At 41.9% G+C, this 288,358-nt stretch overlaps 1 protein-coding gene across 1 annotated transcript; it reads right to left on the bottom strand.

The window, feature by feature from the left end:
- Positions 1–161,484: 161,484 nt before the first annotated feature.
- On the bottom strand, positions 161,485–281,649 carry FOXO1 (forkhead box O1). The gene is made up of 3 exons (XM_080659830.1): positions 280,572–281,649; positions 165,481–166,836; positions 161,485–165,023 (listed from the first exon to the last, which is right to left on the bottom strand). Exons 1-2 carry the CDS (start codon positions 281,211–281,213, stop codon positions 165,499–165,501), a joined length of 1,980 nt encoding a protein of 659 aa, XP_080515956.1. The 5' UTR covers positions 281,214–281,649; the 3' UTR covers positions 161,485–165,023; positions 165,481–165,498.
- Between the last annotated feature and the right edge of the window lie 6,709 nt (positions 281,650–288,358).

Raw genomic sequence — 288,358 nt, 5'->3', positions numbered from 1 at the left:
CTCTGAACTTTTAAAGAATATTGCTAATGGGTAACACAAGGTACATCCCAAGCTAGCTAAATAAAAAATTGTTCAGAAACTTATCTCTGTCATTCTAATAAATCATAGTAGCTACCCTGTGGGGTGGTTTCAGTTTCTGCCCAGAGTTGGGCCCAGCTTGGAGGAAGCAAATCTAGGCGCTGCTTAGGACAAATCCACTTCCAAAAGCCCTTCTGCTCCCTTCTAAGACCCTTCCGTTTCCTGATTCAATGTTTTCTTTCTATTGCATTAACTTTGATGAAACATACAAATATGAAAATCATATGAGTAGCATTGGTAATGGCTTACAGATCACCTTATGCTTTGATAGTCACATTCTTCTACGTTGTTTGATTTTCCTAACCCCTGAAGGAAAGCATACCTTACTGTACGTCATTTCACAGACAAAAACTTGCAGCTCCTCATGGTTGGGCAACTTGACCAAGGTCATGTACCTACACTGGGGGTGGCACTGGGACCTGAACCCAGGCCACCTGTGCCCAACCAGGTGTGCTTTCTACATAAGAGGTGTTATTTAAAAGACTGGCATGCTCTTCATTATGGCTGATTGAATGATTGATTCCATTCAGACTTTGAGGAGACAGGCATGCTTCACCAAGCACAGCTTTGAGAGCAGCCATGGGGAAATGCCCTGACAAATCTCACTTCCTTTCATCAACAGTTCTCTGCCCTACATTGTTCTCAGCATTGTCTGCACTTCCCTGTTACTCATTCTGTGAGTCAAGAGCTGGCCAAGGCCAGCTGCAGACAAGCACTGCTGGCTCCCTGTGTGGGGCCGGCCTCCTTGAGGGGCCCAACCACGATGCCGCCTTACTTCAAGGCCCTAAGGAGGCCATGCTCTGCAGGCCAACAAGCCACAGGGGACCTCTCAAACCACCTGTTATTGTGACCATGTGTGCGGTCTACTCAGCTTGTTTTGATCAGAGTGTTCCAAGGAGGAAACAAAGCCTATACATATATATATTTTAAGACAAGTCAAATTGCCCAGCCCCCTATCAAATATTTGGAATTCACTTTGCCTCCTCCTAAAACCCACTGGAGATTTGAATGAAGCACACTTTCCCACAGTGAAGGCAATATCCAAGTCCTGAGGATTAAACAACACTTTGTCCATAGTGAATCCCAGTTTGGGGGATTAAACAATGGGTCAGTTGGCAGCTTTTTCAATGCTCCTTTATCAGCCAGGAACTAAGTCTGTGAAGAGCTAGAAATATTTGTGAGGAGCAATGATTAACGCATATATCTTAGAGAGTTTGCTACCTAATCAGAGAAGAAAACCCAAACACACTTATGTGAACACATATAACAGAGACATTTCAGCACATTCATTAGTTGTGATATTATGGGTTGAATTGTGTCTCCCCAAAAAAGATATTAATCCCCAGTACCTCAGAATGTGATCCTACTTAACAAATGAGGTCATTAGGGTGGGACCTAACCCAAAACGACTGGTGTTCTTATGAAAAGGGGAATTTGGATACAGACACACACACCCAGGGAGAACATAATATAGAACTAAGGCAGAAATCTACAAGCTAAGGGAACACTGAAGATTGCCAAAAAACCATCAGAGAACTAGGAGAGGCATGGAATAGATTCTTCACAACCCTCAGAAAGAACCACCAACCAACCTTGATCTCAGGCTTCTGAACTCCAGAACGAAGACAATAAATTTCTTTTGTTTAAGCCATTCCTTTTGTGGTACTTTGTTATAGCAGCCCTGACAAACTAATATGGTTGGTATCAGTACGTTCAGTCCATACAGATTCCTGAAACAGCTTCACCTCATCAGTGTCTTCACACTTAAGGCTTCTCCAAATCCGTGAATAGCTGGCTCCTTCTTACCATACAGACCTTAACTCATATAATACTTCTTCAGACCCTTCCTGCCCATCCAAGCTAAAGAACATAACTTTATATTTTCTTTATGGCACTTGTCACTCGCCTGCTCAGTTGTTTTGTAGGTTTGTCATCTTTCTCTGCACCTTCACAATGTAAGGTCAGAAGAGCAAAGTTCTCATCAATTTTGATCACAGATGTGCATCATCTTAGTAAGAGCTGAATACATATTTGTCGAGAAGCAAAAGCTAAAGGAATTAAGAAATTAGAAATGGAAAAATCTCATTTATTCAGTAAACATTTATTAAGAATATATGAGTGTATAGAACTCTAAAACTCTGAAGAAATTTAAAAAAAAAACTTGAAGTCTTAGCCATTGATAAATATAGGAAACTTTCAAAACTTGTTCTATGCAATATATTATAATTTAAAAAATATGGTTACATCCTATAGTACCTGAAATTGATTTCAGTATTATCATCCATTTCATATCTACCTTCATCTTTCTGTATACAGAGCAAGAGTTCTGAGAAAGAGGACAATGGAGTCAAAATATGCCTTGATCCCCCTGCGGGATAAACTCCCTAACTGCCCCTTCATCCCCATCCCCAAATTCATAACCCTAAGAGGGTCTCAGGGAAGTCTCAGAGGCTTCAGCTCCCCTTGGCCCCACACCTGTGTCTCTCTGTTCCTACTTCCCAATGAGATGAGGCTATCAGGGAGAGATTGATTTGAGAGTACAATGAACATTTGTGATGATGCCGAATGCTACTCCACTATCGAAATTAGCCCCTGAACAGTGACTAACAGTTGATGCACCTTGCAGTATACAGCCTAAGCTAAATGCCACTGCTGTCCAACTCTATCCCTCACTGTATAGGACCTGCCCAAGCACAGGTGCCCTACATGACTGCCTCAGGTTGGAGCTGGACAAGGAAATACGTATATTGTCTGTGTCTCCCTTGACCCAATCCTTGAGCTTGTGCTAAGAAAGTGCTTTGCTTTGTGAATCCTGGCCAGTGCTCATCCACTCATCAGCTGCATGAACTTACAGAAGTTCTCTAAATAGAATGAATTTATTTTCTTTACTGGACAATGATGATCCCTACCTCACACTAATTCCATAAGGAGGGGGATAGGTGAAAGCACCAGAAAGGTGTCTTTTCTATACTAGATACTTAATAAATATCAATTAAACATTAACCTTTCAGTTGTATGTATGGAGTGTGCATCCTTCATAGATATAGACAAGAGTGGTCTTACATATAGCATATGTCAATGAGGAGGTTTTGCCAACATTAATTTTAATGAACCACAAATTACCTAGGAGGAAGTTGGACAGCAGGTAAAAGGCAAATAACCCAGTCCTGGAGTGAGGGGTAGAGGATGAAGAGCCCAAGAAAAGTCTGAGCAAGTTAAAGAGAACCATACCATATGAAGGCAAGTTCTGGGATACCACTAAGCCAAGGCCTAAAGGACAGCGGTACAGCTCAGGGTCTGGCAGTTGTTGATGAGGTAAATGTAGCCTGGATTCAATTGCTGTATCTGGTAACAAAAGAAACATTTTCCCACAAGGACCAGAAACATTTATATAGAGCTCTGATTTAATGGTGGCTGAAACAAGGTAACACTAGGAAGAGAAACATAACTTCTAAAGGAGGTTCAACTGGGAGCCCATGAATCTAACAAGGATCCCAAGAAACCTGTAGGAGCCAGGCATATAATACAAAAGGACAGAGCAGAGGCTAGAGTAGAGAAGAGGTGTAAAGTACTTGCATTGAGACCTAACACATTACCTGCCTGGTGACATTGCCTCTAGAAACTGTCACATGGCCCACAGGTGACAAGTTCATGACCCCTGCCAGAATATCCACAAATTTCCTACCGAAATGCAGTTGGTGATCCCAAAATCTTCAATACACTGCAGATAGTCCCCAACATACGGTGGTTTGACTTAAAATTTTTTGACTTTATGATAGTGTAAAAACAATATGCATTTAGTAGAAATCGCACTTCCATCTCTGTTTGCCTCTGCTCCATGCTCACTTACTGTTAATCATGGTTAGCTTCTTTTTATGTGAAACTAACTCCCCACTTCTTCACATGGAATCAGACCCTTATCTCTTTTTATATCCTTCACTTTGTGATCTTTTCCTGGCTAACAGTAAGCTGTACAATACTCTCGTAATGCTGTGCAGCAGCAGTGAGATGATTTTACCCAACTGTAGGTTAATATAGTGTTCTGATCTTGTCTAAGGTAGTCTAGCTAAGTTATGATGTTCGGTAGGCTAGGTGTACTAGTATTAAGTGCACTTTTCAACTTAATGATATTGTCAACATAAGATAGGTTTATTGGGATGTAAGTCAAAGATCATCTAAGTTTCTTGGTGGGTAGGATGTTGCTGACAATAGGAAACAGACCCACAGGAGAGAGGAGAATTGATCTAGCCTCCAGGTGATGGCAGAAAGCTTCTATTTAGGGGCCTGGAGGTCCTGTCATTGATGTGGGAGAGGCCTCACCAGGCTCTGAATTTCAGTTCAGTCAGCTAGACCATTCTTCACCACTAAGATATGAATTTTAAAAATCCACTAACATGGGATCATAAAATATTTATAAATATTTTCTTACAAAAAAGGGAGTGTAACCTAGTTTTGAAAGATGTCACAATTGTTTTCTAGGGTGCCTCTTGCTGTGATAAGGATCCAGCACTGGGTGGAGAAGCACGATTACAACCTGGTGACATGAACTACACAAGCCTGACGGACGCAGTCGCAAAGCAGAGATTGCCTGTTCTGACATAATCACCTCCATATCTCTGGCTCAACTCGCCCACTTGCAACTGGCACCCATGCAGATCATGTAGGAACAATTTCACCAACCACTTTTCAGCAAGCATGTTGAGTAAATGACATACTTTTATGGGACCCAAAATTGGAACACCCAGGAAAAAAGTTTGCATTTTTGTAGCCATAAATTCTGCTACTGTGATCTTCGAGGGGAAAGACCTTGGTGGTTTAGTTGTCCTCATTTGGCATGCCTTCTGAGTGTCATGCTGGTCCTCATGGTCTTGCCCAGGATAAATAGATACCTGAGGCATAAGAGGTCAGGACCCAGCTTTGGTTGGACTATCATTTGTTGAATGGTCATGGCCATGTCTCTTCATACATGTATCTGTTTCTCATTTGCAAATAGCATAATGCTTTCTTTCAACCTCATTCTTGAACGACTGGAGAGAACTATGACAACTCTCCCCAGATTACAGAAATGTTATAACACTTTATCATCATCATTGCCATGACACACTCATGGGGCTGATAAGTTACATTGAAATAATTAAATATCTCCCAGTGGCTTTTTTGAAAATAGCTGAAATATGGAAATAAAATTAACCTTAAGCCAAAACCGGTTTGGCTCAGTGGGTAGAGCGTCGGCCTGCGGACTGAAGGGTCCCAGGTTCGATTCCGGTCAAGGGCATGTAACTTGGTTGTGGGCACATCCCCAGTGGGGGGTGTGCAGGAGGCAGCTGGTCGATGTTTCTCTCTCATTGATGTTTCTGACTATCTATCCCTCTTCCTTCCTCTCTGTAAAAAATCAATAAAATATATTTTTTTTAAAAATTAACCTTAAGACAAGCACCAAAATACCAGGTTGAAAGAAATTTTTATTTAAAGGTCATTTTTCTCCCTACGCTTATACCACATTTTTTCATCACAAGCTAAAAAATTAGCATAAAAGTGTGTTAGGATCCAATGATTGAAACAAATTTCATCAGTATCACCGAAGGCAGATTACAGATAAAGCTAAATAGTTGAAAGCATCATCTATATTGCCTTGGGTTTGTTTACTATTCCTTCCTGAGTGGATGAGAGGAATTAAAATAATAAAGACTTACACAATAAATCCATTAAATCAAGGATACAAAAACAATCACTTAATAATGAAATGGAAGTAAGAACTACACCAAAAAACCTTGACTAAAGATAGTTATTTTAATGAAGAACAAGGTATAGCTCACAGTTGCTATTCTTTTTGTATTTACTGGGGTTTTTAAATACATTTTTAAAGTCACTGTTTCTCAGAGTGCTAGAAAGATATTCAACTCCGAAACTCTCAGTTTTAACCTGCTAAATAACATAGATGTTTCAATATACAGGTAGATGTAGCCATAGATTCTGAATTTAGTATAAATATTTACCTTATTTTTGTCTCCCTCTATCCCCAGCCACCCCCTCCCAAAAAAAAAAAATTAAAGAAAATGTAGAGATTATCTTACAACAATGACCACATTGTCTCAAAAGTTTGCATTTTTGTAGCCTTAAATTCTGCTACTGTGATCTTCTAGGGAAGAGACCTTCCTGGTTTGGTTGTCCTCATTTGACACATTAGCCACAAACCTTTCACATACAGAAAACTGGAGTCATGTATAAATAAGCATTCATGGAATTACTTTCAAAATACCCAACTCTGCATTTTCAGAAAGCAGTTCTCTATCACAGGCCCATCAATTACTGTAATCACATCTCCCGCAGGCTAGACAACAGTCAGAACACATTTTAAGAATTCAAAGGCCACTCTGTCAAAGACAAGTCAGCTTGACTCTGGTTCCTGCATTCAGATGGGGAGCGGCAGTGCCTGGTGTTCCAGGAGTTCACTGAGCCATCCCAGGGGACAGTTACAACAGGCTGACCTCATCGTGGCCCCTCTGCCACAGGGGGAATCAGGCAACCCCTGATTTTGGACAAGTTTTTATTTCTTCCCCATGTAGATCATGAGGCTTGGCAGCCCTGCTGTTCATGACCCGATTGGAAGGAGGAAGTCAATCTCTGTTCCTGTGATATGACCCCTCCAACTGAAGAGAGGCTGACAAATTCTGACTCTGGCCTTGGGTTCTATAATGAACCAGCTTAAATCCCATCTTTGTGTAGCATAAGCTGACAAGCCTTCCTGGGCACAGGCTGAGGACAGTGGTCTTCTCCTTTTTAGCTCATTTTAACCCTGGCAAAGAAAATGAGCTTATACCTATGATGACTCTGCTTAGCTAGAGGCAAAGCTCTTTTCTTCAGTCCCACAGGAAGTGGCATGGAGAAGTAAAAAGAAAATGGCCACTTTGAAAGTGTGTACATTTTCGTGTTTTGGTAATTTGAGGAAGAACGTCCAGGTCCTTGTCAGGCATGCTCCATAGCTAATGGCACAGGTGATTCAGTCTGAGGGAAACCGTGTTCTCCCTGAACCAGAACAATGTGCTCCTCAGAGGTTCCCCAGCAAAGCCCATATTTGGAAGGTGAGACATACCAGTAGGTCACACTAGGTCGCCTTTATGACACACCTTACCTCACAGCTGAGGTGCCTCAAACCCTGTATTCAATAGAATCATTCAGGTGTGTGTTCTGTGAAGCTGATCATCCTGTTTCATTTGGAACTTCCCCATAATTGCTTTATCAGCCTACATTTTTCTGGGCTTTCTTTTCTAACTATATACTTCAGATCCAATTTTCACTTACCTGTGAAACTATGGTATGAGAAGACTTAGATATTCAAAAAATTCTATAAGCATTTTCACTTAACTCACAAGTTAACAATGAGCAGAGGTTCTCAAAAAATGCCTAGGAGCACAGCATCTCCTGAGAACTTGTTAGATATATAAATTCTCAGGCCCCATCCCAAACCTACCAACTCAGAAACTCTGAGGGTGGGAACTCACCAGTCTGTGATTTAAGAAGACCTTTCATTGATTCAGAAGCAGGCTCAACTTTGCAATCCACTGACTCAAAAGACAGATCTCTCTTCACCCTGCAGTGAAGGCAAATATATATTCATATGAAATGTTTGCATATCATCTGAATGTAGAATAATTTTTTTCATTAAAGTTGGAAAAGAAACAAGGGATAGAATTCCACTTCATGGATCATATTCAAATTTGTTTCTCTTGAAGCAGCGTTCTTTTTTTTATTGATTTTTTGTTTGTTTGTTTAAAGTAGTACATATATCTCTTTTTTTCCCCCATTGACCTTCCCCCAGCCTCGCCTACCATCTGTCGCATGCCCTCATCCCACCCACCCCCAGTGTCTTGTGTCCATTGGTTGTGCTTATATGCATGCATACAATTCCTTCGGTTGATTTCTCCCCCCCCCCTCCCGCCCCTCACCAACACTCCCCAGCCTTCCCGCTGTAATTTGACACTTTACTGCCCCTGTATCTATATTTTTGTTCATCAGGTTATAATGTTCTTTATTTTCCATAAATGAGTGAGATCATGTGGTATTTTTCTTTTATTGCCTGGCTTATTTCACTTAACATAATGCTCTCCAGGTCCATCCATGCTGCTGCAAATGGTAAGAATTCCTTCTTTTTTTATAGAAGCATAGTATTCCATTGTGTAGATGTACCATAGTTTTGTAATCCACTCATCTGCTGATGGGCATTTAGGCTGTTTCCAAATCTTAGCTATGGTAAATTGTGCTGCTATGAACATAGGGGTGCATATATCCTTTCTGATTCATGTTTCTAGTTTCTTGGGATATATTCCTAGAAGTGGGATTACTGGGTCAAATGGGAGCTCCATTTTTAGTTTTTTTGAGGAAACTCCATACTGTTCTCCACAGTGGCTGCACCAGTCTGCATTCCCACCAGCAGTGCACGAGGGTTCCTTTTTCTCCGCATCCTCACCAGCACTTGTCATTTGTTGATTTGTTGATAATAGCCATCCTGACAGGTGTGAGAAGGTACCTCATTGTCGTTTTAATTTGCATCTCTCAGACAATTAGTGACTTTGAGCATGTTTTCATATGTCTCTTGGCCTTCCTTCTGTCTTCTTTCGAAAAGATTCTATTTAGGTCCATTGCCGATTTTTTTATTGGATCATTTATTTTCCTTTTATTAAGTTGTATAAGTTCCCTGTAGATGTTGGAGATTAAACCTTTATCAGTGATAACATTGGCAAATATGTTCTCCCATACAGTGGGCTTTCTTATTGTTTTGTTGATGGTTTCTTTTGCTGTGCAAAAGGTTTTATTTTGATGTAATCCCATTTGTTTATTTTCTCTTTAGCTTCCATTGCCCTAGGAGCGGTATCAGTGAAGAAATTGCTTCGGCATATGTCTGAGATTTCTCTGCCTGTGGATTCCTCTAGTATTTTTATGGTTTCCCATCTTATGTTTAAGTCCTTTATCCATTTTGAGTTTATTTTTGTGTATGGTGTAAGTTGGTGATCTAGTTTCATTTTTTCACATGTATCTGTCCAATTTTCCCAACACCATTTATTGAAGAGACTGTCTTGACTCCATTGTATGTTCATGCATCCTTTGTCAAATATTAATTGAGCATAGTGGTTTGGGTCGATATCTGGGTTCTCTATTCTATTCCATTGGTCTATATGTCTGTTCTTGTGCCAGTACCAGGCTGTTTTGAGAACAGTGGCCTTGTAATACAGCTTGAAATCTGGTATTGAGATCCCACCTATTTTGTTCTTCTTTCTCAGGATTGCTATGGCTATTCGGGGTCTTTTTTTATTCCAGATGAATTTTTGGAGAGTTCTTTCTAGGTCTGTGAAATATGCCATTGGTATTTTAATGGGGAGTGCATTGAATCTATAGATTGCTTTGGGTAGTATGGACATTTTAATAATGTTGATTCTACCGATCCATGAACATGGTATGTTCTTCCATCTGTTTACGTCTTCCTCTATCCCTTTTTTCAGTGTCCTGTAGTTTTCAGCGTATAGGTCTTTTACCTCCTTAGTTAAGTTTATTCCTAGGTATCTTAATTTTTATTGGTGCAATGGTAAACGGAATTGCTTTTCTAGTCTCTCTTTCTGTAAGTTCACTATTGGTGTATAGAAATGCCATAGATTTCTTGGCATTAATTTTGTATCCTGCTACATTGCCGAATTCACTTATTACATCTAATAGTTTTTGGATGGTGTCTTTCAGGTTTTTTTATGTACAATATCATGTCATCTGCAAATAAGGACAGCTTTACTTCTTCTTTTCCAATTTCAGCTTTACTTTCTCTTTTCCAATTTGGATGCCTTTTATTTCTTCTTCTTGTCTAATTGCAATGGCTAATACTTCCAGTACTATGTCGAACAGGAGTGGTGAGAGTGGTCATCCCTGTCTTGTTCCTGTTCTTAGGGGAAATGGTTTTAGTTTTTGCCCATTGAGTATGATGTTGGCTATGGGTTTTTCATATATGGCTTTTATTATGTTGAGGTATGATCCTTCTATTCTCACTTTGCTGATAGATTTTATCAAGAAACAGTGTTGGATTTTGTCAAATGCTTTTTCTGCATCAATTGATATGACTATGTGATTTTTATCTTTCAATTTGTTTATGTGATGTATCACATTTATTGATTTGCAGATATTGTACCATCCTTGCATTCCTGGGATAAATCCTACTTGGTCATGGTGTATGATCTTTGTGATGTACTGCTGGATCCGATTTGCTAGAATTTTGTTGAGGATTTTGGCATCTATGTTCATGAGGGATATTGGCTTGTAATTCTTTTCATTGTGTTGTCTTTATCTGGTTTTGGTATTAGGTTGATGCTGGCTTCATAGAATGAGCTTGGAAGTATTCCTTCCTCTTGAATATTTTGGAATAGTCTTAAGAGGATGGGTTTTAGTTCTTCTTTGAATGTTTGGTAAAACTCCCCTTTGAAGCCTTCTGGCCTCGGACTTTTGTTTGCTGGAAGCTTTTTGATGACTGCTTCAGTTTCTTCCATAGTTATTGGCCTATTGAGATGTTTAGATACTTCCTGATTGAGTTTTGGAAGGTTGTATTTTTCTAGGAATATGTCCATTTCCTCCAGGTTGTCCAGTTTGTTGGAATAGACTTGTTCATAGTATTTTTTAACAATCCTTTGTATTTCTGTGGGGTCTGTTGTTATTTCTCCTCTTTGATTTCTGATTTTGTTTATTTTGGTCCTCTCTCTTTGCTTCTTGGTGAGCCTGGCTAGAGGTTCATCAATCTTGTTTATCCTTTCAAAGAACAAGCTCTTGGTTTTGTTGATGTTTTGTATTGTTTCTTTGGTCTCTATGCCATTTATTTCCACTCTGATATTTATTATTTCCTTCCTTCTGCTTACACTGGGCTTTTCTTGTTGCTCTCTTTCTAACACTTTGAGTTGTAGGGTTAGGTAATTTATTACCATTGTTTCTTATTTTTTGTAGTAGGCTTGTAGAACTGTGAACTTCCCTCTCAAGATTGCTTTCGCTGTGTCCCATAGATTTTGGATTGTTGTGTTTTCATTGTCATTTGTTGCCATGATGTTTTTTATTTCTTCTTTGATCTCTCTGGTAACCCACTCATTGTTTAATAGCATACTGTTTAGTCTCCATGTGTTTGATTTCTTTGGGTTGTTTTTATTGTAGTTGATTTCCAGTTTTATGCCACTGTGATCTGAGAAGATGCTTGATATGATTTCTATCTTCTTGAATTTGAAGAGACTTTGCCTGTGACCCAATATATGGTCTATCTTTGAAAATGACCCATGTGCACTTGAGAAGAATGTGTATTCTGTGGCTTTGGGGTGAAATGTTCTGAAGATGTCAATTAGTTCCATCTGGACTAGTGAGTCATTTAGGATTGATGTTTCTTTGCTGATTTTTTGTTTAGAGGATTTGTCCAATGGTGATAGTGGGGTATTAAAGTGTCCTACTATGATTGTATTGCTGTCAATCTCTCCCTTGATATCCTCCAGGAGATTTTTTATGTATTTGGGTGCTCCTGTATTGGGTGAGTATATGTTTACCAGAGTTATTTCTTCTTGCTGGATTGCTCCCTTTATTATTATGAAGTGGCCTTCCTTATCTCTTGTTATATCCTTCACTTTGAGACCTAAATTGTCATATATCAGTATTGCTATGCCCGCTTTTATTTCATTTTCATTCACCTGAAAAACCTTTTTCCATCCCTTCACCCTCAGTCTGTGTGCGTCCTTTTTTCTGAGGTGGGTTTGTTGTAGACAGCAGATATATGGGTCATGTTTTCTTATGCAATCCGTTACTCTATGTCTTTTGATTGGGACATTTAATCCATTTACATTTAAAGTTATTATTGATAGGTACTTGTTTGTTGCCATTTTTATTCTTTACCCCTGTGTTCTTTTTTGCTTCCTATTCCTTTTTTTATAGCAGACCCTTTAGCATTTTTTGCATTGCTGGTTTGGTGGTAATAAATTTTCTTAGTTCTTTTTTGTCTGTGAAGCTCCTGATTTCACCCTCAATTTTGATTGATAGTCTTGCTGGGTACAGTATTCTTGGATTCAGACCCTTCCTTTAATGACTTTGTATATTTCATTCCATTTCTTTCTGGCCTGATGTGTTTCTGTTGAGAAATCAGTCGCTAGTCTGATGGGGGATCCTTTGTAGGTAACTTTCTGTCTCTCTCTGGCCACTTTTAAGATTCTTACTTTGTCGTTGGTGTTTGCCAATTTAATTATAATGTGCCTTGGGGTCGGTCTTTTGGGGTTCATTTTGCTTGGGACTCTGTGAGCTTCTTGGATTTGTGTGGGTTTTTTCTTCCCTATATCAGGGAAGTTTTCTGTTATTATTTCTTCAAACAGGTTTTCTATTCCTTGCTCAGTTTCCTTTCCTTCTGGCACCCCTGTTATGCGGATGTTGTTTTGTTTCATGTTGTCTTAAAGTTCCCTTAGGCTCTCCTGCTTTTTATTTTTTTTTTCTAGAAGCTGCTCTACTGGGGTATTTTTTCCTTCCTGGTCTTCTAGCTCATGGTCCTCTGCTTATTCTAGTCTACTCTTGATGCTTTCTATTGAGTGCTTTACAGCAGTGATGTCATTTTTCATTTCTTCTTGGTTCTTCTTCATTTCCTCTTGGTTCTTACTCATATTGTCGAATTTGTCTTCCATTCTTTTCTGCCACCTTATGATCATTTCCTGAATTCTTTCTCTGACAGGTTGCTTGCATCCATTTCGTTTACTTCCTTTTCTGGTGATGCCTGTTTTTCTTTCATATGCGGGCTGTTTCTTTGTCTCCCCATGATCTCTCTTCTTCGGGTGTCTGGTTATGTAGTTCTCTCTCTCCTTTTTGTGAGGGAGTGTAGAGCTCCTCTGAAGCCATGTGCTTGTAGCACTTGGGGACCGGTGTTCTCTGGTTCGCAGCTGTTCAGTGGGTGCCATAGTTGTAGATTCCACGGGCTTCTCAGGCATCCGATAACATCCACTTTCCCCTTCAAGATGGCGCGGTCTCTACAAGATTCAATCTTCATGGGCTTGTAGGCGGGTGCATCTGGGCTTCAATCTCAGCAATACCTTTGTGTATACATGACCTTGGCTCTATGTGTTCAGTGATTTTTGAATCACTGAACATGTAGAGCCAGCTCCAGCTGTAAAGCGAGGCCCAGAGTTCTTAACAAGTATATAAAACAGAGGGGAAAATGTCCTGGAATATGTTTTAAGCACCCAATTATTTGGTAAAGGATGATATATTCTCTACCCCTCAGTCACCTCCCAGTAGTCTTACAACAGTGTACAACTGGTTAGAGAACTCATTCAACCAAACTGATGTATAAAGTGGACCTGCTTGTGATTTAACTCTTCCAGTGCCAGTCTAGCAATACCATTTCCAATATCCAATAAGAAAGTAAGTTGGTGAAAAATGACAACCACATAATCTTTGTCACAAAGATATAAATAAAATATACTCAGCTTTCTCTAATCACTTCTCACTGAAAACAGAAATTTAGATACACAGTTTTTCATGATGGCATTATAGAAGACCATGCCTGGCATTTCCCTCTTAGAAAAATGGCCAGGACAATAGAGTTAACATTTTTAATGTTTGATTCTCTTCTTTTTCTCTTAAAAGAAGCAAAATGAAGATCGGTCTTCCCTTAGAAATTTGCCAGTGGTTTCATGGTTTTCACTAAGAAACCAATGCCCTGATTGAAAATTTAGTAACTTGGGAGACCTTAAGTCTCTTGAGGAATATAAATTAAAGAACCATTTTGTTAGAAATACCAGCCTTGTTTAATAAGGACCTTTCTTTTTTAAAAGACATTAATAACAGTTGAGTCCTTCTACCATGTTTGATTTTTTTAATTATTCAAATCAGTTACAAATGATGTATCCTAAAACTAATCAATGAAAAAAAATGAGAAAATATTGCCTTGCCAAGTGTCTCCCACCATTATTTAAATATAAAAGAATTGTTTTTCAATGAAGTCTATGAGGTAAGTTGCCAGTTCTCATTTTTATGCAATAGCTTTTTTTTTGGGGGGGGGGGGAATAATACTCCCTATCCAGGGCATAAAAAGGGAGCAATTTAGTAAATTGAGGCAGGCTTCCTGTTTTGAAGCCATGATTAGGTATGCCTACCAAAGATGCAGTCTGGGGACAAGTGTAAGAGTAAATAAGGATTGAAGGATAAAGGAAAAAAATAAGATTGATTCCAGAATTAAGCAGACTTGAAAAGAATTAAAGAGATGAGTGAAGAAAGAGGAAGTAAATGACACTGTCTATATGAACCCTGAAACCTTTGTAACCTAAAACTTGTAGCACTGTAGACTGTTTGACACTTCACCCGGCTGTGCACTCTCTTCTCACTATTCCTTCTCTACCTCTATTTGCTGCTGATCACACCTGTTTCTCCAAGGAGAGCTGCTATGTTCTCCTTATATCTGATTCCAACTATTGACCAAAAATTGCCTCCTGCCAGAGAATTAATTGATATTAATAATATTAAGTTCCAGGAGCAATTAATTTATATTAATTCAATTCCACAAGTTTTGTCATAATGCAATATTACTAAAGTGTTATATAAATAATTTAAAATTTAAAAGCCCAGCCACATGGTATATAAAACAACAAAGTTAATAGATTTGTCTGAAATTTAATTGGGAAATAAGGTAGTACAAATATGCAAAATTGGGAATAGCAAGAGAGTAATTAAAAAGTTACTTTATTCCTGAAAACCATGGGCAGCTCTCTGTTAATAACTTTGAAATGGATAATTTGGGGAGATGATATATATCGAATTAAGAATTAGAACATTTTAAGAGACAGATATTCATAAAAGAAATGGACACTATTATCAGAGAACTACCTCCCCCAAAAGCTCTGACCAGTTAGTTTTATAGGCAAATTAAATACATATTTTTACAAATAAATACTATTTGTGCTATATTCAGTCCCATAGAAAAATCTAATAAACTCCATTTTATGACTATACCATAATCCAGATTCTACAAATAGAAAACTGTAGATTAGCCAAAACCGGTTTGGCTCAGTGGATAGAGCGTTGGCCTGCGGACTGAGGGGTCCCAGGTTCAATTCCAGTCAAGGGCATGTAACTTGGTTGCGGGCACATCCCCAGTAGGAGGTGTGCAGGAGGCAGCTGATCGATGTTTCTCTCTCATTGATGTTTCTGACTGTCTATCTCTCTTCCTTCCTCTCTGTAAAAAATCAATAAAACATATTTAAAAAAAAAAAAGAAAACTGTAGATTAAACCCACTTATAATATGGACATTAGAAAAAAAACTGAACAAAAATCTGACGCAGCAACACAGCAAAAAATAATAAATAGCTTATTTGTGAATGTACAGGTGGTTAAATATTAGTAAATCAATTTATATAATGCATTGCTTCTAAGAATAAAGGAGAAACAGGATAATTATTTTAATAGATATCAAACATTTAAGAAACTTTTAAGAAATATAATAATATTTCTTAGGTCAACAGTAAATATTTTAATTAACAGTGAAATGTTATGGGTGCCATTATAAAACCAACAGACAAATAAATAAGTGACACATAAAGACAACAACTCTTAGCTCCATATTTAAAGTTTGTGTGTTTGTCTCTGTGTGTGTGTGTGTGTGTGTGTCTGTCTGTCTTCTAGCCAATGCAAGAAGACATAAAACAAATAAAAGTAGAAAAAAAATTTATTTCTAATGTATAACTCTATATAAAAACAAAACACACAGGCACATACATACATAAACTAAAACAGAAAATCAATATAAATAAAAATGCAATAGCTTTTACAAATTTTATATATTATTATAAATATATATGCACACACAAACAGAATGGAAAATATTACGAAAATAAGTTATTAAATTCAATACATAAAATGAATAAGTATAGCCTTAATAAAAACAGTGTGAGACATGTACAGAAAATATAATCTATACTAATAAATGGGTAATATGCTAATTAGACCAGTCCTTCCAGACAAAGCCACAGCAGCTGTGAGGGCCGAGGGCCGGAGGCACAGGAGAGGCGGCTGCGCAAGCCAGTCCAGTGCCTCAGCCCCTTTCACAGAGGCCACGGGAGAGCCCGGCGCTGCATGAGAGGACGGGTTTGCACAAGAGGGCGGGGCGGTGCAATAGGGCAGGGCCATGGACACTTTTGCAGAGTTGGCATGGGAGAGTCCTCTGTGCAGGCTGGCCCAGCACCACCGCCCCTTCTGCAGAGGCAGCGGGAGTGGGGGCTGCACAATCCCAGTTCCAGTGCTGCCCCTTCTGTAGAGGCAGCCACAGAGGCACAGCTCTGGCTGGTCCCAGTGCCACTCCTCCACAGAGGCTGGATAGGGTGCGACCTGCTGTGCCTCAACCTCCCACAGCCCTTCCCCCAGCCAACCTGGCCCCAGATCGCCCCCACCCACTAGTGGGTGGAGGGGACAGGGCCAGCACTAAGAAGCAAGGACCAAGGGCCAGCAGTAGCGGCAGCAGTGGGGTGATGGGGGCAGCGCCTTCCCCTGATCGCCCAGTCACCTCCTACAGAGGGAGGGGGAGTGGGCCTAAGCCGTCAGTAGGACATTCCCTGAGCGCTCCTGGACTATAAGAGGGGGCAGGCTGGGCTGAGGGACCCCCTACCCCATGCACAGATTTTCATGCACCAGGCCTCTAGTTACCTATAATAGAAGAACATAAAGAGAAAACAAATAACCATGTAAATGTTATAAAGATGTCATTTCTTCCAAAAGAGATCCATAGGTTCAAAGTGCAGTATTTCCAAACAAAAATTCTAGCATCCAGTAAGCAAATTTACATTCTCAAACAAACTGCTTTGGATACTTTAAGATGTCAAGGAAGATAATCCACTGTGAACTACTTGGGCAAATGCCCAGGAGAATTTCGGCCTCATCTGGCAACAGTTACTGAGCTCATAACTTTGGACACACAACAATCACCAACACTGACAATGAGAAAACTGTGTGTGCTCCTGGAGAAGCTGGCCAGAATCTGGAGGCACTGGCAGGCACTCATGTGTGCTGCCAGTAATGAGAACAGCTGATGCCCAGTGGGGGACCCTTGTGGGGAGCAGGGCCTTCTCTGAGCAAGTTATCCTCAGCTGGTCATTAACATCAGAGCCCAGCTAAAGCAGTCTCCACTGGAAACTAAACGGAGTGCTATGAGCTGCAGCCTGAGGTCCCTAAGGGAACTGCTGTCTGTGGGCACTAGAAATGGTGGAGAGAAGAGAGCTCTGAGCTCGAGGATGCTGCTAACAAAAACCTTAGAAAGAGAACCTGTGGTGCACTGACCATTAAAAATTCAAGGTGTGGATCATGATGAAAAGAGCTTGAGTCCAGTCTTGCTTGTCAAATGTGACTGAATAGCCACTATGATGGTGAACTGTGCCTTCAAAGAAGGAAGAGGGGTGGAGGGACTGGCTCCCTACCTGCCCCAAACACTGCCATATTATAATATGACAAACATAGGCTGACAAATTCCAAAAGAGAATACAGATCAGCACTGCCCAATTCCAGAATCTGCCAATTTCCCATCCTATATTATAAAAGCGTAGTATGCAAATTGTCCCCTCAACTGGAAGTTATCCAGGAGTTGGACCAGGGGGTGGGGCCGGCTGGGAGGAGGAAGGGAGGCCCCGGCTTGTGGTGGCAGCTGCTAGGGACCCTACCAGTGCATGAATTTCATGCACTGGGCCTCTAGTACTATATAAGAACAATAAGAATGCCAAGATTTGGAATGGAGCTGAGTCGTCAATGAGGCAGGAGTTAAGACTTGGCTCCCAGGAGGCCATGGCTGGGCTGCAGCTCTCCCAGTACTGCTCAAGTGCCTCTGGCACATCAGCAAGACCCTCCTCCCAACACACACACACACACACACACACACACACACACACACACACACCATCGAAGAGAATCCAAGAAGCAGGGAGCGGATGAGGTCTTTGGTTCATAGCTTGAATCCTGGCATTCCTGTGACCTCTGGAATCAACTTCAGCTGTAATAACATCCCTCTTGTTCTGCTCTCAAAATTTGGCATGTTTCAAGATTCAGTTCAAATGCCTGTTTCTTTTCTGTGAAGTATTCCCCAACTCCCTCCTGTCCTCATAAAATCAACTCTATCAGAATTTATTACTCCAAATCACACATCCCCCAGCACTTTGCTAACATCTCCAACATCACATTCATTAACATTACTTTTGATTCTAGCTATTTGAATTCATATTTATAGACTGTAGACTGTATGAAAGAGGTGGGGCCATCTCCTCCTTTGATGCTTAGAGCAATAGTTTGCTCAACAAATATTATAGGGATGCTCAATAAATATTTTTAAATAAACTTAATTTCTACTCTGCCTGTCATTGAGTTGAGGAACAGAAAAAAAATTTTTTTGACAGCTCCTTGGGACACAAAGCAGTTAAGTTCTTGAGCATCAATTAATTGAAGAAAAGAACCCAGCCCCTTATTCCCTGGTTTTCTCCAGATTACACTCTGTCTGGCTTCTTGCAGAAATGTCAGAGCACTCACCTCCACCAGCTTGCTGCAAAAACCTGTGCTTATTCCAAACACTTCCCAGAGACTAGCTTAATTTAATTTTGCTCTGACAAGATGATGCTCACACAAAAATTCTTGAATGTTTCATACTTGCTAATGTTTGAACATGGATTTCTTTCATACTCTCCGTTACATTTTTTCTGGAGATTTAGTTTGACAAATTCTGCCATCCCCTTCAGGAGAAGTGCTATCATTTCTGATAAAAGAATGTTTTCAAGCCAAAATTTCTTCCTTCCATACACAAATGTATATATAGTGTATATACCTTATGCATAATCTAACACAAGGTCTCTCTGTCCCCAGGCAGAGTATGAGGGTGGAGGTCGGGAGAAGATTGGTGGGCCTTCCTCCTTATTGGGACATCAGCATGGAGACACAGGACATGCACTGCCAGTCTTCTTGTGCCTGCCAGGGAGTGAGAAAGCTATGCCAGGCTGCGGGGAAGCCAAGAGCAGAGTTACAGCTGCAGCCAGGATGGTCCTAAAGGAGAGGGAGTAGAAAGCAGCTCTTTTCTCAACCAGAAAAGGTATGTCCTTATCACTCTCCCCTGACTTGAGAGGTGCACAAATTCCTACACAAAGGGAAGAGAACATTTACGTGTATGTCAAATGAATTTTGGTGCAAGAACCAAAGAGGTTCTCATCTCTTGAGAGCTATTCCGTGCAGGGTAGAATACAACAATGTACTCCTTCTGTAGGCACACAGGGCACCATTCCACAGTGCTCACTCACAGGGAGTCCAGGACAGAGGGCATAAGCCACTCACCAGGGTCTGGCCAGGGAGTCATTTTAGTATTTACTTTGCAGCTTTAGTTGCTACATTGACCTTAGAGTCAAAAGTCCTCTCGCACTGCCTTCCAGACAGTGTAGTTCACAACAACACGCCCGTGACAACTAATAAAAAATAAATAGCAACAAAAGAAGGAAGGAAAGAAGATAGGAGGGAGGGAGATGAGAAGGGAGGAGGGAGGGAGATAAAGAAAATGAAAGACAAAGGTGGGGGAATGGGTGAAGGGAGTCAAAAGGTACAAGCTTCCAGTTAGAGAATAAGTAAGTCCTTGGATGTAATGCATAGCATGGTGACAATAGTTGATAACGCTGTATTGCATATTTGAAAGTTGTTAAGAGAATAGATCTTAGAAGTTCGCATCACAAGAAAAACAAAATTTGTTACTATGTATGGTGATGGATGTTAACTAAATTTACTGTGTGAACATTTTGCAAAATATACAAATATCGAATCATTATGTTGTGCTCCTAAAACTAATATAATGCTGTATGTCAATTATATCTCAATTAAAAAAGAACAAAAGGGAGAAAGAAAGCAAACTAGCAATTTGCTAGCAATTTAAAAAATCTCTGTCACATGCAGACTTGAGCACTCTGGTAGAATCACTCTCTCTTGTCTCAGAATAAAGTTGGCTGCATCAAGCAGTGAGAGGCAGAGATGTCTCCAGGGTCCCCAGCTGACAGCACTCCCACAGGAGTCATCTGAGAAGGAGGCAGCTTCTCCCTGTCAGTGCTGCAGAAACACCCAAGGCTCTTCATCACATCCTCAGTTCCTAACACCCTCCCCGTGGATGTAGCCATGTAATGATCATAAGCTTTGGAGACAAAAAGCTGATGTATTGTGTCCTTATTCTTTTCTTCCTAGTTATACAATCAGGATCAATTCCTTTTACCACGTTGAATCTGGTGTTATGTAGGTGGTGGACCAAGGGAAGCAGGAAGTAAAACTGGAAAAGTCCATTGGAGCAATTATTAATGGACCAGTCTTCCAGGCATAGAACACACTGGCTACCCTGATTATTATACCTCTCTTTACCCTGACTTACCAGCATAAAAATACAAGAGGTACACTGCAGAGCACACCCCATATCTGCATCCCTCTGCGGGGTCCCTTTGCCAGAAACTGAGGCACATTTCCCTGAAGGCGTCCTACTTTTCTGGAACAATCTTTGCTCATCTCAGCAATGACTGGGAAGAGTCCAAAGACATCTGACATGTTGATGGAATGCAGCAGGAAGAGCTCTGTTGCATTTTTTTAATCAAGTAATTTATTAGGCTCAATTTGGGGTTTTTTAACAGCTTTATTGGTATGTAATTGACTTGCAATAAAGTGCACATATTAAAGTGTACAATTGAGAAGTTTTGATAAATGTATACATATGTCCATGTGCCGAATCCCCAGAATCTGTGAATATGTAACTGGCATGGTAAAAGAATGTAATTAGCATAAGGTTCTTTTTTTTTTTTAGTGTTTTCTATTTTATCATGTTTTTTTTTTTAATATATTTTTATTGATTTATTTTTTTAGAGAGAGAGGAAGAGAGAAGGAGAGAGAGATAGAATATCGATGAGAGCAAAACATCCATCAGCTATCTCCTGCATGCCCCCACACTGAGGATTGAGCCTGCAACCTGTGCATGTGTCCAGACTGGGAATCAAATCGGTGACCTCTTGGTGTCAGGGACAACACTCAACAAACTGAGACACACTGGCTGGACTTAAGGTTCTTTTTTTAAATTAAATTTATTGGGGTGACTTTGGTAATGAGATTATGTTTCAAGTATACAATTCTGTAATACATCATCTCTAGATTGAACTGTGTACTCACCACCCAAAAGCTAGTTTCCATCTGTCACCATGTATTTGACCCACCTTTAACCTCCTCATTCTTTCCCCTCTGGCAGTCAACATACTGTTATCTATGTCTATGAGGGAGTTTTGTGTTTTTTAGTTTGTTTTGTTTGTTTGTTACTTTCTGTTTTACATCCCATGTATGAGTGAAATCATATGGTTCTTGGCCTTTCCCTTCTGACTGCTCTCAAGATCCATCCATGTTGTTGCAAATGGTAGCATCTCATCTTTTCTTATGACTGAGTAGTATTCCATTGTGTATATGTACCACATCTTATTTATCCAGTCATCCATTGAAGGATAATTGCATTGTTTCCATATATTGGCCACTGTGAATAATACTACAACAAATATAGGGGTACATATATCTATACAAATAAATGATTTTTTATTTTTCAATTATATTTGACATTCAGTATGATATTACACTAGAGGCCCAGTGCACAAAATTTGTGCATGCGGGAGGGGTCCTCAGCCCAATCTGCACCCTCTCGCAATCCAGGACACCTCGGGGGATGTCCAATTGCTGGTGTGGGATCAGACCTAAACCGGCAGTTGGACATCCTTCTCACAATCCAGGACCTCTGGCTCCTAACTGCTCACCTCCCTGCTTGCCTGATCGCACCTAACCATTCCACCTGCCTGCCTGATCACTCCTAACCCCTCTGCCTGCCTGACTGATCACATAAAACTACTTGCTTGCCTGTGTGATCACCCCTAAACACTCACCTGCCTGCCTGATCGCCCCTAACCACTCTGCCTGCCTGCCTGATCGCCCCTAACTGCTCACCTGCCTGCCTGCCTGATTGCCTCTAACTGCTTGCCTGCCTGCCTGATCACTCCTAACCACTCTGCCTGCCTGCCTCATTGCCCCTAACCACCTCTGCCTCAGCCCCCACTGCCCCGCTTCGTCTGGAAGGATGTCCGGAATGATGTCCAGAAAGTTGTTCAGCTGTCTGGTCTATTTAGCATATTACGCTTTTATTATTATAGACTAGAGGCCTGGTGCACAAATTTGTGCACAGGTGGGGTCCAGCTGGCCTGCCCCAATTAGGGCCGATCTGGCTGGGCCAGCCGGGGGGAGGGGACGTGGGAGGTTGGCCAGCCAGCCCCGCCCCCTGGTCAAACTCCCAGTCGAACTCCCAGTCAATGGGACAAATTGCATATTAGCCTTTTATTATATAGGATTAGTTCAGGTGCACAGCATAGTGGTTAGACATTTATGTAACTTACAATGTGATTCCCCTGATAAGTCTAGAATCCTCATACCATACATAGTTATTAAACTATTTTTTACTGTATTCCCTAAGCTGTACTTCATATTCCCATAACTATTTTATAATTACCCTTTTGTACTTCTTAATCTCCCCCCTTTTTCACCTAGCTCCTAACTCCCTTCCCATCCGGCAACCATCAGTTTGTTCTCTATATCATGAGTCTGTTTCTATTTTGTTTGTTTGTTTATTTTATTGTTTAGATTTCACATATAAGTGGAATCATATGGTATTTGTCTTTGTCTGGGATTTCAGTTAACATAATATTCTCTAGGTCCATCCATGTTGTGGCAAATGATGAATTTCATTCTTTTTTTATGGTCAAGTATTATTCCACTGAATATATGTAACATTATTCTTTATCCAATCATCCATTGATGGGTTTTTAGGTTGCTTCCATATCTTGGCTATTATAAATAATGCTGCAATGAACATAGGGGTACATATGTTCATTGAATTCATATTTTTATGTTTCTTTGGCTTTCAATCTGAAGTGACTCTTTTATAGACAGCATATACATAGGTCTTGTTTCTTACCCATTCAGTATTCTATGTCTTTTAATTGGAATATTTAATCCATTTACATTGAAAGTTATTATTGACTAGAGACCTGTTGCATGAAGATTTGTGCAATAGGCCTTCCTTCACCTGGATGCCGGCACCAGTTTTCCTCTGGCACCTGGGACCCAGGCCTTCGTTCTGGCCGCTGCCTTCTGCCTTTGCTCTGGCCAGAGTCTTTGCTGACTCCAGGCAGAGTCTGCAGGCTTCTAGCTGACTCGGGACGGAGTCTGCAGTCTTCGCTTTGCTCTGGCAGGAGTCTTCGCTTGGCTCCAGCCGGAGTGCCACTCCCGTAGCTCCCTCTGCCCCCCACCCTCTCCCTCATAGCAGGCATTCTGCCCTGCCCAGCTGCTCCACACCTGGAGTGGCTGGGGGGCGGGTCCACCACCATCTTTGTTGTGCTAATTTGCATATTCCCTCCTGATTGGCTGGTGGGCGTGGCGGAGGTATAGTCAATTTACATATTTCTCTTTTATTAGTGTAGATAGGTACATAGTTATTTCCATTTTATCATTCATATTTATGTTTTTTGCTTTTCTTCTTCTTAAAGAAGTCCCTTTAACATTTCTTGTAATATTGGTTTAGTGATTATGAATGCCTTTAGCATTTTCTTGTCTGGGAAGCTCTTAATTTCTCCTTCAATTGTAAATGACAGCCTTTCTGGGTAGAGTAGTCTTAGCTACTTGGTCCTTGCTTTTCATCACTTTGAGTATTTCATGCCATTCTCTTCTGGTCTGAAAAGTTGCTGTTGAGAGATCAGCTGACAGTCTTATGGGAGAGTGCTTGTAGGTAACTAATTGCCTTTGTCTTGCTGCTTTTAAGATTCTGTCTATGTCTTTAATCTTTGCCATTTTAACTGTGATGTGTTTTGGTGTGGGCCTCTTTGGGTTCATCTTCTTTGAAATCCTCTGCACTTCCTGGACTTACATGTCTATTTCCTTCATCAGGCTAGGAGAATTTTCAGTCATTATTTCTTCAAATAGGTTTTCAATTCCATGCTCTCTCCCTTCTCTTGTACCCCTATGATGCAAATGTTATACTTAGTATTGTCCCAATGGTCCCTTAAACTGTCCTCTTTTTTAAAACTAGAGGCCAGGTGCATGAAATTCGTGTACGGGGGTGTGTGTCCCTCAGCCCAGCCTGCACCCTCTCCAATCTGGGACCCTCAAGGGATTTCCGACTGCCCGTTTAAGCCCGATCCCGGTGGGATTGGGCCTAAATGGGCAGTTGGACATCCCTATCACAATCCAGGACTGCTGGCTCCCAACTGCTCGCCTGCCTGCCTTCCTGATTGCCCCTAACCCAGCCGTGGGCAAACTATGGCCCACGGGCCCGATCCGGCCCGTTCGGCTGTTCTATCTGGCCCCCGGAGCTGAAAGAGCAGAGGGTTCTCTTGCTCTCTGCTCCGCTCCTTTACTTTGAATTTATATTAGTTCACACAAACACTCCATCCATGCTTTTGTTCCGGCCCTCCGATCCAGTTTAAGAACCCATTGTGGCCCTCGAGTCAAAAAGTTTGCCCACCCCTGCCCTAACCGCTTCTGCCTGCCAGCCTGATCACCCCTTAACCACTCCCCTGCCAGCCTGATTGATGCCTAACTGCTCCCCTGCCAGCCTGTTTTCCCCTAACTGCCCTCCCCTGCAGGCCTGGTCCCCCTCAACTGCTCTCCCTTGCAGGCCTTTTCCCCCCCAACTGCCCTCCCCTGCAGGCCTGTTTTCCCCTAACTGCCCTCCCCTGCAGGCCTGGTCACCCCTAACTGCCCTCCCCTGCAGGCCTGGTCACCCCTAACTGCCCTCCCCTGCAGGCCTGGTCCCCCTCAACTGTTCTCCCTTGCAGGCCTTTTCCCCCCCAACTGCCCTCCCCTGCAGGCCTTTTCCCCCCTAACTGCCCTCCCCTGCAGGCCTTTTCCCCCCCAACTGCCCTCCCCTGCAGGCCTGGTCACCCCTAACTGCTCTCCCCTGCAGGCTTGATCACCCCCAACTACCCTTCCTTGCAGGCCTGGTCCCTCCCAACTGCCCTCCCCTGCAGGCCTGGGTCCTTCCCAACTGCCTTTCCCTGAAGGCCTGGTTGTCCCCAACTTCCCTCCCCTGCTGGCCCGATCACCCCCACTGCCCTCCCTTGCAGGCCTGGTCCCTCCCAACTGCCCTCCCCTGCTGGCCATCTTGTGGTGGCCATCTTGTGTCCACATGGGGGCAGGATCTTTGACCACATGGGGGCAGCCATCTTGTATGTTGGAGTGATGGTCAATCTGCATATTACTCTTTTATTAGATAGGATAGAAGCCTGGTGCATGGGTGGGGGCCAGCTGGTTTGCCCTGAAGGGTGTCCCGGATCAGGGTGGGGGTTCCCTTGGGGCATGGGGCGGCCTGGGTGAGGGGTCTGTGGTGGTTTGCAGGCCAGCCAAGCCCCCTGTCGACCCAAGCGGAGGCCCTGGTATCTGGGGTTTATTTATCTTCTACAATTGAAACTTTGTAGCCTGGAGCGGAGCCAAGCCTTCTGCTTGCTCCGTGGCAGCAGCCATTTTTTGGGGGGATTTATGTATCTTCTATAATTGAAACTTTGTAGCCTTAAGCGAGGTCTGGTCCGTCCAGGGTGTGCAGAAAGCTTGGCTTCCCCCATTGCCGGGGACAACCCTAGCCTCCTGCTCTTTCCAGCCCCGTGGCTGCTGCCATTTCTGTTTGGGTTTATGTATCTTCTATCATTGAAACTTTGTAGCCTTGAGTGGAGGCCTAGGCCGGCAAGGACAGGCGGAAAGCTTGGCTTCCTCCATTGCCGGGGAAACCCAAGCCTCCCTCCTGCTCTTTGTGGCTGTAGCCATCTTGGTTGGGTTTATTTGCATATTCGCTCCTGATTGGCTGGTGGGTGTGGCTTGTGGGCATGGCTTGTGGTGTAGCAGAGTGATGGTTAATTTGCATATTACTCTTTTATTAGATATGATTCTTTTTGCTATTCCTATTAGGTGTTTTCTGCTGCCTTGTCTTCCAAATTGCTGATTTGATTTTTTGCTTCATCTAATCTGCTGTTGATTCCCTCTAATGTATTCTTCAACAGCATCCAGGGTGAGTGCTTTTGAGTGAGTGAGTCTGTGTACAGGCCCTTTAAGGCTGCCAGAAGCCTTCTGTCTCATCTGGAAGGATGGAGTCCCTGCTAATATTTGCAACCACATGTTGTGGGTTCTCCTCTTCCTGGCACTGGTGCTCTGGGCTGGGGAGCCTAGTGTGGGGCTGTAACCTCTTGTCCCTAAAGAGGGACCTCTGCAGCTGAGATATCCTTCCCAGTTTTCAATCACCACATCTCTGTCCTGTCTACCAGTCTCATCATGGCTTCTTCTTTATAACCTTAGTTATTCTGTTCAGCTAGTCTGCAGATGGTTCTCCAGGTTGACTGTTCTATAATTTAGTTGCAATAATTATGTGATCATGGGAGGAGGTAAGCACAGTGTTTACCTACTCCACCACCTTTACTGGAACCCTTAACTTATGTATCTTGAGATAGAGAGATAATCCTGGTTTATCCAATGTAATCACAAGGATCCTCATAAGGGGAAGGCAGGAAGATCTAAGTTAGAATATGAGGTGATGATTGAAGCAAAGATTCACATTGTATGGCCACAAGCCATGGAAGGAAGGCAGCCTGGAAACTGAAAAAGACAAGAAATCAGATTCTCTTCTAGAGCCGCCAGAAGAAACAGGCCTGCAAACACCTTAATTATAGCCCCATAAGACTCACTGTGGACTTCTGACCTCCAGAACTATATGAGAATACTGTACATTTGCGTGGTTTTAAACTACTAAGTTTGTGGTCATTTGCTTCAGTGGAAAACTCATACAGTATATATCCACAAACCATCAACACTATCTCCAGACAACCATTTATCTGCTCTCAGTTGCCATAGATTAGCTTACATTTTCTAGAATTTCATATACATGGAATCATATAGTACGTACTCTTTTTTGATTGACATTTTCATTCAGCACAATTGTGATAAGATTGATTTGTATCAATAGTTTATTCCCTTTTATAAAAAATTTAATCTTTATTTTTGAAATTATTGGAGATGCCCCCTTTTTCCCATTAACCCTATTCCCCACTCCTGCCTTCACCCCACTATTGTCTGTGTCCATGGATTATGCATATCCTATCTAATGAAAGAGTAATGTGCAAATTGACCATACCTCTGCTACACCCACAAGCCACGCCCACCAGCCAATCAGGAGCAAGTATGCAAATTAACCCAACCAAGATGGCTGTGGTCACAAAGAGAGCAGGAGGCTTGGGTTTACCTGGCAATGGAGGAAGCCAAGCTTTCCACCTGACCTGGCCTGCCTTGGCCTCTGCTTAAGGCTACAAAGTTTCAATTATAGAAGATAAATAAATCCCAGATACCAGGGCCTCCACTTGGGTCACCAGGGAGCATGGCCAGCCTGAAAACCACCACAGGCCCATCACCCAGGCCACCCCACGCCCCAAGGGAACCCCCACCCTGATCCAGGACACCCTTCAGGGCAAACCAGCTTGCCCCCAGCCATGCACCAGGCCTCTATCCTACCTAATAAAAGAATAATATGCAAATTGACTGCCACTCCAACACACAAGATGGCTGCCCCATGTGGTCAAAGATGACTAACTCCATGTGGACACAAGATGGCCACCACAAGATGGCCAGCAGGGGAGGGCAGTTGGGAGGGACCAGGCCTGCAAGGGAGGGCAGTTAGGGGTGACCAGGCCGTCAGAGGAGGGAAGTTGGGGGCGACTGGGCCTGCAGGGAAGGGCAGTTGGGGGGGACCAGGCCTGCAGGGGAGGGCAGCTAGGGATGACCAGAGAGGACAGTTAGGGGTGACCAGGCCTGCAGAGGAGAATAGTTAGGGGTGACCAAGCCTGCAGGGGAGGGCAGTTAGGGGCAAACAGGCTGGCAGGGGAGCAGTTAGGCATCAATCAGGCTGGCAGGGGAGTGGTTAGGGAGTGAACAAGCTGGCAGGCCGAAGCAGTTAGGGGCAATCAGGAAGGCAGGCAGGCAAGCAGTTGGGAGCCAGCAGTCCTGGATTGTGAGAGGGATGTCCAGAGGATCGGGCCTAAATGGGCAGTCAGACATCCCTCGAGGGGTCCCAGATTGGAGAGGGTGCAGGCTGGGCTGAGGGACAACCCCCCCCTCCCCGCCCCGTGCACGAATTTCATGCACCGGGCCTGTAGTCTACAATAATTAAAGCATAATATACTAACTAGACCAGACATCCTTCCAGACGAAGCTGGGGCTGCTAGGGCCAAGCCCCCTACACGAATTTCATGCATCGGGCCTCTAGTGTGCATATAAGTTCTTTGAGTGGATAAGCTGGGAATGGATCTCTTTCTCTCTACCCCCTTCCCTATGAGAATCTTCAGTCTGTAGCATGCTTCCATGTCTCTGGATCTATTTGGTTTGTCAGTTTATTTTGTTCATTAGATTCCACATATAAGTGAGATCATGTGATATTTGTCTTTCTCTGCCTGGCTTATTTCACTCTCATATTACTCTCCAGGTCCTTCCATGCTGTCTCAAAGGGTAAGAGAGCCTTCTTTTTTATTGCTGCATAGTATTCCATGGTGTAAATGTCCCAGAGCTTTTTTATCCACTCATTTACTGATGGGCCCTGAGCTGTTTCCAGATCTTAGCTATTGTTAATAACACTATGAACATAGGGATGCATATGTACTTTCTGATTGGTGTTTCAGGCTTCTTAAGATATATTCCTAGAAGTGGGATCACTGGGTCAAATGGCAGTTCCTTTTTTAATTTTTTTGAGGAAACTCCACACTGTTTTCCATAATGGCTATACCAGTCTGTACTCCCACCAGCAGTGTACTAGGGTTCCTTTTTCTCCACATCCTGCCAGCAGTTGCTGTTTGTTGGTTTATTGATGGTAGTCATTTGTGCCCTTTATTGCTGACTAGTATTCCAATGTATATATATACCACAATTTGTTTATCCATTCCTTGTTGATGGTTATTTGTGTTGTTTTCCGTTTTTGGCTGTTATAAATAAAACTCCTACAGATATTCATGTTCAGATCTTTGGATGGTATTAAGTGTTGAATTGTGCCCTCTAATAAAAGATACGTTAAAGTTCTAACCCCAATACCTCAGAATATAAGTGCTTTTGCTTCTCAATGACCTCTAACCACCTAACCAGTTCTAGAACTACCTTCCGAAGATACCCAGAGTAAGTCTGCTGTCGTTTCTACTTAGTACTTTTTTCTAATTTCAAGTTAGTGTCCTGAATCAGCTACTCTACAAGGAAAATGTCCACAGTTCCCACAACCAGCAGTGGGAACTGGCTGGCTCTTTGGGGGTAGATAGAACTGACCTGGGCTCCAGTCATTTATTAGCTCTGTGACCTTGGGCTATGTTCTGCATCTAAAAAACCTTTAACACTATAATGGCATCACCATTAGGGTGAAAAATCTTGTGAGGAATCTTGGGCATTCCTGGGCTTGCAGCTGCATTACTACAGTCTCTGATTTTGTTGTCACATGGTGTTTTCCCTGTGTCTGTCTTTACATGGCAATCTCATATAAGGACACCAGTGATGCTGGATTAGGGGCCCACTCACTCCAGTGTGATATCATCTTAACTGATACATTTGCAGTGACCCTTCTAAATAAAGTCATTCTGAGGTAATATAAGTTTTATGTCACACTGGAGCCTTCCTAAGGAGATGAAGACCTGAGGAAATGGTTAAACCTGAGTGTTTTTGTGTGAGGTCTGAGGAAGAGCAGAGAGTTGTAAACAAAGTGCATGAGCTAAGTGTAGTAAACTGGGGAAAACTTGGGAAGATGTATTTGTACACATTCTTCTCTGTGTCCCTTCATTTGTCTTCTAGGAGATAAGGATGTTTCTTTCCTCCAGATACAGGGAGGGCATCTCTCACATGAGAGTCTTATGACCTGCTTCAAGGGAAGGTCCTTCCAGCACCTGCCACTTCTCATATTCCTTCAACTTGAAATATACAATATGCCAATGTGCCATATTTGGAGGGAATTTGTCCTGAATTCCATCAGAAGCAAGAAGCTGAGCTGTCCAGCAAGGTTCAAGGTCCTTCTCTGAAGTGGTCCCAAGACACCATTTTTCAGCCGGTTCCTATCAAAATGCCAGCTAGTGTTTGTTAGCAAGATGCTGACATGTGTACAGACTTTGAGGGTGAGACATCCTAGAATGGTGAGGTCAGTGTCTTTGCCAAATGTCTATGTGCACATGGGCAAGAAAGTTTTTAGAGCTAGTTTCCTGGCTCACTTGACATGGGAAGAAAAGGACCCTGGTACTTTTTCTTGCGCACACACATCCCCCCCCCTCAAGACTTATTGATAAGGTATCTCATTTTCCAGCCTACACCACTTCAAGTCAAAGCAGCCCTTCCCCAGGAGAGGTGCACTCATGGGAGATACTGACATCACTGGCCAGGTAAATGCACCTTGTCCTCCTCTAACATATCCCCACTGCCAACTCACATAAACACACACACATGCACTCACACCTGCAGGCATGCACACTCATACATGCACACACACATATATGCTTACACCCCTTAGCTTCCCAAAGTCTGATAAGTGGGAAGGAGGAAGACTCCAGGGTTTCATATTTCTAAAAGAGGGAGACCCACTTAAGAGCTGGAGCAAGAGCTGGAGATGCTGGTGTTTTGGCCAGCCTTCCTCTGAGAACACCCACAGCTCTGAAAGCTTAGTCAATAGCTCATTGTTTGCTATGAAATTAAGATGATAAGAGGGTAGAGAAACAGCCTAAAATGCTGAGACAGGCAGCTGCTAAATGTTTGCCATTCAGAGGTAGACTGTGCTTTGGGATTTGAAATTCACATTGCAGAGCCTTCTCTCCTATCACTCTCCCCCACACTCTATCCCTCACAGCCCTTCCTTTCTAGCATCCTTCTCCCCTGTCTCCCTGCCCTGGTCTTCTCTCTTCTTCATTCTTCCACTTATGCCTTATAGTGCTACTAGCTGCCCTGTCCTGGGGGATCCAGCCCAACCGCAGGGCCTATGGGGGACTTGGATGGGCTAGGCCCTGATCCTTCTGTAGAGCAGAAGCCCCAGGAAAGCAGATGAACTTGGGCAGGTCAATCTACCTCACTGGGCCTCATACTGATACTGTTGCAATTAACCTAGTTATTAATAACAGGAAAGTAGCAAAGAGAAGGCCAGACATTATAAGCATGTGTCCTACAAAATATTAGGGGAAGGGGATTGGACAGTGACGTTGGAGGGAGACTAGGGAAGATGTTTGTTGTCAGTCACACCTAGGAACAAAGGTCATTAGGCAGAATGGGCAAGGCCACTGCAAGCCTACGAAAATTTGGGCTACTTAGTTCCCTGCACAAAACAGTTTGCTCTCTGTGCTTTCGGAACCTGTGGGACTCTTGTTGCTTGGGGTGGGTTCACCTGCATTCTCCCATGTGGCCCATGGCACAAGGATGTCCACAAGTAATGGACTAATGGACTGTAGCTAGCCTGATGCTGGACTTGACCCAGCTCCACCACGGAAAGGAAGCTCTGGACACTGGCTTTGCTTCTAGCTTTACTAAAACCCCGCCTACATTTCTTCTATGACTGAACTAAGGGAGGTGGGACTTTAGAAACCCAGGGATGTAATTCCATGAAAATAAGGCTTTCTACTATATCTTGTTCTTCCCATTCGAGTCTCAGAAAATTCCTTTTCTAGAGATATTGCAAGGACTCCACCCCCAGTGCCCAATAGGGAAGAGGACCCCCATTTTCTCTGATAGCAATACCTTTAAAGCAATAAGCTCTGTTTCCACATATTTATAAAATAAATTTTAATCACTAAGCTAGATGTTATGAAGGGTCCCTTCCAACTTTGAGGAGCTACTCATATCTTTCTGAAACTCAGGAAAAAAGGTTGCTGGGAGGCCATTCTGAGTCAGAGGACAACCTTGACTTCATAATGAGGGTTTTGAATCAGTTTTCCAAGTGGAACTAAATTGATAGCCTGCTTACTGGCATAAATACTTCTTACTTGCATGGAAGGAAAGTTGGTCACAGGACGTATGTAGTTCACAAAGATTCCCACCAACTCGGAAATCTATAGCAGCAACACAAACCCTAAATTTAACTTCCCTGAAGAGAAAACTTACTCTTTACAATCTTATCTAATAAAAGAGTAATATGCAAATTAACCATCACTCTGCTACACCCACAAGCCACGCCCACCAGCCAATCAGGAGTGAGTATGCAAATTAACCCAACCAAGATGGCTGCAGTCACGGAGAGAGCAGGAGGCTTGGGTTTACCCGGCAATGGAGGGAGTCAAGCTTTCCTCACACCCTGGTGGGCCCAGGCCTCCACTCAAGGCAACAAAGTTTCAATTATAGAAGATAAATAAATCCCAAATATCAGGGCCTCCGCTTGGGTCACCAGGGGGTGTGGCCAGCCTGCAAACCACCACAGGCCCCTCACCCAGGCTGCCCCACGCCCCAAAGGAACCCCCACCCTGATCCGGGACACCCTTCAGGGCAAACCAGCCGGCCCCCACCCATGCACCAGGCCTCTATCCTATCTAATAAAAGAGTAATATGCAGATTGACCATCACTCCAACACACAAGATGGCCGCCCCCATGTGGTCAAAGATGTCTAACCTCATGTGGACACAAGATGGCCACCACAAGATGGCCAGCAAGGGAGGGCAGTTGGGAGGGCCCAGGCCTGCAAGGGAGGGCAGTAGGGGGTGATCAAGCCTGCAGGAGAGGACAGTTAGGGGTGACCAGGCCTGCAGAGGAGAGAAGTTGGGGGCAACCGGGCCTGCAGGGAAGGGCAGTTGGGGAGGGGGGACCCAGGCCTGCAGGGCAGAGCAGTTGGGGGGAACCAGGCCTGCAGGGGAGGGCAGTTAGGGGCAAACAGGCTGGCAGGGGAGCAGTTAGGCATCAATCAGGCTGGCAGGGGAGTGGTTAGGGGGTGATCAGGCTAGCAGGCAGAAGTGGTTAGGGGCAATCAGGAAGGCAGGCAGGCAAGCAGTTGGGAGCCAGCAGTCCTGGATTGTGAGAGGGATGTCCGACTAACGGGATCCGGCCTAAACGGGCAGTTGGACATCCCTCAAGAGGTCCCAGATTGGAGAGGGTGCAGGCTGGGCTGAGGGACACACACACACACCCCCCCCCCCGGCCCCATGCATGAATTTTGTGCACCAGGCCTCTAGTAAATTATATTTGAAAGTTATTGTGAAAGACTGATTCTCCCAATTCAATATGGATCAACCGCCCCCCACCCCCACCTCTCCAAAAAGTAATCTGAGAATTAAAGACAAAGGAAATTATAAGAATTAGTCTGACAATTAGGAGACAAATTAAATTGCAAGGATTAAGGAGCACATTGAATGTGCCTAAACATTTCCTTTGATTTATCTCTCAGGACCCAGGATGATAGACGATAAGAGGGAAGGCCAGGGATGATTTGAGGGCCTGTGGAGGTCAGGGTGGTCTCTGCTCAATTCTTCCATCTCTACCTTGAAAAACCAGAAGGATCCAATCATGTCAGAATCTGGAGGCAAGGCTTTCCAGAGAGAGGTAACAGAAAGAGCAAATATCCTGAGCTATGGTGCTCAAGGAGAGGCAAGAACAGAGTGGCTCAAGCAAAGTGAACAGGAGGAAGTCGGGAGGGGTGTGAGATAAGGGAGGCCAGCCAAGTCCAGATTGTGTGAGGTTCTGAGGCTAAGGTGAGGTTTGTGCATGTGCATGTGTTTTGAGTGAAAGAGACTAACATGATCCGACATGTTTAAAAGCTTGCTCTTGGGAGAAACCAAGATGGCGGCATAGGTAAGCACCTAAACTGTTGCCTCGCACAACAATTTCAAAACTACAACTAAAAGACAGAACGGACACCATCCAGAACCACAGGAAAGCTGGCTGAGTGAAAATTCTACAACTAGAAGGAAAGAGAAAAGCTCACAGAGAATTGGAGGTACGGCAAAGGGTCTTTGTGCACGCAGAGGGAAGGGCAGCTGAGAGCCTGGCTGACTTTCTCTGGTGGAAGGGGGAAGGAAGCCCCCAACCGCACTGAACCCCAGTTCTTACTGCACTGAACCCCAGTCCCGGGCGAAACCCCGTGGACCCAGGCTCATACAGGGGGAGACTGGACTGTCAGGTAGAGAGAAAGGCACCCGGAGACTCAGAGACCTGGGGGAGACCTGGGGGGAGCCCCGGCAGGCAGGGTTCCGGAGGCGTGCACGCCAGTGTGCACAAAGGCTGCGGAGGTTGCCACAGGCTTTCCCTAGCAGAAGGGAGTCCGAAGCTCCTGACTGCACTGAACCCCAATTCTGACTGCACTGAACCCCAGTTCCAGGCGAGCCCCTGGGGACCCGCGCTCTTACGGGGGGAATCTGGACTCTCGGGCTGAGACTCGGGAGCCGGGGAAGGCAAAGGTCTGCAGGCGCACATGCGCGCAAGGGCAAGGCTGACTGGAAGCCAAGACTGTCTGCTCCGCCCTTAGACTCCACCCCATCCAAGCTGAGCACAGAGGCTATTGCAATTTGGCAAGTCTAACCTTATAAGGCTGTCTCCAGCACCCAACTTCTCCCAGCGTAGACACAGCTGATCCTTACAGCCAACTGGCCTGGAGGTCAGTTCCTCCCAGTGATACCAACAACAATCAAGACTTAACTACAACAAGGCTGTACACACAGTCCACAAAGGGGTGCACCAAGAGTGTCCACCTCAGGTTAACTGGGGAGGCCGACCCACTGGGCCATATAGGAAACCTAGCACACAAATCTACCCTACCAACTCAGGGAAGCAGTGAAAATGCAGCGTCAAAGAAACAGATCACAAACGAAAGAAATGGAGGAAAACAAACGACTGGATATAGAATTCAAAACCACGGTTATAAGGCTTTTCAAGAATATCCTAGAAAAGGCCAATAAATATAACGAGACCCTCGAAGATATGAAAAAGGACCAACTAGAAATTAAACATACACTGACTGAAATAAAAAATATTATACAGAGACCCAACAACAGACTAAAGGAACACAAGAATCAAGTCAAAGAATTGAAATACAAAGAAGCAAAAAACACTCAACCAAAAAAGCAAAAAAGAAAAAAAAATCCAAAAAGTTGAAGATAGTGTAAGAAGACTCTGGGACAACTTCAAGCGTACCAACATCAGAATTATGGGGGTGCCAGAAGAAGAGGGAGAGCAAGATACTGAAAACCTATTTGAAGCAATAATGACCAAAAACTTCCCCCACCTGGTGAAAGAAATAGACTTACAAGTCCAGGAAGCACAGAGAACCCCAAACAAAAGGAATACAAAGAGGACCACACCAAGACACATCATAATTAAAATGCCAAGAGCAAAAGACAAAGAGAGAATATTAAAAGCAGCAAGAGAAAAACAGTTAGTTACCTACAAGGGAGCACCCATTCGACTGTCAGCTGATTTCTCAACAGAAACTATGCAGGTCAGAAGGGAGTGGCAAGAAATTTTCAAAGTGATGAATAGCAAGAACCTACAACCAAGATTACTCTAGCCAGCAAAGCTATCATTCAGAATTGAAGGGCAGATAAAGAGCTTCACAGATAAGAAAAAGCTAAAGGAGTTCATCACCACCAAACCAGTATTATATGAAATGCTGAAAGGTATTCTTTAAGAAGAGGAAGAAGAAAAAGGTAAAGAGAAAAATTATGAACAACAAATACATATCTATCAACAAGTGAACCTAAAAATCAAGTGAATTAAAAACCTGAGGAAGAGAATAATCTGGTGAATATAATAGAATCAGGGGCATAGAAAGGGAGTGGACTGATAATTCTCAGGGGGAAAGGGGTATTGGGGGGGGGGGTTCAGGAAGAGACTGGACAAAAATCATACACCCATGGATGAGGACAGTGGGGGGGGAGGTAAGGGCAGAAGGTGGGGTGGGAACTGGGTGGAGGGGAGCTATGGGGGGAAAAAGGAGAAACGATTGTAATAATCTGAATAAAGATTTATTTTAAAAAATTAAAATAAAATAAATATGCTAAAAAAAAAAAAAGCTTGCTCTTGGGCCCTAACTGGTTTGGCTCAGTGGATAGAGCATCGGCCTGCGGACTCAAGGGTCCCAGGTTTGATTCCAGTCAAGGGCATGTACCTTGGTTGCAGGCACATACCCAGTAGAGAGTGTGCAGGAGGCAGCTGATCGATGTTTCTCTCTCATCGATGTTTCTAACTCTCTATCCCTCTCCCTTCCTCTCTGTAAAAAAATCAATAAAATATATTTTTTTTTAAAAAAAAGCTTGCTCTTGGGAACAAGGGTGACCAGTTTAGAGACCATAAAGTAAACCAGGCAGGAGGTAAATACAGCTTGGCTTAAAGAAATGTTAAAAGATACACTGAAACATATGAAATAATTTAACAGTTTACTTGAGCAGAAATCTATCCAAAAGTAGCTAGGAAGACTCCTCTGACAAGAGCTGGGGAAACACTTTTATAGAGAACACGGGAAAGCAAAGCAAGGAAATTATTGCCTGGCTGTAGCTTAAAGTCTAGTTTGTGACTGGTTGTGCTTAGGGTTTTGACTTTGTAACCTTGAGACATTTACAGGCTTGGATTCTAGTTTGCCAGCATTAGAGCCTCCTCGGCCTCATGGCCTCCTTGTTTAATTTAGCAGTAGCTACACTGGGAGTGGTGCCAAGAGGTCCTATTTGGGCAGTATCATGAAAGTAGTTAACAAATACTGTTTTGTATATTCAGAAATTACTAAGGGAATAGATCTTAAAAGTTCCCATCACAAGAAGAAAATTTGTAGCTATGTGATAATCATTTCAGAATATAAGTATATGTCAAATCATTATGTTGTACATTTTAAACTAATACAATGTTACATGTCAATTTTATCTCAATAAAACTGCAAACTTTTAAATAAAAATTTTTTTTAATTAAATTAATTAAAACTTGCTAAATTGGCTATGGGGTAGAGAAAAAGAGGAACAAAGGAGGAGGTTTGGAATGGGGCCCAAGCAATTGAGTGGAGGAGGAACAATGGACTGAAAAGGGGAAAGCAAGGGACTGGGTCAGTGTCTCCCTCCCAACTTCAAGCCCTGAATCCAAATCTCTTTAATTAAATAGGCATTTCCTATGGCTAAAACAAAATGCTTGACACACATACCCCGACACATACACACACACCCCTCCAGTTTCTTCCTCATCTCAGCATATAGCAGTTCTGTACGTGCAGACAAAAACAAACAAACCTGGAGTCATCCTTGACTTCTTTCTTTCCACATCCAACACATTGTCAACTCTGTCTTTAAAACTGATCCAGAATCAACCACTTCCTGCCATCTCCAAGGCTGAATTCTTCTCTAAGATCCCAGCATCTCCCCTAACTAGTGACAACACTTCTGACAATTCAGTTTATTCTCAACTCACAAGCCAGCATAATCCTTTTAAAAATATAAATCAGATGGAATCACTGCTCTGTTCAAAACCCTCCAGTGGTTTCTGAGCTGACTAGCCTAGAACATTGTATGTGGCTTCCAGGTAGCTCTCTCTCCCCAAGTCCTACTGCTCTCCCTGCTCACCCCACTCCAGCTCCTTTTTTCCTACATTAGTCTTTGCACTGTCCTCTCTGCTAGGAAGGCTTTCTTCCCCAGGTCTTTGCTCAGCTCTCTCAGTCATGCATGTGTCAAAGGTCCCTGCTCTGGCAGACTTTCCTGACCCTGCTTATCTAAATCAGCGACCATGGTGGTTACACACATGCACCACCATCCTTCTCCCTTCCATACTGCACTGGGCTTTAAAAAAAAAAAAAAAATCCTCACCCAAGGATGTATTTATTGATTTTAGAGAGGGGATGGGAAAGGGGAGAGAGAGAGAGAGAGAGAGAGAGAGAGAGAGAGAGAGAGAGAGAAACATTGATCGATAGGTTGCCTCCCATAAGCCCTCAACTGAGAATCAAACGCGAAAACTAGGTATGTGCCCTGCCTGGGAATTGAACCTGCAACCTTTTGGTATATGGGACAATGCTCTCGCCCAGTGGTCGGCAGACTCATTAGTCAACAGAGCCAAATATCAACAGTACAACAATTGAAATTTCTTTTAAGAGCCAAATTTTTTAAACTTAAACTTCTTCTAACGCCACTTCTTCAAAATAGACTCGCCCAGGCCATGGTATTTTGTGGAAGAGCCACACTCAAGGGGCCAAAGAGCCGCATGTGGCTCGCGAGCCGCAGTTTGCCAACCATGGCTCTAGTCAATTGAGTCACACTGGCAGGGTTGCACTTGGCTTTTTTGTGGCACTTATACCACTTGACTTATTATGAATTTATTTGCTGATTGTTGTAGTTGTTGTTTTTAATTTAAATTTTATTTTTCAATTACAGTTTACATTCAATAAAATTTTGAATATTAGTTTCAGATCTATGCTTATTGCTGTTTATCTTCTATCCTAGTCAATTGGAATATAAGCTTCGTGATATGGAAAACAATATGGAGGCTCCTCAAAAAATTACAAAAAGAACTACTATATGAGCCAGCAATCCCACTTCTGGGTATTTATCCAAAGAAATCCAAAACACTAATTTGAGAAGACATATGCACCCCTATGTTCATGGAAGCAATAGTTACAATGGCCAAGATATGGAAGCAACCTAAGAGTCCATCAACAGATGACTCCATAAATAAGTGGTACACATATACACTAGAATATTGTTCAACCATAAAGGGAATTAAATCTTACCACTTGCAACAACATACTAGTAGATGGACCTAGAAAGTATTATACTAAGTGAAATAAGTTAGACAGAGAAAGACAAATATCATATGATTTCACTTATATGTGATATCTTTAAAAAATAAAATAAATGAACAAACAAAATAAAATCATAAATACAAAAAACAAATTGATGGTTACCAGATGTGAGGAGGGTTGGAGGTGCAAAAGGAAAAGGGATTAAAAGTACAAATTGCCAGTTATAAAAAGTCTTGGGGATGTAGAGTACAGCATACGTTATATAGTCAATAATATTGTAATAACTATGTATGGTATCAGGTGGGTACTCGACCTCTCTGGGGATCACTTTGTAAGTTACATAAATGTGTAATAAATATGTTGTATACCTGAAACTAATATAATATTGTATGCCAACTGTAATTGAAAAGTTTTACACTCTCCATGAAGGCAGAGACTTTGTATCCACAGCATCCAGAATAGACTGCCATATAGTAAGCTTTCAACAAAGAATTATTGAATAAATAAATGAATTATACAGGTCAGGTAACTGAGAGTCAGAGAGTTTAAGTAATTTTCCCAAGTTCTTACAGCAGGTAAGTGGAAGAGTTGGTATTCTAACCCAGGTCTATGTAACTCCACACCTCAGAAATCATGACACATAGAGGAACTTTGATAAATCAAGCCCTGACCGGTTAAACACAAATGTTTGGAGATATCAAGTAGCACATCCAAGGACCAAAAATAGTTATTGTAACTTCCTAAGGACTTCCCCAGAGACACTCTACCTTAATGGACTGGTGATGAGAGTGTTTCTCACCCGCCACATCATAAAGTATGTCCTCACAGGGTCCTCGGAAATGCCTGGCATTGAACAAAGCGGGCACAGCCCCTGCTCTTTGGAAGCTCAGCAATCTAGAACAAACACAGGGCTGGTCTCATGAGCTGGCAACCACACAGTCCGATTTTAGAGGCTGGGAAAACTTAGTCCAAAAATATCTACCCCTCCCAAATGCAACAGTGCCTGGAATTCCACCATTAGAGATTCCTGGGAGTGTACACACTATCTCTAATTCTGAGGCACTTTGTTTTAGGTATTCACTTTTTTAAGACAGTACTTAGTTGTGTGTAGGGGTTTGTTGTTTGTTGTTGTTTTTTTTTACCCATTTTATGAGCTGATTTCTTTTAATAAATGAGTTGATCTCATTTACATTTATTAGAATACATTTGTCATAATGCTACCATCTTATATATTTTTTTCACTTTTAATGCTTCATTTACATTTTTCTTTTTTTTTTTTTTGCTGTATAGTCTGAATTTTAGTCTAATAGTGGTTAAATTTATACTTCTTAATTAGCTTCAGATATCAAATAGTATCCATTATCTTCCAACTAAGAAAGATGAGAAAATTAATAATCTTATAATTGCTCCCATTTCCTTTCCATTTACTTCTACCCAAAAGAAACCCATAAACTTTTTGTAATTATTGTATTGGGTTTTTTTATGGTTATATCAGTATCTTTGCTATTATTATTACTTTTTTTTACATTTGGTAGTTGCTGAGTTGTTCAGTCTTTTTTCTTTCATGGACTTCTTTAAATGCATAAATATCTGGAAAAGGCCACAGTCATCGGACATGAGTATCTTCGGATGAATTAAATGTTCAAATTACTTTGACTCATTTAGTAGGAGTTCCTGGGCTGCAGGACCCGGATGAGGAAGGGGTGAGTAAGCACAAAAAGGGAAATTGAATGGAGAGTGAGGAAACAAAAGGAAAGCAAATTTTACCTACCTCTCTTTTGCCTTTTGTGGAATGTGGGAAGAAGGGGAACACGTAATATAAATGACATAAACACTCCCAGAGGACATCAAGATGCCTGATGCTCCTTTGGTGTGAAAGAGGACAGAAGTAAGACCAGTTTATGCTATGGAAGGTTGGTGCTTTGCAGGGAGGTGGGGTGGGGGGAGGTGCTGAACTTCCTTGAGAGTTCTGCAAACCTACTCCCTGACATCACAGGCTACAAACGCCATCCACCCCACATCACATCCTGTCCACATGCAATCTCTGGCCCTGCCTGCTTCTTATTGTAGAATGAGGCTCTGCACACAAAAACAATCGCCTCCGGCTCAGTCCAGGCTTGATTCTCTCTGAAGCTGGCCTGGGTTTCTTTATCTCAGCCCCTGTGAGAACACAGGAAACACTGCTTCCCCAATCCTGAAATATCTGCCTCAGGAAGGAAGGTATATCATCTTTCCAGAGCCTCTGTTTTGCTAGTGCACCAGTGATAGCCTGCTTTGTGAATGCTCTGCAAAGTAAACCAATTCAGACTTTCCTTGGAAATGGCACGTTTAAAAGATAATGTCCATATCCACTTAAACAATAGGGGAAAAGTTAGGTCATAAAACCAGATATGAACTTTGTACAAACTGGACTAAACGCGGTACTGGAAAGGTATTTTCTTATTTAGTTTGGTTTGTTAATTTAATTATTTTTTGGCTTATTAAGAATTTTTCAAAAGAAAAATTGTTCATTTTCTTCTTCAACATTCTTGCTGTACTTAGGGAATAATTTGTTAACTCATCTTTCACCAGGTCCAAATGAAATTCATTTTTTATTTATAGAAAACATACAAATCTTCAACTAATTCAATTATATTTTATAATCAATTGTTATAAATAAATAGGATAAGGCAAGGTATCTTAAGAGGTGAATATAATTGAATTAGAGAGCTATCAGGCTCACTACTAAAAGATTTCAATTAAAAATATTTATTCATGCCTGACCAGCATGGCTCAGCAATTGAGCGTCAACCCATGAACCAAGAGGTCACAGATTCAATTCCTGGTCAGGGCACATACCCGGGTGTCGGGCTCCATACCCAGTAGGGGGCATGCAGAAAGCAGCTGATCCATGATGTTTCTCTCTCATAGATGTTTCTATTTCTCTATCCCTCTCCCTTCCTCTCTCTCTGAAAATCAATAAAAACTTTTTTTTTTTTTTAATGTTTACCCAAGACAAAGAGTGGGATGGACCTCTGGCACTGCTTCTGGCCCCAGGACTCTGTTTCTATCAGCAGAAAGGTTTCTTGTATTTGACAGCATTTTGCGGCTGTCACCCATGATTCCTAAGCTGGACTCTGGTATGAATCATGCTCACAGGAGGCACAGGTGACCTTTATTTCAGAGCTGATGACAAACTCACCTTTCTGTGAAAATTTATCAGTTGAGGTTGGGGAAAAATAATTTTATTCTATGTCCTGAAGTCACTAAATCCCAAGGCAAATTCTCTTTCTGTCTATTCCTAAGCACCCATCACCATAGACCCGAGGTATTATTTGAATACCACAGACTGAAGTGCAACTAAAAATATAAAAATCAAAAAAGGTAAGTGCTCTTTGCTCCCATCTCTAAAGGTTCCTATGCGCTGTTCCTATGAGCAGTGCCGCGTTTTCCAGCCACCCGCATCCCTGGCCCCTCCCCAAGTGCGGCTCCCCCAGCTGCCTGGCCTGTTCCCTCCTTTGCCCACCCAAGTGGCCCTGCTTCAAGTATCCTCCAGCTCACAGCGAGCCTCTCCGAGGCTCCCTGAGGATGTCCCATTGAAAAGTGGGAACAAAAAGCGCATTTTGCAGTGTCTCCCTGGCGCAGGCGCAACAAGAGCGAGGCAGCTTTGAGGAACCTGCCAAGAGGGCAAAGGCCTCGCTTTGAAAAGCTTCTCCAGTTCGCTGACTCGTGGGACTTGGCAAGCCCGGGGAACAGCGCTGCGGGGAAGAACGCCCTGGACCGGCCTCCCTGGCAGGCACCCGGCTCTCCCCACCAGGCTCCAAGTGCGCCCTTAAGGTGCTGGCGGCAGAGCTGCTGATGGAAGACTACTTGTCAAAGTCCCACCCCTGATTGCAGCCCTTACTCTGCTCTTCAATCCTTCCGGTCTCTCCCATGGGGCCCACCTGCTGGAAGTTCGGTGTTTGTAGGACACCCTAGAATGACCCGGCGAGGACTTAGATCAACTGGAGAGAATAACTAAGAAAAGGAAGCAGTAAAAAGTCTCCATCACAGCACCATAATTCAGCACCAAAGGGACCTGTATGGCAGCCCAGGTCATGTTTGGTCTGGGGTGAGTGTAAGTCCTCTGTTGTCATTCAGGTTTTCCCTAGGAGAGATGAGCCCATGTGAGTTCTCAATAAAGCCCTCTTGTTTAATCAGTTGACATACTGCAAATCCAAGTCCTAAAAACTCCATCCACTGACCACCAGTGCTGGGTGAGTAATGAGAGCGAGACCTCAAGGGCAGCCACCTCACCCATCTGTTTATTTTTCCTGCCTGAGTCTAAAATGGTTTCAAGGTCCTAGACTCAGAGTGGTCATGCCTCTTCCTGTGGCAGCCAGAAAGGGTGCAGAGGACAGTGTTATTCAAGGTCATTTTAAGGAGGCAAGACCTACCTACACAAAGAGCCATTGTGAAAATGTGGTCGCCCAGAATCCAGGATCAAGGACAAGACTCCCACGCGGGAGGCAGCCCAGGGCAACCCCTTGCTGACATTTTAGGAGCAAAAAGATAGTGTGGTCACTTACAGAAGGCGGCAGACTTTCCGCCAATTAGAAAAAGGCATATCCTCCTGGTGGAAGAATTACAAACATCCCCTCTGGGCCAAGTTAGGAAAGAAGTGCCTGTGTAGGCAATTCAGTGTTGGAATCTCGTACTCCTTTCTCCCAGACTGGGGGTGCACTGAGAATAGCCCTGTCTGGAGGTCAGCCCCAACTCCCCGCCTCCCGGGCCCTGCTCTTAACAGCTCAGTTGAGGAACTGGTGGCTTCTCACAGGTGCAGGAAGGAACACCAAAGCATCTTCTTAAGAAGTAAACAATGTTGCCTAATTTAGCTCTAATTTTTTCTTTCTGAATGGCTTTGAAGTGGCAGTTTCTAGGGAAACCCCAAAACCCTTTAAGGGGAGAGCAAGACCTCCAGCATGTGGTAGCGAGGTCACTAACACCGTTGGCAGGCCCAGATGCACGTAGTAACTGCAGTCTATACTCAGGACTGTAAGCTCACCTCCTGGGAGCTTACAATCTATGCCCTGGACAGACTAACAGTAATACATGGCAGAAGGACAGAGAAAGTGCCGATAGGCACAGAAGACAGAGTAGTTCATTCATTTTAGGAGAACCAAAGAAGGCTTCACACAGGAGACGGCTTGTGAAGATAGATTAGGATTTCCGTGACCTGAGGAGCCAGGATGAAGGAAAAGCATAAGCCAAACTAGGACTCAGAAGAGCCTGTGATGTGGCCAGAGCACAAGGCGGAAGGAGGGGTGAGGCTGGAGGCCAACTGGGCCGACCCTGGGAGACCATGAAAACAGGGAAGACACAGAAGATGGCTGAGGTGAGGGGAGGATCTGTAATCTGACTGTGCCTCGGGATAACTGCCAACACTGGGAGGCCAGACTGTAGCAACTAGATAGTGAAACCATTTTGAAGACTTGCAGTGGCCCAGGAAGGATGCTGAGGCATGATGCCAGGTGGGAGGGATGCAAAGGAGAATGTAGGGATGGGGACAAGAAGAAGGTGACTTGGAGGTCTCTAGATTGGATGGGTCACGGGTGGGGGTGGATAGTGAGGTCAGGCACCTGAAACAGTGATCACAGGAGTGAGAGCAGATTTGGAAGGACGATGTTGAATTCCTTTAGGAGAAGCCAGTTTAAAAGACTAACAATTCAATCTTATAGAAATGTCTAGCAATGAGCTAGTTTTAGAACTGAAAGGCAAAGAGATTGCTGGTGAACTAGGGAGGTGCATTGGGGTCCCTGCCTTCTTCCTTGTTCGGGTGGCTATGGTACTGACTGGGTCAGGGCAGCTAGCGATTTTCAGATTTCAGGGTACAGCAGGATTGTCTGGGAGCGTGGCGACAATGCAGACGCCTGGACCTCACTCCAGGTCATTGTTTGGTGGTTGGTGTCAGTGCCTACCACAAGGACGCCGATCCAGTTACTCAGTTAAAAAAAAAAGTTAAAAGTCGAGGGGATTCCTTTAAACTTTTAACTTTTTTCTCATTAACTAGAATGTCTTCATCTGTTTACTTTTTAGCTAAATAGTCTCTTTAACTGATTAACTGGAGTTAATTTCCATTGGCCACCGGAAAGGTCAGTGAGATTAGCTGCAGGAGAAAACATCTAAGATCACAAAGGCTAGAGGAGATGGAGGAAACAAAGAGCAAAAGATGGTTAGGAAGCATGGCTAGAAGAAAGGCTTGTCTGAGCATTGTTGGCAAAAGTGGCTTAGCAGTCATGGATGGTCACCAGAAAATGTTGCAAGGAGCCAAAGTGGAAATAGAGGAGCCCTAGGTTCTGCCCTCCTCAGGAAAGCACCCATGGCAGGGAGCTACGGGGATCCCGAGCGCAGGCTTCCTGTCTGCCACCTGGGTCCACCTCAGATAAGAGCCAGTGGGGCATGTGTGCTCCTGTCTCAGGGTGTCTCAGCAGAGGCTGCTAAGGCTTTGCTGCTGTTAATCTTTGAACCCATGACCTGCGTGACCAAGTCTTGCTAAATGATCACATGAAGAAAAGACAACCAAGGTGTGACTAGAAAACATCAGAGAACAAATGCAAAGTCAACCCTGAAATCCTACCTGTTATTAAAAAGTAATATCCCAATCCAAACAAGCTTGGCCCAATCAAACTTTGAATATTGGCATTTGACATAAAGTGTCATTTAGACACAAATTACAAAAGAAAAACACATGCATCTTAAAAGCTCATTATCAAAGAGCCAGAAAAAAAAAAAAAGTTTAATCATATATTTTCCCAAACCTAGACTAGGCCTGGCTCTAACATCCTGCCTGCACAGGTTGGGGATCCCGCCATCCCAGGTTGCCTGGACGCTCCTGGTTTTAGCAGAGCAAGTCCCATGTCCTGGGAACCCCCAGTTGCAGGTCCTGGGAGGAGCAAGGACTGCAATGCCAGGCTGTTGGGGCTGTGAAACTATGGGTTTGGGAGTGAAACAGACCAATGTGTCAACTCCTGGACTGCCACTTACTAGATGTAGATCCAGCAAAGATCACATAACTCTGAGCTTCAGTTCCCTCAGTCTAAAAATGGGGCTTAAAAACCTGCTTCAGAGAATTGTTCACCAGGATGAAAATGTAAAGGACTGTGAAGCACACAGTAAGTGATGCACAGTGAGCTCTCAGCAGTGTGAGATGGAGAATGTCTATCGGTAACCACAGGCAGCACAGCTGGGCGGGTTTACCCAGAGGTGGTGGCCTCACTGAGAGGGAGGCAGACATGTGCACTGTTGCTGCTTCCCCCCGTGAATGTGCAGTCCCTACAACACATGGCCCCAGCCCAGGGTCCCAACATGAGACTCGAGATCACTTAGGGACTTGTAGGAGGGATATCTCTGGGGATGCTTGAGAGCCGCTCAGCAGGCGCACACAAGTCATGTAAGAAAGCCACATCCCCAACCACCATGGTTCCTGTGTGCTGAGCATCAAGGCAGGAGGCAGGGAGCAGCACAGGGAAGCAAGCTGCAGGAGTTTCTAAGTGCTCAGTGATGGTGATGACCCTTCCCGTGGGAACCCTGAAGCCTAGTTAGTGACGGCAGTGGCACAGTTGCCCACGCTGTCCTCTGAGCCCTCTCAGAGCTCTGGGTTTTCCGTGGGAGTAACTGGGTCTCCTCATTAGTGAATGACAAGGGGGCAGGCTCGTCTCAGTGTGGTGGTGCACATGCCTCCTTGGAGGGTTCAAGCAGAGGACTCTGCCCGGCACATGTTGTGACGATAAGGAAATGAAATAAGACCCTTTTATTTTCAAAAATGTGTCCTTGAACAGCTCTGCTGGCTTTTCAGCCTTTTTGTGGCATTTACAGGCAAATGACAAAGAGGAAGGAAACACAGAGATTCATGTAGTTGCAAGTGTTTTGTTCACTGAACAAGTAATCAAGCTTCTACTGTGTAGCAGTTGTTCAGTTAAACTCTGTGCCTTGCAATTCACAGCAAAAATGCCACACAGTAGACCTCCCCAGACCTCCGCCAGCTCTGCCTCAGAAGGTGCACGCGGAAGCTCTTGTACTAAGGACGGTTATTGTAAGGTGTGGTCCCCTACATACTGCCCTCTCTGTATTTTGACAGCATGACTTCCTGTGATATTACTGAGTATCTCCTGTCATCTCAGTAACAGAGGCTGATACCTGGGGGTTTTTTTCCTCCTGTAGGCAATATACTTGACATTTAATGCATCATCAAAAAGTTTCTGAGGTTTTGGGGCTAAAACTCTGAAAGTATTGCTTCCTGTCCCAGAGACAGCTCAGGTACTCTGATCAGCCCACAGCCTCTGAAGTAGGGCTGCTTTTCTGTTCTCAGCTTTACCAGATGGCCCCAAGGATTTCAAAGTTGGCCCAAACCCCCTGCATCCCCAGTGAACCCTCTCAAAGGCTGAGAAATGTTCTCCAGTCCCAAAACCAAGGGTCACTGGTTCCCATCCCAACCCCTGTCCCGTAGTTCTAGGGTCCTTGAGCAAGTCACTTAACCTCTCTGCTGCCAGCCTGCTAGGACCTCAGGGTGTGCAAAATGATCTCCAGCCAACAGCCTAGCAGCCAAGTCTCTGTGTCCAAGTACAGACTTGAACTGTCCTCAGGCCAATAGGGTGACCTACTATGAACCCACACATTTCTCCTAGAGGTAAGATTATTAGCATGGTTTTCCCCCAAACCCTCCCAATAACCTAGCACCATGGGAATTTGCTGGACCTGTTCTTTGAGAGCTGGGGTTGGCAGCCGGCAAGGCAGAAACACGTTCATCATTCATGCAGCTCTTCATTCCTCCTGCGGGAGTTATGATGCACACGCTCTCAGTCAGACCCTTGGGTGCAGGGATGCAAGGAGGAAGACAGCAGAGCCGGTGTCCTCTGCACGGCTTGTGAACCAACCACTGCGCACAGGGTTATGCTGGGGGAAAGCTGAGGGCACAGGAAGGAGCCCGAATTATCCCAACTGGTTGGAGAAAGCGGCATGGAGGAAAGGCATAGAGCAGTGGTCGGCAAACTCATTAGTCAACAGAGCCAAATATCAACAGTACAACGATTGAAATTTATTTTGAGAGCCAAATTTTTTAAACTTAAACTTCTTCTAACGCCACTTCTTCAAAATAAACTCGCCCAGGCCGTGGTATTTTGTGGAAGAGCCACACTCAAGGGGCCAAAGAGCCGCATGTGGCTCGCGAGCCGCAGTTTGTCGACCACTGGCATAGAGGAACTAACACTTGAGCTGACTCAAGATTTTCATAGTGTCTGAGCAGCTGCACATTCCAGGCAAAGCAGCAGAAGCACCAAGGCTGCAGCCCCAAAACAGGCAACAACGCCACACTGATCCACTGGGATGGCCCCGCCCCGTGGGCTGTGCGAGAAACAGGGCCCAGGCTGTGCTACCTGCTGAGGAGGATGGCTGTTACTCATTTTAGGTTTTAATCTGGGGAGCCAGCATAGGCTGTACAGCCAGAGGGTCAGAGGCACTGGTTTTGGGGGTCAACCGGACCTCATGTTGAATCACTGCTCTTACTAATGGTGTAAACTCTGGCGAGATACTTAATCTTTCTAAGCCTCCATTCTTTCATCTGTAAAATGGTCTCATGCTACCCAGCTGTGAGAGTTATAGAAAATAACAAATGTCACATGCTGAGCACTGTGCCTGCCGTTCAATTACAGCAGCTGGTGAGACAGAGAGGTGTTGAGGTGTGCTTTCAGAACTATTACTCTAGCGCCATTTGGAAGGTGGACTGGAGGGGAGTAAGACCAGTGGCTGGAATGAACCCAAACGCACATCGGCGCACACACTCACCATCCTACAGAAAAGATGTGATTTAATTAGAAGGTGAATGAGGGGCAGAGTTGAAAAAGGCTTCCCAGGGGAGGTGACATAGGAAATGGGTCCTGTTAGGAGGAGAAATGAGGAGCAACACAGAGGAGGAACAGGAGCATGAAAGTCCAAGGTGTAAGGAGCAATGAGGAACCCAGAGCCAGCGGGTCTGTGGGGGAGGGGCAGGGAGGAAGGCCGTCAGGGGTCTGCACTCAGGAGGTACATATAAGTGACCACTGTGGCGGGGAGCCCAGGGCTGTCACGGAGTCGGGCCAGATCCCCGTCAGGCCCTGAAGGCCAGGCTAGTGAATGTGGAATTTATTCAGTAGGTAGTAAAAAGCCTACTCCTTTATTAGAATTATCTATTTCCTACCCATTGACCCATGAAAAATTTTCCAGAAAGAAGGGAGACTGCAGAAGTGTTCCCACTGTCCGCTGGCTTTCCTGAGTTCAAAAGAAATGAACCAAATCGCTTCAAGCTCCATTATACCGAAGGCAGAATGTCCTCTCTCTCCCGTGTGCACTGAGGTTAATAGGAATAGCCAACTCAGCTCCATCTGAAGTGCTCTGACTTAACTCATTTGAACCTCATAATAGGATCAATATTATTATTTTCCCACTTTATGGATAAGAAAGTGCGACACCAAGCCATTAAGTAACTTACCTAAGGTCACTCAACTAGTAATAGACAAATGAACCATCCAGCACAGGAGGCTGCAAAAAGGATAAAAAGTTTCTCTGTAACACCAGAGAGGGTCCAGGCGCACAAGTGGCCAGCATGCCCCAAGGGAAAGCCATGCTGCCATGTGAGGGCTCATGGGAACAGGATGGGTCAGAGGAGCGGTGTCTCTCTCCTCCAATCTAGCACTAAAGCACCTGAGCTTTGTCTCCCTTCACAGAGTCAAGTCTAGCTCTTGGGGGGCTGAAGGTCACACCTCTCCAAGCAGCCTAGCAAGGGTGATGTTGTCCCCAATGCAGATTGCTTCTAGAGCAGTGAGAAAAGATAGGGCCATCCTAGAATGCCCAGATCATGAACTGGGAGCCAGGGTCCTCTCTCCTCCCACAAACAACGCCCAAGAATGGCACCCTCGGGTACCTCTTCAGGGACTGATGCTGGGGTGAAGGGAATGAGCTTCTTCCAGAGCTGCTGCTTCTCTCCTAGTGGACACCTGTCTTCACCTCCATCTTCTGCTCTTAGCCCCATACTGCTCTTCCTTAAGGGGCCAGTCCTACCTGGACCATGCCAACCAGAAGTTGTGTGCAGAAATGAAGGCGGTCACTCAACAGAATTTCTCAAGGTTATCTGATAAATTTGCAGGTAAGAAGGATTTCTGCTCAAATCCAGTTGGAAATTGAGAGACCTAAAGTGAGAAGACCAAATTCCAACTCAGCCTGGAAGTGGGGAAGGAAACACAGGATTAAACAGTGTTTTGAGGACAGCCATTAACAGTCTGTGCCAGACACTTCAAGTCTCTTACCTGGGCATCTCTCCCATTTTACAGATGATGAATAGATACCAGACGCCATTTCCTGGTAAGTGGAATGGCCGTACATGAACCAGGAGCCATCTGATTCCGAGCAATTTTTCCACCTGCTAACCTGATGTGTGGAAACGCCTTTCCCAACATTTAATCACTTTTTGCCCAAGAATAAGAAGGCAGTTCTATCAGTACTTCTGTTTCCTGACCCAGGCAGATGAGAAACAACCTAGAAAATATGTGTTAGGAGACAGAGTGCTTAGAAACAGCCATCATCCCTGCACCTTCTCTCCCGCCCCTTCTCTATCACCTTCCCCAGGCATTTGACCAGGAGTGACCCTCCTCCCAACCCTGGCTACCTTAAAGGACCAAAAACAACAAGCATTCTTACTCTGGTGTGAACTGAGAGAGGACCTTTGTTTCCAACCGCCTATCCTGTAGTTTTCCCTAAGGTTTCTGAATTATTATCACCAGGACATATGGTAGCACCTGAGCCCTTCCTCTGACTGACTCTCTGGGGGTCACACATTTGGGGTGTAGGGAGGGGGGAGTGGTAGGTGGTGTTCCTTTTCTCTTCCTTGCCTTCTTCCTATTTTCCTTCCTCTACACCAACCATCCAGAGGAAATTAAAGATAGCCACATTCCTCACCTCTGAAATAATGGGAAAAAGGGTCTAATATTTTATGGCAGTTTCCTTCTTACAAATGGCTTGCATTCCAGATGCCAGGGCGGCCACTTGGAAATCAGAACCTATTTTCCTAAGAAAAACTACTATGCGTGGTGATTCTCAGCCCAGCCCAAAGAAGCCCTTTACATATAGACCTGAAATATTACACTAATAAACCAGGTGAACACATGCAACCTTAACAGGGTCTGTGGTGCACTGATGAAATCTCTGTTACATTCTGGAGTGCAGCGACAGGGGCGCAGTCCTCTAGGGTCCAGCACTCTGCATAATTAAAGACACTTCCAGCTTCTGTGCGGCCACTCACCAGACAGAACAAGCTCATAAAGGAGGTGCCTTTTTTGGGAGGCGAACATTCTACTTGGCAAAATTTGCCCGATGGAGAGGAAGGTTGGGCTCCTAACCCAGACTTCCCCGTTGCCCCACTGCTCACAAGAAGAGTGTGAGAGCATTATTGTGTGTGTGCTTTGCAGAGAGCCCATTCTGTATGCTCTTACTGCAGCTGCAGACCTCGATGACTTGACTGTCTTTATAATGAGGATGAATAAAAGCAAAGTCCTTGAAGAAAAAAGTTCATTTTGGTTTTTCGAGGCAAGTCAGCAGCAGCCCCAGACTTTGCAATCCTTTTTGCCCTGTGCTCCCTGCTCAGAGCCTCAGATTTGTGCGTTGTTTGCTGTAACTGAAAACGCCGTGGTCTCTAGAAAGCTAAGTGGATGCAGATGGATCTGGAATTGTCAGCTCAGACCGGTCTCCAGTGGCTGGGAGCCCTGAGACAACCAGAGCTGCCCATCAGGAAGCTCGCTACCTGAGCCTGCTTCTGCCATCCAGAGCGATCTGGGACCTTCCTTCTATTTGTGAGGCTTCAGGAGATGAAAGCAGAAACCACATTAATTACTGCAAAGTGCTTTTTACTTTTAAAGTGCTTCACTAGCATTAATTAGTTATTCCTGCTTTCAGCACTCCAGTGAGGTGAGTCTGGATTATTACCCCTTTTCCACTTTGCAGGAAATGAAGACACAGAAATGTAATGACTCCCCAGGGACCTGGAGGAAGTTAGTCTCTTAGACAGAGTTAGGTTTTCAAGGTGGTGTCTGCCTCCTCCCGGGGTCTTGCTTCTCTGGCCTACCTTGTTGTCACAACTAATACCCGGAGAGCTGCATGTGCAGCACGACTTCCGTCTGCCATCATCAAAAGGAATAGTACCAGCATGACCTTACCTATGGTTGAAAACCTGCCAGACCTGCTGATCATGGAAGTTACATGAGGATGGTGAGTAGGGTTGGCAACATTCTTATTCATAATGATACTGTTGCTTAACATATATAAACATATTTAGCACTTACTATGTTTCAGAGACTCTTCTGAGTTATTTATACATATAACTCACTTAACCCTAACAACCCTATGAAGTAGATATTATCATCATCCCTATTTTACCGGAAAAGAAACTGGGACACCGAGAGGTTATGTAACTTGCCAAAGTCACACAGCTGGAATGTGTTACAGCCAGGGTTCGAACCAGACAGTCTGTCTGCAGAGTTGTGGTTCTTAACTCTCTTACAAGCTGCCTCTCAGAAGAATTATTCTGGCCAGTTTGAAATAAGCAAAACACCATGCAATTTCCAATTTTAAGTTTCATTTTACCTTTTTAAAATGCAATCTGTCAGAAGTCTTGACTATTTGGAACTAATATGGCCTTTGAGCTGTCAAATGGATGTTACAAAGACTATACACAAAAGAGTGACTACTCAGACCCTTGGATTCCTACTGGACACCTGTTTACACACACACACACACACACACACACACACACACACACACACACCACTTCCCAACAGGTTTTCTTAACCACTCTCCAAGCACACAGTAAATTAGAAGGAAATAAAAGTCTGTTGCATGCCAGCATGCTGACAGTATCAGGAAAACATTACTATAAAGCCTGACAGTAAAAAAGACAGAAAAACCCTAAAAGCAATTGTAAACCTTGCAGCATGGCAGCCCAGCTTCATGTAATAATATTTAACAGCCTAAACTCTTTGACCCTCTATTCCAACTTCTTATACAAACAAATACCCTTTTCTCCGTGTTGAAGCCATTTCCAGTGAGGTTATCTATGATGTGCAGACAAAGGCATACTGCTTCTAAGAACAATAGAGATTATTTTGCTAAATTCAGTGTACTATGTTTAAGAAGGCAGGGGAACATGTAATACATTTTTAAAAACTTACATGTAAAATAGTTACAATTTTTAGAGTTTAAATAGGTAGGTCAGGGGTCGGGAATCAGACATTTTTATTTCTTGCTTTGTTGGTTGGTTGGTTGGGAGAGGTGCTTGTTATTTTGGGTTTGCACTGTATGGCAACATTTTTTTTAAATTACATTGTCCTTAAAAGGGTTATGTGCTCTATAGTTCACCACAGTCCCCACCACTCCTTTTTTTCAATTGAAGTTTTATTTGAAGATGATTATAGGTTCACATGCAATTGTAAGAAATAATACAGAGAAATCCCATGTCCCTTTTCCCCAGTTTCTCCCTCCGGTAACATTTTACAAAACTCTAGAACCACATCACAACCAGAATACTGACATTGGTAGAGTCAAGGTACTGACAGTTCAATCACCACAAGGGTCCCTCACAAACACCACACCATCCCATCACCACTCCCATCCTTGACCCCTTGGTAAACTCTCATCTATTCTCCATTTCTATAATTTTACATTTTAAGAATGTTGATATAAATGAAATCATACACTGGATAGCCTTGTAGATTATGCTTTTTTACTCATCATAATTCCCTGGAGAGTCATCCAAGTTCTTGAGTAAATCAATACTTGATTCATTTTTATTGCTGAGTAGTGGTCCATAGTATGGATGAACCACAGTTAAATACCCTCATTCATTTTTCCTTTAAACGTAGACTGCTTTCCTCATTTACATGAACTACCTTACCTGCGGGCATTTGAACTTGACTTTTGGGGTATTTTTACCTGGGATGTGGAAAACTCAGATACCCAGAATGATTAACTTCCTTCTAGCTCTGTCTGTGGATTATACATGTCCACAATTTTAATCCCAGGGAAGAAAAGTTCCCCAACACATTGCTGAGTGTCAACCCTTACTGTCAGCTGGTGCATACTCAGGAAATGCAACATTGGAACCAGTTTAACCAGGACAGTTGATATGAACCAAAAGAATCATCCTATGAGACATTCAAAGACAAATACAGAATTCTTTAGAGATAATTCTGCTTTGTCTTTGCCTTCTGGTAGCCAGCTCCTTTAGTGAGCATAGATAAGAAGGATTAAATTTATTCAGAACTATCAAACGCCTTATCTTGTACCCACCCACCTCTCACTGGGTCCATTTAGACTTAAAAATGTTCCTGTATTAAGTGTTTTACTCTTTCTTAGTTAATTTTTCCTTTTCCGTTTGGCTAACTTCTGTGACGTATCATCTTCATTTTTAAATATCTAATTCTTATATGGTATAAATTCTACTAGCTCTAAGACACTTAACAACTTAAAGTGTCTCATATAATATACTTCATTCAATAAATATTTTTGAGTACCTAATCAATGCCTTGACTACATTTAATGATTATATACACACATTTCTCACAAAATAAATTCTTTAAACCACTAGCAGAGTTGTTATCAGGGTTCTTTAGAAAATGGCCATCATGTCTTCCGCAGCATCTCATTAATAGCAAATGCTTTAAAATGTTAATTCAACTGCCTTGCTAGGCTATCTTTCAGGAATTAGATATGTATAGTTCGATCAGTCTACTCAGCTAGGTCTTGGAGCAATAACCTCTTTCCACCATGATATATTTTCCTTTTACTCTTTACACTCCTTTCCTTAAATTCTGAAGCCTGGATTGCTGCCAATACCTCTCTGAATGAAACCCACCACCAGGGTTACTCACTTGCCATCCCTCAGCACTGACAGAGGACCCTTCTTTGCTCCAAGCACTAGGGATTTGGTAAGAATAACCATTTCACTTGTCCCCCCACGTTAGAATGGTAAGTATGACTGTAAAATGAATATGATCGCAAGGTAAGTATGACTTCCTGCTTTATAGATGAGGTCCCTGACTTTCTCAAAAATCTCAGAGTTGATAAGTAACAGAGCAGGGACTCAAACTCAGGTCTGTCTGACATCAAAGACTATTCTCTGGGGACTTGACCAACCAATTTACAGACACACCTTCACCCACCTCACTAATAATATAAATTATTATCACCCATCTTCCTAATAAAGAACAGTTTGGCTCCATCCTTGTAGTTTCACTTCTTTAGTGCTGCAGATCAGGCTCCCAGGAAACAGGATTCCAATGGAGACTTGGGTCCCACAAGGGCTCTTAAGAAGTGCTCTGTGGATCAAGACCTGTTGGGGGGTAAAGGAAATAGGATTGGTTGGAGGAAACATTGAACTTCAATGCTGTAAGAACCTGAGCCTCATCTTACCCAGGGGGAGGTCAGAAGTGACCCAAATTAAGTCAAGGTGGCAGTTCCCATGTACCCCACCATAATCAGTCACTGGGTGAACAGTGCCCCAGGAAGTGGGCAGGACCATGGGCCCCACAAATCTCAGAGAGGGACTCTGAAGACCCTCAGCTGCCACCACTACTGGCTCTGGGGGAATGACTGCTATGTGGGTGGGCACTCACACCCTTTACTCCTAACTTGTTCTCTCATCTCCTTTCCAAATCTTTCATGTCTCTTAGAAGATTTCTGGACTGGAGAAAAACAAGCCAAACTTATGCATTTTTCCTATCCTTTTTTTTTTTTAAGGTCCCAGGATTATTTTTTAATTTATTCTTTTCTCTTCCCCAATACAGGTAGCAAACTTTCTCTCCAGTGCTTCAGCTCACTTGAGAAAAAACTCAAGGGATAGCCTCCCTATTTCCTCAGTGCCTCAGCCTCTGAAAGGGTGGGCTTGGGTGGTGAGTGCTAGAACTCTGGGGTTAGCCTCTCCTAGTTTGCCACAGCAGTCCTTTTCCTGAAACCTTTCCTTTCCCTTCCAGCCCTCCTCTCCATCCCCAGCACCTCACCTTACCCATGCCCTCATCGCTTCTCACCTGGACCCTGACCAAATCTCCTACCTGCTCCCACTTTCCCTTTCAGATCCACCCTGCTCACCTTTTATTACCCTAGTGATCTTTCTAGACACAAGCCTGCCATGTGAAGGCTTTTTCCACTGTTTCCAGGGTTAAGTCTTAAGTTCTTTACCCTCACATTCAAGACCCACTTGATCTGACTGACCTCTCCCCATCAACACACATAATACTGAACTGTCTGCAGATTTTCCTCATCCACAACATTATTCCTACCTCAATGCCTGTTCATATACTTACTGTTCCTACTTTCTGGAATCCTTCCTACACCAGCTTGACTCCTTCAAGACCCAATTATGGTGTTTTCTTTCCTCCAGGAAGCCTTCTCCACCATGAAGTAACCTGGGCTCCAGGGCCTGCCTCGCCCTCAGCCCTGGCTCCATAGCACTCTGATATACTTCACCATATCCCACATGCTCAGAAATTATCTGCCTGCAAGACATGCTACAGGACAAAATCTATCCTTTTCTGTGTCCCTTGTAGGCACAAGGAACACAGAATAGGAACTCAAGATAAACCTATTGAACTGAACAGACCAAACCCCTCTTCAGTGTTTATTCCAGATATTTTCTTTATGTCCTACAACTTCCTTGCTCCTCAAAATACTGGCTTGCCCCAAATGTAATCATTTTCACCATTTTTTCCTGGTGGTTATCAAGCAAAGGTATGATCCACATTAAGCAAGCTGGTATTAGAGAACATCTGTATTGTAAAAGAAAATTTGGAATGTTGATTTCTCTATAAAAGACTACTAGCCTAGCTTTCTTTAACTAGGAAGTTCCAAGTATCTGCACAAAAAGTAGATGCATGATCTTCAAACTCCGAATGGTGAGGATTCTTTTACTTTTGTCTTTATATTTTTGTATATTATTTGAATATTATATAATGACCATGCTTTATTATTTCAAATCAGAAAGAAAATGCAAATTCATGTTCATTGTGGAAAAAACAAGGAAAAATGATAGGGTTCCAGATGACTTTTTTTTCTTTAAAAAGATAAAAAGAGGAGAAACCAAGATGGCGGCATAGGTAAACACCTAAACTGCTGCCTCGCACAACAATTTCAAAACTACAACTGGAAGACAGAGCGGACACCATCCAGAACCACAGGAAAGCTGGCTGAGTGAAAATTCTACAACTAGAAGGAAAGAGGAAAGCTCACAGAGAATTGGAGGTACGGCAAAGGGGCTTTGTGCGCGCAGAGAGGAAGGGCGGCTGAGAGCCTGGCTGACTTTCTCTGGCAGAAGGGGGAAGGAAGCCTCCGACCGCACTGAACCCCAGTTCTGACTGCACTGAACCCCAGTTCCGGGCGAACCCCTGGGGACCCACGCTCTTACGGGGGGAGTCTGGACTCTCGGGCGGAGACTCGAGCTGGGAAAGGCAGAAGTCTGAAGGCGCACGCGGGCCAGTGCGCACAAAGGCTGCGGAGGTTGCCACAGGCTTTCCCTAGTGGAAGGGTGTCAGAGGATTCTGACTGCACTGAGCCCCAGTTCTGACTGCAGTGAACCCCAGTTCCAGGCGAGCCCCTGGGGACCCACGCTCTTGTGGGGGGAGTCTGGACTCTCAGGCGGAGACTCAGGAGCCGGGGAAGGTGGAGGACTGAAAGTGTGCACGTGCACGCGCGCGCCAGTGCGCACAAAGGCTGCGGAAGTTGCCACAGGCTTTCCCTAGTGGAAGGGAGTTAGAGGATTCTGACTGCACTGAGCCCCAGTTCTGACTGCAGTGAACCCCAGTTCCAGGCGAGCCCCTGGGGACCCACACTCTTGTGGGGGGAATCTGGACTCTCGGGCGGAGACTCAGGAGCCGGGGAAGGCAGAGGTCTGCAAGCGCGCACACATGCGCAAGGGCAAGGCTGACTGGAAGCCAAGACTGTCTGCTCCGCCCTGAGACTCCACCCCATCCAAGCTGAGCACAGAGGCTATTGCAATTTGGCAAGTCTAACCCTATAAGGCTGTCTCCAGCACCCAACTTCTCCCAGCATAGACACAGCTGATCCTTACAGCCAACTGGCCTGGAGGTCAATTCCTCCCAGTGATACCAACAACAATCAAGACTTAACTACAACAAGGCTGTACACACAGTCCACAAAGGGGTGCACCAAGAGTGTCCACCTCAGGTTAACTGGGGAGGCCGACCCACTGGGCCATATGTGGAGAAAAGGGACCTAGCACACAAATCTACCCTACCAACTCAGGGAAGCAGTGAAAATGCGGGGTCAAAGAATCAGATCACAAACGAAAGAAATGGAGGAAAACAAACGACTGGATATAGAATTCAAAACCACGGTTATAAGACTTTTTAAGAATATCCTAGAAAAGGCCGATAAATATAGCGAGACCCTCGAAGATATGAAAAAGGACCAACTAGAAATTAAACATACACTGACTGAAATAAAAAATATTATACAGAGACCCAGAAACAGAATAGAGGAACCCAAGAATCAAGTCAAAGAATTGAAATACAAAGAAGCAAAAAACACTCAACCGAAAAAGCAAAAAGCAAAAAAAAAAATCCAAAAAGTTGAAGATAATGTAAGAAGACTCTGGGACAACTTCAAGCGTACCAACATCAGAATTATGGGGGTGCCAGAAGAAGAGAGAGAGCAAGATACTGAAAACCTATTTGAAGAAATAATGACCGAAAACTTCCCCCACCTGGTGAAAGAAATAGACTTACAAGTCCAGGAAGCCCACAGAACCCCAAACAAAAGGAATCCAAAGAGGACCACACCAAGACACATCATAATTAAAATGCCAAGAGCAAAAGACAAAGAGAGAATATTAAAAGCGGCAAGAGAAAAACAGTTAATTACCTACAAGGGAGCACCCATATGACTGTCAGCTGACTTCTCAACAGAGACTATGCAGGCCAGACGGGAGTGGCAAGAAATTTTCAATGTGATGAATAGCAAGAACCTACAACCAAGATTGCTCTACCCAGCAAAGCTGTCATTCAGAATTGAAGGGCAGATAAAGAGCTTCACAGATAAGAAAAAGCTGAAGGAGTTCATCACCACCAAACCAGTAATATATGAAATGCTGAAAGGTATTCTTAAAGAAGAGGAAGAAGAAAAATGTAAAGAGAAAAATTATGAACAACAAATACATATCTATCAACAAGCGAACCTAAAAATCAAGTGAATTAAAAACCTGAGGAACAGAATAATCTGGTGAATATAATAGAATCAGGGGCAAAGAAAGGGAGTGGACTGATAATTCTCAGGGGGAAAGGAGTATGGGGGGTTCATGAAGAGAATGGACAAAAATCATACACCTATGGATGAGGACAGTGGGGGGGAGTTAAGGGCAGAAGGTGGGGTGGGAAATGGGTGGAGGGGAGCTATGGGGGGGAAAAGGAGAAATAATTGTAATAATCTGAATAAAGATTTATTTAAAAAAATAAAATAAAATAAAAATAAAAAAATAAAAAGATAAAAAGTAGAATTATGAAAAAAATAACATTCAAGTCCCTTAAATTAATCTCTAGGTTCAGTAGCAAGAATAACTTGTAAATCTGTAGGACTTTATGCCCAAATGCATTTTACATTATTCAATTTGAAAGTTGTTTCTTTCTCTATAATTTCCAGTGTTTATGGTTAGGGCACTATTATGATGTTAAAGATGCAAACCATGTACCATAGAGTAAGTTCACAGTCCAGGAGCCTCACAGTAAACTAACTCTTGGCAAGTCAATCTGGTTCTCTGAGCGCACAGGGCTTCAAGTGTAAAATCTCTGCACAGGATTCCAATTAAAACAAGAAAAAGAGACAATATATGTACAGTTGTTTTAGAAAGTAAAAGACTGAATATACCATAATAATAAGTGGTAGAGGGTTTTGATTAATAATAATATTCTTGTAGTAGCCATTGTCCCCATCCATTGCTCCCCTTCCCTTCAAGGCTTTCTTCCAAGGACTGTTTTCTGTCCTCACCACACTGGACCAGCTCCCAGGTACTCATGCTCTTTGCCCAGCTCTCCCTCAGATATTAACCCCAGGACAGCACTGAATGTTCACACTAATGGGCCATTATCATTAGCTGAAAAGCACCCTGAAAGTACAGTCTTCACTAAACATATACATATTCTCCTTTGTCCTTTCTCATATGCTTTATTAGGGAACAGTGTTTCAAAAATGATTTAATTAAGCATTTGGTTGCCCAATCTGGAGAATCTTTTCTTTTTTTTTTTTTTAAATAAGTCTTTATTGTTCAGATTATTACAGTTGTTTCTCTTTCTTTCTCCCCATAGCTCCCCTCCACCCGGTCCATAGGTGTTCGATTTTTGTCCAATCTCTCCCCACACCCCCCACATTCCCTTCCCCCTAAGAATTGTCAGTCCACTCCCTTTTTATGCCCCTGATTCTATTATATTCACCAGTTTATTCTGTTCATCATTTTTTTCACTCGATTTTTAGATTCACTTGTTGATAGGTATGTATTTGTTGTCACTTTGTTGTTCATAATTTTTATATTTACCTTTTTCTTCTTCTTCCTCTTCTTAAAGAATACCCTTCAGCATTTCATATAATACTGGTTTGGTGGTGATGAACTCCTTTAGCTTGTTCTTATCTGTGAAGCTCTTTATCTGACCTTCAATTCTAAATGATAGCTTTGCTGGCTAGAGTAATCTTGGTTGTAGGTTCTTACTATTCATCACTTTGAATATTTCTTGCCACTCCCTTCTGGCCTGCATAGTTTCTGTTGAGAAATCAGCTGACATTCATATGGGTACTCCCTTGTAGATAAGTAACTGTTTTTCTCTTACTGCTTTTAAGATTCTCTCTTTGTCTTTTGCCCTTGGCATTTTAATTATGATGTATCTTGGTGTGGTCCTCTTTGGATTTCTTTTGTTTGAGGTTCTCTGTGCTTCCTGAACTTGTAAGCCTATTTCTTTCACCAGGTTGGGGAAATTTTCTGTCATTATTTCTTCAAATAGGTTTTCAATATCTTGCTCTCTCTCTTCTTCTGGCACCCCCATAATTCGGATATTGGTACGCTTGAAGTTGTCCCAGAGGCTCCTTACACTATCTTCATATTTTTGGATTCTTTTTTCTTTTTGCTTTCCCGGTTGAGTGTTTTTTGCTTCTTTGTATTTCAAATCTTTGACTTGATTCTTGTGATTCTCTAGGCTGCTGTGGGATCTCTGTATATTATTCTTTATTTCAGTCAGTGTAAGCTTAATTTCTAGTTGGTCCTTTTTCATATCCTTGAGGATTTCACTAAATTTCTTGGAGGTTTCTAGAAGATTCTTGAGTAACCTTGTTACTGTGGTTTTGAACTCTATATCCTGTAGTTTGCGTTCCTCCATTTCTTTCATTTGTGACATGTTTTTTTGTCTCCGCATTTTGGCTGCTTCCCTGTGTTGATAGGGTGGCCTTGTGTGCTAGGTTTCCTATATGGCCCAGTGGGTCGGCCTCCCCAGTTAACCTGAGGTGGACCCTCTTGGTGCAACCCTTTGTGGGTTGTGTGCACAGTCTTGTTGTAGTTAAGCCTTGATTTCTGTTGGTATCACTGGGCAGAATTGACCTCCAGACCAAGTGGCTGTGAGGACCAGTTGTGTCTACAATGGGAGAACTGCTGTGTTGGAGACACCCTTATAGGGCAGGACTTGCTTCAGTGGGGCTTTGGTGCCCACTGAGTCTGCCCCCTGTGTGTGTCTCTTATGGATCTGAAGAGTTGTAATCTGGTGTGGTCTCACTTTGATCACTGGGTGCACTGGCTCTTGGATCTCCAAGGAGGTGCTAAGTCAACCCCTGCCTGAGGCCACCCAGCAGGAGCTACAGAGAGATCTGCAGTTTCCTCCTCTTAGTTTGGGGTTTGAAGGTGCCCAGATGAGGTGCAGCTGTGAAGCAATGCAGGCTGCTGATGAGCCTTAGGCTGTCTTTTGGAAGCTCTGGGGTTCTTTGACCCAGCTGCAGTTTGTAAGGTTAGATTGCAAAAGGCCAGGCCATTCATGTGCAAACGCCTCTGCGCTCAGCTTGGGTGGGGTTGTAAATTGAGTTGGGCGTGGTCTCAGGGAATCACTGGGTGGAGCAAACCACAATGGCTGCCAGTCTGCTCTGCCCCCGATAGGTTGTGGGTCTCTGTGTCCCACGGCCCTGTGCAGGAGCAATGAACACTGCGACCACCTCTGAGAGAAAGCTGCCCTCGTGTTCCAGCCTGATGCCACACAGTCCAGTTTCTCCCCGTATGAGTCTGGGTCCCCAGAGTCTCACCCGGTACTGGAATTCAGAGCAGTCAGGAGTTTGTATCTCCCTCCCAACTGAAAAAGACAACAGCATACTCAGTTGCCAGCCCTTTTCCGCGCACGCCTCTGTACCTTCACTCTTCCGCACTTCTGCACCTCCTACCAGTCTAGATGCACTTTTCTCTTTCCTTCTTGTTATAGAACTTCCTCTCAGCCAGCCTTCCCGTGGTTCTGGATGATGTCCATTTTTTCTTTTAGTTGTAGTTTTGATGTGGTTGTGATACTGAATTTTTGGACTGGAACCCAGATTCTTTGTCCACCAGAATTGAAGAATGAATCCACGGACAGAAGAGTGGTATAGCAAAGATGGATATTTATTGAAGAACAAGTACAGAATCCCACGTGGGGATGAGGAAGAGTCCCTGAACTGACTCCCACGTGGGGAGGGAGAAGAGTCCCACTGAGTCCCTCTTCCCTGTGGCTTATAAAGGCTGCAGATCCTGGTGCCTTGATATTCCCTCTGATTGGTCACTATTCCCTTAGACTGGTTACTATAGTAACTCCTGGGCTCAAAGGTTGAACCTCACATGGCAGATGTGAGGTTCTCCCCTCCTCCTTCCTTATTGTTTTCCTATTCCCTTTGGGCTTTCTTCTCCTCCTTCTGAATGAAGGGCTTCCTTCTCTTTATTTTGTAAATATAGGCCTTTCTTGGCTAGTTCCAGTTCCCTTGTGGTATGGAAATATACCTGTTGCTGCCTTCTTGTCTTATGGAAATGTAACTGCACCTGGCTTCCTTGTGTTATGGAAATGTACCTTCTCCCAGTCTGCAGCCCCATGCTTTTCCCATGGACCCCAATTCTAAAAAATCCCTAAGTCTGCCTATGTTCCCCCAAAATTCCTGCTTCAGTTGTGTGAGACAGCAAGTTCAGGTGTTTACCTATGCCACCATCTTGGTTCCTCCTGGAGAATCTTTTCTTAACAAGTTTTAGGGCAGAGTCCTGAACTCCACTGGCTTACATCATCCAATAGAGAAACTAAAATCACTTTTGCCTACATTAAGTCCCAATACATCCTTACCAGGTGGGAAGTAAATTGTCTGATCTCCGTGAGTTTTCTGTATGATGTATCATCAATTATCTTGGATTTAATCACACAGCCTGTGAGTGAAGGTGATCAGACTGAAACTAGAGTCTCCACACCAGAACTGCTTGGCCCATGGGACAGTATTTTCTTCTCTTTTCTTTTCTGTTCTTTTCTTCTCTCTTCACTTTTCTTTTTAGTAACTAAAAAGAAAGGGAAGAAACAAAAATGAAAGTATTTATTAATGATAAAGGGAATACTATCTTAAGATACTCCCAAGGACCTGGCATCAAATATCTCATTAAAAGAACACTGGATTCCCAACTTTGCTTTTTTTAAAAACTGAACTACATCCTCTAAAACAATAGCATCTTTGTCTGGGGAAAAACACCTGGTTTATTTATGTGGGTTGATAGTATATCTGTGAGGGTAGAAGTAGAGAGCAGTCAAGTTTCATTAGTATCACAAAATCAGGAGAGTAATTAAGAGCTTAGACTGAAGCACCTGAAACACTTGCCCCCCCCTCCCCCCCCCCCCGCCCCGCTTCACCACCACCACCAGAATGGCGATATACACATGTGAACACAGACTTACCTCTCCATCTCCTCATCTGTGAATTGGAGCCTTCACAGAGTGGTGAAGGTTAAATGAGCTAATAAATGCAGAGTGCAAAGTAGAGAGCCTGCTGCCTAGTGAGCACTCACATCAGCTATCTTCGTCATCACCATCATCGTCAGCATAACCACAGCAGCAACCACAAACTTACAGTCATTTGCTGCAAAGAACTGTCCAAGGCGTGGAAGGAGATGTTTCTAGGCTCTCTTTAGGAAGCATATTGGAGAGACTTAAGAGGTTATTTATCAACCATAACAATGAATTTAAACCCGTTTGAGAAGCAACCTATTAACTATCATCATTTTTCTTGAGCTACAAAGCAAATTGTATCACATAAGCATTAACTTTTAACCATACAAATAATTCAAACTAACTAGTTTAAAAAGTAGGTAAGAACAAAGAAGATCCATTTGCCTGCATATTTGTAGCTGGGTGCTTTTAAACTTAAATTGGCTGTTTTTCAGGAGTTGGCCCACAATCCCACTAAACTATAGTAGTCTCACTGCTGCTACTTTAATTTCACAGTTCACAGGGGCAATCCTATCACTAAATGGTAGTCCTTGTCACCACAACTTAAACTTTTTATGGAACTTTTATTCGCTTCTCCAGTCTTGTGTTTTAGGACATTCTCACTTTTTCCCCAAACATGGAGTCATGTCAGCCAGTCTTGCTGAGCATCATGCAGAACAGCCTGTGCTCACAATGTAAGAACATGCTGCCCTATTGCTGCAAGCCATAAACTTCAAAGCACAGAATAGCATTCATGTTTCTACCTTTGGAAGAAGATAAAGCACTGACTTCATGGCCATTTGTTTCAGAATTTACTCACATTACAGCCCTGAAAACATCCACTGTTTTGGCCCCACTGGCTTTCTTGAGGGAGGAGTATATGCTTTTATAGCAGAACCACTGTGTAAATTCTCAGGGTTAACCGAAGTACACCCTGGCTTTGGCAAAACTCCCGACAGCTGGTGCTGTGGTCCTAGATTAAAGGCCGTACTGTATCAGCCATCCTCGCCATCCCTGCAGGAATGAACCAATTTGGAAGGAGCCACTGGAGGGCTTCGTACTTAGGATAGTTACAAGATTAGTAACAGAGCGTCGTGACCTTTACTGAATGCTCAAAGTATTTCTACTCATCCAGAGACCTATGAGGCAGCTGACCGGGATGTGCTGAAAAGCAGAGTGAAGGGGAAACAGACTTGTCAAGAAGCAGAAGGTCTTGAGGCCCCAAATTAACTTATTCCAAACATCCATCTTTGATCACAGTCTGAAATTCATTCACATAATTCAGCCAATTCCAGCTTCCAAGAATTAACAAGTAGCTGCCAATCCCTGCTAGGTCATTCTTTGTCATAACATAATTTTGTAAGTCCCCTATTAAATTTGCAAAACGCAAAATTTGTCTTTTGTGTCTTTACATTCCAGTTCTTAGCACAACTGACTGGCACAGAGCCAGCACACCACAGATATGTGTGGAGTGAGTTGAATAAAGGTAAGCATCATACTCCAGAGTCTAGTTTTCTGAGAAATCCCCAAGCTTTTGAGGAATGCGGAAGTGACCTTATAGCTCCAGTCACACCATAACTAGAGATGAATATTCAGTTCCACAGACACACACACACACCCTCCGGCACCCCACCCCCAGGCCCCATTGTTTCCCTAAACCAGAAGTCAAGTACCAGGATGCAGGTTTTCTGGCATGCACCTCCCTGGAATTCCCAGCACATGTTGACTCTATGAGTAACAGTCTGCATTGGCTGCCACTATCTGTAATCAGATAATATCCTTTTCCTCCCACTAGCTAACTGGATTTTGAACCTGAAATACCCTTAGAAGGATACTTTCATTTCAGTTGGTAGTCTGGCTGCAATCTCAGCCAGGCAGGCAGGCAGGATGCAAGGGTCACCACACATTCCTCCTGGCTCTGGGAGGCAAAGTGCAGGCCTCTCATCACCCCGGCCTTGCCAGCCCACATCCACATATCACAACGACATTCATCTCTCTCAAGGCCTCACTCACCAGCCAGCTTCCTCTTAACTCCATTATTCTGAGGTACTTGGCTCTCCCTAGTTCCTGTGGGATGGCCTAAGTGGGGGGCCATTTTCTACATGTCACATCATTGTGCTTTATTTTCAATTGTCTGGCATCTCTAATACACTAGCTATACGACCTGGTTTGCCACTCTGTCTCCAGAGTGCTTCACAAAAAAAATGTTCTGAATGTGCTTTCCAAATACTGGTCTCCAGTTTGGGGCAGCAGGTGTCAATTTCTTGCCCTAAATGCCCCACTGCTTAATACTACCGAAAGGCAAGTGTCCCCTTGCCCTCCTTGGATGCCTCACCCTTGGAGTGGTCAAGGCAGGTGAAGAGCTAGGGCTGGATCCTTGGGCGCAGGAACCCAGAGCAGAGGCCCATCTTGCTGGGGTCTAGGGGTAACATCAGATCATTTCTCTTATTAACTAGACTGCCAAGAATCCAAGAGTGCATCCATTACTTCTTCTCAAAGATTTTTATCTTCTTAATGTATTATTGCTTTTGTTATTTGAAAGAATTTGTTACAATTCACTTATTAATATCAGAATACTTCTATGGATTTCCTAAGGAAATGTATGGAAAATAATTTTATACAGTGCATTTATAATTGTATATGCTGCATTTATCAATTCTTTCCTGGATAAAAGAAAACTTCTATTTGACAAGGTATTGATGAGAATTAAACCCTCAGCTTAAAATGTTACATATCTGATTGTTGGAATAATTTATCACAAAAGTAGTTTCTAGCTCCTTCCATTTCAAACCTTGATTATCTTCTATTACTCTATATTTCTAGGGCCAGGTGCCATAGAGCCTGTTTAACTACCAGATCAGTCATCAGTAGAGTCAGTACAGTGGGCATTGGGAGTATTTCTGGAAACTAGTCCAAAATAAGAGTGGCTAGAAATATTTAACTCTAAACAGAAATAACTGAGAACCTCACAAATAATATCCCACTAACCCAAGCTAAATGCTTGCATAACTGCACTTCCCTTAGCCTGGTGCCAATTCAAGGAGAAATGTGATAGAGAAGAAGTCACAGTGGAAGGAGTCAAGTGTCTTAACCAACTAAAGTTAATATATCCAAGGTGTACAAATTTTACAAAACATATGACCATTTAAACCAACACTTTCCTTGAGCTATCACATAGCTATAAAGCGTTCTGATGCTGAGGCTCAATTATCTTCATGAAAATCCACTTTGGCACCATCCAATCAGAACAGATGCCGGTAATGACCAGCTCCATCATCTGTCACTGACTGGCCGAATGAACCTCCTTGAATGCTGACAACTAATGTTCATAAATATCTATAGAGGATAAATGCCCATAAAGATCAGATTCTCATTCTAACATGATAAAAGTTCTGTTTTGCCATCCCTTTTTTGTTGTTGGTGTTATACAATTCATTCTTGCCTTCCTTTAAAATTTCATTTTCTGGACTCTTAATCTCTTAGATTTTTTTATGATATTGCAGCTTGATCTAAGCATAGTAGACATTTAAAAATCTGCATTTTATTAAGAGGCTTCATAAAGACAGGATCACAAACAACATATCTGCAAAGGAGGATATTGAATTAAAAGGCAAAAGAGTAGCTTGAATTAAAAGGCAAAAAACATATATCAGACAAAGGAAGGAATTAAGCTATAAATTGATGACCCAGCGAACCAAGTCATGGAGTGTCCCAGGAAGCACTTATCAACACATTGCTCACCCTAAGACTGGGTCAAGATCCAGACATAAGTGCCTGCTTATTACTTTCTCCTCTACTAGAATGTAAGAAAGTAGGAACTGCACCCTTGTCTCATGTGTTCACATGGTACAAGTACAATATAAATAAGCTTTATTACAAGGTGAACAGATGACTGATCAAGCATGGGAAACACTCCTTTTTTGTTGGTGGCTAGGAGTCACAGGAAACCTTGGCAAGTGTGATTCTGGCAAAAGTGAGACAGAAGAAATCAGATCAGAGAAATTCTGGAAGAATGTTGTTAATTACGGAATCTCATTGCTACAGAATATAGAGTGTGAGGGAGAGGGGAAGTACAACTCTAAACAGAGCCAAACACCTAGGTTATCCTATATAATAAAAGAGTAATATGCAAATTGACCATCACTCCAACACACAAGATGGCCTCTCCCATGTGGTCAAAGATGGCCGCCCCCATGTGGACACAAGATGGCCACCACAAGATGGCCAGCAGGGGAGGGCAGTTAGGGGTGACCAGGACTGTAGGGGAGGACAGTTGGGAGGGACCAGGCCTTCAGGGGAGGGCAGTTGGGGAGGACCAGGCCTGAAACGGAGGGCAGTTGGGAGCGATCAGGCCTACAGGGGAGGGCAGTTAGGGGCAACCAGGCCTGTAGGGGAGGACAGTTAGGGGCAACCAGACCTGCAGGGGAGGGGAGTTGGGGGGGGACCAGGCCTGTAGGGAAGGGCAGTTGGGGGGTACCAGGCCTGCAGGGGAGGGCAGTTGGGGGGGGGGGGACCAGGCCTGCAGGGAGGGCAGTTGCGGGGAACCAGGCCAGTAGGGGAGGGCAGTTGCAGGGGGACCAGGCTGGCAGGAGAGGGCAGTTAGGAGCAATCAGGCCAGCAGGGGAGCAGTTAGGTGTCAATCAGTCTGGCAGGGGAGTAGTTAGGGGGTGATCAGGCTGGCAGGCAGAAACGATTAGGGGCAATCAGGCAGGCAGGCAGGTGAGCAGTTGGGAACCAGCAGTCCTGGATTGTGAGAGGGATGTCCGACTGCCCATTTAGATCAGGCCTAAACGGGCAGTCAGACATCCCTTGAGGGGTCCCAGATTGGAGAGGGTGCAGGCTGGGCTGTGGGACACCTCTCCCCCATGCATGAATTTCATGCACTGGGCCTCTAGTATTTTATAAAAGAGGATATGCAAAAGGAGGGGCTAGGACACAAAGTAGAGTAGGGACCTGGGGTCCAGGAGGCAGCCTAAGAAGGTGTCAAGATAAGGATGATAAAGGGCCTTCATGAAGCCAGTGACTTAATGGGTTTGTGTGATGTGGGTCCTGAGTCCTCTCACATGAGCCCCTTGACCCCTTGTAAGAAAATGCTCACTTCATGGGTCACAAAACTAGCATAGTGAATGAGTTTCCTGGTGAAAGGAGTGACATCACAAGAGAGACTCTTCAACCTTCCCCAGAAGGGAAAATGAGGTCATAGAAGAGAAAGCAACACATAGCACTTACAAATGGCAACAATGGAACTGGAATGCTTGAAAAGGTGCTGGTGGGTAACAAGAAGCATTCTGGTTCAGCCAAATTAACTGACGCAATCAGTTTCTTTCCATCTTTCCTCTAACCTCAAATAATTCATTCATTTCTTCATTGTTCTCCAAGGTTGCCAGCCTTCCATTTTCCCTGAAGTTTCCTAAATTCAACCAAATTGTTGAATGGGTTAGAACCATGCTGAGAAGTAGTGAGGGAAGACTACAACCTAATTTACTCCATTTTAAACCTGTGCTTGCAACTAAGCTTTTCCTGCCCTTCTATTCCAAAGTTCACAATACTCCTTCCTTATATGAATACACTAGAGGCCCGCTGCATGAAATTTGTGCACTGGGGTGGAGATGTCTCTCAGCCCAGCCTGCACTCTTTCCAATCTGGGACCCCTCAGGGGATGTCCGACAGTCGAACATCCCTCTCACAATCCAGGACTGCTGGCTTCCAACCGCTCACCTGCTTGCCTGCCTGCCTGACTGCCTCTAACTGCTTCTGCCTGCCTGTCTGATTACCCCCTAACCACTCCCCTGCCAGCCTGATCAATGCCTAACTGCTCCCCTGCTGGCCCGATTGCCACCAACTGCCCTCCCCTGCCTGCCTGATCACCCCCAACTGCCCTCCCCTCCCAGCCCAGTCACTCCTAACTGCCCTCCCCTGCCAGCCTGTTCACCCGTAACTGCCCTCCCCTGCAGGCCTGGTCCCCCCGAACTGCCCTAGCTCCCCTGCAGGCCTGGTCCCCCTCAACTCCCTTCCCCTGCAGGCCTGGTCCCCCCCAACTGCCCTCCCTCCCCTGCAGGCCTGGTTGCCCCCAACTGCCTTTCCCTGCAGGCCTGGTCCCCCCAAAATGCCCTCCCTCCCCTGCAGGCCCATTCACCCCCAACTGCCCACCCCCGCTGGCCTGGTCGCCCCCAACTGCCCTCCCCTGCCAGCCTTGTCACCCCTAACTGCCCTCCCCAGCAGGCCTGGTCCCCCACCAACTGTCCTCCCTCCACTGCTGGCCCAATTGCCCCCAACTGCCCTCCCATGCAGGCCTGGTTGCCCACAACTGCCCTCCCCTGCCGGCCATTTTGTGGCAGCCATCTTGTGACCACATGGGGGCAGCCATCTTGTGCAAGGGTGTGATGGTCAATTTGCATATTACCTCTTTATTATATAGGATATTTTACATAAGTGAATTACTCTGTGGTTATAACCTTTTAATTTCATCTTAATTAACTGTGTTTCCTTCCCCAATTGGCCAGGTCTATGTCAAGTTTAATGTAACCCTCCAAGGTGCCAATTTTCCCACCTAACACAGTGTCAGACACAGATTGAATGTCCACACAAAACATTTACTCAGATGTAGGAACCACAAAGGAGGATGCTTACTCATATCTATCCTATGAAATTATCTTTTTCCACCTTTTTATGCCTATTTGATTTTTTGACATCAACACAAAATAAACACAAATCTAGAAAGAGTAATAGAAAAAGAGAGGTTCATAATAGAAGCAAAAGATAGGGCCCTTTCTATTTCATTGGCTGGAGATAAAGCCTGAAACTCCATCATTATGTTGCCTGGAAACCTAATAAATATTGCTCTAATTAAACAAAAACTATCTGGCGTATATTCACAATGAACAGCTAAACAGCATTATATCATTCTGCATTCCATCATTAAAGCATGAACAGCAGACACCTGGGGACAGTCTACCCCAAGAAAATAAAAACAAATGTATTGATAGCAACAAGAAGTAGCCAAGGAACCAGGGAATGCAATGGACCAGAATAAGAAATCCTGGGCAGTTTCATCATTTTGGGGCACTCAAACTTTTTTTTTATCTGCAAAAAGAAAAAGTTGAATTAATGAACTCTGACACTTCATGATTCAAAAGTAAAAGTGAAGAGCATAGTGGCAGTCATCTTTTTTAACAGCAGTATTTGTTATACTTGTGTAGGCCATGAACAATGACACACAGGCCTAAAGGGTGAAAATCATCCATCTTACTTTAAAGGAAATACATAGTGGATATTCGCTGATTTCCTGTAGGCTATTGATGCTCCTGTTATTATAAGAAACTCCCTTAATTTAGAAAAGCAGATGCTCAGCATTATGAAAACCTGCTCATCTCATTAAGACAAAAATACCTCCTGGAAATTTCTTCAAGACTATTACAGCCATCAACCCCTGGCAAAATCAACGCACTTTGTTTGTGGAAATCACAAATTAATAGATTATAAAACTATCCAAAAGGAGAAGCTGACATTTAAAATGGAAAACTGAATCAACAAAGCTTGGACAAGGTTCACAAACACATACGCATAAGAGAAGTGAAAAATAATGATGAAAACATAAATGTAGGGAGGGGTAAGTAAAAAATTGTAGTGATTTTAGAATGTGATTGTCAACTTAACATACACTACTATTTAGCTTTGTATAAGTACAGCACATGCTAACCACAAACTAAAAACCTATAAGAAATATACAAAAAAGTAAAGAGAAAGGAATCCAAACACAACATTCTAGAAAGTCATCAACATACAAGAGAAGACAGCAAGAGAACAAGAAGGAAACAGACAACTACAAAAAAATTTAGAAAATAATTAATAAAATGACAATAACTACATACTTAACCATACTTACTACATATTGCTACATAGTCATAATTTCCTTAAATGTAAATAGACTGTTGTAATCCAAAAACATAGAGTGGCTGACTGAATGAAAATTTTAAAAATGTTTTTATTGATTTTTTTAGAAAGAAAGAAAGGGAAAGGGATAGACAGATACTGTAGAAATATCATTGATTGGCTGTCTCCTGCACACCCCCTACTGGGGATCAAGCCTGAAACCTTGGCATTGACCCTGACCTGAAATCAAACCCGTGGCCTCTTGGTTGCTGGGTCGATGCTCAATGCTGAGCCACACTGGCTGGGCTGACTGAATTAATTTAAAAACAAGACCCATATGTATGCTGCCTATCAAAGACCTGCTTCAGATCTAAAGACATATACACACTGAAAGCAAAGGAATAGTAAAAGATATTTCATGCAAATGGAAATGAAAAAAAGAAAAGCTGGGATAGCAATACTTTTATCAGACAAAATAAACTTTAAAACAAAGGCTGTAACAAGAGACAAAGAAAGGCATTTCATAATGATGAAGGCATCAATCCAACAAGAGAAATGTCACTCTTGTAAACATCTATACACCCAATATAGGAGCACCTAAATTTGTAAAGCAAATATTGACAGACATAAAGGAGAGACTGACAGTAGTACCATAATAGTAAGGAATTTTAATATCCCATTGACATCAATGGATAGATCATCTCTAGACAGAAAAACAACAAGGAAATAGCGGCCTGTAATGACACATTAGACCAAATTGACTTAATTGATATTTTTAGAACATTCACCCAGAAGCAGAAGAATATACATTATTTTCAAGAGCTCATGGAACACTTTCTTTTTTTTTTCTTTTTTTAAATCCTCACCTGAGGACATGTTTCCATTGATTTGAGAGAGAGAGAGGAAGAGGGGGAGAGAGAGAGAGAAACATCAATGTGAGAGAGAAACAGCGATTGGTTGCCTTCTGTAGGCTTTCCGACCAGGGATAGAACCTGCCACCTTTTAGTGTATAGGATGATGCTCCAACCAACTGAACCACACTGGCCAGGGCTGGAACCAGATGGTAGGCCATAAAACCAGTCCCAATATATTTAAGAAGATTGAAATCATATCAAGCATTTTCTCCAATCAAAATAGTATGAATGTAGAAATCAATTATAAGAAGAAAGCCAAAAAATACACAAACACATGAGCTCAAAGGAGAAATCAAAAGATACCTATCTTGAGACAAATGGAAACAAAAACACAGCAACTCAAAAATCTATGTTTGAAGAGGGAAATTTATAGCAATACAGACCTACCTCAAGAAACAAGAAAAATCTCAAGTAAACAGTCTTCCCTTCAATCTACAGGAACTAGAAAAAGAATAAGCAAAGCCAACAATGAGTAGAAGGAAGAAAATAATAAATATCAAAGTGGAAATAAACAAAATAGGGTAAAAATTATAATAGAAAAGATCGATAACACCAAGAGCTGGTATTTTGAAAAGATAAGCCAGACTCATTAAGACAAAAAGAGAGATGGCCCAAATAAATAAAATCAGAAATGATAGAGGAGACTACCAGCACCACAGAATCACAAAGGAATATAAGAAAATACTATGAATAATTATATGCCAGCAAATTAAACAGTCTGGAAGAAATGGACACATTTCAAGAAGCATACAATCTTCCAATACTGAATCAGGAAGAAACAAAAATTGAACAGAGCCGGAACCGGTTTGGCTCAGTGGATAGAGCGTCGGCCTGTGGACTGAAGGGTCCCGGGTTCGATTCCGGTCAAGGGCATGTACCTTGGTTGCGGGCACATCCCCAGTGGGAGGTGTGCAGGAGGCAGCTGATCGATGTTTCTCTCTCATCTCATCGATGTTTCTAGCTCTCTATCCCTCTCCCTTCCTCTCTGTAAAAATATCAATAAAATATATTTTAAAAAAAAAAATTGAACAGACCGGTAACTACTAACCAAATCAAATCAGTAGTCAAAAAGCTCTCAACAAACAAAAGTCTTGTGTCAGATGGCTTCACAGGTGAATGGTAGCAAACATTCAAAGAAGAATTAATACCTATTCTTCTCAAACTAGACCCAAAAAATTGTAGAGTCGGGAAAACTTATTTTATGAGGCCAGCTTTACCCTGATAACAAAACCAGACAAAGACATTACAAAAAAAAAATTATGGGCCAATATCCTTAATGAACATAGATGCAAAAATCCTCAACAAAATATTTTCAAACTGAATTCAGCAATATATTTAAAAGATTATGTACCATGAACAAGTGGTGTTTATTCCTGGGATGTAAGTTTGGTTCAATATTTGCAAATCAATTATTGTGATACAGCACATAAACAAAATGAAAAATAAAAATTATATAATCATATTAATAGATATGGAAAAACATTTGACAAAATGTAACATCCATTATGATAAACACTCCCAGCAAAGTGAGAATAGAGGGAACATTCCTCAACATGATAAAGGTCATATATGACAAGCCCACAGTTAATATCATAATCAATGGTGAAAAGCCAAAAGTTTTTTCTTTAAAATCAGGGATAAGCCAAGGATGTCTACTCTCACTATTTTTATTCAACATAGTATTGGAAGTCCTAGCCAGAGTAATCAGATAAGAAAAAGGAATAAAAGTCAGCCAAATTGGAAGAAAGAAAACAGTCATTATTTGCAGGTGACATACTGCTATATAGAAAACTCCAAAGATTCCACCAAAAAAAACTATTAGAACTGATAAATGAGTTCAGTAAAGTAGAAGAATGAAAAATGAATGTACAGAAATAGATTATACTTTTATACACTAATAATGAACTATCAGAAAGAGAAATTAAGGAAACAATCCTATTTATAATTGCATCTAGAATAATAAAGTATCCAGGAATAAATTTAACCAAGGAGGCAAAAATGTCTGTTCTCAAAAAACTATGAAATTGAAGAAAGAAATTGAAGAAGATACAAATAAATGGAAGGACATATGCTCATGGATAGGAAAAATTAACATAGATAAAATGTCTATACTAGTAAATGCAAAGTAGTTATTCAATAGAATCCCTATCAAAATACCCAGAAAACTCCTAGAAGAAAACATAGGCAGTAAAATCTCTGACATTTTTCTAAGCAATACTTTTTTTGATATATCTCTTTGGGCAAGGGAAATAAAACAAAAAAACAAATAAATGGGACTACATCAAACAAAAAAGTTTTTGCACAGCAAAGTAAACCATCAATAAAACAAAAAGACCACCTACTGAATGGAAGAAGAAATTTGCCAATAATACATCTAATAAGGAGTTGATATCCAAAATTTATAAGGAACTCATACAACTTAACATTAAAAAATGTAAATAATTTTGAAAGTCTGCAGAGGACCTGAATAGACACTTCTCCAAAGAGGACATACAGATGACCAATAGACCTATGAAAAGATCTATGTCACTAATCATCAGAGAAATGCAAATTAAAATCAAAATGAGATATCAGCTCACACCTGCTGGAATGTCTATAATCAAAAAATCAAAACAAGTGTTGGTGAGGATGTGCAGAAAAGGGAACCCTCATACACTGTAGTGGGAATGCAGATTGGTACAGCCACTATGGAAAATAGTATGGAAGTTCCTCAAAAAAATAAAAAATGAGACTGCCTTATGACCCAGCAATTCTAGTTCTGGGTATATATCCGAACAAACCCAAAACACTAATTTGAATGGATATATGCACCCTTATGTCATTGCAATGTTATTTACAATAGCCAAGATATGGAAGCAACCCAAGTGCTCATCAATAGATGAGTGGAGCCCTAGCTGGTTTGGCTCAATGGATAGAGCATCGGCCTGCGGACTAAAGGGTCCCAGGTTCAATTCTGGTCAAGGGCACGTACCTTGGATGCAAGCTCCTTCCAAGCCTGGGCCCTGGTCAGGGTGTGTGCAGGAGGCAACCTATCGATGTGTTTCTCTCACATCAATGTTTCTCTCTGTCTTTCCCTCTCTCTTCCACTCTCTCAGAATCAATGAAAAAACATCCTTAGGTGAGGATAAAAGCAAAATAGATGAGTAGATAAAAAAAACAGTGGTACATATATACAATGGAATATTACTCGGCCAGATAAAAGAATGAAATCTTACCACTTGAGACAACAGAGATGGACCCATAGGGTAATATGCTAAGTGAAATACATCAATCAGAGAAAGACAAATATCATATGATTTCATTTATATGTGGAATCTAAAGAACAAATTAAAGAAACATACAAACAAAATGGAAACAGACTTAGATACAAAGAACAGACTGATGGTTGCCAAAGGAGAAGGGTTCTGGGGGTCTGGGTAAAAAAGATGAAGGGATTATGAAACACAAATTGGTAGTTACAAAATAATCATGGGGGTGTAAAGTACAGAATAGCGAATATAGTCAGTAATATTGTAATTACTATGTATGTTACCAGGTGGGTACTGGACTTATCAGGGTGATCACTTCATAAGTTATCTAAGTGTCTAACCACTATGCTGTACACCTGAAACTAATGCAAATAATATTGCATGTAAATTGTAATTGGAAAATAAAATTTAAAAATAAATTATTTAAAAATACTAATGGCATTTTTTTGTAGAACTAGAACATACTATCTTAAAATTTAAATGGTACCAAAAAAAGATCCTGAATAGCAATCTTGAGAAAGAAGAACAAATTTAGAGATATCATACTACCTGATATCAAATTATGCTACATTGCTATAGTACTCAAAACAGCATGGTACTGACATCAAAACAGACACATTAATTAACAGAGCAGAATAGAGCCCAGAAATAAACCCGTGCCTACTTGCTCAATTAAAGTATGAGGAGTCAAGAACATATAATTGACTCCTATAAATTGTGTTGGGAAAACTGAGTAGATATATTAAAAAAAAAATTAAATGACCAATTTCTTATACCATATACAAAAAAAAACTCAAAATGGATTGAATACTTAAAATGTAAGACCCCAGACCCTAAAACTCCTAGAAAAAAACACAAGCAGTAAACTTTTTGACGTAACTTTTAAGAATATTTATTTGGATATGTCTCCTTGGGCAAGGGAAACAAAAGAAAACAATAAATAAATGGGACTACAATTAAAAATTTTTTACAGTGAAGGAAATCATCAACAAAAAGACAACCTACTGAATAGGAGTAGTTACTTGCTAGTGATACATCAACAAGGGGTTAATATCCAAAATATATAAGGAACTCACATAGCTTAAGACAATAATAATAATAATAATAATACGATTAAAAATGGGCAGAGGATCTGAATAGACATTTCTCCAAAGAGGACATACCAAAAGCCAACAGACAAATGAAAAGATGCTCAACATCACTAAACATCAGGGAAATGCAAATTAAAACCTCAATGAGATATCACCTCATACCCGTCAGAATTGGTATCATATGTAAATCAACAAGTAAGTGTTGGTGAGGGTGATGTGAAAAGGGAATCTTTGCCTGCTGTTCATGGGATTGTAAATTGGTGCAGCCACTATGAAAAACAGTATGGAGGTACTTTAAAAAATAAAAAAAAGACCTACTTTATGATCCAGCAATTCAACTTTATATATTGGTTTGAAGAAACCAAAACACTAATTTGAGAAGATATATGCATCCCTATGTTCATTGCAGCATTATGTACAATAGCCAAGATATGAAAGTAACTTGAGTGTCTACTGATAGATGAATGGGTAAAGAATAAGTGATATGTATATACCATGGAATATTACTAGGCCATAAAAATTTTATCATTTGTGACAACGTGGGTGGATCTAGAGAGTATTATGCTAAGTAAAATAAGTTAGGGAAAGACAAATACCATATGATATCACCTATATGAGGAACAAACAAAGCAGAAACATACTCAGATATGGAGAACAAATTAATGTTTGCCAGATGAGAAAGATTTGGGGAACAGGTGACAAAGGTGAATGGAATAAGATGTACAAATCCCCAGTTATCAAAATAGTCATGGGGACGTAAAATACAGCACAGGCATATAGTCAATAATATGGTAATAACTATGTATGCTATCAGGTGGATACTAGACTTACCAGGGTGATCTTTTCAAAGGTATATAAATGTCTAATCATCATGTTGTATACCCAAAACTGACATAATATTGTATGTCAACTATAATTGTAAAATAAATTTTAAAAATAAAGTATTTTTATATTTCAATTGATAGTTTGCATTTATCCTTAGTGCCACATATATTTATTTTAATTATTATTATTTTTTAATCCTCACCCGAAGATATTTTTCCACTGATTTTTAGAGTGAGTGGAAGAGAGAGGGAAAGGCAGAGAAAGATAATGATGTGAGAGAAACACAATGATTGGTTGCCTCCTGCACGAACTCCAACCAGGGCCGGGAAGGAGCCTGCAACTGAGGTACATGCCCTCGACCAGAATCAAACCCAGGACCCTTTGGTCCACAGGCCAATGCTCTATCCTCTGAGCCAATCTGGCTAGGGCCATATATTTATTTTAAATAACAGTTCTTTTTTTTTAATCTTTTTAAAATTCTTTATTTTTTTTCAATGACACCCACTCAATATTATATTAATTTAAATAACAGTTCTGTACTTCAGAACAACCATATGGACTATTGAAGCTATCACAATGTTCACTTCTCACCCTTTCCACACACATTTTGATTTCCTCCTGGGTTCACCTATTGTTCATTACAATGAAAATCCACTCTGTACCTGGAGCAGTGACAAAAATCAGCTCCTAACACTGAAATGATTGCAGCCTACATGAAGGACGCTACTCCATAATGTAGTTTTCTTTGCTTGGGTGGTTCTGCCTTCCTGCACTCATTGTGAAAGGAACGCCTTTGACCACCCAGCAGTAATGTTCCTTTATTTATAAAATATATTTTTTTCCAAAAAGAAATTACATAGGACTGAAACACCCAAACTCTGTAATGTGTGAAATGAATTTAAGAAACCTACTTTAAGGAGACATTTTTGGATACAATGCAGGACAATTGAATATACTAAGAAATAATATTATGGAATTATTAATACTTTGCTTAGGGGTGATAATGGATCTGTTGTCTTGTTAAATTTAAGTTTTTATGTATTAGAATTAATACTGAAATATTTACAGGTAAAATAATATAAGATCTGGGATTGGCTTAAAATACTCCAGAATATATGAGGGATAGATAAAACAAGAATGAATAAATGCTTATAGTAGTTGGAGCCATGCCATGGGTTGATTTGTACCACTTTCTTAACTCTTGTGTGTGTTTGAAATTTTCCATAATAAAAGCTAAAAAAATATTTTTCCATGTCTGTTTTTTAAATGTTAATCTTTCTAGATAGAAGCTAAAATAAGGGGTTGTCTAGTTCAATATTGACTTCTGGCAGTTTAAGTGTCCTAGTTTAGAGAAGCATTGCCCAGCCTGCAAAAAAGCCTGGCTGGACCCGCCTGATTATGCTCCTTCTGCAAAGCGAGCAGTACCACCCAGTCTGGGTTTCCCCGGGGACGACCTCAAGCATGACTAAAGGAAGAGTGAGCTGTCAGAGCAAGCAGGCCTGGGTTCAAACCACCTTTCATTTATAAGTATAGTGATCTTTCATAAGTACAATAAATATAAGCATAATGATCTTATATGTCATTTGTGCCCTCTCAATCTCATTTTTAAACTGGGACTTGTTTTTTAGGGTTAGAAATAATGCACAGAAAGTATCTAGCATACAGCTGATGTCTTATAAAATGAAACTCATCCTATCTAATAAAGAGGGAATATGCTAATTGACTGCCACACCCTCAAAGATGGCGGTGCCCACAGCCACAAGATGGCGGCACCCAGTCCCCTCAGCCCCGTTGGGGCGGCAGGCGTACCGCAAGGCCGGACCCACCCCCAGGCGGATCCAGCCGCTACACACGCCTGCCTCAGGAGTCCCCTAGTCCCCTCAGGCCACCAGTCGCCCAGGGCCAGCCCAAGGCACAGGCAAGCCTCGGATGTAGGCTGCCCAGCCACCCAGGGCCGCCCGAGGCTCAGGTAACCAGGGCCAGCCGAGGCTTGTGCTGCCAGCAGTGGCAGCAGCAGAGGTGTGATGGGGGTGTTGCCTTCCCCTGATCACCAGGTTGCCTCCCACCCCTGAGGGCTCCTGGACTATGAGAGGGGGCAGGCCGGGCTGAGGGATGCCCCCCTCCAGTGCATGAATTTTCATGCACCGGGCCTCTAGTTATTAATAAAAACCTGTCTATTCTCCTGCCCTGGGAAATAGTCATTTGTTGACGTCACCATAGTCACCCAACCAGAAGGCAAGAGCCATGTTGTAGAAGTGTTCCCTAGGAGTTTATCTTTTTCTGGGAGGAATGAGTCCTCCCTGCTAGATTTCTTTCACAGGGTCCCACATGACCCTCAACATCTACCCATTTCTCCTTTATTATTATTATTATTATTATTATTATTATTATTATTATTACTAGAGGCCTGATGTATAGATTTGTGCATATTGAAAGGAAATTAATTAGAAGGTGGCCAGCAAGGTGTGACTGGGTGAGACGGGCCGGACATGCCCTGCCAACCTCCCGTGGTCCCTCCCTGGCCGGTCACTTAGCCTTTTATGTAGAGAGAGAGAGAGAGATTATTTTTAAATCTTTACCCAAGGATATTTTTCCACTGATTTTTAAAGAGAGTGGAAGAGAGAGGGAAAGACAGAGAGAAATATCAATGTGAGAGAAGCACATCCATTGGTTGTCTCCTGCATGAGCCCCAACCAGGGCCTGGGCCAGGGAGGAACCTGCAACTGAGGTACATGTCCTTGACCAGGATCAAAGCTGGGACCCTTAGGTCTGCAGGCTGATGCACTATCCACTGAGCCAAACAGGCTAGGGCCCATTTCTCCTTTTATGCAAATTTATTTATTAGCCTGTCTTTAGGACTTGGGTTAAGAACTTGAAATGCATGTTTATTTTAAATATGAGGATATGGAAGGAAGCTTAAAATGTCTCCAAGACAATAGACAGACACGGGGTAGTGGGGGCTTGCCCTCAGGGGTGGGAGTGGCTGGGAGTGTCAATTGGGGAAAAAGGAGACATGTTATACTTTAAACAATAAAAAATGAAAAAATGTCTCCAAGACATTTTTTTTATTATTATTGGGTGGCTTCTTATATTATTTTGCTATTTTGGGATCTGTTGCCCTGAGGCCACATGGCTAATCAAATAGAAATCACCAAAGGATCCTGATTCCTTGAGTGGGGCTCTGTCTTCTAAAATGGGGGAATCTGCTCCTAGCAAAGTGTAGGCAAATGATAATAATGATGCCATACTTGAAAGCTTTCAATAGTAATTTAATTATGTATTTTTTGCTTATAAAAGTAACATAATATGAAAATCTACCCAGTTCTTTTATATTAGAGGCCCGGTGCACAAAATTCATGCACGGGGAGGGGGGTGTCCCTCAGCCCAGCCTGCACCCTCTCCAATCTGGGACCCCTCGAGGGATGTCTGACTGCCCGTTTAGGCCCGATCCTAAGACATCCCTCTCACAATGCAGGACTGCTGGCTCCCAACTGCTCACCTGCCTGCTGTCCTGATTGCCCCTAACTACTTCTTCCTGCCAGCCTGATCACCCCCTAACCACTCCCCTGACAGCCTGATTGATGCCTAACTGCTCCCCTGCCAGCCTGTTTGCCCCTAACTGCCCTCCCCTGCAGGCCCAGTTGCCCCCAACTTCCCTCCTCTGAAGGCCTGGTCACCCCTAACTGCCTCCCCTGCAGGCTTGATCACCCCCAACTGCCCTCCCTTGCAGACCTGGTCCCTCCCAACTGCCCTCCCCTGCTGGCCATCTTGTGGCGACCATCTTGTGTCCACATGGGGTCAGTCATCTTTGACCACATGGGGGCAGCCATCTTGTGTGTTGGGGTGACAGTCAATTTGCATATTATTCTTTAATTAGATAGGATTAGATAGGATAGAGGCCTGGTGAATGGCTGGGGACCAGCTGGTTTGCCCTGAAGGGTGTCCCGGATCAGGGTGGGGGTTCCCTTGGGACGTGGGGCAGCCTGGGTGAGCAGCCTGTGGTGGTTTGCAGGCTGGCCATGCCCCCCGGTGACCCAAGGGGAGGCCCTGGTATCTGGGATTTATTTATCTTCTATAATTAAAACTTTGTAGCCTTGAGCAGAGCCAAGCCTCCTGCTCTCTCCGTGGCTGCAGCCATTTTTGTTGGGATTTATTTATCTTCTATAATTGAAACTTTGTAGCCTTAAGCAGAGACCAAGGCAGGCCAGGGCAGGCAAAAAGCTTGGCTTCCTCCATTGACCGGGAAACCCAAGCCTCCTGCTCTCTCTGTGGCCACAGCCATCTTGGTTGGGTTAATTTGCATACTCGCTCCTGATTGGCTGGTGGGCATGGCTTATGGGTATAGCGGAGGTACGGTCAAGTTGCATATTACTATTTTATTAGATAGGATAATACTAAAGGCAAAATAGGCTTTCTTTCCCCTGGCTGCTGGCACCGGCTTCCCTCTGGCACCTGGGACCCGGGCTTCCCTCACAGCCCTGGCTTTGTACAGAAGGTCATCCGGAAGGACATCTGGAAGGACATCTGGTCTAATTAGCATATTATGCTTTTATTATTATACACTAGAGGCCTGGTGCACGAATTCTTGCATGGGTGGGGTCTGGCCAGCCCACTCCAATTGAGGCCAATTGGGGCTGGGCTGGCGGGGGGGAGGGGCCATGGGAGGTTGGCTGGCCCCACCCCCAATCAGGGTGGAGGGCCCGATCGGGACTGGGCTGGCCGGGGGGCGTGGGGGGCAAGGGAGGTCAGCCAGCACTGCCCCTCATTGGGCCAGGTGGCTGGCCACAGTGGGCATCATAGCGACCAGTTGTTCTGGTTGTTCCAGTTGTTCCAGCGTTCCAGTCACTGGCTTTTTATATATATAGTTTTCATTTGTCTACTTCATAAATAATTTTTCAGTTTTTTTAAATATGTATCTTTTATTTCATTTTATTTATTCTAGTGACATTGCTGTGAACTAGAGAGGTGGCAAATAAGATCATTTCGACACAGAGAGAGCCAAGGTTAATGACTTCATTCCATACGTAAGAGCTCACTTCCACCCCAGCCATTAATTACACCCAGTCTTTTCCATGGGCAGATTATAATCTATCCACTGATATTGAAGTCATGCCTGATTAATTTCTCAGCTGACAATTGTCACCCTTGCCCCTCCCCATGGGAATTTCCCAAGGGGAACCTGGCCAGCACTGACTCAGCCAGCCCACACCTCACCCAGCCTTCCAACAGCTGCCACTTCACCCACCTTGATCATACTTGAAGGAAATCAAAAGTAACACCTTGCTGAGAAAGGGCTAGGCCTCTTGCCATAAATGATATTGCCTCCCACTCAGCAGTTGGTATCTTGTTCATTTGGACTCACTGATCAGGTTGAGTTTCAAGGACCAGAACTGGGGGAAGAAACTCATTTCCTTGTGGTCAGTGAGACTGGTAGAAGTTGAGTCTTTGAATCCCCTACTTCTTTGCTTGGATATAGCAACAGAAACCACAACACTCGTTCCTCTTCCATGGAGTCTACTTATTTTCTGAGTAAGTTCCTGAGGTCAAAGTTCTCAACAGAGAGCTTTTCGTTGATGAGCATTGCTTCCCTGTTTTTATCAGTTTGAGCTGGATGTTAATAATTCTTTATCAAGCCTATACCATTCACCAGGCACTGTGTTGAGAAAAACAGTCATCTGTCAACAATTATAGAGCTCCTGAGAATACAGTTGTGAATAAGCTCTCCCAATGCTTTATTCCTCTGGGGGCTAGAGCCACCAAACAACCATTTATATTATTACAAGGGAGCAAAGCCCTACTCACGGACTTCCAGGCACTTTGGGAGTCTACAACTGACATTATTTTATTCTCACAATAGTGGAAGTTGGTAAGCTATCACTCATTTTTTTCAGATAAGACAGTGACATAAATCTCTTAGTGAAAGGGGGTGCTGGGATTTGACTCAAGATCTATCCAATGCCAATGATTTGGTGGACTCCTACCCTGTACTTAATGCTCATATAATGAAACAAAACTACTCATCATTGTTGGAAGTGCACATCTTCTGTAAGTTTAAATTTAGTCACATCACTATTGTATTAGCACAGCGATTTTCAACCAGCATGCCACAAGAATTTTAAAAAATATGCAATACCTGATTATTTAGTCAGAGACAATGACCTCTTTTTCTGTAGATTGTTAAATAAAAAAAATGACAACAGCCCTAGTCAGATGGCTCAGTTGTTGGAGCATCATCCCCTATACAAACAGGTTGCCGGTTTGATCCCTCATCAGGGCATGAACAGGAAGCAAGCAATTGATATTTCTCTCACAGTGATGTTTCTCTCTCTCTCTCTCTCTCTCTCTCTCTCTCTCTCTCTCTCTCACTCTCTCTTTCCCTCCCTCTAAAAATCAATAAAAATATATCCTTGGTGAGGATTTTTTAAAAAATGACAACAGCCAATACAAAAATAGCCATCTGATATGAATTAATCAAAATTCTAGCTATTTTTTTGTTCGATCGGCCAAAAATTTTTTCTTTTGGTTTGCTGTAGAATTTCAGTAATTACTTTATATGTGCCATGAGATGAAAAAAGGCTGAAAGCTGCTGTATTAAAACATCAAAGGTTTTGCCCTATGGAGGGGTTTCAAGGGACCTGTGAAAAATTAACTCTATGCAAATTTTAGGAGATATGTGCATTTATTCTTGGGAGACTCCCTAGATCATAACCACACTCTCAAAGGGATCAATGACACCAAAAGTATAATAACCATTGAATTAGTTCATATATTCCTAGCTCTGCTCCTGACTTTGGTCTCAGTCCACCTAACAGGCAGCTAAACAAACCCAGTGCGAAAAGAGATAGATGTTCATTGGTCCCACATTTTTCAAGGTGTTACTAGTGATGATCTAGAGTTCATCTATGTCTTAGTCTTGCTCTTTCCCTTACCTGCTGAGCCCTGTGGTTGGGACAGGTAGAATCGATGGTGTAGGTCTCTCTTGGGGCACTGAGAATTTTCCAATATACCTCTCCTAGGTTCAGTGTTGCCTGATAATTTCAGATGTTGTTTTAGTTTCCTGGGCTGTCCTAACAAAGTACCTATACAGTCTGAGAGGCTTAAAACAACAGAAATATAGTTTCTCACAATTCTGGAAGCCAGAAGTCTGAAATCAAGGTGTTGGAAGCCATGATTCATCTGAAGGCTCTAGGGAAGAATCCTTCCTTGCTTATTCCTAGGTCATTTTTGGCAATCCTTGGTATTCCTTGGCTTATAGCTGCATCACTCCAATTTCTGCTGCTTCACGTAGCTGTTTTCCTCTGTCTCTATCACTCATGGACTTCTAATAAAAACAGCATCATTGGATTTAGGGCCTACCCTAATACAGTATTACTTCATCTTAACAGTTATATCTGCAAAGACCCCATTTCCAAATTAGGTCACAATTTGAGGTTCTAGAGGGACATGAATTTTGGGGGGACACTAATTAATCCAGTACAGATATATTCTGTAACTTTGTCTTTTGCTAACAAAATAAGTACTTCTCAGTAAAAGAGCCATAGCATCAGAAGCCTTCTCAGTAGTTTATATATGTACTAGTGTGAATGAATTTATCAGGTCTTTTTCCAAAAGCCGGTTCTGTTTACACAAGTAGGCGTGAAGTTTCTGGGTAGTTGGGGATGGCGGTGCTCCTGGCAACTGACTAGGTAGGCTGGAGACACCAAAGACACATTTTCTTTATTTATAGTTTTGCTTGGGATAGGTCTTGATGTAGAATTCTTTGTTTGGTGATACATTCATTCTAAAAATATTTAATGTTTGATATGTGTAAGGAATTGTGAGGACAAAAAAAGGAATCAGATATGACCCCTGCCATAGGGGATGTGAACAGGCCCAACATACCAGTACTATAGGCAGAAAGTGATGAATGTCCCACCTGATAGCACTGAGAGCCCTGGCGGAATTGAGAGGTGGGAATACATGTGCATGTCTATCCCAGGGGTGGATCAAGAAAGGCCTCATGACAGGGGAGGTAATAGAACTAGGTTTTGAAAGATACAGAGGTGGAGAAGTAGGAGAGAGGCCAGGGGAACCAAAGGACAAAGCCACCAAAGTGGTGGGTCTCAGGCATAAATGGGAATTGCATAGTTTGGCTTAAGCTTTGAGAGCATTCAGCAACTGAATTGTAGGGAGCTTGAAAGCCAGGCTAAGAAAGCCAGACTCTAGATTTTAATTCAAGGGCCATGAGGAGTCACTGACGGGTACTGGAGCTATGAAAAACAGGACCAGAGTTATACTTCAAGAAAGCTCACTGAGCTCTGGCTGGTGTGCTTAAGTCAGTTGGAATACCATCCCATTACACCAGAACTTGACAGGTTCGATTCCCGGTCAGCGCACATGCACAGGTTGTAGGTTTGATCCTGGGTTGGGGCGTGTATGAGAGGCAACCAATCGATGTTTCTCTCACACATCAATATTTCTCTCTTTCTCTATTTCTCCCTTCCTCTCTCTCTAAAATCAATTTTTAAAATAAATTTAAAAGATTATTTTTTTAAAAGGCTCACTGGACAGCAGTGGGTATAATGGGAGGAAATGATGGATAGAAAGTTTGGGAGCCACAGTAAAGGTCTTGGAACCAGGACTGGAAACTAGACAGAGTCCATGTGAATGGGGCAAGAAAGTGAGTAAATAACGTGAGAGAATATGTAATCAGGACTGGGCAACTCGTTGGATGATGCCAAGTGTTTTTTGTTGTTATTGTTTTAAGTTGAAAACATTATTCTCTAACATTCATTTTTTAAAATCATGTTTTTTGTTATGCAGTATTTTACACATACAAAGGAATATAGGTAATATATATGTAAGTTATGAAGCATAAGAGTCAAATAATCACCCTTGGATCTATCAGTTACCACTTACAATCACACCTGTGTGCCTGATCTCATTCCCCTGTTTCATCCTTAATTCTTTAATTTTGTGTTGACTACTTTCTTTCCTTTTTCTCATAAATTTATCATACTTGTTTGTATCTGTAAAATATCATTTTGTCTTGTTGATTTTGATATATTTAATTCGTCAGTCTGTTTCTATAATTTATCCAGGGTGGATGGTTTTGCCTTTCAAGGAAAAGAGCAGGAGTGTTATTTGGACATTTCCATGTCTCTGGCTGGAGACGTCTAGGGAGGAAGATGTCTAGTCCCTTGGGTGCTACCCTGGAAAGCATTTCAGAGGAGCTGGCTTAACCTACTCTCTGTTCCAGCCCTGCCCTGAAGAGCAGCCTCTGCTTAATGTTCATGGAGAGGCAGGCACCACAGTAACACATTCTGTACCAGAAGGCTTCATAAAGAGAACTTGCTGACTTAAAAACAACAACATTTATTTTGCTCACAAATATTCACTCTGGGCAAGGATAGTCCAGTTCTGTTCCACTCTGTGTTGAAGAAGGCTGAAGTCATCTGCAGGCTCACTCATTCACGTTCTGATGCCAGGGCTGGGAAGACTCAAACAGTTGAAGGCTGGAACAGCTGGGGCTCCTCAGGCAGCTTCCTCTCTATGTGGTCTCTCTACATTGTCTTTCCACCATAGCTGATTTGAAGGGCTAAACTTTTTATTTTTAAAATTTTTACATTTTATTTGTTTGTTTTTCCCATTGATTTCTAGAGAGAGAGGAAGAGAAGTAGGAGGGGGAGATAGAAAGAGAAACATGGACCTAAGAGAAACACATTGGTCACCTCCCACATGCACCCCACTGGGGCCAGGGAATTTGCAACCAAGGTACATGCCCTCGACTGGGAATTGAACCTGAAACTCTTTGATCTGCAGGCTGACACTCTAAACATTGAGCAAAACCGACCATAGCAAACCAAACTTTTTATATGGTGGTTCCTGGATACCAATGCATGTGTTCCAAGGAAAAGAGAGCTTGATGGAAGATGTAGTGTCTTTTATGACTTAGCTGCAGATGCTATTGGCAGAAAAGTTTAAAAGATCCACTCAGTTTTAAGGGGAGGGAACATTGACCCCATCTCTTAATGGAGGAGTGTCAAATCATATTCTAAGGATGGAACATAATGGTGTGGCCATCTTTGAAAAATACAGTCTGCCACAGACTCTGACTTAGAAAAATGAAGTGCCTTGATGTGTTTTCACAAGAGATTCTTGAGAAGGAATAGAAATATGCATATGAAGAATAATGACCTGGAAAATAACTAGGAGACATATGGGTCTCGGTCTAAGATACATCTCTCATGTTTCAAAAACAACAAAAAAATGTTATTGACCCACAGAAATCGGGCCTAACTTGTGTGACCAGACCCCTGTGGGATTGGGCCTAAACTGGCAGTTGGACAACCCCCTCACACTGAACAGTAGCGTTTAATTCAAACAAGAATTATTTTTGAGCTCCTGTTTCTTGTGAGGTGCCATGGTAGGTACCAGCATACAAAGACAGTGTGAAGTGCAGGTTCTGACATGCTTGCCAGCTGCTTATAAAAAATCTGGTGACCAGACGAAAGAGAGCAAGGTGATAAGAGAGAAGAAAAGAGAAAGAGGGGCAAAGAAAAAATGGAGAAGAGATAAGATTAAATAAAGGAGAAATAAAAAAGGATGGGAAGAAGAATTTTAAAAATATTTTATTTCAGTCTGAGTTTCTATTTTTCTGCTCCAATATAACTTTTGAACTCTTCCCTCACAATCTCACACACCAAAAAATTTAACTACTAATTTTTTAGAGGAATCTGTAATAATACTGTGTGAAGACAATAAAACAATGTTGTTTGTACAAGAAACTCAAAGCCTCAGGACTCCTTTTTGAGGTAAAGCCTCAAAATACCGCACCAGAATCCTCACACTTAGCACACTATTGGTCATTCTCTAGTTTCGTTAGTTTCAACTTCTTGGGACACCATACTCCAAAACACAGTCTACCTTGTGGCCCCTCTTTTGGGGGTTCTTACAAGTAGACAAGATTCATGTGATTGGGCTTGAGCAAGGAAAAGGAACTCCTTCTTTGCAGTGTGACACAGTTCTATTTTATTGGGGGGAAGAGGGCTGGTGTTCTGTTGATCTCCAAAGAACTTTTGACTGTGCAACTAAAGAAGGGAAGAGGTACAGGGAATTCACATACATTCAGCAATTGTTTCAGGAGTGTCTTCCAGGATCTCTATTTCTGTGGTCATCAAGGCAGTTCCATTGCCAGCCCTGACAGCTTTTGCTGGATGAGTCTGGGACCCTCCTGAAGTTCTAGAGAATTGGTCGTCCAAGATGAGGAGGCTCCTGAAATCCCCATTGTTATTTTTTATAACAGTTTTATTGAGGTTAAACTCATACGTCATACAATTCACCCACTTCACTCTCCATTTCTCCCTAACCACTCTCCTCCACAGCCACACTTTTAGGAAACCATGATTTATCACTAATGGATCTATTGCTATTCTGGACTTTTCTTAAATACTAGCGGCCCTGTACATGAAATTCGTGCATGGCGGGGGGGCAGGGTGGCAGGGGAGGAGGTGTCTCTCAGCCCAGCCTGCGCCCTCTCGCAGTCTGGGACCCCTCAGGGTATGTCCCAGGGAGATCGGGCCTAAGCCAGCAGTCAGACATCCCTCTCGTAGTCCAGGCTCTCGCAGTCCAGGACCCCTCGCTCCTTACCACCCACCTACAGCGGAGATAGGAGAGGCTCCTGCCACCACCGCTACACTCACTAGCTGTGAGCCTGGCTTCTGACCACCAGGGGGCAGCTCCTGCGTTGAGCATCTGTCCCCTGGTGGTCAGTGCACATCATAGCAACCGGTCATTCTGCCGTTCGGTCGATTTGCATATTACAGTTTTATTATACTAGTGGCCCGGTGCGAAATTCGTGCATGGGGGGGTTGTCTCTCAGCCCAACCTGCATCCTCTCCAATCTGAGACCCCTGTGGGATTGGGCCTAAACTGGCAGTTGGACAACCCCCTCACAATCCGGGACTGCTGGCTCCTAACCACTCACCTGCCTGCCTGCTTGATCACCCTAACCATTCTGCCTGCTGGCCTGATTGCCCTCAACTGGTCCCCTCTGCTGGCCTGCTCGCCCCCAACTGTCCCCCCCCTCCACCAACCTGATCACCCCCAACAGCCCTCCCTTTCTGGCCTGATCACCCCCAACTGCCTTCCCCTCCTGGCCTGATCACCCCTAACTGCTTCTGCCTCAGCCCCACCATCATGGCTTTGTCTGGAAGGACTTCTGGAAGGTCTCATGGTCTAATTAGCATATTACCCTTTTATTAATATAGGTAGGATATGACATACTGCCATAACTATAACATATGTACCAGTATTACTCTATGAGAATACATACTTCATGCGATAGGAAGGCATCTAATACATTACATTGTATATGTTGTAAGTAGTAGGAAATACTGTATTCATAGCAATAACATACACCCTGTGACTTCCCTTCCTGATTTGGGAATGGTTCCCCAGTTCTTTGAACATTTCCTGGCCCCTAATGTATTTTTTTTTTTTTTTGTCATTCAGTGTAACTTTATTTACTGTTTATTGCACATGAGTTGAGGTCTTTAATTTCTAACCACCAAAGATTCAAAGGACTATTTTTTCCATGAAGTTTAACATTAACATTAGTGAATTCATGTATTCATGTGTTTTTATTGTAAACATCTGAATTATTCACATTGTCATAGATCCTGAACTCATAAGCATGGACCATGCACAGGTTGGCAGCAAGCCAGGAAGCCACTCTGCAAGCAAAGAGATACTCTGCATAAGGAGAAAAGTCATAGCACAACATTTAATGTCCAACCTGAGTCACCTCAGAATGTTATATATATTGACTTCTTAATTCATATAGTATCAGGAACTCAACTGCTTGGTTGGTGATGGGGTTGACCTGGTTTCAGGAGGATTATTCCTGAAATAATTAAGGAAAGGGGGGCTCAATCTTTTCTTGGTTGTTTACTCCTCCCCAGCACCTTCATCTTTCTTCTCATCCTCAGCTTCTTGGGCATCTTCTCCTTCACCTTCACCTCCTTCTTCTTCCTCCTTTGCATCCTCAAATTCTTCCTTGGCACCTTCTTCCTCTTCCTCTCCTTCCTCTTCCTCAGGCACTTCCTTCTCCTTCTCCTCCTCTTCAGATTCTCCTTCAGAGGGGGGTTCATTCTTAGCTTCCTCAGCTTTTGCAACCTCAATGGTCTCCTCCACCTCGATCTGCTCCTCCTGGACGTGGCTGGTGTATTAAGAAGGGAAGGAGTGAGCAGACATCAAGTAGGAGCTGGTCTGAAAACCACTGTAGGCAGATCGACCAAAGACCTGGAAACTCTGGGAGTAGCCACTGGCTATGCTTCCCACGCTGGTGAAACTGAGCTGGGTCTCCTCACCTTCCAAGAGTTTCCTGTAAGCTGCAATGTCAATGTCCAAAGCCACATTGAGGAGGTCCTGGCATTCTTTTAAATATCATGCCATTTCACTCTTTGTAGTTCTCAACTCATTTTTTAATTTGTTGATTGTGTCCTGCATAGCACTAACATCGGAGTTCTGCTTATCCTCCAGCTCTCACAGCTGCTTTCCCAGAGCTTAGTTCATGCCCCGGCATGCTTTGATCTCCAGAGTCTTGGCCTTGAGCAGGCGGCAGCTTTCAGACACCTCCTCCTTGGCGGTGCGCACCCTGTAGGTGTTCTTGGCATTGCTCTTGGTCAGCATGGTAAAGCAGCTCTTGTACCATTCTTCTGCATTCTGCATGTTCTTGGCAACCAGCTTCTCGTACTGGGTGCGGATGTCCTTGAGCGTGGCAGAGAGGTCGGACTTGGAGAACATGTCCATCTCCATGGAGATCTGAGCGTACTGGATCTGCGCCTGCAGCTTGGCAATCTCCTTTTCATGCACCTTCTTCAGAAAGGCGATTTAGTCCATCAGGCTGTCGATGCGCTTTTCAAGCTCAGTGCCAGCAAGAGCCGATTCATCTGCACCTTTGCGCGCCTCCATCAGCCAGCCCTCTGCGTCATCATGGTTCAGCACCTCTTCCTGGTAGCATGCCTGCAGGTTGCTCCCAGTCCCTTCCAAGCCCTGGTGCCTGCTAACTGCCCACTGCCCTCTCCTCGCCAGGGATGTGGCGCAGTGGGCCGGGGCACAGGCATCCCATTTTCATTAAAATGTTCAGCCCCAGCCTGCTCCACCGGTGTCCACAGGTGACCCGGGGGCAGACAGTGATCCCAGATACCCTGGCCACTGCCCAACCCTGATGGCTGCCTGGACCCCACAGCGGCGTCAGGCGCTGCCCACCAGGCCTGCCCATTTACCAATGGTGGCCTGGACCCCTCAGCGGTGTCAGGCGCTGCCCGCCAGGCTTGCCCGACCCCCACTGGCTGCCTGGACCCCGCAGGCAGCATCAGGCGCTGCTCCCCCCCCCACACCGCCTGCCCTTACCGATCACAGCCTTGACCCAGCGGGCGGCATCAGGCGCTGCCAGCTTGGCCTGCCTGGTCCCCAATGGTGGCCTGGACCCTGCAAGCAGTGTCAGGCGCAGCCCACCCCTCCTGAATATGCAAATTTACCCTCCATCTTTGTTGGCTTAATTTGCATATCACTCCTGATTGGCTGTGTGCATAGCAGAGGTACGGTCAATTAGCATTTTTCTCTTTTATTAGTGTGGATAGGATGGAATCCATGTATAAAACATGTGGTCTTTTGTGATTGGCTGTTTTGAAGTTTCTTCCATGTTGTGGCATTTATTAGCACTTCATTCTTTTGATTATAAAATACTATTCAGTTTTTATGGATATAGCACATTCTGTTAATCAAATCATCAGTTAATGGACATTAATTTATACTTTTTTACTATTATGAATAATGCTGCTCTGACCATTAAGTGTACAAGTTTTTGTGTGGGCATGCTTTTATTTCTCTTGGGTAGATGCTCAGGCATAGAATAGCTGGATCATATGGTAACTGTATTTTTAAACCTTTGAGGAACTGACAAACTATTTTCTAGAGTGGCTGCCACATGTTACATTCCAACCAGCAGTGTAAATGAGGGTTCTAATTTCTCTGCATTCTCACCAACACTTGTTATTTCTACCTTTTTGAATCATATTCATCTTAGTGCACATGAAATGCATATTTCATTATGGTTTTGATTTCCATTTCCCTGATGGTTAGTGATGTTGAGAATCTTTTCATGTGCTCATTGACCATTTGTATATCTTCTTTGCATAAATGTCTATTCAGATCCTTTCTTCATTTATTAATTGGGTTATTTGTCTTTTTATTATAGAACTAGAGGCCCAGTGCACAAAATTTGTGCACTCGGGGGTGGGGGGGTGTCCCTCAGGCTGGCTGTGCCCTCTTGCAGTCCAGGAGCCCTGTGATTGTTTGCCCCATAGAGGGAGGCCCCACTCACCCGCCGCAATGCCGCTGGCCAGGTTGCCTGGGCCTCCCTCTTTGGGGTGATCGTGGAGCCCGCTGATTGATGGCCTCACTGGCCAGTGGCCTGGGCCTCCCTCTGCAGAGTGATCATGGGGCGATGGCCGGGCCCCCAAAAAATCACATTGCACCCATCTTAGCCAGTGGGTGTCATAGTGTGGTCATCTGGACCGTCATCCCGCTGTTCAACCATTCAGTCAATTTGCATATTACACTTTTATTATTATAGATTATAAAAGTTCCATATGTATTATAGATACAAATCCCTTATCAGTTATGTGATTTGTAATTATTTTCTTCCATTCCATGGGTTGTTTTTTATCTTCTTGAATAAGTTTAAGTGCAAAAGTTGTTGATTTTGAGGTCCAATATATCTGAGGGTTTTTTGTTGTTGTTGCTTGTGCTTTTTGTTTCATAGCTAAGAAAACATTGTTTAATCCATTTAGGTCTTTGATACATTATGAGTTAATTTCTGTATATGGTGTGAAAAAGGGGTCCAACTTCATTCTTTTTGCCTGTGGATATACAATTTTCCCAGCACCATTGTTGAAAAACTATTCTTTCCTCATTGAAATGTCTTAGCACTCATTGCTATATTTTATAGCATGGAAAAAAACTATAATGAGGAACAAAAGAAATTGCAGAGAAATTTCTTGATGAATCCTAGACAGTAATGATTTATGGTAGCTACATTGTGCTATGCCTGTCACAAGCATTATCTCATTTAATCTTCACAAAAAATCTTTGAGGTATGTTATGACTATTCCCATTTTGTAGATGAAATGTTTAGTGGTTAAGAACCTTGTCCAACAGGCCAGTGCTAATAACCAGTGGTTCTGACCTCTGAATCCAGGCCCATCTGACTCCAGCACTGCCATGAATCATTATTGGCTCAGGCCAGAAATAACAACGGCAGCTAACTATGTGTCAGCCACTATTGTAAGGACATTACTAATTCATTTTATTCCTACAATAACCATAAGAGGAGTGTGTATTAGTTTTATACCCACATACGGGTGGATAAACTAAAATATAGAGAGTTTAAATAACAGCCCAACTAGTAGGTGGCAGAGTTAGGATCTGAACCCAGAATCTTTGATTTTTAATTGCCATACTATACTCTTTTGTGTGTGTGTGTGTGTGTGTGTGTGTGTGTGTGTGTGTGTGTGTGTCTTTGGTTTTGTTATCAGGGTAATGCTGGCCTCATAAAATGAGTTTTCTCTCCTCTACAATTTTTTTGGGACTAGTTTGAGAAGAATAGGTATTAATTCTTCTTTGAATGTTTGCTAAAATTCACCTGTGAAGCCATCTGACACAAGACTTTTGTTTGTTGAGAGCTTTTTGACTACTGATTTGATTTGGTTAGTAGTTAGCAGTCTGTTCAATTTTTGTTTCTTCCTGAGTCAGTATTGGAAGATTATGTGCTAGGGTCTTTCCAAGCTGCAAGGGTTCAGAAATCTGGACAAGGGGCTGTGACATAAATGGATATACTAGAGAGACTAGACAAGAAATATAAATTTGGAAGGCATTTTGAGGGAGCCAAACAAAGGCTCCACTTTCTAGTGAAGTGGGCTCTCCAAACGTCTGGACCCACGGCTTTTTAGTTCCATATTTTGGCCTTTAGCAAAGCAAATATACATATCCAAGGTAAGGCCTGGTAAACAATAAAGGACCATCAGGTTAGGGGAATTGCTTACAGCTGTTCAGCAGCAGGTAATAATATGCATATTTTCAGCCCTGCTGAAGCCCCAAGGTCCATCATCCTTCTGATGAACTTCTTGCATAATTATGACCTGCTGGAATTTGCTTCCAGCATATCCCCCTTTTTTGTTTAATAAATTTAACAAGAATATATGCCATTTGCAGAACTTGGGTTCTTTTAAGATTTTTAAATTCAATGGAAAGGATTGAGTTCTTTCATGTCCTTTTAAATTGCTGCCAGGCATCAAAGGAATCAGTCTGCAGTAAGCTCCTTTCTGGGCCAACAGTTCTTTGTGTCCCCTTTCCAATCACTGTCCAACAGTTTTTTATGGGTTCCCTTTTCAATCACTGTCCCCTGTGACATGACAGCAATGATACTCTAGTTCTAGATGGTGGACAAACAGTGAGCAATGGCAATGCAGGTCCGACCTTCTTTGGTTGGTCCCAGGCAACCTGCAGCGACACATAGCTAATGACTGCTGGCATGGCAAGGCGTCTTTACCATCCCCCATCTCTGGACTGTTTCTCCTCAGTCTCCTCAGCGTGTTGCTTGGGGCCACTGCCATCTGTGGCTGAAGTAGTCTGTTCAGTTCCTCTCTTGGATCCATTGTTGCAGGAATCCACATGGGCTTGGAGGAGTTTTCTGGAAACATACAAGCATATTCTCCACCAAAGGTTAATAAAGGGACCCTTCTATAAACTAGGCTCAGGATCTTTTCTTTTTTCCAAACTGTATTACTTTGGCTTATTCTGACATCATATGTGTCTCTATCAGCATTATAAGTGAAAAAAATTCAAAGTGAAAAAATTTAAAGTAATTAAGGCTTGATGTAGTTTACTTACAGATTACTCCACTATCTCCCCTTTTTTTGTTTTAAATAATATCAAGAGGCTTTTGGAAATCCTGCAATGCAGTCTTGATAGCTTTTAATTTAATTCTTTGCACAGAAGTATGACTGCTCTGAATTCACTGCATGATAATCAGCTTTTACTATGAGGTAAACTATCAGTAAAAAATAGTTAATGCTCCAGGAATAGGTCCCTGCCTAGTACAACTAAGTTCCCCTGAATATTCATTTATTTCAACTTGCCAATTAAAATCAGTCTAAAATAAGGCTTATTTTCTAATTTTATTTGCCCTTGGGTGTGGACAGTGAATGACACTAATTGGATTTCTGATATCAGTCTTTGAGCATATTTACATAAGCTTTGTTTAGGGAGGCAAAATGCAAATTACTTACTTTTCTTTTTGAGGCCTAATACACTGACTTTAAATTACAGTTTTCCAGATATTTGAAGGGAATCTTCCCCTCATTTCCTCCCAGAGTAATTTCTAGGCCACCTTTAGAGAGTTTCTTTTAAAAGCCTTTTTCTTTCTTTTACACCGAGCAACAAATGTGGTTGCTTTTGAGATGCTGACCAATATTCCCATGCCTACCTTTTAAGTGACTCTCTTTTTTATTTATGATGACTTTATTAATGATCAGATTTAATGCTTGAATAATAACCTTTAGTTTACCCTGTAACTATTAGTGGAAGAGATTTTAAAATTTTAAAATTTCTCCTTTTTATTAAGCTTAAAATTTACTTTTAAACAGCATTCCTTTTGGCTAGTGCTTATTTGCATCCACAGAGGGATCATGGGAGGTCTCAGAAACTATTTCAGAGGACTTTACTAGAATTAATTGTTTAACATTTTGGCTTCTCATATAATTGAAATTATATGAGACCTTGATTATATTTTAAAAAGTTAATTTATTAAGTAATTAAAGTAGGCATCTCTTATTGAAAAAAGCAAAGCAAGCAAACTTATACGTTTGACCTATGAAGTACAGATGCCGCCCTACTCCCCAGCCCATTCAAAAGGCAGGCCGCCTGAGGGCTCCTGTTTGCTTTTGTTTTTAAAATTCCACTGCTGAATCATCCAGATTTGCTTAGGAAATATTCAGCAATCTTGCCTTGCCTTCCCTTAGAGGATAAATCCTTTATAACATTTAAAATATATGTATATAAATAACATATATTTATTAATTTTTATTTGATAAAGCTTTCCATGTGATTTCAAGTATATTAGATCAGCCTAACTCAGAAATATTTCTTTTAAGAAGAGAGAATAAATTCTTGAATCATTCCAGGGCCCTTGGCATGTTCCAAGACTATCTCTCGATTAAAGTCTTGAAATTTAACTTGGAAAAATCATCAAATATATATGTATATGTATCCCAAAGATTATATTATATACTTTTTATAATTATTCTAAAATATATCAATTAAATTTAAATTGGTATATATTAAAAATTTGGTTCAGACCACATAATTAATTATCTTTTTTAATTAGACCATATAAAATATTATACTCTAGGTTGAAATTTTACCACACATAAAGACTATAATATCTTTTAAGTTACTAATTTCTCCAGAGAAAATACAAAAATTATTTTCTCAAAAATAAATTTCTATACTTTCACATTTTGTTAACACAACCATATGATTTCTCCTTACTTAATTTGAACTTTAAACTCTTAGAAGCCTTAAATTCTAGGTGGCAAGTTAAATACTTAGCATTTCTCAGATTAATAATAAGTTCACATTTGTAAGGACATATTTCAAATAAAATACAAGATATGTTTAATTAATAATTCAATTCTGTCTTCTAGATTTTTCATGTGAGGCAAATTCAGATTAATATTTCAGTATTTTGTTATCCTAAAATACCTAGACATTCAATAAATTTTTATCATTTAATTTAGCAAACCCCAGAGCTCCAAATTGCCAAAGGCTCTGGAAAACCATGTTTCTGGTTGGAGAAAGAAGGGGAAGCTGGGAAGCAAGCTTGTAGCTATTTAAATGTAAAGCCACCACATTCTTTCTGCTGCGGGAAATGCAACTAGCCCCTCCATTATCAAAGAGCAAAGCCAATTTCCCCTGGGCTACTGGACCTTCATTATTAATACACTAGTGGCCCGGTGCACGAAATTCGTGCACATTAAAAGGGGATCAATTAGAGGAAATAATTTAATATTGCTATTTGCCCTTTCTCTATAATAGAAGTGTCAGAGATTAAAGAAAATTAGTAAAATGTATATGAAAACCTTCCCCTGTCAGAGTCTGGGGAGCACCTCGGGACCCAGAGTCAAGTCCCCGCCCACCCACATGTGCCTCAAAATCACGTGAGACCCAGACCCAGCCAGTGCCCCCCACATTGGGCTAGATCCAGACCCAGCCAGTCCCACCCTTGTCAAGCCCTGCTGGACAGGGGATGTAGCCTCAGGACCCTGGCCCGGCGCCAGGATGGGGGGTGTGGCCTGAAGTCCCCCAGCCCAGACCCGGGCGGGGGCCATGCCTTGAGGTCCTCTGTCAAGCCCCACCAGGTGGGGGACATGGCCTGAGATACCCTGTCAAGCCCCGCTGGGTGGGGGGGTGCAGCCTCAGGTCCCCTGGCCTGACACTGGGAGGGGGGCACAGCCTCAGGTCCCCTGGCCTGACACTGGGAGCGGGACACAGCCTCAGGTCCCCCATCAAGCCCCACTGGCAGGGGGTGCAACCTCAGGTTGACACAGCCTGAATTCCCCCAACCCAGAACTGGGGGTGCACCTTGAGGACCCCCGTCAAGCCCCACTGGGTAGGGAGCATGGCCTGAGGTCCCTTGTCAAGCCCCACCAGGCAGGGGAGTACAGCCTCAGGTCCCCTGGCCCAGTGCCGGGGTGGGGGGGCGCGGCCTGAGGTCCCCCGTCAAGCTCTGCCGGGTCAGGGGTGTGGCCTGAGGTCCCCTGGCCTGGGGCCAAGACCGGAGGTGTGGCCTGAAGTCCCCTGTCAAGCCCCATCTGGTGGGGGGGCGCGGCCTGAGGTCCCCCGGCCTGGCGCTGGGGCGGGGGGAGCAACCTGAGGTCCCCTAGCCCCAGCACCAGGACAGGAAGTGCACCTTGAGGTCTCCTGTCAAGCCCCACAGAGGTGGGGGAGGGCGTAGCCTCAGGTCCCTGCTGATTGCTCGTTAAGGCTCCTTATGGGAACTTGGCTTTAGCTGTGGGTGCAGCCATCTTTGTGACGGAGTGATGGTCAATTAGCATATTCCCTCTATATTAGATAGGATTATTACTGACAAGCTTTATTATAAATTCTTTATTTTAGCTTTCTATCCATTTATGTTTCAAAATTTTGAGATTCTAAAGCCAATTATTATTATCCAAGGCATTTTCTTTGGCAAATTCTGTAACAGAGATAGCTTACTGACTTCTAGCAGCCTTAATGTTAACTTTGGAATGTGGTGCATTATTATTCAAAAACTGCCCTCTATTGTTGAAATACCAATCTTATTGCCCAAACTCAGCCTGTATTTTTTTGGGGGTGGGGGGTCATTTTCGCCATCTTTCTTTTGAGAAAAAAAGTCTTGGGGTTTATTCTATATCATCCATAAAGAGATTGAGCTTAGCCTAAAACCTGTCCAAAATCAAACGCAGCACTCTTTTGTTTTAAGCTAGCTTTCTCTCTTTATGAGTACAGAAATCCCAGATGCATTCCTAATTCTGCCAATGATGGACCGGGAGAAATCATGGCGGGAATGAGACTTTTTAATAGCACTCTCGGGAGTGGACATCCATTTTACAGGATCACCACGTGTCTCCCTGCATCCTGTTTCCTCTGGAAAAATTCAGTAAATGGTCTGGCCGCCCAGGTGGTTTCTTCTCCCAATTAAACTAAAAGCATGCTTAATAAACTAACAATAAACACATTAAAGTAAACAAAAAGAACAGAAAAAAACTACATTCAACAGATAACATATAGACAAGACTTAATAAATCACAGTTATTTTCCTGAATATTTTCCTATTCCACTCTCCATAGCATTGACTGGCCTTTAAAGTTATTTTAGCTAAAATCTGCCTGTCCCAAGGTGTCCTATGGTAATTTTTAAACAAAGCATTAGAGAGTTCCCTGGCAAGAGGATTAACAGCTTCACCCTCTCTAGCTGCCAAGTCTTTCCACACTAGAAGCAGAGGATCCAGGGCCTTTTTAATTATTACAGATTTTTGATCCCCAATACAAATAAGGCATAATACAGTTTGAACAAGACCCCACATAGTTAAAAATGACAACTGCACTCTTTTTCCTTGAGCCTGACTTAAAAGGGTACCTTTTGACATTTCAATTTCTTTATAATCTTGCCTTTTAACCAAATTCTTTCTCATTATGGCCTGGCTTGAAACAAAAGACATTCCCGCCCACTCTGGATTGCAAATTCCAAAGCTTGGTATGGGCTTTACACACAATGAATCTCCCCACTGAATTTTCGGTGACCCCCACCTTTACCGGTGATCCCAACCTTTACCGGTGATTAACTTCTTTTCTTTGCTCTGGCAAATCTTCTTCTCCAGATGTCCTTCGTTGATGCGCCATAAATGCTAGGGTCTTTCTGCAGCTGCAAAGGTTCAGGAATCTGGAGAAGGGGCTGTGACATAAATGGATATACTAGAGAGACTAGACAAGAAATATAAATTTGGAAGGCATTTTGGGGGATCCAGACAGAGGCTCCACTTTCTAGTGAAGTCGGCTCTCCAAATGTCCAGACCCATGGCTTTTTATTCCCATATTTTGCCCTCTAGCAAAACAGATATACATATCCAAGGTAAGGCCTGGTAAACGATAAAGGACCATCAGGTTAGGGGAATTGCCTACAGCTGTTCAGCAGCAGGTAATAAATTCAGATTTTCAGCAGTATGCTTCTTGAAATGTATCCATTTCTTTCAGACTATTTAATTTGCTTGCATATAATTATTCATAGTATTTTCTTATATTCCTTTGTGATTCTGTGGTGCTGGTAGTCTCTATCATTTCTGATTTTATTTATTTGGGCCATCTCTCTTTTTGTCTTAATGAGTCTGGCTATCAATTTGCTTATCTTTTCTATTTATTTATCTATTTTGTTATTTATCTTTTCTATTATTTTTTTACTCTATTTTATTTATTTCCACTCTGACGTTTATTATTTTCTTCCTTCTACTCACTTTTGGCTTTGCTTGTTCCTTTTCTAGTTTCTGTAGATGCAAGGTAAGATTGTTTACTTGAGATTTTTCTTGTTTCTTAAGGTAGGTCTGTATTGCTATAAATTTCCCTTTTCAAACTGCTTTGGCTGTGACCCATAGATTTTTGAGTTGCTGTGTTTTTGTTTCCATTTGTCTCAAGATAGGTATCTTTTGATTTCTTCTTTGAGCTCATGTGTTTGTGTATTTTTTGGCTTTCTTCTTGTAATTGATTTCTACATTCATACTATTTTGATTGGAGAAAATGCTTGATATGATTTCAATCTTCTTAAATATATTGAAACTGGTTTTATGGCCTACCATCTGGTTCCAGCCCTGGCCAGTGTGGTTCAGTTGGTTGGAGCATCATCCTATACACTAAAAGGTGGCAGGTTCTATCCCTGGTCGGAAAGCCTACAGAAGGCAACCAATCGCTGTTTCTCTCTCACATTGATGTTTCTCTCTCTCTCCCCGCTTCCTCTCTCTCTCTCTCTCTCTCTCTCTCAAATCAATGGAAACATGTCCTCAGGTGAGGATTTAAAAAAAGAAAAGAAAAGAAAGTGTTCCATGAGCTCTTGAAAATAATGTATATTCTTCTGCTTCTGGGTGAATGTTCTAAAAATATCAATTAAGTCAATTTGGTCTAATGTGTCATTACAGGCCGCTATTTCCTTGTTGTTTTTCTGTCTAGATAATCTATCCATTGATGTCAATGGGATATTAAAATTCCTTACTATTATGGTACTACTGTCAGTCTCTCCTTTATGTCTGTCAATATTTGCTTTACAAATTTAGGTGCTCCTATATTGGGTGTATAGATGTTTACAAGAGTGACATTTCTCTTGTTGGATTGATGCCTTCATCATTATGAAATGCCTTTCTTTGTCTCTTGTTACAGCCTTTGTTTTAAAGTTTATTTTGTCTGATAAAAGTATTGCTATCCCAGCTTTTCTTTTTTTCATTTCCATTTGTATGAAATATCTTTTACTATTCCTTTGCTTTCAGTGTGTATATGTCTTTAGATCTGAAGCAGGTCTTTGATAGGCAGCATACATATGGGTCTTGTTTTTAAATTAATTCAGTCAGCCCAGCCAGTGTGGCTCAGCATTGAGCATCGACCCAGCAACCAAGAGGCCACGGGTTTGATTTCAGGTCAGGGTCAATGCCAAGGTTTCAGGCTTGATCCCTAGTAGGGGGTGTTCAGGAGGCAGCCAGTCAATGATATTTCTATATGTCTATCCCTTTCCCTTTCTTTCTCTCTAAAAAAATCAATAAAAACATTTTTAAACTTTTCATTCAGTCAGCCACCCTATGTTTTTTTTTTTTTTATTGTAGCAATCAATCTATTTACATTTAAGGAAATTATGGCTATGTAGTAATTATGGTTAGGTATGTAGTTATTGTCATTTTATAAATTATTTTCTAAATATTTTTGTAGTTGTTATCTGTTCCCTTCTTATTCTCTTGCTCTCTTCTCTGGTATGTTGATGAGTTTCTAGAGTGTTTGGATTCCTTTCTCTTTATTTTTTGTATATGGCTTAGAGTTTTTTAGTTTGTGGTTACCAGGTGCTTTACATATATCAAGCTATATTTATAGCAGTCTATATTAAGTTGACAATCACTCAAGTTCTAACACATTCTAAAATCACTACAACTTTTTACTTACCTCTCTACATTTATGTTTTCATCATTATTTTTCACCCTTTTATGTATACTAGTGTTTGTGCATATTTCTTAATTTGCTGTTGTAATTATCATGATCTTCCTACTTTTATCTTTTAACCTTTCTACGAGCTCTGTACTTGGTTAATTTACTGCTTTTACTAAGTGTTTGCCTTTGTTCATGAGCATTTTCTTCTTTCCTATATTTTCTAATTTATCATTTTGATCTTTTCTTTTCTTCTTAAAGATTTCCCTTTAACATTTCTTATAACTTTGGTTTAGTGTGATGACCTCTTTTATCTTTTTCTTGTCTGGGAAACTATCTCTCCTTTGATTCTAGAGGACAGCTTTCCTGGGTACAGTAATCCTGGTTGTAGGTCCTTGCCTTTCATCACTTTGAATATTTTGTGCCACTCCTTTCTGGCCTGAATAGTTTTTTTGAGAAATCAGCTGACAGTACAATGGACATTCCCTTGTAGGTAACTAACTGCTTTTCTCTTGTTACTTTTATCTTTAACCTTTAGCATTTTAACTATGATGTGCTTTGCTGCAGGCTTATTTGTGTTCATCTTTTTTGAGACTCTCTGCACTTCCCTGACTTATATTTCTATTTCCTTTGCCAGGTCAGGGAAGTTTTTCATCATTATTTCTTCAAATAGGTCTTCAATCCTTTGTTCTCTTTCTCCCTCTGATGTGAATGTTGGTATGCTGGATGTTATCCCAAAGGTCCCTTAAACTATCTTCATTTCCTTTATTCATTTTTCTTTTGCTGCTCCAATTGGGTGTTTTCTGTGACCTTGTCTTCCAAGTCACTGATTGGGTCCTTTGCTTCACCTAACGTGTTATTGATTCCCTTTAATGTATTTTTTCATTTTCCTTTTTCTTTTCTCCCCTCTAATATCATTTACGTTACTTTATTCCTCATTAATGTTATTTAATTCTTCATGTCTGACTGTTCTTTTTTATAGTTCCTATCTCCTTTTTCATGTTTTCTATGTCTTTCTTAAAGTTCCCACTGAGTTTATCTATTATTCCCCTAAATTAATTGGGCATCCTTATAACCAATGTTTTGAACTCTTTATCTGATAGATTGCTTATCTTTCATTTAGTTCTTTCTATGTAGTTTTGTACTGTTCTTTCATTTGGGATATGTTTCTTTGTCTCCTCATTTTGCCTGCCTCCCTGTCTCTAATTAGGTAGATATGTTACATCTCTTGGTCATGATAGACTGGCCTTATGTAGAAGGTGTCCTGTAGGACCAAATGGCACAGTGTCCCTTGTCACCTGAGCTGGGTGCTACAGGGATGTCCCCTGTGTGGGTTGCTTTTGGCCTCCTATTATAATTGGACTTCAATTGCTGTTGGCACATCAGTGGTGGATGGGTAGAACTTCAGGCTGACTGGTTGTGAGGGCTGCCATGACTACAGAAAATAAGCTGTTGTGTGAGGGTTGACCCCATGAAGCAAGAGTAACTTTAGTGAGGCTCTTGTGCCAACCAAATCTGCCCTTTGGGTGTATTATTTGTGGAACTGTTTGGTGGTACTCTGGTGTGGTTTGAAACTGCCACAGGTGTCTTGGGTTTAGAGCCTCTCAGAAGGGTCTCCAGTGTAGGCCAATGTCAGCTGCTGTTTACTCTGGGCTTGGCATCACTTGGTAGCAGCTACAAAGTGATCTGCAGTTGGTTCCACATATGCTGAACTTGGAGGCACATGAGGGAGGCTATGCTGTGAACTGAGGCTAGCTAGCACTTTTGCCAGGCTTGAGATCCTTTGGTGGGCACCATGCGGTAAGACAAGGCCAGCTACCACTTGTGCTGGGATTTTGTTGAAGCTACATTCCAGGCTAAACTGGCCACTACTTATGCCTGGCATAGGGCCACCTGATGGTACTTACAATGCACGTTGAGATCATTCTCCTTTTGTACTGGGCTTGGGGCCACTTAGCAAGAACTACAAGGTACACCAAGGCTTGCCACTGCTTGTTTGGAATTTTAGACCTTTGAGAGATTTGGGAAGTACAAGCATGAGTCGAGATAGGCTGCTTGTTTAGAGGAGCCACCAGTAGAGGCTCAGGCTAGGCGAGTGAGTTGGGTTAGACAAAGTCTCAGGGAATCACCAGGTTTGGGTGAATAGTGTTTTTGGTGACCACCTTAGCAGGCCAGCTATGTGGGAGAAGAGCTCCACAAAGGAACAATAGCATCTGCCAGTGCTTCCATCCTTAGAGAGAGTTGCCCCAATTCCTACAATTCCAGCCATTGCCCTGAATTTAGACAATTTAACTCCTTCCTGTATGTCCCTGGTGCTTTTGGGGCTGCTTCCCCTGCATTGGAGCTCAGAGCAAGTGAGTTTGTGTGCTGACCCTTTAGGAGCAGCATGTCTCATTTTCCTGAAGCCCTTGGTCTTTCTTGGTATGCAATCTCCTGTGGTTGACAAGCCTGATCTTATGAGGTCTCCTTTTGCCAACACTGGTATCCTGGGATGGGGACCCTGGTGTGGGGCTTGGACCCCTTGCTCTTCAGGAGAAACTCTGCAGCTGAGATAGTCTTCCTGAATCTTAATTGCCACATGTGGGTGTGAATCCTGCCCATTCCAAGTCTCCTCCCCTCCTACCAGTCTCCTTTATATCCTTAGTTATAGACATTCTGTCCAGCTAGTCTTCAAGTGGCTCTCAATGATGGTTGTTCCATAATTTAGTCACAAGTTTTATGTTATCATGCATGGGAGGAGGCAGCCACAAAATTTACCTACTCCGCATCTGAAAGGAAGTCTACAAATACTTTTAAAATTAAGAATAACTTTTCTAGTCTTGGCAAGTGTAACTCAGTTGGTTGGGCATTATCCCATGCACCAAGAGTTTCAATTCCTGGTCAGCTGATTAATGTTGCACATCAATGTTCCTCTCACTCTCTCCCTTACTCTCTTTCTGAAAATCAATAAAAATAAAATATTTTTATTTAATTTAATAAATCTTTATTCAGATTATTACAATTGTTCCTCTTTTTCCCCCATAGCTCCCCTCCACCCGGTTTCCACCCTACCCCATGCCCTTACACCCCCCCACCGCCACCGTCCTAGTCCATAAGTGTACAATTTTTGTCCAATCTCTTCCTGAACTCCCACACTCCCTTCCCCCCAGAGAATTGTCAGTCCACTCCCTTTCTATGCCCCTGATCCTATTATATTCACCAGATTATTCTGTTCATCAGATTTTTTATTCATTTGATTTTTAGATTCACTTGTTGATAGATATGTATTTGTTGTTCATAATTTTTATATTTACCTTTTTCTTCTTCTTCCTCTTCTTAAAGAATACCTTTCAGCATTTCATTTAATACTGGTTTGGCAGTGATGAATTCCTTTAGCTTTTTCTTATCTGTGAAGCTCTTTATCTGCCCTTCAATTCTGAATGACAGTTTTGCTGGGTAGAGTAATCTTGGTTGTAGGTTCTTGCTATTCATCACTTTGAATATTTCTTGCCACTCCTGTCTGGCCTGCATATTTTCTGTTGAGAAATCAGCTGACAGTCGTATGGGTGCTCCCTTGTAGGTAATTAACTGTTTTTCTCTTGCTGCTTTTAATATTCTCTCTTTGTCTTTTGCCCTTGGCATTTTAATTATGATGTGTCTTGGTGTGGTCCTCTTTGGATTCCTTTTCTTTGGGGTTCTGTGCGCTTCCTGGCCTTGTAAGTCTATTTCTTTCACCAGGTGGGGGAAGTTTTCTGTCATTATTTCTTCAAATAGGTTTTCAGTATCTTGCTCTCTTTGTTCTTCTGGAACCCCCATAATTCTGATGTTGGTATGCTTGAAGTTGTCCCAGAGTCTTCTTACACTATCATCAACTTTTTGGATTTTTTTTTCTTTTTGCTTTTCCGGTTGAGTGTTTTTTGCTTCTTTGTATTCAATTCTTTGACTTGATTCTTGTGTTCCTCTAGTCTGTTGTTGGGTCTCTGTATAATATTTTTTATTTCAGTCAGTGTATGTTTAATTTCTAGTTGGTCCTTTTTCATATCTTCGAGGGTCTCGTTATATTTATCGGCCTTTTCTAGGATATTCTTGAAAAGCCTTATAACCGTGGTTTTGAATTCTATATCCAGTCGTTTGTTTTCCTCCATTTCTTTCGTTTGTGATCTGTTTCTTTGATGCCGCATTTTCACTGCTTCCCTGAGTTGGTAGGGTAGATTTGTGTGCTAGGTTTTCTATATGGCCCAGTGAGTCGGCCTCCCCAGTTAACCTGAGGTGGACACTCTTGGCGTACCACTTTGTGGACTGTGTGTACAGCCTTGTTGTAGTTAAGTCTTGATTGTTGTTGGTATCACTGGGAGGAATTGACCTCCAGGCCAGTTGGCTGTAAGGATCAGCTGTGTCTACGCTGGGAGTTCGGTGCTGGAGACAGCCTTATAGGATTAGACTTGCCAAATTGCAATAGCCTCTGTGCTCAGCTTGGATGGGGTGGAGTCTCAGGGCAGAGCAGACAGTCTTGGCTTCCAGTCAGCCTTGCCCTTGCGCGCGTGCACGCCTGCAGACCTCTGCCTTCCCCGGCTCCTGAGTCTCCGCCCGAGAGTCCAGATTCCCCCCACAAGAGCGTGGGTCCCCAGGGGCTCGCCTGGAACTGGGGTTCAGTGCAGTCAGAACTGGGGCTCAGTGCAGTCAGGAGCTTCTGACCCCCTTCCACTAGGGAAAGCCTGTGGCAACCTCCGCAGCCTTTGTGCGCACTGGCACACGCGCGCCTGCAGACCTCTGCCATCCCCGGCTCCCGAGTCTCTGCCCAAGAGTCCAGATCCCCCCCCGTAAGAGCGCAGGTCCCCAGGGGCTCACCTGGAACTGGGGTTCAGTGCAGTCAGAATTGGGGTTCAGTGCAGTCAGGAGCTTCGGACTCCCTTCTGCTAGGGAAAGCCTGTGGCAACCTCCGCAGCCTTTGTGCACACTGGCGCATGCCTCCAGAACCCTGCCTGCCGGGGCTCCCCCGGGTCTCCCTCAGGTCTCCGAGTCTCCGGGTGCCTTTCTCTCTACCTGACAGTCCAGACTCCCCCTGTATGAGCCTGGGTCCACGGGGTTTCGCCCGGGACTGGGGTTCAGTGCAGTCAGAACTGGGGTTCAGTGCGGTTGGGGGCTTCCTTCCCCCTTCTGCCAGAGAAAGTCAGCCAGGCTCTCAGCCACCCTTCCTCTCTGCGCGCACAAAGACCCTTTGCCGTACCTCCAATTCTCTGTGAGCTTTTCTCTTTCCTTCTAGTTGTAGAATTTTCACTCAGCCAGCTTTCCTGTGGTTCTGGATGGTGTCAGTTCTGTCTTTTAGTTGTAGTTTTGAAATTGTGGTGCGAGGCAGCAGTTTAGGTGCTTACCTATGCCGCCATCTTGGTTTCCTCCCTCCCTCTTGAGAAAGCCAGCTGTGCACTCAGTTGCCAGTCCTCTCCGTGCAGGCGTCTCAGTACCTCTGCTTCCTGCAGTTCCTCTGAGTCTCAGTGTGCTTTTCTCTTTCCTTCTAGTTGTAGAATTTCCACTCAGCCAGCCTTCCTGTGGCTCTGGTTGATGTCCATTTTGTCTTTTAGTTGTAGTTTTGAAATTGTTGTGCAAGGCAGCAGTTTAGGTGTTTACCTATGCCACCATCTTGTTTCCTTGGAAAATAAAATATTTTTTAAAGAATAAGTTTTCTATTCTCCCTACTTTAGAAAATAAAGCATAAGTGTTGAAGTTATTTTTTGTACTATAATTAACACAAGAGAAAATGAGTAATAGATAAACTATATTTGTACTCCCTTTGGGCCTCAGTTTCTTTAGCTTCAAAATGGTGGCGTCTAGAAAAGGGATAATGATTTTTAAAGGGCTCTTCAAGTTATTCAACTTTAGTGGCTACTGTGTTGTGCCACCAGATACTCCCTTCATTGGGATACATTCCCCAGATTGCTTGAAGTTTGACTGCTGATGTCTCACAGCTAAGTCCCTTTCCAGAAATTAATCTTCAAAATAAGGTATATGCCCCAGATACACAAAATCTTTACAAGTTCACTTCCCTTTTCTAGGGTGTACCCACAACTATTGACTGGTTGATGTGGATAGTATTAAAGCCTGTGCCTCACACCTCATTTGAGAAAACTCTAAAGGACCATCCTTTTTTAGGATGGCTGAGAGTTCAGTTAGAATGCATCACAAACCAGCACTTTCTTCTATCCAGTCCTGATCCACTTATTCTTATCAGGTAATGCCTGTAAGACTGTTCCCCAATAAAGTTCCCTCACACAAACCTGCATTTCAGAGTCTGTTTCCTGAGGACTATGACTCTATGATCTGCAAGCCATCAGCTGGGACCCCAGTGCACCGACCTGACTTCCAAACCCCAACATTTATTACTCAAGTGCAACAAGATGACAGCCAGAAAGGAGGTAGCTCTCTTTTGATTACAAGAGTTCTGAGGCAAATAAATCTAAGAAAACCACACTCAGACCAAGTTTGCAGCCAAAATTCCTTAAGAGTCAGATTATTTTTACAAACATATGCAGTTAAAATTGTCAACCACAGTTGTGAACCCAAAAAGAGTTGTTAGCAAAACTACCCAGAAATGACAAAGGCAACAATATTTCGATGTAATAATCAACATAGCAGCTAGAATAAGCCTTTTAAAACAAAGGTCATGTCAAACACCCCAGGCTCAAAACCCTCCAATGGGGAGCCATTCTTCCCATCTCACTCAGAATATAATCCCAAATTCCTACCTTGTACTCTACGACCTAAATGCTGCGAATTGCTTCTCTGACTTCTTATCTTACTACCTTCTCCCTCATTCATTCTGTAACAATCAACACTGAACTTGCTCTTTCCAGACCATCCCAATCCCACTCCTACCTCAAGCCCTTTGCCTTTGCAGTTCCTTGTGCCTGGCGTGCTCTTCCCCCAGAGAGTTACATGGTTCACTCTCACTTCTTTCAGGTCTCTTATCAAATGCCATTTTATTAAGGATGCCTTCCTATCTTTTCCATCGAAGGGTCTTCAAAATTAGGTATGTGCCCCCAGATACACAAAATCTTTCCAAGAACTACCTAGGCACTTATATAATGTTAAAGGGAAATTTTTTCAGAGCCTGCCTCATGTTCTGCTTGCATTCTTTTCTAAATTTGTTCAACTTGAGTATGATTAGGTTCAAGTGTCTTACAAGTTCCCTCTTCTCACCTCCTCTTTCAAAATAGATCCTTCTCCCAATTTACAAAATAAATATTTACCTCCCTCTCATTCTGTCTTATAATGATGGAAAGTCCATGCAAAACCTCTAGGTTGTCAGGCAAAGGTTTATTTGAAATGTTGAGGCTGTGTTTGAAAAAGTGCAGGACAAAGTGACTAAATAAAATATCTCCTCATAGTTTTTAATTCATTACCTTTATCAAAATGGAAGGAGTTCCTAATAGCATTATTCACTATAGCTATCTAAAAATAATTTTGGGTGAAAAATCACAAGTGATTTTTGGCATTTACCTCAGAAGGAGTTCAGAAAATTGAGTGGAATTACTCTACCAGAACCTTCCTTATTTATGTATTTATGTATGCACACAAGATTTCTTAGCACTTGCATCTATAAAAATAAAAAATAGTAACAGAATTAATGTTCAATCTTATATATTCAGGCAATATTCAGCCATGGGTATTTGGACTATTTAAAAACAAGATGTATTTACAATGAAAATTTTGCTTTTATATTATAAAAAAAGTATTAAGGTTTTCAAGCATAAAAATATGTCAGAATAAGATAAAATTCTGAACTGGAAATACAAATACAAGGGGGAAAAAGGAAATAATGTAATATTTGCAACAGTTAAATATGTTTATCTGTAGTTTTAAAATGGACTAGTTAATGAGGGTAAATGTCAAATTAATATGGCATGTAGATTCCATTAGATGCACTCTGAAGTAATATACTTAATTTTTAAACAAAAGCAAAACTTTTCACAATATGTAGAAGTTATATTCTCTATAACTGCTAATGATAATATTTAGAAGTCCATTTAAAAAATGGTGAGGATCAAAGAGGACATACTGATGGCTAACAGATATATGAAAAGATGCTCAACATCACTAAACATCAGGGAAATGCAAAATAAAAATACAGTGACTTATCAACTCATACCTGTCAGAATGGCTATCATCATTAAGTCAACAAAACAAGTGTTGGTGAGAAAGTAGAGAAAAGAGAATCCTCATGCACTGTTGGTGGGATTGTAAATTGGTGCTACCACTATGGAAAACAGTATGGATATACCTCAAAAAATTAAAAATACAACTACTATATGCCCCAGTAATTTCACTTTTGGGTATTTAGCTGAAGAAACCCAAAACATTAATTCTAAAAGGTATATGTAGCATTATTTATAATAGCCAAGTTGCAGAAGCAACCTAAGTGTCATTAATAGATGAATCGATAAACAACCAAACATCCAAAGAAGAGCTAACACCTATCCTACTGAAACTATTCAAAAAATTCAAGAGGAAGGAACACTTTCAAGCTCTTTTTATGAGGCCAGCATTATCCTAACTCCAAAACCAGATAAAGACACTACAGAGAAAGAGAATTATAGGCCAATATCCCTGATGAACATAGATGCTAAAATCCTCAACAAAATATTAGCAAATCGGATCCAGCAATATGTTAAAATGATCATACACCATTACCAAGTGGGATTTATTCCAGGGATAAATGGTTGGTACAGGGATGCAAGGTTGGTACAATATTCACAAATCAAGAAATTAGATACATCACATAAACAAACAGAAAGATAAAAATTGCATGATCATATCAATAGATGCAGAAAAAGCATTCAACAAAATCCAACACCCACTTTTGATAAAAATTCTCTGCAAAATGAGAATAAAGGGATCATATTTTAACATACTGAAGGTCCATTATGTTTACATCATACTCAATGGACAAAAACTAAAAACATTTCCCCTAAGAACAGGAACAAGATAAGGATACCTACTTTCACCACTCTTATTTAACATATTACCGAAGTCTAAGCCACAGTGATCAGACATGAAGAAGAAATAAAAGGCATCCAAATTGGAAAGAAGGAAGTAAAACTCTCATTATTCAAAGATGACATAATAATGTACATAGAAAACCCTAAAGACTCCATAAAAAAACTACTAGATTCAACAAAGGAATTCGACAATGTAGCAGGATACAAAATTAACACCCAAAGATCTATGGCATTTTTATACAACAATAATGAATTCTCAGAAAAAGAAACAAACAAACAAAAGAAACATTTACCATTGCAACAAAAAAATTAAGATACGCCCTAACTGGTTTGGCTCAGTGGATAGAGCGTCGACCTGCGGACTGAAGAGTCCCAGGTTCAATTCCGGTCAAGGGCATGTACCTTGGTTGCGGGCACATCCCCAGTAGAGGGTGTGCAGGAGGCAGCAGATTGATGTTTCTCTCTCATCAATGTTTCTAACTCTCTATCCCTCTCCCTTCTTCTCTGTAAAAAAAATCAATAAAATATATTTTTTACAAAATTAAGATACTTAGGAATAAATTTAACCAAGAAAGTAAAGACTTGTACCTGAAAAACTACAGGACAATGGAAAAAGAGGTAGAGGAAAATGTAATCAATTGGAAGAATACACTGTGTTCATGGATTGGTAGAATTAATATAATTAAAATGTTCATACTACCCAAAGCAATCCATAGATTCAGTGCAACCCCTATTAAAATACCAATGGCATATTTTACATATCTAGAACAAAAACTTTTATGGAACCAAAACAGACCCTGAATAGCCACAGCAATCTTGACAAAGAAGAACAAAGTTGGAAGGATCACAATACCAGATATCAAGTTATATTACAAAGCCACAGTAATCAAAATACCTTGTACTGGCATGAGAACAGGCATATAGATCAAGGGAACAGAACAGAGACCCCAGAAATTGACCCAAGCCATTATGCTCAATTAATATTTGACAAAAGCAAGAGCATACAATGGAGTCAAGACAGTCTCTTCAATAAATGGTGCTGGGTAATTTGGTCAGATACATGTAAAAAAATGAAACTAGATCAGCAAATTACACCATACACAAAAACAAACTCAAAATGGCTAAAGGACTTAAATGTAAGACAGGAAACCATAAAAATCCTACAAGACTCCATAGGTAGCAAAATAGCAGGCATATGTCGTAGCAATATTTTTACTGACACAGCTCCTAGGGCAATGGAGACAAAGGAGAAAATAAACAAATGGACTACATCACAATAAAAAGCTTCTACACAGCAAAAGAAACCATCAACAAAACAACAAGAAAGCCCACAACATGGGAGAACATATTTGCCAATGCTATTTCAGATAAAGGGCTAATCTCCAAAATTTACAGAGAACTCATACAACTTAACAAAAGGAAGATAAACAATCCAATCAAAAATGGGCAAGGGACCTAAATAGTCACTTTTCGAAAGAGGACATACAGAAGGCTGAGAGACATATGAAAACATGCTCAAAGCCACTACTCATCCAAGAGATGCAAAGCAAAACAACAATGAGATACCATCTCACACCTGTCAGAATGGCTATCATCAACAAATCAACAAACAACAAGTGCTGGCGAGGATGTGGAGAAAAAGGAGCCCTCATGCACTGCTGGTGGGAATGCAGACTGGCGCAGCCACTGTGGAGAACAGTATGGAGTTTCCTCAAAAAACTAAAAATGGAACTCCCATTTGACCCAGCAACCCCACTTCTAGGACTATATCTCCAGAAACAAGAAACACCAATCAGAAAGGATATATGCACCCCTATGTTCATAGCAGCACAATTTACAATAGCTAAGATTTGGAAACAACCTAAGTGCCCATCAGCAGATGAGTGGATTAAAAAACTGTGGTACATCTACACAGTGGAATACTACGCTGCTATACAAAACAAGGAACTTTTACCATTTGCAATAGCATGGATGGAACTGGAGAGCATTATGCTAAGTGAAATAAGCCAGTCTGAGAAAGATAAATATCACATTATCTCACTCATATGTAGGATATAATGATCAACATAATTTGATGAACAAAAATAGATCCAGAGACAAATGGCAGGGGAGGTGGGGGTTGGGGGTTAGAGAGCAACCAAAGGACTTGTATGCATGCATACAAGTATAACCAATGGACACAGACACTGGGGCAGTGGGTGCTTACCCGGTGTGGAAATGGCTGGGGGGCAGGGGGTCAATCAGGGAAAAAGGAGACATATGTAAAACTTTAGACAATAAATAAATAAATAGATAAATAAATAGATAAATAAATAATAAAACGGTGTTGGGAAAATTGGATAGATACATGCAAAAAAAATGGAACTAGACCACCAACTTATACCATACACAAGAATAAACTCAAAATGAATAAAAGACTTAAATGTAAGTTGTGAAACCATAAAAATCCTCGAAGAATCCATAGGCAACAAAATCTCAGACATCATCATAGCAATATGTTTGCCAAGACATCTCCTGGGGCAAAGGAAATAAAGGAAAAAATAAACAATGGTACTACATCAAACTAAAAAGCTTTTCCATAGCATCAAAATGAAAAGGGAACTCTGTTTGGGAGAACATATTTACCAATGATACATCTGATAAGGGGTTAACTTCCAAAATATATAAAGAACTCATACAGCTCAACATAGGGAAGACAGATAATACAATTTTTAAATGGGCAGAAGACCTAGATACTTCTCCAAAGAGGACATACAAATGACCAAGAAACATACGAAAAAAATGTTCAAAGTCACTAATCATCTGAGAGATGCAAATTAAAACCACAATGAGGTGTCACCTCATACCTGCCAGATTGGCTACCATCAATAAATCAACAAATTACAAGCACTGGAGAGGATGTGGAGAAAAGAGAACCCTAGTACACTGCTAGTGGTAATGCAGACTGATGCAGCCATTATAGAAAACAGTATGGCGTTTCCTAAAAATTAAAAATAGAATTGCCATTTGACCCAGTGATCCCATTTCTGGGAATATATCCTAAGAATCCCAAAACACTAATCAGAAAGGATATATGCACCCCTATGTTCATAGCAGCACTACTTACAATAGCTAAGATCTGGAAACAGCCCCAGTGCCCATCAGTAGATGAGTGGATAAAAAAGCTGTGGTACATTTACACCATGGAATACTATGCAGCAGTGAAAAAGAAGGATCTCTTACCCTTTAAGACAGCATGGAGGGACCTGGAGAGTCTTATGCTAAGCGAAATAAGCCCGTCAGAGAAGGACAAATATCACATGATCTCACTCAAATGTGGAATCTAAAGATGATGTACAAAATAGATCCAGAGATATAGAAGCATGGAATAAATTGTTGAATCTCAAAGGGAAGGAGGGGTGGGTGGGTGGGAAGAGATTAAACAAAGAACTTGTATGTATATATGCATAACCCATGGACACAGACATAATGTGGTGAAGGCCTGGGATAGGGGGTGGGGGAGTGCCCACTATAAGGGGTCAGTGGAGAAAAAAGGGGTACATCTGTAATACTTTAAAAAAAACTGCTAGAAGATAACATAGGATAAACTCTAGGTGATCTTGGATTTGGCAATGAGTTTTTTATTTTTTTTATTGTTGACACTCTTACAGATGTCCCCTGCTTCTGCCCCCCTTCGCCTACCTCCTTCTACTCCTCCCCTGGCTTTCACCACTTGGCAATGAAGTTTCAGATATAATACCAAAAGTATGACCCATGGAAGAAAAAAAAAAGATAAATTGCACTTTATCAAAGTTTAAAACTTCAGTGAAACACGTTGTTAAGAATGTCCAAAGGAAAATTACAGACTGGGAGAAAATATTTGCAAAACATATCTGATAAAGGATTTACATATCAAAATGGTGATAACAAGAGGAAACAGGGGTGAGGAAGTGAAGAGAGTGAAGGGGAGGAATAAATGGTGATGGAAGAAGACTTGACTTGGGATGGTGAACACACAATACAGATGATGTATTACAAAATTGTACAACTAAAACCTATGTAATTTTATTAGCCAATGTCACCCCAATAAATCCAATAAAAAAGAAAAAAAATGAACAATAAGAAAAAACAACCCAATATTAAATATATAGATGGCAAATAAATAAATGCAAATATGCTAAACAATATTTGTCATTAGGGAATTACAAGTTAAAACAAGATACCACTATACACTTATTAGAATGGCTAAAATTTCTTCTAAATCTAAAGTGATTGCTGACTAGGATATAGAGCAACAATAACTCCCTTTCATTGCTGCTAGAAATGGAAAATGGTACAGCCTTTTTGAAAAACAGTTTGGCACTTTCTTATAAAACCAAACATAGTCTTACCAAACAATCCAGAAATCACGTTCTTAAATATTTACCAAAATGATCAGGAAACACATCCACACAAAAATGTGCATATGAATATTTATAGCAATTTTATTTATAATCACGAAAAACTAGAAGCATCCAGAATGTCTTTCAATGGATGAATGTATAAACAAACTTTTGTATATACAGTGATAAAAAGAAATGAGCTATCAAACCACAAAAAGACATGGATGAATCTTAAATTCATATTGCTATGTAAAAGAAGCCAGTCTGGAAAAGGCACAACTATAGCAATAATAAGAGATCAGTTGTTGCGTGGAGTGTAGGGTAAGAGAAGAAAAATTAATAGGAATTAACAAGGGAATTTTTTAGGGTGTTGAAACGACTCTGTATCATACAGTAATTGTGGATATATAACTTGCATTTATCAGACCCATAGAACTTAAAGTACGAAGGGTAAGCCTTAATGCATGCAAACTTTAAAAACACAGGCGATTGGGGACATCAGTATAAAATTCAGAATGTGATAAAGCAATCTAACTATTGTGAATGTATGAAATGTCCTCACTGAAGAGCGTATGGGGAAAATTTATTGTCCAAGTAACACTGCAAATGAGTGGAAATTGTAAAACTAAAGGCAAAATAAATTACACATAAGCAGCATAATCTACTTGAAAAGATACAGGTTGATAATTCTGATACTGCTACACATGTTTACTAAAAGTGAACAGTATTAATGGTTGGTAGATAGTGGAAGCCAGGTGTTTCAATGCTATAATGGGAGGTTACAGACAAGCAAGGGGAGGAGGCTGGAATAATCAGGTGCTAATGGATTAGAACTGGAAACATAACTATCAACACATATTTAACTTAATATGGACACATATGGTCACATATAGAATTGTTTGTTGGCATATTTATATACCCTGTTTAGTATACACAATATATTTCCTTGCTTGGCTGAGGGAAGTAATGACACACCAGAGGAAACAAACACACCTAATGCCCAGATTTTGGTTAAAATTGTAAGACATTTCGCATGTACAATGTGATGATTTCATATACATATACTAGTAAATTCTGAAAGGGTCTCTCCCCATTGAGTTAATTAACACATTCATCACCTCACATATTTTCTTTACTTGGCGGGAGAGTGGGACATTTAAGTTCTACTCTCTTAGCATATTTCAATGATGCAATAGAGTGCTACCAACTATAAGCACCATGTTATACATTAGATCCACAGGCCTTATTCGTCTTAAACTGAGTTTGTGCCCTCTTATCAACCTCTCATTTCACCCACTCACAGCCCCTGGAAATCACTTTTTTACTGTTTCCATGAGTTCACCTTTTTCTTTTTTTCTTTTTTTTTTTTTTTTTTTTTTAGCTTTTACATATACGTGACATCATGCAGTATTTGTCCTTTTTTTTTTTTGTCTAGCTTATTTCATTTAGCATAATGCCCTCCAACTTCATCCATATTGTCACAAGTCGCAGGGTTTCTTCTTTTTTAAAAAAATGAATAACATTCATTGTAAATAGAGAGCAATACCTATATATCTATATACAACACCACATTTTCTTTATCCATTCATCTGTCAACAAACACTTAAATTGTTTTCATACATTGACTTTTTGTGAATAATGCTTCAGTGAACATGGGAGGGAAGATATATCTTCAAGATAACAATTTCATTTCCTTTGGATATACACCCAGGGTGGGATTGCAGAATCACATGGTAGTTTTAATTTCTTGAGGAACCTCTATAATGTTTTCCATAATGGTTGTGCCAGTTTACACTCCCACCAGCAGTGCCTTTCCTCCACATCCTTGCCCACATTTATCTCATCTTGATATAGACATCCTAATAAGTGTGAAATGATCACTCACTGAGGTTTTCATTTACTTTTCCCTGATGACTAGTAATGTTAAACACCTTTTCATCTATCTGTTGGCCATTTGTATGTCTTCTTTGGAAAAGTGTCTATTTAGGTCCTTTGCCCATTTTTAATTGGGTTATTTATTTATTTATTTATTTACTAGGGGCCCAGTGCACCAATTCATGCACCTGGAAAGGAACTGTGGGCCGTGAGGCTGCAGTAGGCACAGGGGCAGGTCTTGGCCCATCGTCCGTGCCCCAGCCCACTGCGGGCTCTAGTCCCCTGTCTTCTGGCAGCCCCACTCCCACCACCACCACTCCCATGTGCTGACGGTGCCGGCCCCACTCACATCCACTGATGGCACAGAGCGATTGGGGCCGGCGCCAGCAGCAGATGCGAGCAGCGGCTCTGGCACTGGCAGCGGGTATGAGTGGGGCCAGCGCCGGCAGTGAGTGCGAGAGGTGGCTGCCAGCCCCAATCACCCCTCAGGAGCAGGAGGAGGTGGAGAAGCCCTGAGGGGCGATCAGGGCCAGCAGCCACCACTCACACCCACTGATGGCACCAAGATCTTGGGACCAGCGCCAGGCACTGGCAGTGGGTGCGAGCAGGGGCTCTGAAGCAGGCAGCGGGTGCAAGTAGGGCCAGCGCCAGCAGCAGGTGTAAGCGCTGGGCGGGACCACAGTATGCAGGAGCAAAGAATTTTCAGTAACCATCAGAGGCTCACCCTGATAACAGCGACTGGCACCTCGCCTTGGTCTAGCGCCCCCGCTCACCTGCTCCACCATCCTGCCACAGCCAACGCCCACCATGTTCCATGCTCTGCTGCCTGCTGCTGACGCCCACTATGTTCCACGCACGTCCCCTAGTGGTCAGTGCACATCATAGCAACTGGTTGTTCCGTTGTTACATTGTTTGGTCTATTTGCATATTAGCGTTTTATATAGATAGATTCTTGCTATTGAGTTGTATGAATTCCTTATATCTTTTAGATATTAATCCCTTATAGAATATGTAATTTGCAGACATTTTTTATAGGTTGCCTTTTCATTTTGTGCAGCAGTTTTTATTGATGTGATACCACTTATTTATTTTTGCTTTTGTTGCCTTTGCTGTTGGTGTCAAAGCCAAAAACCATTACCAAGATCAATGTCAAGGGGCTTACCCTCTCTATTTTTTTTAAAGAATTTTTTATTGATTTTTAGAGGGAGGGAAAAAGAGGGAGAGAGAGAAACATCGATGTGACAGCAAAACATCAATTGGCTACCTCCTGCATGCCCCATGGATTGAGCCCACAACCCTGGCACTTACTGGATTGTGTCTTCAGGTCTTATGTGCAAGTCTTTGATCCATTTTAAGTTTGCTGGGATATAAAAATATTCATTTAGACTCTACCTCACACAATACACAAAAATTAACTAAAAAATGGATCCAAGACCTAAGTATAAGAACTAAGGCTGTAAAACCTCTGGAAGAAAATGTAAGAAAAAATCTACCTTTCTCTGGGGTGAGCAAAGATTTAGAAATCACACTTAAATTATGATCCATAAAATAATTATTAAATTCAAATTTATCAAACTTAAAACCTTTTGTACTTCAAAAGATACCATTTTAAAAATTAAAAGACAAGCCCCAGGCTGGGAGAAAATATTTGCAACTCATATATTTGACAAAGGATTTTTATCTAGTATATATAAAGAACTGAGGAAACTCGATAAGATGAAAACCCAATTTCTAACATTAGGCAAAAGATTTAAATAGGCATTTCACCAAAGAAAATATGCAAATGGCCAATAAACACTTGAAAAGATTATCATTATCAAAGAAATGCAAATTACAGCTAATATACAAAGCAACCATCATTCAGAATCACCTGAAAGCTGGCTGAATGGAGGTCCTCCAACTAGAGTTGTAAAGGAGAAAGCACATGGAGACTGGTAGGAGGGGCAGAGGTGCGAAATGGACTGGTCCAACACCAATGTGTAGCTTTTTTTTTTTTTTCCATCAGGAGGGATATCCTGGCTTTGGAGGCCTTCTGTGAGGAGCAAGGGGTCCCAGCCCCACACCAGATCCCCAGCCCAGGTTTCCAGAGCTGGGAAAAGAAGTCCCTGTAACTTCAGGCTGTAAAAACCAGCAGGAATTGTGGCTGAGTGACACAGAGGCTGCTGGAGACTGAGGTAGTTCCTCTTTAAGGGCCAGCACACAAATTTACATGAACTCACTCCCTCTGAATTCCAGAGCTGGGGCAATGGCTCAGGGGGACCCAGGGATGTATAGAGAGGAACTGGATTGTCTGGCAGTAGAGCAAGAACTCAGGGACGGCTTTCTCCCAGTTAGGGGTGCTTGCAGGGTCCATTGTTCCTATGCTGAGACCTCCTCCATCGCAAAGTTGACTGGCAACCAACCATATCTGAGTTCCCATCAGCCTGGCTCACACTGTTTGCTCCAACCTGGTGATTTCCTGAGACCCTGCCCCATCCAGTTTGCAGCCCCACCCAAGCTGTTTGCAGCAGCTTTTCCATATGAATGACCTGAAATGGCTCAGGCTTAAACTCTTCTAAAATCTCTCAAATGACCAGCAGCTGGCTTCAGCATGTCCCAAACCTATTAATAAGAGGCCCAAGACAGTTTGGCCTTGCCTGGGCACTTCCAAGCCCAACACAGTAGCAGCCATCTGAAGATTGTTCTGTAGCTTCTGCCAGGTGGCCCCAGGCAATAGCTGACTTTGCATCTCCCTAGAGGCCACAGAGCCAGTGCACCTGGTGGACATCTTCTGACCATATCAGATTACAACTTTACACATCCATGAGTGACACACTCAAGGGGTAGAGCCCCACTGAAGCAAGCCCTGCCCCATAAGGGTGTCTCCTGCATAGCAGCTCTTCCACTGAAGTCACAGCTGGTCCCCACAGCCAATTGGCCTGGAGGCCAATTCCGCCCAATAATGCCAACAGCAATCAAGGCTCAACTACAGCAGGACTGTGGACACAGCCCATACAGGGGCATACCTAGAGTACCCAGCTCAGTTACCCGGGGAGGCTGAGCCACTGGGTCCTACAGGACCCCTACTACAGAAGGCTACTCTCTCTATCAATTCCAAGAGACATAGCAGCTCTACATAATACATAGAAACAAATCCAGGGAGGCAGCTAAAATGTGGAGACAAAGAACATGTCACAACTGAAAGAACAGGAGAAATCTCCAGAAAAATAACTAAATGAAATGGAAGCAAGCAAACTATCAGATACGGAGTAAAAAGCAATGGTTAAAAGGCTGCTCAAGGATCTTAATGAGAGCTTCAAGGGACTTAGTGAGACTGTCAGGGATCTTAGTGAGAATTTCAAAGACATGAAAAAGGGCCAGTCAGAAATTAAGCATGCACTAACTGAAATAAAGAATAATTTACAGGAATTCAACAGTAGAGCAGAGGATTCTGAGAAGCAAATTAATGATTTGGAATATGAGAAAGCAAAAAACACAGAAGAGCAAAAAGAAAAAAGAATCCAAAAATATGAAAACAGAGTAAAGAGCTTCTGAAACAACTTTAGTGTACCAACATTTGCATTATGTGAGTGCCAGAAGGAGAAGAGAGAGAGCAAGGTACTGAAAACCTATCTGAAGAAATAATGACAGAAAACTTCCCCTACCTGGGGAAAGAAATAGACTTACAAGTCCAAGAAATGCAGAGTTCAAAACAAGAGGAACCCAAAGAGGCCCACACCAAGACACGTCATAATTAAAATGTCAAAGGTTAAAGACAAAGAGAGAATCTTAAAAGCAACAAGAAAAAAGCAGTTAGTAGGAAGAAGAAGAAGGAAGAGGAGGAGAGGAAAGATAAGAAGAGATAAAAAATATGAACACTAAAATGGCAATAAATACATATCTATCAACAATTGAATCTAAAAATCAAAATAAATGAACAAGGAACCCAATTAACAAAAACTGATGAATAAAATAGAACCAGAGGTGTGGAAACATGGAATAGACTGAGGAATCTCAGAGGAAAGGCCAGGGGGTGGGGGCGGGGTGAGAAGAGATTAACCAAAGAATTTATTTGCATATATGCATTACCTATGGACACAGACAATAGGGTGGTGAAGGCTTGGGGTGGGGTGGGAACCGGGTGGAAGGGGGCAATGGGGGAGGAAAGGAAACATCTGTAATACTGTCAACAATAAAGATTTCTTAAAAAAACTAAAATGAGAAAGCACTTTAAACCCACTAAAATGGCCATAATCAAAAAGACAGATTGGGAACAAGGCAAAGCAAGTGTTGGCAAAGATGTGGAAAAATGGAAATTTGCATACATTGCTGGTGGAAGTGTAAAATGGTTCTACCGTTTTGGAAAACAGTGTGACAGGTTCTTAAACTGGTTTATTTAAAAGTTCAATGCAAACTTACCATATGACCTAGCAGTCCCACACCTAGGTATCTGCTCAAGAGAAATTAAAACACATGTCCCATTATTCATAATGGGCAAAAGCTGAAAACAATCCAAATATCTCTCAGTTGGCACATGGATGCACAAAATGTGTCATATACATACAATGGGATACTGTTTAGCAATAAAAAGGAACAAACTACTATAAATGGCTACAACATGGATGAATCTCAAAAACATTATGCTAAGTGAAAGAAGCCAGATGCAAAAGGCTGCATATTGATGGTTCCATTTATGTGAAATATCCAGGTAAAAGAAGTTGATAGAAACAGAAAGCAAAATTGTGTTTGCCTGGGCCTGTTACAAACTATCTTTTGTGGGTGATAGAAATGTTCAAAATTGGAAACTGGTGTTGGTTATACAATTCTATAACTTTACTAACAATTATTTAATTGCACACTTAAAATACGTGAATTCATGATGTGTACATTACATCTCAATAACGCTGTTAAACAAAGAACAAAGTACTTTCTAAAAATTGAAATTTAAGTAAAGCACATAAATTTCTATGCTGTAGTGGAATAACCACACAGAGAGATTATTTCCAAGTGACTTTAAAACTCAGTGATATTGAGAGACAAAATGGCAGTGGAAGAGATGGACGTGTCCTGAGCCTTGTCCCAGAGCAAATAGAGGGAGCAGCTGAAAGGAGTGGAAACCAGCCCGATTTGGCAAAGGAGGTGCAGCTGGTGAGACAGTTTGCAGCCGGGAAGGGCAGAGATGCCCCTGATAAAAGTAAAATCAAAGATCTAGGCAATAGACTCTGCTGGACCTCTGTGCCCAGAAGGTCAGGGAGAAACTGAACGGCGTCAAGCCGCATCCCTGAGGACAGGCAAAGCATCTGACTGAAAAAAAAAAAAAGGGTCCACGGGACTGCGGGAGGTAGTGGATTTTAGACCTTGGAGTCTGGATTTGGGATCTGAAGAGCTGCCGGACTGCGCAGTGCCGGCAAGAGAGGAACTTGCAGAGATGCGGTGCCACCCCGCGCTGGGGCCTGCGCCTTTCTCCACTGAACCTAGTTCGTAGGACCTTTTGGATACAGACACTTACCTGTGGCTGAGGTGCAGAAGAAGGGGTAGGGTTGTGAAATCTGGGGAGTGTAGGTAGCGGATGGTCCAGGAGAGGTGAAAGCATGTCTGGTGCTGAGTCATATCTAAGCCCTGGTCGCCATTTTCTCCTGAGAGATAGCCCCTCCCTCCAGTCTCCAGGCAACCAATATAGCCACACCCAGATCCCACCCTGAATAACACCATGGAATCTGAATACTCCCTGAGGCCATAGGATCTGCCCTAAAGAGAAATCTTTAGAAGCTAGGCACCTCAGTTACATGGCTACACTGTCAGGGCCCTTCAGAGTGCTTCAGTGTGCCTCGCTGGCAAACTTACTGTGGGTGCTCCTGTGAGCCACGACTGGGAGTAAGCACCTATCCACCACAGGGGCAGCAGCGAAAGCTGAGTCTGCCCACCCCATAACTACAGAACTCTGGGCATCACAGTAACGCCTTTCCAGAGTGCAGTCCCCCTGAGCCACATCACCCCGAAAGACAGTTCCTTGGTGCCACTGTGAGTCCCCACTGGGCACGTGTGATTTCAATTAAGGGTACAAGACAGCAAAAAATTGGGATACTCCCCTCCACGGCTGCTGACTTCTAGACACCGCAGTTGTGCCTCTCAAGCTCGCAGGCCTACATCAAGAGAACCCAAATAGCTCAAGTAGGGAGCTACACTAGATTACCAAGCCCAGGAGAACTGAGATTACACCAGTAGCACTGTCACCAAAAGAACCTGGGTAGCAAAGCAATTGGATCTACAATTAAAACATTACAGGAAAACATGGGGAGACAAAAAAGCAACTCCCAAAGGAAAGAAAAAGAGGAATCACCAGAAAAGGAGTTAAATGAAATTGAAGCTAGCAGCTTCACAGAGAAAGAATTCAGAGTAATGGATATAAGGATGTTTAAACAGATGGATGACAAATACACACAACTCAATGACAAATACACACAACTCAATGAGAACTATAAGGAGCTGAATGAGAATGTCACCAACATGAAAAGAAACCAAGAGGAGATGAAGAACGACATAGCTGCAATAAAGAACACATTAGAAGCCTTAAACAGTAGACTAGAAGAGGCTGAGGACCGCATCAGCAAATTAGAAGACAACGCAGGAAAAAACACACAAACACAGCCTCAACTGGAAAGAAGACTTAAAAAGCAAGAGGAGAGCCTAAGGGAGCTTTGGGACAGCACAAAACGAAACAATATTAGAATAATAGGAATACCGGAAGAAGAGGAAGAGAAGCAAGGAATAGAAAACCTGTTTGAAGAAATAATGACAGAAAACTTCCCTGATATTGGCAAGAAAAAAACTATGCAAGTCCAAGAAGTACATAGAGTTCCAAACAAGTTGAACCCCAAAAGACCGACACCAAGACACATCATAATTAAATTGGTGAACACTAACGACAAAGTAAGAATCTTAAAGGGTGCCAGAGAGAGACAGAAAGTTACCTACAAGTTGATATTCTCCTATTAGAATATCAACTGATTTCTCAACAGAAACACACCAGGCCAGAAGGGAATGGAATGAAATATACAAAGTGATGCAAAGCAAGGGTCTGAATCCAAGAATACTATACCCAGCAAGGCTATCATTCAAAATAGAAGGTGGAATCAGGAGCTTTACACACAAAAAAGGGCTAAGAGAGTTTATCACTACCAAGCCAGCAATTCAAGAAATGCTAAAGGGACTGCTGTAAAAAGAAGAAAGAGAAAGGCAAAAAGAAACACAAACACTAAGGAAAAATATGACAACAAACATGTACTTGTCAATAATAACATTAAACGTAAATGGATTAAATGCACCAATCAAAAGACATAGGGTAGCTGAATGGATAAGAAAACATGACCCATATATTTGCTGTCTACAAGAGACCCATCTCAGAGCAAAGGATTCACACAGACTGAGAGTGAAGGGATGGAAAAACATTTTTCAGGCAAATGGAAATGAGAAAAAAGCTGGGGTTGCCATACTTATATCTGATAAAATAGACCTCAAAGTAAAGGCCATAACAAGAGATAAGGAAAGCCACTACATAATACTAAAGGGAGCAATTCAACAAGAAGATAGAACTCTGGTACACATATATGCACCCAATGCAGGAGCACCCAAATACATAAAAAAAACCCTGGAAGATATCAAGGGAGAGATCGACAACAATACAATAATAGTAGGAGACTTTAATACACCACTGACATCACTGGATAAATCCTCTAGACAAAAAATATACAGGATTTTTTGCCTGTCCTCAGACCTTATTGACATCTTCAGAGCATTTCACCCCAAAGCCACGGAATACACATTCTTCTCAAGTGCACATTGGACATTTTCAAAAATAGACCACATACTGGGTCACAAGCAAAGTCTCCCCAAATTCAAAAAGATTGAAATCATATCAAGCATTTTCTCAGACCACAATGGCATAATATTAGAAATAAACTACAATAAAAACATTCCAAAAAATTCAAACACTTGGAAGCTGAATAGCATGCTATTAAACAATGATTGGGTGATCAACAAGATCAAAGAAGAAATTAAAAACATCCTGGAGACTAATAAAAACACAAGAATGCAAATGCTATGGGACACAATGAAAGCAGTCTAGGAGAGGGAATAATGGCGGCGGAATAGACAGACGTGTTCCGAGCCTTGCCCCGGAGCAGAAAGAAAGAACAGCTGAGGGTCGCACGAGGAGTGTTTGTTGGCAAGTTGGAAGACAGCTGAACTCCAGAAGAAGGTGGGGGACTGCTAGACGGGTTCCCCTGAGGGCAGCACCAACTGCGGCTGGGTCCCCTCCCGGAGCTGCAGGCTTGGACACAGAGTCTGCGCCATCTTGATCTGGAAAGTGGAGCTTATCAGAAACCTAAGAATCCACAACTGCGGCACCCACAGAACAGCTGCGAGCCCCAGAACAACGCTCCCCAATTGGCGCAAACACACGGGTTCAGAGGAGCTCTACACTCCACCACGGAAAGGTCAGATTTCGCCTGGGATAAGGTGAGGTCTCTGGTCCTGGCGGGAGAGAGGAACGCGCGTTTTGCGGGAGCTGGAGGACCAGGGAAGTCTGTGCCTAGAAAAATCCGTGGCTGTTGGGGCTAGCGTGATCTGTGAATGTGGAAAGGGGTCCTCAGAGCTGCTAACAGAAGGGCTATCTAAAAAGCAACCCATTTTGATCTGAAGTGCAGGGACACCCTAAGAATTTCAGGCTGCCTAGACTTACGCGCAGCCCCGGAGTTCGCCAGGTGCCTAGACTTACGTGCAGCCCCGGAGTTCGCACACTTGGGCTTTTTCCTCTTGAAATTCTTGCTTCTGATTACTAAGCCCAATACATAGGATCACCCAGTTGGGGATACCCTGGGAGACTGCAGGGGAAAGTTGTTTTTCTGGAACCTGGGGATCAGAGCGGGGAGTGACCATCAGAGAGCCAGCTCTGAGGCAGCCCACTCCCACAAACCAGTAGTGAGTGCCACAGGGAAAGAAGGCTCTAACACTGCCTAGAGAGGCCATACATAGACCCGGAAGTCAATCCAGAAACACTGCCATCCAGGGGCTGAATCACAAATTGACTCTTGTGTAATCAAAAATAAAGAAATACGAGAAATTAAGACACACCACCTATTAAAATCAGGACTGGCGAAAAAAACCAAGATGGCGGCATAGGTAAACACCTAAACTGCTGCCTCGCACAACAATTTCAAAACTACAACTAAAAGACAGAACGGACACCATCCAGAACCACAGGAAAGCTGACTGAGTGAAAATTCTACAACTAGAAGGATAGAGAAAAGCTCACAGAGAATTGGAGGTACGGCAAAGGGTCTTTGTGCGCGCGGAGAGGAAGGGCGGCTGAGAGCCTGGCTGACTTTCTCTGGAGGAAGGGGGAAGGGAGCCCCCGACCACACTGAACCCCAGTTCTGACTGCACTGAACCCCTGTTCCGGGCGAGCCCCTGGGGACCCACGCTCTTGTGGGGGGAGTCTGGACTCTCAGGCGGACACTCGGGAGCCGGGGAAGGCGGAGGACTGAAAGTCCTCTCGCGCCAGTGCGCACAAAGGCTGCGGAGGCTGCCACAGGCTTTCCCTAGCGGAAGGGAGTGAGAGGCTCCTGACGGCACTGAACCTCAGTTCTGACTGAAGTGAGCCCCAGTTCTGACTGCAGTGAACCCCAGTTCCAGGCGAGCCCCTGGGGACCCACACTCTTGTGGGGGGAGTCTGGACTCTCGGGCGGAGAATCGGGAGCCGGGGACGGCGGAGGACTGAAAATCCGCTCGCGCCAGTGCGCACAAAGGCTGCGGAGGCTGCCACAGGCTTTCCCTAGCGGAAGGGAGTGAGAGGTTCCTGACGGCACTGAACCTCAGTTCTGACTGAAGTGAGCCCCAGCTCTGACTGCTGTGAACCCCAGTTCCAGGCGAGCCCCTGGGGACCCACACTCTTGTGGGGGGAGTCTGGACTCTCGGGCGGAGAATCGGGAGCCGGGAAGGCAGAGGACTGAAGGCACATACGTGCGCGCAAGGGCAACGCTGACGGAAAGCCAAGACTGAGACCCCACCCCATCCAAGCTGAGCACAGAGGCTATTGCAATTTGGCAAGTCTAATCCTATAAGGCTGTCTCCAGCACCGGACTTCTCCCAGCATAGACACAGCTGATCCTTACAGCCAGCTGGCCTGGAGGTCAATTCTTCCCAGTGATACCAACAACAATAAAGACTTAATTACAACAAGGCTGTACACACAGTCCACAAAGGTGTGCACCAAGAGTGTCCACCTCAGGTTAACTGGGGAGGCAGACCCACTGGGCCAAATTGGAAACCTAGCACACAAATCTACCAACTCAGGGAAGCAGTGAAAATGCGGCGTCTAAGAATCAGATCAGAAACAAAAGAAATGGAGGAAAACAAACGACTGGATATAGAATTCAAAACCACGGTTATAAGGCTTTTTAAGAATATCCTAGAAAAGGCCGATAAATATAACGAGACCCTCGAAGATATGAAAAAGGACCAACTAGAAATTAAACATACACTGACTGAAATAAAAAATATTATACAGAGACCCAGAAACAGAATAGAGGAACCCAAGAATCAAGTCAAAGAATTGAAATACAAAGAAGCAAAAAACACTCAACCGAAAAAGCAAAAAGCAAAAAAAAAAATCCAAAAAGTTGAAGATAATGTAAGAAGACTCTGGGACAACTTCAAGCGTACCAACATCAGAATTATGGGGGTGCCAGAAGAAGAGAGAGAGCAAGATACTGAAAACCTATTTGAAGAAATAATGACCGAAAACTTCCCCCACCTGGTGAAAGAAATAGACTTACAAGTCCAGGAAGCCCACAGAACCCCAAACAAAAGGAATCCAAAGAGGACTACACCAAGACACATCATAATTAAAATGCCAAGAGCAAAAGACAAAGAGAGAATATTAAAAGCAGCAAGAGAAAAACAGTTAGTTACCTACAAGGGAGCACCCATACGACTGTCAGCTGACTTTTCAATAGAAACTATGCAGGCCAGACGGGAGTGGCAAGAAATTTTCAATGTGATGAATAGCAAGAACCTACAACCAAGATTACTCTACCCAGCAAAGCTATCATTCAGAATTGAAGGGCAGATAAAGAGTTTCACAGACAAGAAAAAGCTAAAGGAGTTCATCACCACCAAACCAGTATTATATGAAATGCTGAAAGGTATTCTTAAAGAAGAGGAAGAAGAAAAAAGGAAAGATAAAAATTATGAACAACAAATACATATCTATCAACAAGTGAACCTAAAGATCAAGTGAATTAAAAACCTGAGGAACAGAATAATCTGGTGAATATAATAGAATCAGGGGCATAGAAAGGGAGTGGACTGATAATTCTCAGGGGGAAAGGGGTATGGGGGGGTTCATAAAGAGACTGGACAAAAATCATACACCTATGGATGAGGACAGTGGGGGGTAGGTAAGGGCAGAAGGTGGGTTGGGAAATGGGTGGAGGGGAGCTATGGGGGAAAAAAGGAGAAATAATTGTAATAATCTGAATAAAGATTTATTAAAAAAATAAATAAATAAAATAAAATAAAATCAGGACTGGCTTACAACACTGAAGAGCAGTGGTATGCAGGGAACTGCAATACTGTCCGGACTGAGAAACAGGCATGCCAAACAGAACAAGAGAGGAAGTGAATGACCTTCACTACTCCACATTTTATTTTTATTTTTTATTTTTTTATTTTTTTTTATTTTCATTTTTTGCATCTTTTACTCAAGAAACTAACTTTTTTTCTTTTTTCATCACTTGATTTTACCTTTTTAATTATTACATTTTTATTTTCAATCCGTATTATTTTACTGCTATTTTATCTTTTTTTTTTTAAGTGTCATTTTATTTTCTCTTCATTTTATTTTGGGATTAGTGTTCTACATTCTATTTTTATCTTTCCTTTAGCATAGTTTTACTCTATCTCAAATCTACCTTTATGCCATCACTCTCTTCCTAACCTTCCCCTTTTCAGTGTCCTGTTTATCTTACCCCTTTCCTGCTTTAGATTTTCCCTATTCTTTCTGTTTACCCCTTGTTAAAATTTCACCCTACTTATATATCTAATCTCCAATCCCCTGCTCCAAGTCCATACACACCTCTCTCTTCTCTGTCTTAACTATCCAAAAAATTGTTCTTCTCTCTGTCCTTTTGTTGTTGTTCGCTTGAATGTAGATTATATTGAATTTTTATGCTTTTTTGTGAGATTGTTTTGCTTATTCTTCTTTCGTTTATTTTTTTGTTTGTTTTGTGCTTCAGCTTTCCCTTGCCTCACTCAATATTAGTTAGTGTTGTACTTTGTATTAATCCCCAGGCACTTGTTGCTGGCATTTGCTGGGATTAGTGATTGTTCTATTGGAGTTTTATCCCCAACATATATAGTCTGTTCCTCTTTCTCTCTTAGTCTCTTTCTTGTCTGTCTCTCTTACTTTTTTTTTTCTTCTTTTTTCTTTTTCCTCTTCTTCTTTCTCTCCTATCACCTAATTTGCCTTTCTCTGGTGGTCACCTTTATTGGAAGTTATTAATATCGTGAATACATTTCTGTTCAGTGCCCTGTGAGTTGCACCTGGTAGTGCTGTATTTTGTGCCTTTAAATCAATGCAGGAGAGAGAGAACTACATAACCAGACACCCAGAGAAGAGAGACCATGGGGAGACAAAGAAACAGCCCGCATATGAAAGAAAAGCAGGCATCACCAGAAAAGGAAGTAAACGAAATGGAGGCAAGCAACCTTCCAGAGAAAGAATTCAGAGAAATGGTCATAAGGTGACTGAAAAGAATTGAAGACAAATTCGACAATATGAGCAAGAACCAAGAGGAAATGAAGAAGAACCAAGAAGAAATGAAAAATGACATCGCTGCTGTAAAGCACTCAATAGAAAGCATCAAGAGTAGACTAGAAGAAGCAGAGGACCGCATGAGTGAGCTAGAAGACAAGATGGGGAAAAATACCCAAGTAGAGCAACTTCTAGAAAAAAAAATTAAAAGGCAGGAGGAGAGCCTAAGGGAACTTTGGGACAACACGAAACAAAACAACATCCGCATAATAGGGGTTCCAGAAGGAAAGGAAGCTGAGCAAGGAATAGAAAACCTCTTTGAAGAAATAATGACAGAAAATTTCCCTGATATAGGGAAGAAAAAACCCACACAAATCCAAGAAGCTCACAGAGTCCCAAGCTAAATGAACCCCAAAAGACCGACGCCAAGGCACATTATAATTAAATTGGCAAACACCAACGACAAAGTAAGAATCTTAAAAGCGGCAAGAGAGAGACAGAAAGTTACATACAAAGAAACCCCCATCAGACTAGCAAATGATTTCTCAACAGAAACTCATCAGGCCAGAAGGAAATGGAATGAAATATACAAAGACATGCAAAGGAAGGGTCTGAATCCAAGAATACTGTACCCAGCAAGGCTGTCAATCAAAATTGAAGGTGAAATCAGGAGCTTCACAGACAAAAAAGGACTAAGGGAATTTATTACCACCAAACCAGCAATGCAAGAAATGCTAAAGGGTCTGCTGTAAAAAAAAAAAAAAAAAAAAAAAAAAAAAGAAATAGGAAGCGAAGAAGGAACACAGGGGTAAAGAATAGGAATGGTCACAAATAAGTACCTATCAATAGTAACTTTAAATGTAAATGGATTAAATGCCCCAATCAAAAGACATAGGGTAACGGATTGGATAAGAAAACACGACCCATATATCTGCTGTCTACAAGAAACCCACCTCAGAAAAAAAGACGCACACAGACTGAGGGTGAAGGGATGGAAAAAGTTTTTCCAGGCAAATGGAACTGAAAAAAAAGCTGGGGTAGCAATACTTATATCTGACAAATTAGATCTCAAAGTGAAGGACATAACAAGAGATAAGGAAGGCCACTTCATAATACTAAAGGGAGCAATCCAACAAGAAGAAATAACTCTGGTAAACATATACTCACCCAATACAGGAGCACCCAAATACATAAAAAAACTCCTGGAGGATATCAAGGGAGAGATTGACAGCAACACAATCATAGTAGGAGACTTTAATACCCCACTATCACCATTGGACAAATCCTCTAAACAAAAAATCAGCAAAGAAACAGCAATCCTAAATGACTCACTAGACCAGATGGAATTCATTGACATCTTCAGAACATTTCACCCCAAAGCCACAGAATATACATTCTTCTCAAGTGCACATGGGTCATTTTCAAAGACAGACCATATGTTGGGACATAGGCAAAGTCTCTTCAAATTCAAGAAGATAGAAATCATATCAAGCATCTTCTCAGACCACAGTGGCATAAAACTGGAAATCAACTACAATAAAAACAACCCAAAGAAATCAAACACATGGAGACTAAACAGCATGCTATTAAACCATGACTGGGTTACCAGAGAGATCAAAGAAGAAATAAAAAACATCATGGCAACAAATGACAATGAAAACACTACAATCCAAAATCTATGGGACACAGCGAAAGCAGTCTTGAGAGGGAAGTTCATAGCTCTACAAGCCTACTGCAAAAAACAAGAAACAATGGTAATAAATTACCTAACCCAACAACTCAAAGAGTTAGAAAAAGACCAACAAGAAAAGCCCAGTGTAAGCAGAAGGAAGGAAATAATAAAGATCAGAGCAGAGATAAACGACATAGAGACCAAAGAAACAATACAAAAGATCAACAAAACCAAGAGCTGGTTCTTTGAAAGGATAAACAAGATTGATGAACCTCTAGCCAGGCTCACCAAGAAGCAAAGAGAGAGGACCCAAATAAACAAAATCAGAAATGAAAGAGTTGAAATAACAACAGATCCCACCGAAATACAAAGGATTGTTAAAAAATACTACGAACAACTCTATTCCAACAAATTGGATAACCTGGAGGAAATGGACATATTCCTAGAAAAATATAACCTTCCAAAACTCAATCAGGAAGAATCTAAACAGCTCAACATGCCAGTAACTATGGAAGAAATTGAAGCAGTCATCATAGAGCTTCCGGCAAACAATAGCCCGGGGCCAGACGGCTTCACAGGAGAGTTTTACCAAACATTCAAGGAAGAACTAAAACCTATCCTCCTCAGACTATTCCAAAAAATTCAAGAGGAAGGAACACTTCCAAGCTCCTTCTATGAAGCCAGCATCACCTTAATACCAAAACCAGATAAAGACAACAAAATGAAGGAGAATTACAGGCCAATATCCCTCATGAATGTAGATGCCAAAATCCTCAACAAAATTCTAGCAAATCGGATCCAGCAGTACATCAGAAAGATCATACACCATGACCAAGTAGGGTTTATCCCAGGAATGCAAGGATGGTACAATATCCGAAAATCAATAAATGTGATACATCACATAAACAAATTGAGAGATAAAAATCACATAGTCATATCAATTGATGCAGAAAAAGCATTTGACAAAATCCAACACCCTTTCTTGATAAAAACTCTCAACAAGGTGGGAATAGAAGGATCATACCTCAACATCATAAAAGCTATATATGATAAACCCACAGCTAACATCATACTCAATGGGCAAAAACTAAAACCATTTCCCCTAAGAACAGGAACAAGACAGGGATGCCCACTCTCACCACTCCTGTTTGACATAGTACTGGAAGTATTAGCCATTGCAATTAGACAAGAAGAAGAAATAAAAGGCATCCAAATTGGAAAAGAAGAAGTAAAGCTGTCCTTATTTGCAGATGACATGATATTGTACATAAAAAACCCGAAAGACTCCATCAAAAAACTAACAGACTTAATAAATGAATTCGGCAATTTAGCAGGATACAAAATTAACGCCAAGAAATCTATGGCATTTCTATACACCAACAGTGAACTTACAGAAAGAGAGACTAAAAAAGCAATCCCATTTTCCATCACACCAAAAAAATTAAGATACTTAGGAATAAACCTAACCAAAGAGGTAAAAGACCTATACGCGGAAAACTACAGGACACTGAAAAAAGAGATAGAGGAAGACATAAACAGATGGAAGAACATACCATGTTCATGGATTGGTAGAATCAACATCATCAAAATGTCCATACTACCCAAAGCAATCTATAAATTCGATGCACTTCCCATTAAAATACCAACGACATATTTCACAGACCTAGAACGAACTTTCCAAAAATTTATCTGGAATAAAAAAAGACCCTGAATAGCTGCAGCAATTCTGAGAAAGAAGAACAAAGTAGGTGGGATCTCAATACCAGATTTCAAGCTGTATTACAAAGCCACTGTTCTCAAAACAGCCTGGTACTGGCACAAGAACAGACATATAGACCAATGGAATAGAATAGAGAATGCAGATATCGACCCAAATCACTATGCTCAATTAATATTTGACAAAGGAGGCATGAACATACAATGGAGTCAAGACAGTCTCTTCAACAAATGGTGTTGGGAAAATTGGACAGATATATGCAAAAAAATGAAGCTAGATCAGCAACTTACACCATACACAAAAATAAACTCAAAATGGACACAGGACTTAAACATAAGATGGGAAACCATAAAAATACTAGAGGAATCCACAGGCAGAAAAATCTTAGACATATGCCGAGGGAACTTCTTCACTGATACTGCCCCTAGGGCAATGAAAACTAAAGAGAAAATAAACAAATGGGACTACATGAAAATAAAAAGCTTTTGCACAGCAAAGGAAACCATCAACAAAACAACAAGAAAGCCCACTGCATGGGAGAACATATTTGCCAATGATATCAACGATAAGGGTTTAATCTCCAACATTTACAGAGAACTCATACAACTTAACAAAAAGAAGATAAACAACCCAATCAAAAAATGGGGAACTGATCTAAATAGACACTTTTCGAAAGAAGACAGAAGGAAGGCCAAGAGACATATGAAAACATGCTCAAAGTCACTAATCATCAGAGAGATGCAAATCAAAACAATAATGTGGTACCATCTTACACCTGTCAGAAGGGCTATCATCAACAAATCAGCAAACGACAAGTGTTGGCAAGGATGTGGATAAAAAGGAACCCTGGTGCACTGCTGGTGGGAATGCAGACTGGTGCAGCCACTGTGGAGAATAGTATGGAGTTTCCTCAAAAAACTAAAAATGAAACTCCCATTTGACCCAGTGATCCCACTTCTAGGAATATATCCCAAGAAACTAGAAACACGAATCAGAAAGGATATATGCACCCATATGTTCATAGCAGCACAATTCACCATAGCTAAGATTTGGAAACAGCCTAAATGTCCATCAGCAGATGAGTGGATTAAAAAACTGTGGTATATCTACACAATGGAATACTACGCTGAGGTAAAAAAGAAGGAGTTCTTACCATTTGCAACAACATGGATGGAGATGGAGAGCATTATGTTAAGTGAAATAAGCCAGGCAGAGAAAGATAAATATCATATGATCTCACTCATTTGTGGAATATAATGAACGGCATAGACTGATGAACAAGAACAGATCCAGAGATTGAGAAACGTCCATCAGCACGTCATACCTCAGGAAAGGTAGGGGAGGGTGGGGGTAAGGTGGAGAGATAAACCAAGGCACTTGTGTGCATGCATATGAGTCTAATCAATGGACACAGATAACAAGGGGGTGGGGCATAAGTAGGAGGTGGGAGGTTATGGTGGAATAAGGACACATATGTAAAAAATAAAAATTAAAAAAAAATTAAAAAAATTATAAAAGAATAAAATAAAAATAAAATATTAAATCTAATCCATACTAGTGGTCACCATAACCTTAAGAGAAATTGTTTCATGTGACAAAGATTTTTAAATGAAACTCTCTGTAGCCTGAAAATTATTTTGAAAGGAAACAAAGAGAAGTTTCCTTCAAAAGTCGTAAGGATTGTAATTGAAAGTCAATATATTTGGCCTCTTGAACTAAAGTAAGTAATTTGTGTTTTTGCCTCCCTGACAAAGTTTATATAAAGTTACAAAAAGAAATTGACAGCCAGTTTGAAATTTAATTGCCATGGCCTAGAGCAAAGGATATCCTTACATGATATTATTCTACAATGTCATTATAATTTTAGATATTTTACAACAGCATATTGTACAATTATCTCAAACAAACTTACAAACTAATTCTTTGAATGTTTGGCAGCAATTTAAAAAAAAGGGGACATGAAAGGATTTAATCCCTTTCAGAAGTAATTAAGGCGCTGGGAAGGCACTTGAGCATTCTATATTGGCCCCTCTTGCCTTTTATGCCAAGAGGGACCCTCTTCTCACAATCCAATTGCCCTCAGCTGTTGCCTGAGCTTTCTGTTCATGCTGAGGTTGAAGCCTCGTGGTGGCTGGTACCATGGATCTGTCTCTCGCCCAATCGTGTGAGCTGGGCCCTCCCTGGAGAAGAAACCTGAGTTCCCCGAGATATGTGATCAGTGCTGGGGCCCCGCCAGCAGGCCAGGGCATCCCAAGGCAGGTGCTGGGCGTGCAGGCCACGGGGACATAGGCTACCAAGGAGACAGAACTGAACCTCACATCACCCTGCTTGGCCCTGGAGGATGACTGGTTAGCCAGAGATGGGTAAGATTCCTCAGGGAAGGAACAACCTAAGACAGGCACAGTCGCAGAGGGGCCATCAGGAGAGAACTTGGGGGTCAACAGAGGTGGGGCACAGACCCTCACTCCCCCAACCTTGCCGGGGCCTGAACCCTCACCCAGTCTGAGGGAGGTCTCCTGCCCCCATGGCTGCTTTGCTTCCCATGCCCAGCTCAGATCGGGACACAGGTGACAGACAGTGACTTGGCCCAGCTCATATTGGGACCCAGGTAACAGACAGAGACTTGGCCGACAGCAGCTGCCCTATATCTAAATCCAGCCTAACACCAGGAATGCTCAGGGCCTACTCAAGAATGCAAATAATCCTTTCCACTAATATTTACAGGGTAAACTAAGATTGTTGGTAGAGTATTAAATTTGACAGTAAAATAATAATCAAGTTTTCAGATTAATTTAAATAGGCTAATTGAAATAAGTGAATATTCAAGAAAATTTAATTGTACTGGACAAAAAGCTGTTCCTTAAGTGGTAACTAAAATTTCTATTGGTAGTTCATCTCATGGTAAAATTCCTGAACATGCAATGAACCTAAAGCAGTCATATTTTTGTGCAAAAAAATTAAAATTTAAAGTTATCAAGACTGCATTATAAAATTTACAAAAGCCTCCATTAATCAAAAAAAAGGGGTGATAGTAGGGTAATATCATGTAAGGAAAAATATCCTATAAATAAATTACATCTAGAAAATTTTTACTTTACAAAATTAATTTTCATTTGTAATGCTAACAGCAAGACACCCATGAAAAACACACATGGGTGTCTAAATAAGACAAAGGAAAATAGTTTGGGCAAAAATAAAAAGGATCCCAAATCAATTATATAGAAAAGATTCCTTTATTAACTTTTGGTCGAGAATATGTTTGTATATTTTCAGAAAACAACTCCAAGACCATGTGGATTCCTGCAACAGAGAGGAATTGACAGGTCTGCTCCAACCACGAAGACAAGAGGAGAAACAGTCCAGAGATGGAAGACGCTGACGACGCCTTGCCACGCTAGCAGTCAGCAGCTGTGAGATGCAGAAGGTTGCCTAGGACCAAACTAGAGAGGGTCGGACCTGCATTGCCACCATGTGCCCACCATCCAGATATCATTGCTGACATGTACACATAAGGAACTGTTTGACATTGAAACGGGGACTCAGAACTGTTAGACATTGAAATTGGGACTCAAACATTTTTTGTTATTATATGTTTATTTCTAGTCTGCAGAGGCAAGATTTTTTAAAGGAAAGAAATGGGGAAAAAATAGATACAGAGGCAAAGAAGCATTGAACAGACTGTCAAACTACAGCGGGAAGGCAGGGGAGGTTGTGGGGGTGGGGTCTGTAAGAGATCAACCGAAGGACTTGTACGCATGCATATAAGCATAACCAATGGATACAAGACACTGGGTGAGGGGCAGGTAAAGGCATGTCCTGGAGGGTAGGGGAGGCCGGGGCAGGGAGGTCAATGGGGGAAAAAAAAAAAAAGGAGACATATGTACTACTATTTGTAATACTTCAAACAATAAAAAAAATAAAATAAAAAATAAAAAAAAACCTCAGTGATATTAATAGAATATCATCCCTTAGAATAACCCTGAAAAGGGGAAAAAAAAAACTTTTTAAAAAGCTTAAATTGTTTTCAGTAAGCCTGTTGTTTGTAATAGTGCTGGTATAGTTTATTCTAAAACTGCTATGTTTATAAAGCAAATGTGTGATTATGTTGGTGGAGTTGAAAATGAGGAAGAAGATACAAATGTACAGGCAATTTGGTTAAATAAAAAACCTTATGGTCCTGAGTTTGAATAGGAAGTAATGAATTAATGATGTATTTTGTCTTATTTTTTGGTAGCTTTGTCCACTAAAAATTGTAGTGAAAAATGACCTATCCAGTACTAGTGAGTCTCCTAGAGTCTAGACTAGGATCTCTGAATACAATTTTCCATTGTAGGAACAAGTACTCCTTGAAGAAATGATTGATTTGCTTCCAGATCTGTGGCACAAAATGTGCAAGATAAACCTAGAAATTTTTGTCACACCACAAAGAAAAGAAGCTACCAATGACTACTGAAGTCATGTCCAAAAAATGGAGGTGCCAAGTTGATTATATTTCAATTGGCCAAAATGGAACAACTCAAAATGAAAGAGGATAATAACCACAATAAATTGAAACACTTCCAGTATGTTTAAATCTCTGGCTTTTATAATGACACTAAAAAAAAGAAAAGAAGAACCAAAGTCAATGGTTGCCTTTGTAGGATGCTGGGGAATCAACTCAATATTTGAAAAAAAATTGTAACTAAAGCAAAAAGTATTAAGCCTTTATCTTGCTTTTCACATTCAAATTTAACCTTAGGATTCAAAATTGTTCTTATCTTTTCACTTTTGATACTAATGCAAATGCCTTGTGGGAATAGTAACACTATAACTCAGGTCCTGTGTCTTCAAACTATATAAAGCATGAAACTATTGCTTCCTACCCCAGAGAAGTTGGAACAAAACCAGAAACCAACCACCACTACATGGACTTGACCCCACAAATGGGAGTTGAACTGCTGAGCAATGATTTGAGCATGTTTCAGTCATGGTTTACGAGTATCATACAGACATCATATCATTTCCTAGAATCAAGATGGTTAAAAGGCCAGACCCATCAAATGGCTTCCTTTTAAAGTAAAATACTTTACATTGTTTAAGGAAAGTCAGAGCTTACACTTTCCTGAGTATGTTACAGCAAGAAGATTCTCAGTGGAAGTGGGCTTTTCCCACAGAATTTGGTAAAATAGCCCTGCGAAGTCTAACGGTCTCACCACAAGTCTGTGTAATGGTTGCTCATTGGTTTAAACAATTTGTTCCATTCCAACCCCCCTCCTTCTTTTCTTCAATCCTGGATATTTGTTTCAGAGTCATCAATTCCAGAAAAGAGTTTGGGGGATGCCGCTCCATCTGTAACAGTGTTAGTACATTAAATCATTTTCACCTCCCAGGAGCTGCATAAGGCGTGGCCTGGGCTGGGTTACACCTGGCAGGTGTGTAATGTGTTTTTCCATATCTGAATGTGACCATCAGTCACTAGCCCTAGACTCTCAGCTAAAGAAAACGACTAACATTTCCCCTGGATTTGTCTGAATTAGGCTACAGCAGCATGGTGGTAAAGAAGTGACCCGGGGACAGACGGGTTCTGTTCCAAGCTGGAATACATTCTTACCTTTTCTAACCCTAGACGCCTCTTCAGGGAAGTAGGAGTAAAAACACCTTCCTCTCAGGTTGATGCAGGGATTAAATGAGATAATGCAAGTGATGCTTTTAGCACCCTGCCAAACATTTTAACCAAAAACATTTTACCCAAACATTTTAACCAAAAACAGCCATAATGATTATTTCCAATACCAACAACGCTTGCGGGACATTGAACTGGAGATGTAACTTATAGCCTGTTTCACTGGTAAAAAAAAAAAAAAAAAAATTATAAAATAAAGCACTTGGACTGCTGGATGACCTGGCAGGGCACATGTCTGCCGAACAGATTTCTCCAGCAATGCTTCTGCAATGGGGAAGACGTTTAAAAGACCTGCAAAGGTCTGCAGAAGTTTCTTGGGAGCCCACACAGGCACCCCGTCTGAGGGCCTCCAGAGTGGGCCTGGCACAATGGAAAGAGCCTGGATAGGGATTCAGACAGACCTCGCCTCTGCATCCTTGACCAAGCTGCTTCACCTTGGCCTCCTCCCTTAAAAATGAAGATGGTCATAGCTCCCTCACTGCGAAGGTGAAAAGAAAGCAGAAGTCATGGGGGAAGCTAAGACTGGCTGAGGCTGCCCTCTGAGCCCGGCATGTACAGGGAGCTCACAGTCACCGTGTTGTGTAGGCCTCACAACCAACCAGAAGAGGAGGTGTTACCATCTCATTTCGTCAGAAAGGAAAGAAAGGCTCAGTTCAGTGAGGGCACTTGCCTAAGGTTACAGAACTGTGCTGAGGAGGGGCCAGGATTGAATACTGAGCCCTCCCACCACTCCTTCCTGCTGCCTCCCAGCTCCCCACCTGGACACAGAGAGGCTGAGACTGTATTTGTGTCAGGACACGATTTCTAAGGTCTCTACGAATGCCCATGATTTCATGAATTCCTCTCACAGTTACAAAGAGTAGGAGAGCAGAGGCCGGGCTAAGCTTCCTTAGTTTCACTGCAGACTCTCCATGAAGGATTTAGCTTTATTGTGCATAATGGGCCCAAGTAAAAACATTAGGCCACAGAAGATCAAGGGGATATTTATCTGGTATCTTGGGGTTAACTCCTGGGAAGAGAACTATGGCAATACCTCTAAAGTCCATTCCTTCAGAAAATTAGTTAATGGAGGGAGTGCTCTCAGCAGTCTCCAGAAATGAATATGCAGACAGCTTACATGTTTACTTTTCTAACTGCTCTTACTGCTTGAATTCTTTAAAGTTGAAGTTCTAGTCTTGAGACCCCAGGGTTAACCTAAGTCCAAAAGTCCTGCGGTACCTGCTAAACTTCACAGCTGCTAAGCTTTATAGCTGTTGTCAGACTGTTCACACACATGCCGAGCCAAACACCCTCTGAGCCAGCACTGCCCTGCACCCAGAATCTGATTTCTATCACACTCAGCCACCAAGTCCCATTTGAGCTTGTCATCCCAGGGCCTGCCAGCTCCTAGTTGGCTATCTTTGCCTCTTCCCCAGGGACAGGGCTTCTCAGTAGAAAGACTAGAGTCGCTTGCTAAGATGAGTTCCCCAAATCTCCTGACACCACTTGGGAGTAAAGGAAAAGGGAGAGCAAACAGGCCCAGCGAGGCCTGTCTAGCCATGACAGAGGAATCGAGCACGTTTCTTTAGAGGAGCTTTCTTGCCCAAATCTCAGCTGCTTTACAGATGCCAGGACAGCGCCCTACATCCATGTGGGATACTCCAGACGTTCAATGTAGCTACAGAAGTTTCCCTGACCACCTCTGGCCCAGTGACCCTGTTGGGCTAAGGAGCTGGTTCCAAGAAAGTGAGTCTGACAAGAAGATGATTTTCTCTCTGAGCAGGTAAGGTTCCATGTCACAATAGGAATCCTTGTGCCACAAGAGAGGCACGGAGCACACAGAAGGCAAGGCAGCCACACCTGCTTCCCAGAAAAAAATCCCCTTGTGGGTTGGAAATCCTCATCTGCTTCTATGTACTTAGTGGTCTCCTTGTCATCCCCTTGCTGAGGCCGCAACCTCCACAAAGGCCTTAAAAATACACCATTTGTTCCCACATACCTTTAGTTGCTGTTGAAGCAAGGGGAACATGTTCAAACTCTGTGTCCCTGATTCCTTCAGTGAGTGAAATCCCACATGGGTGCTCAGTCAAAGAGTGTTCTCACATTCACTGGTTTGGCTCAGAGGATAGAGCATCAACCTACGGACTGAAGGGTCCTGGGTTTGATTCCAGTTAAGGGCACATATCTTGGTTGCAGTCTTATGTGTGGTCAGGGCATGTGTGGGAGGCAACCAGTCGATATGTCTGTCACATCGATGTTTCTCTCTCTGTCTCTCCCCATCCCTTCCACTCTCTCTAAAAAAAAAAAAAAAAAAAAAAATCAATGTAAAAATATCCTCAGGTAAGGATTAACAACAACAAAACAACAAAAAGAGTGTTCTCAACCATCTTGGCCTGGTTTCCAGTTCCCACACTACTACTGCGATGAGGAACCTGCCCTCCATTATCTTCGTCAAGGCTGCTGACCTCCAGCCAGACCTGATCTCTCACTCCTTTCCTGACTCCTTTCCTGCCCTTGTGCTTTGGTCCAGATCTTTACAAGTCCATACACCTTAAAACCTCACCTACCCTCAAACCTGCATATCAAAGTTCCCCTGGCCTTTGAGGCCCAGCTAAATGCTCCCCTGCCCAAGAAGGCAGTCCTGACTTCCGGCCCACAGCCTCCATTCCAGGTCTAAACTCACATCCTGGGGAACAGTTCATTCCATCCCACCAGCCCAGTGAGGCTGAACTATAAATCAACTTCACTTTCAAACTTCTTGTGGCATTTATTCTTCACTCTTAGCTCTTGGGCACATCTACATTTTTTAACCTTTTTTAAAAAAATCTTGAGATAATTTAGGTATATAGAAGAGTTGTTAAAGTAATACAGCATTTTTGAAAATGCTTTATCCAACTTCACCTAATGCTAACTACTTATGTAACCATTGTACAATAATCAGAACCAGGAAATTAACATTGGTATGACACTGTTAATTAAACTACAGGCTTTATTTGGATTTCACCAGTTCTTCCACCAATGTCTTTTTTTTCTATTAAGGTCCAATACAGTATCCTTCATTGCATTTAATCATCATGTCTCCTTAGTATCCTCCAATCTGCAACAGTTCCTCTGTGTTTCCTTGTCTTTTATGATCCTGACACTTTTAGATTTAGGTTATTATTAATTTTCAGCAAGAATACCACAGATGGGATGCACCCTTCTCAGAGCATCATGTCAACAACTACATAATGTCAGCCCAGGCTGTGTGGCTTAGTTGGTTGGACATTGCCTCACCCACCAGAAAGGTTGCTGGTTCATTTCCCTGTCAGGGCACATGCCCGGGTTGCGTGCTCAATCCCTAGGTAGGGGCATGCAGGAGGTAGCTGATCAATGTTTGATGTTGCACTTTCACATCGATGTTTCTCTCTCTGTCTTTCTCCCTTCCTCTCTCACACACACACACACAAAAAAAAAATCAGTACAAATATTTTTTAAAACCCACAAGTACCTGATGTCAATATGTCTTATTACTAGTGGTGTTAACCTTGGTCACTTGGCTAAGGTGGTATCTGCCAGGAATCCCCATTATAATCTCATTATTTCTCTTTTATAATTAGAAAATATTTGGGGGAAGATAAGTTTGAATCTATGCAAATATTGTTTCTCCTTAAACTTTTACCATCTAATGTACCATTCATCAGTGGATCTTCCTGCATCAATTATTACTATGATATTCTAATGGTGACCTTTATTTCCCTTGTTGCTTCTGGATTTATTCATTAGATTTTTTTCTAAATGTTTAATCACTAAGTTGTATATTAGTTGAAACTAATATATTGTATGTCAACCATAATTGAAAAAAAATTTTTAAAGAATTTTTTTCATAAAGAAGAGTTGTTCCCTCTCTTCACATATTTCTTTTTTTAAAAAAAAAAAATTATTGATTTCAGACAGAAAGGGAGAGGAAGAGAGAGAAACATCAATGATGAGAAAGAATCATTGGTTAGCTGCCTCCTGCACACTCACTCCTTGGGATCCAAGCATGTCTCTGACCAGGAATCGAACCATAACCTCCTGGTTCATAGGTAGACACTCAACCACTAAGCCACACTGGCCAGGCCACATATTTATTTTCAATCATTTATACTTACTATTATGAATTCAAGGGCATTTAAGTTATATAAAAATTAATGTTAAATATAATTATATAGAGTTATATCTATATCTATATATGCAAAGTGTCCTAATATGCAAAGTGTCCTCTGGGGAGTTCGACCAACTGCTACAATGTGCACTCACCACAGGGTGTGGCTCAGAACAAAGGAAGGCTCTGGCCGTGGAAGGGAGAACCTGGCCGGTGGCCGGCAGCCGGCAGCCGGCAGCCGCTAGGGACCCTACCCATGCACAAATTTCATGCACTGCGCCTCTAGTATTTATTATAAAAAATCATAGCCTCGCCGATCAGTGGTTGAGCGTCGACCTATGCCTCAGCCATCATGCACTCTTAATATTGTTTTCAGTTGCCAGACAAAAGCTTTGGAGTATTATGCCTAGCCATGAACATCTGGCCTCCTTCTGCAGGACCACAATGCAGATCCGTGTGGATAGGCTAATGTGAGACATGATGGCTGCTATTCTTGCTCAAATAGCTTGCAACGGGCTGTATCACAATTGACTTGGAGTGACTTCACATGAAAAACAATGTGTCTTAGTTATCAAAGTAACAAGTCTGGAAAGTAATAAGGTGGCATTCTCAGTCTCATTGAACATATCATAGGGAGACAGTCATGAATGTATCCAGGAGGAGCTAGGAGGCCTTTGTTCAACATGCTAACTCACTCATCATTTTCCCCTGGAGCACACTTCCACCACTTCATGCAGGGGCTGAAGAAAGGGACCATGTAACTCTTGTGTATAAAAGGGTGACCACGTGATGTATCATCCAAAGTAGAGCACTTTTGAAAGTGAACTATTAACTATTAATTTTACCATTAATAATTACAACAAGCAACAAGCATAAATTGAGGCTATCCTGGGAAAACTTAGATGTATAATTATTCTATGGAAAACAGAATTCCAAGCTTAAAACAATGTAGACAGGTCAACTTTTACTAAACATATCAGTACCTTTAGGAAAGCCAATAGCAATGCTCAGTAAGGTTTTGAGAGAAAATGGGTCATCTTACAGCTGAGTTATATGGGCAAAGGCATAGAAGCCGCTGAGCATGTGGAACATATTTTTGTAAAATGGAATCAAGGGCTAGGACACAGGAGGAGTCATAAGCAGCCTGATACACATGAAATAATCCTTCTCCTCCAACTGAGAAAGCCAATGCGAACCTCTCTGCCTATGAGCCAACTCTGTGGTGTGTATCCCTGCAAAAAGGACTGTTATGCAGCGTGTGCTCAATTGTCTTTCAACTCTTAAACACTTTCTTCTTTCAAGTCAAAGCCAATTTTAAGCATCCTGCTTAATAATTTCCTTCAAACATCCAATCACTTAGATCATTTCCTGTTAAAGGACACAAAGGCATGAAGAAGGAAAAATGAGGACTCTCACCAGAGTGTGTTCTCTGGGATGGTGTTCTCCTGTATTTTTTTGGAAGCCGTTACAGATTCCTACTATCTATCCAAGCTGTCTCCAATTGGTCTATAGTAGGAAATACCTCATTGGCAACAAGTCATGATCCACTATTGTTTTTTTCCATTCTACCAAGGAGGACATGGAGCCTTTGTAAGGAGCAAAAGATCTATTTAAATTTTTGACTAGAATCAGTAAGCACCCAGAGTTGGGATTACTCATGCTGTATCCAACTTTAATGGGAATAGTCAATGCCCTATTATTAGGTGTTTCTCTTGAGTTCATATTTTTTCACACAGGGAAAGACTAATAGTATTAATCTTGTCAAACCTAGAAAGTTAAAGGAGGAGGAAAGTCTTTCACGTATCCATAGTGGAGACAGTGGCCTGAAAGAAACCCATACAGAAGTAGATCAGAGATCATTAGATAAATCTGTTATCTTATGGAGAAAGCCATGAGGATCTAAGAATAATAATCTGTACCTCAGAGTATCTGATTAGTGAAATACATGGAGTACTTAGGTTATTACCTGCCCCCAAAGTATTCAGCATATAATGATTATTGTGTTGTAAATGTTAATAAGCAACCACTTTAGCCTAATGCTGTGGAGAAAACTTAAAATTAGTGATACAAAGCAGATTAAAAACTCTAAAAACATTGGCATGAGAAACCAAGATGGCGGCATAAGTAAACACCTAAATTGCTGCCTCGCACAACAATTTCAAAACTACAACTAAAAGACAAAATGTCTATCACCCAGAACCACAGGAAAGCTGGCTGAGTGGAAGTTCTACAACTAGAAGGAAAGAGTAAAGAGCATTGAGACGTGCACAAGTGCTGAAAAGCTGAGGTACAGAGACGCACGAATCGGGCTGGCGGCGGGCGACTGGGAGCACTGCTTTTTTCAACCCGAAGGGAGACAAGCTCCCAATTACTCCAAACTCCAGTTTCTGGGGAGACGCGGGGGACCCAAACTCCTACGGGGAGAAGCTGGACTGTCTGCCATCGGGTCGGAAAGGGAGGGTGACTTTCTTGCAGAGGTGCGCCCAGCAATCATTGTTTACTGCACTGGGGCGCGAGACGTGGGGACTTGGAAACTGGCAGCCATCGCTGTTTGCCACGCCCTAGCCTAGTGACTCCCTGAGACCCCGCCCTGCACAATCAACAAACCCACCCAAGCTCCGAGCAGCAGCTTTTGCATATAAATGGCCTGCCCTACTGCACCTTAACAAACTGCAGCTCTGGTCAGACAGCTCCAGAACCTCCAAACCCCAAGCAAAGAGGAGAAAACAGTAGTTCTTGCTGTAGCTCCTGCTGGGTGGCCTCAGACAGTAGCTGACCTGCACCCCATTGGAGATCCAGAAACTAGTGTATCTAGTGATCAGTGTGAGACAACACCAGATTTCAACTACTCACATCCATAAATGACACATTCAAGAAGCAGACTCAGTGAGCACCAAAGCCCCACTGAAAAAAGTCCTGCCCCATAAGTGTGTCTCCAGCACAGCAGTTCTCCCATTATAGACACAGCGGGTCCTCACAGCCAATTGGCCTGGAGGTCAATTCCTCCCAGCAACACCAACAACAATTAAGACTTAACTACAACAATACTGTACACACAGTCCACAAAGGGGTGCACCAAGAGTGTCCACATCAGGTAACTGGGAGGCTGACCCACTGGGCCATATAGGGCACATAGCACACAAAGCCACCCTACCAACTCAGGGAAGCAACGAAAATGAGGAGACAAAGAAACATATCACAAACGAAAGAAATGGAGGAAAACAAATGACTGGATATAGAGTTCAAAACTACAGTTATAAGGTTTTTCAAGAATTTCCTGGAAAAGGCCAATAAATTTAACGAGACCCTTGAGGATATGATAAAGGACCAACTACAAATTAAACATACACTGACTGAAATAAAAAATATTATACAGAGACCCAACAGCAGACTAGAGGAACGCAAGAATCAAGTCAAAGATTTGAAATACAAAGAAGCAAAAACACTCAACTGGGAAAGCAAAAAGAAAAAAGAATACAAAAATTTGAAGATAGTGTAAGAAGCCTCTGGGACAACTTCAAGTGTACCAACATCAGAATTATGGGAGTGCCAGAAGAACAAAGAGAGCAAGATACTAAAAACCTATTTGAAGAAATAATGACTGAAAACTTCCCCCACCTGGTGAAAGAAATAGACTTATAAGTCCAGGAAGCACAGAGAACCCCAAACAAAAGGAATCCAAAGAGGACCACACCAAGACACATCATAATTAAAATGCCAAGGGCAAAAGACAAAGAGAGAATATTAAAAGCAGCAAGAGAAAAACAGTTAATTACCTACAAGGGAGCACCCATATGAATGTCAGCTGATTTCTCAACAGAAATTATGCAGGCCAGATGGGAGTGGCAAGAAATATTCAAAGTGATGAATAGCAAGAACCTACAACCAAGATTACTCTACCTAGCAAAGTTATCATTCAGAATTGAAGGTCAGATAAAGAGCTTCACAGATAAGAAAAAGATAAAGGAGTTCATCACTGCCAAACCAGTGTTATATGAAATGCTGAAAGGTAGTCTTTAAGAAGAGGAAGAAGAAGAAAAAAGTAAAGATAAAAATTATGAACAACAAATATATATATATCAACAAGTGAATCTAAAAATCAAGTGAATTAAAAATCTGAGGAACAGAACAAACTGATGAATATAATAGAATCAGGGGCATAGAATGGGAGTGGGTTGATAATTCCTGGGGGAAAGGGGTGTGGAGGGTACCGGAAGAGACTGGACAAAAATCGTACACCTATGGATGAGGACAGAGGGGGGGAGGTAAGGGCAGAGGGTGGGGTGGGAACCAGGTGGAGGAGAGCTGTGGGGGGGGAAGGAGAAACAATTGTAATAATCTGAACAATAAAGATTTATAAAAAAAATAAAAAATAATTTAAAAAAATAAAAAATAAAAGAAACAAAAAACATTGGCATTCCTGGGACTATTCAAGATAAAGTCCTCAGGGTATCCAAATAATTGTTTCAGAGAAGATGCTTCATACAAGTTTTCAGCTAATGAATTTAGAAGAAATGATAAGATTAGAATATCACCATTTTATCACCCCAATAAACCAATGGCAATATTGACTATCAATGTCTGCTAACATCATACAAAAGAGAGACAATGGAACATCATGTACTTCTTCACTATGTTTTTACAGAATATTATGAAGTATTCTCAGCAAAAATTGAATCCAAATATGATCATGTCTCTAGATTTAACTACTAGTTTTCTTTTTTTTTTATTGTTTAAAGTATTACATATAGTAGTAGTCCCATTTGTTTATTTTCTCTTTAGCTTCCATTGCCCTAGGAGTGGTATCAGTGAAGAAATTGCTGCGGCATATGTCTGAGATTTCTCTGCCTGTGGATTCCTCTAGTATTTTTATGGTTTCTCATCTTATGTTTAAGTCCTTTATCCATTTTGAGTTTATTTTTATGTATGATGTAAGTTGGTGATCTAGTTTTATTTTTTCACATGTATCTGTCCAATTTTCCCAACACCATTTGTTGAATAGACTGTCTTGACTCCATTGTATGTTCATGCCTCCTTTGTCAAATATTAATTGGGCATAGTGGTTTGGGTCGATATCTGCATTCTCTATTCTATTCCATTGGTCTATATGTCTTTTCTTGTGCCAGTACCAGACTGTTTTGAGAACAATGGCCTTGTAATATAGCTTGAAATCTGGTATTGAGATCCCACCTACTTTGTTCTTCTTTCTCAGGATTGCTGTGGCTATTCAGGGTCTTTTTTTATTCCAGATGAATTTGGAGAGTTCTTTCTAGGTCTGTGAAATATGCTGTTGGTATTTTAATGAGGAGTGCATTGAATCTATAGATTGCTTTGAGTAGTATGGACATTTTAATGATGTTGATTCTCCCAATCCATGAACATGGTTATGTTCTTCCATCTGTTTACGTCTTCCTCTATCTCTTTTTGCAGTGTCCTGTAGTTTTCCGCGTACAGGTCTTTTACCTCCTTAGTTAAGTTTATTCCTAGGTATCTCAATTTTTTTGATCCGATTTGCTAGAATTTTGTTGAGGATTTTGGCATCTATGTTCATGAGGGATATTGGCCTGTAATTCTCTTTCATTGTGTTGTCTTTATCTGGTTTTGGTATTAGTATAGCTGTCCCTTAACTCACCAACAAACACTCCCCGTGCGACCCTCAGCTGCTCTTTCTATCTGCTCCGGGACAAGGCTCGGGACACATCCGTCTAGTCCGCCGCCATTTTTTTTTTTTTCTAACTACTAGTTTTCAGGAGGGATTGGAAATATACTAAATGACACCAAGAAAATACAATCTGACTGGGTAGCTCAGTTAGTTAGAGTGTTGTCCGCATGCACGAAGATTGCAGCTTCAATCCCTGGACAGGGCACATGCAGGAAGCAACCATTGAATTCATGATGGGTGGAGCAACAAATTGATATTTCTTTCTTTCTCACTCACTCTCTCCCGCTCTTCCTCTCTTTTTCTCTAAAATCAATAAAAGATTTTTAAAGAAAATACAAAAAGCAGGAACTCTTACCATTTGCAAGCATGGATGGTACTGGAGAGTATCATGCTAAGCTAAATAAGCTAGTCAGAGAAAGATAAATATCACATGATCTCACTCATAGGTGGAATCTAATGAGCAAAATAAACTGATGAACCAAATAGATCCAGAGACACAGAACCATGGAATAGACTGATGAATTTCAGAAGAAAAGTGGGAGTGGGAGGGTAGAGAGGAGAGATTAAATGGGGAACATATATGCATATTTGCATAGCCCATAGACACAGACATTAGTGTGGTGAAGGCCTGGGGGGAGAGGGTGCCAGGTGGAGGGTGTCAATGGAGGAGAAAAAACAAAGGAGACATCTGTAATACTATTAACAATAAAGATAAATTTAAAAAAAAAGAAAATACAATTTGCACAATTCAAACTGTGGGGCACTCTACAAGACAAATCACCCGGTTTCTTCAAAAGAATGCAAAATAAAGATTCTTAGATACATATTAAAAATTGTAATAGCCAAGCTGGTGTGGCTCACTGGTTGAGCACTGACCTATGAACCAGGAAGTCATGGTTCAATTCCTGGTCAGGGTACATGCCCAGGTTTTGGGCTCAGTCCCTAGTGGGGAGCATGCAGGAGGCAACCAATCAATGATTCTCTCTCATCATTGATGTTTCTATCTCTCTATCTCTCTCCCTTCCTCTCTGAAATCAATAAAAATATATTGGGGGGGGGGTGCAATATATAAATGTTATTTGGATTCTGACTTGAATATACAAACTAGAAAAATTACAAAAGAATTGAGAATATTTGAACATTGTGCTGAATGGATATTTGATATTAAGGATTTTTTAATCTTTATGCATGATGATAGTATTGTACGTAAGTTTTTGGTGTAGTTGTTGATTTCATAAATAAATAGCAAAGTGATTAAAAGAAAACATAAGAGAATGCAGTGGTAGGTAAAGATTTATTGGTGAAGGCACAGAAAGCACAAACTATAAAAGGAAAAATAAATTGAACTTCATGAAAACCTAAAAGTACTATTCATCAAAAGATAATATCAAGAAAATAAATAAGTAGCAGATTGGGAGAAATATGTGCAACAACTTTATCTGGGATGGATAGATAGACAAACAGATAGATATAGGACAATATCTATATCTTGTATCTGGAATATATAAAGACGTCCTACACCTCAATAATAATGACAAACAATCCAATTTTTTAAAAAAGATAAAATAGCTCTGGCTGGTGTGGCTCAGTTGGTTGGAGCATTGGCCCATGCAAGGAAGGATCGCGGGTTCCATTCTAGGTCAGAGCACGTACCCAGATTGCAGTTTTGATGCCCAGTCATGGCTAATATAGGAGGCAACCAACTGATCAGTGTTTCTCTCTCACATCAATGTTTTTTTCTCTCTCTCCCCCTGCTCCTTCCTCTCTATAAAATCAATTAAAAAAAAAAAAAAAAAAGCTATGTTCTTAAAAAAAAAGATGAAAAATACTAAATTTTGGAGAGAATGTGGAACAACCAGAAGTATCATACATTGCTGGTGGGAGTGTTGCAATGGAACGACCACTTTTGGAAAACTATCTGGCATTTTTTTAAAAAGTTAAATATACCATGATCCTGAAATTCCATGCCTAAATATTTACTTAAGAGAAATAAAAGTTTATGTCCACACACACACAAAAAAACTTATACAAGAATATTTACAGCAGCTTTATTCATACTAGTCAAAAACTGAAAACAGCCCAGACGTCCATTAACCAAGTGGCAAATAAAATAAAATATTACTCAAAAATAAAATACTACTCAAAAAATGAAACTACTACCAGTATTTTTGCTGATATGAACAACAACATAAATGGATTTCAAAAATAATACTGTGTGGAAGAAGCCAGGAGCAAAAAAGTACAGTTTATGATCTCATTGATATGAATTCTAGAATAGGCAAAAATAACCAGTAGCAGATTGCTTCTCAGCTAATTGCAGGGAATTAGCTGAGAAGGGGCACAAAGAGAAGAAATAGTAAAAATATGAGGCATCTTGATTTGCAAAGGTCAAGCTGACTGAATGGTCCACTTAAGTTCTGAAGATCTGAATGTATGTAAATTATGAGTCACTAAAAATATTTTAAACTTAAAAGGATTCTTATTTATATAATTTTACATGTACACACATACAAATACATTTTTTAACAGATGAAGTTATGATATCTGGGGTTTTCTTTAAATAACGCAGCGTTAAGGGTAAATATATATGAAACAAGTTTGACCATGAGTTGATAGTTATTTAACCTGGGTGATGAGTATATGGAGGCCCATTATACTTTTTATTTTTCCTACTTTTGCTTATGTTTAACATTTTGCATGATAAAGAGCTAGTGAGAAAGAAAAGGGAGGGAGGAAAGGAGGAAAGGAGGGAAAGAGAAAGGGACAAAGTGTCCAACAGAGATATAGTCCTGAGGACATCTCTGGATAACAACTTGGCTCAGCCACAGATATTCCTGTGATGACCCTGAGTCATCAGAAAAGGTCAGGTGAAACTGGATATGTTTTGTTTGTTCGTTTGTTTTTTTTGTTTGTTTGTTTGTTTGTTTTTTGCAACAGATATTAATGTCCTACTTTTGAGGTCACTTATCAAACAAAATAGAAAAAATCCAGACAGCCAGAGGAGCAGCAACTTCCAATGATCCAGAAAGTTTCCTATTGTGGAACAGAGCTCAGCCTGAGGACACCACCCAAATGAAGTGTCAATGCATTCGCATCATGGAGTGTGTGACCTGCCCCAGCAGCTCAGACCAGCTGCCACTCCTCAGCAGGGTTGGAAGAGGCTCCCTACCCTGGAGCTGCAACAGGTTTGGCCCAGGAGCAAGGCGGTGCCTGCCCAGCCTGGACATAGAGCTCTCCATATGGTAAGCTCATCTCAGTGGAATACTGGGTCCAGCTTATGTTTCCTCAAAGATCTTACAAGATGAACTGCTTCTCTCCCACAGCTATTAAAAAAAAAAAAAAAAAAAGCCTCATTTCCAATGGAAAACAGACCCATCAGGGACTGACTTATTTTCCTCAGACCTGGGTGCATTTAGCTCAGCCATTTGGTCACTATGGATGAAGTCGACTGTGTTCCAGGTCTGTCTCTTGGCTCAAGCTGCCTCGTGGTGCCCCACGTGTTATTCAGGGATTGACCCTTGTGCTGGAGAGGCCAAACCAGGCCTCAATTTGTAAGCACCTAGAGGACAGGAGGCCAGTCTGTTTAACCAGTTTACTCAGCAGTCACAGCAGGTTAGGCAGGTAAAGGTTCTGATGAATGTTGGAAATTTTGGAGTTTCAGAGACAGTTCTCAGCCCAGTATTTTTCTGATCCAAGCAGCTATTTTTAAAGAATACTCCCCAGCACCTCTCTGGTAAACCTCACTACAGGTCTGAAGAGAGGAGACCAAAAGCCTCACGAGGATGGATAATGTGTCTGTCACCAAGAAGCCCTTGCACTCTGCAGAGGACCTGGTACACAGTAAGTGCTCAGTAGATGCTCAATTGTTGAATGAATGAATGAATGAATGAATGGGTGGATGGGATGAATGAATAGCAGCAAAAGTTACTGCATCTCCACAAACTGGTGGTGGTTCTCAAACTTGTGGCCATAAAAATCAGCTGGGCCCTAGCTAGTTTGACTCAGAGGATAGAGCGTCGGCCTGAGGACTGAAGGGTCCCAGGTTCGATTCTGGTCAAGGACACGTGCCCTGTTTGCAGGCTCGATTCCCAGTGGGAGGCGTGCAGGAGGCAGCCCATCAGTGAGTCTCCTCATTGATGTTTCTATCTCTCTCTCCCTCTCCCTTCCTCTCTGAAATCAGTAAAAGTTTTGAAATTTAAAAAAATCAGCTGGAATAGTTAAAATGTGAATATCTCAGCTGTCACACCTCCACCCCAAATTCTGGGGAGGAGACCTAAAACTGGCATTTTTACAAATCTTCCCAAATAATTCTGTTACCCACAATCAGTAGCTCACACTTTGAGAAACACTGTGTCCCTTTTCCTCAGATCTCCAAGAAGTGATCTGCCACCCAGAGGACATTTTCCCTTAAAGAGTGGGTCTGCTCCGCTCTTCTTAATTCCAAGGGAGACTGAGGAACAAGCACTGGCAGATACTTGGTATCCTTTAACAGAGCTACTATAATCAGAGAACCTTTTGAATAAAAAGCCTTTCCTAATAACCCATCCACTTTTCTTAATCATAGTTTTTTCCTCAAGTCTTACTTAGAACTGCCCTGGAAAAAACATCGGCTCATTTCACAGAGAAATACTCTATTCCAACCCTTTGTACTGGTCAATGACCAGGCCTGCTGCTTTCAAACTTTTCATATTTGAGACGTTTACTCTCTGGACTGTAAAAGGTGACAGAAAGCCTTCTCACCCACGTTAGCAAGCTCATCCTCCATGGCAAGCCTGGGCTATCTTCCCAAGTGGGGATATCTGAGACACAGGCAAGCTTCATCTCAAGATGCTTAAATCTTTGAGATCCAACACTTATTCAAACTTCTTTTTGCTGTTAAGTATGTTAAGAAATTCTAATCCCAGAGGGAGTATTATTGTCCATATTAAAGACTGAATTTTCATTCATTCAACTCACATCAGTTTCTCTGACACTCAGATCTAGCAAGGGAAAAATGACTGGGTTTTGAGCCAATTCTTTGAGCATAGAAAGGTAATTCAAACTCCAAAAGTATTACACAATATAATACCCAATCCTGGAAATATTCTGAAGCCTTTTTTTAGTTACCCAGAAATGACAAAGGAAATTATTTACTCCAGGAAGGCTTGCAGATTGGTGTGGCTGAGGGATCCAAGAATGCATTTTTCTTATGTCTTCCTCCCTAGTCCTTTCCTGCCAGTAACCATGTGACAACAGAATTACTGCTAGTCGTCTATTTTTTTAATCATGTGATTTTCTTCAAAAGACAAGGACAATTGTTGTCTCCCCCCAAAAAGGCACATGATGGTTACATGAGATTCCATACAGCTGTTAAATGCTTCCAGCTATCTAGGGTTTTGGAAATTATTCATGCTTATAATAAAATACCAATTAAGACAGAAAAGGGGAGTTGTAAGGGAGCTGGAACCTTAAAGATAATACTAATTTAAAATATAGACCTTAGAACTTTTTAGATCTCATAAGATACATTTACTAGAATAAATAAAAATTTCTAGTCAGGGTACATTTTATCACAACTTCACAAGAATTTCTAAACAAAATTGCCTGACTTAAGACAATGTCTCCTTTTTACCAAGTCATTGTTTTGGTAGGTGTGGTGACTTGAACTAGGGGAAAAAAATTTTTTCTTGTGAAGGGGAATAATTACTTCCTTTCAAAATAATATTTAATTTTAAAAATTTGAATATTTCAAATTAATTTCAAAATAATGTTTAAAAACCAGAATGCAAAATCCACATATTTTATCCAATCCCATTTGGAGACAACCCAATGACACAATATTAAAGCAGTTACAAATGACAAAGTTTATGTCTTTCTCAGATTAATATTCTGTGAAAGCAAATCAGCAACTATCTAAGGGTTCCAACTGCCTTTTTTAAAAAACTGCCCCACCCCCTTTTTAAACTATTTACAGATTGGCACAACCTATTTCTATAGGCATGCAACCCTTCAGGAGGTGAGCTAATAAACTGGCATTTCAGTCTTGTTAATTTGGGAGATAGGAGCTAAGTCAGAGGAGCTGGTTCTGGCCTCTGAGTCCAGAGGAGCTATATGGAAGGAGGATTATGCGGCCTGTGGGGATGGCTGGCTAGAAGGAAAGCCAATAATTCCTTTTAGGCATTTCATCACTGGCCATATCCCCTCTCTTGCCTTTGAACTTTCCCTGGTTGAAGAAACAGAAGAGCAGCTCCAGACTTGTCAAAATACCTTGGACTTCTTGGTGCTTTTAATTTGTTGGAATGTTGGCAGGCGCAGACTGGCTCACCAAAGAGGAATGCCTTTGGCTGTGTCCAGTGGTCAAGGGCATCGGCCAGTTGCTTTATGCTCACTGGGAGTTTGGTGATGACCCAAATTAGTCAGGCCTGGCTCTGAATTTCTCAAGTAGGATGGCCATAGGGCTGCCTTGGGAGGATATTGAGAATTATTATTATTTGGCTACATGCCTGTATTTGGAAAAGGAGGCCTGAAACTCATCTAGTCCACATGTGCAAATAACTACTCTGATACCAGGGCCTGGAGCAAGTTTGAAGAATAGAGGAAGGTTTTGAGCTGTACCTTGTTGATAAGGAAAGGAGGAGAAAGGCATTCCAGACAAATAAAACTTCCAGCACATAAAAAGGCTGGAGTCATAAAAGCGTGTGATGTAAGGTGGAGGAGACAAGAATGCAATGGAAGGTTGGGAAGGACCTTGTATGCCACAGATAAAACTTTAATCTATGTTAGACACCAGGCTAACATTTCTTTAGAAGAATAACCCTCCAGAAAGAGAAAGCTTCTTCCAGAGGGGCTTGAGTTCTATTACCCACTGGGGGTTCTTGGTGTGTCCACTGAGAGGTAAGGGATCTAAGAAGTAATTAACTGAAAAGTAGTCATTTGCCGGTAGGGTGAACATCTAATTAACCACTCAAACCCAAACACTTCAGAGTGACAAGAGCATCTATTAATAATTATGCTGGACACAATTTGTCCAAGCCTCTCTTGGACACAACAAAATGTTTGGTCACCCTTTTCTTCAGCCCTTTCTATGTACTAGGCATTGCAATAGGGTCTTAACTCAGGTCATTAATTCCCCCAATAACTCCATTAATTAAGTGTATTTCCATTTGACAAACCATGATGAGTACCGAAAGTAGAACTGGCATCCTTTTGTATTCCTTTTCTAACTCCAGAATCTTCCTCTTCCACACTCATGTTTAAAAAAACCTCTGATCCTGCTTAAGGCATCCAGCTACTTCACTGTATACCGTTCCCAGTCACACCTACCTGCAACCTGCCTCCTAGTTCTCCTCAAATTAAGGTTTGACATTGAATTTGAGACTTCCTCTCCAAACCTCACTGCTTCCCAGTCACCTGCTGCTGTGACCACAGCCTGGACCTTGCCACTTCCTGTTCTCACTCCCTTATTTCCATTCCACCTGTTCCTCTACATCACCCAAACCACCAGTCCTTTAATGCCATGCTGTGCTGGTAAATGTTTTACCTGCTGTGGGAAAGTAATGCATGCCTGTTTATATGTACAAACATTTATTACACATTTACTGATATAAGGGATGTGACAATAATAAAATATACAATATTCTGTGAATTCAATCAGGCCAATTGATTCTCAAAGATGCTTTCATTGATTTTTGCCAAACTCTTTTATCTGTAGCCAACATATGGTAGTGGTGGCAATTCATCCAGAATATAACAAATGGACTTATATATCCCAACCCACTTTCTTTTTTCTCAATACATTTACTTTCTCAACAAATTTAACTGACATCACCCTTGTACAAACTACATTAAACTGAAACTGTTTAGCTTCAACACGAACAGTAGCGCACCATTATACAACAGGTCCTTGAATAACGTTGTTTTAATGTTGATGAGATGCCATAGGAACTTAAGTCTTATATAACTAGCCTATGGTAAAATCAGCTCATTGATATTACATGCCATTTTGCTTAAAGTCGCAGAACCTCTCAACGATGCTAAGTGAGGACTTACTGTATGGCCGTCCCACCAGAGATAAAACCAACGTAAATACTTCAAGAGCAGAAAAGAGTAATAGTACATTAGATTGTGATTGGTTTTGAGTATTTACTACTCTTAGTTTTTTAAAATATATTTTTATAGATTTCAGAGAAGAATAGAGAGGGAGAGAGATAGAAACATGGATGAGAGAGAATCATTGATCAGCTGCCTCCTACATGCCCTCTAACTGGGGATTGAGCCTGCAACCCAGGCATCAAACCCAGGACCCTTCAAGTCCTCAGGCTGATGCACTATCCACTTAGTCAAATCAGCTGGGGCTACCTTTGTTTTTAAAATATGACTTATTTAATAGTAAGCTTATCTAATTTAATTATAAATAATGGCGGTATTTAAAATCGGCTCATAAAATTCCTTCAGATTTAACCATCAGTTCCTATGAACCGGCCAGTTGGGTTCCAACATACCACTGTAGCCTCCTCAACATTACTAGTAGTATTTTCCTCTCCTCTACACATATTTTACAGGTCAGCCTAAAAAGGGTACATGGAGTTGGCATCCTCCACAGTCTACTGGGTAAACATGACTAGGGTGAGGTCAAAGTCATCTGAAATGTCTCTAAATTTTCTTAGTATGGGTCCACAAAGAGCTTCTTGGGGAACAAATATCACACCTAATTTGTATTAGGCATTTAGGGGTAGCAAAGTAGGTATACAGCTGTGAGTTCTCAAAAGTTTATTCTTGTATTATTATTTATTAACTAGAGGTCCAGTGCACAGATTCATGCACGGGTGGAGTCCCTCAGCGCTTGTGCCCTATCACAATCCAGGACCCATCAGGGGATGTCAGACTGCAGGGTTTCAGCCCGATTCCCGCAGGCTCGGGCTGCAGTGATCAGGTTGAAACGTGGCAGTCCGACATCCCCCCAAGGAATGTAGCAGTGCCAGAAGTGGCAGGGGCTGGGCACAGCTCCACTGTCGCTCATCCTGGCCCTGCTGTGCCTGCTGCAACAGTCCAGTAGCACTGCAGCTGTGCTCACCAGCCGTGAGCCTGGCTTCTGGCTGAGCTCCCACTGTGGGAGTGCACTGACCACCAGGGGGCAGCTCCTGGGTTGAGCGTCTGCCCCCTGATGGTCAGTGTGCATCATAGTGACTGGTCGTTCCAGTCTTTCTGTCATAACGGTCGCTTAGGCATATATATATATATATATATATGGATGTATTATTTATTTGTATTACAACTGTAAACCTACTTTTGCCCACCCCTGTATAATAGGTTTACAACTTGCTAAGTACCTGTAGAATACCAAGAAAAGAGAGGCCTACCATCTCTCTTGGAGTTTAGGCCTGGCCAACTGCCTACATACTCCCAGGATTAAGAGCTAAAGGCTGCACATGAGAATGCAGAAAAATGATGAAAGTGAACCAAGCAGCTCTCCCACTTATCCTGCAGGGAAAGGCTGACTGTCCAGAAGCCCCATGAAGGAAACAAATCTCCAAGGGCTACTATTACCTATGCTGACACTATTAATCTGTACACAGGAAGCCATTTGCAGACATTACCTCATCCTCTAATCTCACATCGAACCAAGTAACAGAAGTTATCCTCTCTTCAACTTCCCTTGTGAGGAGATCATGGCCCAAGCATCAGAACAACTCATGGCTTTGCTAAAACCCAAGTGTCCATGCCACCAGCATGGATTAAGCAGTGGGCATCTCTGGCTTATTCTGGAACCAAGCACTAAAATGCAAAATGGACCTCACCTCTATCTCAATTCATCAGAGGAGGAAAAATCTAGTTTAAAGTGGCCTACTGCGAGCTCTATTCTAAGCATTTGTCTCATCTCAGATCATCTTCCTGGGGCAATTTCAGATCTGTTACAACCCCAAGAATATTTACAGAAACTTTAGCAAATATAAGAGTCCCACATGGCTCCTAGGCTACTATCCTAGGTAAGCTTTAAGTTTCATAGGAATTCTGCAAGTTGATTGTCTGGGATTGGAGCTCATGGAGAGAATGAGATGTAAATAATGAATAACAAGCCCTCATAATGTTGCTTTCTTTCTTCCTAGAGGATGTAAATCTTTACTTAACACCAGTGGCTCCAAGTGCAAATAAGACTTTCACTTTTGGAAGATGTGAACTTGATAAAGGTACTAATGCCAAGATATTTAATTTAGCCTTTCAGTTCATGGAGGGATGGGGAAGAGGGGAAGACAGTGTCCTGCCACCAGTCAAGCAAAGAAAAGTTGGCCCCAATCTTTTTTCCTTCTTCCTGTAACAGGTGAATATCTTTTCATTATGGAGCTTCCTCCTCTCACTGCCATTTTGCCAAAGCAAGGGGGCTGGCTGCACAGAAAGCCGCCTCTCCCAGCCACCTGCAACAACTTAAAGCTTGCTTTTGAACTTCGTTATGGCCTGGCCACTCTGTAGCTTCCTCCAGTCAAAAGGTACCTCAGCTATCTCTATTTCACATCTGATTTTCTACTACCACCCAGCACTGCCTTCCTCCTTCCTTCATGCCAGCATGCACCTCCATTTCCATTCCCAGAAACTTCACCCATTTGCCAGTTACTTAAACTGAGTCCATGTATTTCAATTATCACCAGTATCATTTTTTACAATAAAATAAGAAATTAGAATAAGGAAACTTCCAGAAACACACCCTCATTTTAGAGGCCCAGCCCAGATACAGGCTCACGGCCCCAGTAGGAGCAGTAACAGACACAGATTCAATGTGTATGTGATGCCGACTACTTCAACTGCCACTTAATGTGATTTTATCTTGGAACAGCCTTCCACTTACCTAACCACACCGACTAGTCTAAGTTTAACTAGCATCTTCATTGTCAGGTCAGCTCAAACATGGAGAAACAATAGCCAGGGCAAAGTCCTTGTGTGTGGCTGGTTCACAGGTCAAGAAATAATCCTATGTACACATCCTGATTACAGCAGGGGCTTAGATACTATCCAAAGAAGGAATTCTCTCCCTCTCCCATAAGCTCCACCCGTGGAATCTGCTAGGAAAACCTTCCTTCTGTGTTGCTTCCTCTTATCAAATGATGTAAAACTTGGAAACTGATCTCAGTAAGTGACATTGGATGCATGATTTTATGTATATGAAAAGAGGGCTATGAAAGGAGCCTGCTCTGGCAATACAATCATGTTTTTCTGCATTTGGACTACATCAGCAGTTTTCAAAGTGATCTGTGCACGAGCCAGCATTTGGGAGTAGATGGTTTTTATCAGTTCTACACTCTACTCTGGGCTTCTATCACAGTGGTCGGCAAACTGCGGCTCGCGAGCCACATGCGGCTCTTTGGCCCCTTGAGTGTGGCTCTTCCACAAAATACCACTTGCGGGCGCGCACGTACAGTGCGACTGAAACTTCGTGGCCCATGCACAGAAGTCAGTTTTTGGCTCTCAAAAGAAATTTCAATCGTTGTACTGTTGATATTTGGCTCTGTTGACTAATGAGTTTGTCGACCACTGTTCTGTCACGTCTTTTAAAGAAAGGATTACATTGCTGGAAGGTGGGGAAGAACCTGAAGGCTGAACTGATCTTCTGGTGTCTAAGCAGATAAACATGAGAATAACCTATTTCCTTGTTGCTACTCCAACTCATTTGGATATTTACTTGCCTGGTGAGAGAAGCTAAGAGACTGGCCTTCATCCTGGCTTAAAAAAAGCATTTTAATCATCCTTTATCTAAGCCTAGCTCATTCCTCAGAACATTTGTGAAAACAGCAAAGCGATGCTCCTCCTTCAGAAAGGTGTGTGGTGGTGACAGGAGCACATGTGGCCTTGGAAAGCCATTCCTTTCCACACCCCCAATGCCTGCTCAGCGACCTCACAGCCAGGACCCTAATGTGCCCTTTATGTGCTTTTACCTTCACCACGGTCTGTTCTGACATGAGACTTAACTACCCAGTAATTATTGTACCAGATTGTGGTTTCAGACTTTCCAACGATGAAGTACCTACACTCTAGGGTTATCAGGGATTTTACTTATTCTTAACTCTAGGGGACTATTGTCTGATCAGAGACTGTTTCCCCACCCTCCAAAGGAAACACCAGATTTGAATAAACCATGGCACTGTGGCTGAAAAGATTTAACTCAAATGATAGCAAAACATTTTTTAATACTAATAAAGAGCTTATTCTGCACAATTAGGAAAGAAAGACACCAAACCATTTAAACACAATGTATGTACATTTATGGCTTTATACAGTAATAGCAAAGATTGTTCTTGTGTCTGTAGTACATCAGCATCATCAGGCACTTCTCAGAGTATTGGAACAGGAACATGGAATCCATGGAATCTGCACTGTTACTAAACTCAAGTAGCAAAACGCTGGGGAGCATGACTACATCCTGACAGGACTCACATGGCCACACCTGGCCACACCGCCAGGCTAGGCACCACCCTTAAGGAGAAGGCCAAGAGTCACGCCCAGCAGCTTTGCATAAACCACATTGCGCTTTTCTACTGAATGATTACTCCCAAACTAAAATCAAAAGAGAAACTTCTCATTTAAAAGTCAGTTATAAATTAAGAACTCTTAAGAGCTGAACGTAAAAATTTCGTGGGGGATGTTAGCATGTATCCAGCAGCTGAGCAAGTCTAAATGTATACCTTTGGAGAACCGTTTCCATTTCAAGTGTCTTCTCTTCTTGGGACGTCCCACTGATTCACTGCTTGCTGGGATATAACATTTGCTAATTAATTTAGACTGTCAGTTTGTCAAAGCAGAACTTTCCATGTAATATGTCTATTACCTAAATATATTGCATACGCCTATATTACAGAAACAATACTTTATATTTAAAATTATCTGAATAGCTCTATAATACAATATGCTTTTAATAACAGTACAAACCAAGGAAAATAAATCAAACAAGGCTGCATAGGTGATATCATTTGCACATTTCACAAAGCAATCATGTACAATAACTGTAGACTAATTACTCTAGAAAGTCAGTATTCGTACAGAAAAGAATCACCAGAGGTCACATAATGTTTTCAAAATAGACAAGGTGCCTTTCACTGGAGTTCAATGTACCCCAGGAGCTAGCTACCCAGGATTCATGTCAGAATTTCAACATAAAGAAAAATTTGAAAGGAAAAAAAGGTATTTACACAGACATGGGAGGAAGAAACATCATTTTTAAAGTCACACTGTGAAGCAGTAAGATGCTAATAGTGATGCTAGCGGTCGCTGTCGCTGAGGCGCCTGTGTAATGGCATGGGAGGAGAAGTGGTAGCAGTGGTAAAAGAAACACGAGTACTCTGCACCAACAGGTTCTGTTCCATATGCAGGAGGCTCTGCTGAGAGGCACTAGGACCATGGTCGGCAAACTGTGGCTCGCGAGCCACATGCGGCTCTTTGGCCCCTTGAGTGTGGCTCTTCCACAAAATACCACGGCCTGGGCGAGTCTATTTTGAAGAAGTGGCGTTAGAAGAAGTTAAAGTTAAAAAAATTTGGCTCTCAAAAGAAATTTCAATCGTTGTACTGTTGATATTTGGCTCTGTTGACTAATGAGTTTGCCGACCACTGCACTAGGATATCTAAAACCAGACATATTTTGGAGTGTCCAACAATGAAGATGGCTAGAGAGGTGGTTGTTCAATGAATTTCCAAAATAGAAGTTACAGTGGGCGGCTTACCATAGAGCTGGCCTCCTATAGGAAATCTACCAGGGACACTTATATTCTTGTTAAACATCTAGGAAAAACCAAGCCAACAGAGATGCAATTCACAGACAAGACAAAGCAAATGTGATCTGGGCTAAGTACATAGAAATCAGAACCTTCTCCGGCAGGCAAGAGGAACATTTTTGTTCAGCTGTTCATTTTATTTTGCTGACTTCAGGCATCCACACGACTTGAAAATACCAACACTGTAGGTGGGACACAAAGCCAATTGAGTTATCTGTCAGTTATAGGTAATTGGAAAATATTAAAACCTAATGATCAGAATTATAGTGTAGGTTGCTAAAGGCTAAAGAAATCCTTACCTTACGCAAAGGCCTTTTAAAAGAATTCAAATATACAATGTATACCTGGTTTGTTGATTTTCAAATTAATTGCCCCAGTTTTTAAACAGCTTCTTTCCTACTTGTTAGCCATCTGTACTCATGAACACAAAGCATTCTACAAATCACTTAAGTCACATTTCTAAATCCCCCCCCCACTTTGACTTACTCTCTCCATAGTGTGCTATGTAATCTGCAAGACAGAGGGAAAGAACCATGAAGTGTGAGTGTTAACATACCCCTTCAAGGCAGAACTACAAACCAACCTCCACCTTGACCAACACAGAAGCACAGAATTATGAGGGGAAACATTTGTTGAAGCTCAACTTAAAATGGCTGTTGATTAAAAGCCCCAGTTTGAGAAAGGAGTACTGTGTTAGATGCAGATCTCCCTTTCTGACCTACAAACATTACAAGGCCTCCCAGGAGTAACTGCCACAACAAGCAGACAGGTATCTATAGAAGACTCAATGCTATGCAGTACGCTTAGTTCACAGAGTAATAGCAGATGTAATTTCTTTAAAATACATACATAAAAACATACCAAGTTCTCCTAAACATGAAACGTAAAATGTCCTTAAACTCTACATCACTCTCCTGCCAAAATAGGGCCAGAAACATTGAGTATGCAAGTACTAATTACAATGATTTTAAGATTAGTCAGAAACATCACCAAGCAGCATCCCAAAGTGTACAAACCAAGAAGCACGTACAAAATTAGTACTAATCCAGTTAGAATACAAAATGAAAATTATGGATGCTGTCTCAAATATCTGGAATTCTACAAATTTACAAGTATACTGTAACAAAGTATACTCCAGGTTTAAGAAAACATTACAGTTCAATATCTATTCCAAAAATGATCTCAAGTTCCAACAATAACATCAAAAATCATTTATCTGGAAATTAGAACCATTTATATGTTTGTACAAATTTGCAAATAACAAAATAGACAACAAAAAATAGAAAAGACCTGTACAAGGCTGGTGTTTACTCTATTTTTTTCTTCAAAAGAGTTTGACAAGTTCATTAATTCAGCAGATTGGTGACAGATTACTGGTTCTCATGTGAATTATGTGGCAAAATGAACAGGTTCAAAGCTGTTCAACAAAGGTGCAGAATGGAGAGCTTGGTTCTCTGTGATTCATCAGTTCGGCGGAACACAGGTAGTACAAACAAAAGTTTAACTTATCAAGGACAGGAGACCATCACATTATTACAAAAAGAGTATAAACTTTCCTTGGACCAAATGGATATTTAAAAAAACAAAACACACACAAATACAATTCTGTAGCTACTGCTTATGTACAAAACTTGAAAGCACACCAGGATCTGAAAGTCTTTTCTGCAGTTATATGGTGTAGTGAGTTTGGCACTTGATTGTAATGAAATTTCCAATGGCACAGTCCTTATCTACAGCAGCACATAACCTGCAAACGTTGGGCAAACATCCTGTACAGGAAAAGTGTCTTTGCTGCCAAGTCTGACGAAAGAAAAATAAAATAAAAAAGGTTTTTGGTGTGTGTGTTTTTTAATCAAGAAAATGAAAAGATGGGATGAAGGACATCTTTGGACTTCTTCTCAGTTCCTGCTGTCAGACAATCTGAAGTACTTTTAAGTATAGCCTAAGGAAAAAACAAACACACACAAAATAAAAAATATCCAAATTAAAATCAATGCAACTTAACATGTTGGAGTGACAGACATACTGGGGGGAGGGGAAATAGCTAGAGCTTTCTCAAACAGCTCTGAAATCATTCAATGGGGGAAATTCCACTTAAAAAGCCCTTCAGCATTTGATTTATATTAAATGTATTCATTTATTGAAGAGCTACTAAAAAGATGCAGCCATCTAACTGTTAAAATCTTTACAGCAGTTAGAGGAACGTTCTGTGTTTAAACTGAAAAGGAAAATTTATAAGCTATAAAAAGGGTGAAGAATGAATAATAAAAGATACCTCTCTGCAAGAGATAGCTAGTTGACCTTTAAAAAGTCTTAACCATGGAAGATAGATGGCAAGTTACAGTATTCCTCTCTTTTAAGTTCTGTTTGCAGGTCTTTTGATAGTGGGGTAATCTTACCTGCTCAATAACTCACTCTTAGCCTGACACCCAGCTATGTGTTGTCGTCTTGACACTATGTGGGAAGCTTTGGTTGGGCAACACATTGTCAAAATTAAAATCCAAAGTATCTCCATCCATGAGGTCGTTCCGAATGATAGACTCCATGTCACAGTCCAGGCGCTCAATAAACATGCCGTCCAAGTCACTCGGGAGCTTCTCCTGGTGGAGAATGCCCATCCTGCCATAGCCGTTGCAGCTGCTCACGGAAGAGTAGCCCCCAAGGGCGTTCATCTGCATGGGGTGAGGCAGAGGCACTGGTAAAGCTGTCTTCACTGGGGCCAGGCGGTTCATGCCCGAAGTGTGGGGCATGGTGTTTACTGCGTGGGGCAAGGCACGCCCATTAACTACAGCGGTTGGCTGGGCATGTCCAGGGTGGGAATGGGAGCTGGGATTCAGCATTTTGTTATGAGATGCCTGGCTGCCATAGCTTGGCATGACCGAATTAGGGCCCATCAACACATTTTGGCCCAGGACCCTACTGTTAGGTTGAGCCACCCCAGGATCAACTGGTGCCATAATGTCATTATGGGGAGGAGAGTCAGAAGTAAGTAACTCCTTCAAGAGTCCTGGTGCACAATTATACTGATTCATTCCTCCATAGCTTGATTTATTGTCCTGAAGTGTTTGCATTGACATCTGGGGCAAGGGGCTCATGTTGGATTGGCCATAGGTATATTTTTGGTAGTTTGGACTGGGTGAATTCAGGCTGGTGTTTGGCGGTGCAAACGAGTAGCATGGTGTCTGTTGCATCATGGCACCAGGTGAAGACTGGGTTGAAACAGTTAATGATGGTGGTGATGACAGGAGGTTGAGATTATCCAAAAGGTTTTCCATGTTTTCAGGATTGCTTATCTCTGACAGACTGGGCAGAGTAGAAGCCATCTTTGCAGCGGAGGGTGGGTACACCATTGAATGCACCTCACCATCTCCAAGATCATCCTGTTCAGTCATAATGGGAGAAAGTCTCCCACTAATAGTACTAGCATTTGAGCTAGTTCGAGGGCGAAATGTATTCCAGTTATCAAAGTCGTCATTGCTGTGAGAACCAGGGCTGGCAGGCCACTTAGAGAACTGAGACCCCGGGCTGTCCCCGGCACCCTCTGGACCAGACTGGAGGGATGCTTTTTTCTTGGCGGCTCGGCCTCGGCTCTTAGAAAATTTACTGTTGTTGTCCATGGACGCAGCTCTTCTCCTGGGGGATTTTCCACTCTTGCCTCCTTCTGGGTTGAGCATCCACCAAGAACTTTTTCCAGTTCCTTCATTCTGCACACGGATGAACTTGCTGTGCAGAGATAGATTATGACGAATTGAATTCTGTAAAGCAAAAACATCATGTTAGAAATATAGTACTTCTCCAACTACATGGAAGTACAGATTTCAACCCATACAGTCAGAATGGTTCTGAACCCCACTATAAAAGAGTTCACACGGTAGAAGAAAAATATTATCTTAAAAATAAAATCTGTATCTTAATGAGGGAACAAAATTAAATACTCATTATTATAAATACCTCCTTTTATATAAGTATATTTTATAGGGGAATTACAGAAACTGCTTTTAAAAGCACTTACATTTTGTTTACAGTCAGTGCTATGCAAATAGTACTTCCTAACTAAGTGCTATAAAAACTCTTTCCACTCTATTATCTCTAAAACTACTGCCAATTTCATAAGGTTGCACATATGTCATTTACTCAAAGTGAGAAGTTTTGCATTACTGGGCCTACATGATTATGGAAAAGAAATAAATGAAGCAGCATATATTCTTAGTCAAAAATTAAAACCCTGAAAACTCTAAGACTTAGATTCATTTAAGCCCATAATATCCATTAGGCAAATACAGGTGAATATAAGGAAAAAAAAATGGGTCACTTGTTTTTTTTAATTTTAGAAAGTTGAACTGCCCTCCATCCCCCAAAGAAAAATTTAAATTCAAGTGTTATTTGCCACCCCCTTCTCCCCAAAATAACCAGTAGTATGCACCAACTAATCCAAGGACACTCATCAGAAGTTATTCTCAGTCCAAAAAGATAATCTTGGAGAGGAGAATGGCATGGAGAGTACAAATAGCTTGAGGTCTCAACCTGCTAGGTAAAGCTCCATGACTGAACTGTGCCACATATACTCCTAGGACAATTAGTAGAGAGAAATCAACCTTTTTTATCATTTAGGTGGCTCTGCTACTTACTGGCTACATAACCGCATGAAATTCCTTGGCCTTTATCTATACATATAAAACCCTAATATGCAAATAGATCAAACAGGGGAACAACGTGCTGACCACCAGGGGGCGTGCGCAGAACATGGCGGGCTGCGGTGGGATGGTGGAGCAGGTGAGCAAGGGCACCAGACCAAGGCAGGGTACCAGTCACTGTCATTGGGGTGAGCCTCTGGTGGTTACTGAAAATTCTTTGCTCCTGTGCACCGCAGTCCCACCAGGCGCTTGCACCTGCTGCCAGCACCGGCCCTACTTGCACCCACTGTTGGCGCTGGAGCCACTGCTCGCACCTCTGCCGGCGCTAGAGCCGCCGCTTGCGCCGCCACTCGCATCCGCTGCTGGCGCCGGCCCCAATCACTCCGCACCATCAGCGGGTGTAAGTGGGGCCGGCACCATCAGCACGTGGGAACAGCAGTGGCAGGAGTGGGCTGCCGGCAGACAGGGAACCGGGGGCCTTGTGGGAGGGGCTGGGCGGGGACCTGGAGGATGGGCCAAGACTTGCCCCTGTGCCCACTGCAGCCTCACGGCCCACAGTTTCTTTCAAGGTGCACGAATTCATGCACTGGGCCCCTAGTGGTATATAAAATGCTCAGGGGTGTCTGGTACACAGTAAGAGTCACCAAGAAGAATGTATTAGATATCATCTTTGAAGACACAAGTTTTCACCAGGCTAAGCTCTATTTCCTTCCTCTTATTCACTAGGGTGTGGGTAGGAGGTATTACAAACACAAATCCACAACTCCAAACACACAGTGAAGGGAGCTGGAGACAGTCTCAAGTTATAGTAAAAGCAGCAAAGCCAGGCTGCAATCAAGGAAGCCCCAATTTGACTCCCCTACTGGGCTCACAGCAAGATTGCCAGAGAGCTCCTGGGACATATGGAAGAGGAAAAGTGGGCTCCTAAACCAGAGGACTTAGACTTACATCTTTTTGTCCCCAGCACAGGACAGGGCACACAGTAAACTCTCACTACCTGCTCACTGAGCAGTGTCTGTCATCAAGACCCCAATCCCAAGTCCAGGAACGAGATTCTCCAAGTATCCCAGAACCCTGGGAGCAGGGCTGAGCACATGGCCAGCTGACTGAGCTCCCTAGACTCATCACCCCTCTCCTTGACCATGGAAAGGCCCTGGGGCTGGATTTGTGGTCACCTCAGGATGCACCCACAGTGCCACATCCTCATGCAATCGACATGCCAATCATTGCGCCAGAACAAAGGCAGGACAAGGCTGGAGCTCCAACACAAACCATAAGCTCAACCTTTCTTCTCATTGAAAGAAGGTAGAAAACAAAATGGGGAAATTTTTTTTCACTTTCTTAAAGGAGATTTAAAAGTCAGAGTGAGGCCTTAGCCGGTTTGGCTCAATGGAAGAGCATTGGCCTGCGGACTGAAAGGTCCCAGGTTTGATTCCAGTCAAGGGCACATGCCTGGGTTGCAGGCTCAATCCCCAGTAGGAGGTGTGCAGGAGGCAGCCAATCAATGATTCTCTCTCATCATTGATGTTCTATCTCTCTCCCCCTCTTCCTTCATCTATGAAATAAATAAAAATATATTTTAAAAAAAGTCAGAGTGAGGCCCAACAGTCAAGGCTGAGAAATCCACATCTCAGAATGCCCTCTGACCCTCTGTACTACATTCCACCCAAGGGCTGCAACACAGAAGCTATGTGACAAGCCCTTCTGCCAGGGCACACAGAGAGTATGGGTCAGAAATGGCCCTGAACAGGGTCTTCAGCCTGGACGGTGGGCAGGTGTGTCAAGTGAATGACAGGGAGCGTTCTTTGTTCCCAAGACTTTCCTCTGCCTTTCCATCTATGGATCTGTCCCCAAACTCAATACTTTCTAAAGGAGGCCAAGTACTATGTTTCCTCAATGTCCGATTTCACTCCCATGACACTCCCTTATGGGAAGGTTTTACACATACACACACACTCCCACAGCCACAGCCTCATCTGCTGGGCCAACCAACACCAGCAAACCAACTTCCAAATTCCTCCTTAAAAAAGCAAGCCTGTCCCTGAGGCAGACCAGAATGGAGTTAAGTACTCTGACCCTGCAACATGTTCTACACGCTCAAAGTCTGGACATTTGCACAATATTCCATCATGATACCTTGTTCTTTGAACACAACAGTCACATACATAAACTACAATGAAGAAATCTCTAGAGAAAAGGAAGCTTGTCATTTAGTTAATGATAAAGGGGGAAGATCTTCCTAAATAGTAACTTCCTGGCTATCTTCGCTGACTGGCAAGGAGGGTGAGGAGGTGGGGATGGGGGTAGCCCTGCAGCTCCACAACATTAGATCAGATCATTTGCAACTGCAATTGGGGGGCTTTTTAAAATAAGATTGCAGAATACATGATGATGAATCTTAAAACAATTTTCAGGAAGCATTCACTAATTCAGATGGGACATACATTAACTCACTAATTAGACTTACAAAAAAAAGGTCCCATAGCAATCCCTTACTTATCAAAACATTATGCTACATATTTTTCTAAGAGGACATTTGAGGTCGCTCTTTGAGTAACAGAGCTGTCTCCTAACTTTGCCAACAATTAAAAAAAAAATTTTCCGAACAGGAAAAGGTTTTCTGTGCAGGGCTTGTTACATAAATTCCTGTTTTTCACATAGCCAGCAGGACATTAAAGAAGCTATGATTTCCAGGGGGATAGGGTTGGGGGTGTTGAGTAGGTAAATCTTGTAAAAACTGTGTTGCTATTTAATGATGTTATGTCTGCAAGTCTCTGCCGGACATGGCCAAGGCCAGAGGAAAGTGTAGTTCATCCATGGAGCCATGAAGCAGAACCACATGCATTGTCAGTGCCCTGAGATAGTCAGTTCTTGAACTATGACAACTACTTTGTAAGGAAAGAGGCAGGGTGTGAGGACAAAAAACTCATGCACTGCACACCACTTACCAAATCCTGAGTTTTTGTATAACACCACTGAAGAAAAAGGCAAGTCAGCATATCCCCTCTCCACTGGCTGTATCTCTCTGCAGCCACAGCTTTCTGATAATGCAGAGCTTTCTTTTCTCTGAACATATCTCCCTCTGCAACCTGCTCCCTGACTCTACCCTGCCATCTGCATGCCTGGCCCTCCAAGCAGTGCATTACATTTTTCTTGGGAAGCCAGACCAAATAAACCCCACGGATCACGTGGTAAAGGGGTATCGTGGACAAGATATGCTCTTGCTTGTTCAACCTGCTCTGCTGGCTGTTTCTAAGTCTCAGGTGTTCGGTTTTAAGTGCTCTACAGACTGGATTCCAAGCTCCTTAAAGGGCACAGGGCTAAAGTTTATTTTTATTTCCTAATCTCAAATCCCCTAATATGCCCTACACACAAGATACAGTCAATGGCTATTGTTTATTTACATCTCAAAACATTACAAGGAAGTGTAGTCTAACACACCTTTTATCCATCCATCCATGTACCAATTCATACCAGTTAACATTTACTGGGACCTATTTTCTGCTACGTGTAGCAAAGGACAAAAGAAGGAATTAGACACAGATTCTGCGTGCTAGGTTTTATGATCTACCTAGGGAAAGAAGAAGTCCACCTAAATACACACTCAGGACAGAAACTGATGTACAAAAAGGACTGTTCAGGAGCATCAACTTTTTCCCATCAGAGGTCACGCCCCCATCTATGCCCACCCCCACCAACTTCAGTCTCAGCCCAGTGTCCCTTCTTTCCAGAAGCATTTCCTGATAACCCTACCCATCATGCAGCACTCTAGCACAGGACCTGGTTTACTCACCATGATTCTACTATGCCTGGTCCCTTGGGAGCATGTCTGGCTCCCCACTATACGATAAGCTGCATGAGCTAAGGGTCTGTCTTCATGTAACACTGTATCTTCACAGCTCCATCACCAAGAAGGCACTCAAGTATCTGTTGAATGGATTAATAGGTCCTACATTTACAGGGCTATTGTGAAGATTAAATGAGATAACACACGTTAAGTGCTTACCTCAATCAAAATTAGCTGATGGCATCTATAAAATAACATGTCTACATTTTAAAGACTTATCTAGATTATCAACATCAGTCTCATTTCTTTAACCACATCTTGCACTCTTTCTACTAAGATGAGGCTTTTACATATTAGTTACTAGAAAAATAGACCAGTTTGCAGCTAAGAGTTAAGATATTCACTAGATAGTGTCTCGGATATTAATGTAGTACTCAGATACTAAAGCTCCTCTGTAGACACACTCGCTGGTCAGTGTCATCAGAATTCTTTTTAAAGTGTTGCTGCCTAGTCTTGTGTGTGAGCTGTGGGCTCTCTGAATGCAGCCAGTGTGTGACAGGGAAGTGGCTGGTATCAGAGCAGGGCTACTTGAACAGGTCACAACCTGGCATCTCTGTGGAGAATGGTTACAACTGAGCTCTGCTAGCCCACCACCTGCCTGGCTAGAGAATCTGGCCCCTAGAGACCCTGAGGAACAGGATAAGAACTGCCCCTCCTCCCCCACCCCCATGCTCTTAGCAACCATCACTATCTAAAGCAATAATCAGCCAGCCATTAAGGTGTTAAGCAGAAATCTTTATACCTTTCATTTACTTGGGTTTTTTTTTTTATCTCATTTTAAAAAATTTATATTTGCAAATGTGTTCTATAATATACACGATATACTGGTATAGTATAAATGAATAAATGTAATATCAAAAGGGTATACAATTTTTACAGACACATTTAAGACCACTAGGCTTATTAGAAGAGACTTCCAGTAGACTAGAAACTCCAACAAAGAAAACAAAGGGGACAGAACTAGTCCTAGAGTCAAGTCTAGCAAACTCTTTGGCCCCCTAGTCCTGGGTTGTAGAAATGTTCTGGTCCTGCCCTGGGACTCACCTCTCCTCTCCTCCCCTGCCCTGACACATATTACCCTGGGTTTCCCTACATGCTGACCCTCCTGAATCGTATCTTTTGACCTGAGCTGCAGCTAGGGATCCATCTAACCTGCCCATCTCTGTATGTGGAGACCACCACCTCTCAGCCATGGGTCTTCCCTTCACTGCTGCGCTCCACTTTTCTTTCTTCTTAGCAGTACTCAGACTTCTCTGGTTTCTGTGTTTAACCAAACTAAAACAATACCAGCACTTACCCTCAACACATCCTGCTCATGAAACCCTGATCTTCATACTTTATATCTGTATTACCTTATAGAGTTTACAAACTGCTTTCAACACACCATCCTTGAGGAGTAACATATAAAGCAGGTATTACTGGCCCAGTTTCAGGAAAGGGAAAACTGAGGCTCAAAAGATGAACTGCCTAGGCAGCCGTGGGCAAACTACGGCCCGCGGGCCGGATCCGGCTGTTCTATCCGGTTCTCTTGCTCTCCCCTCCGCTCCTTTACTTTGAATTTATATTAGTTCACACAAACACTCCATCCATGCTTTTGTTCCAGCCCTCCGGTCCAGTTTAAGAACCCATTGTGGCCCTCGAGTCAAAAAGTTTGCCTACCCCTGGCCTAGAGCTAGAACTCAGACCAAGATTTTAAGACTTTGCATGTAACCCCTGCCAGCTGGAAAACCAGCTCTTTGGCTTCACCATCATTAAGAAGACTGAGGTTACATGTGTGCATCTTATGGGAGGGGAAATAATTCTGTTTACAAATACTAGTTTACAAAACTTGTTTTCTGCCTCAATGGGTAATAAATTTTAAAAACATAACTTGCTTTTAATTCCAATGGTTGCTCTTTGTGGGCAACAGCTGAAGTGTGAATTTCAGATAGGCACATAGCCCTGGGGAAAGTTTGTATAAAGAGGTTGTGGGAACCCACAAAGCAAATGGCAAGGTCCTCAGAGTCCACCACAGCCTAGAGCTGCCCATGACCCTGACAGGGGGTAGGTATGAGCAACACTCATCAAAACAAAAGAATTTCCAAGACACTGGGATTCATAACTAAATGAATTTGAAGTTCTAGAAATTCTTTCAAAATGCTAATCTAGATTTTTCCATAAACATTTTATCTAATTTCTTTGAACTTTGTCAGTATGTGTGATTGTTTTGTGTACTCCTGGTATGAACTTTTTACTCCCTCCTCCTGCTTCCTTTCTTTCACACCATCTCTTCCTGAACTTCTACAAGTGAAAACAAACTAAGGAGAAAGTAGGAATAATCTCTACTCAACAGTTTCCATTACAGTTGCTAATAAAACAACTGCAAAATAATCCATTTTGCTTGCAAACAAAGAAAATGACCTTTTGCCAATAGTTCTTTTTACAAGTGATGTCAATGGACATACATTATCAATAGACAACATATAAATTCAACTTTAAAAAGTGTTGTAAGATCTGCTGTAAATAGCTAACCTACAAGCTTATACGTTAGGCCCCAACATTCAGCTTTCCTTTCTTAAGGTTGATTTAATTTCCCAGAAACCTGTCCTTCTTGCCTAAACATTAATGATCCCAAAGGCCGCTCACACACCCTACTAATACGGAGGATTCAGGCTCCTCCAGTAATCCCAGGGCTGTAGACAGAGGTCTTGCAGCCTCATAACATTTTCGAGCTGGAGATCATCTGGCCTAACACCATCACTTTATATTAGGAAAGATAGAGTTCAGAAAGATGAAAATGCAGATGAAAAGCTTATGTGTGTTCATTTACAAAAAAAAAAAAAAAAAAAAAGCAGAACCGAATGGGCTTTATTCCTAGAAGAATATAAAACAAGAATTAAGAACATGCAATGTCCCTCCCCCTACCAAACCAATTCTTAGCTATAGGTTCTCAAACGAGTCAAGATACACACTTACCCTAAAAAGCTTTATCTCTGACTCAGATCATTCCAAAGGAAGGAAAATATGACTACATTAAAGTAGCTTCTACTTAACATAAAAACAAACAACCATGTGGGAGATTATGCACTATGTAAAACAATACCAAGAAAACAAATGTAAGAACTCTTAAGTGCCATGAAACGTTTTCTCCGGGGGAAGGGCATAGTGAGGTGGAAGCCAAGGTCAGACTGACTTCAGGGTCACTCTGAGTAAATCACCTGTTCTCATTCAGCCTCAGTCTTGACATCTGTAAACCAGAAATGAGTGTTACAAAGGATTGCTAGGGACTAATAGGCATAATATACATGGAAAGTGCCCGTCACCTGGCACAAAGCTGAGGAAATAAAGGTTGGTTACTTACTGACAGACAGTAAAGGGGTATATAAACAGGAATTTTTAAGCCATCATGAATGGTTACAACTTGAATAAACACCATTCCTCACAAACTTCCTGTTTAACAGGCAGCTAGCCTTCCTCGGGCTTGTTGTATGTCCTCCTAATGAGTTGCAATCTTTCTTGTACACAAAAACTGTTTTCTCCTCTTAAGAAGATATTAAATTTAAAAATTTGATCATTTAACTAGTGTGTTCTATTAACTTTTTGGGTGACCTATGCAAGAATATATGTATGTCCAAAAAGTTATTCAAGAAGGAGATACACCAACTGACTGATGACAGATTTTATCCAGAATGGCAATTATTATTAAAACTAGAGGCCTGATACACGAAATTTGTGCAAGGGGTTTGGCCCTCACAGCCGCAGCTTCATCCAGAAGGACATCCAGTCTAATTTGCATATTATGCTTTTATTATTATAGACTAGAGGCCCGGTGCATGAAACTCCATAGGGAATGGGCCTAAGCTATGAGTCAGAAATCCTTAGTGCTGCCACCGAGGCGGGAGAGGCTCCCACCACCGCTGCTGCGCTAGCCAGCCATGAGCCCGGCTTCTGGCTGAGCGGCACTCCCCCTGTGGGAGCACACTGACCACCAGGGACAGCTCCTGCATTGAGCATCTGCCCCCTGGTGGTCAGTGTGTGTCATAGCGATCGGTCATTCTGCTGTTGGGTCGATTTGCATATTAGCCTTTTATTATATAGGATAACACTCTTGATACTCTTTCTCATTTCTTCTCATACACTAGTTACCCACCACTCTTTACTTCACAAAGAACAAACCCCAAGAGGTAGGGGATTCCAAGAACATATTGGTAAAGAGATGAGTTACAAGTAATGGACTGTAGTATTAGAAAACAAACACAGAACACATGGAGGGGCAAGGAGAAAATCCTGCCAGAGAGAAAACAGACAATGCTCCACAGTTTGATCTTTAATAAGCTCTCATTATTAGCCAAAAGACTAAATATTTCAGAGTCACAAATCAGCCAGTAACCTCATATATATAGAATTTAAGAAAAAAATCCTGAAGGACAGAAGCAAAAATTCTCTTCATGATATTAAAACTATCTCAAGCTTTTGCTTCTCAGAAGGTCATAATTAAAAATAACAGTGATTACCCTTGCTCTGTTCCACAGGAAAACCCCATTTCAAAGAAAGGTACCATTTCATGAAAGGAAGGGCAAATCCTTTAATTTTCAGAATGTGAAACTGGAAGTCTTTCCTATACCATTTATTGCCATTTGCTTTATACACTATCTACCAGAAATCAGGAACCCTAAAACACAAAACCCAGAAACAAACCAGGTGAGGTTGAAACCTTAGATCCAGGCATCTTTCCTTCTTCCAGGTCATGAATCATTTATCTTAATCACTTTCCTCTACAACCTCCATAAAGGTTGCTAATGTCGCCTAGCCTGCATGGCTCAGTGTTTGAGCATTGACCTATGAACCAGAAGGTCATGGTTTGATTCCCAGTTAGGGCACATGCCTGGGTTGTGAGCACGATCCCCAGTAGGAGGTGTGTGCAGGAGGCAGCCAATGAACGATTCTCTCTCATCACTGATGTTTCTATCTCTCTCTCCCTCTCCCTTCCTCTCTGAAATCAATAATATATACTAGAGGCCTGGTGCATGAAATTTGTGCATGGGGGGGAGAGACAGGGGGCGCCCTCAGCCTGGCCTGCACCCTCTCCAATCTGGGAGCCCTCGGACATCCCTCTCGCAATCCGGGACCACTGGCTCCTAACCACTCACCTGCCTGCCTGCCTGCCACCCCTAACCCCTCTGCCTGCCTGCCTGAACACCCCTAACTGCTTCTGCCTTGGCCCCCGCCACTGTGGCTTTTCCCGGAAGGAGGACCAGATGTCCAGAATATGTCCGGTCAACCCAGTTTAATTAGCATATTACCCTTTATTAGTATAGATATGAGTCAACCAAAAGCTCTCATGAATATAAATTCAAAGGCAAGAATACTGAAACTTAGATTGAATTTTCTATAATAATATCCTACCTATAGGATGTACTATCTAGAATTGTTTTTTATCCTAAATATGCTTGCTGTCTGGAAAACCTGGGAAAAATGAATCTACCAAACGCATAATCTATTTACCAAGAACTGTTACTCTTAGTAAATAGAATTTAAAAGTACAAATTCTAGGTTTATGTGTGTGTTTTTCTGTTTTGCAACTCAGATAAAATAAATCCAGATTACAAAAAGAACAACAAATTGCAATGAAAATACAACACTCTAAATTACATATTATTTGCAATGTAGTTTTCTTAGTTGTACAGAATCTTGAAACCAGTTTATCCTGGTTTGTCCTTTATTCTGGATAAGGAGCATAATGAAACAACGATTTGTGATTAGTTAGTATACATTGTTTTGGGGCAACCTCCCAAAAATTCTTAAGACCTGGTCCCCATGCCAACTCAAACCACCATAATAAAGCAAATATCGCAATAAAGTAAGTCACAACAACTTTTTGCTTCCCAGTGCATATAAAAGTTAAAAATTACATTTACACTAACTATTAAGTGTAAAATAGCATTAGGTCTTCCATATGTGTCCTCCCTGAAACCACACCTCCCTACCATCAAAGACCGTTTGTATCTGAGGCCTACACTTAAGTTCACAAGCACCATTTGTCCACAGGCTCTCACAACACTATGGTGCTATGCTTATTTGTAAGACCCCGAGTTTCCTCCCCAATGTAAACACCGTGAGTAGCATTTTCACCTGTTTGAAAACTCTGCATCAATTGAACAGGAAAGGAGCCTGAGAAGTGCCTCCTCACCCCTCTGTTGTCACTGACACTCTACCAGAAGGAAGCATATTTATGCTAGTGTTGCCCACAAGGACTTGCAACACAAATCAGGTCTCTAATCAAGACCTAAGCCAGCCTGGGAGAATGTTCTTTGTGCCAAGATCATTCCTAGGCTCAGAGGATGCTGGGAGGAACCGGCCTTGAAACCAGATTTAGATGACCTGGGTATATGTCACTACGAATCCTTTGGGTTCCATTATTTTTTAGCTCAGCCCCAGGGCTAGACTAGTCTATATTCCAGAGAGAAGAGACAAAGTCAGAATAAAAAGGATCCTCACTTGAGTGATTAGCAAATATTTTCTTTGTATTAAACTTTTTACTCTAATGCTGTAGTTTGAATTCATGTCTTCTTTGGAAACATCAACAATAGTGTAGCCAAGAATTAAAAGTACAAGACTATGTTTATAAATCTCCAAAGAGAATAACCTCATAGCTACTTTTGGTAGTTATAAATAGCATTATAAATGCATTGATTGCATACAAACACATTTGTTATTTGGGGTTGAAAACAACAGAGAAATTTGTATAGTTAGCTCTATCTTAAAGTTTTAGAGGGAAACTAGCAAAGGAAGGATGAATAAATTATTAAATAAACCATTTCTTATGATTCCAACCAAGACAAAGTTAAGACATTCTCACTCAAGCCCGTCGTTAGTGGCGGTACACATTAAATTCCTTTCGTGCTCACTGTTCTCAGTGTTATCACTCTGACTTTACTCCAGAAGGGAACTATGAACAGCAACCATTGTGGCTGGATTCTTGCAAGCAGTACAAATGTTCTGTATCTTTTCCAAACTACTACATTCGAGGATACACTGAATCACAGCTACAATTTTTACCACAGTATGTGCTTTAGTATATTCACAGGTGCCTTTTCTCCAATTTCTTAATATTATACATCTGTTAATACACTTCAGTATTAAGGGTCTTCCCAAAAGTCAAGGGGTTATATTCTGTCCAAGTTAGGTCATGTATTCAATTTGCAATGAACAAGCTAGATGATGTCTGCCTTATCACATAACCCAAAGAAGCACTGTGAAGATTAAATGAGAGTATGTTTGAAAATTGCACATGCACATTAAAAATGTAAAAGATGCTAACAATTTCAAATATATTAGAGAATTCTAGAAATTCCTGATATTCTGGAACAAAAAACGCACAAAGTTTTCTAGAAGTTGTTAGCCCCATTACTGAAGATACGTAAACAACTATGAGCAGTGTTTAATATTAATTTGCTGTCTTTATTTTTTATTACTAAAAAAGGAAATTTAGTTGAATTCTGAAAACCTAGATAAGATTGTAATGGAGAACTGTTAGTGGCTGAACAAAGTTTGAAAAAATCATTCTCTAGGGCAATCCTACCCACCCCCCATTTTTTTTAAAAGTCCATGACACATTTTCATCAAACAATTAATTAAGACAATATATTGAATATAATGGATAACCATTTTAGTCCTCAAAGTAGCTATATATTACTAGTAAGCTGGAGTAGTATGCAATTTTAGAATATTTATCTTATTGAATCACGGAACTAAATAAATGCTCAGTGTGTGGAGTGCCCAATAAAGATTAGCTGTTAGTATTTGTGAAAACAATTTAAAAAAGCACTAACAAGACATGTCTAGAGAAGAATGAAGAGGTAAGTGTGACTGTATTTGAATTCAGACATAGAAGGAGGGGGAAATAAGGTATGAGGGAACTTGAAAAAGCAAGGTCGGAGCATGTATTTTATCCTGTATGCTACCCACAGGAGAGCAACTGAAAGATCAGAATCAAGTTATAACCTGGAACCTAGAGGAAAGGGCCTGCCTGTCTTCCCGTGAGATGATGGGAGAGGAGAGTCTGTGCTCTACTTGGAAAGCAGATATTTTTGGTTATTCAAAAATTTAAATGTGGGGATGTCTGTATTATTGTGCAAATACATTTTTGTTGATAAGCAAAAGTATCTGAGGGAGGCGCTATCTTTTGGTCTGGTTCTTGCCAACCCAGAAAGGTGCCCTTAATTCCATCCCCTCAACAGGATGCTGCTGCAGCTTTTGTGGAGAGCTTGATGTGGCTAGGGCAGCTTTGAGAAACGTTTATCTACCCCTCTGAAAATCACAGGGTTTTCTATTAAAGCAGCTGTTTGCTTTTGTCTTATGACTGGAATACTACTTGGTTGTTTAAAACTCATGGCATAATATGTGACTTTTTTCATAGTTAGAGGAGGGCAGGATACTGAAGCAGTGACCATTTGTTTCTAAACAAATTTTAAAATTCTCCCTTCATGCAGTCTCGTGTTTTTTTCATACTTTATCCATAGTTTACAACATTTGGCAAACAAATTCAGTTCTTACTTCTTGAAAGGTTTATTTTTGTTTCTTGAGGTCATTGTCTAGGCTCAACCATTAATATCTTTCAGGTTGTTCTTTTAAAACAGCTAAAGGGAAATTAGAGGAAATAATGCCTTGCAAATGTAGCCATGCACTGTTCAACAGAAACATGGATAAAGCTACAACAAATTACTCGTGAGTTAGTACTGCGGTAGGTGTTTATGAGATCCTGGACCAAGACTGACCCATGGGTTGACTTCATTGCTGTGAGGATAAACTGAGATGACATTTGGCTCCCCCATAATTCCACATACAACACTCCCTCCACCACACACACACACACACACACACCATCATGAAAGGCAATATATACACACACAAAGTAACAGGTCTAAATCTTGGGAATTTAATTTTTAATGGTTGATTTTCCCACCAGAATTTGATTATAAATAAACACATGATTGTGGGTATAAACCCTACTCTTACACCTTTCTTCTTCCACAGTCCAGATGCCCTGGCTACCTTCTTTCCTTTCTGTCACAAAATAAGTTAGTGCTATGCAACTTACAACCAAGTTTAAAAGTCACAAGTTACTAGCAAATAAAGAAAGAATAGCAGGTGGTTTAAACATTTTGTAAATAATAGGTCACAAAGTCTACTACTTTGATCACTATTCTGGAGGACAACTGAGGAACAGTTGCTAAGAGAAATCACATCTTAGGTCATTAACTTTCCCATCTATTTCACAGCACTTTCTCCTATGGGGATAACTGTATTCCCCCACCCAAGCACACAAAACCAAAGTATTTCCATTAACTACGTTTCTATCTTCTGGGTTTTAAAATGCTGTATGTGAACTTTTAATCTACAGTCAACTCTTGGGACAGCTTAGCTTAGGTAAGGAGGAAAGCATGTAGATGCTTCGGAGAGGAGAGAAAGAGGGAGAAGGAAAGAAAGAAAAACAGAAATCATGAAGTATAATGTCCAATCTCAATTCTAAAAAGTTGGACTTGCTTTCTTGGTTTGAGATTTCAATGCAAAATATAATCTATCATTTCTGGCTGGTTGGAACAATTTACTTCAAAATAAAAAAAGTTTTGTTAAGAAATTCTGGGGTGGGGCAGGTGGAAAAGATTAACCAGAGAATGTACATGCATAACCAATGGACATAGACCATGGTGTAGTGGAGGCCTGGGTGAGAGACAGGAGAGGGCCAGAGGGGCCAATTGGGGGAATGGAGGAGGGAGGGCATATGTAATACTTTCAACAATGAAGAGAAATAAAAGAAAAAGAAATTCTGCCTCTGCTAAAAGTAAGGCATGGGATGAATTCCAAATCTGCCAATTGTACCTTTACCACCAACCTCCCTACCCCACACTCCATCATCAGCCAATCTACTGAGAACAACAAATGCAAGCAAAGTTGAATATTTAATATTAAAGAAAAGTCGGGAAGAAGTGTATTGATGCAGATGGCCTCACTCAGGGAATGTGCCTTGTCAAACACTTGCAAAAATGTGGCAGCATGCTTTTCTGGGTCCAAATTTCTTCAATTCATCCTTGCCAAACAGTGCAGCTGTCACTCAGACTACAGTTCATGGATATTTACCTAACAACACTGACAACTGGTTCTAAATGTGGATCCTGTTGGTTGAGAACTTTCCTGTGTCCTGATTAAAATTCCTACCTCATAAAGCTCCTGTTGAATTGCTGACAATGACATGATGACAAGGATTCCCCATGGCCACCTCCCTAAATGTTTTTGAGAGGGAGAAAGGCAAACAAGGTACAAGAAGGAGTAGAGAATGGGAAGAAAAGACACAGAGCATTGTAGGTTGATTTGCTTAGAAGACAACAAAATGAAAAAAATTACTTAGAATCCTGAGACTTCTCCTAGGTCAGGAAAATACTGACAGCTTTGGCTGTGACACCACTCCTCACACTGTAAGAACCACGATGTAAGCAGCAGGGGAACAGGTTCTAGGGTCAAGGAAATAGAGCCTAGGGGATGAGGAACCTACACACAGGTAGGTTCTCCCCATTAGCATAAAGAATACAACTAGTATAGAACCAGATTGGGCAAAACCAGCATCTAGGATTGGGAAGTTTCTATACAACATCTGACAATGAGTGTCAATTATGATGTCCCTAAAACCTCTAGTCTACTCTATTTGTAACTAATATAAATGGTGCTCTTTATGACCAGCTACAAGTGGTCTTTATAGTCAGTTTTTTCTTTCACAAGACAACCCTAATGAATATAACGATGGGAATTTTCAGTTTCTAGTTCATCTTTGAGTGTTGTCCTTTATGCTGTTGTTGAGAAAAAGAGCATGTATAACTTTTATAACCAGAATGAAGGTACTTCCTTTGGGGGAACAAACAAAAAAATCTACACTTGTTCCTCTTTTATATATTTATTAAAAATAATAATAAAATTGATTTTCTACAGTGCCAGGACCTGTACTATATGATACACATACATACATAATTACATACACATACAAATATATGCATAATCAAGTAAGATGAAGTTCATCTATATCCTAAGATTTTTGTTTTTCCAGGAAATGATAGCACTTTTCTTAATCAAGAAGCAAAAAAACAAAATACCAATAGTTTTAAAACAGTTTTATGCAAAACAGTGGAGCACAGCAGCCAAGGAACATGGGCCTGTTTTCAGACAAACCTGAATTCAAACCCAGTCTAACACTTAGGAAATGTGTGACGTTGGCTGAGTTACTTACCCGCCCCATGCTTTAATCGCTTCATCTGCAAAATGGGGTAATAGCTGCCACTTCAAAGGGCTTTTATGAGGATAAAATAAGATATTATCACACAAAACCCTTATACCATACAAAATGTCAAGCAAATGTCTTGCCTCTAACTATAGGCAAGGCAAACCTCATGTCCTAAACAAATTCCTAAAGAACCCAGGGCTGGTATGTTCTTTAGGCAAAACACATTCAGGGTACTTAGTCTTAATGTTTATCCAACCATTATTAGCAGTAGCAACAAAAGATGCTGTCATTCGAAGGTGAAAGTCATCCAGGGCACAATTAAGTTGTTCAGCCAGAAGCTCAAAGACACTTCATTTCAGGTCGTTTCCATAGCGCCTCTTAGCACTCACCTACCCACATGTATACAAAAACACTTCAATCAGGTAGACATGGGCCTTCCTGGGTTATGACGTGGGCATCAATATTTTTAAATCCATCAGGAAGTGTTGGGAGAAATAGAAAAGTTACCAAAAAAAATCAAATGTTTCTTGAAGAATGCAGAAAGAGAAGTGTCTAAAGTAGATAGAGCACCACTGGAAATCTTAGCTGGTTTTGTGATCCCTCCTCCCCTTATCTTGAATAAACCCTGAAAAGACACTGCTTGAAGGCAAAAAGGTGAACAAAAATAGAGCACAACAGCCTTCACACTGCTGCTAAAACACATTCCTTCACCTTTGAAAGATAAGGATAAAAATTTGCAGAGGGCTATCCTCATACACAGTACAAATTGTGTTTAAATTGGGAAACCACCTGCTCCTTGATCAGTCATCCTTTTATCATCAACAGAACTTTAATTAGCCCCCATCTGTTTCCTGTTTTATGCCACAAATTTTAACTTTCACCTGTTTGGACCAAACTGCAATAAACTACACCCATCTATATATATAAAACCCTAATATGCAAATAGACCGAACAGCGGAACAACCAATCACTATGACGTGCACTGATCACCAGGGGGCACCCGCAGAACATGGCGGGCATCGGCTGCGGCGGGATGGTGGAGCAGGTGAGTGCCAGACCAAGGTGGGGCACTGGTCGCTGTTATCGGGGCGAGCCTCTGGTAGTTACTAAAAATTATTTGCTCCTGAGCACTGCGGTCCCGCCTGGTGCTCACACCCACTGCCGCCGGTCCCGATCACTCAGCACTAGCAGCAGGTGCAAGTGGCGGCTGCTGGCCCTGATCGTCCCTCAGCGCTTCTCCACCTGCCCCTGCTCTTGAGGAGCAATCGGGGCAGCAGCTGACGCTCACACCGGCTGCTGACGCTGGCCCCAATCGCTTCACACCATCAGTGTGTGGGAGTGGTGGTGGTGGGAGCAGGGCTGCCAGAAGACAGGGGACCGGGGACCACGGCTGGAGGGGCCCAGTGGGGGTGCGGAGGATAGGCTGAGACCCGCCCCTGTGCCCACCACAGCCTCGCGGCCCACAGTTCCTTTCAAGGTGCATGAATTCGTGCACTGGGCCCCTAGTCCTATCTAATAAAGAGGGAATATGCTAACTGACCCTCACGCTGTCGCAAAGATGGCGGCGCCCACAGCCACAAGATGGTGGCACCCAGTCCCCTCAGCCCACAGGGCAGCAGGCACGTGGCAAGGCCGGGCCCATCCCCAGGCAGGCCTGGCCGCTCCGCACGCCTGCCTCCGGAGTCCCCCAGTCCCCTCAGCCCCCCAGCATCCCAGGGCCGGCCCGAGGCGCAGGTAACCACGGCGGGCCAAGGCTTGCGCTGCCAGCAGTGGCGGCAGCAGAGATGTGATGAGGCGTCGCCTTCCCTTGATCGCCGGGTCGCTTCCCGCCCCTAAGGGCTCCTGGACTGTGAGAAGGGGCAGGCCGGGCTGAGGGACCCCTCCTCCAGTGCATGAATTTTCATGCACTGGGCCTCTAGTAGTAAATAAAAACAAATTAACTTTTCTTTCATACAACATGCAATTAATTCGCAGTAAGCTGATAATGGACTATTTTAAAATAATGTGTGATCCAAATCAGCTATTTCCCCAAAAATGAGTGTCCTATATTAAAAATTCAACAGAAACTCTCTCCTACCCACATCTTCTTGCATTTTTTTTTTTTTCCATTTAGAAGGTTTTCAATCTGTCTGGCTTCAATTTCCTGATTTTACTGTTAAATATGGGGCCATGTCACATCATGTAAAAACAAACAAACAAAAAAAAAAACAACGGTAAATCTCAAAAACATAATAATGTTGACTTAAAAAAAGAGTTGCGTTAATTGATAACAGTTATGTAAATTTTACAGGGGAAAGATACTCTGTAGAGATTATGAACCCAAATTAATATATTAGCCCATCCAAGGGACAGACTTAGGGAAGGAAAAAGGAGCTCTCCAACACACCAACTCTGGAATTAGTAACCACCTTTGGAATTACAGCAAGATGGATGATATTTGTTAAAACCTGGCTGGTGGCTTGTGGATAAAAACTATATTAGCTCTATGGTTTTCTAGATGTTTGGAATATTTCATAAAGTTGTAAGAGAAAAACAAAAGGCGGATGGCCAGCTGTCAACAAGGGGTGAGTTGGCGCCCTATATTTTCTAACTCCACCACACAGACACATGCCCATCTCATAGCTGAGGTAGCACTGTATACAGGTTAAAAAAGCTTGCCAAATGGTTCTCATGTCAACCCCCCGCCCAAAAAAAAAAAAAAACCTTCACCCTTTGAGAAAGGCTGAGTAACTATTCATATTCCTCAAGGGCAGAGACCCTGCTCACTCATCTCGAAACTGCCCACGCTCACCTACCTAGTCAGTACCTGAGACATAAATATTATTTGAATAAATCAATAGATATCAGAAGAGGATTTCTTGACCTGCTGCTAATCTAGCCCAAAAACTATGCACATTAAATCAATTTCACTTTCCTAAAGGAGTATGAATAAATGAGTGGTTATTACTCCAGACTAATGACCAGAATCTTCTAGGAAGCTTGTTGAAAATAGAAACACTAAAGCCCTTGGCTCAGAAATTAGTACTCAACAGGCATGGAGTTGTGGACCCAGAGATCTGTATAAAACAGTCATGATATTGAGGGTCACCAGGTTTCAGAAGACCTGAAATAGCTTCATGTCCAACATTCCTTTTAGTTCTAATATTCTAAGAAAAAAGCTCATTTGTGTCGATTCTGATTCAACAGGAGTGCGAAGTCCCAGAATATTCTCACATGATAGGCAAGTTTGAGAAATGCAGTGTTAATGGTAGTTTGGGTCATTAACACCATATAATGAAAGGCAACTTACTAGGATGATGTTATTTAATAAACTAGAGGCCCAGTGCACGAAATTCGTGCATGGGGTGGGGGGGTCCTTCAGCCCAGCCTGCACACTCTCTAATCCAGGACCCCTCGGGAGATGTCTTGCCTGCCTGTCTGCCTGATTGCCCCTAACCCCTCTGCCTGCCTGATGGCCCCTAACTGCTCACCTGCTGGCCTGACTGTCCCTAACCGCCTCTGCCCCGCCCCACACCCGGGACCCAGGATTCCCTCCTCCGGCCAGTCACAGGCACCTGGGACCCAGGCTGGCTTCGCCCGGGCCACAGGTGCTGGTGCCCGGGACCACAGGTCGGGCAGCTTGTCCCTCTCCTGGGCCGCAGGCACTGGCGCCCAAGACCGCAAGGAGGGAGGCTTGTCCCTCTCCCGGGCCACAGCCTGGCTGGTCCCCGTTTCTCTCTCACGAGCTCATTTGTGCCTGGCTGGTCCCCATTCCTCTCTCCCCAGTGTTGTGTTCTGAGCCATTATGGTGTGATGACCATTTGCATATTAGCTCTTTATTATATAGGATAGTTAAGAAAGGATGTTCAAAATAACTATAGCCCTAGCCAGTGTTGTTCAGTTGGTTGAGTTTCATCCACTGCACAGAGGGGTTGCCGGTTGAATTCCAGGTCAGGGCACTTGACTAGTTTATGTGTACAGTCCCTGGGCAGGTCAGTGGGTGGGAGTTGGCTGATCAATGTTTCTCTCTCTCCTCATCTCCCTCATTCTTTAAAATCAAGAAAAACATTTTTTAAAAATAAAATAATTATAAAGTTATGGATAAAACACAGTTTGTTCTGAGATCAATTTTTAAATTATCATTGTTTTTCACATAGGAAAACAAAAGCATCATTAGTGAATGAGGACGTGTCAACCTCACCTTTCAATTTCCTGGAATTTTCCTCCCCCGCGTTCCCCACTAATATGTAGTATTTCCTTTAGACAAACACACAGCCAACTTCACAATGGAGTCTTTACAAGATCATTGATCCAGATACCAACTGGCCAGTCAGAGACTCAGTGGGAGGAACACTACTGCAGCCTGATCAGAAATGCTTCAACTGCTCCTGATTTGTAAAGAAAGGGGAAATTTTTCTTATGAAATTTCTTGGTATCACCTAAAATTTCTTTACATTTCTGACAACCTATCTGACTCCGGTGTAGAGGTAGACTTCACACTTGCTCTGAGAAAATGAACAGTAGAATGTACTTTTTTATGGATCAAAGGTTCTGCAGACAGCTGAGGGTCAGGTGAGCCTGACTCAGGTTAATGCAGAAAGAAGGGAGCATGAAACCCCATTCAGCAAAGTGGATCCAAGCAGCTGCCAAGTTTTTTAAGGATTGAAAGCACAAACCAAAAGACAAAAATGTCCAGATAAGTGCAAAATACCCTGGCTGATCTGTCACATCAGGGCTCACGTCACATTAAACATCTTTTGAGATTTAATTTAGTACACAGCTTTTAACTAGTTCTATGTTGGAGACCAATCCAAAGAGGGGACTACTTCTTATTCTTTGTTCAGCCCAAATCCTTCAGTGTGTGTCCAAGTGAACTGTGAATTCCCTCCTCTCTATTTCATGCCTGTGGGTTTGTCTTCTATACATGGATACACCCACCTCTTCTCTCCTAACTCCAAGGCTGTTGCCATGACATGAAAGTCTAAAAATAATAAATGTGGGAAAGCCCTCAGGCTAAAAACTCTGGGTCACAATCCATAAAGTAATGAGTCAATCTACAGAATTGAGACCAGTATTTTTTAAAAATAAAATAGAGCATATCTCACATAAAAGTACAGTACTATTTTGTAAAATCAGTATCGTGTGCACAAGTACATAAGTCATACTTAAAATGAATTTCTTCCTATGCATTAGGCTGAGGAAAAATGAGAAAGCCACAGAAACAGAAAGAAATGTACAATTTCCTAAAGAACAAGCTTCCCCTTCTTTAAGAAAGGCTTCATGACAAAGCCCAATAAAATAGCACAACTCCATCCCCAGGGTTTCTGAAGATATCCCATAACCTTCAGGGAGTTCCAACTTCTGCACAGGCAACATAGGTGCACTGCATGGCAGATATGACTCTAGAACAGGGGAGGATGTGGAATGAATGAGAAATATTGTGTAGTACCACATTTAACAACTTTTTTAAACCAAGTAATTTCTGAGCAAGTTACTGTCTTATCAACAGATGAAATGTGGCATACTAAATTTTCACAGGGTACAATTTTTAAAAACATAATTTTTTTCTTTTTTTTTAATTAATTTTAGGGTGAGGAAGAGAGAGATTGATCAGTTGCCTCTGCACACACCCTGACTGGGAACTGAACTGCAACCTGGGCATGTGCCCTGACCAGGAATCAAACCCACCACCATTTAGTGCATAGGACTACGCTCCAACCAACCAAGCCACACCAGCCAGGGCTTCACATAGTGCGATTTTAAAGAAATATTATTATTGCTCTGGCCGGTGTGGCTCACTTGGTTGGAGCTTCCTCCCATGCACCAAAAGGTCAGCAGTTCAATCCCCAATAAGGACACATGCCCAGGTTTCGGGTGCAGTCCCTGGGGCCAGGGTGTGTACAGGAGGCAACCAATCCATGTTTCTCTCACATTGATGCTTCTCTCTCTCTCCCCCACTCTTCCTTCTTCTCTCTCTAGAATCAATAAAAAACATATTAAAAAATATGTATTATTGCCCAGCCAGTGAGGCTCAGTAGTTGAATGTCAACCAATGAACCAGAAGGTCACTGTTCAATTCCTGGTCAGGGCACTTGTCCAGGTTTCAGGCTTGATCCCCAGTAGAAAGCGTGCAGGAGAATCAATGATTTTCTCTTATCATTGATGTTTCTCTCTCTTTCTCTCTCCCCCTCTCCCTTCCTCTCTGAAATCAATAAAAAAAATTTTTTGTTAAATTAAAAATATTATTACTCCATCTTTCCCTTGGGTGGGTGCAGAGTCAGCAAAAGGAAACCATGGCTCAGGCAAGTGAGTAAAAATGAATTTAGATTATGTTTACAGCCTAGGAAAGGAGGAAAGAAGACATGCTGAACAATCCCCTACTGGAAACATTGCTAAAGTGTTTTTAAACTGAAGATTATACCATCACTTAAGATATTTTTTCTCTACTATTTTGCCCAGCATATTACAAAACTGCATCTAGGACTGAAATAGCAGATTGCCTCAAGAGCAAATGACAATATTTGTACCAGAAATGTTGGCAACCAGCAGCACAGATGGGTTTCTGCACTGCAATCATCAAACTGGGGATCCAAGAATAACTCCACCTACTACACCAATGCTAAACTGCTGAATCCATGGGTTCATTATTCCACAGTTTTTCAACCACCTCCTTACCAAAAGCACGCATACCTGCCTGAACCTCCTCAGCCTACAAAGGTCTCAGAACAACGAAGAAAAAGAGGGAGAGTAGACCAGAGTGAGAAGTTCTCCAGGCATCAACAGGTAGTAAATGGTCAATTATCCACAAGAAGCAGGAATACAAAAATGATGGAAATGTCCATGATAATTACTAATACAGTTCCAAAGGCAGTCCTGCACCTACAGCACAGCTCACTAGACAAAAAAACAAATCTCCTTCAAATGCTTGAAGAAAATAGCCCTCTTTAAACAAAGGACTTGGCTCTTCATCATCTGCTCTACTGACAGCCAGCTGAGATGTGCTGTTCTTCCTCTGTTCCTCTGCAATTTCTACCAAATGGTCTGAAAAGGCAAATTAAGCTTACGGAGACATTAATTATGAAACCCATCCAATTAAAGTACTGTCTGGCATTCACAGTATCCTTTCCCGCCTTTGAAAATGGCCAGGATTTCATTGTAGAAATAAATGGGTTTCTGCTTTGTGCTACCTCGGCCAACCTCCAAGTAAACCAGGGGGTCTTCCATACAAAAGAGAACCAATGTACAAACTTATTTTGGATACAACAGTGATTTTTCAAATAATCTTCAAATTACATAATGCAGAGTACAGAATTATGCTCCACATCCCCATATCTCCTAAGGTGCAAAAGGCGATCAACACAAAAGGTTAGGGGTTCAGGCAAACAGAATCCTACATTTAAATAAATGTTAATTTTACCCTAAAGAAACTAACAGTGGAGGATTAAGGGAAGGCTAATCTCCTGCCTTTCCTCTCCAAATGATTAGTATGTTCCTAGGACAGGCTCTGGTTAAAATTCCCTAATCTATACTTCTCAGGAAAGTCAGGTGTATCTGGAGGATGGACCTCAACTTTCATTTTATTACCATGCCTTCTTTCCCCTGAATCTGAATAAGCCCAGTGATTTAACAAGTGAAATAAAATCCCTGCCTACCTTTTCATTTTCCTATGAGTTAGTAAAAAACTTGGTAAAAATGAGGCCTTTAAAACCCTCCACTAAAGAAGCAATCCCAAAGTCTAGAAAAAAAAATTTTAAGCTTTGGAATACATCTCCCTCTTTATATTTGAAGAGTGTGTATAAGATATTGGGGGAAATGTACTCCAAGCCAAAAAGTCATCCTAAGAAGACCTCACTTACAAGAGGGCTGGAAAACAATAGGTTTATTTCTCAGTTATCCATCTAATCTCCTCAACCCACAATGGTAGAAGGTACCAGCCTACCAGAGTAATCCTCAACTAAATCTTCTCTAGAAAATTCAGAATGGAGCCTTTCTTGATATGGTAAAGGGCAGGTCCCTCACAAAGGCAATAAAAACTGAGTCCACAAGACAGTGATTAGAAGTACCACTGACTGAAAACTGCCCATAGGACAGTCCGTTAAGATAGAGCATCAAGAAATGACTGCAAGAGTATCCTACACTAAAATAAACTTCAAACATTCCCATCTACTCTCATAAACAGTTCAGTTCAATTCTCATCAATTCTAAACAAAAAAAGACGGCATGAAGTTTGTACTTTCTCATCAATCAAGGCCTCACCAACAATGACGTGTAACCTTTTTAAATATCTCACACAATCAGTATTATTTTTAGAAACAACTTTTATTTCAATTTACTTAAAATTCAAAACTTGATAATAATAAAAACAGTATTTAAGTGTCATTAAAAGCCGGAAGTTGAAGTAAAATAAAACACAGTACAGGCAGCCCTCGGGTTACGTCTGACTCGACGTACGTCATTTCGTGGTTACGCTGCCATCTCCCATTTATTTATTTAAAAAAAAAAGTCTGTCATTTCGACGTATGTACATTATGTGCTTTATGTTTTTTATTACTTATTTACCACAAGTAAAGGTCAGGAATTGTTATCTTTCTTTTAAATTTTTTTTTTTACTGTGTCACTTCATTACTGCTGTGTGTGTGCTCCATGTGAGTGACGTAGGTGCTTGTGTAGGTGGGTTCCGACTTACGGCGAAAATCATGTTACGTCGCGCCGTAGGAACGGATCTCAGTAGGAATGGATCTCGGATGTAAGTAACCCAAGGACCTACTGTATTTCAGAGTCAAACTCAAGGATCTGTGTTATAAAATACTTGATCTTTGTTACTCTCTCACTCTCTTTGTAAAAAAAAGTAAACATTTTTTAGTTTGGTTAATTAACCATGAACTTAAGTCAAATAATGAACACTGCTGCCTCCTTAAACCAGAATAGATTAACAGAATCTTCTGAATTTATTCTGTTTCAGAAAAAATTTCAAAGCCACCACAGTATCTCTGTCTGAAGTGTAAGAAAAAGGAAATGTACTTCTGTATGTCAAAACTAAAACAATTTTTAGGAATCCTACTGTTCCTATGTGCAGGGAGCTCAGCTGTTCTGAACTGGCAGGAGTTGAGACAGGAAGAGCTGTCAGACTTCTCAGGCTGGTCACCAGAGCATAACTGAACAAGAACCCAAAACAGATGTTTGAGGGCTACTTGGAAACAATGATATGAAAATACAAATACTAGTATCTTGAAGAATCACAATGGTTTTACTCTTCTGCCATAACTGGCAATAAAGAAGTAAGTTCAAAGTCTGTGATCTTTTTCTATGGTGGCCTCTCTCTTATCTCCCCTGCTGCTTATGGCTCTTACTCAACTCCTCCCAGTAACAGTATTATTTTATAACCTCTACAGCAAGTCTGAAAATGTAACAGAGAGATTCAGAAGCTATAATTTTTGTCCATGAATGACTATTCCAACACAGTGACAAAAAGAAACGCACTTGGATAAACAAAAATATCTAATTTTACAAAACAAGGAATTGAATTAGACTAGTTATATCTAATACAAACCATATAATGCAAACAAAACACCATAAGAGAAATTTACATCATGGCCTAAAATGAATACATAGGGAAACCCTCTCCTTGCTGAGACTCTTGGGGTTCCTTCATACATAATGATTCGTGGCAGTTACCGTCCCTTGAAAGAACTTTCTTTCCAAAATGACCATTATGCAAATGCCCACTTCTTCTGGAGTTAAAGTAAATCAAGTTTGAGAGAAACATTCATCTGTCCATGCGCAGAATGGAGACAGAGATTGCCTTCAGTTTGCTTTGAAGGAAGCATATCTGGGAAAGACACCATGTGTAGAAGAGGGCGCTGGGTAGGCAGCCAAGAAACCTGCTCTACCTGGTATCACTCACTAGCCTGGTGACCTCAGGCACAGCTTTACCCTGTGACTCAGATGCCTCTAGTAAACTGATAGCCTTCAAAGACCCTTGAGTTCCTTCCTGTAAAAGTCTGTGAGTCTAAGAAAACAGAACCCCATTTTAGTAATCCAACCAAGTTTGAGAAAACAGAGGGATCTAAGAATACTCTACAGGATAGATACTAACTATTCCAAGTGGTAGCCCAGCAAGAACTAAAACGTGGAAATGCAAAACCAAAGCTAATGAAATATAAAAATGAACCAAAGACAGCAGACCAAGTTTAGTTTTTCATCTCTGCAGCACAGGTTATCCCAGCAGTCACAAGCCCCGGAACTTATATTGGCTCAGATTTGCTCTGAATGGAAGCAAAACAAGGATATGAAGATATGCTGAAATGACATTCCAGTTTAAAAAACATACCAAGAACTTTACTAATGCCTTCTATGAAGCTTTTTTTTTCCTTAAAAAAAAAAACACAAATTGTTGGGGGGAGGGGCGGTGGACTTAATTTAACTAACTGAACATTTCGCCTGGCACATGACAATTTTTTATTTAACATTCCACTTTACAAGTTGGCCAACACAATCCTCTTCTACTTAATGACAACTCTCCTCTTCCTTTTTTTTTTTTTTTTATTCCCTTCTGATTTTTAAGGTAGGTATTTCAAAAAGCACAATCAATAGGTTCTGGAAGACCTCTGGAGGAGTGGAACATGACTGATGGATATAGGATGAGTGAGCCTTTAAGGACTGGCAGTCTCAAAGAGATGACCACTCAAGGCTTTCATCAATAGTTCATCATCTCTGCTCTGCAAATCAACTGAGACACAAAGAGGCCCTTCTGCCCACAAGTCGAAAGGAGAAAGGAGAAGCACTGAGAAATCAGAGGAAACACACACTTTGGAAGAGGGCATGTTGGTAGCTTGCTGCTGAAAGATGGCAGTGATGTAGACCATTTCCTAGTGCAGTGGTGGGCAAACTTTTTGACTCGAGGGCCACAATGGGTTCTTAAACTGGACAGGAGGGCCGGAACAAAAGCATGGATGGAGTGTTTGTGTGAACTAATATAAATTCAAAGTAAACATCATTACATAAAAGGGTACCGTCTTTTTTTTTTTATTTCAATAGTTTTATTCATTTCAAACATTTTAACAAGAAGAATGTAAACACTAATTATTATAATTTGAAACTTCAAAAAATGGAAGAATCATAGCACAATAACATACCTTATATTGAAGATGGCAAAGGCAAAATAAAATGGCCTAACAAAGGAAAGGTACAAAAGCCTTTCAAATTAAACTTAAATATAATAATTTAAAACTAAAACAAATAGAAAAGAACAAAATGTGTAAACAGTAAATTAAACATTTTCTTTAGTGCAACTTCCAAATTATGCCCAGGACGTAGATGTAGATGGCAATGTAGACTGGGTTGAAAGGTTTTTGGTCTTTAAAACATCAACCTCAGTGGGAACAGTGTTGTTGGTCTCCTTTTTAGCTAATGCTCTGATACTGTGCTCTCCAGGGGCGTGTCTCCCTACATCACCACGATAACGTGTCTACGCATTCCCAGGGTGATGTCGGGGGACGCGTCCGCGGGCATTACAAGGAGCTTCTGGAAGATTGAGAGGTTGTTCCTTCTACTGAATGGGCGGATATAAATCCGCCCACTCAGAAGAAGGAGCTGCGGCCGTGTTTCCGACGTTGCCATGTTAACACTGCTGCCAGTGAAGGAGCGGAGGGGAGAGCAAGAGAACCCTCCGCTCTTTCGGCTCCGCGGGCCGGATAGAACAGCCGAAGGGGCCGGATCCGGCCCGCGAGCCGTAGTTTGCCCACGGCTGTCCTAGTGGCTCCCACCTTCCAGGCATATAGCACCATGACTAGGTCCAGACATGGTCCACTCTAGGCAGTAGCTCATATGGAGAAGGCAAAAAGAAACTACCACCGGCAATGCGCTACGGCCAAACTCGGCAGAACTGCAAACTAGCTGGAGGGAAACTATAATTTTGAGCAACTGAAGCCCCAAAGACTTCTAAAACAATGCGGGGTGGGGCGGGGGGAGTGATTATGAGGTTAGTTCAAGGCAGCCACAGGACCAGAACAGGAATCCTAGTGCCTAGTGCTATCCTTACTCAGCAGGCCAGCCAGGTAGAGCACCCAAGACCATTGGGAAGGACAGAGAGCAGAGTGGATGCTGACAAGAAACACCTATAAACTGAGAAAACACAAACCCATTAAAGGTCAGTCACTTTGTAATCTTACTTTTATTAATCCTTGTTTTCTTGGGATAAATGTTAAAAAAATGTTTTCTAATTGAAAAACTGGATGAAAGGTCAGGAAATAGTTTCTTCTCCTTCCTTAGAGGGCAGGAAGAATTGCAGTTCTTTCTGTCTCCTGGGTCTCAAGGTCAGTCTGAAGAGATATGGAATAACTGAAGACCCTGCACAGCAGTCAGCCTCTAAGATGTCCCTAGGATCAACTCCTGATTTTCAAGCCCTATATCATCTCCTCCCCTCCAGCCACCTAGTTAATAATCTGGGTCCAGGATTCCTGACCCACAGAAACTATGAATAAGGACTATGTGTTATTTTAAACCACATAAGTTTTGCAAGACTTTGTTACTCAGCAATTGATAACAAAAATATCCCGTTTCATAAATGCCTTCAATATAAAAAATTTAAGTATTTCCTTAAATACAAAGTCATCCAACTGGATATTCAGCTACTTCTCTCATCTTTGGGCTCAAAGATGTCACTGGGGTCCAGGATCATGAGACAGTGACATAGCATAGCCACCCAAGAGTTGGCACCATGTGTTCTTTTTCCTTAATACTTACATTTGACAAGGGAATACATGTATATGGTAAAAATTTAAGAGATTCTAAATAAGACTAACAATTTCAGTTGTTTGCAAAAATGTTACCCCAATAAGGACACCCAGGAACTCAGGATCCCCCCTTTTCTTGCTGAACTTTTCCAAAGCACTTAGCAACATGAAATACTTCACATTATACATATCTAATTACTCTATCTCCCTCCTGCTGGGACTGTAGACTTACGAGGGTGTCTGTTTTGTGAATGTTCTTTTCTTCTGGGTCTCTAGGCCCAGGATGGTGCCTAGCATGTACAAAATATTTAGTACATATTGACTGGGTGAATAAAAAGGAGATATAACGAGAAAAGTCTCTGCATATTCATGACATGGCTACTGTTGTGAGAACCCATATATACTTTTTAAAATGTTAATTACTTTTCATCCTGGATTTGATGTCTTTAAGAGCTCCAAAAGAAAGATGACTTTTCTGCAAAAACACTGAACCTCGCTCTGGTGCACATCGGATGAAAACAGCTCATAAAGAGGGCCTTTTCATTCAGTGACATTTGTGAAATCCTACTTTTGATAAGAGGTTCCTATACATATTTTACCTTAAGTTAAAATCATTACAGATATTTCTAAGTGTGACTGCATCATCTTCCCAATCACTTTTTTGTTTAACCAAGTCTTCTATGGAATAATAACTCCTTACACCATTCCCATGAGCTGCAGGTTGTATGTTATCTCCCAGGGATAGCATGTAACTGAAAACCATGGCAAAGACTATTGGAAATTTTTGGTTGCTATAGCTCAGTAAGTAAGTTAACGCTTTGAAAGTAGATTAAATGAAAAAGGTCATTATTAGGCTGGCTGAATTCTCAAACTGACATCCTCATCCCTCAACGTTATGCATGTTTCACGCTTCCAAACTGGGTATTCCATAGTGTGCAATCCCTATCTCATTTAATCCTCATGATACTTCCACCTCTTCCCTCAACAGCTCTCAGATTACTAAACTCCAGACAAACTAATTTGAGGACCTGTGTACCTGCCCTCCATTAAAAAACAAACAAAAACAAAACAAAACAAAACACAAACACAGCCCTAGCCTGTTTTGCTCAGTGGATAGAGCATCGGCCTGCAGAGTGAAGGGTCCCAGGTTTGATTTTGGTTAAGAGCACATGTCTCGGTTGCAGACACCCTGCCCTGGTCAGGGGTATGCGGGAAGCAACCAATCAATGCCTCTCTCTCACATTGGTGTTTCTCTCTCTGTCTCTCCCTCTCCCTTCCACTCTCTCTAAACACCAATGGAAAAAATATCCTCAAGTGACAATTAAAAAATACAAAACAAAACATCAAAACTCAGGACATAGCCCTGGCCAGGTGACTCAGTTGGTTGGAGCATCCTCCCATACACCAAAGAGTGGCCGGTTCAATTCCCAGTCAGGCACATGCAGGAAGCAACCGATAGAGATTTCTTTCTGTCTCTCTGTCCACATCCTTGGATTAAAAACAATAACAACAACAACAAAAAAACTCAGGACACAGAGAAAGTTGCTTCTTTTGTGAACTAGACCTACAGTATCTTTCAAGGGGTTGCCTTAATTTTTAAAAGCAACAGATCAATTCCAAAGATCCAGAACAAAGAACACTGGCTTTTTTAATAGCAGTGAGAGGAGGGAAGAAGAATTACTACTGTTTGATTACTACATTGCTCAGGAACATTTTCTGAATAGTCCCAATTCTACTAGAACTATAACATCAGTGACCCCTGCCTTGGAAGTAAGCTCCTGAAGAACTAAAACTCTGTCTTACACTCGTTTGTCTTCTGTAATATTTACCACATTCAGGACTTGAACTTGTAATAACTGTAAAGAATCTAAGATATGCCCCTTTTTTTTTCAGTTTCCATAATCTCAATTCCCATTTTCTGGCGTGTCCCTATTATCTTGGATGAAATAACGAAAGAGTGTATGGGAGCATTTCTGGGTCTCGCATTATTAAACAATAAAAAAGGTACACGGCTTGTGGTATTACCAATCTAATAAGTAATAATTTCACAGCCTACAGAACAGTTATGTACACAAAACTTAACACTGCTAAAATATCAACTATGTCTCAAGAATAGAAGGAAACATTTTTTTATCTTGACTGGTATTTTATTGAATCTGCGATAGGGCATGTGGCAGAACAGCTGCAACTGATAAAAGCTACAGAAACTGTCAAGAAGGATGACCACTCCCCACCAGATTTACGGTTTAAAACCAGCAGAGACCAGTGTGATTCATCTACCTTAACCGGTACCCTCATTTACACTCACTGTAATGTTGAACACACCCAGGCTGCTGGGCCGAGAAATGGAAAGCCCATAGAAGGACACAAAATGGCGACAGAGTTCCTGAGAAATCTCCACCCCTCCTTTCCTGGGATGATCCTCAGTATTTCTCCCCCTCATTGAATACCCTACCTCCTGATTAAATAAACCTCAAATTTCAGCCCTAACTGGTTTGGCTAGTGGATAGAGCGTCAGCCTGCGGACTCAAGGGTCCCAGATTCGATTCCAGTCAAGGGCATGTACCTTGGTTGCGGGCACATACCAACAGGGAGTGTGCAGGAGACAGCTGATGGATGTTTCTCTCTCATTGATGTTTCTAACTTTCTATCCCTCTCCCTTCCTCTCTGTAAAAAATTAATAAAATATATTTCAAAAAAAAAAAAAAGCAAATTTCAGTAAAGGGAGGCTGATCTGTCTTACTAGTGAAGCAGTGAGATAGAAGGAAACATTTTTGAATGAGACCATTTAAAATCTTAGACTCAAAGAGGAGAGGTACTAAACCCTGGGTCACCCATATAACAGAGTAATCATTCAAAGATGTTACTGTTTTCTACTTGTGTGAAAAAGCTTAGCAAGATAGGTATACATGCTGCAAATAAATGCTATTACCACTGTATATAGTGTGCTTAAAATTTCAAGTTTAAATTTGAACCCTGGGAAGAAATAATACAAACTACTAAACGTCCCAGCCTAAGAGCTGGTTCTATTTGTACCACAGGTAAAGAAAAGGAAAATTTTTGACTAGCCGCTCAGTTGGTGGAGTGCCGTCCTGTGTACCCAAAGGTTGCAGTTCCATTCCTGGTCAGGGCACATACCTGGGTTTCAGGTTCGATCCCCAGTTGGGGCACATGCAGAAGACAACCAGTCAATGTTTCTCTCTTTCTCTCCCCTCTCCCCAGGTGATGATTTAAAAAAGAATATGAAAATTTTGGTTTTTATGTTGTTTGCTATCTTCAAATCTTTATCAAGAATGCTCTGACTTCCAGTAAAATAATGTAACAAAAGTCAGTATTTTGGATCCTTCTCTGCCACTTAATTAGATGATTCACGGGCTTTCAAGTGAAACTCAATTGGCGCTGAGATAATTTACATTTAATTAGACATTTTAAGCTGCCCTGTCCCCATTACAGAGCACTGCCTAATGAGGTCCCCTTAGACAAGGGCTAACTTGATACACACACACACACACACACACACACAAAACCACAGTTAATCAATAGTAAAATGATTCAAGATTTCCTAATTTCTCTGAATCTTGAAAGGATTTAGTGAATCTTCTCCATAAAAATGGGGAGGAAAGGAGAGGTAATATTTCATAAAGGAGTGCCTTCTACTTAAAACAGCACCAAGAGAACTGGTCAATCAAAGAGTACAAGATGAAGGTGAGAGAAAAGGTGCACAGCAGGAAGAGGATAATACAAATGGTTAGTGGGCTTCTCTCTTCAATGGCACCTACATGAGATATATTATAAACTTGGAATGTGGTTATGCTTTCTGTATTCTTAAAAGGTCAGATAAATGAACACCCTACTAGCTTTGCATAACAAATAGAGTATAAACGCAGTACAAAAAGAAAATTGAGATAGAGTAATTAAGGGTTTAATCAATAAGTCAGACTTTGCTAGAAATGGCAAAATGCCCCTCAATGCTAAAGAGCTACACTTAAGACTTCTGTTCTTTAGGGCCCACCTCTAAAAATATAAGATTTTACCCTTGAAACAAGCTTTATAGAAAAGAAAAAAAGCTTCCACTCAATAAGCTTAACTTAGAGAGGAACGTGTACCATAAAAACCCAGTGCTTCGCATACTTAAACATGCACAGGAATTGCCGTGGCTTGGTCAAATTCATCTTCTGGTTCAGTATGCCTGGGGATCAGGCCTGAGATTCTAACAAGCCTCTGGAGATGCTGATGCCTCCAGCCCAGTCCACAGACTATGCTTTAAGTAAGTAGCAAGGCCATAGAAGACATGAGGTAGAAACACCACATTTCAAGATACGTTTATTTCACAACTTGGAAATACTGGCTACAAAACAGTGACGTTTTTCCTTCTGCTGAGTGCGAGTCTCTGTGGAAATATCAACATAATTTCTTTTGGGGGAGGGGGAAAGGTTACAAGTCCAATAAATAAGTAAAGAGGCATTCACTATATGGCTTAATGGTTATTTAATACAACAGAATTTGCTATGAGCTTAGGGAGGAAAATTTCAGCCTACCCGTTTGTCACAACAAAGGGACAGTATAGGCTGGTAGAGTTATGGAAACTGCTTTAAGTCCTCTTGAACCTGGCCAAATGAACCAAATGTTCATTTGCATGAAAACTAATCTTTCCTACCATATAAAAGAAATTAACACCAATTTTCTCTCAATTGGGCACTGCATTGTTGTTTTCCAAGAGTCCCGAGGCCTTTTATTTTTCCTAATACCCCCTAAAAAAGCCTAGGCCAAGACCATGAAGTAGGGTTGCTCTAACCCAGGCAAAAAAATTGTTAGTAGCATTCCTGACACCATTTCTTTTCATGGTCTTATGTGACTTGGTAGAAATGGAAGCTTTCTGAACACTATCTTACAGTCTTTGTGGGCAATTCTATATTTGAGGACTAAAACTTTTAAAACTAGCCTTAGGATGTGATGTGGCTTTGGAGATCTTGATTAAAATCCCTGCCATTTACTAGTTATGTGACCTGGGGCAAATTAAGCTTTCTAAGTTTGTTTCCTCAACTATAAAATGAGAACAACAGCCACCTAGTGAGGTTAAGGTTCAAGAGAAGAATTACCACTTTTATCATTATGACCACATTTGAGCCAGCCAATCCCAATTTGCACTTTACTAAACATGTGTCACTGACTAGGCTGTGTTTTCAGCAAGCTTACATTTCAAGCCAGTAGCATACGTTAAGTTATACCCACTTTTTAAAGATCAGTGATAATTCTCGATTTCTACATACTCATCTAAGCACTGTGAATTTCGGGAAAGAAAAACTATAAAATGTACAGCCATTCCCTTCACTGACCCATGCCATCTCATCATTAATCTTCTCCCTGCCTTCCCTATGTGCTCTCACCCTCATTCTATCTAAATATATCACAGTACCAGCACAGTACCTCAAAGAGTAGGAAGAGATCCTATCCCCTAGTTCCATCTCCCCACTATGTGTTCTTCCTGAGCCAAAAGTAATTCATGTCCACAGCATGTACACGTTTAAGTAAGAATGCACTGCCCTTTCTCTGCCAATTGAGTACTGATCACAGGGGAAGGAAAACCATTACTTACAAATAAGTAAGTGTGATTAATGCCTTGAAGTCAATAATCTTCTCATACATATTATCTCAATCAATCCCAACAATAACCCTCTGAAGGATTTAGGACTGCTATTCTTACTATCATTACAGATAAAGTCTCACAGGGTTTGATATTAGAGAAAACTTCATGACCACTCAGCCTTTGTGCAAGTTCTCTCATTCTCTAAAGCAGAGATCTCCCCCAATAAGAGGAAGGATCTTTTTGTTATTTGAACCATTTACATAACTCAATTACACACACTGTTTCTGACAGAGACCACTATAGCCCATTTTTATCAGTTTGAGCTGTGCCCCTCTAAGTCATTAGGATCTGTAAACTATAGCCTAACATTTGAGGCCCTTAATCACAGCTTTAAAATGGTCTCCTGTGTAGGAATGTAAATGGCAAGGCTGAAGACGAAACCCCACATTTTTTCTTGGTGAACGGTCCTGCCCTATGAAGACCCTTCCCTTGAGCTTGCATGTGTCTCTTCTGCTGATTCAGGGCAGACTAGATGCAGCCAGTCTTGGAGCACGCATCCCAAAGAAAATCTGAGGACCCTGTTCACCAGTGTGACTTCTCTGCCCACATACCCTTCTTAGGCTGAATGGGCCCTCAAAGGGATTAGAGGTGAGCTACAAAATCTTCATTAAGTAATTTAATGATGTGTGTGTCTGGTACTTCAGTCCCAAACAGAAAGGAGCCAGCAGGCAGAGCCACATTCTTTCTGATACCCTGTGAAGCAGGTGGGGTACTGCTTCCCCAACATCAAATCGTAGGATCTCATCTTCAATTTGTAACTTGGATTTTTCTCAGTTTCAAGTCATAGGCTGACAGAGGTTAAAGACTGACAGTGTATAAAACCATCTTCTTCTGAGTCTAGAATATGACAAGTAAAAAGAAACAGCAGAATAAAAGAGGTTGCAGTTTCAGAAAAGGGGAATGGAAATCTACCCGCAGTAAGTGGGAGAATAAGAATAGTAAAATCGGTTCTTCAAATGATAGCTATACAGCCTAGTAGTGGTTATTCTGGCAAATACTGTTCACTGAATACAGTGACAAATGGGGAAGGACTGTGTCTTGCTAGTGTTAGTTTAGCCTTTTTTAAAAAAAAAAAAAAAATGTTAAGGGGGGCATTCACAAATGGTTCTTTCTGAGTTATTTCTAAAGTTCCTTCCCTAAAATACCTTTGCAAATACTTTTTAAATAAACTCAAAGTTCTTGTCTTGCCCTTCATAATATCTAAACCTGAATATACCCCTAACTCCATGCTACTCAAAGTGTGGTTCAGGGACCAGCACCACCACCTAAGATCTGGTTACAAATGCAAAACCTCAGGATTCACCCAGACCAATGGTTGGCAAACCACGGCTCGCAAGCCACATGCGGCTCTTTGGCCCCTTGAGTGTGGCTCTTCCACAAAATACCACGGCCTGGGCGAGTCTATTTTGAAGAAGTGGCGTTAGAAGAAGTTTAAGTTTAAAAAATTTGGCTCTCAAAAGAAATTTCAATCCTTGTACTGTTGATATTTGGCTCTGTTGACTAATGAGTTTGCCGACCACTGACCCAGACCTACTGAGTCAGAACTTACAACATTTCTACAAGATCTCCACATGACTCATATATACATTAAAGTTTGCTAACCACCACCTCATAAAATGTATTATTTAAAAATAATTTAGCCCAATTTAACAGCTCTACAAAGAAAGTCTTCCTTACACTGAATTGTAATATGCTGTCCCATAAGTCCCATTTATAAATGCTTCTCTGGTAGTTAGAACACTCCCAGAAATAACTCCAATCTTAAGCTTATTGTGTAAATACTTTTTAAATAAACTCAAAGTTCTTTTTTTGATGTGTGCAAGGTTTTGGGGGAATTTTAAATCCATTACCAGCATTCTACAACATGCCACACTGCCACTATTTCTATTGATAGAAATGTAACTACAAACAAAAATAAAAGCAGGTACCCACATTAAGTCAACAATAGCAACTGAACAATAAGCATGGCAATAAGATTCAAGTGAAAAACATATCACACAAGAAATTATCTCTAAGGCCAAATTATTTGCAAAGTTCGTCTTGCTGGGGAATATCTACTATACAATTAGAGTGAGAAAGACTACTTTCATCTAACTGAAAGAGATGGGATTTTCCCCCATGTGCCAGAGTCTGTGCTCAGCATTTTATAAATATTACAAGAGGCCCAGTGCACAAAATTCGTGCACAGGTAGGGTCCCTAGCGGCTGCCAGCTGGGGCCTCCCTTTGTTCCACGCTGCCCCCTGGTGGTCAGCGCACATCATAGCGAGTGATGGAACTCCCAGTAGGTCGAATTCCCGAGGGGACACTTTGCATATTAGGCTTTTATATATAGAGATCACATTTTAAGCCTTACCACAAGCCTTGTAAGTGGACACTGTTTTAGTCTATGTTTTACTGGAGTTTAACTCACATATAGCCAATCGCTGATATCTTCTATGTATAGCTTGATGAATTTTTACATTTGTACAAGATCCCTGTAGCGACCACCCAGATCATTTCCAGCACCCTAGCAGGAGGCTTTCTCATGCCCCACCAAGTCAGCAGCCTGTTCCCCACAGGTAACCATTATTCTGACTTCTAGCACATATACTAGTTTTGCTTATTTACTGAAATTCATACAAATTGAATTATGTAGAATGTACCTTTTTGAGCCTGGCTTCTTTCATTGAATAGTTAAGAGGATCAGTGTGGACAGAGAAAAGGGAATGCCCTGCGGAAGGAAACAGAATGAGTAAAATAACTAGGAGAGAGGAGAGTGCCTTGGGCATGAAAGGTAGGCTGGTAGAGAACTTACAGGAAAGGAAGTTGGAAAGATGGGCCTTTCAGATGATGGGTGTCCTTGAATGCCAGTAGAGTGTGTCTGAAGGTGTCTGAGGCAATGAAGGATATAATGAAAGTGGTATGTCAAGGAATTCGACAGCACAGCTTACCCAGAGTAAAATGAAGAAAAACTGGAGGCAAAGTGAGGTAGTGATCCAGGTGTGAGATAGTAAGGGCCACAGGAAAGGGGAGAGAGGCAAAACTCTGAGGGAGCCTCAACTTGATACTCCACTGTTGAGGCTAGAGTTGAGGAGTTCTTTCGACAGGATGAGACTACTCAAAGAATGGTGGTAGTGCTATTCAAAAAACAATGAAGTCAGGAGGGAAAGCCAGTTTTAGGGAGGAAGATACATTTAAGGCAACAGTGAAATAGTCGTTTTGGTCAATAGCTAGTTGACAAAATTAATACTAAAGCTCAGAAGAAAAGATGTAGATATGGGAAGCAAAGAACAAGACAGCAAGAACTGGCTCTGGCCAGGTAGCTCAGTTGGTTCGAGCATCGTCCCAAAGTGCCAAGGCTGCAGGTTCAATCTCCTGTCAGGGCACATACAAGAATCAACCAATGAATGCATACATAAGTGAAACAACAAATCAATGCTTCTCTCTCTCTCTCCTTTCCTCTCTCTCTAAAATCAATCAATAAAAATTTAAAAAGATAGCAAGAGCTAAATGGAACTCCAGAAACCACGTGTTTGCATCAAAGCAATTGGCTGAAACCGGAAGACAGACCACCAAGAAATAGCATGAAGTACAGGACTGAACCTTGCAGAATACTCACATAAAAGAAAAAAGAAAAGAAAAAAAAGGACAGGAATAAGATTAATATAAAAACCAGAAGATCCTAGCATAAATTGAATTCCTGCAATAGGTTTAAATTTAAAGACACTTTTTCCAAGTACAACCATTGTAAATGTTGAATTAGATCTCTAAGAAAATACAAGGTAACTTTAGAAGCTTCATTAACTTTTTCTAGCATCATCAGGGTGTTACTTTGCAAATTACTGTCTGGGTAGGTTAACTTAGTAAAATATTGTTTGGGTAAAGTAAGTAGTAGCCTAGTACTCTGAAATAGTTAATGGAAATTCCAACCCATCTAATTTACTCCTAAAAAGTGCTTTTTATATTCAAGGTTCTAATACAATTTGCCTATCATCAATGATGATTTAAAGGCAATCCACTACTTGGGTATTCAAATTTCTGTCTCAGTTGGATCTAATGGATTTTTATTTAGCCTTCCAAATCATCGTGATTATCAATCAATTCACAGTGGTCCATCCTCAAGAAATCCACTACAAACAAAAGCTGAAAACAGACAGAAAAACAGAAAACTGAGATCAATGTCTGGACAATAATGGTGTTTTGAAACATGAGCCTGAGATGGGTTCCACCTGTGTATTCAAGTATCCCATGGACTGAGATTATAACACAATCCCCCCATTTTTCTTCTTTGCATTCACCTTTCTCCTTCACCAGACTATCACTTTCACCACATGACAGTCATTGAATTTGTTAAAACCCAGTTTGGGGGAAATATTAAATGAGAATCCTTTAAGATGAAGCATGATTTTTTCTCTAAATGAGGACGATAGATAATATTAAAAGAGGAATTTAGCTTTAACTTGAGGCTAGTTTTTATGTGCTGTCAATGATCATATTTTATATTATTCCCTGATTGAACTTACTCTATTAATTAATACATTAAGCGACATGTCAATCACCAGTGACTGACACTATACTTTCCGTCCAGACCAGTCAGTCACTGGTGCCACCAGCATATCAGTGAAATCAGATATCATGGGCTAAACAGGAAGGAAGACAAAAGAGGCTTGGCACTTAACGTGTTAAAATCAAGTTGGCAAGTTCTATTCATAGCATTCAGGAGTGATTTTTTTTTTAAGTACAAAAAAAAGAGCATGGAAGCATTGATAAAACAGTAAGTTTTGTTTCAGTAAATAAATATGGCTAAAAATATGGCTGTTAACTGAACTACTGTGATAACCATTTCATAGTATATGTAAATCAAATCTTCACGCTGTATTCTTTAAACTTATACTGTGATGTCAATTATTTCTCAATAAAACTGAAAGGAAAAGAAAAATATAGCTGACTCTTTTCCCTATTTTTCAAATTTTCTTTAAGGATCATATTTTTATTATAAATATAAATACAAATTTAAAGTCAAGTTTCCTCTCATCAAATCTCCTAGCATATCTGAACAAATCAATCTACCAAACTGCCCAACACACTAAACATTGATACTTCACTATAATATGATTTTGGAATTCCTATTAAAATTCTCAGTGGTTAAATGGCTTTTTTCAGACTGCACTTTTGGTACAAGTTTTCAAAGATGTTATTCTTACTCTGATATTCTTTTGAAAAAGAGCAATAACTAAGTATATCTTTCTATAAGCATAGTTTTATGAGTAACGCCTTCATTTGATAAATACTATGAAAAAGAAATATCACCAAAGATCCTCAGTTCAGACCTGTTATCTATTCTAAAAAATTATACCATAGAAGATCTATCTACACTGTCAAATATTAGAGATGTAAAAACAAAGTAATTGGTACTCTATGGAGGTATGTATGTTACTGTTAATAATGAAATTCTATATACACTAGAGGCCTGGTGCACGAAATTCGTGCACTGGGGGGGGGTGGGGGGTGGGCAGGGGTCCCTCAGCCCAGCCGGCACCCTCTTGCAGTCCGGGAGCCCTCAGGGGATGTCTGACTGCCGGCTGGCAGTCGGACATTCCTCTCACAGTCTGGGACCCCCTCGCTCCTTACCGCCCACCTGCTCGCTGCTCCTTACCACTCGGCTCGCTCCTCCTTAGCGCTGCTGCAGAGGCCAGCTTCTGGCTGAGTGGCACTCCCCCTGTGGGAGCACACTGACCACCAGGGGGTAGCTCCTGTGTTGATCGTCTGCCCCCTGGTGGTCAGTGCTCATCATAGCGACTGGTCGTTTTGCCATTAGGTCAATTTGCATATTAGGCTTTTATTATAGAGGATAGCTTTCAGAGCTGAGAGGTGTTTGGCTGAAATCACACCAAAAATTCATATATAAATCTTAGCAAAAAGATAAGCATTCTGGTTTTCTTTTGGATTTTCAGTTTCATATGGAAGGAACAAATTTTATAAAATTGTTAAAACTTTGTTTTTATTAGCTACAAATTAAATAACCAACTTAATGCCTTAACTGTAGGTAGGTTAGTTATGCTTCCTCTCCTCACTTTCTGAAGGTGAATCTTAAAAGAAACAGTGACATGAACAACCAAGGGACAGTGAATTTGCACATATTCTCTGGCATTTAAATTAGTCATTTGCAAAATAACTAAGCCTGTTGTACAGAGAAATTTTCAAAAGGAATATATATGAGATAAATAAAAGCTTTCAAAGGAAATTTGAAAAGCTTTCCTTCTCTTTCTCCCCAGCCTCACTTTTGAGGACAAGAAAAAAAAATTTAAGTTCAAAACATATAACTCATTAATATAGATCCCTTGGGGATTAAATATGGAGGATGGGGAAAGATGCACAAACAATGTACATGACAATGTCCCCCATATACATACACACACACACACACACACACACATATATATACTTTGAATGATTGAAAAGTCACTGTTTATTAACATAGTTCATTTTTAAAACTTAAAGGAATCCACAGAAATTAATAATATTTTTTTTGTCAACATGTTTTCAAACTAATGACAGTTCTGGTCCAGGCACTGCTGCTAATGCGAAGCAATAAAATCACAAACACCAAGAATCATTTCAGCCCAGCCTGTGTGCTTAGTGACTGAGCATCGACCTATGAACCAGGAGGTTATGGGTTCAATTCCAGGTCAGGGCATATACCCAGGTTGCGGGTTCAATACTTGGTTGGTGTATGGGAGGTGAACAACCAATGTCTCGCTCTTTCTCTCTCTTCCTTCTCTCTAAAATCAATTTTTTTTTAATCTTAAAAAAAAAAATCCTTGGGTGAGGATTTTTAAAAAATGTTCTTTTAATTTCATCCCAACACAATGTATTCTATCAGTAGGTATGATTTACACAGCCACCTTTGGCCACTGAGTGACAAACATTTTAAAGCTTTCCCGGGATTGTGCCAGAGATTTGGGAGTATATTAACAATATTATCCTTTATAGTTGAAACATGTAAAGTTGGTCCTAAATGCAAAATGAAAAAAGCCATGTTACCAAGCCATATTACATCTATTTGATAAGCAAAATTTTATGTTATTCACACTACCATGAAATTGGTACAGAGTTCAAGGTCCCAATCAAGAGGAACTTTGTATGGAATGAGTAAAGAATGAATGTGAACACCACACACACTACACACTCTAACACTCACTCACTGCCTCCTCAGTCACTCAATAGCTACACCACTGTACGTCTCTCAACTTCTTACCATGCCTATGCCTTTTATTTGCATTTTAGACTCCTCCCAGCACATGCTTAGGATAAATCTATAATTTCAATGAGGAGAAATAGTCTATATCCCAAATAAAATAGGTTAGATGTGCCTTTTGGCAGTCAATGTTCTTACTATCAATTGACCATTAGGTTAAAACATGTTTGCTATTTAATCCAATCCAATCCAATCCAATCCAAAACAGACCAAAATCCTAATTGTTCAAGTAAAAAAAAATTAAATACACAATATTTTTAAATTATATACAAGCCTTAACCATTTACCTTAAAATTTTACCTATAGCCCCGGTCAGTGTGGCTCAATGTTTTGAGCGTCAATCCACGCACCAAGAGGTCACTGGTTTGATTCTGGTCAGGGCACCTGCCTGGGTTGCGGGCTCAATTGGTGCAGGAGGCAGCCAACTGATGTTCCCTCTCATGGATGTTTCTATTTCTCTCTCCCTCTCCCTTTGTCCAAAAAATAAAAATTTAAAAAAAAAATCAATGTTTAATTTTTTTTAATTTACATATAAACATGCTTGAAATAAGGTAAAACCTTTCACTTTAGGCAAGGTCCTGTGGCTGGACTTCTTGTCTTTCTTAAAAACCCATAGTGCATTGTTACCGAAAATTTACAATTTTTATTTGAGAGTGGAGGAATCTCCCTAACCACTGCACAGCAATCCAACTACAGAATTCTTCATGCTTTCCCCTCATCTTGTATAGGGTATGATCACACCTAACTTAACTTATCAGCAATTTAAGTCTTTCCAAAGTATTTGATTTAGTTTTCCTATAGATAATTATTTCATTGCTATTTAATGGGTTCACTTAATATTTAATTTTTATTAATCAGGAAAACAAATACAACTGCACAAACATGTCTGAAAAAACACAACTGACTTCCAAGGGAAATACCGACTAAACTGACGTACTGAGGGTAGCTTAGGCAGTCGGAGCCACAAAGGGTGCTTTATGGAGAGAATAGAGACAAGGGTGTGCGATGGTGAAGCAAATGTCAGCTAAGAGAGCTGCTAGAGTAGACACTGGTATTACCACCAAGATTATCCTAAATATTTGTACGCAAAAGGGAAGACTACACACAGGACAATTTTTAAAAATGATTTATGTTGAATGTGATAGAATAAGCCTAAATTATTTCAATTTCCACTAAAAAATAAAATGAAGACTTGCCACTCAAGGAACATTTTAAATGTGTAAGAGTTTAATGTTATCTGTTCCTACAGGTCCATCTTCTGGAAAATCTGAATAATGATATATAATATGTACTAGAGGCCCAGTGCACGAAATCCATGCACTCAGGGGGAGTCCCTCAGCCCAGCCTGTGCCCTCTCACAGTCCAGGAGCCATCAGGGGATGTCCAACTGCCATGGCAGCCAGCAGTCAGACATCCTTAGCGCTGCCACGGTGGCGGGAGAGGTTCCTGCCACCGCCACTGCACTCGCCAGCCATGAGCCTGGCTTCTGGCTGAGTGGCGCTCCCTCTGTGGGAGCACACTGACTACCAGGGGGCAGATCCTGCGTTGAGTGCCTGGCCCCTGGTGGTCAGTGCACATCATAGCAACCGGTAGTTTCTCCATTCGTCAATTTGCATATTAGCCTTTTATTATTTAGGACTAGAGGCCCGGTGCATGAAATTCGTGCACGGGAAGGGGGGAGGGTCCCTCAGCCCAGCCTACACCTCTCCATTCTGGGACATCCTTCTCGTAATCAGGGACCGCTGGCTCCTAACCGCTCACCTGCCTGCCTACCTGATCACCCCTAATCACTCTGCCTGCCTGCCTGGTCGCCCCTAACCGCCTCTGCCTCACCCTTGGCCTCGGCCTCAGCCCCTGCCATCATGGCTTTGTCCAGAAGGACGTCCAGAAGATGTCCGGCCTAATTAGCATATTATCCTTTTATTAATATGGATGTGTGGGTGTGTATGCACACACTAATTAATGTGCCCATATGATAAGGTTTTACCTTACCTCAAGTAACTCAAGTATTTCATAATTAGCTTGATGCCAGATAATTTTAATTCTCCTGGGCTTTAAAATACATGATATAGTCTATCTATGTAGTTCTCTCCTTTTTAAAAATACGTTTTTATTGATTTCAGAGAGACCAAGGGGGAGGAAGAAGGAGATAGAAACATCAATGATGAGAGAGAATCACTGACTGGCTTCCTCCCACATGCCCCCTACCAGGGAACAAGCCCACAACCCAGGCATATGCCCTGACCGGGGAATTTAACCATGACCTCCTGGTTCATAGGTCACTGCTCAACCACTGACCCACACCAGCTGGGCTATATGTAGCTCTCTTAAACTGTTTATCTTCCTTTGTGTTCTTTATACTTACATTAGAATAGATTCAGTTGCCTTCAGGACAAAGTTATATTGATACCACACAAGGACACCAAGCCCCCAGCATCAATAAGAAGGCAGAGAAACGTATAATCTATACCACAGATGACTGAAAGGTAGTCATTCTCTGCTGGAAGCTTTCTTCTTTGGAAATATCGTAACAGGTAATATTGGCTCTACATCAGACAGTTCTATTTGCTCACATATCTGTAAATATTACTGCCATCCCTAAAAACAGTCCTATGTAGAACAAACCACACACCACTATGTTAAGATGCTATTTTTTTCCAGACAGAAACCAAAAGTGTACCTATTCAATATCATAGACAACAAAACAGCTATCAGTATCTCCTTCTTCCTAAAATCCAACTGATTCCTATTTGACACATACTCTTTCTCCTGGTTTTTAAACTACTTCAGGAATGCAGATTTGCTATGAATAATCACATTTATTAAGGGGCCTAGAAACCTGGGGTCTGTTTTCCAGAATTTAAAAACTGATACATAGTTCTTGATTTACTTAAAATCAAATAACAAAACTGGGTAGAATGTTCTTCATCACTTACTCAAAAAAATATATATATATATGATTTAACATTTTTTAAAACTCTAAAATATGCACTCGGAGTTTGTAATAGTAAAGGAACAGGCAACCCCAGGGGAAAAAAAATATGCTCAGTTAAATTAAAGTCCTATTAACATGCTTTTAGGTGGACAAAATTGGCAACTCAAAATTTCCAATGATTTTTTTTTATCATCAAGTATTATCCAGTCCTCATTTTTAGTCAGCAAAATTACACACGGTAGAAAGTGTCAATACTAAAAGTCAGTAGAACATGTCTACAGGAGAAAATTAATTTTAAAAAAAATAAAACTTAAAATTCACTGCTTGGTCATATAATTTCATTCCCTGATCAAGGAACAAGTAGGTATTTTTCAGGATATTTTGAGGATAATTCCAAATTCTTTGCAGATGCTCAGTAACAATTCTAAGCAGTCCAGAGTTCATAGTTGCTGCTTACAACTTTAAGAGTATTGCCCTTGCCAAAACCGGTTTGGCTCAGTGGATAGAGCGTCAGCCTGCGGACTGAAGGGTCCCAGGTTCGATTCCGGTCAAGGGCATGTAACTTGGTTGCGGGCACATCCCCAGTGGGAGGTGTGCAGGAGGCAGCTGGTCAATGTCTCTCTCTCATCGATGTTTCTGACTATCTATCACTCTTCCTTCCTCTCTGTAAAAAATCAATAAAATACATTTTTTTAAAAAAAAAGAGTATTGCCCTGGCCAGGTGGCTCAGTTGGTTGGAGTGTCATCCCATACACCAAAAGGTTGAGGGTTTGGCTTTGACCCTGGTCAGGGTGCCTATGGAAGGCAAGTGATCTATGTTTCCCTCTCACATTGATGATTCATTCTCTCTCTCTCTCTCCATATCCTCAGGTGAGAATTAAAAAAAAATAACTGTCAGCAATACACATATAAACAGTTCCTTGGACAAGGCCTTCACCTTTCCGGCATTATTACCAGTAATCCAATTCCAACTACACTCCACTTCTCAATTGCCTCTACCAGCCACCCTCTCCTACAACCATCCCTTTGTTCAGGCTGCTCCTACCACCCTGAATCTCTTCCCTGCCTGGCCCAAAATACAGCCTCAACCTGTTGAAAGTCTACCTACACTCCAGCACTCATCTTAAGTGTGGGTTCTATTTTTCCTGGTGCTTCTAAACCCAATGTGACCTTTCTAGTCACTGAAACCCAAACTACTCCCTTTTACATTTCTCTCTACTCACTTGCACTTAATACTTAAGTATCAGTTGTTAGCCTCTTATGAAGAAGCTGTGTTGTGGCAGGGCTGGCAAAATAATCATAGTGTTAAAAATAATCATAAATAGTGTTTTAAAAGATGCCACAAACTATACCAAAAGTGCTGCCAACATTAACCACTAAGAGATGTCTCTTAATATAGGGTGGGGCAAAAGCAAATTTACAGTTGTTCACATGGAAAATAATACAACAAATCCATAATAATAAAAAAGCATAATATGCTAATTAGACCAGATGTTCTTCCAGACAACCTTCCGGACAAAGCCAGGGCTGCGAGGGAAGCCCAGGTCCCAGGTGCCACAGGGAAGCCGGTGCTAGCAGCTGGGGGAAGGAAGGCCTACTCTTGCATGAATTTCGTGCATTGGGCTTATAGTAGTAATATTAAGAACAAACTCTGTGTTTTGGGTACTCAGAACTGTAAACCTACTTTTGCCCCACTCCATATACTGATAAGTGATTTATAGCTAGAAGGTATAAACCTAATCATCTAGAACAGTGATTTTCAACTGGTGTGCCACAAGAATTTTTAAAACATGCAATACCTGACTATTTAGTCGGGGGCACTGACCTCTTTTCTCTTAGATTATCAAATAAAAATAGGACAACAAACAATACAACAATAGTCATCTGGTGTGAATGCCCTGTATTGAACCATAAATACTAGTATATAGGTCATATAATTGAGTTGCATCTTATTGGTCATGTTGCATAATAAGGTTGTGTCTGCTTGCTTAAAGCTTGGTACCAGAAATCCTTATATACAAGTATAGGCACCTGCTTTTTTTAAGTCACTATGGAGCAAAAGGGTAGATAATTATTTTTTGTAAATCAAAATTATACCTGTTTTTTGTCAGATTGGCAAAAAATACAATGTGTTTATTTTGTGCTGCAAATTCCAATAATTAGTTTATGTGTGCCGTGAGAAAAAAAAAATTAGAATGTGTACATGGGCTGAATAATAAAAAATACCAAAAACCTGGGAGAATAGAAAAAAATATTCTGGCATGATAATACAGTGGAACTAATAGAAAGGCAATGTCTACTTAACCAAAACACTGTGGAACCAGTTTTTCCAAATGTTAGATAGCAAGATAAACTGTAAAAATTGAAGGTCAAAATGACCTCGCTAATTTCCCACGTGATGCATCTTACTTCATTTGTTCCAAATGTGCTCTTGGTTTCAAACATAGCAAGTTGACTATTTACCAAGTTGAGGTTAGATCACCATTCAGCACTGAGATTATACCACACCCATCCTGTCACCTGAAGCTATCTAACCTAAAACAGACTCTTTCAAAGAATAGCAACATTTCAGAAGTAGTACACCAGCTTCTGTCAACTTATGAAAAGGAAGTTTTAACTGACCACATATCATGTTCTCTATTTTTTTTTTTTTTTTTTTGAAGAACAGGGAAGAAGACAGGGTACCAAGAGACTAAGGAAGGCTGTGGAAGTGACTGTCCATGCTAGACTCTCTACTTGCCAGAGTCCCCCTGGTCCTCCATCCTTCCCAAGCCATACTATCAAATTAGGGTCCTTCACCCCCACTTCCTAAAAAACATATCTCATTACATCCCTGACCCTGCTTAAAACTCCTTGGTGGCTTTCTTTTTCCATCAGGTAAAGATCAAGTTTATGCAAGGCTCTCAGATCTAAACACTGCCTGACTCTGCAGCTTTGTCTCACCCTTCAGACTTCGTAGTTAGGCTTCCAAAATAAACTGTGCCATTTCATGTTTCCCACAGGCTTATCATAAATCCCTCAAATTTCTTATAAATGAGGTCTCCCTGTCCCTCCTGACCAGAGGTCATTGTTGCCTCCTGCATGTCCCCCCTTGTGCTTTGTCCATACTTCTGTTACAGAGGGAGATACAAGGTGCTGCAACTGCAAGAAAAGAAAAACTGGAAGACAGTGACCATTTTTCCTTGTCCTACATCCTGAGTGCCTAGCAAAATGCTGGAGACACAGCAAGGAGTCAGAGTACGTGGTATCTATATCAATGTTGCAATCCTTGGACTACTGTAACACTGCAAATCTCCAACTACACATCCGACTCACTAAAAATGAGCCCTTGAAAACTCACATTCTCATTGGAGATGCTTTTAGGCTATTCCCTCGCTAATTTCCCACGTGAGACATCTTACTTCATTTGTCCCAAATGTGCTCTGCTACACATCAGGCACTGTTCTAGGCACAATGGATAGGTGGGTGGGTGGGTGGATGGGTGGGTGGGTGGATGGATGAATAAGAGGGAGAGGGAAAAATAAAGCTAGGTATTGTCTCCACTCTCAGGGAATTTAGAGCCTACTGAAGGAGTCTATAACCCCAAATACAACATTCAGTAGTCAGTATCCTTTACATAACACATAAATAATAAGTCTATACATTCAAGGCTTTTATTATCATCCACTATTTGACCTCCTTTGGCTACTAAAGTCATTTCTGTTGCCTTTGAGTGTTTTACATCATTCTGACACTTGGCAACATAAGGTGGACTGGAAGGACCAATAAAAAAAACACAATATTTACAGATAGGGAATGAAATCTCAATTCTAGTGGTAGAAGGAACTACAGCGACAGACTAGCTAGCCCAACTCCTTCATTTTATAGAATGAGTGACCCAAGACAGAGAGACAAATTACGTGAACTGCCTGGGGTCTTCCAACATATTTCCAGCTGAACAAATTTAAAATCCAGATCTCCTAAATCTCAACTCCATGCTCTTTCCCTCTCTCTTGCCGATTACCTGATAGTAAGGTGCCCGTGATGTGTTCAATTAAGTCCAAAGTCATATGAAAAGCTGAACTGGTGTTTCTTGGGGCAGAGGAAATGACAAAAACCAAAGGCAACAAAGTAGTACCATATAATCTCATAACCAAATGCTTCCTTCAGCTGCTAATATTTTTAGCATTTGTGGTAAATAGAATTAATGGTCTCAATTGTTCCCATGTATTTATTTTCCATGGCCTCTGGCTGGCTGAAGTACTTCCCTACTCCTTGATTTCAGGCTTTGCCATGTGATTTATTTTGACCAATGGGATGCTAGTGAACGAGTGAGCTGCCCCAGACAACTTTGTGCAGTACATGTGAGCAAAAAATAAATGCTTGTAAATGTATAAGCCACTGATATTTTGAGGTTGTTATGTAGCAAAAGCTGACTGATAGAATGTCTTACCCTTCAAATTAAGAATGCATACTTCTGGTTATCTGTCACTGTTGCATCCCCTCAGAGTATTAGCTCCCTGTTAAAATAACAATCCCCTTAAAAAAAATAAATAAATAACAATCCCCTTACTCTTTTTTATTTATGTTTTACTAATTTTGAAGTCATCTTTTATTTGAATTATCCTCCAAAAAGAATAGGATTCCAAATTAAAATAACACCCAAGCGCTTTCCTGATTCTGAAGGTAGGCATTTTGTAAATGGGAGAAAAATATATCCTTTCAGTATCACCTCATGAAATGTCACCTTCTCCTTTCAAAGCAGTAAGATTTGTCACTATCACAGTTAGTTTATTAAAGACTAGAGGCCCATTTCAGGAAGATTCCTGCAATAGGGCTTCCTGCTGTAGTCTGCTTCCCTCCCTTCTCCGCCGGCCCGCCTGCTTCCCTCCCTTCTCCGCAGCCCCACTTGCTTGCTTCTCCGCAGCTCCGCTCCCTTCTGCAAAGCTTGGCTTCCTTCTACTGTCTTCAGTCTTCGCTTTACTCCTGGATATGCAAATTAACCACCATCTTGGTTGGGTTAATTTGCATACTCGCTCCTGATTGGCTGGTGGGTGTGGCTGGTAGGTATAACGGGGTGGTGGTTAATTTGCATATTACTCTTTTATTAGATAGGATTAATTTTCAGCTTATATGATGAATCCTATAGATAGGTGAGAAGTACGTGTATTTTTTAATGCAGATACTAAAGATTTTTAAAAGACTGTTAAAACTCTAAACTGAAATAAATATCAAAATACAGATTTTTAAAAATCTTTTTAAAGGTCCACTCAATGTAAATGTCCTTCAACTTAGCCATTTTCTTATTCCAGTATATAGCTCAATGTTGTTAAACCTACTCTAATTTAATTAATTATCATTATCTTCTGTAATTTTTGAAGCTCAGTAGACTTGAAATAAATTACATTTGGATGACAAAACACATTCAATAAAGTCATCTGGAGGGTAGAACCAAACTGAGAACCTGTTTATTTTCTTTCTGCCTTCTGTGGCAAGGTTAATTTGTTTCCTTTCTTTATTCTGTCTTATAAAATGAAAAGGATAACGTTATTTTTTTGAAAGTATACAATTTCCACGTTTTTATATATCAGTATACACAGTATTGTATGCCGGGTGCGTGTACAAAATTATGCATGAATACAGGTTTGAAGGCATCTATCTTTTGATGTCCAAACAGCTAGTGATCTTCTTAGGAAAACAAAGGCCAATTTGTCCATTTTGAACTCTAGTTAACCAGCATTTGACCAGGAAAACAAAGTTAAACAATTCTCCCTGTTTTTGAACCAAAAACCAGTAAAAAAGCATGTTTTCAGAGAAGACTGGATTTGCAAATATTGAAACTGATATCTGAAGATAGTCTTCAGGAAAAAAAAAAAAAATCCCTTAGGGCCAAGGGTTCTTAACTAGAAGCCAATGGATAGAACTCAAAGAATTTAGTGAATTTAAGGGTTAAAAAATCATATATTTTTATTTTTACTAATCTCTCACTGAAACTTAGCATTTCTTTCAATTATGAAAACTGGTAATGCAACACAGTATTAGCAGTGCCTGTGACTCTCACACCAATGGAAATCTGATACCTTCACAGTACAGTTGCTGTCAAAAATTCAAAGTATTATTTACTTGTGATGAGTACTTACCTCAAAATTACATTGACTTGCTATTAAATCCTATTATTTTAATGTATTGGTAAAGAAGCATATCTATTACCATATGACAAATTTCACTATAACTAGTTTTCTTTGCAATCACATGTGTAGCTTTTAACTATCAGAGTAGGGAGAAAGACACACATACTGGGGGAAGAGAGAGAAGATAACAACATATATGTCTATAACAGCAAAATTAAAAAATGGTAATTATGATGAGCCATCTGTCTATTTGGCACCGTCTAAAACTGGCAAGCAATAATTGTACAACAAGGGGGTATTTAGTGTGTGAGGTTTAAGACATTGTGCCAGAAAACCTAAAGCATCCAAGTTGTTAAACATTGTAATAAGCAGGTAATCCTAGGCCTAGCGTCCAAGTTTCTGCCCTAACCTGTTCCTTATGATTATGATTTTAAAACATCCCAGTGTCAGCAGGTTCACTGTGAGTCAGACCTGAAATAATAAATGGCTTATTTTCCATCCTGATGGAGGAAATACATCATGGCTCTTTGTGGCTTACTTAACTGAGGCTGTTTTTACAGGAAAATATAAAAATAACTAAGTCATCCCGCCTTACCATTTTTATTTATATTTTTTTTATCAACAAAACTCTATACTACAACCCACTTTGAAAAGAAAAAGTTTGTTTTCAATGTAAGCTATAAAAACAATACCTCATGAACACTTAGAAGGAAAAATAATATAAACAGAAAGAAATTAAGTTTTGACCAACAAATACATGGTTGGTCAAGATAACCAATTAAATGCATTCACTTCATCAAGATAAAGTACTGCTTATTTAAACTGTCAATCACATGATAATGCTGTTAATGAGACCCAAAATCTTTCAGACCTTTTGTTAAAGTTGCCAGGATTTATAAAACTACACTTATACAGAAATACACACATTCATTCCAGAAACCCATGTCTTAATTATCACAAGCTCTCAACTAGAAGTTAGGGGAAAGTGACATCTTCACCAAAAATGAATGCTTATCCAATGACATCTGTACTTCATATGGACTGTAAAACCCATCATATCTGCAGATAAAATAACTAGAATGAGTGAGCAGTATAGAGAGAACAGTTTGTTCTGTCTTGCTATTTAAACATATTCTACATGAACTTATGGCTTCTAAAAACCACTGATGACACCACTTCAGAATGTACCCAAAATTGTGCAACAGTAGATTCTGTACATTTAAAAATAAAAAATGTTTGGTAGTGATGAAATTTTTTTAAATTCTCACCTGAGGATATTTTTTTCCTTTTTTTTTTTTTTTTTTAGGGAGGGAGGGAGGGAGGGAGGGAGGGAGGGAGGGAGGGAAACATTAATGTGAGAGAGACCCATCGGATTAGTTGCCTCTTGCACGCATTCCGGGGGCTAGGCATCAAACCTGAACCCCAGTTACACACCTTTGACTAGGAATCGAACCCCAACCCTTTGGCCCCCAGGCTGACACTCTAACCATTGAACAACACCAGCCAGGGCTAAAAATAAAAGCTGTTTGAACAAGACTTCATCACTGTACCCAATATTAAGTACAGAGTGTATATGTCAGTGTATGACTAAGGAATTTAGAATTATATATAAGTTTCTCAGTGTATAAGAATATTTAAAGACAAAAAAAAATCCATAACTCTGCTGACTTTATTATGTTGAGAGAATGAAGCCATCACTCCATCCTATCTCCGTGAAAAGGTGCTGAGAGGTAATAAAATCTGCTAGAGCCCTGACCAATGTGACTCAATTGGTTGGCCATCATCCCATGCACCAAAGGGCTATGGGTTCAATACCAGGTCAGGGCACATGCCCAGGTTTCAGGCTCATCCCTGGTTGGGGGAGTGCAAGAGGCAGTTGATTGATGTTTCACTCTCACATCAATGTTTCTCTCTCTCTTCCTCTCCTCTAAAAATCAGTAAAAAAATCTTAGAGGGAAAAAAAACCTGCTAGAAGTTCCCACTGACTTACTGCCCATTCCTTTCTCACTTGACTCTTCTTGTGCCCCTGAACATAAATGGAGAAATGAAGAAAGAACACATAAAGACAAACAGAAGTTGTATTTGGTGGTGTTTTCATTTTCAAGTACTAATGAGTTTTAAAAGGCAGAAACTACACTCTCAAGAGCCCTGCTATCTCCCTCCTGCCATCACAGCTAGTGTTTTCAATAGTTTAAAAAATGAAAAACTGGGGGCAAGGTTTTACCCTGCCCAATACAGGAATTACCAAGGACAGGATCCATCTAGTTAGGCTCTTAGAAGCCAGTCAGAGAAAGCACTGTACTTAGAAGTTCCAATTTGCCACCGTCCATTTATTAACTGTCACACAGTGGAGACCTCAAGTCTCATGGACAAAATCTGGACTTCACCACCTCTTCCATAAGGTTCTATAAAGATCAAACGGCACAGAATATGGCAGACATGCAGCACATCACAGACACTAAAATATCAAAAGAATGTGCCGTTTATGTAGAAAAAGATGTTATAGAGTCTCCATGAATCTTTAAAATTAAATATCAGGATGACACTTCAGGTTTTCAACCTTAAGGAAAAAAAACATAAGGGATTCTTGATATATATGAGTGTATTACACATACATACACACACACACAAATATACACACATACACAAGTGCAAGCATATCTATGGAGATTTCTTTCAAAAAGTAAAATGACCCTACAATTTCAATGGCCAAGAAATGTTTAAGTCCTAGGCACAAAAACTTCTTGTCTGTTTTCTTAAGTTAATTCCATTATTAGTATATCAACTGATCTCAAATTTTAACAGCAACATTTTAAAGAGGAAATAACCCACAAAATTTTGTTTTCCCTTTCCCCATACTTTTTCATCAGCAACACAAGGGCAAAGAACTAAACTTTTACCAGCCACAATTTTAAAAAATCTGCTGGATGATCCCAAGTATTTGAACTTTTGAGACCTTGGTTAAAAAGAACACCTAATGCACCTAAACTCTTATTTCTCCATCAGGATTATCACTAGGTCAATGAAACAAGCAAAGTCAAAGTGTCCTCTAGCCTAGCCGGTGTGGCTTAATAGTTGAATGTCAACCTATGAACCATGATTCGATTCCCAGTCAGGGCACATGTCCAGGTTGTGGGCTCAATCCCCAGGAAGCACGCGGCCTCTCTCTCTCTTTCTCTCTCTCTGTCTCTCTCTCTGTCTCTCTCTCTCTCTCTCTCTCTCTCTCTCTCTCTCTCTCTCTCTCTCTCTCTTCCTTCCTCTCTGAAATCAGTAAAAAAGTATCCTCTCTTGGGGGTAGCAGGGTCTGTGTGAGGAACAGCTAGAAGTAGAGAGCATAAAAGGTCAGTGGCCTGAAGATGTGACATAGTTATATGTGGTTAGAAGAGCCCTCCTTCCTTTACAATCTGCTTCTCCAACCATTCCCAATCTAAACCAATTCTTATTTTCAGTTTGGTGTTTAAAAAAAAAGAGTTACCACACACAGAGGGACTTTAAGTCTGAGACTTTAATAACATCAAAGTCTAGAACTTCAAAGTTGCAGTTCCAACAGCTCCCATCTGCAATATGAGTATTACTGTATATGGTAGTCTCTCTGATTTAAGACCTTGATATGTGTGTGGCAGTGTGGCCAAGTCACAGACACTATGAATTTCCTGTCTCTTACTAGGTTGAGTTTAGTGAGGCATCTACATTTAAAACAGGTCCCCAAAGAGAAAGCACATTTGGGTCACTGCAGAACCACCTGAGTGACTGCCTGGGAGCCCCGCTTTTCCAGATGTATCGTCTTCCATCAGGATCCCGTAACCAGGACTGACAGGACAGCTCATAGGATTTCAAGTTGGACCTTCAAGGCTAGTACCATTAAATGGCTCATTTTTCTAAGAGCTCATGAAGAGCTTTAACAGGGAGAAGAGAAAGTGTGCCAAGCTCTCCCTTAAGAGAAAAAAATAGAAAGAAATAAACTAACACGCAACTCCGTATTTGAACAAGTGGCAGTTACCTTTTCTCTACCATAGTGTTTTCCAAAGGTGTTTTCCAACAGTTCTAGTTCCTGATTTCAATGGCCACTCTGTTTCATGAATAAGAACAAAATTCAATACAGAGACAAATGTTGGTAAATCCCAGGGAACTAACCTGACGGCAGTGGGATGTGTAGGTTCACCCAACCCTGCCAGGATGCTTCTAAAAGCCAAACTGTTTGATGTATGCTTGGTCCACACTGTCCTGTCTCCTGCAGTGGCTGAAAATATGGAGGCTGAATACATATAACCACCAGGATGTGTAATGACTATGAGCTAAGTCCACTTTAGAAACGCAAGAGCACTACCGGGAATACGACCCTACATTTCAAAGAAGAATCCTGCAAAATGATGGTACCATATTGAAGTCATCTGAACACGCTACCCAGAAAGTAGCTTACAAGACTCAAAGTCACTTGGTTTATAAAAGTCTTGAAAATATAATCAGTCCACTTCATTTTACATATAGGAAAACTAAGAATAGAGGGACAAATCCTCATGTAGAGGGTTTTGTTACTGAGAATGATGCTGGAAGAATTCAGTCAGTGGGACAGACACCAAGGCCCTGGACCCTGCAGAGAAAAAGTACACATGTAGCAATACCCATTACCTGGTGGCCAGCCTTCAAGCAACCTCAGCTGTTCAGTACACATTTAAATTGCTTGAACAAATAGTGAACCGGAAAGTCAGGGCAAAAGACAATTATAAAAGCAGAGTGCTAATCACAGAGCACAGAGACCCCCCTCAGACCCTAAGCTAGAGTCCACTGGATTTAAACTTTATATAAAATTAGAGGCCCAGTGCACAAATTCGTGCACCAGTGGAGCCCCTCGGCCTGGCCTGCGGGATCAGGCCAAAACTGCCTCTCTGACATCCCCCAGATTGCGAGAGGGCATAGGCCAGGCTGAGGGACCCCCCCAGGGAGGGATGCCGGAGGTTGGCCAGCCAGGGAGGAACCATGGGAGAGCTCCAGGATATGTCTGGCCTGTCTCACTCAGTCCCGATAGGCTGGACCCCAGCAGCAAGCTAACCTACCAGTCTGAGGGTCTGCTCCCTGGTGGTCAATGTACATCATAGCAACTGGTCAACTGGTCGACAGTCTGCCCCCAGGTTGTCAGTACACATCATTAGCATATTACGCTTTGATTGGCTGAAAGGCTGATGGGATGACCAGACACTTAGCATCTTAGCCTTTTATTATCCTATCTAATAAAATAGTAATATGCAAATTGACCGTACCTCCGCTACACCCACAAGCCGCGCCCACCAGCCAATCAGGAGTGAGTATGCAAAGTAACCCAACCAAAATGGCTACAGCCACGGAGCGAGCAGGAGGCGTGGGCTTCCCCAGTGATGGAGGGAGCCAAGCTTTCCGCACACCCTGGCCGGCCCTGGACACCACTCAAGGCTACAAAGTTTCAATTATAGAAGATAAATAAATCCCAATAAAAATGGCAGCAGCCATGGAGCTGGAGAGTGCAGGAGGCTTGAGTTGCTCCCAGCGATGGACGAAGCAGAGCTTCTGCAGCCCTGGCCCACCTTTGCCTCCGATCAAGGCTACAAAGTTTCAATTATAGAAGATAAATAAATCCCAACAGAAATAGCGGCAGCCATGGAGCTGGAGCCAGCCGGAGGCTTGGGTTGCCCCGGGCAATGGAGAAAGCCAAGCTTTCCATCTGCCCTGGCATGCCCTGGCCTCCGCTCAAGGCTACAAAGTTTCAATTATAGAAGATAAATAAATCCCAGATATCAGGGCCTCCACTTGGGTCGCCGGGGGGTGTGGCTGGCCTGCAAACCACCACAGGCCTCTCGCCCAGGCTGCCCCACGCCCCAAGGGAACCCCCACCCTGATCCGGGACACCCTTCAGGGCAAAACAGCTGGCCCCCACCTGTGCACCAGGCCTCTATCCTATCTAATAAAAGAGTAATATGCAGATTGACCATCACTCCAACACACAAGATGGCCGCCCCTATGTGGTCAAAGATGGCTGCCCCCATGTGGACACAAGATGGCCACCACAAGATGGCCAGCAGGGGAGGGCAGTTGTGGGCGATCAGGCCAGCAGGGGAGGGCAGCTGGGAGGGACAAGGTCTGCAAGGGAGGGCAGTTGTGGGCAATCAGGCCAGGAGGGGAGAGCAGTTAGGGGGCACCAGGCCTGCAAGGGAGGGCAGCTGGGGGTGATCAAGCCTGCAGGGGAGGGCAGTTAGGGGTGACCAGGCCGGCAGGGGAGGGCAGTTAGGGGTGACCAGGCCGGCAGGGTAGGGCAGTTAGGGGTGACCAGGCCTGCAGGGGAGGGCAGTTAGGGGCAATCAGGCTGGCTGGGGAGCAGTGAGGCATCAATCAGGACGGCAGGGGAGTGGTTAGGGCAGGGGTCCTCAAACTACGGCCCGCGGGCCACATGCGGCCGGCCGAGGACATTTATCCGGCCCGCCGGGTGCCGCTGCCTGTCCTGCTTAGCAGCCGACTCATCCCATGCCCACAGTGCTCATAGGAATTTGTTCATAGTTTTTTTTTTAAACTATAGTCCGGCCCTCCAACGATCTGAGGGACAGTGAACTGGCCCCCTGTTTAAAAAGTTTGAGGACCCCTGGGTTAGGGGGTGATCAGGCTGGCAGGCAGATGCAGTTAGGGGCAATCAGGAAGGCAGGCAGGCAAGCATTTGGGAGCCAGCAGTCCAGGATTGTGAGAGGGATGTCCAACTGCCCGTTTAGGCCCTTTCGGGATCGGGCCTAAACGGGCAGTCAGACATCCCACGAGGGGTCCCAGATTGGAGAGGGTGCAGGCTGGGCTGAGGGACACCCCCTGCCTCCATGCACGAATTTCGTGCACCAGGCCTCTAGTAGAAGATAAATAAATCCCAACAAAAATGGCTGCAGCCACGGAGCAAACAGGAGGCTTGGCTCCGCTCAAGGCTACAAAGTTTCAATTATAGAAGATAAATAAATCCCAGATACCAGGGCCTCCGCTTGGGTAGCCAGGGGGCGTGGCCAGCCTACAAACCACCACAGGCCCCTTGCCCAGGCCGCCTCACGCCCCAAGGGAACCCCCACCCTGATCCGGGACACCCTTCAGGGCAAACCAGCCAGCCCCCATCCATGCACCAAGCCTCTATCCTATCTAATAAAATAGTAATATGCAAATTGACCATCACTCCAACACACAAGATGGCTGCCCCCATGTGGACACAAGATCCTGCCCCCATGTGGACACAAGATGGTCACCACAAGATGGCCAGCAGGGGAGGGAAGTTGGGAAGGATCAGGCCTGCCAGGGAGGGCAGTTGTGGGCAATCAGGCCAGCAGGGGAGGGCAGTTGGGAGGGACCAGGACTGCAAGGGAGGGCAGTTGGGGCTGATCAAGCCTGCAGGGGAGGGCAGTTAGGGGCAAACAGGCTGGCAGGGGAGCAGTTAGGCATCAATCAGGCTGGCAGGGGAGTGGTTAGGGGGTGATCAGGCTGGCAGGCAGAAGTGGTTAAGGGCAATCAGGAAGGCAGGCAGGAGAGCAGTTGGGAGCCAGCAGTCCTGGATTGTGAGAGGGATGTCCGACTGCCCGTTTAGGCCTGATCCTACCGTGATCGGGCCTAAACGGGCATTTGGACATCCCTCGAGGAGTCCCAGATTGGAGAGGGTGCAGGCTGGGCTAAGGGACACACACCCCCGTGCACGAATTTCGTGCACCGGGCCTCTAGTATAAGATAAAGTCAGTTATTTAATACACTATTTTATACAGTTATCCTGAGAACCTCATTCCATCCTAGCTTGAAGACCATTTTTAAGTAGCTAGAGACCAATCAACACATAGTTACAAAGAGATATTTCAATAGCTCCAGAAGGCATTATAAAACAGAAAAGGGGGATGTTCCCAATGACTATTCCCAGTCACCCTAGTAAGATAAAAAGCATAGGTGAACTAAGATGTTCAGGAAAAGTACATTCATGCAACAAACACTTGCTGAGCATCTACTATTGCCTTGGTTCAAAGAAATAGACAAAATGCTTGTCTTCATGGAGCACATGCTCTTGAGGGGAGATGATGAGCAGGACACATAGTCAGGTGGCAATAAATGCTATGAAGAAAAATAAAGCAGAAAGGAGGGTGGGTGGAATGTATTGGGGTGGGTGAAGGCTACAATTATCAACAGAGTTTTTAACAGAGGTGAGATAAAGAAAGTCAACCATTCACATACCTGGAGAAGAGCATTCCAAACAGAGGCAAGTGATGGTGCCAAAGCCCCGAGGCAGGAGGACACTTGGCCTGCAAGCAGGTCACTGTGACCAGAGAAATATGAAAAAGAGGGAAAGGAGGTCAGAGGAATAACTGGGAGATCAGGCCCGGGAAGCCTCATCCGCCATTAGAGGAACCTCAGCTTTTATACTGAGGGAGCTGGTCAGCAATGGGGGAAGGTTTTCAGCAAAGAATTTCTCTGGCCCTTCAGACAATAGGCTAAAAGGAAGCAAAAGGCCAAAGCAGGAAACCAGTTAGGAGGCATGGCAAACAACAGGTGAGAAATATATGGCTTCAACCATGGGTAGCAGAAGAGGAGATGACAAGTGGAAGAAAATCAGGATATATTTTGAAGATACAGATGGCAGAATTTGCATATTAAGTTGTATAGTGGGGTGTGAGGGGAAGAAAGGAAAAAAGTCATTCTGAATTTTAAAAGATTTTAAAGTTATTTGGACTATTTACTTAAATGGAACACAGCCCTGGCCAGTGTGGTTCAATTGGTTGGAGCGTCAATCCCATACATCACAAAGTGGTGGGTTCGATTCCTGGTCAGGGCACATACCTAGGTCACGGGTTTCAACCCCAGTGGGTGTATAGGAGGTACATTGATGTCTCTCTCTCACATCGATGTCTCTCTTTTCCTCTCTCTCTCTCTCTCTCCCTTCCGCTCTCTAAAATTAAAAAAAGGGCACACAAATATCTCTAATAGACCACACTAAGACAAGAATACTGGACACACAACAAAAATAAAGTCAGAGGTCTCTGCAGAGGGGCAAATGTTTGAAGAAGTATGAAGGAGAACAGATAGAAATATTGATAAAAAGACAAGAATCAAAACAGGCACCTACAGAAAGTTCTATGGAGGAAATGAGTCTTGAGGATGAGACAAGGTAGGCCTGATGAAGAGGTTGGGGAAAAGAATTTCAGATGAAGAGGCTCAGCAGACGGCAAAAATGCATGCAAGGAAGGACAAGAGCCCTAACCGGCTTGGCTCAGTGTATAGAGCATCGGCCTGTGGACTGAAAGGTCACAGGTTCGATTCCGGTCAAGGGCACGTACCTTGGTTGCAGGCACATCCCCAGTAGAAGGTGTGCAGGAGGCAGCTGATCGATGTTTCTCTCTCATCGATGTTTTTAACTCTCTATCCCTCTCCCTTCCTCTCTGTAAAAAAAAAAATCAATTATATATATATATATGTATTTTTTTTTTTTTTTAAAGGAAGGACAAGAGGTCTATCAATAAAGTCAGTCACAGGTAGGAGCAACAGGTCATTACCTAATAGGAAGTCACTTGGTGGCATGGAAAGGCTACGAAGAAAAATGTTATTTATTACAGAAGGTTAAATGTTAGAAGCTAGCACAGGGGCAGAACCAGACTGAAATACAGAGGGAAGATGAAGCTATTGTTTGTGCTGAGTTAGGGTGGGTGCCAGGGGACAGAAACACAATAAAAGTTAAGACTTAAAAAGGACACCCACAAAATGAAAAGAATAAACTGGCACTACATGGTAGTCTAGATGGAGGGCCAGGAACAAAAGGAACAGGCCGAGAAAGTAGCAACTAATCCCTACGGCCAATTTCAATTCTTTGGTGGTGGTAGATTCTTAGAAGAAACACTAGACAAATTCTAAGATTTTCAGGTTTGTGATTTTTCTCAAGTGAAATCCATTCTGCTCTAGAACACTTACCCTAACATGCAAACACATACACAAATGCTCATCCCCCACCCACCTTAGTGAATCCAAGCCACTTTAAATTGGGTTCAATTCCAGGTCGGGGCATGTATGGAAGGCAACCGATTGATGTTTCTCTCCCCCCACCCCCACCTCCTTCCATTCTCTAAGCATGTCCTCAGGTGAGGATTAAAACAATAAAAATAAAATAAAAAAGAGAGAGAGAAACAGAGATCAGATTCTTTTGACAGATAAAGAGAAGACCAAGATAAAATGTTCCTGGTATCCAAGGGCCAGACAGGAAATTCAGTTCCAGCCTCTGGAGACACAGAACCACCATAGACAGGCCCCAAGAGGCCAGCACAACTTCCATTCTAACTTATATCTAGGTGAAGGAACAAAAGAAAAAAATATCAAATGATTTGAGAGGGGAGAGGGGAAAGAGATCAGAGTCTGAAAACAGGGAAAAAAGAGTGAATAACAATGTTGAAGAGTAACTACCAAGAAAGCAGACTGGCCAGTGTTGCTCAGTTGGTTGGGCACCATCACATGCACCAAAGGTTGATGGTTTGATTCCAGGTCAGGACACATGCCCAAGTTGTGGACTCGATCCCCAATGCCCAGCAGGGGGTGTGCAGGAGGCAACTGATCTCTCTCTCTCCTTCTCCCTTTCCCTCTAAAAAAATTTAAGAAAAGAAAAAACATCAATCGTATTTAATTAATTTCAGAGTTCCTAAAAATTAAAGCATGTGTATTCTATGCCATACATAGGCATAACAAATGAGATGTTTTATATGTGAAATTCTCTGGAGAGAATGAGAGCTCTAGAGTGTGAGCCTAAGATCATAATGAACAAGGCCACTGAACAAATAATAAACCAATTCAGCTTCATTCTTTCATTGGCAAAATAGAAACCAACATGTGACATGCCTGTCAAAACTACATGATCTGCATTTTTAAATATTCCTTTCACAGTAGTTCAAGATTTAAGAGCTTTAAATGTACATGTATAAATGCCAATTCATAATAAGATGAACACTCTTCATTCTTGCAAACTCCCAAGAGCTGTATTTCATACTACAGGATAACATTTTGATGGGTGACGAAGGCAGAGAGAAGAGTAAATATCATTTTATTGAATAGCAGGGTTATAAATCTGAAAATAGCACAATAAAGATAAAACTAAGAGCCCTAGCAGGTTTGGCTCACTGGATAGAGTGTTGGCCTGCAGACTGAAGGGTCCCAGGTTCAATTCCGGTAAAGGGCACATGTCTGGGCTCTGGGCTCATCCCCAGTAGGGGGTGTGAAGGAGGCAGCTGATCAGTGATTCTCTCTCATCATTGATGTTTCTCTCTCTCCCTCTCACTTCCTCTCTGAAATCAATAAAAAATATATTTAAAAAAAAAAAAAAAAAGATAGCCCTAGCTGGTTTGGCTCAGTGGATAGAGCGTCGGCCTGCAGACTGAAGGGTCCCCGGTTCAATTCCGGTCCAGGGCACATGCCCGGGTTGCGGGCTCGATCCCCAGTGAGGGGCATGCAGGAGGCAGCCGATCCATGGTTCTCTCTCATCATTGATGTTTCTATCTCTCTCTCTCCCTCTCCTTTCCTCTCTGAAATCAATAAAAATACATATTTAAAAGAAACAAAAAAACAAACAGATAGACCTGGACTTCATTACAGGTTGATTTTTTTTTTTTTCCCCAAAAAAGACAGGGATGCCCACTTTCACCATTCCTATTCCACATAGTACTGAAGTGCTAGCCAGAGCACACAAGAAGAAGAAAAAAAAGGCATCCAAATTGGAAAAGAAGTAAAACTTTCATTATTCAAAGATGACGCTATTATACATAGAAAACTCTAAAGACTCCATCAAAAAACTACTAGAGTTAATAACTGAATTTGGTAATGTAGCAGGATAAAAATTAAAACCCAGATATCTATGGCTTTTTTATACACCAATAATGAACTCACAGAAAGAGAAACTAAAAAAAAAAAAAATCCCATTTACCATTATAACCAAAAAAATAAGATAGCTAGGAATAAACTTAACTAAGGAGGTAAAAGACTTGTGCTCAGAAAACTACAGAATGTTGAAAACAGAGATAGAAGAAGACATAAATAAATATGGATACCAGTTCATGGATTGTTAGAATCACCATCATTAAAGTGTTCATACTACCCAAAGTAATCTACAGATTCAATGCAATCCCCATTAAAATACCAACAGCATATTTCACAGACCTAGAACAAACTCTCCAAAACTTCATATGGAATAAAAAAAGACCTCAAATAGCCACAGCAATCCTGAGAAAGAAGAACAAAGTTGGAAGGATCACAATACCAGATATCAAGCTATATCTGTTCTCAAAACTGCCTGGTACTGGCACAAGAACAGACATATAGATCAATGGAATAAAACAGAGAACCCAGAAATCGACCCAAGCCATTATACTCAATTAAAATTTGATAAAGGAGGCATGAGCATACAATGATGTTAAGACAGTCTCTTCAATAAATGGTGCTGGGAAAATTGGACAGATACATGCAAAAAAATGAAACTAGACCACCGGTTTACACCATACACAAAAATAAACTCAAAATGGAAAAAGGACTTAAACGTAAAATGTGAAACCATAAAAATCTTTTAAGAATCCATAGGCAGCAAAATATCAGACATATATCACAGCAATATCTTTACCGATACAGCTCCTAGGACAGTAGATACTAAGGAGAAAATAAATAAATGGGACTACATCAAAGTAAAAAGCTTCTGCACAGCAAAAGAAACCATCAACAAAACAACAAGAAAGCCCACTTCATGGGAGAACTCATTAGCCAATGTTATCTCTGATAAGGGTTTAATCTCCAAAGTTTATAGGTAACCCATACAATTTAACAATAGAAGATAAACAATCCAATCAAAAAATGGGCAAAGGACCTAAATAGATACTTTTCGAAAGAAGTCATACAGAAGGCCAAGAGACATATGAAAACATGCTCAAAGTCACTAATTATCTGAGAGATGCAAATCAAAACAACAATGAGGTACCATCTCACACCTGTCAGAATGGTTATCATCAACAAATCAAAAAATGACAAGTGCTGGCAAGGATGTGGAGAAAAAGGAACCCTCGTGCACTGTTGGTGGGAATGCAGACTGGTGCAGCCACTGTGAAAAACAGTATGGCGTTTCATCAAAAAATTAAAAATGGAACTCCCATTTGACCCAGTAACCCCACTTCTAGGAATCTATCCCAAGAAATCAGAAACACCCATCAGAAAGGATATATACACCCCTATGTTCATAGCAGTACAATTTACAATAGCTGATATTTGGAAACAGCCTAAGTGCCCATCGGCAGATGAGTGGATTAAAAAATGGTGGTACAGCCGAAACCGGTTTGGCTCAGTGGATAGAGCGTCGGCCTGCGGACTGAAGGGTCCCGGGTTCGATTCCGGTCAAGGGCATGTACCTTGGTTGCGGGCACATCCCCAGTGGGAGGTGTGCAGGAGGCAGCTGATCGATGTTTCTGTCTCATCGATGTTTCTAGCTCTCTATCCCTCTCCCTTCCTCTCTGTAAAAATATCAATAAAATATATTTTAAAAAAAAATATATCTAAACCTTAATGTCTACTTCAAAGAAGAGGAAAAGCCCAGCTGGTTTTGCTCAGTAGTTGAGCATGGACCCATGAACCAGATCACTGTTCGGTTTCAGTCAGGTTATATGCCAGGGTTGCGGGCTCAATCCCCAGTAGGGGGCCTGCAAGCAGGCAGTCTATAGATGATTCTTTCTCATCATTGATGTTTCTATCTCTCTCTCCCTTTCCCTTCCTTTCTCTGAAATCAATAAAGACATTTTTTAAAAAGAAACCGGAGGGAAAAAAGAAGAGGAGGAACAGTAACATTATCTTATGCAGAAGGAATATGCACTTACCATTTAACACAAAATAAGTGCTCAATAAAAGATAGTTATCGCCCTGACCTGTTTGGCTCATTGGATAGAGCGTCGGCCTGCGGACTGAAGGGTCCCAGGTTCGATTCCGGTCAAGGGCATGTACCTGGGTTGCGGGCACATCCCCAGTAGGGGGCGTGCAGGAGGCAGCTGATCGATGTCTCTCTCATCGATGTTTCTAACTTTCTATCCCTCTCTCTTCCTCTCTGTAAAAAATCAGTAAAATATATTAAAGAAAAAAAATAAAATAAAATAAAAGATAGTTATCTCATTAGCATGTCTACAACTTAAGCTTGTTTTTTATTTCCACTGGCATTCCAGCAGCAGAAAGCAGTACAAAAATGGTTTCTCTCTGCTCCTTAAAAAACCCTAAACCACTCTGTGAGATTGATGGTTGTCTGCAAATGTTTAAGGGTCCTCAAAAGATATTTAATGGATTAATGTTATTCTTTGGCATTATTCAGATTTGTATAATTTCACCTTATTAATAAGCTTGACATTTCTCTTATTTAAAAGCCTATATTCCATTAAAGACATCATTTATTCTAAAATAAAACTATCAAATTTCATAACCGTGGAAAGAGCTAGCTAGGCATACAGAAGAGGTATTTATTTAAAAAGAAAAAGAAGCCCGGCCAGTATGGCTAAGTGCATTGAGCATTGTCCCAAGTACCAAGAGGTTGCTGGTTCGATTCCTGGTCAGGGCACATGCCTAGGTTGTGGGCTTGATCCCCAGTAGGGAGCATGCAGAAGGCAGCAGATTGATGTGATATTTCTCTCTCATTGATGTTTCTATCTCTCTTTCCCTTTCCCTTTCCCTTCCTCTCTCTTGCAGTGGTTCTCAACCTTTCTAATGCCGCGACCCTTTAATACAGTTCCTCATGTTGTGGTGACCCCAACCATAAAATTATTTTCGTTGCTACTTCATAACTGTAATTTTGCTACTGTTATGAATCGTAATGTAAATATCTGTGTTTTCCGATGGTCTTAAGTGACCCTGCTAGCGGTTCTCAACCTGTGGGTCGTGACCCACAGGTTGAGAACGGCTGCTGTAGAGCCTAAGACCATCGGAAAACACAGATATTTACATTACGATTCATTAACAGTAGCAAAATTACAGTTATGAAGTAGCAACGAAAATAATTTTATGGTTGGGGGTCACCACAACATGAGGAACTGTATTAAAGGGTCGCGGCATTAGAAAGGTTGAGGACCACTGCTCTAAAGTAAATAAATAAATAAATAAATAAATAATCAATGAAAACATTTTTTTTTTAGCCCTAACCAGTTTGGCTCAGTGGATAGAGCATCGGCCTGAGGACTGAAAGGCCACAGATTCGATTCAGGTCAAGGGCATGTACCTTGGTTGCAGGCACATCCCTAGCAGGAGGTGTGCAGGAGGCAGCAGATCGATGTTTCTCTCTCATCGATGTTTCTAACTCTATCCCTCTCCCTTCCTCTCTGTAAAAAATCAATAAAATATATTTTTTAATAAAAAACATTTTTTTAAGAAAAAGAAAAAAATATTCATTGAATTACCCAGAATCTCAACATATATCACTCCCTCCGGTGCCAGTTCACCTAGCCATTTCTTTCTTTTCTGGCGAAGGCGAATCTGCCTTTCCCAAATCAAAGATATCTATCTAAAAAAGGTAGCCAAGCCGTCTGCCAATTCCACTATTTCCTGAGCCCACTCACACTACTGTAAAACAGTTAATAGCAGGTAGTTACTTCAGGATTGTTGTGATGATGAAATAAGATAGTGCACGAAAAGTATACAGCTCTGTGCCTAGCTACAAAGTGATTTAAAAAAAAATAGCTCTTTGTTATTATTGTTACTGATAAACTTCAGACCTTTAAAAATTATTTTTTCATTTTCTAATGTGCTCCTATTTTGCTCATTCCTGAAGAATTACAAGAGCTGTAAGTAAACATGAAGGTGGAAGGGTGCTCATTAAAAAACTTCTCCAGATAGGCGGCAACTCCCCAGGGCATTGTCTGCTTCCACAGTTACATTCAAGATTTAAGGCTATGCCAATCATTTCATACGGCTTTAAGTGTGCTAATGGTTAACCAGTTATACAGTTAAAATTCTCAGCTGAAAGAACACCTTTAATCAAGAGTACTACTAAATCAAAATAACCTTGTTTGCATTTATTCACCTTTAGTCTAATATTCCAATGGGAAAGTTAAAAAGAAAACAAAAACAATAAAACTCAGGTATAGGGGAAACTGAATTCTGAAAAATAACACAACCATTATATTGAAATACATTTCTTCAACTATCAAAAATACAACCATAAAGACATTAATCCATTGGTAGGCTACTCCATGAACACATGTTTTTTTAAGTGACAGTGGGAATCACAGGGGGCATTAGTTCTTACTGTTGCTGTTATTAACAAACCTTTTTTATTCTGTATATATATCTCTATGTAGCACATGAATAGCCAGAAGGCAGACTAGCAAACTTGTGAATGACAAGAAGCAAAATGAAAAAAGAAAATCAAAAATAGAGCTAAATTACCCTGATAAGTTAGAATGCTGTTAAAACTCAAGATAAAATTGAAAGTTCAACAGTTACTTTTAAAAAAAAGATGTGGGAAAATATGCTTGGACGTAGTGAAAAAAAATGTTTGCTGATTGCAAGTTTTATATGAACCATCAGGGTAAAAAGGTACTGAACAAGTTGTTAGGATCCTAGGCTGCATTAGCCAAAGAATAACTCCCAGAGCACAAGAAATAAAAGTCCCACTGTGCTTAAAACTGGCCACATCACAGCTAGAGGACTAGGTAAGTTATTTATTAGCACACTTTAAGAAGAACACTGATAAATGAGAGTGCATCCCATAAAGAGAATGGCTAGTTTGCAAACTACAAAGAAGTTCCCCATCAATGGAGATAAACTAGGACTAAGTGACCCCCTGCAGAATTTGCTAAAATGGGGTTTGGATTAGTCTCAATTCTAAGATTTTGTATACCTGAGAATTGTTGCTATGTCATAGCATTATAGTGCCATTAACAAAAAAACAGGTCAGTAGTGTGATCAAAGCTGTTAGCAAATACTACTACTGCAAAAATATATCACTAATGAACTTCCATACAGAAATAGTTTGCTAGTCTGCCTCAGACTCTGCCCAAAACCCCCAACTGCCTCACACCTTTTGATCTTCCCCAAGCCTAGATGGAACATATTGACTGACCTGCTCAAAAACCTGGTGACATTATAAAAGAGCTGATGTGTAAATTCTTTCAAATTGTCAACTGCATGACAGATGAAAACTGAGGTACTGTTCAAATAAAAAAATACTAAAGGTAAAGCTTAAACGCATTGTATAACAATGCAACGGATCCTGTACCAAAAGAAAAAGAACACAGCTATTAAGGACATTATTAGGAAACTAACAAAATTGGAAGATGCAATGAAAAATGCTGTATGAGTGATAAATTTCCTGAATGTGATAGCTAAAACATGGATACAAAACATTGTTTTCTGGAAATATACACTGAAAACATTAAAGAATAAAGCAACGCAATTATATCAGCTACTCTTAAACAGGTTGGGGGGAAAATTTGTATATGAATGTATACCTATATAAATTTACACATACACATGCATCTTATCTAATAAAAGAGAAACATGCAAATTAACAATCACTCCGCTACGCCCACAGCCAATCAAAGTAATTATGCAAATTGACCCAACAAAGATGGAGGTTAATTTGCATATGCAGATGTGGAGCGGCCGGAAGGGGCGTGACGCCTGCTATGAGGAGAAGGGGGGCGGCAGAGGGAGCTACAGGAAAGGTGCTCCAGACAGAAGCGAGGACTTGCCGGCTCCTGCGCGGGCCGGGAGTGGGGACTTGCCTGCTCCTGGGCGGCTGGAAGTGAAGCCAGGGGAAGGAAGGCCTATTCTTGCACAAATCTTCGTGCATCGGGCCTCTAGTATATACATAAGACTGCAAGCAAATGTGACATTATTAAAAACTGGTGAATTTAGATTACAAAACTGTGGCAAAGTAAGTACAAGCTACACTAACACTCTACCATGACCCAACTGGAAATAAAAACAAAATATAGAAGAACCAACCTAAAAAATCGACTGAAGACTAGCTGGAGAGAACCCTGATAACCAAGGACAGAAAGTGGAGACCGCATAGAGACTAGAAGAAAGTGCAGCAGCTGGCTGGGCTCCCACAGACAGCAGCTGAAGTTCCAGAGGGATATCTCAGCTGTGGGGGGTTCCTACTGAGAATTCTGGGATCTTAAACCCCAAACAGGGCTCCCCAGCCAAGAACACCAGAACTGAGAAAGGTGCTCACATAACATCTTGCTGTGAAAAACAGCAGTGTTTCTGTCTGCCAGCCAGAAATCCAGGCACCCTCTTAAAAGGCCAAGACACAAATTTTTGTGTGCAGCCACTCACCTTGGGCTGTGGCAGAGGGAGGGCAGAGTGGACTGAAGCTGTGTGAGCAGAAGCCAGGATTGGGGGCCCTAGGGTTGGAGCTCTATGACAGCCATCCCAATTTTCTCACACTGTGGAGGAAAAGTTTCTCCTGTGGAACTTTGCTATCCAGGCCATTTTTGCCTCGGGGGAAGGCAATTGCCCCTCCGTTGGAAGAACTCTCGCCCACCCTGTAGTCGTCAGCCTGAGACTAATCAAATCTGGGATCAATGAGACTGCAGGCAGAGGCAGGTCTCTGGAGGTTTTGCGTCCTTGCTTGTTCTAATCCCAGTCCGGGGAGCTAGGAAAACTAGACACTAGTGCACATCTTGGTCCGTTCCAAAGTCACCCAGCCCCAGCAGAGGGTGCCACAACCTGTGGATTGCTGATAGCTTCAAGCAGGGTACTCAGCGCCAGTCACAAACAGCATCTAACACTGTCCTGCACTAGAGATTAGTAGGTGTAGCAGATCTACCTAATACACAGACACAAACCCAAACAGAAAGCCAAAATGAGAAGATAAAAAAACAAGCCCCAGATGAATAAATAAGAGAATTCTCAAGAAGAGCTAAATGAAAAGGAGATAAGAAACTTATCAGACATCGAGTTCAGAATAATGATGGCAAAGATGCTCAACAGCATGAGAGAAGACATAGTAACTATGAAGAATGACATAGCACAAGGCCAGCGTGGCTCAATGGTTGAGCCTCAACCTATGACCCAGAAGGTCCCAGTTCAATTCCCAGGCAGGGCCCATGCCCGGGTTTCAGGCTTGATCTCCAGTGTGGGGCATGCAGGAGGCAGCCAACCTATGATTCTCTCTCATCATTGATGTTTCTCTCTCTCCTTCTCCCTTCCTCTCTGAAATAAATAAAAATATTTTTTAAAAGCATGATATAACACTAATAAAGAATACTGTGGAAGAAATACACAGCCAATTAGGGGAAGCCAAGGATTAGATCAGTAAATTAGAAGACAGGGTAGAAAAAAAATCACTCAATCAGAGAACCAAAAAGAAAAAAAACAGGACAGCTTAAGTGAGCTATGTGATAACCTGAAATGTAACAATATTCACATAATAGGTGTACCAGAAGGTGAAAAAAGTGAACAAGGGATAGAGAACATGTTTGAAGAAATAATGGCAAAAAACTTCCCTAACCTGGTAAAGGAAAAAGTCACAAAGGCCAGGAGGCACAGAGAGTCCCAAGCAAGAAGAACCCAAACAGGCCCACACCCAGACACATCATAATTAAAATGCCAAAAATTAAAGACAAAGAGAGAATCTTAAAGGCAGCAAGAGAAAAGCAACTTGTTACCTACAAAGGAGCTCTCATAAAGCTGTCAGCTAATTTCTCATCAGAAACTCTACAGGCCAGAAGAGAATGTTATGAAGTATTCAGGGTAATGAAAAGCAAGGATCTGAAACCAATATTACTATATCCAGCAAGACTATCATTCAAAATAGATGGTGAAATAAGGAGCTTCCCAGACAAAAAAAGGTCAACCAGCACTGCCACAAATGCTAAAGGGATTGATTGCTGACATGAGAAGAAATAAAAAGAGAAAATCATAGGCATAAAAAATTAAAACGGCAATAAATAAGTTTCTATCAATAATAACCTTATGGCATGAGTTTGGGGGGAACAATGGGGGGATAAGGAAATAAAGAAAAAATATTTTAAAAAACAATAATAACCATAAATCTAAATGTTTTAAATGCTCCTAACAGCCGAAACCGGTTTGGCTCAGTGGATAGAGCGTCGGCCTGCGGACTGAAAGGTCCCGGGTTCGATTCCGGTCAAGGGCATGTACCTGGGTTGCGGGCACATCCCCAGTGGGAGGTGTGCAGGAGGCAGCTGATCGATGTTTCTCTCTCATCGATGTTTCTAGCTCTCTATCCCTCTCCCTTCCTCTCTGTGAAATATCAATAAAATATATTTAAAAAAAATAAAAAAATAAAAAATAAAATAAATGCTCCTAACAAAAGACATAGGGTAGCTGAATGGATACAAACACATGAACCAATTATATGCTGTCTACAAGAGACACACCTCAGAACAAAGATTCACACAGGATGAGAGTGAAGAGATGGGAAAATTTTTTTCCAAGGAAATGGAAACAAAAAAAAATCTGGGATAGCAATATTTATATCTGACAAAATAGACTTCACAATGAAGGCCATCACATGAGACAATAAAGATCATTACATAATACTAAAAGGATTAATCCAACAAGAGTATATAAACTTGGAAACATATATGCCCCCAATAAAGGAGCACCTAAATATATTTTTAAAAATTCTGGAGGACTTTACAAGAGAGATGGATAGCAATACAGTCATAGTAGAGGACTTTAATACCCCACTGACTTTACTGGATAGATCTTCCAGACAAAAACTTAACAAGAAAACAGAGGCTCTAAATGACACACTAGATCAGATGGGTTTAAATGACATTTATAGAACATTTCACCCCAAGGCTGCAGAATATGCAATCTTTTCAAGTACACATGGGTCATTCTCAAACATAGACCACATGTTAGGATACAAAACAAGTCTATACAAGTTCAAGAAGATTAAAATCCATTGACTATATTCTCAGGTCACAATGGAATGAAGTTAGAAAGCAACTACAGTAAAATCACTAAAAAAATATTCAAATACATGAAGGCTAAATACCATATTATTGAACAATGAATGGGTTACCAATGAGATCAAAAAGAAATTAAACACTTCCTGGAAACAAGTGAAAATGAACACACAATAACCCAAAATCGTTGTACTGTTGATATTTGGCTCTGTTGACTAATTAGTTTGCTGACCACTGAACTAGGAGGTTACAGTTTGATTCCCAGTCAGGGCGCATGCCTGGGCTGTGGGCTCAGTCCCCAGGAGAAAGCATGCCAGTAGCAGCAGGTGTTCCTATCTCTCTCTCCCTCCCCTTTCATCTCTCTGAAGTCAATAAAAACATATTTTTAAAAAACAAAACATCAAATTGTGTACTTTAAATATGTATAGTTTATATATGTCAGACCTCAATAAAGTAATTTCTTTTAAAAACACATATTCAAAGCCCTTTGAGAGTTTTAGTCTTTGTGATCTCTCTCACCACTTGTCTCAACACACTTTGTAACTGTGTGGCCCTCTGGTCCCTGTTCTACATTCTTCACCATTGCTTCCCACAATCCTAAAGAACTCATCTCTCTATATAAAAGCCTAATATGCAAATTGTCCCCACAGGAGTTCGACTGGGAGACTGATCACTCGCTATGGTGTGCGCTGACCACCAGTGGGCAATGTGCAATGAAGGAAGGCCCTGGCTGGCAGCAGGCAGCAGGGGCAGAGAGGCCTCGGCCAGCAGCCAGCAGTGGGCAAGGGAGGCCCCAGCTGGCAGCCGGAGGCCTGATTAGCCCTGATCGCCGGCCAGGCTTAGGGACCCTAACTATGCACGAATTTCATGCACTGGGCCTCTAGTCTATATTATAAAAGGCCTGTGGCCCTAACGCCATAACACCATAAGGATCACACGACCAGTCACCCGGAGGTGCATTGATGGGTCCCGCCTCGCGCAGCGGGTCTGGGGTCTAGGGTCTGTGGTCCCGCCTCACGCGGCAGGATTGGGGTCTCGCGCAATTACAGCTCACGCGGCGCGGCCCACAGGGTCTGATCGCAGCAAGGCTGGCAGCGGGTGGACAGGGTGCAGTACAGCGGGCACGGCGAGGCGGGCATGGGTGGGCAATTTCGCACACTGGGCTTCTAGTATTATATGAGCTTGTCTTTCTTCTGCTTTTTTGTTCATTCTACTACAACTTCCTGGAAAAGAGATAAATGAAATTTAGACTCAAATTACAGCTATATGAAGTCACTACTCAGTTAAAAGTTCAGTTCCTCATCTGTGAAATGGGGATTTTGGCCACCTCCTGACAAGATGGTCACGGGAACCAGCAGGGTAACTGAAGTTCAAGCTAAGTGAGATGGAAAGTATGAGAGTGTTTTGTAAACTGAAATAATACAAAACAGTGTTCAGTGTCATTACTTCCACATATCTAAAGCCCTATAGGTTCAACCTTCTTCCCAAAGTTGACCCTAGCTGCCTTCTTGAAAACAGAATCACCTCTCCTCTGAATTCAGAGTACTAATTATAGATTCTTCTTTTTCTTTTTTCAATCCTCACCCCAGGAGTGAGGATATTTTTTCCATTAATTTTTAGAAAGAGGAAGGGAGAAGGGAGGAGGAGAGAGAAAAAAAAACACACAAAACCATCATCATGAGAGAGACACATGAATTGGTTACCTCCCACTCTTGCCCCAACCAGGGCCAGGACTGAAGTGCATACTCTTGAGCAGAAATTGAACCTGTGACCCTTGGTCCCACTCTAAACACTGAGAAAACTGGCCAGGGCTAATTATAGGTTCTTTGTGAGGCCACCTATGGTCTACCATATTCATCACAAGTGTACCTTGTTAATAAAAATAACCTGTGTTATACTATGTCCCCAAATGTAACCACCTCATAAAGATGAGACATATAAAGAGACTAGAGGCCCGGTGCTTGAAATTCGTGCACAGGTAGGGTCCCTAGGCCTGGCCAGCAATCAGGGCCGATCGGGGCCTTCCGGCTGCCGGCCAGGGCCTTCCTTCCCTTGGCTGCAGGCTGCCAGCCAGGGACTTCCTCAGTTCCACGCTGCTCCCTGGTAGTCAGCACATGTCATAGCGAGCAGTCGAACTCCCAGTCAGTCCAACTCCTGAGGGGACAATTCGCATATTAGCCTTTTATTATATAGGATGCCAGCCTTGCACACAATAAAAGTTCAATATTTGAATTCAACAGTGTATTGAATTACAATTAGACTGGAATCCTTGAAGAGGCCTTGAAACAATAGGTTTGGAACTGCCTATGACTTCATTCACAGCCTATGAATATATATGACAGCCCTCCTTTCGCATGCTTGGTTGTGGGCCTTAGCTAAAACCTTGGAGGAGACCACAGGGAGGTCCAGTTTCGCTGAGGGGCATTTGGGTCCACGTGTCCCTTCTCAAGCACTGGGTTCCTGAAGAGGAAGTAACAGAGATAGGATTCAGGGTGATTAAAGGAGTGCCAGGGGAGTGAGAGTACATCATTCTGAAACCAGTAGACCCAGGAACTAGGAGTCAAGAAGGCTCTGGAAAGAACAAGTAGTTTATGCTTTTCTCATGCTCAGCACTCAAATCCATTAACATAAAGTGGGACAAGAACTTTTAGTTACATCATATTTAGTATTTTGAATATACTAAATAATGCTCACCATTTTTTAAAAACATGATAATATCTTCTACTTTTACCTCCAAAAAATAAGGAAAAAAGTTTAATATATAATGAGCTAAACCAGGAACCCCAGAGCTGCCAAATGCTGGCATTTTGTTCTAGGAATTCAAGTACTATTAATCTTACCTAATAAAAGAGAAACATGCAAATTAACCATCACTCCGCTACACCCACAGCCAATCAGAGTGAGTATGCAAATTAACCCAACAAAGATGGCCGTTAATTTGCATATGCAGGCGGGGAGCAGCCGGGAGGGGCGTGACACCTGCTATGAGGGGAAGGTGGACAGCGGAGGGAACTACTGGAGCCGTGCTCCGGACAGAAGCGAGGACTTGCTGGCTCTCCCCGACTTGCCGGCTCCAGGCGGCCCAGGAGCAGGGACATGCCGGCTCCCTGGCGGCCAGGGAGCGGGGACTTGCTGGCTCCCAGGAGGGCCGGGAGCAGGGACATGCCAGCTCACAGGTGGACCAGGAGTGGGGACATGCCGGCTCCCGGGTGGGCCGGGAGCGGGGACATGCCAGCTCCCGGTGGACCAGGAGTGGGGACATGCCGGCTCCCAGGTGGGCCGGGAGCGGGGACATGCCAGCTCCCGGGTGGCTAGGAGTGAAGCCAGGGGAAAGAAGGCCTATTCTCGCACGAATATCGTGCAATGGGCCTCTAGTTTAAACATAAGAGGGAAGTGAAACCCTGAGAATCTCTGATTATATAGAAAATCTGCCTACAGTTTATACACACACATGCCAGGGGGAATCCTTTAAAAACAGTCTAGCCCTGGCCAGTTTGGCCCAGTGGATAGAGCGTCGGCCTGCGGACTGAGGGGTCCCAGGTTCGATTCTGGCCAAGGGCACATGCCTGGGTTGTGGGTTTGATCCCCAGTGGGGGGCATGCAGGAGGCAGCCAATCAATGATTCTCTCTCATCATTGATGTTTCTATCTCTCTCTCCCTCTTTCTTCCTCTCTGAAATCAATAAAGAAATACATTTTTTTTAAAAAGTCTAAGCTCAATATTTATTTTTGCTTTTGTTCCTACTAAAAAGCAAAAGTTATTTGTCAGCACTGAAAAAAAAAACAAAACAAGAGGGAAGTCTTGCCATTTAATGATTGGTGTGGTGAAGACAATAGGACCCTGGAGAGTATTATGCTAACAGAAATAAGCCAGTCAGAAAAAGACAAGTATCACATGATCTCACTCATCTGTGGAAGCTAATGAACAATATAAACTGAAGAAAAATATAGATCCAGAGACATAGAAGCATGGAAAAGGCTGTGGAAACTCAGAGGGAAGGCGGGGGGAAAGAAGGGGGGCGGGGGAGAGATTAACCAAAGAACTTGTATGCATAGATGCATAACCCATGGACACAGATAATAGGGTGGTAAAGGCCTGGGGTGGGGGGTGGGCGCAGGCTAGAGGGGTTAATGAGGGGGGGAAAGGGGGCATATGTAATACTTTCAACAATAAAGATTTAAAATTTAAAAATAAATCAGTAGGGCAGAACTGAAGTAGGGAGGGGTGGAGAAGGGAGGAGAGGGGAGGGGAGGGGAGGGGAGGGGAGGGGAGGGGAGGGGAGGGGAGGGGAGGGGAGGGGAAGGGACGGGAGGAGAGGAGAGAAGGCCTAATTATTTTTTTCCCCTAGAAGTACTGTGAAGACTACATGCTTTGGCAACAACACAGTTATTTTCTTTGTTTAAATCTTTTAAATTTCTTAAATGTGACCTCACACTATATGCCTTAAAGTACATCATCAAGATTCCCTCCTGGCACCACTAGGCTGGAATGTGATTAAGAACGAGAATAGAAGAGGCAATGCCTCCACACAGGTGTGACTTCCGATTCCCAAAGAGACTTAATGATGTTGTTAGGGTAAGTGAAAAAGAATGAAATCATTATAATGAATAAAGAAAAATGAAGCAGATGCAAAAATAACCACTGTCAAAGTCTTTGCTTCAGAGTTCTTAATCCTGTGGGGCCAAGAGAAGGAGGGCTTGGGATCCTATAGAAGGTGGGAGTAGCAACGTTGTGGTGGATAATGGCTGTGGTGGTAAAGGTCTCCCTGCTATAAGATTTATGCTCCAACTTCACAGCATAACCAAAGCAGACCTAACAGCTGAAGGATAACTTTAGAACAACCATGCCACAAAATCCAAATGTGACCTCACACTATATGCCAAAAGTAACTCAAAAGGATCAAAGACCTAAATGTGAGAACTAATGCCATTAAACTCTTAGAAGAAAATGTAAGCATAAATCTTTGTAATCTTGGATTAGGCAACAGTGTCTTAGCTATTGCACCAAAAGCACAAGCAAAAAAAGAAAAAAAGTATACTGGACTTCATCAAAATTGCTAATTTTTGTTCTTCAAAGAATACCACCACCATTTCTATATGCATGTTCATACCAGCAAGTACACAGTAGCCAAAAACTGGAAGCAACTCTTGAGTCCATTAATGTATGAATAAATAAACAAAATGTGGTACATACATACAATGGAATATTACTCAGCTTTAAAAAGGAAAAGAATTTTGTTATATGCTATATCTACATGAAGACATTATGCTAAGTGAAATAAACCAGCCACAAAAGGACAAATCCTGTATGACTGTCTCATGATATACCTAAAACAGTAAAATTCAGAGACAGAAAGTAGAATGGTGATTACCAGGGGCTGGAGATAGGAGGGTATGGGAACTTATGATTCAATGGTAAAGAGTTTCAGTTTTACAAGACGAAAGGAATTCTGGACATGGATGATGACAATACTTAATGCTATTGAAATATACACTTAAAAATGGTTAAGATGCCCTGCCCAGTGTGGCTCAGTTGGCTGAGAGTCATCTCATACATTGAAAGATCCCCGGTTTAATTCCCAGTCAGGACACATACCCAGGTTAAGGATTTGGTCACCAGTGTGCATGCAGGAGGCAACCGATCAATGTTTCTCTCACACATCGATGTTTGTTTCATTTTCTCTCTCCTTCCTCCCTCTCTAAAAATGAAAACATATATTTTAAATGGTTATGATAGTAAATTTACCTGTATTTTACCACAACTTTAAAAAAGAAAAAGAAAACATCACCAAGAAAGTAAAAAAACAACCCACAGAATGGGAGAAATTATTTGCAAATCATCCTATATAATAAGAGGTTAATATGCAAATCGACCGAACAACCGGTCGCTATGATGCGCACTGACCACCAGGGGGCAGACGCTCCATGCAGGAGCTGCCCCCTGGTGGTCAGTGCGCTCCCACAGGGGGAGCACCACTCCCCCACAGGAGCAGGCCTACGCCGTCAGTCGGATATCCCCCAACAGCTCCCAGACTGCAAGAGGGCACAGGCCGGGCTGATGGACGCCCTCCCCCGCCCAAGTACACGAATTTCGTGCACTGGGCCTCTAGTATATAAGAGATTTGTATCTAGAATATATAAAGAGATCTTCAATCTCAATAATAAAAACACAAATAAGGCAATTAAACACTGGTGAAAGTTCTGAAAGATATTTATCCAAAGATATACAAATGGCCAATAAACACATGAAAAGATGCTCAAGATAATCAGACATCAAAAAAATGGAAAACAAAACCACAATGAGATACCACTTCACAACCACTTGGATGGCTAAAATAAAACAGACAGTAATAAATGTCGTCACAGATATGAAGAAATTAGAATCCTCATACCCTCCTGATAGGAATATAAAATGGTACAACCACTGTGGAAAACAGTTTAGCAGTTCCTCAAAAGATTAATCATGGAGTTACCATCTGACCCAGAAACTTCACTCGTAGCCAACAGAAATGAAAATATGTGTGCGCGCACACACACACACACACACACAAACACATGCCAAAAAAAAACACAAAACACTGTAAGTGAATGATCTTAGCAACATTATTCATGAGTCAAAAAGTTTAAAAGACCTAAATGTTTATCAACTAACAAATGAATAAATAAAATGTAGTATACCCATACAATGGAATACTATTTGGCAACAAATAGGAATGAAGTACTGCCTCATGCTGTTACAACATGGACAGACCTTAAAAAATGTTACACTAAGTGAAAGCCGGTCACAAAAGATTATATGATTCCATTTATATGAAATGCCCAGAATAGGCAAATCCATAAACACAGAAAGCAGATAAAGAGTTAGTGGCCTAGAGAAACCAAGATGGCGGCATAGGTAAGCACCTAAACTGCTGCCTCGCACAACAATTTCAAAACTACAACTAAAAGACAGAACAGACACCATCCAGAACCATAGGAAAGCTGGCTGAGTGAAAATTCTACAACTAGAAGGAAAGAGAAAAGCTCACAGAGAATTGGAGGTACGGCAAAGGGTCTTTGTGCGTGCAGAGAGGAAGGGCGGCTAAGAGCCTGCCTGACTTTCTCTGGCGGGAGGGGGAAGGAAGCCCCCGACTGCACTGAACCCCAGTTCTGACTGCACTGAACCCCAGTTCCGGGCGAAACCCCGTGGACCCAGGCTCATACAGGGGGAGTCTGGACTGTCAGGTAGAGAGAAAGGCACCCAGAGACTCGGAGACCCGGGGGATACCCGGGGGAGCCCCGGTGGGCAGGGGTCGCGCGCGCGCCAGTGTGCACAAAGGCTGCGGAGGTTGCCACAGGCTTTCCCTAGCAGAAGGGAGTCGGAAGCACCTGACTGCACTGAACCCCAGTTCTGACTGCACTGAACCCCAGTTCTGACTGCACTGAACCCCAGTTCCAGGCGAGCCCCTGGGGACCCATGCTCTTACTAGGGGGAATCTGGACTCTCGGGAGCCGGGGTAGGCAGAGGTCTGAAGGCGCGCGTGCCAGTGCGCACAAAGGCTGCGGAGGTTGCCACAGGCTTTCCCTAGTGGAAGGGAAGTCAGAAGCTCCTGACTGCACTGAGCCCAGTTCTGACTGCACTGAACCCCAGTTCCAGGCGAGCCCCTGGGGACCCACGCTCTTGTGGGGGGAATCTGGACTCTCGGGCGGAGACTCGGGAGCTGGGGAAGGCAGAGGTCTGAAGGCACGTGCCTGCACGCAAGGGCAAGGCTGACTGGAAGCCAAGACTGTCTGCTCCGCCCTGAGACTCCACCCCATCCAAGCTGAGCACAGAGGCTATTGCAATTTGGCAAGTCTAATCCTACAAGGCTGTCTCCAGCAACAAACTTCTCCCAGCATAGACACAGCTGATCCTTACAGCCAACTGGCCTCGAGGTCAATTCCTCCCAGTGATACCAACAACAATCAAGACCTAACTACAACAAGACTGCAAACACAGTCCACAAAGGGGTGCACCAAGAGTGTCCACCTCAGGTTAACTGGGAAGGACGACCCACTGGGCCATATAGGAAACCTAACACACAAATCTACCCTACCAACTCAGGGAAGCAGCGAAAATGTGGCGTCAAAGAAACAGATCACAAATGAAAGAAATGGAGGAAAACAAACGACTGGATATAGAATTCAAAACCACGGTTAAAAGGCTTTTCAAGAATATCCTAGAAAAGGCCGATAAATATAACTAGACCCTCGAAGATATGAAAAAGGACCAACTAGAAATTAAACATACACTGACTGAAATAAAAAATATTATACAGAGACCCAACAACAGACTAGAGGAACACAAGAATCAAGTCAAAGAATTGAATTACAAAGAAGCAAAAAACACTCAACCAAAAAAGCAAAAAGAAAAAAAAAATCCAAAAAGTTGAAGATACTGTAAGAAGACTCTGGGACAACTTCAAGCGTACCAACATCAGAATTATGGGGGTGCCAGAAGAAGAGAGAGAGCAAGATACTGAAAACCTATTTGAAGAAATAATGACCGAAAACTTCCCCCACCTGGTGAAAGAAATAGACTTACAAGGCCAGGAAGCCCACAGAACCCCAAACAAAAGGAATCCAAAGAGGACCACACCAAGACACATCATAATTAAAATGCCAAGAGCAAAAGACAAAGAGAGAATCTTAAAAGCAGCAAGAGAAAAACAGTTAATTACCTACAAGGGAGCACCCATACGATTGTCAGCTGATTTCTCAACAGAAACCATGCAGGCCAGATGGGAGTGGCAAGAAATTTTCAAAGTGATGAATAGCAAGAACCTACAACCAAGATTACTCTACCCGGCAAAGCTATCATTCAGAATTGAAGGGCAGATAAAGAGCTTCACAGATAAGAAAAAGCTAAAGGAGTTCATCACCACCAAACCAGTATTATATGAAATGCTGAAAGGTTTTCTTAAAGAAGAGGAAGAAGAAAAAAGTAAAGATAAAAATTATGAACAACAAATACATATCTATCAACATGTGAGCCTAAAAATCAAGTGAATTAAAAACCTGAGGAATAGAATAATCTGTTGAATATAATAGAATCAGGGGAATAGAAAGGGAGTGGACTGATCATTCTCAGGGGGAAAGGGGTATGGGGGGTTCAGGAAGAGACTGGACAAAAATCATACACCTATGGATGAGGACAGTGGGGGGGCGGGGAGGTAAGGGCAGAAGGTGGGGTGGGAACCGTGTGGAGGGGAGCTATGGGGGGAAAAAGGAGAAACAATTTTAATAATCTGAATAAAGATTTATTTTAAAAGAAATTATTTTTTAAAAAAAAAAAGAGTTTGTGGCCTAGGGCTGGAAGGTAGGGAGCAATGAAGAACGACTGGCAATGGTTATAGTTTGGGGAGAGTGAGGGGGAGTGATGAAAATGTTCTAAAATTGATTGTGGTAATGGTTGCACAATTCTGTGGATATAGTAAAAACTACTGAATTGCACTTTTTAAATGGGTTAATTGAATGGTATGTAAAGTATAACTCAATAAAGCTATTATGAAGAAATATGAATATGGATATCCATTCCATATCTAAAAGATATCTTAGTCACAGTAACTCTCAGGATAGCAAAGAAAAGAACTCACAACTCTCCTTATTTCAATTATAGGAACTAACTTCCCTCAGCAGCTCCCTTGGTAACACTAACCCATGCAAACATCAGTAGACATGCCTGCTGTACATATGATGCAAAGCGCTTGAAGTTAAAAAAAATAAAAGTTACAAAGTACTACACCAAGTAAAACACTCATTATTAAGGCTGGAAACTAACTATGAAATGTTTCCTTTACAATCTAGGACCTGACAATAGCTCTTGAACATCAAAGTGTTTGCCCAAATAATAAATAGGTATGTGGTAGGATACCAATGCTTGATATTCCATAGATATGTGATTTTACAGTGAAACTTACAAGCTGTTTCACTTTTCTAATAAGAATGCAGATGGCAAAGTCCCCTCAGAATTTTCCCAATGACATCACAAAGCCTTGCTTTGTGTTGGACTAATTTGCAGGAAAAGACTCAGCAATTAACTGTTTCATGTCTATACAACCACATACAAGCTTATGTAATTGTCTTGCTATACTTAGACATCAACAAATGAGCAGTCTCATGTTCAATAAACTGAATATAAGCCTAAGAAGCTGCAGGGGAAAACATACAATTTATAAGTCACACTAAGTATATCATTAAGAAAAGTGGCTTTGGTCTTAATTTCTTTAAAACACACACACACACACACACACACTAAAAATTCATCATCAATTTAGCATCATTCACTAAAATCTACACCTCTACACCTACTAACAATATTTATGAGTCATAATCAATTAAGTATATAAACCACTTACCACATGGGGCACCTGGCATTTTTCTATCTGCCTGAAATGAAGTAATACATATCTAGAAAAATATAGGTTTTGAAAAATTCTGTTTTCTCAATTCCTCCTAGGAAAAGGATAAGTTGTGAATTCAAGATGATGAAATTTTTCTATAGGCTACTAAATATCTGCAGCTTCACAAAACCATTACAAGTTTCTTTTAATATGTAGGGAAAATTTTAATTGTTTCTAATCAGAAGTCCTTTAACACATAAGGCAACTTTTAAAGACTTAATATACAGTTTACTATTGCAATCTCTGGAACGAGGAGGAGGCATTTTATATATTCTTGAGGCCATTAAATAAGTGGGCCCTGACCAGGGTGACTCAGTTGGTTGGGCGTCATCTCATGCACCAGGAGGTTGCCAGTTTATTCCCAGTCAAGGGCATATGCCTGGGTTGTGCTCTCACATTGATGTTTCTCTCCCTCTCTCTCTCTCTCTAAAAATCAATAAGCTATTTTAAAAAAGATAACACTGCAATAAACATATGGATATGTATGTTTTAAAAGAAAAAAGAAATCACCATTGTCAGTTCTGTTTTTACTCAGGCTTCATAATCTGCTTGTCAAACACTACTGAAATTTTTGAGGTTTATAATCCTTGAACAAATACCTTGTGAAAACTATAACGAAAATATGTGTACAACGTTCTGGCAACAATTGTATATAGATGGAAATCTAGAAGATGTCATGTCTGGATTTCTCACCTCTAATCAGTGCCTTCTACAATTGTTCAGGGCTGGTCCCTTTTGTAGGAAGGGACTCAAGTTCTGACAAGGGTGATGGCTTCACCAGTCCTTCATCCTCCACTGGGGGCCCACCCTACCCACTATCAAGGATCTGAGAGTGGTGCTGGCCATTCAGATGCACTGTCCTTTAACTGCTGCCTCCTCCCTGGAGCTCACAGCTTTGGAAAAAGCAAGGGAGTCAGTTAAACCCCTGCCAATTCAACTGCCACAACAAAATATACATTCCTGGGCAAGTTCTTCTAACTCTGGGTCTCCTGATGATATTTACCTTTAAAGATTGCTGTGAGAATAAAATAACATTTAAAACAAGCCTAGCACAGTATCTAGCACCAAGTACAAGCTGAATATAAATAAATAGAGGCCCGGTGCATGAAATTCGTGCATGGGTAGGGTCCCTAGGCCTGGCCCAGCGATCAGGGCCCATTGGGACCTTCTGGCTGCCGGCCAGGGCCTTCCTTCCCCAGCTGCTGGCTGCCGGCCGGGGCCTTCCTTCGTTCCGTGCCACCCCCAGTGGTCAGCACATGTCATAGCAAGCGATCAAACTTCCGGTCTCCCTGTCGAATTCCCGAGGGGACACTTTGCATATAAGCCTTTTATATATAGACTAGTGGCCCAGTGCACGAAATTCGTGCACGAGGGGTGGGGGGGTGGGGTATCCCTCAGCCCGGCCTGCACCCTCTCCAATCTGGGACCCTCAGGGGATGTCCGACTGCCAGTTTAGACCTCATCCCTGTGGGATCAAGCCTAAAATGGCAGTCAGACATCCCTCTCGCAATCCGGGACCGCTGGCTCCTAACTACTCACCTGCCTGCCTGCCTGATCGCCCCCAACTACCGCCCCCCCCCCCCCGCTGGCCTGCTCGTCCCTAACTACCATCCCCCACTGGCCAGCTCGCCCCCACCGGCCAGCTCACCCCCACATGCCCCTCCCTGCCAGCCTGCTCGCCCACCCCTGCCAACTGCCCCACCCACCAGCCTGATCAGCCCCAACTGCCTCCCCTGCCAGCCTGACCGCCCCAACCTCCTCTGCCTCGGCCCCACCACCATGACTTTGTCCGGAAGGTCTCCCAGTCTAATTAGCATATTACCATTTTATTAGTATAGATTAACTACAGATGAGAGCAAATATTTTGAAACACCACACATTAGGGTCATTTCCAAGTTGCAATATACATTTTTACCCACATTCCATTATTTAACAATGATATGTCTACCCACTTTAACTATGTTTTAATTCTTGAAATTTGTTTTTCTGTCAGCATGGTTCAGTGGTAGAGAATAGTGGAATACAGTGTAGGATTTTCTTCCTTTCTAATTTTAGGATCATCTTGAACTGGTTTAGCTTAGGTTAGTACAATAACAGTGAAGCAGGTCATTTAAGAATCCAGTAACTTAAAAGGTTGCTCTAGAAAAACATACCAAGGTAGATGAGAAGATGAATATGATCACCATCATTTACAGAGCAATATTAAAGGGATGTAAGAAAGACATAATATGAAGTAAGTTGTTTTTACATTTTCATCAAGAAAAATGTCATACGTTATTTCTTAAATGTCTGTTACACGCCCATTATCTGAGGTACTATATTCAGCTGTTTCTGGGGACCAGAAAAGAGAAGGGAAGAATTTTTCCCTAAAGAGCTAGCAGTCTACCCTGGCTGGTGTGGCTCACTTGGTTGAGCATCATCCTATGCACCGAAAGGTTGCTGGTTCAGTTCCCAGTTAGGGCACATGCCCAGGTTGCAGGCTCAATCCCTGGTAGGCGGTATTCAGGAGGCAGACAATCGATGTTTTGTGCTCACCTGGATGTCCTCTCTCTCTCTACCTCTCTCTCCCTCTCCTTTCCACTCTCTCTAAAAAAATCAATTAAAAAAAATTTTTGAAGACAATTAGCAGTCCAGGGAGATACAGGAAGCAAGAGACAACTCCAGAAGAAGTTTCACAAGAAGGTGGAGCCTTTAAAAGGAATCAGAGGAAAGGCAGAAATCCCATTCAACTAGGAGGAAATAAAAAAAAGCTTCATAAAGGAGATGGCAAGAGGTCATGTGGCAGGAGAAAGGAATCACAGCAAGAGTAGGGTGTGACCAATGGCAGCTCCATAAAGGAATCAGGGGTGGGACTGGGTTCGGCTTGAGCTGAGTGCCAGGGAGCTGGGATTTCAGAAGGCAGCAAACTCATGCCCTCTTATGACAGTGATGAGAAGAACTGAATCAAACTCTATGTTCATGGAAAGAAAGCTGAGGCCAGATGGTGTAAGAAGTCTCTGTAAGTCATTTAGTAGATAATAAATCAAGGGTTTTTAATTTTAATTAAATTTTTTCCCTTTTTTAAAGGAAAAAATACAGAATAATTTTGACTAGAGCAAGGTTTTTCAACCTCAGCAGTGCTGACATTTGAGGCCAGGTAATGACCTCTGTTAGGGGGTCTGTCTTGCGCATTCCTGGATGTTTATCAGCAATCCTGGTCTTCCCCTCTAGATGCCAGTAGCATCTCTCCCCCCAAATTTTGACAACCAAAAATGTTTCCCAAATTGCAAAGGGGGGAAAACTCTCACCCCCATCACCACCACCAGCTGAGAACCACTAGTCTAGTCTTTTGCACAGGAAGAATGTAGAAATACTTAGAATTTTTTCCTTTCTCCCTTCGATCTGAAAAATTTCTGCAGATAAAATGGACTGAAGACAGGGAAGACAGCTTTATCTTCTTATGTGTCAAACCCCAACCACTTAGCCATCACAAAAATCCCAGAAGAATTATTCTCATTTTACAGGTGATAAAACCTATATTTAATGTTAACTTACCCAAAGTTCTGCTAAGTTCAACAAGCTTGAATAGATTTGGTGACAATACTCTAGGTCAGTGGTCAGCAAACTCATTAGTCAACAGAGCCAAATATCAACAGTACAACGATTGAAATTTCTTTTGAGAGCCGAAAACCGACTTCTGCGCTTGGGCCACGAAGTTTCAATCGCGCTGTACGTGCGCGCCCGCACGTGGTATTTTGTGAAGAGCCACACTCAAGGGTCCAAAGAGCCACATGTGGCTCGCGAGCCGCAGTTTGCCGACCACTGCTCTAAGTTCTAAACACTACTACTGCCCCAAGAAGCCCTTAGGTACACAGAAAGTCCATTACTTAATAAAACAAATATTAATAACCCTGTACATAATCCCATGCTAAAATGGCACAAATCCCATCCATTAGGAACTACTTGTTCAGGAAAAATCTAACGTGCCACCACTTCATACAGGCAACATATGCAAAAGCAGTTGAAAGAATCACTGTGGGCTGACATGACCTTTTTTTTTTAATTTATTGAAATGACATTAATTAATAAACTTATAGGCTGACATGATTTCTTTTTTTTTAATTTTTTTAAAATATATTTTATTGATATTTTACAGAGAGGAAGGGAGAGGGATAGGGAGTTAGAAACATCGATGAGAGAGAAACATCAATCAGCTGCCTCCTGCACACCTCCCACTGGGGATGTGCCCGCAACCAAGATACATGCCCTTGACCGGAATCGAACCTGGGACCCTTCAGTCCGCAGGCCGACGCTCTATCCATTGAGCCAAACCGGTTTCGGCCTGACATGATTTCTTAACGGCTAAATGGGGAGACAGAGAGGATAAATAATATTTGGAAGCAAGATCCAAAGCCACGCAACACCTCCCTCTGAAGCCAGGGTTGTCATTGCCTCTGAACCACACGACTCTCCTCTTTGTGCTTCTTTCAAAGCAAAGCCAAAGCCTTTCTCTTGGCAAGGGGTATCCTGGGAGTTATCCAGGCCAACTGATCCTCTAGCAAGAAGGGCAGCTTTGGTATCCCACAACTCCCACCAATTCCAGGAGGGCAGCCTGAGCAAGTCACACAGTCTCCCTTGGCCTTCGTTTCCTATTCATACATTGGAGATACTTCCAAATGGCAAGAAGACTGAACAGTACTTCATAAACTTTGGATGACAGCTTAAGAACATTACCTCATTCTTGTCCCTTAAGTAAGGGCTTAGTAGCCTTCCTGAAGCTTAAGCTCACCAAGAACAAAGTCTTTTCTGTCCAAACGAGGCCAGTATTTGTTCTTTCTATTTGCCAACCCCTAGAGCAGTGGTCGCAAACTCATTAGTCAACAGAGCCAAATATCAACAGTACAACGATTGAAATTTCTTTTCAGAGCCAAATTTTTTAAACTTAAACTTCTTCTAACGCCATTTCTTCAAAATAGACTCGCCCAGGCTGTGGTATTTTGTGGAAGAGCCACACTCAGGGGGCCAAAGAACCGCGTGTGGCTCACGAGCCGCGGTTTGCCTACCACTGCCCTAGAGCATCATCAGGCTGAGTCTATCTCCCTGTGAAATCAAGTACTTTTCCTCCTTCTAAGCAGTATGTGCAGGGGTGACAGAGCCCAGAGTGAAACAAAATAGAGCCTACCTGGTGAGGAAAACATGGGGCAACTCCTTTTTTGCCTCACTGTGAGCCATGACTGGGTCACTTGAGTCAACTCTTCCCAACTGCTCATTAATCATCATCACAAACATATTCTTTCTCAAAAGATAAGCAAATTCACTAACCCAAGGACTCTCTATCAAAGTCGTTTTTCATCTTTAAGAGTCTAGTTAACTAGCTGGACAAGCCAGCAAAACTTCTATCTTAAGATTCTGTTAACTGATCATCTACCTATTAATTTTATTTTACCTTTGTATTTCCAACTTAAATTTAAAGTCCTATTTTTTTCTCCAAGATTCCAAAGACAATCATCTCTCCTGTGTAGCAAATTGGTTAAGAGCCTGATATCATATCTAATAAAAGAGTAATATGCAAATTAACCATCACTCTGCTACACCCACAACCCACACCCACCAGCCAATCGGGAGCGAGTATGCAAATTAACCCCAACCAAGATGGCTGCGGCCACCGAGAGAGCAGGAGGGAGGCTTGGGTTTCCCCGGCGATGGAGGAAGCCAAGCTTTCCACACACCCTAGAGGGACCAGGCCTCCACTCAAGGCTACAAAGTTTCAATTATAGAAGATAAATAAAACCCAACAAAAATGGCAGCAGACACGGAGCTGGAGAGAGCAGGAGGCTAGGGTTGCCCCCGGTGATGGAGGAAGCCAAGCTTCTGCAGCCCTGGCCTGCTTTGGCCTCCGCTTAAGGCTACAAAGTTTCAATTATAGAAGATAAATAAATCCCAGATATCAGGGCCTCCACTTGGGTCGCCAGGGGGCATGGCCGGCCTGCAAACCACCACAGGCCCCTTGCCCAGGCTGCCCCACTCCCCAAGGGAAACCCCACCCTGATCCGGGACACCCTTCAGGGCAAACCAGCTGGCCCCCACCCGTGCACTAGGCCTCTATCCTATCTAATAAAAGAGTAATATGCAGATTAACCATCACTCCAACACATAAGATGGCTGCCCCCATGTGGACACAAGATGGCCACCACAAGATGGCCAGCAAGGGAGGGCAGTTGGGAGGGACCAGGTCTGCAAGGGAGGGCAGTTGGGGGCGATCAAGCCTGCAGGGGAGGGCAGTTGGGAGGGATCCAGGCCAGCAGAGGAGTGAAGTTGGGGGTGACTGGGCCTACAGGGAAGGACAGTTGGGGGAGACCCAGGCCTGCAGGGGAAAGCAGTTGGGGGTGACCAGGCCTGCAGGGAAGGGCAGTTAGGGGCAAACAGGCTGGCAGGGGAGCAGTTAGGCATCAATCAGGCTGGCAGGGGAGTGGTTAGGGGGTGATCAGGCTGGCAGGCAGAAGCGGTTAGGGGCAATCAGGATGGCAGGCAGGCAGGCAAGCAGTTGGGAGCCAGCAGTACTGGATTGTGAGAGGGATGTCCGACTGCCCGATTCCACCGGGATCGGGCCTAAACGGGCAGTTGGACATCCCTCGAGGGGTCCCAGATTGGAGAGGGTGCAGGCTGGGCTGAGGGACCACCCCGCCCCGTGCACAAATTTTGTGCACTGGGCCTCTAGTCTGCAATAAAACCCACTGGCATCTTGATTCCATCACTTACTGTATGACAATGGGCAAATTATTTAACTTTGTGCTTCAGTTTCCTCATGTAAGAAATAGGTATAGTAATGATATTTACCTTATATGTTTATGCAATGAGATAATAAATATAAAGTTCCAGTTCTCTTCTCTTCCCTTTAAGAGTATAACAAATGAATACTTGCTTGAATCCAATATTCTCTCAAGGAATAGATGAAAAACCACAAATTTCATTATCATTTCAAAAACCTTAGTGCTTCTTCTAATAAAAGTATTTGTTACTTGAAAACATAAAAAAGGCAAACTATAAAGAACAAATAAATTACTCATATTTATACAATCCAAAAACAATCCACCACTAATACTTATGGATATTTCCTTCCAGATATTTCACACAATTGGAAACTGAAAGAGATTTCATACAACTGGATCAGTACACATACAATTCTGTATTCTGCTTTTTCATATTGCCAGGTATTTTTCCAAATCATGAAAAGTTATTCCAAAACGTAAGATAAGTATTCCAGAATGCCCTATCAAACCTGCTGCAGAATCAATAGAAAAGTTAGGTCTAGCTTGGAGTTTTGGCTCTTTCTTTAGTTTTCATTGGTGTTTTTTATCTATAAATATTCCATATAATCAAGAAGTCCATAAACAAAAAATGAAAGCCCCAGATTCCAAACTACTCTGTTATTTTTTTATTATGAGAGAGAGAGAGAGAGAGAGAGAGAGAGAGAGAGAGAGAGAGAGAGAGAGAGAGAGAGAGAGAAGAAAGAAAGAAAGAAACATTGATCAGTTGTCTCCTACATGTGCCTGACTAAGGATCAAACCCGTAATCTGGGCATGTGCCCTGACCAGAAATTGAACCAGCCATCTTCTGGTGTACAGGACAACACTCCAACCAACTGAGCTACACTGGCCAGGGCCCAACAACCCTGAATTTTAAGTCCAAGTATTTAAGTCCAAGTATTTAGCATTGGCTAATGCTAAAATGTATATTATGGCATAATTATATAGCTTCCTGCTCTGAGCACCTCAACTTGCCCTACAAGTACTTCCCAGTGGTATCATTAACCCTATTTTACAGATGAAGAAGCTAGTACAGCAGTGATGTGACTTCTCTAAACATGAATTATTGGGTTACCAATCTAGAAACAAAATCCAGCACTCCTAATATTTACTGCAAAATTACAGGTCTGGGCTAGCTCATAAGGTTATTATAAAAAGCAAATGCTACAAGCAAGTCTGACAGTTCTGAAATGACCCCAACATCAGTTCTGGATCACACTAATGATCTAAGGGGCATCTTCCCAGGGGTTTGAGAGAATATACATCTACCAAGGATCTCTAATGTGTTGTAGACACTGGCACTGGCTGGCCAATTATCACTGACCAAAATTACAGGTGGGGAAATTGAGACAGAGGAAATTGAAACACATCCCCATCAATCTGTGATTAAGACAGGACACTCTTCCATCTCAGCTCACCCCAGGGGGTGCCAAGTAGATAAAGCTTTTATGTGGACTGACAAGGAGAATAGGAACTTTGCTGCCTAGGAAAAAGTTACTGGGAGGGAGAAATGAGATGGGAGGATGAAATGACAACCAATTAGAAGCCGAACATAGAGAGCCAAATCCAATAGAGTGGGAGAAACATTCATGATATAAGATCCACAGAGTCCCAAGGGATGTACCAAGTTACACATTCAGCATTAGCTCAGGTGCTTCCCAAGTGGTTTACAGGAGCGTATAGCCCTTCATATTGGTGATCTCAACTCCAACAAGTCTGGTTTAACTGAGTCAAATCTATGTAATCAACAGATAAAATGTCTATCTATGAAATTATTCACCCAAAATAAAGGGGCAGCATTCTCTTTCATCCTTATTAAAGACAAACTCATACAACCCTTTGGTTTTAACTCCTGTTATTAATGAAGAGACTACTCTAGTCCACAGTCTCATATTCTCAGGCCAGAAATTAACATTTAAAACTTCAAAATGTGAACTCAGCCAACACCACCGTTCTCAAAGTTAATAATTTCCACATTTAATACAGATGGAACAGGAAGGTTACAGAATTTGCTAAACTAGACTATGGCTAGAGACAGTTCAAAATTCACCATTGCAAAGTACAAAGACACTTTTTTAGCTCAATGAGAGCAGTTGATGACATTATATTGACATGGCTATGATTACTCATCTTACACCTCGATGTGGTTCTCTCCTCCCAAAAGTCATATATAGGTTAACTACATGTCACAAAATGGGATGGATCTGTGAGTGCAAATGCAATGAAAATTTACATCTAAATGACCTGACGCTGGAAAAGGTATTTTCTTCACACCCCTGCCAGTACAAACCGAAGTTAGCAAAAATATCTTTCAAAACAGGCAAACACATACTTACAGATTTTAGCTTACAAGGCTAGAATCCACAGAGTTGCTTCCATTTAGCTTATTCCCCTCAGTCACTCTCCTCCTCACAGATTTCCTCTTTATGGGCCTTGCTTAATGTGGGACTTGTAGCTTGTTCATACCCAGTGAGAAGAACAGTACTACCATCCTCCAAACACTGGTTACAATCCACATAGACTTTGCTGGCCCCGAATTCTTTTACCTCTCTCTCTTCTACATCAAAACTAGCTATGGGGACCCTATTCAGAGTATGCTGAATGCCCAAGGGCAATTGGAGTGTAGAGGCCTTCTTCAGAGTACACTGGATGTTCAAGGCCACTCTGAGCATGGGAATCTTAATCAGAAGTACTCAAGGTTGAATTGCTATATGCAGGTGCAAAGCAAGAATGCAGCAAGATGTACACTGTGCAAGCATGCCCTTCTATAACCCAAATAGTGAGGTCGCTATTTGGAAAGAAGTCTCTTTTATCTAAGTAGTATAAAGCTGTTATTTACCAGCCAGTACGGGGCTGTATTATGGGGAAGATGTTATTGACCTGCAGGCTGCTGCTGTGGGTACAGAGGCTGCTGCTTTTGTGTGGGAAAGATGTACTGTTACCTACCGGGTGTGCAGCTACTGTATGGGACTTCGCTTTGAAGAACTGTTTTGTCTAGTGGCTCTTTATTAGTAATGGCTCCTATAATAAAGACTCTCTTATATACTCACAACTTCTCATGGCTTCTCTGCTGAATACCCAGCATCTAAAAGGATCCAGTCCCTGGCAGAGGGGCTCGGACCCAACAGTTGGTGTAGAGGAGCAGGATGAAGGGACTGAGTCCCAACACTAGCACAGGCTTTTTCAAGCCACCCTACCAGAAGCATGCTGTGCCTGGACAGGACACTACCACCCCACTGTGTACTTCATCCATTTCCCAGCCACAACAAACTTGCTTGGGGGTTCTGGGTTTTGATAACATATAGAAAAACTAAGTTCCCTGAAGCGCTTATTAAGGAGTTAGGACTGGTTACCTGGGGAAAGAATAATGATGGGAATTGGCTTCATGTACCTGAATGGGAAATAAACTAATTCAATGTAGCTCCCAAACCCAGAAACAGAAGCAAGCTGAGCTGGGAATGTGGGACAGAAGTAATAATAGGTGAAGATGTTGTATTGTACCCCAAATCTCACAAAGGACGCCTCAAGTCGTCAAATTATGGAGTCATTTATTAAAGGCCGGGGGCATACGAGGGGGCAAAAGTGCTCCAGATCTCGCAGCCCCGAAAGGTTCGCCACATCTGGCTTATATGCAGAATATCACAAAGGTATCGATTACATCTTTGGGTTTGGAATGAGGAACCTGGTTTGCACAAAGCAGTTACAGAGGCGAAATTGAGCAAGGTAGTTATCTATAGTGTTGGGTCTATGGATCACTAAATCAACAGAAACACATCATCTGGGGCCACCGAGGCAATACTATCTAATAAAAGAGTAATATGCAAATTGACCGTACCTCCACTACAACCACCAGCCACATCCACCAGCCACACCCACCAGCCAATCAGGAGCGAATATGCAAATAAACCCAACCAAGATGGCTGCAGACACAGAGAGCAGAAGGGAGGCTTGGGTTTCCCCGGCAATGGAGGAAGCCACGCTTTCCGCCTTCCCTTGCCCGCCCAGGCCTCCACTCAATGCTACAAAGTTTCAATTATAGAAGATAAAAAAAAATCCCAACAGAAATGGCGGCAGCCACGGAGCTGGAGAGAGCAGGAGGCCAGGGTTGCCTGCGGCGATGCAGGAAGCCAAGCTTCTGCAGCCCTGGCCTGCTTTGGCCTCCGCTTAAGGCTACAAAGTTTCAATGATAGAAGATACATAAATCCCAACAGAAATGGCTGCCACCACCGAGGGAGCAGAAGGCTTGGCTCCACTCCAGGCTACAAAGTTTCAATTGTAGAAGATAAATAAACCCCAGATACCAGGGCCTCTGCTTGGGTCGCCGGGGGGCATGGCCGGCCTGCAAACCACCACAGGCCCCTCGCCCAGGCCGCCCCACACCCCAAGGGAACCCCCACCCTGATCCGGGACACCCTTCAGGGCAAACCAGCTGGCCCCCACCCATGCACCAGGCCTCTATCCTATCTAATAAAAGAGTAATATGCAGACTGACCATCACTCCAACACACAAGATGGCTGCCCCCATGTGGTCAAAGATCCTGCCCCCATGTGGACACAAGATGGCCACCACAAGATGGCCTGCAGGGGAGGGCAGTTAGGAGTGACCAGGCCTGCAGGGGAGGGCAGTTGGGGCGATCAAGCCTGCAGGGGAGCAGTTAGGCATCAATTAGGCTGGCAGGGGAGTGGTTAGGGGGTAATCAGGCTGGCAGGCAGAAGCGGTTAGGGGCAATCAGGAAGGCAAGCAGGCGAGCAGTTGGGAGCCAGCAGTCCTGGATTGTGAGAGGGATGTCCTACCAGGATCGGGCCTAAACGGGCAGTCGGACATCCCTCGAGGGGTCCCACATTGGAGAGGGTGCAGGCTGGGCTGAGAGACCACTCCCCCTCTGCACGAATTTCGTGCACCAGGCCTCTAGTTTAGAATAATTGTGCTGTCCCGATTCTGGGATCACTGAGTCAACCGGAATGCATTATCTGTAGCTACTGAGGCAATTTAGGGTAATTGTGCTGTTCTGATTCCAGGACCACTGAGTCAACCGAAACTCATGATCTGTAGCTACTGAGACAATTTAGGGTAACTGAGCTGTCCTGGTTCCCAGAAGAATGTGCTTCGATAACCAGTGAGATCACAATCAATGGGATATTCAAACCACCATCAATGGAGTATTCAATTGATTGGGATAGCATACATAAGTTCAGAAAATCAAAATAACTTTTCTATTGTTTTAGCAAGAAAATAAATACAGAAGCCAAACAGCAGGGTTAAAATTAAGGTTAAAAACGGCAGTTTCTACCTGAGATGATTGCTACCATACTTCAAAGAAGGTTCAATATAGAAATAAACTTGTAGCAATGTGAGAGGTAATGGATTCTCAAAACCTCCAAATGGTTCCTGTATCAGGTGGTAGTTTTAAATTTGTTCAAATGCTCCACAATTCTTCATACCTTCTATTACACAAATAAACTTAGCCCTTGGACTAAGAAATAAAGGGGAACGCCAACACTTTAAGATAACTCCTATACAGACAACTTGTCAGACAGTAAATCTTCTACTTGTAAATACTTCTGAATGGGATTAGATCTAATAATAATTCAGTGACCATTCCCAATGGCAGTAGTAAACACAACAGGGTTGTTGCAATAAAGTAGAACACACCAGTAACCAACAATGACCTTTAAAGGAACTTTTCACTTAATTTACATTAACACATGGGAGAAATTTATTAAAATCAAATATTTGAATGAGGGGGCTAAAAATTAGGAGGAAAAAGCAAAGGAGGAGTTAGAAAAAATAGAGAAGGATGTAGGAGATGATAAAAAGTAAGTGCCCTTATAACAGGATCCATTTAGATATGTATCCTCAACAGCTCAGAAGGCTACATGTGGCATTCTTCAATTAGTGCACAACCGAGAACAGAACAGATAAGACAACCTACATTTTTAACTAATGTACCCTGGGTGTTGGCCTTAGATGGGAATATTTTTTAAAAAACTAAAAAAAAAAAAAAACAACTAATGAACAAAACGCAAGTCTATTAGAAGATTGAGGAAAAGGGAGCAGGAGAATCATGATCTTCCGTTTAAAGCAGTTAAAGCGAAAGTTGACTTGTGACTTTTAAAAGAGAAATATTGTAAAACTCTGGCTTCAAGATTTCGTTCTACATCAAATTTTAGATATTTTAATTTCATGACAATTCAAAAGGGATAATTTTGTTTAAATCTTTATTGTCCAAAGTATTACGGATGTCCCCTTTTTCTTCCCACTGACCCTTTCTAGCCCGCACCCTCAGCCCCCAACCACCTACCCCACCCTCAGGCCTTCAACACTATTATCTGTGTCTAGGGGTTGTGCATATATGCATACAAGATAAAAGGGATAATTTTTTATGGTGGTTCTGATTAGATTCAGGAAACAGAATCACACATGTAAACTTTTAGTAAGTAGCAGCAAAATCCTCCTCCCTCATGGGAGAAGTGCAAATATGGTTCCTTTTGCACATTTCTGTGCTGCTGCTGGCACACTTAGGACTTGTAAAAGCATCATAAAAAGACATGACAGACAGAGGATCCAAGATGGCGGCGTAGGTAAACACCTAAACTGTTGCCTCGCACAACAATTTCAAAACTACAACTAAAAGACAAAACATCTATCACCCAGAACCACGGGAAAGCTGGCTGAGTGGAAGTTCTACAACTAGAAGGAAAGAGCAAACAGCATTGAGGGGTGCACAAGTGCTGAAAAGCTGAGGTACGGAGGCGCGTGTATCGGGCTGGCGACGGGCGACTGGGAGCGCTGCTTTTTTCAACCCGAAGGGAGACAAGCTCCCGATTACTCTGAACTCCAGTTTCTGGAGAGACGCGGGGCACCCAAACTCCTACGGGGAGAAGCTGGCTGGACTGTCTGCCGTGGAGTCGGAAAGTGAGGGAGGCTTGTTTGCAGGGCTGCGCACAGGAATAATTGTTTACTGGGCTGGGGTGCGGGATGCGGGGACTCCATCAGAGACGCAGAGCCGGCTTACTGGCAGCCATCGCTGTTTGCCACGCCCTAGCCTAGTCACACCCTGAGACCCCACCCTGCACAATCTACAAACCCACCCAAGCTCCAAGCAGCAGCTTTAGCATATGAATGGCCTGCCCTATTGCAGCTTAACCTAGCAAACTTGCAGCCCAGGTCAGACAGCTCCAAAACCTCCAAATCCCAAGCAAAGAGGAGAAAACTGTAGTTCTCGCTGTAGCTCCTGCTGGGTGGCCTCAGACAGTAGCTGACCTGCACCCCATTGGAGATCCAGAAGCCAGTGTACCTAGTGGTCAGTGTGAGACACCAGATTTCAACTTCTAACATCCATAAGTGACACATTCAAGAAGCAGACTCAGTGAGCACCAAAGCCCCACTGAAACAAGTCCTGCACCATAAGCGTGTCTCCAGCGCAGCAGTTCTTCCATTATAGACACAGCGGGTCCTCACAGCCAATTGGCCTGGAGATCAATTCCTCCCAGTGTACCAACAGCAATCAAGGCTTAACTACACCAAGACTTTGCACTCAGCCCACAAAGGGGTGTACCAAAGGCATCCACTTCAGGTGATTGGGGAGGCTGAGCTACTGGCCCCTATAGGTCACCTACCACACAAAGCCACTCCATCAACACAGGGAAGCAACAAAATGCGGAGACAAAGAAACATGTCACGAATGAAAGAAATGGAGGAAAGCAAACTACTGGACGACATGGAGTTCAGAACCACATTTATAAGGTTACTCAAGAATCTTCTAAAAACCGCTGAGGAACTTAGTGAGACCTTTAAGGATCTTAATGAGAATGCCAAAAAAATGGAAAAGGACCAGTCAGAAATTAAGCATACACTGTCTGAAATAAAGAATATACAGAAACTCAACTGTAGATCAACGTACCCCAAGAATCAAACCAAAGATCTGAAATATGAGGAAACAAAAACCACCCAACCAGAAAAACAAAAAGAAAAAATCCAAAAATATGAAGATAGTGTAAGGAGCCTCTGGGACAACTTTAAGCGTACCAACATCCGAATTTTTGGGGTGCCAGAAGAAGAGAGAGAGCAAAATATTGAAAACCTATTTGAAGAAATAATGACAGAAAACTTTCCCAACCTGGTGAAAGAAATAGACTTACAAGTTCAGGAAGCACACAGAACCCCATACAAGAGGAATCCAAAGAGGACCACACCAAGACACATCATAATGAAAATGCCAAGGGCAAAAGACAAAGAGAGAATCTTGAAAGCAGCAAGAGAAAAACGGTTAGTTACCTACAAGGGAGCACCCATACGACTGTCAGCTGATTTCTCGGCAGAAACTATGCAGGCCAGAAGGGAGTGGCAAGAAATATTCAAAGTGATGAACAGCAAGAACCTACAACCAAGATTATTCCACCCAGCAAAGCTATCATTCAGAGTTGAAGGTCAGATAAAGAGCTTCACAGACAAGAAAAAGCTAAAGGAGTTCATCACCACCAAACCAGGATTACATGAAATGCTGAAGGGTATTCTTTAAGAAGAAGAAGAAGAAGAAAAAGGTAAAGATAAAAATTATGAACAACAAAATGACATCAAATACATACCTACCAACAAGTGAATCTAAAAATCAAGTGAATAAAAAATCTAAAGAACAGAATGGACTGGTGAATATAATAGAATCAGGGACATAGAAAGGGAGTGGACTGACAATTCTCAGGGGGAAGGGGGTGTGAGGAGTGCGGGAAGAGACTGGACAAAAAGCTTACACCTATGGATGAAGACATGGCGGGGGGTAAGGGCATGGGGTGGGGTGGGGAATCAGGTGGAGGGGAGCTATGGGGGAAAAAAAGAGGAACACTTGTAATAATCTGAACAATAAAGATTTATTAAAAAAATAAAAAATAAAAATAAATTAAAAAATTGTTAGCCTGATCAGAATTTAAAAGCAGTTTAATGTTATAGTCACACACAAAAAAAAAAAGACATGACAGGGAGTTTAGTTCTTTCTACCGTGTCTACTTAAATGCAAAACAGTTTCAAAGGCACTAAAATGTCAAGCTAGTCAAGTCCCGATCAAAGAAAACAAAACTAAATATTATAGCATTTTCTCAGTATTCTGCACTAACTACTTTTGTAGGTTCAGACTCCTATAAAAAAGTATGCCAGTTAAACCACACCCCGAAGGAATAATTAATACCCTCTTTGTGTGTTTCAATTTTACTTATTTCCTGTCTTCCTCTACTTCTGGTTGAAACAGCCAAAAGTGTATTTCCCACACTATCACAGGAAACAAAGCAAGGGAATTCCATTTAAATGGAAGGCTGTCAAATGCTCAGGCATAGCCAAGCAAGATGTCAAAGGTCATGCCCTATATTTCACCAAAAAATAATAATATTGACATATTTATAGCCAAAATAAGTAGCTATAAATCCAAAAGCTATAACCTAATAAAAAACATGGAAGGGGCATTAAATCCAAAAAAAAAATAAGTCTTTTAATTCTACACAGGTATGCTGTCCTGGTGACATTCAAGTTCATTTGCACAATAAATGTGATCTAACAAGTCATTATGTTCTTATCAGTGAGATCAAGATGCTGTGTGCCCCGTTCAGGTCCTTCAGGAAGGTGGCTGCTAACTTGTTTCAGGCCACAGCAACAAGATAGCAGCCTGAGAGAGAAAGCACATCTCACCAAAAGTTGTGAGCTTTTGTTTTAAAGGCAGGTCATGCAGTTTGCTTAATAAAATTCAACATCATATTTTTAAGTGAGTTCCTGAAACTGGCAGAAGCAAGCTTAATAAAGAAGGTAACTAAAGGAGGTGAGGGAGTCTCCATTTCAAATCCCAGGGGTGTATTCACAGTTAAGGATCACAAAGAATTTAGTCATGAAAGGAATCCTTTAGAAGATGCATTCATTACCTTAGAATCTGAACTGTTTTAAGTTTTCATTTTATCCCTCAGACTTCATTACTTTTTCCTCCCAGTCTTAAAAGTTATTTGAAACACAAATGAGGGTGGGGAGTGTAAATGAGGCTTAATTGGAGGCCTTAGTTGTCAATCGCAGTAGAATAGATCTCAGCTCATGACTTCCTTTATTTAATATTTTCCTTTTCTTTTCTTGTGTTCTATATAAGCACAGGTGGAAGTCATGGTTAGGCTAAAAACCATAGCCATCAAAAAACAGCTTTCTTTAAAATGACTCCACAATTTCATCACAAAAGAAATAAAGTAGGGTCTTTTTATGAATATATTCAACATCTGATATTACCCAAGATCATTTACATTGTTCAATGGGATCACATGGCACAATAATTTTTAATTTTTAATTTTTTTCTTAAAAATACAATGTATAAGGTATACAATCAAAAGGTAATGAATTCTGAAATTAACTTCAAACATTCACCAGCCCATAGGTTGTAGAGAAAAAGCACTCAGCATAAATACGGGCTACATCAATATAAAATTACTTCCATTTTATTCTATATCTCTCACATGTATAACTTAAAGCAATCACACTAAGCAATGCAATGGCACAAACTTTAATATCCAAACTACTTATTAAATGGTTTGAAACTCAACTAAACTGAACAGATTGCTTTAAAAATACTCCTGAGTTAGCCACCACAGTGGAAATTCAGATCATGAACAAGGACCATCTCTGAAGGGCAGTGACAGAAGGTGGGGGACTATTGAGGGCAGGGTAATTCTTGAAGTTTGTGACAACATTGTTTTTTAACTTTTTTTAATAATCTGAATTCTGCTTTCCTTTTACTTTTTTTCTTTAGTATGTCCTCAGTAGTCAGGAAAAGTGTTAAAATAGCATTTCAAGAAATATAAAGCACCTTGAAGAAATATCCCAACAATACCGGAATATAATATTAAAGAACTACTACGGAGTAACTGGGAAGTATCCATTAAAAAAGGGGGGGAGGTGTAAATAGTATCAAGACATGCCGAATTATAGAAATTTTTAACCCTAATAAATTTCCTTAGCATTAATTTTTACATTATCAAGTACTTCAGAAGAAAACAAAAATAGCAATCAAAACCATTTTGGTGGCCTCTTCTAAAATGTAAAGCCACCAAATATTGTGTTTAAAATCAGTATTACATCATAATCTCAAAGCCTTCATGTTAATGCAAATGCACATAAATTGTGTAGGGCAAAAGTAGATTTACAATTTTGAGTACACAAAATAGTTTTCTTATAGTTTTTGAATTTTTGTATTATTTTCCATATGAATAAATGTAAACCTTTTGCCCCACCCTGTACATTAATATCTTATATATAAAATACATATGTACACACACATATAAGTAACTAGATATCTAGGCACAACATAATTCTATTTCATGACTTCTAAAAGGGCTCAAGAAACTTCAGTTGCACAGGTAACAGAAGAGAATGAGAGTATATTCACTGTATGCAAATGTCATAATGAGCCACTAAAGATAAAGTTAAATTCGCAAAAGATTGAAGGAGAAAGATCAATTAGGTCAGATTACATAAAAGAAGGCTGTTTCAAAGGAAGCTATGCAAATATATGACGGCATGCATATCTACCCATCCAGAAAGGCTCAGAAAAAATTTAGAGAAATGCTCCCAGCTTGGTGCTAAGCACATAAACAACTTCAGTTGATAGTTACAAGTTCCCTCCGCTACTCTTCCTCAACCCCCTTCAGAGAGGGAGGTCCCCTGCTACAGACAGGTGAAGTAAGACATGGGTTTCTCCTCTATTCAAATTACAGAACCGCTGGCTGAAACCTGACACCGAACCCTCACTGCTGTGACAAATTAGTGATTCTGCAAATTAAGCCTCACAGAGACAAAAAGATACATCATCTATGATACAAATTGTGGTGAGTGAATGCACCCATCTTGATGCATTTATCTTAATGCAATCCTACACTTAAGGTTATATGAGAATAGCTGAAAAATATTCCTTTCTTGTCAATATAGTACAATAAAACCCACATTTGATGCTCACTACCTCAAGAATCTGCCAAAATAAGTCTCTAGCTAAACCGTATGTAAATCATTTCCTTTGACCTTGCTTCCAAGCAACCTAACAGTCTGAGGTATTTGATATTTACTTGTATAGACCATTTCCAAATATTTATGTGGTTATGTTTTCCAGCTTTGAAGGGCACAATATTTACAAGCATAGAAATTATGTAATCCAATTATAATTTATCTCTCCAAAGTGAATTTAAAATCCAAATGCATTTCTTTTCAGAAGCAAAATGAAGGGTAAGCCCTTTCTTTTCATTCTTACCCTCATCATTACTGGGAAGATAAAAGACCTTCCCTCCCATTATGTCTGCAGGGATTTCTCACTCAAACAAGATAGAATTTCCCTCAATCCACCTCACACAGGCTTTTGGGGCATGGTACTGGTGGAGGAAAGGCACTAATTTTCTAGATTAAAAAAAGGAAAACTACTGGGAGGGAAGGGGGACTGAGCAAGCATAATTAAGTGCCTCCAAGCCTCAGATAACTATTGGAGAAATAACAAACTACTGACAAAATCTTTATCTTTCATCATGCTCCTAGAAATTTTAAACTTTTTTTTACTGCTGTTACAAAAATGCCACCACTGAGGTACCCTCCCCTTCCTGATACCAGGTTCACTTAGCTACTTTCAAAACGTTTAAGTCAGCAAACCAATAATGAGGCTTCTCACCGGCAATGCAAAGGCAACTGTGTAACAACTTTGGGATGAGGGTTGTAAAGAAAACTTTTTTTTTCCTCAATCCTGATGCTTAATCAAATTCCCCCCCTCCTTATTCATCACAGCTTTGTTTTAATCAGATGAACTGGGCAGCAGTTCTGTAACTTAAGCCACACAAAAAACAACACTGTAATTAAGACAAATATCATCTGGAGGGAAAATTAATCACTGCAGAAAAGTATTTTCATTTTAGGTCTCAACATACACAGGTGATAAAACCAAGTCACACTCAAAAGGGTAGCAGCCTCAAGATTTCCATACATGAGGCTTGCTGGAGGTAACAGCACATCCCAGGTCACAGATGTTGCAGTGCAGACAAATGAGACACACACTTTAGAGGTGGCATTCTCTTCTGAGAAGACAAATACACCATCCACTATCCCTAAGAATGAAAGAATTCATGTGACTTAATAGCAGTAGGGACACACTACTTTGGTAGATATAACCTATCTTCCCAGAGATCTACAAATTGACTTCTGCCTCTCCTTCCAGAGGGAGATATGATCCCACACTTCTCTTCAATATTAGAACCAAGATGAGACATAAGTTGAAAGATGATGTTTTATATTTCTCTCTGCTTAAGGAATGAAAAGATGAGCTGCAATTTTTTGAAATTCACTCGATCTACAAGCAATAAGAGGGAAAATTAGATTGGCCAAGTCCATACTGTTTCCTAGTTGGTTTGGCTAGTTTACCCTGACATCATTAGTAATCATGCTACCGTGTTTCCCCGAAAATAAGACAGTGTCTTATATTAATTTTTGCCCCAAAGACACGCTAGGTCTTATTTTCAGGGAATGTCTTATTTTTCCATGAAGAAGAATACGGTACACATTTATTGTTAAATGAAAATAAAGGAAATTTATTACCTGTATACGGTACGGTAGTACGGTAGTTGTCAACACAAACCAGACAAACTGTGAATCCTACAGTATCAAGAATTTACTCATTTATTCAATGACAATCATGTCATCATCTTCTGGAACATCATCATAACAATCCAATTCCTGAATTTCCTGGTGAATTTCTTGTGACTCCATTTCTTTCAGAATCAGTGGACCAAATCTTTCATGTTTAGCAATAGCACTGTCTTTAAATGAGTACTTCTTGTCAAGGTAGCCTGCTCACAGTGCATTTGCAATGCAACTGTCAGTGATTTTCTCCCATGAATTCTTCACCCAAGTCACAACTTCTTGCAGTTTAGGTTTCACAAAGTTTCCACGCTGATTTCTCTCCATTCTATTTTCAATGTAGTCATTAATTTCCATGCGCAAATTGTCTTTGAATGGCTTGTTTATTGCAATATCAAGAATCTGGAGATAGGCCGTCATTCCTGTGGGAATCATTATCTGATCTATTTTTCTTTCGTGAAGAAATGTCTTCATGTCTTTAGCGCAGTGAGTGCTGGCTGCATCCCAGACTAGCAGACCTCTTTGGCTCCCTCGCATAACAAGCGGCAGCATTAAATCGACCCACTTCCTTATAACTGCTTGTGTGGCCCAGGCTTTTTCAGTTTCAAGAATAAAAACGCCCAAAACACGTTCAATCTTTTCCTTCTTGCCCTTAGAAATGATTAAAGGTGGGATTTTAGTGCCATCCAGACGAATTGCCAAAATACAGGAAATAAGTGCACTTTCGTAAGCAGTGGAGGGAATGTACGCTAAGGAGGCACCCCGCTGTTCAACAATTGTTGTTTGAGATGATTGGCCCATAAACACTGCAGTTTCATCCATAGCAATCATGTTGGAAAGATTGTATTTAGAGAAGTCAGCATCATCAATAAAGGACTTGAATGCAAGTGCTCGCTTAATAACTTGAGTATCTTCCAACCTAAACAATGTTGTAGATCTTCTTAAAGACAGTTCACTTCGCTGCAGGAAATTATCCAGCCAGTGTTGTGATGCTTTGAAGTCTTTGGGTGCTATGTCAAACTCTGGTGCCATTGCAAGGGCAAATTCTTGAATCTGAGCCCTATTCACAACCAAAGCCTTTGCTCTCCTGTCAACAACCCATTCATAGATCAGGTCTTCCAGCTCGGAAAATAATGGTTGCTGACCTGATCCACACTTGCGCTTTTTAGCATTTCCCTTGTCCACTGTTCAATGAGGTTACCATACTCTGCTCACCATTTTCGGACCAATCGGATACTCAACATCTTCTCTTTGCAGAAAGCAGTAAGATTTTGGCCCCAAGAGTCTTCTACGATTCCTTTCTTGTACTCCACGGAGTAGCTTTTTCTTTTTGCGCTTATTTCTAGGGGTAAAAAAAAAAAAGGAATTGGGATATCAAGGTGGGGGGAGGGGGATCACTCAAAATGACACAGGGGGGATCAGAGGGGGGAATCAAAATGGCACAGGAGAATCACAGGGGGGGTTACCATTTTAGTAACCCCTTTTGATCCTCCTGTGTCATTTTGATTGCCCCCTCTGATCCTCCTGTGTCATTTTAAGTGATCCCCCTCCCCCCACCCCTGTGCCACTGAACACCTTCACCAGACATCCCCCTACCCCTTTATCAGACACTTACCCCCTGGGGCCTGCCTGGGGACTGTCACTGGGCTTGCTGGGGCCTGGATCTGGGCTGGAGCAGGGTCTGCCACTGACTGAGAACCTTCAGTCATCATGAAGGCGGCCGTGAGCATCAGGTAGTGTCACCAGAGACAGACCAGCACTCACCACCTTCACCGCGTCCCGTCCGCTCTAATCCTCCTGTTCTTCTACACGCATCTGCGAAAGTCTCCTCCTCTCTCCCGCCCTGCGCTCACCCCTCACTCCGACCTTCGCTCCACCTCCACACAGCAGTGACGTCAGGACTCCGCATAACGTCACTGGTTGCTAGATGCCAGTCAGGGCGGCCCTAGCGACCAGTTCACGGTAAATTAATTTTCATTCTGAGACAGAGCCTGGGCCTTATTTTCGGGGGATGCCTTATATTTCACCAAGAAGGAAACCTGTAAGTAGGTCTTATTTTCGGAGGATGTCTTATTTTCGGGAAACGCGGTAGTTTACCCTGACATCATTAGTAACTAACTTGAGCCTTAGAAAGCAATTTTGTCTATGTGGAAGATAACTTACACATTTAATAAAACCCTACAGTAGGGAGCTATTCAGTCTACTTTTGCTTTACTGTCCCCAGACCACAGGCAGAGTATCTTTTTAATAAAATGTAGTCTGCTACTATAGGTACAAACATAACAGTAAAACAGTTCACTAAAAACTAGTCAGACTCAAGTATTCTGAACACATTCAGTTAATGTCAATCTGCTTGGCATCAATTTTGGGTTTAGCCAAATTTAACCTTCTCTGGATCCATTGAAGCATCTCATAATCTCCTTTATTCCCGTATTGGGGTAGTAGATAAAGATCTAGTATACCCAGGATATCCAATATTCAGCTAATACTATATTAAAACTGATATTTAGCCCTAGCTGGTTTGGCTCCGTGGATAGAGCATTGGCCTGCAGGCTGAAGGGTCCCGGGTTCAATTCCTGTCAAGGGCACATATCTGAGATGCAGGCTTTATCCCCAATAAGGGACATGCAGGAGGCAGCTGATCGATGATTTTCTCTCATCATTGATGTTTCTATCTCTCCCTCCCTCTCCCTTCCTATCTGAAATCAATAAAATATATATTTTTAAACTGATATTTAAATTTTAAAACATCTTTTTAAGTCAGTATAATTTTCAGTTACCCTGAGTATATTTTGAGATTTCTAACTTTAACTTCAGAAATTCTCATTTTTCAAAAAAACAAGAATTATGTTCAATAGTGATATTTTTGTGTGTGAATCACTCTGCTCCTAGAACATTAAAGTTAATTTTCAAAAACAGACCAAGCAAAAATCTAAATATTTTGTAAATGCCTACTATTCATATTGTCAATTATGTAATCTGTTCCATGTATTACCAAATTCTATATGTCAGTTTTAAATCAAATGCAGTATACTACCAAATAATATTGAATGTAAAATTTTTTAAAATGTAGTATACTACTGGCTTTGAATTGCATTCTGTGGGTCTATATTTACACATGATAGTGTTTCTAAGTTGCACTTAAAAAAAACTAAAAATGTAATCCCATTTTTATAAATTCTTATATTACAAAAACAAAGATACCATTTCATACAAAAATTTGGTCTTATAATACAATATTATTTTCATAATAAAGTCCAAGTTCAGTCTGACAAGACTTTGCTACCTATACAAAGAGGAAGGGAGAGGGAGAAAGAGCTAGAAACACCAATGATGAGAGAGAATCATTGATTGGCTACCTCCTGCACACACACCCCCATGGGGGATCAAGCCCAAAACCAGGGCATGTCCCTGGACCAGGACTAGAAAGGTGACCTTCCTGACCAAGAATAGAACCACTGAGCCACACCAGCCAGAACCTACCTATACTTTTCAAACTTTCTGTATTTCATGTATCCATCACTCTGATATTTCCCCTATTTTCATGTCTTTATGAATGCTAGTCCATCATTCCAAAAACAAATTTAAAAATTAAGATGGACTTGCCCTGGCTGGTGTAGCTCAGTTCAAACCCAAGCAAAGCAAAAATGCCTTCCAGCACAAGCCAAGAAAAGTTGGTGGAACTAACTTGAGTCTTGAAGACTATAAGCAAAATTTGTGGAATTTCCAGTAGAAGCACAGATGATCCAAATCCTAGGGACAAAATGGTCTAGGCCTGAATTTAGAGCTAACCTAGGGCAGTAGTCGGCAAACTCATTAGTCAACAGAGCCAAATATCAACAGAACAACGATTGAAATTTCTTTTGAGAGCTGAAAACCAACTTCTGTGCATGGGCTACGAAGTTTCAATCGCACTGTACGTGCGCACCCGCACATGGTATTTTGTGGAAGAGCCACACTCAAGGGGCCAAAGAGCCGCATGTGGCTCACGAGCCGCAGTTTGTCGACCACTGACCTAGGGGAATGATTAGAAGCTAGTACAGGAAAGTCTGAAAAAACTTTAAGAACAAAGAGTTAACAGACTAGGGGAAATTGAACCCATAGGAAGAGTGTAGAGGACATACAGGTTTGAAAACTAGGGAAAGAACTAAGTAGACCAAGAACCAAATCGGGGAACTCAAGACAGGAACCTCATCTGAGAGGAAGAGGAAATAATGTCATGTTGAATTTGAGGTGAAAGTAGGACATTTATGGCCTTTAGTACGTGGAGACATAGAACAATAGAGGGGTAAGTCATCTAGAAAACAACCAGAGAAAAAGATCACAACTAGTCCCAACATATACTCATGACTGAGCATAGGAGAAGGAAAAATCATGAGTAAACCAGTTGGAGAAGTCAGAATGAAGGGTGAGGGTCAGTATAATACAACGTAATAGAGTCCAAGACAAGAAAATATTTCTACAAAGAGGGTGGTCAACAGAAAATGAAAAAGGAAGACTCAAAAACTCCACTGACGGCCTTTTTTATTTACTGACAATAAAGAGTATAGCTTCGCCCTGACCGGTTTAGCTCAGTGGCTACAGCATCAGCCTGCAGCCTCAAGGGTCCCAGGTTCGATTCCAGTCAAGGGCATGTAACTTGGTTGCGGGCACATACCCAGTAGGGAGTGTGCAGGAGGCAGCTGATGGGTGTTTCTCTCTCACTGATGTTTCTAACTCTCTATCCTTCTCCCTTCCTCTCTGTAAAAAATCAATTAAATATATTTTTTTTAAAAAGAGTGCAGCTTCAACAATCATTGAAACACAGAATTTGAGACTGCAGAAGCTTATCACGCAGCTCTGTCCCACTGTGTGTGTGTGTGTGTGTGTGTGTGTGTGTGTGTGTATTTTTTTTTTCAGTAATGGATACAGCCTGAAATACTAGGTATACCAGTTAATAATGGTGGATTTTGTAATCAAAGAAAACACAATAATTTCAAGAGAAACATCAAAAGTGCTTTATTCAAAGCTACACATTTCCCCATCTTCCAGGTAATTTGTGGATACCATCCCAATAGAACTTTTCTTGTTTTGAGGCAAACCATTCACAGACCACTTATTCGTACGTTTTGAGGTGCTGCTCAGAAAGTGCGTGTGCCACTGATTGGAACTAGTGGTAATCTGAAGGAGCAAGGTCTGGTGTATATGGAGGGTGGGTTAATACTTTCCAGGCAAGATCTTTTAACGTGTCTTTAACTGGTTTTGAAGTGTGTGATGGTGCGTTATCATGAAGCAAAATTACTTTGCTGTGTCTTCTGGCACATTCTGGTCGTTTCGCGATCAAAGTGTGGTTCAGATGGATTATTTGTTGTCGGTAGTGATCAGTAGTAACGGTTTCACCTGGTTTTAGAAGCTCATAATACACCACACCTTCCTGATCCCACCAAATGCAGAGCACTGTCTTCTTTCCGAAGGGATTTGGCCTTGCAGTCGATGTTGAGGGTTGACCTGGATCAACCCATGATTTTGTGCATTTGGGATTCTCAAAATAAATCCACTTTTCATCGCCAGTCACAATTTGATGCAAAAAATACTTTCTTTCATGCCGTTGAAGCAACATTTTGCTGATGACTTTTGGTTTTCCCTTTGCCTTTCGTTCAGTTGATGTGGCACCCATTTTCCTTCCTTTAAAATCTTTCCCATTGCTTGTAAACAATCGGAAATTGTTTGCTGAGCAACGTTTAATGTTTCTGCAAGTTGTTTTTGAGTTTGACATGCATCTTCATCCAATAATGCTTGTAATTGTTGGTCTTCAAACTTTTTTGGTTGACCTGGATGTTCTTTGTCTTTCACATCGAAACCATCACTTTTAAAGTGTTTAAACCAGCATTCACAAGTATCCTGAGATGGAGCATGTTCACCATAAGCTTCCCAAAATATACAATAACTTTTTCTTCAAAATAAAGTAATGAAATAAAACTTCCCACAAATGCTCTTTTTTTGGCATGAAATTCGACATTTTTAAGCATAAAAATATCTATGATGTTAACACCTTCAGCAAAGTTGACATATGAAGTTTTGAAGCTTGTTGTCAATACAACAAAATAGCATACATATCAAATCACATATATATCAACATATGTGTAACTCCATCTATTGAAAAAAATCCATATTAACAGGTACACCTAGTAAAGGACACGTTGAATATATGTCCTTCAGTAATGCATTATGGTGAAAATTCACTAAATAATAAACTGAAAAGTTGTTGCAGATATGGTATCCTAATTTTATTTAGCTTAACATCAAAACTACTTTTTTTTAATTTTCTTTAGCCTATACTAAAGCTATATAACAGATGAAAAAGAAATTTTAAAAAGAAAGGCAGCCAAATACCTTGCAGGTGGCAAAGATAACTCAACCCAAGACTCAGTATTTAGAGTGCTTTAACCCATAGGTAGATTGATAAGCCATAAGTAGAATGCATGGAGTAAAGTGAAGTGCCAGTGGAAAAAGGGTTTTCCTAAAAGGTTGAATCATATGAAATCACCAATATACAAAAATGTATTATCTTGTTTCATATATTCCTTACAAGACCACAAATAACAAGGAGTAATTCTCTGCAAAAAATTTCTGTGCCACTGACAAGTTTTTAACAAACTTTTATCAGGAATTAGCAAAAAGGGAGACTTCTTCCAACCTTTTAATATATTTGTATACAGTATATCCACTGAAATACAAACCTGCATCCCTTCTACACCAAAATAAACATTTTTCTTTTTTTAAAATATATTTTATTGATTTTATACAGAGAGGAAGGGAGAGGGATAGAGAGTTAGAAACATCAATGAGAGAGAAACATCGATCAGCTGCCTCCTGCACACCTCCTACTGGGGATGTCCCCGCAACCCAGGTACATGCCCTTGACCGGAATCGAACCTGGGACCTTTCAGTCCGCAGGCTGACGCTCAATCCACTGAGCCAAACCGGTTAGGGCCAAAATAAACATTTTTCAAGTTCATCTGGTCCTCTGTTTCACAAATGAGAACCACACCAACTTCAGAATTTTGTATGCACAGAAAAAAAAAAAAAAAAAATAGTTATCTGACCCAAGAAAGGCCCCAGGGGGTTTGGGCAAGTCTCTGTAAGTTATTCCTATGAGGGCCAAGGCAAATTTTAAACTGCAGAGAAGCAGGACTAAAACCACAGTGTTCGCTGATGCTCCCTATATTTGCAAACTCCTTTGCTCTCTCCAGTCACCATGGGTTTATACTGCCTTTCCAAGAGGATTCCAGGAAGCACCAAAGTTACAGCACACACATGCTAAAAAAAAAAAAAAAAAAAAACGAAAAAAAAACAGCCAAGTAAATTCCCATGATGCCAGGGTACTGGGTAGTTTCCAAGGGCAGAGTGTTCCAGAAACATACAAATAGTTCAGACTTCCCAAAGAAATTCCAGACAAATACAGACAGCTGCTCTCTCAGAAAGTCATGCAGGCCTTGGCCAGGTTAAAGCACAGTCCCAATACACCATGGTTGTGGTGTATCCCAGGTCAGGATACATACAAGAAGCAACTAATGAATGCATGAAATAAGTGGAATGATAAATCAATGTTTCTCTCTCTCAACGTGATATAGATAGATAGATACATAGATAGACAGACAGAATGTAAATCATGCAGAATTGCAGTTTAGGAGTCTGGATGAAGAGCGCAAGGACAGAAAAAACTTTTCCAGCCTCTTAGGGATTCTAACTAACCACTGAGTATTATTTCCCCTTATCTTCACTTCAGTTGTACACTCAGATTCCCTGTGCAGTGCATGTTATCTAGCAATATTTGTGTTCACTGCCAATGTGATAGACTTTCAGTAATTATGGGAAGGTCTCCACAAACTTTAAACTTTTTTAAAATTTACATGAGAACTTTTAAACCTTTCCAATATTCAAATGTTTGCCACTTAAAAAAAAAGATTTTTAAAAGCTCAGTATCATTCAGAAATAGAAGCCCCTCCTGCCACAACTCCCCTTTTTGCCACAAAAACATAGGTAAAATAAAAATAAAGTTCTTATGAGTCTCAATCAAGATACTTACTAGTATACTTGGCATCTATTTTAGAATTTCTGAACAAAATAGTTATCATAAGACATGTTCATATTTACATCAGTTTCACACGATTTTCAATCTTTAGCAAGTAAGATATACTTGACTGCATAATTATCCACTTTTAATTCCCTTTCCTTATGCTCTCTTCAAATACATACATTGCAATTTTCACCCAACTGTAAAAAAGAGTTTTCCTTAAGGTAATTTCAGTAACAAACAAACTAGAAGTTGGCTTCACCAGGATTACTTAAGTCAAATTTAACTGTGCAGCAAAAAAGCTGCCATCTTCTGCCAAGGGATCTCTATAGCTAATTAAATTACTCACCTACAGCTTAAAACCCCAATTACAGAATAGATATTAATTTTAAAATGCAAGAAAATGTACTCTCAGTTCACAGACCAAATTAAAGAAACTTCATCCCAAAATAAAGAATATCTGAGCTACTTAGTAATAAAACAATTTAAATTTTTTGTATGTGTTGTCTTGTTGAAGCGTTCTTTTCACCTAAATTAAATGTTGCAAATAATACCAAAACAAAAAACAAGAGCCAACTCAAAATTACCATTACAAAAAAGAGTCAGAACTCACAATACTACTTCCCAAACTCTAGAAAGCTTTCTATTTGAAAAAAAAAAAAAAACAGGTCATGGGAATGAAGTTTCACTATTTATAATTACTGTTTAAAAGATCTTGAGTTTTCCAAAAATTTTAGCTTCTACTTTGTGTGTAAACTTATGACAGTTCTAGTAAATGTTAAACAAGTGTAAAGTAGATTTAAGGTACCATCCCTACAAATACAAAATGCATGTCCCAAACACATAACCAGTATGTAAGGAACTAGAAGTTTTTGAGCCCTTTAACAGCTTCCCAAGTACTTTGTCCATGCAAATGACTTACAAATTCTCAGGCAGGCCGTAAGAAGAAAAACACAAGAAACTATATTTAACTAAACATTCAGTCTAATTTATAATAGTACATCACAGTAAATACCAAGTGTTCCTAAGCAACCTCTCTTCAGTTCTAAAGCAGTTAAGTTTGGGTTGATTTGCATTTTACAACTGAATTTCTTCCTTTTATGATTCTTTAAAACAGGAAAATCTTTCAGATCTGAGTGAAACTTGGTTTTAACAAGTAACTCATTTTTATGAAAACTAACCAGAAGACTTAGTTATGAGTTAGAACACCTCATGTTGTTTCTTTTCTTCTTAAAATACCCATTTACTCAAAGTGAAAATGCACTTGCTGTAATCTGACTTGCACCAACGGACTCTTGATTACACCTGAAGCATTTACTCGAGAATGGCAGACTGCTTCATTCCAAAGCCCCACTAGGTTTCTACTAGGTCCTACCACTGGGCCTCCAAGTCTAGACAGATAATCCTAACTAATACTTAATATTAATAGACTTGCTACCTCGGGTAAGTAAATTCTTAAAAATAATAAAATTATAATTGCATTTGAGAAAAAAATTAGAACAAGTAAGAATCTAATAAAAATGGTTGAGAGATGATTTGGCTTTATTATCTATATTTTTTTTACTGTGCACTAAATCTTAAAACTTTAAGTTATATTCCTATTTTAAGAATAATACCCTGACCTAAGGCCATTTGAGAAACAAAACTAAAAATAATCCTAAAACTTTGGCTTTCTCTACCTTTAAAGAAAGGCACTACAGCAAATTTAAATAGGTTGTACCCATTTCCAAGGACATACCAGTAAAAGAATGGTGTAAGTATACTCTGTACTTTAAACGGCAAAAAAATAAAATAAAAAATTTAATGGCAAATGCTTTATCATAGCTCAAGTAGTATGGATAGATGAGCAGGTAAGATAAGTAGTTAAATTCAAATGTTAAGTAAAATTGGACTTGGCAGACAATCCTGACTTCAAAGAATGGGGGGGGGTTAAAAGTAGGATTACAGTTGTTCATATGGAAAATAAATAATAAGTAATTATACAAAAGTAAACTCTGTGTTTCACGTACTCACAATGTAAACCTCGTAAGGAGGTACTTTACCTTTTGAAACACTTGGTAAGTTGCATGGGTGCCTAATAATAAAGTTGTAAGTGATAATTTTACTCTAAAACACACTGGAAAAAATAAAATCCTGTTTCCTTCTCCAGGAACTTCAACACGACACACAATAACGACGGGGCTGACAGTGCATATAAAACAACCTTGGTGTAACAATTGCGCAGCAAGGATAATGCTGTATATAAAAATTATGATTATCTTTATTATGGTGCCTGCACACTCAGGATGAGGCCCTCGGAACTGTACCTCCGTGCTTGGTGGTAACACTGAGGCGGCAAAGCGAGAGAAAAGGTCTACCGTCCCCAGCCCAGGTTACCCAGGGGAGCCTCTTCCAGCCTATTTAAAGACCTGGGACCCTCGGGCACTTCCTCGCATAGAGAAGTGCTGGGCCCGCTATTCCGCGGCCGGCCAAAAGCCACGCTGGCCCTTTAAAGGTTCTTGCTTCCTGCACTCTCGGCCCCTCCCTGGCTGTCGCCTGCTCCCGCCTCCGCCCCCGCCGAGGGTCACACTTGAACTTTAACTCGCCTCCTGCAGCCCGGCACCACGGCTCCGCAGGCGGTGGCCAACACATTGCACACGTCGGATGCGCTACCTCGAGCTCGACACGCCCGGTTCCCTGTACTCAAGGCCACTTCGGATAAAATCAAAACAAAGCAAAATGCACACCATCCTCCAAAAACTGTGGGGCCAACCCCCATAAACAGGCTCGCGCCCTGCCTATCCTCCTTGCACCTGCTGGCGGGGCTCCGAAGCCCCTCGCCGCGCCCATACCCGCCCAGCGCAGCGGAAAAGGGTCCCAGCACGGCCCAAGGCTGAGCGGTCGCGCGCCACGGGTCCGTAGGGAGCCTTCCTCGTCCCCGAGATTCTGGAGGTGAAAGAGCAGCCCCAAAAGTCCGCGCGGGCTGTGGGTGAGGGAGTAGCTCCCAGTGAACCCCCTTCTCCTTTCACTGGCAAACTTTTATACCTGCTCTGATGTCCATTTCTTGGCGTACTTTTCTCACTCCCTTAAACGAACCCGCTCCCCATTCCATCCTAACCTCACTTGAGCGCGCGAACTCTTATACCTGCCCCCCCCTCTGGTCCCGAGCAAGTCCACCACCCACATCTGCCAATTTTCGTCCGCTCCCAGCACACGCGCCCTGCACTTTCAGGACAAGCAAACTTGCACAACTAGTTGCCTTATCTGCCCACCGCGACCTCAGGCGCAGGTAGAGGGCTTCGTACCCCCTCTCCGGGTCCTGCTGTGCGTCCTAATGCCACTCACCTTCCAGCCCGCCGAACTGTTGCTGTCGCCCTTATCCTTGAAGTAGGGCACACTCTTGACCATCCACTCGTAGATCTGCGACAGCGTGAGCCGCTTCTCGGCCGAGCTCTCGATGGCCTTGGTGATGAGGTCGGCGTAGGACAAGTTGCCCCACGCGTTGCGCCGGGACGAGCTGCTCTTGCGCGGCTGCCCAGCTAGCGGCCCGGCAGCGGCGGGGGGCACAGGCGGGTGCTGCGACAGCGGCCCGGGAGGCGGGGGCTGCGGCGGCGCCGGGTGTAGGCAGCCCGCCTCTGGGCCCTGGAAGTCCCCGCACAGCCCCCCGGTGGCAGCAGCTGCGGCTGCCGCCGCCGCCACCGCGGCCGCCGCCGCGGCCGCCGCCACGGAGCCAGGCGCCTGCTGGAAGTCCCCGCTCTCCTCCAAGAGGCTCAGGTTGCTCATGAAGTCAGCGTTGACAGCGGCCGCCGAGGGCAGGCCCGCGGCGGCGTCGGAGTTCGCGGCCGCGCTGCCCGACGGCGCCGGGCTGGAGGTGGCCGAGTTGGACTGGCTAAATTCCGGCCTGGGCAGCGGCCAGGTGCACGAACGTGGCCGCGGCAGCGGCTCGAAGTCCGGATCAATCTCCACCACCTGGGGCGCTTCGGCCATGGTGACCCCCGCCCCTCCCCCAGCCCGGGAGAACCAAGAAGGGGTAGAGCGCAGGACCGGGGGCCCAGAGGGAGGGGCGCGAAGAGCTGGTCCGAGATTGGGGGCGAGATCGGTGCCGCGAGCGGACGGAAACCGCGAGGAAGGCGCAGCGAAGTGGAAGCGCGAGCCCAGAACTTAACTTCACGAGTCCATCAACAACTAGACTCCTCCGGGTCCGCTGCACCGACGGGACGGCAGGCCAAAGTCGTCGGGCTCGGGCAGCACCGGCGCCGCGCTCCTGCTGACAAAGCCCGCGGTCCGGACAACTGACGCACGCCGCGGGTTGCTTGCTCTCCTCGGCGGCGCGACCACAGCGCTGCTGCCTGTTGAATGTGGCTGCGGCAGCGGAGACTGCAGCTACTACGCGGCCGCCCGACTTACGGGATCTGCCGCCACCCCCTCCCGCTGCGGCGCGCGCGCCGGCCCGCCCATGACTGACAACTAGAGCGGCCAATGAACGCGCGGCACCGCCACCGGGACAGCCAGTGGACGCCGTCCTGGGAGGGGCCGATTTTCCTCCCGGAGCCGGCAGTGGGTTGGTAGGGGGTAATGGGGTGTTTCTCTCTCTCTCTCCTGGGAGGGGCCGGTTTTCCTCCGAGAGGCGGCAGTGGGTTGGTTAGGGGGTAATGAGGTGTCGCCCTCTCTCTTTCTCTCTCTCTCTCTCTCCCCCCCTCGCTCTCTCCCCCCCTTTTTTCTCCTCCCTTTCCTCTCTCTCTTCTCTCTCTCTCCCCACTTCCTCCCTCTCTCTTCGCCCCTCTCCTCTCCTCTCCTCTCCTCTCCTCTCCTCTCCTCTCCTCTCCTCTCCTCTCCTCTTCTCTCCTCTCCTCTCTCTTCTCTTCTCGCTCTTTGAATGTTATTTTCTAGTAATTCTGGAGTATTTCTGTGAGCCTCTGGCCCTCTCGGTGTTTGATTGCTAGGAGGCAAACCAGCGTGGGGGCGGCGGCGATACTTTGTTTACTACTGAGGAGCGAAGCCGGGAAGTACCAAAAGGACGAGTCGCTCGCTTTGCCTCAACATCCTCTCCGGGCCCAAAGTGGGGTGAAGCCGGCCGGGGCCGGGGGCGCTGGGTGGGCGGAGGCGGCCTCGCGGAATTCTACTCCACCATCCAGCTCGGAGCTCCACCCACGATTTCTTTGCAAAGAAACGTGAGGCAGCTGGTGGGCTTTGGTTTGGTTTTGTTTTTTGTTTTCTTTCTCCGCGATCTGTCAAGTCCTCCGACCGGGTGGGCCGCGCACGTCCCCCGGCGCCGGGGTTCTGACGGCTGAGCCAGCGCGTCCAGCACCCTCCCGCCGCCTCCGCTCCGCAACACACCTGTCCGCACCCGTTAGCTGAGCCTCTGCGGCTCGGTCTAGTCCGGGGCCAGTGGTCCAGCCCAGCAGCCACCAGCCATGTTCACTCACTCCATTCTTGACTTAAATGGCCAGAAATCAGGGGAAAGGGGGTCGGCCTGGCAAGTGCAGCCCTATTTCACACGCAAATCCTAGACCTCATTCCCTGTGTAGAAACCTCTTCTGGGTGAGAACTTCAGATGGTCTTCCGAGTCCGTCCAGAGAGGGCAAGGAAAAGGAGAACATTTAGTGAGAAACTTGTCACTTTATTACATACCCCTAATTAAGTTTAACTGTAATTTCTTTGCTATTTAGAATGGAAATGAGGTGTTGAGAAGTAAAAACTCAAGAGTCTTGAGGTATAGCCCTGCCCCACCCCCAGATCCTAATTCACACTGCTTGCCAGTGCGTCAATCAACCCACCCACTTTCCCCATCTGGGATCCAGGTCCAGGACGTCCTGTCGAGGTCAGTGGGGCCAAATGTAGGAAGACAATGGTCCTTCTGTCTCAGGGAGCAGAAGAAACAATTTTCAAGTTTTGTTTTGTTTTGCTTTGCTTTTTTTAGGAGGAATATTGAAGGCATTTCCTTTCAGAGGGATGGGATCTCTTAGGATGGAAGATTGACAGTAGGGTTTTAAATATCTTGTCCAAAATGACAGCTCCCAATTCTAAAACAAACAAAAATAAATAAATAAAAAACTCTTCCTTACAGTTAATTCTTCAATTGAAAAAAATGGCATCTTACCTTGCAACCATGGTGGCTGTGAAAACCAGTAGTATAGCAGCCACTGTAGGGATGGAAATGGATTTGAAGCTCTCAAACAGCCTCATCTTCAGAGAATTGTCCTTATTTGATTTGTCTTGCAACTCCCTAGAAAAGCCCCATTCACAGCACTTCTCTTTATTAGATCTGAGAGCTCATTCAATGATATAAGCCCTATCTCTAGTGCTTCTATTAAAATCCTATATAATGAATAGGTAATATGCAAATTGACCATCATGCCCTGGCACAAGATGGCCGCCCCCATGTGGTCACAAGATGGCCACCACAAGATGGCTGGCAGGGAAGGGTAGTTATAGGTGATCAGGCCTGCAGGGGAGGGCAGTTGGGGGGGACCAGGCCTGCAGGAGAGGGCAGTTGGGGTGACTGGGCTGGCAGGGAAGGGCAGTTGGGGGTGACTGGGATGGCAGGGGAGGGCAGTTGGGGGCAACCAGGCCAGCAGGGGAGGGCAGTGGGGCCAATCGGGCTGGCAAGAGAGCAGTTAGACATCAATCAGGCTGGCAGGGGAGTGGTTAGGGGATGATCAGACTGGCAGGCAGAATCGGTTAGGGGCAATCAATCAGGCAGGCAGGTGAGCGGTTGGGAGCCAGCCAATCTGAGAGGGATCCCAGATTGGAGAGGGTGCAGGCTGGGCTGAAGGACACCGCCCCCTCCCAGTACATGAATTTCATACACCAGGCCTCTAGTAAATAAATAAAAATTCTTGGCTATTGTCTAACATAACACCATAGCTGCCTGAGAACAATACCAGTTGAAGCAAACAAGAGGTGGAACAAAAAACTTAAAAAGAAAATTTTGGAAATGGATTCCCATAGAGGGTTTTTGAAAACTCCCTATATATTCCTAAGGGTTGTGATTCTCAAAGTGTGGTCCAGAAACTGCACAGGGCAAAAATAACTTTCATAACAATAGTAAGACAATACCTTTTGCACTCTGATTTTCTCATAAGTGTGCAGTGGAGTTTTTCAGAGTGCATGATATATGATGTCATAAAAGATTGAATGCAAAAGTAGGAAAATCCAGCTGTCCTGTATTAATTAAGCATTAAGTGAGTTTAAAAATATATAAAACAGTCTAGCCAGTGTAGCTCAGTGGTGGACATTGACCTATGAACTAGGAGGTCACGGTTTGATTCCCTGTTGGGGCACATGTCTGGGTTGCAGATTTGATCCTAGTAAGGGGCATGCAGGAGGCAGCCAATCAATGATTCTCATCATTGATGTTTCTCTCTCCCTCTCCCCTTCTCTCTGAAATCAATAAAAATATATTTTAAAATGTTATGTGTGTATATATATATATATATATATGTATATATAAATATGTATATATAAAACAATGTCATCCTTGTCAATATTTTTTAAATAGTTATTTTTCACACATACACACAATAATGGCATCTTTAAAAAATTAGGCCTCTTACAAAAGTTTAAAGACTTAGAGATTCATTTCTTCCTTTACATTGTCACTATCATCTCCCTAGTACAGACCCCTATTTCTTTTATAATCCACTTATCACACAGCTTCTTACTGATTTTGAGGGTAATGGGCTGGAGTGGGGGGCAAGAGGCCGGTGGATATAGCATAGGGTTGGTTCACACCCTCTTCCTGTGGTCTCTCCTTTACTATCAAATTTGGACATTTGGGCCTACTCTGCCAGCCACTAGGGGACTTAAATAATCCTGATGATGAGCTCAAAGAAAGGTCATAAAGTCGAACTTTTTCCTATTACACTCTGCAGAAGCAGTCCCGGATCCAGATGGCCACACCCTACAAACAGGCGGTGCTCTACGGGATCATTCTTGGCAAAGGAAGTCAGCTGCAAATTTGGCCTTGCCTTCATTTCAATTCTGGTTTTTCAGGGCTTCAGTCTTGGGAGTGTTTGGCTAAGGGAGCTTTCTTATAGACTGCCCAGATCCTTGCATTCTATGCTATCCTTCCTAATTATTTCTTTGAATGTCATAGTTTGCTTTATTTTGGTCTTTTGTAAATTTTGATTTGAAGCAGGCACAGAATATCTATAGCACCAATGTCCCTGACACACAGTTCAAAAAAATTAAAAATATATGTTAAAAGTTGTTTATAGCTGCCTACCATACCAGTGTATATATCGATTTACTGAACTGTAGGGTGCTGGTGAACTGTAGAGTGGTTGTTTTCAATCTTTAGCTACCACAAGCTATTCTGTAATGACCTTATATAACTCAGTTTGCATCTGTCCAACTGTATAGGAAGAATTTCTATAAAAGTAGTTAAATGCATTTGTAATTTTAAGACGCAGTACCAGAATTGCCCTCCATAAGAGTTGCTTTGCCCTAGCCAGTTTGGCTCAGTGGATAAAGCATCAGCCTGCAGACTGAAGGGTCCTGGGTTCAATTTCAGTCAAGGGCACATACCCAAGCTGCAGGCTCCATCCCCAGTGTGTGGCAGCCAATCAAGGATTTTCTCTCATCATTGATGTTTCTATCTCTCTCTCCTTCTACCTTCCTCTCTGCAATCAATAAAGACATTTTAAAAAATAAAATCAACCAATGAATGCATAAATAGGTGGCCATCAAATCGATGTTTCTCTCCTATCCCTTTCTTCTTTCTCTCTCTAAAATTAATCGATCAATCATAAAATTTTTTAAAGGAAGTAATCATTACTTTTTTTTAATGTTTTGTTGTTGTTGTTGATTTGAGAGAGAGAGGGAGTGAGAGAGAGAGAAGCATTGACATGATAGCAGAACATCCATAGGCTGCCTCTGCATCCGATTCCCTCCCCCCGCCGCCCCCGACACACACACACACACACACATCAGTCAAGACTGACACGGGGCCTGTGCCCTAACTGGGAATTGAACCCTAAACCTTCTTGTGCATGGGACAGTGCCCAACCAATTGAGCCACATGGGCCAGGGCAGTACATTGTTTTATTGTTTGTTTGTTTGTTTTTTAGTATATTTTAATCCTCACCTGAAGATATGTTTTGTTTTGTTTTGTTTTTATATAGAGGAAGGAAGGGAGAGAGAAAAACATTGATCTGTTGCCCCCCAAACTCACGATCGAACTGGCAACTTAGATATGTGCCCTGACTGGGAATTCAACTTGAAACCTTTTGGTGTACGGGACGACACTCCAACCAACTGAGCTACCTGGCCAGGACCAGCAGTGCATTGTTTTGATGGTAAATTCCTTGAGGTTATAACAGGTTTGTTTTCTTTTATGTCAGAATTAGATACAGAGGCAGTAAAACATCAAACAGACTGTCAAATTACAGCAGGAAGGTTGGGGAGGGGTGGGGGAGATAAGAGATCAACCGAAGGACTTGTATGCATGCATATAAGCATAACCAATGGACGCAAGACACTGGGGGGTGAGGGCATGTATGGAAGTGGGGTGTGGGGGGGCAATGGGAAGATATGTACACATGTAATACCTTAATCAATAATAATAACAAAAAAAAGACTATGTTGCTTTTAAATGACCAGCAATACATACTGAAATATTTCTTTGGAGGAATTACACACACAAAAAGTATTTAATGGCCCTAGCTGGTTTGGCTCAGTGGAGAGAGTGTTCACCTGTGGACTAAAGGATCCTCCCCGGTTGGGGGCTCCATCCCCAGTGGCCGGCATGCAAAAGGCAGCCAATCAATTAATCTTTTTCATCATTGATGTTTCTCTTTCTCTCTCTCTCTCTCTTTCCCCCTCTCCCTCTCCCCCTCTCCCTCCCTCTATGAAATATATATATATATATATATATATATATATATATATATATATACACATATATTAAGTAATTGATGGATACAAGGGCTGCTAAAACAGGAAAATGTTATCATCTTAACCATTTTGGAGAAAAATAAAATGAGATATTAAAAAAAGCTAAAGCTGAAACCGGTTTGGCTCAGTGGATAGAGTGTCGGCCTGCGGACTGAGGGGTCCCGGGTTCGATTACGGTCAAGGGCATGTACCTTGGTTGCGGGCACATCCCCAGTGGGAGGTGTGCAGGAGGCAGCTGATCGATGTTTCTCTCTCATCGATGTTTCTAGCTCTCTATCCCTCTCCCTTCCTCTCTGTAAAATATCAATAAAATATATTTTTTAAAAAAATGTATTTAAAAAAAGCTAAATAAATGTGCCATCACAGATATTGGGAGTATAAACTCTGGCCACCAAGCCTTGGGTTGAGATAATCTTGTTCCAAATGGACAAAAGACACAGGCTACAACATATTATTTGTCTATGACAAATAAAGATGATGCTTACTAATCTTTAATTGGGGAGAAGCATTAGGCAAGTCATAAACTAGATACTCAATATTTTATTTTAGAGAGAGAAGAAGGGAGAGAATGAGAGAGACAGAGAGATAAACAGAGAAACATTGATTTGTTGTTCAACCCATTCATGCATTCATTGGTTGACTTTTGTATGTGCCCTGACTAAGGTATCCAGCCCACAACCCTGGCCTATTGGGAGGATGTTCCAACCGACTAAGCCACCCAGCCAGGCTCAGATATTCAATATTTTCAATTCTGTTATGAAGAGCCAATGTTTCTCAGCCTCAATAAACTCTCTTCCTTCACTTTGTTAGTGAGAGTCTACTTGTGGGTCTCTATAGGAATTTTATTTTATTATTGTTATTTTAAATTTTTATTGTTGAAAATATTACATATGTCCCCTTTTTCCCACCATTGGCCCCTTCTGGCCTGCCCCAGAGACCCACCCCCCATCCCAGGCCTTCACCACCCTATTGTCTGTGTTCGTATGTTATGCATATATGCACACAAGTTCTTTGGTTAATCTCCCCCCACCCCCCGCCGCAACCCCCCCTCTCCCGACAAATTCCCCCAATCTCTTCCCCCTCTCCCGCCTTCCCTCTGAGATAGAATAGTCTGTTCCATGCTTCTATGTCTTCTATGAGAATTTTAAAATATATTTGTAGATCATCTAAATCACCAACAATAGAGAATGGTTAAATAAATAATGGCTTATCTGTAAGGTAGAAACTTATGTAGT

This window comes from Plecotus auritus (assembly GCF_963455305.1).
Source record: "Plecotus auritus genome assembly, chromosome: 3".
Classification (NCBI taxonomy): domain Eukaryota; kingdom Metazoa; phylum Chordata; class Mammalia; order Chiroptera; family Vespertilionidae; genus Plecotus; species Plecotus auritus.
This window is presented reverse-complemented; position numbering and strand designations above follow the sequence as displayed.

Coding starts and splice junctions, on each gene's coding strand:
- FOXO1 (XM_080659830.1), bottom strand. CDS start 281,213: ATGGCCGAAGCGCCCCAGGTGGTGGAGATTGATCCGGACTTCGAGCCG. Junction 166,837..280,571: donor ACAGTTCGGCGGGCTGGAAG/GTGAGTGGCATT, acceptor TTTGCTTTACAG/AATTCAATTCGTCATAATCT.